This window comes from Dermochelys coriacea, chromosome 6 (assembly GCF_009764565.3).
Source record: "Dermochelys coriacea isolate rDerCor1 chromosome 6, rDerCor1.pri.v4, whole genome shotgun sequence".
In the NCBI taxonomy this organism is placed as follows: Eukaryota; Metazoa; Chordata; order Testudines; family Dermochelyidae; genus Dermochelys; species Dermochelys coriacea.
The window spans coordinates 118,382,325-118,591,412 of NC_050073.1; the positions used below are offsets into that span (position 1 = coordinate 118,382,325).

At 44.3% G+C, this 209,088-nt stretch overlaps 1 protein-coding gene and 1 long non-coding RNA gene across 3 annotated transcripts; one reads left to right on the forward strand and one right to left on the reverse strand.

Annotated features, from left to right (window-relative positions):
* Positions 1-10,378: 10,378 nt before the first annotated feature.
* Positions 10,379-197,353, forward strand: SLC35F4 (solute carrier family 35 member F4). 2 transcript variants are annotated; one of them, XM_038407982.2, is made up of 8 exons: positions 10,379-10,571; positions 156,958-157,146; positions 162,259-162,556; positions 171,685-171,904; positions 190,614-190,739; positions 193,067-193,259; positions 195,583-195,672; positions 196,669-197,353. In XM_038407982.2, the coding sequence occupies exons 1-8, from the start codon at positions 10,469-10,471 to the stop codon at positions 196,908-196,910; spliced, it is 1,461 nt and encodes a 486-aa protein (XP_038263910.1). In that variant the 5' UTR covers positions 10,379-10,468; the 3' UTR covers positions 196,911-197,353. The 2 variants fall into 2 exon arrangements, with proteins under 2 accessions (XP_038263910.1, XP_038263914.1); XM_038407986.2 differs by lacking the exons at positions 10,379-10,571; positions 156,958-157,146; positions 171,685-171,904 and having other exon boundaries at positions 162,441-162,556.
* LOC122460679 lies at positions 159,427-160,266 on the reverse strand. The gene is made up of 2 exons (XR_006282137.1): positions 160,175-160,266; positions 159,427-159,757 (listed from the first exon to the last, which is right to left on the reverse strand). It is a non-coding gene; the product is annotated as an uncharacterized LOC122460679 (long non-coding RNA).
* Positions 197,354-209,088: the final 11,735 nt, after the last annotated feature.

Here is a 209,088-nt window from a genome sequence, read left to right on the forward strand (position 1 = left end):
GCATGCAGAACAGAATAGCCTGCCCATCTGCAACTGTATTGGCTGTAGGAGGAAAAATTGTTTTTGTTAGTGAAAATGAACAGGCGTGACCTGAAAGATCTAAAGGGAGAAAATGTTTGCGGTGAAAAGGTGCAATTTTTACTTCCCTGATCGTAACCACTTGTTGAAATAAACGTCAACAAATGGGTAGCATTAGCAGTAAATAAATGTTCTCAGGAAATGATTGAGGGTTTGGACTTAAAGTAGATAGCTGCATGGCTTGGATATTTGGAAATACAAGTGATGTGTGCCCTGAAATGACCTCCCTTGTTGGCTTTAGTTAGAAAAGATTTAGAGAGCTGGGAGTTTGTGTCTTCCCTTTCGCTAGGGAGCATTGTCCCACCTTCCTGCTCCCTGACTCTGTTGATAACACTCCCTTTCCCTCTCCCAGTAGCAGTGGCAAGAATATAAAAAACAAACAAGCAAGGGCCAGTTTCTTCAATGTGGTGTGGATGCTCTGCAGATCCTGGTCACAGAGCAGGCCTGTACAGCCCTGCTAAGATTGCCGCAGCATACTCCCATCCCAGGTGTAGGTGTAGGGGATGTGACTGGAAGAAAAGCAGGGTGGTCTGGACACTTCTAGGCTGCACTGATCCCCAGTCCTGTGGTGCTGTTAGCAAACGGCATAAATTAGACTGCTCTCATTTATAGGTGAGGAAAGCGCTGCATACTTCATGACTGGGAGAATGCAAAGGTGAGATTTGAACCACTTCTGCCTTCTTCCCCCAGCCCATGCTGTGGCTTGACTGCCAAGAACTGAAAGAGTTACAAACTTGCCTTCATAATTATTATTTAGCCAGAGTCTAACAATTTTTTTTATTTTTTTTTGTAATAGGCACTGATATAGGGCAAAGCAGGATGAGCAGAGGGATGGTTTACAAATGTCAAGTGCACAACATGTCATTGGTTCCATTGCCTGTCTGTGTGCATGCATCTCTCACCGACCTTTCCTCTTCCACTATTGCTCTCTCTTTCCTTTGACTTTCCTTCCTTTTTTTGTCTTGGATTCTTCTCCACTACCCACAATGTCATCCTTGTGCTTTGGATCATGCAGGATTGAGCAATTCTTACTGTTCCAATGGTCAATGAAACTGATTAGTACAGAGAGATGGGCCCCAGCCCCTTAGCTCAGGTCTGAATCGTAACCTCCCAAAGTTCAACAGTGTTCAACTTATTTGGGGTCCCCTTTGGTCCATTATCATGGGAGGATTTTGAAGTTTGAGTGCAGATTTGGACCCAAATTGGAATTTCCTGAGTTTCCAGGGGGAGGGGACTGGTTCTGTATCCAAGAGTTCTGTTTTGGGTATGTCTGTACTATATATTCTGATCTCTATGATAAGTAACTTTCAGCCTCATTGAAGGAGATACCATGTCTTTCTTCATATGTAGTGCATCTGAGGCAAAATGCAAAAGGAAACAGTTATGCCACAAAAAGATGGAGACCTATCTACTCTGGTGAGTTTTACACTGACAGTGGTGAGTGGACGTTCAGTCATTTCACATCTTATACACAACACCCTTTCTTCTATCTAGGGGCCTAATTTCTTCACATTTACTCCAGTTTCTAAACTGGAATAACTCCATTGACTTACACTGGTGTGGGAGGTGACCCAGGCCCATTTAGTTCAAAACCAACAGGTAATGAAAACAGTAAGGGAAAAAAGCCTTTTAAGATCCAAAAATAGTTGCGATTCTGACTTATTTTATTTTGGACACCCCTGTCAAATTGCAAAAGCTACTTAAAGCAAATTGTTCAATATTTTAATGGAAAATTGTGTACAGGGGTTTTAATTTAGGATGAGAAGAATTGTAATTTATTTTTCATGAAAAATTTTAATTTTGCTTTGAACCTTGCCTCACTGAATGTGATTTTATTTCATCTCAGTTCCTAACATTCCTGGGTTTAGAGTTTAGCTGTATGCAGAGAATAGGGTATCTGTTAAATAAAAGCTTCCTGTGTTTTCTTCATGGTATGTTAAAGAAACAGTGCAGATCAGAACAAAGGAAAACAATCCTGGCTGGACAGTCATATCAGAAGTGACTCATTAGTATGGGCAACTATCTTAATGTTTTGTGCTGCTACCCTCTCATCACAGGACTTGTGTGCCTATAGAGACATGGAAGACTGTAGCATACAGGGTATGAAATCTGAGCAACTAGCCTCCTCTTTCTAATGCTAAGTTGTAACATCCCAGGTCTTGAACCCAGTGTTCCTAGACAGCCACTGCATCCTGGCCTCCACCCAATGTCTGCTGAAACCTGGTGGGCTGAGAAGCTGGCAGGACTATAGCCTCAGCCAAGGCACCACCCATGGGAGCCCCAACTGGAGGATCGCCTGGCTCCGCCAATTGGTCCAGCCACACTACTTAAGCCAGAAGGAGGCACAGGATGTTTGCCTGAACAACTAGGTGGTTTCCTATTGTGGGTGTACTGGACCCTGCTTGTGACTGCTTCCTGCACCCATCCTTGTTCCTGATTCTAGCTCTGCGCCTGCCTCACCCCTGCTTTTGCTCTTGTTCCCACCATGTTCCTGTGCCTTGCTTGACCCTTGCCTCCCCTCCTGTTCCTGCCCTTACGCCTTGCTTCCAATCATCAGTTTCCAGTCCTGGCTCCATCCTCGGCCTCCTGCTTCTGACCGTGATTCTGGCTTGGACCCTGGCTCTGGTAACTAGCAGTTGACTCTGGTGCACTGGACCCTTGGCTTTGTTCTCCATTCTAGATGCCTGCTCCACCCACTAGACCCACTCCTGCTCTGACCTCTAGGCCAGACCGCCTACATCCCGGCCCATAACACAAGTCTGGCCAACATAGCTACCTGGATGAATAAGGGAAGAGAAGTGGGGTGGGGGAACTGGCATTGTCTAGTGGATAAGGCACTCGACTTGGAGTCCGGAAAACTGGGTTCTTATCCTGTAGTTCTGTCACTGATCTGCTGTGTGATTTCAGCTAAGACGCTTCCTGTCTGTGTGCCTCATTTACTCTGCCACCCCTTGTCTGGCTCATAAACTCTTCAGGGCAGGTACTGTCACTCACTTGGTTGTACGCTGCTATGGCATGCTGGTTCCCCTAGATGATATTGTAATATAAATAAGAAGAGGGGGAAGGTGAAATTGATGCTTATCTTCTGGACCTGGAGAACCTGAACCTACGCTGCCCTAGAACTGAAGTTGTCTGTGGGGGAAAAGGCTTACAGAAGTGAAGTCTGGTTCTATAATCTTCATTTGTGTGAAGAGTGCCACAGTTTTGGGGTGGAACCAAAAGTTGGGAAGAAAAGCTGACCTGCCTTTAGTGATATAGGATGCGCAGCCTCTAATATACAGCATTGGGTATTATGGATCTGTTCATCACTTTCTTATGTGTTCTCCTCTACTAGCTACCTACACAAACTCCCCATGCTGCCTTCTGTGCAGGTGCAGGTGTAATGCATAGGCCTTGAAAGATGTATTTGACGCACAGTATCTGGAGGACAAAATTTACTAACCAGAGTTGATTAGAAATAACAGGGCATAGGCCCACCAGTGAGTTTCAGGGGCAATGCCCTTGTAGGAATCCTGGCCCACACCACTCACAGTGGCTGGTCTTTCTACCAGGGTGATCATCTGAAATGATGCTCTCCATCTTTTTATCAACCTGTAATATCCATCTTTCTCTCTCCTAGAACAGTGAGGGAGCTCTGTTTCTTCTCTTTTCTCTAGCCTCCTGGCTGCAGTCAGTGGGGAGGGTCCCCAATACTCTGCATTTTTATACCAGACCCATCACCATAGTGTCTGAGTACTTCTACCTCTGCTGCCTTTTTGTGGCTGCAAAGAGAGAAGAGGACAGGTCTCTTCTACTCTATCCTTCTCCCACCCTCTGTTTTTTAAAATTCCTACCTCTTGGAACAACTCCATTGCCTGTTTCAGCTTCTGCTCATAACATTGAGCAGCTTGAAGCTGACATGATTCTTTACAATTACAGTGCTTCCCACAGGGTTCTGAAAGAGAACTTCCAGATTGACCAGAACCTTGTTGATTTCCATCAGTCTGCTTGACAAAGCTATGAGCAGCCACAGAGGCACTGGAGCTGTCTGGCTGCAGACTCAAGAAGACAGTAGTGTGGTGTTAACCTTCTAAATATGAGTGAAGTAATCTTTGTACACAGAAGGGCTAGCCTCTTGATTTAAAATGAGAGCTTAAAGTCCATGGATATTGGTGATACAAATCCCCTCACTCATTGGTGAAAGCTTCCTATGTGTCTGGATTAAGTGAAGTCAAGGGGATGATTTACAGACTTCAAGTTAAGCTACTGCTTAAGTGCCTTACTGAACAGGAGCCTTAGTTTTCAGTCAGAGTGGTGGAAGTATAAATCCTTCCAGAATCACTTTAACATATTTATGCAGCTAGTCATTCAGATTGAGACTGTGAACTTGAAAAGTTGGAACAAATAAGTCCCCAAGTGCATTAAATTGTGTAAAGATCCATTTCTTAGTAATAAATTATGCTTGGTAGTTTATCCTATTGAACCTCCCACTGTATTTCTATGTATAACATTTCAAAAAGCTTTTCCATATAAAAAGTAACATGCTTAATTTTTTTAAAAAAGTTGTCAGCATAGCAAGAATTCAGAAATAATACCAAGCTGAAATTCATTATAAGCTTTCAAAGACACAAAAGTACTATTGCGTCTACTGCATATAGTCAGATGCTGGACAGGAAACCTAGCCAGGAGCAATTTCAAGAGTTACTTTGCTTTACATTATTATCTAGGGATGTTTGGACATGCACAGCATATCTTTGAAAGACAAAGGGTAAAAGGAAGAAGAGATGAAATATTAAACCAAAACTCCAATTTGATCTTTACAGTTGTTTCTGGCCTTATTAGTTTAACCTTCAAATGAACCAGATCAATTCTTTTCTCTTTAAAGTAGCAATTTTAAGTCTTGAAAGTTGACTTTGAAGCTGAGATCAATGCCGATACTGTTTCATAACATTGGCTCCCACTGGAACAGGGATGGGGATGCCTTGTCATTTATTCAGTGATTCCAAACAACACCGTGCAAGTGACTTATGCTTTCCGAGTTATAAAGAATTTTAGTATTAGAGCGCTGTCAGGCTAGATCCTGAGAGCACTCACAACTCCTATTGACACAACACCTCTCAAGGGTACATAGTAGATGAACACAGGTTAGTTGTGTGGTATTAGACCACCATAGGCAATGAAAAACTGGGAAATTCGATTTATTCTCCCATTCCTGACTGAGCATAGTCTCATTGATGTGTGGCTAATTTAACACGCAAGAGGCGACAAGTAACCAAGATCAAAAGAGTACTTAATCTCTTAAGTGCATCTATTATATCCACACATTCACACACAAAAAATTCCAATCTTCAAAGCCCTGTACTAACATTAACCATCGAATGAATACCTACAAACTTCTGTGTGTTAAGTGAGTGCAGTGTAGGGTGACCAGACAGCAAATGTGAAAAATCGGGATGGGAGTGGGGGGTAATAGGAGCCTATGTAAGAAAAAGCCCCAAATATCAGGACTGTCCCTATAAAATCGGGACATCTGGTCACCTTAGTGCAGTGGCTACTTTTACACATCTCTTTGTTTGAGCTTATAAAAGGCCTGTATTGTGGCCTCATTTTACGTGGCCATGCGGAGGAGGTGGGGAATTAAGGCCCTCAGAGCCCACTTCCCTGCATGGTTACATAAGATGGGCATTTTGCTGTGAAGAGCAGGGGCTGGAAGTCTGGTGCTGTAAATGGGAAGTGACTCCACCTCCCTCCCTTTGCACAAGCTCCTGGAGGGATGTGAGGTGGGGAGTAGTGCAGGGAGGGTGCAGAAAAGAGAGAGGAAAAATGATTTGAGGGCAGGAGAAAATGCTGGACAGTGAGTCTTGAAATGCTCAATCAAAAAGACGACTGAGTGGTGACTTGATTACTTCGTGGGGAGAAAATATGGGGTACCTAAAGGCCTCTTTAATCTGGCAGAGAAAAACAGAACAAGAACCCATGGCTGGAAGTTGAAGCCAGAAATGAGACCTAAAAAACCACATTTTTATCAGTGAGGGCAAGTAACCATTGCACCATACTGCCAAGGGAAGTGGTGAATTCTTCATCTCTTGATGTTGTCAGATCAAGACTGGATACCTTTCTGGAAGACAGTCATGGGCCAAACACAAATTGCTGGGGTAACTGGCTGAATGTAAAGATCTGTGAAACAGGAGGTCTGACTATATGATACACATGACAGCAAAGCCAGGACTTGAGAGTTGAGTGTCAGTAATAGTGTATTTCTTGATGCAAGGTGACATGCTTCATGGTCTATGGCCAGCTGGAGTACATCCCTCTTGGCTGCTGAGATTCCCACAATGTTGAGGTACAGCACCTTGCGAGCCAGCCCCAGTGCGAGGGTTTGGGATACTGGCCCTGAAAGGGACCCCACTGGAGGACTCCTGGGGGCTGTATTTTTCTTTCACATTTTACGATGAGATGAGAACTCGAGTTCCAAATCTGCATTTTGTGTACTTTAGTTTTACTTCTAGTTAGTGATGGGGGGAGGCACCATGTGAAAGCAATAGACTTGCTCCCCACTCCTGCAGACCTGAGTGTGACACCACAGCTGATCTCTCGACACCCCTTTGCTACGGTAGCTCATGCTACTAGCTCTTTACCATGCACAGAGGATCAGCATGGCCAAGGAGCTGAAAACTACACCCTCACAAAGGGGAAGCGGGGGTGGGGGGGAATCTAACACACTATGCCCTGGTCTACACTGATGATTTACATAGGCATAGCTATGTTTCTCGGGTGTGAAAAAATCCACAGCTGAGACTTGGCTATGTAGACCTAACCCCCAGTGCAAGGTTGATGGAAGAATTCTTCCATTGACCTAGCTACCGCCTCTGGGGGAAGTGGATTAACCACAGTGAGGTGAGAACCCCTCCCATCGCTGTAGTGAGTGTCTATGCTGAAGCTCTGCAGTGTTTGACGCTATGCCACTGTAGCGTTTTAAGTGTAGGCAGATGCTGCGTAAATTCAGGAGTCCATTGCTGCACCTGTCTCCTTGCCACTTGATGACACATCCTGGATCAGGCTTAACAGGCTACTCTCCGGTTCACACAGAATTGCTGTAACTATGCACCAGCTTGGCCTGGTTTCCTCCCCACACGACTGTGGGGCAGTGCTGCAGACAACAACTCATGCAGTGGAAAAGTGCCCAACCTGACAGCTGGAGGGCAGTTTACAGGGCTGAGCCTCCCTGGCTACTGAGGCTGTCCTCCAGTTATAGCACCGGGACATCGAGTTCTAACGTCTGCATACATGCACGAGAGAGAGACCTAGATGATCTAACCATCCCTTCTGGCCTGATGCTGGTTTAAGCTATGCTGCACTTGGTAAAGGGCTGTAACGCTACTCCCTGGCCCAAAGCAAGAAGGGAGCACAGGAGCCATTATGTCTCAAAGGCACTGTGTTCGTTAGACAGAGTATGCCAGTATAGATATGCCAGGAGCGCCGACTCCGTGCTGTGCTCTGGGGCTGGAGCACCCATGGAAAAAAAATAGTGGGCGCTCAGCACCCACTGGCAGCCCTGCCTATCAGCTCCTCCCCCTCGCCCCCCAGGCCTCCCGCCCGCTGGTGGGCCCCATCGATCAGTTTTGCCACTTTAACTGCATCTACACTAGGGTTTAGGTTGGCATAGCTCTGTCGGCTAGGGTGGTGATTTTTTTCAAACTTCTAACTGATATAGTGATGTTGGCAAAACTTTTAAGTATAGACAAGGCCTAGGGCACAGTGCCTCCTGGGGCTGCTCCTGGGATGGTGCAGTCTATTTACCAACCCTTGCTCAAGGCTGTGCCTAAGGGCACCATCTAGACCAAAGGGAGGAAAAAGATCAAATGATAGAAGGTGCTAAACTGTTCTGGTTAATCCAGCCCTATCTTTTTATATACTCAGCATGTGATGTTCAGGGCATACAAACAGAGATGTTAGATAAAAACATAAAATACGCTTTCTGGGAGGTTGCAACATAGCACTACTTGACTTCTTAGAATCCAGAACCCTAATGCACAAGAACCAAAAACAGAGAGAGATAAAGCAGGCTGCTCCCTAAGGCAGCAAAGTACAACACACTCCAACTTGCTTTAGAATTGGCTTTCTTCAGACGGACTGCTGCTAGACCTAGGCTTCCCTCCAGAGCCCCCTACTCTGCAGGCAGGACCAAGAAAACCTCAAAGAATTTAAAATGTCAGCTTACAATTTTAACAGTTTGCAATACGTCACACTCTGCTCATCTGGTTAGTGGGTTTAGGGTCAGATCCTATAATTCCCTCCCCATCCACCCCCAACATTGACTCCATTGGCTAAAGATGAATGAGGCTACAGGATTCACCCCGATACCAAAAAGACACATGGAGAGTGATCCTACCAAAAGGAGATGCTTTGGGGTGCAGATCTGACTGCACAAAAGAGGACTCCAGTGGAGACAAGAACCAAACAAACCTGAGTTGGGCAAGGTAGAGGAGCCCGAAGTCTCCCAAAATGTGCCCCAAATCCAGGGGAGGGGGAGAGCACTGCTGCTTTGTGGGAAGGACTGAAGGCCTCTGCCCCCTCCTCACAGCCTACACTGTGGGCAGATCCAAGAAGCAGGAGAGGGGCTCATCTGCAATTTGGAAGGGCAGTTGATACTACACCTGGCCTGGGCAGCAGACCAAGCAAATGTCATGCCTCTGCCTTTACACTCGTGAATTTCCCTGTGATGTCCCACCCTCTCTATACCAGCTGTGATCATGCACAGAGCTGGGAATGGGGGGGAGGATAGCAAAGAATTAGGCTCCTGCCCCTTTCAATTCAAGGGTTGGGTGGAGGAAAGGAGCAAAGGCTTCCCTTACATTGTCCATGCACAGTAAGACCCTGCTCCCTTCCTGCCCAGAAGGGCGGGGGGGAGGCACAGAGGGAAAGAGCAGCCACTTGAGAGACCTATGGGCTGGATGATGGCCTCAAAAAGCACCTGACCACCAGTCTCCCCGCTGTCCAAGCCCCCTCACCTCCAAAGTGTTCCCGACCCCACCCTCTCATCCTCAACGTGTTCCTGCCTCTGACCCCCAACGTGTTCCTGCCCCCAACCTCCCTGCTGCCCCATCCCACCGCACTCCTCCCCCCACTCCCTGCCCCCCTGGTGCTCCAGCCCCCCGTCCCCCATCCTCTGACCCCCAATGTATTCCTGTCCCCCACCTCCCTGCTCCCCACCCTCTGACCCCTGTGTTCCTGCCCCCCATCCCCCTGCTGCCCCATCCCACCGCTCTCCTCCCCCCACTCCCTGTCCCCCTGGTGCTCCAGACCCCCACCCTCTGACCCCCAATGTATTCCTGTCCCCCACCTCCCTGCCCCCACTCTCTGACCCCCGTGTTCCTGCCCCCCATCCTCCTGATGCCCCATCCCACCGCTCTCCTCCCCCCACTCCCTGTCCCCCTGGTGCTCCAGCCCCCCATCCTCTGACCCCCAATGTATTCCTGTCCCCCACCTCCCTGCCCCCCACCCTCTGACCCCCGTGTTCCTGCCCCTATCCCCCTGCTGCCCCATCCCACCGCTCTCCTCCCCCCACTCCCTGTCCCCCTGGTGCTCCAGACCCCCACCCTCTGACCCCCAATGTATTCCTGTCCCCCACCTCCCTGCCCCCCACCCTCTGACCCCCGTGTTCCTGCCCCCCATCCTCCTGATGCCCCATCCCACCGCTCTCCTCCCCCCACTCCCTGTCCCCCTGGTGCTCCAGCCCCCCACCCTCTGACCCCCAATGTATTCCTGTCCCCCACCTCCCTGCCCCCCACCCTCTGACCCCCGTGTTCCTGCCCCTATCCCCCTGCTGCCCCATCCCACCGCTCTCCTCCCCCCACTCCCTGTCCCCCTGGTGCTCCAGCCCCCCACCCTCTGACCCCCAATGTATTCCTGTCCCCCACCTCCCTGCCCCCCACCCTCTGACCCCCGTGTTCCTGCCCCCCATCCTCCTGATGCCCCATCCCACCGCTCTCCTCCCCCCACTCCCTGTCCCCCTGGTGCTCCAGCCCCCCACCCTCTGACCCCCAATGTATTCCTGTCCCCCACCTCCCTGCCCCCCACCCTCTGACCCCCGTGTTCCTGCCCCTATCCCCCTGCTGCCCCATCCCACCGCTCTCCTCCCCCCACTCCCTGCCCTCCTGGTGCTCCGTCCCCCATCCGCTGACCCCCAATGTATTCCTGCCCCCCCCCATCCCACCGCTCTCCCCCCCCCCCCCCCGCAGCGGCGGGCGAGCCTCGCCCCGCGCCCGGGCCAGCCGTGGCCGAAGCGGAGCCGCAGGACGCGCGGCGGCGGCGGGGGGGAGCCGGTGCTGCGCCAGGCGGCGGAGCCAGAGCCCCGGCTGCACCAGGAGCTGCGGCAGCAGCAGCCGCCGCTGCCCCCCAGCCGCTCCCCATGGATGTCCCGGCAGCGCCCCACGGGGTGGCCACCATCGAGGACAGGATCTTACGGATCACGGGCTACTATGGCTATTACCCCGGCTACTCCAGCCAGAAAAGTAAGACCCCCGCCTCGCCCCCGGGCGTGGGGGGCGGATTTTCCCCCCCGGGGGGGGGGCGGCGTTGCAAAGAAGCAGGAGCCGCCGTGGGCTTTGGCAAGTGCCTCTCTCCCAGCCCGGGGGGGTTTGCAAGGGAAACCTGGGGGGCTAATTTGGGCCGGCGCTTGCAAATGGGGGGGGGGTGTTGGAAAGGCTGCCTCGGGGCGTGATTTTGGGGGGCGGGGGCCGCTGGGGGGCAGCCCGGGGCTGGCTGGGCTCGTCCGCGTGGTTGTGTCTTTGCTTTGATCTCGTGTGTGAGCCGCGCTCCGGCGTGCAGGGAGTCCGGCAACCCTGCGGCTGTGCTGTGGGGGGCTCCTCGCCCGCAAACGGTGTCGCCCCCCGTTAGTTCCTCAGGAGGATCTCAACAGCCGCCTCTCCTTGGTAGATGGCATGTGACGCTGCTCGCCTAAAAGATGCCCCCGTCCACACACACACACACTTAAAAGTCAGATGGGATGTTAAAGTCTCCCCTCTCCCCCCCCCCTCCCCAAAATAAGGCTGCCCTACAGTTAGCTTTGTCCTTTCCGGTGAGTTAGATCATGGGATTTCTGAAGCTGTAGGAGATTTGTGATGCCTGGAGCTGCTGCAGAGCCATCCCTCATATTTTCGGACCAATAAAGTGTAGTAGGTTTCTAGTTTCCCAGCTGTGTCTGGAGCCACTCTTTCATATACAATCAGATATTATGGAAGAGGCAAGTCATTTTTTTTCTTTAGAATTTATCCGCCTGTAGCACAGAGATGATTTCTTCTCTTCTCTGAAGACTTGATTTATTAGCAAGTTCAACTAAATGGGTTTGGTTTTGCTTTTAGAAATGAGGGATTGAGAGGTCCTGGATTTAGTTCCTGATTTGCTACAACAAATTCATTGTTGTAGGCCAGCTAATTAGGCAATCACAGGAGAACAGGTAACATGACAGAGCTCGGAAGAAGACAAGGAGTGTTGATTGTGTGCCCTGTCTGTGTTTAATGCTTCAATCCTGCAGTCATTACTTGGGCAAAACTCCCACAGAAGTCTGCGGGAATTTTGCTTGACTAAGAAAGTCATTATTGTACGACAAACCTCTCTAATCCCAGTCCAGAGAGTGAAGCTCTGAAAAAATAGTTTTAGCATTTCAGGTTGTTTTGGGAAGATTTAAATATATATCACTCCTCTCTAGTTCCTGTTTTAACATAAGACAGGTAGAATCTTCATTTTCCTTACAAAACTTAATTGTATAAGGTTAGATTTTTCCAGAAAAAAGTAATGAATTACAGAGTGATTTTTCTTCATGCTACTTCAATATAAAATTTCTCTGGTGAAGGCTTTTTATTTTTTAAGCTGGAGGAGCAAAAATTAAAGCAAGTGCTCCTTGTAGAAATTAAATATTTTTGCTTTTGACATTTTTAATTAAGAACAGTGGGGTTTTGGCAGCCAGGAAAGCTTTAGAAGGTTTCTGTGAAAGTATAAATGTCCCAGTGCTCTCTAGAATCATTTATTTTTTTAAACAATGGAAGTTAATCTAATGAAAAGTGATTCACTTTTTTCTATCTGTTCAAAAGTTACACATGTATCCGATGAAGTGAGCTGTAGCTCACAAAAGCTTATGCTCAAATAAATTTATTAGTCTCTAAAGTGCCACAAGTCCTCCTTTTTGCCGATACAGACTAACACGGCTGCTACTCTGAAACCTGACATTAGAATTGTATTGTTTAATAATTATTTTGCAAAAGCTCAAATGGCCACACATGATACTTAAAATGCAGTGACTAAAACCTTGAAGTGGCCAATGCATTTGTGAACGGAAAAATTTAAGTGGGGGAAAAAAAATAAAGAACAATCTGTTTTCTGTGGCTATTTAAACTCTCAGTGGAATCAAAGAAGATAACCACTTCTCCAAGGCACAACACAGCCAGCCACCTTAATGGCAAGAAGAAACCGAGGATCAACCAACAAAGGTGCCAATACTAGACACGTGCTCACAGGCTTTATACTTGATATGACAGAGACTAGCCAGACAGTGAAACAATCAAAAATTCTTCGGTTGCATGCAGCTGGGAAACAAACAAACTGAATAAACCCAAAAAGAAAAGGAGTACTTGTGGCACCTTAGAGACTAACAAATTTATTAGAGCATAAGCTTTCGTGAGCTACAGCTCACTTCATCGGATGCATTTGGAGCTGTAGCTCACGAAAGCTTATGCTCTAATAAATTTGTTAGTCTCTAAGGTGCCACAAGTACTCCTTTTCTTTTTGCAAATGCAGACTAACACGGCTGCTACTCTGAAACCTGAATAAACCCACTGCATGAGATCATTTGTAGGGTACCAGCAGAATGCTAGGTACATTGAGCAATAGAGTAGGTAGGTCATTTGATGTGTCACACAACCAAGCCAGGACTTTTTGAAGAGTAGCTAGGAAGACACACCAAAGAGGAATAAAAGCATGTGGAAGTAATGTGATGATTCAGTCCACTGACCAGTGAAATCTGATCAAGGTGGGCCTACTCCTGCAGTCTGGCAAAAAACTCCAGTGGAGAATATTGGAGAGATTTGCTAAATATGAATAGGGGGTAAAGACTTAAGCACTTTGCCTCAGGTTTGCTTTGGCAGCAAAACAGGGGTTTTATATCTGCTGCAATATAGCCTTTTTCTATGCACATTCTGTATCAAAATGCATGGTTGAGTTAGGTTCTGATATTCTGCATAGGTAGGGTGCTGAAGTCAGTGCTTTGCCTGGGTGCAGAGGGGTTTCCTGCATTGCACTTAGTGCAGGAGCAGGGGCTTAAATACCCTACAAATTGCACATTACAGATTTCAGAAAGCATGCTTGGAGGCCAAGGTTTAGTGTTGCCAACGCTCATGATTTTATTGCAAGCCTTTTGATATATGGTGTTTTTCTTAGAAACCCAGAGAAGAGAAGCAAGTGCTTAGGTGAGAAATGTGGCTTTCATTTTAAAAAACAAACCCAGATAAGCTTCTGGTCCTCATGGTTGCAGAGAAAAGCTTGAAAACATGACCCGAGTTCACCTAAATACTCAAAAACTAGAAAGCAAATAAAACCAACACTATTTTAAAAAAAATCTTGTGATCTTTAAGGCAGTGTCATGATATTTGGAACCTGAATTGTGATTTTACATAAGACATCTTAAAGGGTGGGTGCTCTGAATAATCAGCTACCGTTTGGGTGTCTCAAGATAGGGACTTCAAATCTTGGCACACCCATAATCACTAGCCACTTTTGAAAATCTTGGATGGGAGATTTTACTGTGTTACTTTATTTAGGTTAAAATATATTCTGAAATTATTTTAGTGCTTTTTAAAAATTAGTATTTTGTACTTTGCACTGTTTTATACAGCTGTAATTCTGAGAATCCAGACATTAAACATATGAAGTATGGAGATACCAAATAGATTGATATTCTAAATTGACTTCAGTGGAGCCAGAATTTCACTCTCAGCTCTCCAAGTAAAGCATAGTGCATAGGCCTCTTGCTGGCCCACACGACAGGGATGAATTTCATCCACTAGAGAACAAAGTGTATTTCCAGTGTGAAGTAATGAGAAGATGAAATAAAGATATAATGTCTGTGAAATATAGTGATGAAGATCAATGAGTGACATAATAGCTGATCTTACAAAAAGGCAGAAACACGGTATTTTCTAGGAAATGTCTTTACTCCAACTGGTACAGTACATGAGCGTGAAGCTATGGAAAACGTGTGTGTGCATATGACAGTCCTATCAGTCTGCAGAGTACTAGATACTTTCCTTTTGTCTATTCATTCTAAAAAAGTAGCTAAAGAAGTAATAGGTTTTATTTATTCTAGAGGCGCTGTACTCCATCATTAACTAATAGCAATTTATTTTGATCCTTGCTAAAATACGCATTTTACAAAAAGTTTACATTGCATGAAATGTAGCATTAGAAATGGAGATCCTTCTGAATATACTCATTTATAGGGGTGAGTTTTTCCATCTGCCTGTATGTAGTTGATCTCATCTAGAGCTTGGGCCCCTCTTTTAGGAATAAGAGAAGATAGTTCTCTGTCCTGCCTACTCCCAATATGGATTGGCCCTTTCCAAAAACTAATACCATGTCTTCCTGTGTATAAGGTGATTTGTGTATAACTTGATGCCATCAGTCCCCAATTTAAAATGTATAGAAGTGTGTAAAAGCTCCCTGGCTAGTAAGCTAAGGAAGAGGCTGCCCTTCGTTTCCGTTAGGTCCATTAGGATTTGCAAGGGTATGAGTGTCCATTTTACACGGTGGGTGCACTGGCCCAGAAAAGAGATCCCAGGTTCTGACCTTGAGTGATAGGCAATGCAAACCAGCAGGCACGGTGGGAAAGGAAAGGGAGAACTGAAGACACAATAACCATCCCTTCTAGATGGACAAGTGTCTTCACTAGAATCGCCAACTTTGTGATATATAAAAAACAGAAATTTTGTAATATATAAAAAATGGAACCTCCCCTGCCCCGCCCGTTCCTCTTGAGGCCCCACCCCCCATTCACTACTTTTTCCCCCTCCCCCCGTCACTTGCTGCTCTTCCCCTCCTGTGTGGGTTGGGAGGGTCCTGCTTCCAGAGGCGGGGCTGGGAGCTGCAGCCGCCCGATGCAGCTAGGAGGTGGCCCTGGTTGAGTAGGGGCTGGTGCAGGTGATGACTCGGGGCTTCCTCCAGCCGCAGTAGATCCGACCGGACACTGTCGGGTCCCCTTTTCGATTGGACTGCTGGTCACCCTCTTGTTCACCAGTGTGTTACCTCTCCGTTTATCTTAGGTCTTTCTATAGCGCTCATCGCTGTAGTCTCTAAGCCCCTAAGGATAGTAAGAGTCTATTGTAGAGATCTTAGCACAAGCCTCACCTGAGACTAAGACTCCACAGGGGCTGCAGACAGGTGTTCTCTGGGCCCCTGCTAGGATCCTGGTCGGCAGATGCACTCTGAGTGGAATGAACACCCTGCAGCGTGAACAGTGTGTAGGTGAATCTGAACTGCCTGGGCTGGCTGACAGGGATCTGGAAAGAATATAGATGCTGCAGCAGAATATGCCCCCCGTCCCCCGGATATCAATTGACATCAGCCCATGTGCTGCATATTATTATGCCATAGGGCTTTGCTGTGTGCAGACATTTTTTGGCAAGCTGCCAGTGGGGCCAGGATGTCTGGTGATTGGCAGCATCTGGACTACATGCAGAGGGAGCTGTCCAGTGCCACCAGCAGTAGTCCTGTCCTCTTTATGGGATACACAGCTGAATACTTTACCTGGATTCTTACAGTGAATGCAGAGTATGGCTTACTACCACTTCACTGTGTAGCTTGATCACTGCACTGTGACCTTACCTAGCGCTCTGGGATGAAGGAGTGAATGTGGCCGTGTGTATGTGCAGATGTAGAAAATAAGCTCTTTATTTTGTTAGCTTGATATAGTAGCTTCCAGTTTTTAGTGATTTACTTTGACAGTTCGAGCCCTGATTCAGCAAAGCACTTAAGCACATGCCTAACTTTAAGCCAATTGGATTTAATCCTGTGTTTAACATTAAGCATGTGCTTTGATGGATAAGGTTGGGATTACACACTTGCTTGAGTGATTTGCTGAATCAGGGCCATAGCTTCTACAGCTCCAGCCCACAGCTTTTACCCTTTAAAAAATAAGAAGTCACGAAGCAGAAACAAACTCCAAAACAACACACTGAATTGTCTGCTGGCTATTACAGTAGCTGTATCAGTAGCCTTGCCATAGTAAGAAGCAAAGGACAGAACAAGAACATCTCAACATTTACCAAGTGACGTGCCCTGCAGGTAGGTCACCACTTTCAGTGAGGAAAATGAAGTCCTGATCTGTTTTCTGAAAATAGCCTGACACTTTCTGTAGACCCCCCCCCCTTCTACCATCAAAGCATGATTTTAAGATACTCAATGCATACAGAACGTGTGATTGTGTGGTTTAATTGAATTTGTAAAGAAAGCTCCTTTGAAACTGTTGGCAGATAACAGAAGTCTGGCTGAGCTATGTATGGGGCAGGACCTGAGATGGGGCAAAGATGACTAAGGCCAGGTGATAAATAAAAGGTTAGGTCAACCCAGCTACAGCACTCAGGGGTATGAAATATCCACACCCTGAGTGACATCGTTAAGACAACCTAATCCCTGGTGTAGACAGTGCTAGGGCAGTGGAAGAACTCTTCCATCAACTTAGCTACTGCCTCTTGGGAAGTTGGATAAAGTACAACTTTATTTTTTTTTTGATAAATATACGTGTTGCTATGCATTATGTTAGAGAAGGCAAGGTCAAAGAAATGTACCTTGCACTTGGGATGGAAAGTGGTGAGGTTTGTGATGGTCTGTAGTTCCTGGGGGAGTTCATTCCACAGTCTGGGACCAGCCCCCCAAGAAAGTTCTGTTTCCTGTACAGACAAACTTTACCCTTATTTATGAGAGTTCCAGTGCACCAGAGGAGTTAAATTGTCAAGTGTGGTCTTTGTCCTAGACCTTCCGATGATCTTTTAGGTATCATGAGCCCAGGCCATGAAGTGCTTTGAAGATAAGCACCGAGACATTGACTTGGATTAGAAATTCTGTGGGAAGCCAGCATAGAGAGCAACGGACAGGTGTGACGTGGTCATGGTAGCCTGTGTTGCTGAGGAGATGCACTGCAGCGTTTCATTCTAGTTGGAGTTTCCTAAGTGCTGAAGATGTCATGGTATATCACATTGCTGTCATGAGAGGTGAGGAAGGTGTGAATAACTGAGGTCTGGTCTTTGTATGCAAGGATGGGGTGGAGTCTCCTAGCCAACCAGAGATGGTAGAAAATTTTAAATGTGGCTGTTGCTATGTGAGAGCTCAGCATCAGTGAGGAATCCAAGAGTACTTCTAGACTACAGAGTGAAGTAACCAATTGTGGTTTTGAACCTGCCACTAATGGAGCCTGCACTGTGGGTGCAAGTTCTTGAAAAGACTTTCCTCTGCCCACCAGCATCACCTCTTCATTGCTTGGGTTCAGCTTCAGCCAGCTCTTCTTCATCCATGAGCTGATCTCATCTGTCTTGGTGATAGTGGTGTGGCTGTGTGGGGTGAAGGATAGGTGGGGATGTGTCATCTGCATATTATCAGCACTCTGATGGAAAAAATTTCCTGTTTGGCTTGGTTTTCTTGTATAATTCTGTGGCCTCATGCTGACTCATGATCTTTCTTTGTCTTCTGGTTTCAAAGTCTGTTCCAGAGCTGTGTGTGGATTTGACTTTGAAGAATCTGTGTTTAGGGCTTAGATATCATAGAGGTCCATAGTGATGGGTGACCGTATAAATACCCTGATAGACAGTAGAGAATCCCAAGCTGTAAGGCAACTAGGATCCATAAAACAAGGATGTTGCATGTTATCACATACCCTCAGCCAGGCTGAAAAGCCATGTATTTTTCCTTTGAGGTGGTTCTCTTATTCTTGGCCAAAATGATGAAAGAGTAGAGACTTTAGCACTCTGCTGTCCCTAGCTGGGTTCCTTGTTTGTGGATCTGGTCTGTTGAATTCAGAAGATGTCTTGTTTGAGCATTAATATAGAAGTACTTACCGCTCTTGGATCTGGTTCTCCCACTGCTCTAGCCTAGGTACAAAGGTGTCTGTGTAACCTACCGGTAAGTGTGCATTACAGAGCTCCCCTGTGCCTGTTTTCAGAGAATGTGAATTGTTACGGCCCCCAGCTGTGGAGCCTGGGCACTTCCACTCAAACTGTAGCAGCTCGAGCTTTTTAGCTCTAGAGGTCCTTGTGCACCAGCCAAGAGGGTGGCTGTCACACCTACGTCCCCGCTCTTGAGCTAGTCTCTCTTCTTTCACAGGAATGTAGTGATAAAGCTGTCTCTGAACCATATGGTAAAAACTCGCCCTAGACTTTTCCCTTGTGGAAGTGTAAATTCACTAATATTTGTTAGTGAGTTGTACGTGAGCTACTGTAAAATAAGACCGGGCGAGCAGGACTGGGTCTGACACAGGTTTAGCCTCCTGCTCTATTCAGAGAGGGAGAGAGAGAAGCTAGTTTGCTTCTATTCCAGTTTCATTGGGAGTGGGAGTGAAGGGGGCAGAGCTCAGCTCCCCTTCCTCTACTTACAGCTGAGAGGAGCCTTCCCTCTGCTCCCTGGCTTCAGGGAGCCACGTTCCTTCAAAGCTCCCCTCTCTCCTTGTGTGGGATAGGGAGAGCTCCCAGGCTTGTTTCAATCTAATTATGACTCTTTCTCGGCCAAACACTGGCAGTTCTGCTGACGGGCAATGCGACGGCTCTGTCCCTGGTATGACTCCACTAAATTCACCTCAGGTTAAACAGTGACTAGGCCTCCATATACAGAACAAGGGGAGGGACAGACCACGAGGCATAAATCACCTTCCTCTCCAATTTTTGTTCCTTCCTGTTTAAGATACTGCGCTCTGCCCAGGTTACATCACTAAATTGTTGCTTGGGAAGTGACTTTCTGGAATTGAAGCCAATGGTACAAATGTTCTCAGCTGCTGAGGAACGATGCTGCGTAGCCATCTCTCTCCTTTGTGGAGACTGGGTCTTTTGGGGAGCATTTTCCATGAGATTTAGCATGCAGCCCCCATTGTTATGAATGGAGTTGTTGGGGAAATGATGCACTGAAAAAAACCCATCCCACTGGGGGGCTGATTTTCAGCATGATTCATAGGGATTTAGCCACACAACTCTATCAAAGCTAATGAAAGTCAGATGATGGCATCTCTGAGGACAGTGATGAGAACTCATCCCAATGTGTCGGAGAGCTATCTGAGAACCTGGGACTGTACGTATGTCATCTGTCAGGGCTTTCTGGGACAGCAGGCTGCACTAGCTAGTGTGATGTGTGTTTAAATTGATCATCCTCAATTTAAAATGTCATCTTCTAGTGCATTTTCTTCAGGAACTTTCATTTTGTTTGGTTTAAAGTTCAGTCACTTTTAGTTCTTTATAGGACAGACCTTGACAGGCATGTTTTGAGCCCTGCAATCGTGAAACTTGATTGCGCGTTTTAGTGTTGCAGGACAGCGGCAGTAATATCAGTCTCCTGTACGACGCAGTAGGTGGGATTTGAACCTACGACTACTTACACATGACACACGATGCTTTCTACTGCTCTGCAGAATGGACACCTTGGAGATGTACAGCATGTGCAGTAACGTGGCGACTTCCCCACACAGCCCTCACCAGTGGGTCTGCCCCTGGACAGATCACTTCTGGGCAGAGGCAACACATACCTGTTGATAGGGGGAAGGGGCACAATTCTGAACCCACTCCTAGTATAAAAAAGAAATAAAATTATAAACCCCAGCAGAAGGCTGGGAGGTGGGCATGTGACACCCCGCCCTGCACATCGGCTCTGCTTCTGTGTATGAAAAAGCAGTTAGTTAATTCTCAATCCTTGGCATACCTCAGGAGATTACCAGCAAATATAGCTGGTCTGAAAGGGGAAATATGTCTCATGGAAAGTTTAAGATAAATTTTTTTTTTTCCAAATTTTTCCCTGTAAAGTTTCCAATTTACCCCTGCTCCCTTACCGCCATTTTTTTTGTTTAACTTTTTTTTCTCCCCTTCATCCTGTTTCCATTCTTCCACTGGAAAAAGTAGGCAAACAAAATTGTTTCTGAAAACTGAAAGTTTTCTGGCTTTTTGTCAAAACCCTGGAAAATTTCACAACACCGCCCCCCCCCCGCAAAATTTTTTTTTTGGGGGAAAAAGGCCTTTTTGTCAAAACCTTTTTTTTTTTTTCAAATGAAAAACTTTGACTAGTTCTGCCAGCAAGGCTTATCAATTCAAGTCAATGCGGTAGGAACACTTGTCCCTGGAGAACAGACTGCCACACGGGGTATGTCTCCACAGCATTTTGGAGCGAGTCTCCCAGTTCAGGTGGGCTGACTTGGGCAAGCAAGGCTTGCATCGGTGCTCTACAAATCACTGTATAGACAGTGCTTTCAGGTTGCAGCGTGGGATGTAGCTTGGGCTCAGAAGCCTGAGTCTGTCGATCTGGGCTGGGAGCCTTGCTCCCAAATGCTGTGTAAATATACCCATAGTCACAACTTTCAGTCGATGTCTAGCTGGGCTAGATTCTCACTAGTCACCAGAAGGTCTGAGACACTATCTTATCTATAGCACCCATCCCTGCAGTGTCTGAGTGCTCGATTTTTAAAAGATAGGCACCTTGTGGGATTTTGAAAAGTGCCTCATTGCCTTACATGGATTTTTGCATCTTTAGGCACCTAAAGACCTTTAAAAATCTGGCTCTAGGTGCTTAAGTAACAACCAGAAGCAACGTACAAAGCAAACACAGGATACATGCGGCAGTACTATAGCCTGGCCAAATTCTTTCTAGATCCCTTTACCAATTCACTGAGAGTCATAAAGTTATTTTATTACAATATTTGGTTTAAATTGGGTTAAATCTTGTTTTTAGACATGCATAAAAATGGTAAAATTCTCAGGATTTCAAAAGTCCGTGTTTGTTTCCATGAAGTTCAAGAGCAAATTTTGAACAAAATATTTGTTAGCTAGATTGTCACCACTTTCCTGTTCTGTGGCCAAATGAACATGTTTCTTCTCTGTAAGCTTCCACAGAAGCCTGAGGGTAAAATGGACTAATCACTTATTTATAAAATGCTTTGTTTGTTTTAAAGACATCTAAATTACTTGTGTTTGAAAAATGTCTAGTTGTCTTTGAAAAATGTTAGCTTCCTGTGCCTTATTTTTCTGTCTCTATATTGTATAGTATGAAAACCGAACAAAGTCCCAGTGACTTCTGTGGATTTTCATTTTAAGTTTTACATTCTAATGGCCATGTTTTTGGAAATGTTTCGCTCCCATTTATGCACTTAAATACAGTGGCCATATCTTCTGTACATTGCATTTAGGTGCCTAAATGAGAACTGAGCTCCCTGGTTACAAGTGCACAATTCTGCTCTTAATTGCATGGTGTTAACTCCCATCGGAGTGCCATAAAAGTTAAAACCATGGTAGTTGAACCCCTGTAGTAGAGGGCAAAATAATTTTTATTGTCATTTTGTGTGGTCAAAAGGAGCTGATTTTATATTCATGGGAATCTTGTGGTAATATCTAAGATGATCTTAACTATAGAATCGTAGGGCTAGGATGAACCTTGAGAGGTCATCTAGTCTAGTCCCCTGCTCTCATGGCAGGACTAAGTATTATCTAGACCATTCCTGACAGGTGTTTGTCTAACCTGTTTTTGAAAATCTCCAGTGATGGAGATTCCACAACCTCTGTAGGCAATTTATTCCAGTGCTTAATCACCCTGACAGTTAGAAAGTTTTTCCTAATGTCCAACCTAAACATTCCTTGCTTCAATTTAGGCCCATTGCTTCTTGTCCTATCCTCAGAAGTTAAGGAGAACAATTTACCTCCCTCCTCCTTGTAACAACCTTTATGTACTTGAAAACAGTTATCATGTCCCCTCTGAGTATTCTCTTCTCCAGACTAAACGAACCCCAGTTCTTTCAATCTTCCCTCATAGGTCATGTTTTCTAGACATTTAATCATTTTTGTTGCTCTCCTCTGAACTTTCTCCAATTTGTCCACATCTTTCCTGAAATGCGTTGCCCAGAATTGGACACAATGCTCCAGTTGAGGCCTAGTCAGCATGGAGTAGAGAGGAAGTATTACTTCTTCGGTCTTGCTTACAACAGTCCCGCTAATACATCCTAGAATGATATTTTCCTTTTTTGCAACAGCGTTACACTGTTGACTCATATTTAGCTTGTGATCCCCTATGACCCCCAGATTTCTTCCCGCAGTACTCCTTCCTAGGCAGTCATTTCCCATTTTGTATGTGTGCAACTGATCCATCCTAAGTGGAGTACTGTGCATTTTTCCTTCTTCAATTTCATCCTGTTTACTTCAGACCATTCTTCTGTTTGTCCATATCATTTTGATTTTTTATCCTATCCTCCAAAGCATTTGCAATCCCTCCCAGATTGGTATTGTCCATAAACTTTATAAGTGTACTCTCTATGCCATTATATAAATCACTGATGAAGATATTAAACAGAATCGGACCCAGAATTGATCCCTGCAGGACCCCACTTGATATGCCCTTCTAGCTTGACTGTGAACCACTGATAAGTATTCTCTGGGAACAGTTTTCCAACCAGTTATGCACCCACCTCATAGTCACTCCATCTAGGTTTATTTGCAAAAACAACAAGGGGTCTTCGTGGCACCTTAGAGACTAACAAATCTATTAGTCTCTAAGGTGCTACAAAGACTCCTCATTGTTTTTGTTGATACAGACTAACAGGGCTACCACTCTGAAATCCATCTAGGTTGTATTTCCCTAGTTTGTTTATGAGAAGGTCATGTGAGATAGTATCAAAAGCCTTACTAAAGTCAAGATATACCACATCTACTGCTTCCCTTATCCACAAGGCTTGTTACCCTGTCAAAGAAAGCTATTAGGTTGGTTTGACACAATTTATTCTTGACCAATCCATGCTGACTGTTACTTATCACCTTATTATCTTCTAGGTATTTGCAAATTGATTGCTTAATTATTTGCTCCATTATCTTTCTGGGCATAGAAGTTAAGCTGACTGGTCTGTAATTCCCTTGGTTGTCCTTATTCCCCTCTTTATAGGTTGGCATTATATTTGCCTTTTTCTAGTCTTCTGAAATCTCTCCTGTCTTCCATGACTTTTCAAAGATAATTGCTAATGGCTCAGATATCTCCTCAGTCAGCTCCTTGAGTATTCTAGGATGCATTTCATCAGGCCCTGGTGACTCAAAGACATCTAACTTGTCTAAATAATTTTTAACTTGTTCTTTCCCTATTTTAGCCTCTGATCTGACCTCATTTTCACTGGCATTCACTATGTTAGACGTCCAATTGCTACTAACCCTTCTGGTGAAAAAAGTCATTTAGTACATCTGCCATTTCCACGTTTTCTGTAAATGTCAGCAAAAATTTCAAAAACTAACTAAGACATTGACTATGAATTTACACTCACTGGGATTTTGTGTGAGATTCTTAGGGCCTGTCTAAACTTATGTTTTATGGCGCTCTAACTTGCTGGCTCAGGGGTGTGAAAAATCAGCCCCCTGAGCACAGCAAGTTTGAGCGCTTTAAAGCGCTAGCTGCGCTCTCAGTGCTCGGAGCTATTCCCCTCATGGAGGTGGATTACCAGGCGCACCAGAAGAGCTCTCTCCCAGCGCTCGCACGTGACCACACTTGTGTTTCAAAGCGCTGCTGCAGGAGTGCTCCCGCAGCAGCGCTTTGAAGTTTCTAGTGTAGACGTAGCCGACATCTGCAATATGTATTGTTTGTTGTATTAAGTATTCTCGGCAAGCAAAAATATACTCTGAAATTTTGAAAGTTCAGATTACTGCTCTGCATTGAAGTGTAATGCTGTTAATTGGTTTTTGGAGTAGATTTTGTTAAAAAAAACCACAACAAAAGACTGATATTAATGTTCGTCCCTTCATTGACTCCATATTAAAAACAAGAGACAGCCTACAAGGGGAAGAGTGAACACTGCAGGTTTTTTAAACAAAACTGCCACTAAAGAAACAAAACCAATAAGATACAAACATCTGTTTAAAGAAGCTTCCTCCCTCATCCTGCCCCATATTTCCAAATCTGGGTCCAATGATTTATCTACATTACCTTCAATGAAAATCCTGGACCCAAATTTCCAAATATCGGCAATCAAAGAAGCAAGGAAATTCAGAGATAAGAAGTTGCATCTTGTAGTGCCAAGATCCCTCACGTGACATAGTATCCACTGCCCCATTGGAGGCTGGTGATGGAGTATGCTATAGAACGCAGCCGTCACAACCGTTATTTGCAGTGGGCAACATGTACTGTCACCTATTGCACGACTTGTGTAACCATACAATTCTTTAACTGAATGGTACTGACCTCCTTTGAAAAGTGCTTTGAGATCTGCTGATGAAAAGCGGTTTATAAGAGGCTAGTTGTTGTTATTTATTAACTTCTCTTACCAGAGTAGGACCATCGGCTTAGGGTGCCCATATTTTCCCAAAGAGAAAATGGGACACTGCAGGGGGCTGGCCCAAAGCCCCCCACCCCTGCGAGGCCCTGAGCGCCCGCTTCCTCGGAGGACCACCTCTGCTGCCCACCCACGCGGGGCTGGCGTTGCCACTCATCCCCCTGCCCCCACACACGTTCCGCCATGCCTCGCTAGGGTCACACCCCACTTTTTTGGCAAAACTGCATTCATCCCATATGCTCTTGCCACTGATGATTGGATGGCAAGAGCGAATGGGACAAATGCCCAGTTTTGCCTAAAGAGTCAGGATGGCCAGAACAGGGCTTAAAAAAGGGACTCTCCTGGCCAAAACGGGATGTATGGTCACTCTACATAGACTATGCTAAGACCATCACAATATGTTGATAAAGAGAGTGCACTGGGAGGTGGAGAAGCTAAAGCGGAAGACAGGGAACTAGGAGAGTAGTTCTGTTCCTTGCTTTGCTAGAAGCTTCCCTGGGCTAATCGCTGCCTGCTCATGCCTCAGTTTCCATTGCCATTGTTGAAGAGTTAGTAACATTTTGAGCTCTTAATTTTGGGGGTGGGTGGGAGGAATACAGCACTGCAGCCCAAAACTGCATAACTGTATCAGCGGTGTCCAGAAAGTTCAGTTAGACACAAATGGATAAATTCGACCCAGTTACATGAAGTGCCCCTCACAGAGCCAACATTTCCAAGGCAGGTACCTGAACATACTACATCTGTGTATATGGACGTGCAGAGAGGAACTCAGATGCACTACTAACCAACGTGTGTGAGGGATTATACAGGAATTGCAGTGCCCATAGAAACATTACAGGCATAACTTAGAGTGCCTTTGAAAACTTGCTCCTTGCTGATTATTATAATCAAACATTTATACAGTGCATAAATTTAAATGGCACTTTACAAACATAGATAAGACATTCCCAGCACTGAAGAGTTTACAGTCTTAATAAGACAAGCCAGGCAGGTGCAGCCCCCAAACTTGGTGGAGGGGGAAAAGAGACCCAACAGCATTGCTGACGAGACCCTGCACATGTACAACATTAAGGCGAGATCCAGGGTTTGGGTTTGGCTCAGTGAAACAATGAGGAGCCAATAACCTATTTAGATGTTAATTTTTTGGGGCAGGTCTGTCTCTCTGTTTGTACTGCACCTAGCACAGTGGGGACCCAATGGGCTACTGCAATAGTAGTATTTAAGACAGGCCCCGTATAAAGAGAGAGATCATTTGCATGGGTCCAGGTCCAGGTTTAGATTCCACAGCTTCTCCTACTTCAGGGATGTTCAGAAGTGAGGGATGGTTCTAGGCCCAGTTCTAGACAAAAGCTAAGCCTTACCCAGATCTTTTTCCATCTTCCCCCAATGAACACTACTCTCAAGCTGGATATCAGGGCCCCAACCACTGCTTTGCTCCATCTGCCTCACCTTGCTCAACGATACAAAGTAGCACTAACACCAGTATGGCAGGATCACCCCAGTGCAGGGAAAACTCTTGTGGGGTTTAGCTGCCGTAATGGCACCTATGCTACACAGCCTCCATGTGGCTGGCACAGAGGGTATGGCCAGGGGAAAAGATGTGGCTGGGCATACCTGCACCCTGGTGTTCCCCACGCCGTGGCATTTCCCAGCTGACATGGTGACCCTTTGGTACAGCTGACAGCTGGTGTAACTCAGAGCAGCCTGCAGGCTTTTAATTTACAATGGCCCTGCATGGGGGCGGGATGTGGAGCATACAAAGATCCTCAGATAACAGTCGCAGCCCCAGACTTTATCTCCTCTGATGTATTCAGAGGCCAGCTTCCCTGGAGGCCAGACAGACGAAGGCTAGCTCTGACTGTGATCTGAAAATGTGCAATGTCAGGTCCCCGCTTCACTTCCATTTCCTGTAGGTTGAGTGGATTAGGCCATTGACTTTGGCCAACACCTTTCGTTTCCCCTCCCCTCCGTCGTGTATTGTGCAGGTTGGGGTGGAGATCTGTTAGGAAATATATTTGGTGCCTTTGCTGTAATGGAGCCTTTTTTGGCAGACTAGGAGCAAAAATGGTTTCTGTGTATTCAAAGCTGGCAAACACATGATTGCTATTCCCCGCCTCCCTTTGAGGACAGGGTTTGACATCATTTGTACTCTATAATTTATGATATTTTGTAGCAGGCTGTTAGGGGCTGGAAGCAAGTGGCAGGGATGATTCTAAAGTAAAAGAATGGCAGAGCGGGTGGTAGTAGGTCTATAACGTGTAGGTTCCTGGAGCAGTTTGCTCAGCTTAAAGCAGTATGCTCTTCTAAGAACTGCAGGCTCTCCGTTTTCACCACCACCATGTTTTTGCTCCCTGCCATATGTATCCCGTATGTCTCATTAGGACTTTGTACCTGTCTCTCAGGTGGCTTAGAGGGGGTTCGCTGTTCCTATATATTACAGAATTCCTTCTGATTCTTTTTTTCCTTTTACTGCCATCCCCATGGGTGGTGATTCTGCAGCTGCTGCATGAGGGTAACGTCTGTTAACGTGCAGAATCGGATGCTGTATGTTTATTCAAAGGCATATGGGTACTAATGAAGGGAGGGAGAGAGACATATAAAGGATTGATCAGTCTGGTTTGAAATAGGGATTATCCTGGAACAACGAGAACATCTCTCTCATTCCTCACAGATTCAGTATGGTCCAGTGGGTGGAGTACTGGATCAGGGATCAAGCAACATTGGTACTTTTCCCAGGTCTGCTAGCTTGGACAAGTCACTTCATTTCTGTGTCTCTGTTTTCCCTCCCATCCATTGTCTCTTCAGGGCACTGACTGTCTCTTATGATGTGTCTGCGCTTGGTTGGGACTTTGAGTGTTACTGGAATATAAATAACAATAATGGTCCCACATAAAAGTTTCAAGTTTTGGCCTGAAATTGGATCATTAAGAGGTTAATTTACAGGCCAGCAAGTATTAGTAAAAGACTCCGAACTATTATGCTATGGCAGGAAGCCAGTTCAGATTTATAGTTAATAAAAATGGAGTGAATGCAGGAATTCTTATCAAATATTCATGACTATCATCTATACTTATTTGAAATAATAAAATCCAATCTTAATTTCATATTTGCAAAATAACTGCTGTTGCTTATTAGCTCTCTGTTTCTCTGCCTGGGTAACGTAAAAATGATAGTTCATGTTTTATCTACTTTGCAGAGACGTTATTTGGTTCACAAATGTGCCAAGGTCTCTTGGGAATAAAAGGGAAGATTTTTTTTTTTAACCTTGCAGATTGAAATAAAGGAAAGTGCAATCATTGCAGACATCTCTTTGGCTGCTAAAGGAAATGTTCAGGAAAACCATGTACGGAAGAGCTCGTTGATTCATACAATGCTGCCATAATCCAGAGGTGGTTGTAACACTTTGAGTAGCTCTGAATCTTTAGTTAAAAAATAAGAATAAGGAAACGATCCCATGTCTGTTTATTAAAGAATTAAATTCCTAGCAATGATTTCGCTCTGCTCGCACTGCAGAGGGTTGCCAGTCATTACATTTCTGACCCACGTAGAAAGTTAGCATGTGACGTTGCTGTGACCAAGCTAAATAAGGAAAACACTCCAAGGTTTTATCAATATAATTCAGAACAAGTTTTTCTTTGGTTGCACTTGATTATTTTGCTGTATGTCATCCGCCACTCTCCCAAAAGCAACTGATGATTTTAATACTGCCATGTAGCGACAGCATGAACGTTTTTAGTTGCTGTTTTTGCACAAACTAATGTAAAGTCTGACATCCCTTTGAAGGGTTGTTTTTATCCAGTGCTGCTATTTTTATTTGAGAATTGTTCTGCGCTAGAATTTTTTCACCTTTAGTTTGTCCTCATCTGCCCTGAATTTTCTGAAATGTTTTCAGATCAGATTACAACAGATCAATTGATCTTTCCTTATTTATTCCTTCCTCCCAAAAGTAACTTTGTACTGAGCCATTCTTACCCGAACTTAGTTGGGGGATAGTTTGTGAATGCAAGTCATTGCTTTCCCTAGACTCAAATCACAATAGTCTTTGGAGAAATCGCAGTTAGAAGCCTTGGCCCACGAAATCTGTTGAGTTGTCCTTATCACTGTGAAAGTAATGTCCGTAACTGTGTGCAGTCATTCAAATCTGGTACTACTGTTTAGAAATGATGCAAAGATCTAGCCTGTAAAAAATATAGCATTCTTAATGAAATGTAATTCACAAATATATTGAATGAGGGTTTATAAACTTGGAAACTAAGAAAGCACATGTATAAAAAGAAATATTAAAATTACTGTACAAGTAAATTTAGGGACCCTAGACCTTTTATGCTGCTCGGATTGCATAAAGAGGGCCATAGGGAATACCTACGAGAACAGGGAATTCTTGAGTAATATAGATGTAAGCGGGGGAATAGTCCCGCTCTTGTGGGGAACTTTCCTGGCTTCTGCACTACCCGGGTGAAGTGGGCTAGCGAAAGGATCTGAGTCCTCACTCCCACTTCCTTTACCCAGTGGCCTCCCTGCCCTTGAGGACTCTCCTTCCACTCTCGTATCTGGCAGAGTCCTCGTAACCCCAACAAGGCTGGGCCCAGGATTCCTGGGGGGGCTTGACCCCCAACCTTGCTGTGGTCACCTAGGACAGGTGCTAGGGTGTCCCCACTCTGGGGTACTCTCTCTGCACTGGGCACTTCTCTGACCCACTGACCAGTACATACAAGTTAAAGCAAATGCAAGTTATTTAATCAACAATTAATTTTAAAAAGAATAAGGAAAAATGGGAAAGGTTAAAGGAAACACATCAACCTGCTCTGTGGCAGGGAACATCACAAACAGGGTCTCTGGAATGTCCGGGCAGTTCACAGTCTGTTCCTTGCAAGTCCCCGGCCTTCTTCTCAGGCCCTGGCTGTGCTGCAGGGATGCTGTGGGTTGGACACTTGCTCTGGTGGTGGCCACACGCTCTCAGGCTCTAAGTGGTAGGACCCTTCTTCCCAGTGTCGTCCCCGCCCTGTCGGGGTTACAATCCAAGCCTGGCCTGCAGAGCCCCTTGGCTGAGGCGTCTCCCTGTGCTGGGCCCGCTGCCCACGGTCCCCCTCGGTCTCCCCAGCTGCTCACCGCACCCAGCTCCAGACTGCTCCAGCCCCAGCTCCACCACTCGGTCTCAGCACTGCTGCTGTTGCTCTGCCTCCAGCTCCCTGGGCTGCTTCTTTGGCCCCTCTGGCTCTGGTTGCTACAGCTCTGCTCCCAGGACAGATCTGCTCTGCAGGCTGCTTCTGAGACTCTGCTCCCAGCACTGACCTGCTTCGGGGCTGCTTCTTTGGCCCCTCTGGCTCTGGTTGCTGCAGCTCGGCTCCCAGGACAGGTCTGCTCCGCAGGCTGCTTCTATGACTCTGCTCCCAGCACTGACCGGCTTCCTGGGCTGCTTTTCTGGCCCCTCTGGCTTGCTGCAGCTTGGCTCCCAGGGCAAATCCGCTGTTTCTGGGCTGTGCCTCTGGCTTTGGGGCTGCAGCTCTGCTCACAGGACAGGGTCTGCTCTTTCTGGATCTGGCACAGCTCTGCTCCTAGGACAGCTCAGTCCCCTGCTTTCTCCTTAGCTCGGCCCCACTCTGTCGGACCAAGGCAAATCCAGCTCACATGGAGGATGGGACCTCCCTGGCCTCCTGATTAGCCTGCCTGCCCTGTCATTCAGGCTAACCTGGAGAATTGGCCTCTCCCCATTATTCCTGGGGACTGTCAGTCTCAGGGTCCTGATTCCCCATCGACCCTTCCCCCTTTTGGTACTGGGAGCTAGCCAACCAAAACACCCCCACCGACTGTTAGTAAGGGGGCAACAGTCCCCTTACATAGAGCTGCTGCAGTAGCCGTGTACTACCGCTGTCATAGTCTGTGGTGTAAGGGGGCATGTTGGGGAGGTAGAGGGCATTGCTGGAGTTCTCCAGGAATTTTAGGCTGATGGACTGTCCATAAGGGGCCACTGCAGCTACAATGTAAACTTGAGCAGACCTGAGGCTGCTCTAATTTATATTAGAGGCTAGGCAAGGCTCCAGGCAGCCTGAGAATAGAAGTAGTTCAAAGGTGGCTCTAAGCCACATACTGCATTTTGTATCAATAAGCCCTGGACAATCAAGTCCTCAGTGTGAGTGAAAGTTGCCTGGTGACAGCCTTGGAGAATGGAGTCCTCTTTTTAGTCACAGAACTGATACAACACGGGCAGCAGTAGGGCAAGCCCAGCAACGCGCAGCGATGTGCTTCGACTCTGCTCAGGAAGGACCAGCTCTAGGGGGCAGTAGTTTAGTCTTAATCTCAGCTATCCCAAGAGAGCAGGGACCAGGTGAGGTCAACAGCACCCATGCATTTGCTGCCTACTGTATAAATGAGTGTACTGGTTTCTGCAGGTTTTTTTTTTTTTCCACCAAATGCATCCGATGAAGTGAGCTGTAGCTCACGAAAGCTTATGCTCTAATAAATTTGTTAGTCTCTAAGGTGCCACAAGTACTCCTTTTCTTTTTGCGAATACAGACTAACACGGCTGCTACTCTGAAACCGGTTTCTGCAGTGTTATGGTCAGTGCCTTCTGGAGAGGATAGGCCTCCTCACAGTAGCCATGTGCTTGCATATGAATTGTTTACAAAGAGGTGGGCTGAGAGCTGATGTAAAGAGGGGCACAAAGGAAGCGGTTTGCAGTGCATGCACAACAGAGGTGTTTCTTTTATAAAGAGAGCGTGTCTGTGTTGTAAAGTACCTTAGCAGAAACCTAAAACATGGGAGTCCAGACAAGGGACTGCAATAAAAGAACTTTATTTAATTTAGCCTCTAGGGCTCTGTTTCAGGTCATGCTTTATATGAAGGTTACGTTTATAAAAAGATGACTGAAAGATGTTATAACCATGTTGAGTTGTATGCATTACAGATGATTATAAGCACATCAACGGAAGGTGCTATAGAGGGTTCTAGATGATCTGTCAATCTACTTGACTTCAATGCCCAGTGGCTGAAGTGGGCTAGGGACAGTCCAGGGCCAGGGTTGGAGTTCTCACAGGGGATCAGTAGCCGGGAAAGTCAATTCAAGGGGGCAGGTTGGCAGGACAGTTAGGCGAGGTGGCGTGGCAAGGCGCTGTAGGCAGCAACCAGCAGACAGTGGCCTGTAGCTCAGACAGCTTCCTCTTCCTGTGGGGATCTTTATATAGTCCAAGTACCCCACGAGAATGCTGTCTGTCCAGCCAGTTGTGCCTAAGCCTTTAGAATGAAGGCTATTGGTTAGGGGGAGTAGGTCAGCACATCGCTGTGGCATGGAGGTGAGGGACACCGTCTTGGGACCAGCTGGGCATAGGTTCATTATTGGGGTCCTGACATCAGTGCTAACAATCTAGAATAGTTGACTAACCATTTCTTAGAAGATCTATTCACCGTTTATGAACTTTTTACAAACATACCTTAACTGTAAAGTGTGACCCAATTCAGAATGCTCAACTCTCTGCTCTTCTGGAGAACCTTCCACCACAATGATGGGGAACCCAAGCCACCCATGACTGCCCCATCATAGACTCCCCTGCTTCATGTTACACAATAACCCAAGTTATTGGGCTCAATATAATGGTAACTAGGTGAAATTTAATGGCCTGTTACATACAGAAGTTCAGACTGTATGATCTAATGGTCCCTTCTAGTTCCTACTCTGTGTGTACATGAGGGAGAGCTGAAATGAGCACTGCTTTCCCAAAATAATTTTGAATATGGCTTTCAAATCAATGGAGAGGATTTAGACACATCCCATGCATTAATTTTAATGAAAGATGTGTCTAAATCCTTTAGACTGTTTTGAAAGTCTCAGCCATAGTCTTTTTTGGAAAGGATTTGAAATCTGTCTATTCCTGTAGTGCAATTTCCTGGTTAGCCTTTGGCACTGCTAAAGGGAAAATGGGCTCATATGTCTCACAGCCAAATTCATAACCCTTCCCACCCCCCGCCAACTAATAGAGAGATAGAACAGAAAATATTATGTCTGCTCTTTCTGTAACCCTGCATAATTTCATATGATTACTGGATTGCTACAGAACAGTTTCTAGTAGTTGTAGGAAAAGTTTGAGTAGCAGCCGGGTTAGTCTGTATTTGCAAAAAGAAAAGGAGTAATTGTGGCACCTTAGAGACTAACAAAATTATTTGAGCATAAGCTTTCGTGCGCTACAGCTACTGTACCAACGGGCAAATTGACTACTAAAGCACATGTACAATACAGTTTTTCATTGCTCCACTGAAAACTTTTAATGAAATTTGTATGTTAAAATGCATTTCCATTATACTATCTTTATATTTGTCTATAGATCAGTCAATGCTGGAAAGAGAGTGAGTGAACTTGTGAACCTTTCAGTGACTTCTAAATATAAATTTATATCAACGATTTTCATTATTTTAAGCTTGTTGCCAGCATTCGTGGGAGTGAAGGCTTCTTGTATGTAATTCAACTGGCAGTACAAAGACTACTCACCACTTGAATCCCATTTATGCCTTAGCCCTGGATTTAAGCATTGCGCTGACCCTCTTCGCAGGGATGAAATTCCCCCATAAAGCGAATTACGGGCCTGTAGCTGGGACTTGCTGAATCCCAGAGTAAATTTGTGTAATGACCAAACTAACGTAATTTTATGCAGAAGTGGGTGTATTTCATAAAAGATTAAGGAACAGAAATGGGACTACATGATTTAAATGAGTGGCAGGGCCAGATTTAGGCAATCTGGGGCTTTAGATGCACCATAATTTAGGTCTCTATGCCCCATGGCTGCCACCTCCTTGGCTTTGCAGAAGGGTCTCCTTTCCAGAGAGGAAGGGCAGCAGCATGGGGCCTGCCACAGGAGTGACAGCAGGGGCAATGCTCCCCCTGGGGAAGCAAATCTAGCAGCAGGGAGGGGATGGCCCTTATTCCAGAAGCTGGGATATATCAGAGTGGGTGGGCTGGGCTCACTGAACTCTGCCTCCTGCCATGCACAGAGTCCCTTGTTGGGGTCTTATTGGCTGGGCCCCCAGAGCAGTGGGTCTTTGAGTTGAAATCCCATTGAGATCCATGGGGCAGCTCATGCCTCTTGGAGCTCTTGTTTCAGACTCTTTGCAGACTATGGCAGATGCTGCATCGGTTGCACTTGAGTCACATTTTCAAGCTTTTCTTTACAACTTTGAGGGCTAGACATTTCCTTTTCAAAAAGAAAGAAAATTGAGGTTCTGATGTAATGACATGACTCTGGGATCTGGTAGCATAGACATTTTCTGTGCCTTAATCCAGCCCTGGTGACCAGTTACACAGTTTAAATTTCAGATGCTTGCAACAGACAATTTGTGAGCCATCCACAGGCTTAGGATTCCTTGCACAAAATGTTCATCAAATCATTTCGGATGGCGAAACAGTTAATAAAAATTCCAATCAGTTTGTGAACAGGAAAAAGTACTAAATTTGCTGAATGAATTGTTTGTGGATACTTTGTTCAGCTCTAATTAAGGTCCAAATCTGCATTCCTGACTCAGGCAAACTTCCAGTTGATTTCAATGCGAGTTTTGCTTGACTCAGGTCCACAGGATGGAGCGCAAGGTGTTTTTCAGTTTGCTGCATTTTGTTTGACTTGAGTCTGCTTGCAAATAGACTGTACTTATTGGTGCATAAAGTGAGTTAATTTTGATCTTGGTGCTTGTTTGCAGGTACCTGTCTATCAGTATTCTGTCTCTGATTTTGTTTTTGCATCGTTCAGTAATTACCTCTGCACATTCCAGTTTGCAAAATTGAGAAAAACAAAGGGGGAAGCCAGAGCATTTATGCCACATTTAGGTTTTGTTTCTTTTGTTGTTGTCTTTTTATTTGAAAAATAAAAATGGTTTCTTAAAGGAATAACACTGCCATTAATTTAGACACCACACAAATGCAGGAATAGTCTGTGAAATTAGAGGCAATTGTGTCTGTGTTGTTTTCTTTTATCTGGAAAAGTAATAAAGCCTTGCTGTATTAGTCTTCTCTAGAGCAGCAATATGTCCTTATCTTAAACATGCCATGTGGTGTTAATAATTAATCACAAGGATTAAAAATAGAATCAAACCGTAGTGTTTATTTCTAATCTCATTTATATCCAGGTAAATTAGGCATACCTCCATTGAAATCAGTGGAGCTACGCCTGTATAAAACTGGTGTGAATGAGATCAAAATCAGATCCCTTAATTTTTTGTTTGCCCTATCCATATCTGATCATTCTTATCTTGATGCATTTCAGAGGATGGCTAGAATCTATTTATAGAGCAGTACTTGAGCGTCTGACCGCGGAATTCTGCGGACAATGCGGGAAATTTTTAAATGTACATACAAAGAACATATTTTCCAGTTGGAGGAAATTCTTTAAATTTTTCTAATTAAATTGTCTTGTTTTAAGATTTTCATGGGCCAGATTATGATCTCAGGAACATCAGTATAAATCCATAGTTACTCTTTACAAATAAATCCTTACTCCTCTGTAACATTAAGGAGTTACTCCAGGTTTACACAGAAGTAACTGGGATCAGGATTTTGCTTGCACACTTAATTTTTTACTGGGTACGTAAATACTGCAGTAGCTACATTTGTTTAGTTACAATGGCATGCAGTAACTGAATAGTCAATGGGAGTTGAAAATTGCCTTTCAGCAACCCAGTGGACATGCAGCAGTCCTTGTAATTTGCATATGAACTGGGTAGAAACCTGCCATACAGAAGTTGCATTTTTATTTGCAAAATTACCTCTGTTAATTGTGATACAAGACATCCCGGGTAAAGATTGTTCTATTCCTCTCCCCCGGGTAAAGATTGTTCTATTCCTCTCCTTAAGTGGCGATCAGTGCACATTACAAAACCCCACTACACCAATATTACTGTTTTCCATACTGGGTTCTGAATGACAGTTTCGACTCATAGCTTGAACTTGGGTGACAATAACTCTTACATTTCTTTATAGATCACAAATGAGGACATTGGAAACTGGTGATGGGAACTTGAAAGCACCTTGCATATTTTCTGCTCTGTGTGTAGACTTTTATGTCTAATGATAACTTTCATCCTCTAATTAATGTGATTACTGCACATACTGTATTAAGGAAAACAAGTGTAGGAGAAACTCCCGATTTCCCTTAGGGCAAATACAGAGTCAAAAAGTATTTGCAAGTGTGTGCTACTTTATTTTGAGCCTCTGTATTATAGGGCATCCTCTAATGAAACACGACCTTCATCGGGTCTCTAATTCCTAAAAATATCACTTCTTGGGTGAAACATGCATTGATGTTCTGTGTAGCAGAACTGTTGTCACTCAGAATGAACCGCTGCTAAGAGCAATAACGTTACTTGTATTTATATGTCCCTGATGATAAATTGTAATTATGGCGACAGGCCCAGAGAGTCACTTCTGTGGGAAATCGTGTGCAAGGGACGGGGGCCCAGTGAGGTTCCTATTACAGAGCTTCCACCAATATTTCCACTTGGAAGGAGGATGTGAAACAAACAAGTGGTTCCCTCCAAAAGCTCATTGATCCCCTGAGATGTGTATGGATCTCCCAGGGAGCCACTCTAGGTTAGAGTCGTCCTTATGGGGACCCTCTGCCTCAGTGCTCCCTCATGGAGTTCTCTTGGCCCCGTTTTGTTTTGTGGCTGCCAAGGTCTCCAATACCAGCTTCTGTCCCAGAAACTCCCCCTCCTATGTGGGCTGTGCAGCGTAGAAGATTAAATGTGAAATCAGACATTTAAAAATTTCTTCGATGTAAGTCCCACTCGGCCTCAATTCAACAACAGCTCAAGGCCCCCACTACCTGCAGACATCCACCATAGCAGAAATGGGAGACAAAAGCTTTTATCTCAGCCTCAGATGAGACCGCCAGACCATGGAACTGTTCCATACAGCACAGTGGATACTTGATCTTGAGTTAACCCACTCATCCTCAGACCCAAGGCCCCATGAAGCGAAGGGCTTTCTTCCATCACCAGTAAAATCCAACAGAGTTGGAGAGGGAATTGCTAAGACCAAACAGAACCAGTGAATCTGCCTAACCTATCACCCTTGACTGAGTTTTGCCAGTCAGATAGACAGGAGCTGTGGTGGCCCTTGTATGCAGATTAGATACCACAGTGCAATGTAATTTACAAATACCTCTGGTAGATAAGTGCTGGAGTCAGAATTGATTTTGCTGGGGTGGGGAATTACTGGTTGCGTCAGGGGGAGCTGAGGGATCATGCCCAGAGTATTTGTTCCCCTGTGACAGAGTGCAGGGCAACAGCAGCTGAGCCAGCACTCTGGTCACTTTAGCTGCAATAAATTACTCCAGAGTGGGCCTCATTCAGAAGAGCTGGGCCTAACTGGTGGGCTGAGGAGAGCTAACAGGCTAATTGGGCCATTAGGCAGATTCCACAAAAGGCACAGGAAGGAAGTGGGAAAGGGGGAAGCAGGAGGAGAGAGACTGTTCTTCCCTGCTTGCCTCAGGAGCTGCAGGTTCCCTAGGACTGTGGGTGTAAGGCTGTATAGCGTATAAGGGTGGTGGAAAGTAATGTTGTCAATAAACTGCATGGGGTGTTTTACCAGCAAAAAGTTCTCTGCGCTGTTTGTGGAGTTGAGCAGAAGCAGGAGCGAGCGGGACCTGCTGCAACCCCTCAGTCCTGGTCTTCCCCTTCCAGAGAGTGGATCTCGCACTCTGTGAAATTGCTGTTACATGGTCCAAGTGGAGGTGTATGACTTCCCACAAATGGCTCTCTCCTCCTCCTGCCTAGTTTTCATTCCATCTGCAGGGGGCTGATTCAGGCCCCCATGATTTATAGATTTTTCTTTTTGGGCCAGAAGATCACCTAGTTTGTTCCTATGCTCATTGTTTAAAATGTGCACCTTATTTCTGATTTTTTTTTTTTTTTAGCTTTGGCGTCTAACCATTGGCACTCATTATACCTTCTTCTGCTAGATTAAAGTGCTGTCTCCCATTGGTAATTTCTTCCCTAAGTATTGTGACAGACCAGTCTATGGTGGTACATGTCTATAGCCTCCTGCAAACTCCATTCTGTTTTGTGAATGCTAACTGGAGTGAACTGCTCTTCCTCCATGGTTGTCCTTTTACCTCCCTCTTGGACTGGAATTCCAAGTGATATTGGCCATGAGTTAATAATGCAGGGCAATCAAGTGTTGTTAAGCTGCACGGTCTCCCATTAAAATGGAATTCCCCTAGGGCAATGAGCTAGCTGCTGCCCAGAGGAACCATTTCTCCTAGGAGGGTTTGTAGCCAAGCAATAGAACATCTGATGAGTGGCTTGAGGAGAGTCACTTAATAGGAGCTGTGGGAGACTGGAACCATTATAAAATGAATACTTTCTTACTGGCTATTTGCGGGAGAAAGAGACCAGAATAAAAAGGCAAGGCTATACAGATGTAGAGGAGGGTTCTGGGACCCTGAAAGGACTGACCAAAACCCAGAGGGCTTTTGGTGTGGCAAGGCTGATGGATGCAGGGCTATGTATGCAGGTGGTGGTTGTTTATTCCAGAGATCTGTCTATCTCTTGTGCTTTGTTTCTGAGCAAAGTGTGGCTGGTTTAGAAATTCCTTTGCAAAGTCTCTGTCCCCTTGCTGTTATGGTCACAGAATCTCTGAAGGGGGGAAACAATCCAGGAGGCCCGTAACTTTGATGGAAATCCAGGAGTGTGCAAGAACTACTGGTGAGGCTTGGGAGAGCCAGCACTAGCTCCAGGGTATGAGCAGTTGGACTGTGGAGTCCTGATCTCTCAGAAAGTGGGGCTAGAGAGAGGATTTACACGCTGAGAGTGTGCCTAGACCGGTAACCAGGCTCCACCATCTTGACAGCATGTTGGCTTCAGTAGCTGGAGCTTCTAACCACTCATTCTCATTATGCCTTTTTTGGCTAGATTAAAAAGTTGTTTCCTATGTAGGGTGACCATATTTCCCTATGGTGAATATGGGACACCTGATAAAATTACTCATATTCAAGCGAGTTCAATGGCAATCAATCAGAACTATGCAATACAAATGTTCAAATTAACATCAAGCTGACTGAGCCCCCGTTAAAAAGAAATACTGAGTAGTTGGGTTCTTTTTATTTGCCTTATCTTTAAGACTTTAGGGTTCTCGCCGGGGAGAGGTGACACACACACTCCCGTACACCTCTCTCACACAGTGGGGGTGACCAACCGACCCGACCCTCCCTACCCAATGCTTTCTGCCCTTCATGCCTGGCAGTGTCGAAAGGCAGCTAACACCTCCAGGATGCTGCTGGCCACTGACATAACCCAGCTGCCTCCTGTCCCCCAGCCCTAAGGATGTATTGTGCATCAGGGCCCAGGGAACCTGACTGCAGGAGCTTCAGTGAACCTGGCCAGAGAAGTGGCTTAGCAGGGCAGGGTGCCTAGGGGACAGAGCAGCCCTGTGCTCCCTGGGGGCAGGACCCAGGGTGGGGGTGGGGCAGGTGAAGTGGGTGCTAAGCTTCTGCCCCGGGGGCTGCTGTGGAGCCTGCAGGTTTGAGGTGGGCATGGGCTGGAAATTGCTTTGCCCCGCTACAGAGCTTAGCTGAGGGACAGAGAGGCTTCCCCGTGCCAGGCTATGTGGGGCTTTGACACACGCAGGGCTTGGCTCCTCCTGGCCAGTGCCCCAGGCCAGAGGATTTTGGGCTTTACCGGGGTGCCGGCCCTGCCAGAGGCACTGGGGGAAGGAAGGAGCCTGCCAGCCAGGCTGTTGGTGAGCTGAGCGCTCTGACCTAGGGCTGGTTCTCTGCACAGTGCTAGGAGGTGACGTGCCCTGCTGGGTAGTGGTGGTCGGGGGGAGTATGGAGGAGCAGCGGGGCTGGGGGCGCGAAGAGGAAAAGCAGGAAGAGGACAGTGAGAGGGGGAGCATGTAAAGGGCTGATGGGTGGGCAGAGGTGACAGGTAACTGGTCACCACATGATGCCTGCCTGCACTGACCTGCCACCGCAGCTTGCAACGCGCAGCCAGTGCTGGCCAGAAATGGGACGAGGGATGGAGCACTGCTGGCCAAGAGCCAGCACCCAGCAGGGGCTGCGCTGATGGACCAACAGGGGGAGCAGCCAGCCCCATGTGCTGCATCTTTGCTCCACCACCAACCTTGCACACCCACCCCCATCATTGGCCACTGGGCCCCCCTCCCCACTCCACTCACTGTAGGTGGCTGGCGAGCAGGGATTCTGCTAGCAGCAGGACCCTCCAGTACTGATGGGAGGGAGATAGAAAATAGGCAACAATTTGCCCATTTTAAAGAAAAAGTTGGGACACCTGCAGGAGGGCTTAAATACAGGACTGTTCCATTAAAAACAGAACATCTGGTCACCCTACTCCTATCGGTAATCTCTTCTCCCTGTCGGTGTTGTGATGGGTTAGCATATAGCTGAACAGCGACTTGATGAGTGTCCACCAGGGGGACCCTGTTCAAGGTTGTAACAGGTATCTATAGACCATGATCAAGTCACTTCTTCACCTTCAAATAAAATTTGGGAAAATAATAGTTCAGGCAATTTTCTGAATTACAGAAAGGTGTTTGTAGTGTAGAGACCTCAGTCCAGCCTCTCCCCTAATATATCTCCAGCTGAAATCGGTGGAGGTGCATTTGGCCCTTCATGTAGTATAGAATATCAGGGTTGGAAGGGACCTCAGATGGTCATCTAGTCCAACCTCCTGCTCAAAGCAAGACTAATCCCCAATTTTTGGCCCAGATCCCTAAATAGCAGTTCTGCAGAAAAGGACCTAGGGGTTACAGTGGACGAGAAGCTGGATATGAGTCAACAGTGTGCCCTTGTTGCCAAGAAGGCCAATGGCATTTTGGGCTGTATAAGTAGGGTCATTGCCAGCAGATCGGGGGACATGATCGTTCCCCTCTATTGGACATTGGTGAGGCCTCATCTGGAGTACTGTGTCCAGTTTTGGGCCCCACACTACAAGAAGTATATGGAAAAACTGGAAAGAGTCCAGCAGAGGGCAACAAAAATGATTAGGGGACTGGAACACATGACTTCTGAGGAGAGGCTGAGGAAACTGGGATTGTTTAGTCTGCGGAAGAGAAGAATGAGGGGGGATTTGATAGCTGCTTTCAACTACCTGAAAGGGGGTTCCAAAGAGGATGGATCTAGACTGTTCTTAGTGGTAGCAGATGACAGAATGAGGAGTACTGGTCTCAAGTTGCAGTGTGGGAGGTTTAGGTTGGATATTAGGAAAAACTTTTTCACTAGGAGGGTGGTGAAACACTGGAATGTGTTAGCTAGGGAGGTGGTGGAATCTCCTTCCTTAGAAGTTTTTAAGGTCAGGCTTGACAAAGCCCTGGCTAGGATGATTTAGTTGGGGATTGGTCCTGCTTTGAGCAGGGGGTTGGACTAGATGACCTCCTGAGGTACCTTCCAACCCTGATAGTCTATGATTCTAGTACTACAGTAGTTAATTGTATGTCAGTGTGCCTCTTGCAGACAGTGTCCTACACTGGACACAGAGTATGTTTGGTAAAGTCTTACAAAAATTCTCAGTTGTTAAAGATACTGGGGCAGATTCTTCTGTTTGTGCCAGTGTAAATCAGGAATAACCCCACTGAAACCAATGGAGTTACTTTGATCACTTTTAAACCAATAATTCCTTTACTGGAGTTACTCCAGCTTTACACTGGTGTAATAAAGAGGAAAATCAGGACCAAGTATTTTTAAAAAAATGTCCTTACAGTGACTGGGTGACAGCAGACACATGACTTCGCTAAAACAGAAAAAATTTTAAATGGCTAATTCATGTTAAGCCCTCTATGTGGATGGTTTGCCAGTTGCACTTCACTGACCTTGGGCCATGAAGATAGACTTTCACTTTCATCTTCAGTTATTTTCGCTTCTTCCTTCTTTTGCCCATCTCGTGTATCCTGAATCTGCCTGACTGTTTTCAGCTGTTACTGTAAGATATATGCCAGCCAAATCCTCAGTGAGTGTAAATTGGTCCCACTGAAGTCAGAGGAGTGATGCTGATTTACACCAGTTGAACATTTGGCCTCTCGTATGCAAAATCACTTTCTGTTGGGAGTTTTATTTCAATACCTAGCTACAATGAGAAGGACTGAGGAGGATATCTCAACCTTCTCTCTGATTCTCCTGCCTTTGATCAGTTTAAATCCAGACTTTTAACATATTTTGGTCTGAATATTTAATGTATTGCCCAGCACAACACACCCATCCATGATAACTGCAATGCAAGAATAACTCCTAACACGCTGGGATTTCTTTGCAGCAGAAATTATGGTGTGATGCTGAATTAATGAGCTTTTAATGAAAACAAGACTAATTTATATAAACACTTGGAAAGGAAGGACAGGACGTCGATATGACGGTTAATAGCTGAAATAGTAAATGAGACTACAAAGAATAAGTCCTGGGTAAGAAATAATGTTTTTAGGTTTGCAACGTAATACGTTTCATTCTTAGGCACTGATAATATGAATTATACAGGAACATTATGAAGGGGTCTGCATTGCCTTCCTGCTGTTTGACTGGGCCTTTCCACATTTCAACTGTGTACGTTTGCCAAACACTCTTATTACTTCAGTCAATTTAAATTTGCGAGACTGATGATCCCGACGGAAGCCGTTGCCATGTCATGTGATCGGAGGAGCTAAAAATACTGTTCTCTACGGAGTGTACTTATTTCATGATCTGAAGCTCAAGGAGTGTTTGTTAAAATATATGAAGTTTGTACTTTATGCTTTTCAAGTACACGTCACAAATAATTTACAAAAGGCAAAACAATATCCAGTGCATTTTATGGAGTCTTAAAGACTATTATTATTATTTATTTGTATTTTGATTGTGCTTAGAGGGCCCCAACTCTGTTCAGGGCCCTATTGTGCTAGGAGCTGTGTATAAACATAATGGTAGACAGTGTCTGCCCCAAAGATCTTACACTCTAAAGATGCATGACAGAAAGGGTGGGAGGGGAACCAGAGACAAGAAATGACTTGCCCAAGCTCAGACAGCGGCAGAGCCTAGAATAGAATCCGGGTCTCCTCCCTCCCAGTTCCGTGTACTGTCCACTAGGCCATGGGGCCTAGTTTGAACCTTGGTTCACTGAGTTTAAGGCCAGAAGAGAGAATCAGATTGTCTAGCCTGACCTCTTATAACATATTTTTCTTGGCCATGGTAGTTGAAAGGCAGCTGTAGGGATCATTCTAAGGTCTGGACTGTATCTTGCCTGTTTATTTTAGAGGATGTTTTGGAGTCTTCCTGTGACTGGGCCCTTCCAGTCTGAGTCCTTTACCTATCCCACCTTGACTTGCCTCCAGTGTTTTGCCCCCATAGTGCATTGTGCATGTGGCGAGGAATGGTGAGAGCCTGTGGTATCCTCCTGTCCCTGGACAGGTCCTGCAATGTAGTGGGTTATTTTTGCTGAGGTCCCTCATTGCCACTCATGATAGAGGACACTATTGAGCAACTGAAGGTCCAGGAGAGTAGCTCAATGCCCCCATGATACTATCAGTGATATCCTACAACTTATTTGACTTTCATTATGTGGCTTCCCTTCCTAGACTTTGTGGGGGAGAGTGGCCTGCCTGTGATTGACATGTCATATTGCCTCAGTTTCTCAGCCTGAGATACCACTGTGAGTGCGTGTCTGTGTGTTGGGAGACAGAGTTTGGGCTCTTCCCACTCTGCAAAAGCAACAGACAGGAAACTTTCTCTTGGTTCACATGGCCCAATGGTCCTTGCCCATTGTTTCCAGTAGATAGCTCTTTCCTCCGGCTGCGGCATGACACCTAAGCTTTACCAAGGGACTGGTAGCGTTGGTGGACAAGTTGTGATGTTATGAGTGTAAAATATATCTCATTGAAAGGTGACATGGACAGAAAGAGTTAATTAACTCACAGACAGACCTGACCCATGGCCGAACTTTAAAGGCTGGTTATCCAGTAGGGATAAGGCGGTTTTAGTACCGTTATACAAGGCACTGGTGAGACCTCAGACGCAGTTCTGGTCTCCCATGTTTAAAAAGGATGAATTCAAACTGGAGCAGATACAGAGAAGGGCTACTAGGATGATCCGAGGAATGGAAAACTTGTCTTATGAAAGGAGACTTAAGGAGCTTGGCTTGTTTAGCCTAACTAAAAGAGGTTGAGGGGATATGATTGCTCTCTATAAATATATCAGAGGGCTAAATACAGGAGAGGGAGAGGAATTATTTCACTCAGCACCAATGTGGACACAGAACAAATGGGTATAAACTGCCACCAGGAAGTTTTGACTTGAAATCACGAAGGTTTTTAACCATCAGAGGAGTGAAGTTTTGGAATAACCTTCCAAGGGAAGCAGTGGGGGCAAAAGATCTATCTGGCTTTAAGATTCTCGATAAGTTTATGGAGGATGGTATGATGGGATAATGTGATTTTGTTAAGATCTTTAAATATTCAGGGTAAATAGGCCAAATCCCCTGAGATGGGATATTAGATGGATGGGATCTGAGTTACTATAGAAAATTCTTTCCTGGGTATCTGGCTGGTGAATCTTGCCCATATGCTCAGGGTTTAGCTGATTGCCATATTTGGGGTCAGGAAGGAATTTTCCTCCAGGGCAGATTGGAGAGGCCCTGGAGGTTTTCGCCTTCCTCTGTAGCATGGGCATGGTTGACTTGAGGGAGGCTTCTCTGCTCCTTGAAGTCTTTGAACCATGATTTAAGGACTTCAATAGCTCAGACATGGGTGAGGTTTTTCATAGGAGTTGGTGGGTGAGATTCTGTGGCCTACGCTGTGCAGGAGGTCGGACTAGATGATCAGAATGGTCCCTTCTGACCTTAGTATCTATGAATCTATAAGAGATGTAAATGAATAGAGCTTTGAAATGCAAGTCTGCATTGTTTGAGGTAGAAGGGTAGATGTTTGTTCAGGTCTTGTAATGTAAGCAAACAAGTCTTGTCTATTACTATGGCTTTGATTCCAAGATCAAAAAAGGAGTATTAATATTTAGATACTTGAGTGAAATAGTATTATTGTCTATATGTCTCTTTGAAGGTTGTGGTAACCTGTATCTGAACTGTTTAATGGATAAATTACCCTGTGCAAATTTCCATGATGTTTGGGAGAATGAAAGTTAAGCCTATTGTTTGCTCAGGCCAAAAAGGCTGCTGGAAATGTATAAAAACCCTGGGACACAATCCTTCTTTATCTCAGATCTGCTTTGGTTTTCAAGAGGGGGAAACCTTAAGCCATAAGGACTGAGATCCCCAGTCATTGACTGGAGTCACCCTGAATATGGACATTGGACTATAACTTATGGACTATTTCTAAAAGGACTTTTGCCAACTATAGGCTCGTCTCTGCTATGTATCTGAACCTCAAGAATTGAATTCAAGTCTGTCTGTATATTGATCTTTTAACCAACACTGTCTCTCTTTTCTTTTTTTTTAAAAATTTTAGCTTAGTTAACAAGAATTGACTATAAGCATGTATTTTGGGTAAGATCTAAGTTATAATTGGATCTGGGTGTGTGGCTGATCCTTTGGGGTTGGAAGAACCTTTTCTTTTATATGATGAGATAAGATTTTCAGTCATCAGCATCGTATCTGATGTGTGTGTCTGGATGGAGGCCTGAGGCTGGGGACTTTAGGGGAACTGCATTATTTGGACTGCTGAGTAACCAGGGAGGTGCTATAGAAGCTGTTTTGGGCTGGCTGGGTAAATCTAAGTATTGGAATATCCACCAGCTTTTGGGGTTTGTCTGCCCCGTTCTCTTTGCAGTTCATCCCAATTGAGTGACCTCAGGTGGCTCCCCCAGGCAGCAGCGTCACACAAGTCAAGACTGATGGGGTTAGCATGACAAAGTTAGAGGCAGAATCCAACTCCCAGAGCTATAGGGTTAATCAGAAAATCAACTTTTATAGCAAAACCCTTGAATCAGCATGACACCTGGCAGCAAGAGAATAATCTAATTTGTAAAATGGGAGGAATTCTATATTAGCAGGATGGAACAAGCAATAGAATTAAGAGCTAAATTAATATGTAGCACTTTGTACGTGATCAGATGTTCCTACTCCTATTACTCCATATTATGTTTGTCCCTTGAAGACCAGGAATGGGGTCCAAAGAGTGGGGTCCCTAGCGAAAGCCAAGGAACAGTTTTCTCTTTGTGTTGCAAATATATTTTCACATAAGAATGCCCCATACTGGTTCAGCCTCATGGTCCATCTAGCCCAGTATCCAGTGTTCTGACAGTACCTGGTGCCAGCTGCTTCAGAGGGAGTGAACAGAAATGGGCAATTTATTGAATGATCCATCCCTTGTCATCCAGTCCCAGCTTCTAGTCAATAAACATTGAAATGAATGCCTGCGACAGAAGACAAAGTAACCTTTTCAGAGGAGCTAAGGAAGAACCTCATTACAGCCTCTAATAAGTATCAAATAAAATTCAATTAACGCCCAAAGACTAAGTTCCTAGGGCTAATCCTCAATTCCTGCCTAGCTGCTTAATCATCAGCCAGCACACGGATTGCTGGCATCTGCGGCAGGCAGGAAACACACAAATGGATGCAGGCAGCGAGCCATTACAACCCTCCTTCCTTCTTTGCTTTATTACGAGACAAACAATAAGCTAAAACCCAATAACAGTTATTCAGGAATCATCCTGGGTCACGTGATGGAGAGCCTCATGGTGCAAAGTGCAAAGAAATCAAAAGTCTGCTGCCCGTGGAAACATCTATTCCTCTTTGAGGTTCACTGTCCTCATTTGCAAATGGGGGCAGTGACAGGTGGCAGCATCGCAATGGTGCCATGAAATAATTCATGTAAGCTTTTGAGTCCATGGGAGTTGAAGGGTCCTATCCTTTCCCAGGAGGTGTTCAGCAGGATCAGGCCCCCAGCAGAATTGCATATTTAAATCACAGCTGCCTTGCAGATTGGGCTGCTTAATGGAATGAGCGTTGGCATAACTCTAAGTAATTGCCAATATGTTGGCATCTGTGAGGAGGGGGGAGAAAGAAACCATGAAATCATTTTTTTATTAAACCAGTAATGAAATAGATTGCACTGGGCTTGCATCACTGGATTAGTCATGCTGGTGTAGAGCAGTGACCATTATTTTTAACTGAACTGTTTCATTCTGACAAACAGTGAAATTACATTTAATTTGATTGCTCCAAGATGTAGCTGCTAAGGAGGTGAACGCAGGAAGCTTACTCCGATGACACGTAGCTTCTCCGATACTTTCCATCCACGCTTCATTTAAACAGAACAGCACAATGGGGCACGAATCAATCAGAGGCTGTGATGGAGCACAAAGTAATCTTGATTCTTGGCTAATTCAAATTAGTGTTTTGCTGAACTGCGGACTGGTAGCAATACAGATTCAGCAGAAATCTTCCCTGTTGATTTATTCAGTGGTCTTTTTGCTGGTCATGTTACTGGAATAGGAACCCACAGGACCTCATCTGTGATAGGTAGTAAGGCTAAAGCAGATCCCACTTGGTCTGTATGTTAGAACTGTGATCGTAGTATGAAGGGGACAATCTTGCTCCCATTGAAACCATTGGATCATTTGCCATTGTTTTCAGTTGGAGCTGGGTGTGGGGAGGGAGGGTCTATGTTACACCATCTCTTAAGGGTCATTCTCATCTACACCCAACATGAACTGGGAATAGTAGGTCACAAGGGCATCATTTGCATCATCCCCTCAATCCTGGGATGGCTCAGTCCCTGCTGCAGCTTGCTACGCTGGTTACCCATGGCCCAGTTCCAGAAGCTGGGGCTCACCAGAGTACAGAGAGATCCCAGCCATGCCCCATTTTACCCTGGAACATCTCCTCTGCCAGGTGAGGGAGTGGCATGGAGCATTACCCCCATAGGTTGAATCTGCCAGGTTGATTTGTGCTGGGACACTGGCACCAAGCAGATCCAAGAATCAGGCCCACTGTTTATAAAGTACATATATAACAAAGAAATATGGGATTCTTGGAGAAGTTTGACATATAATGTAGGTTACCATCCTCAGTCTGAATTTAAACGACTATATTCTAATAAGAAACAGTGGCTCGGTTACATCCCTTGGGCTAAACCTGCGATAATACACACCTGTGACTAACAGAATACTATTGCTATACTCAGCTTCTTATTTCTAAAAGCTAACTTTCAAAGCCTGATTCGCAACACTGCTGTGGATCATACATGCTTAGTTGGCTGGATCCACTGCTGGTGCAAATCAGTGCAGCTCCAGGGAAATTCATTGGAGCTACCCCAATTTACACCGCTGACCATCTGATCCAGTGCTATTAACTGTGTTCCTCCCGGCCTTCCCATGGTGTGCAATGAAGAGAGAGGGGTTAAGAGGGCTTCTCCCTGCATCCTCCTTGAGAGCCCACATAAGACCAAGTAGAATTTCAGCCCCTCTGAACTGTTCAGTTGCCATGGTCCAACACTTGGATGTACTGGTCCATAGGACTGGCTGATAGTGCATAGATGGGCTGCATCCCTCAAAGAGGCACAACTGCGGGTGTTCGTTGGAATGGGAGTCATTCTGCTGCCCTGAGGTAGATGTCTCCTGGTGGTCACTGTGGGGTGGTGGAGCTCCCCATCACTCCTTAGTCTGGGTGGCGTGTATAAATGGCACAAGTAGCCATGTGCATATCATTTCCCAAGAGACGTACTTTGCAAAACAAAGCCCCATGCTACTAAGTAATCAAAATCCACACTAGAACCAACAAAATGCTCACAGAGAGAACCAAGCAAACCCATGAGCCGAACCCTTGTTCTTCGTTCCTCTTCCTGGTCTGCTGTTAAGCCTGAATGGTAAGATTTGGGGGGGCAAGGACCATTGGTTTTAAGCCCCCAGTGCACTGTGGCTTCCATACAAATAATTAATACTAATTTGTTTAGACTGGAAGATATTTGGGGCGGAGGCTGTCTCCCTTTCTGTTAATCCAGTGCAATAATGCAAGTGGCAACTGATATTTTAAAATGCTGGCTGAGTTACAGTCAGATTCAAACCATTTGAGACCGAGAGGATAAAATACCAAGCCCACACACTGGATTTGTTCCCTGGGTCAGCTTCAGCCCCACCTTAGCAGCATGGTACAACTTGCACCCCCTCGTGCAGCGGGTTTATTCCTGAGGAGGACAGTTTTAAATTCCAGATCTCGAGGGCATCCTTCCCAACAGAGCTTGCCTAAGGGTCAGTTTATGAAGATCCAGGGCCTTAGCCACATCATCAGATGAGATCCCATGTGGTTTTGCCTCCATCCCTTAGCCGTGCCCGCCTGGCAGGGGACACCATGGGAGCCATCTGCTGGGCTGCCCCGCTCCACTTTGACTCATCACCTGTCAGACTATCGGTGGGATTTTCAAAAGCTTCTAAACAGATTAGGCACCTAATTCCCATTGAAATCTATAGGCGTTAGGCATCTAACCTGCTTAAGAGTGTTTGAAAATCCTCCCAGGCACCCATCTTCACCTTTTAGGTGCCTAACTATCTTTATAAGTCTGGTCCAAAGTGATTTAGGACCAACCATGAATTTCAGTGGAATTTATGCTCCTGAACCACGTAGGCACTTTTGAAAAATCCCACCCTATATTATGGAAGTGCCACTTGCGGTTCCAGAGTTAAGGCGGAGTTGGAGTTTGCACTTAAAGCAGAGATTCTGCCGCTTTGCTACGGATGAAGAATACAGTGTAGGCCAGAGCTGGCACTTGGTTTACCAGTGTCACACCCATAAGTAGAGGTTTTTCAGAGCAGGTTGGATAAACACCTGCCAGGGATGGTCTAGGTCAGTGGTTCCCAAACTTTTTGGCATCAAGCCCCCTTTTTAATTTTGAGAAACCTGCATGCCCCCCATCTCTCTTTTACCATCATCCAATCCCCCCGATCCTTGTCCCCTGACTGCCCCCTCCAGGGACCCCCTGCACTTGGTTTACCAGTGTCACACCCATCATTAGAGGTTTTTCAGAGCAGGTTGGATAAACACCTGCCAGGGATGGTCTAGGTCAGTGGTTCCCAAACTTTTTGGCATCACACCCCCTTTTTAATTTTGAGAAACCTGCATGCCCCCCATCTCTCCTTTACCATCATCCAATCCCCCCGATCCTTGTCCCCTGACTGCCCCCTCCAGGGACCCCCTGCCCTTCCCTGCCTTAACTGCCCCTCCAGGACCCCACCCCCATCCAAGCCCGCTGCTCCTTGTCTCCTGACTACCCCCACCTACCCCCTCCGCCCCCCTACCCCCTCCTGGGACCCCCTGCCCTCCCCTGCCCTAACTCCCCCCCCCGGGACCCTGCTCCCTATCCAACCCCTCCGCTCCCTGTCCCCTGGCTGCCCCCCCTGGGACCTCCTGCCCCTTATCCAACCTGCCCGCTCCCCGCCTTAGCAGGCTGCTCAGAGCAGCAGGACTGGCTTATTGGAAAGCCTGGGAGGTGAGCAGGCGCAAGCCGTGCGGCCCGCATGGCGGTATGGCTACGGGGGAGGGTGGACAGGAGGGGAGAGGCCAGTGGCTAGCCTCCCTGGCTGGGAGCTCAAGGGCCAGGCAGCCTCACGGCCCCCTTGGAATTTCTTCAGGCCCCCCCAGTTTGGGAACCAGTGGTCTAGGTTTACTTGGTCCTGCCTCGGTACAGGCAGCTGGACTTGATGATTTACTGAGGTCACTTCCAGCCCTTCAATTCTTGATTCTCCTTATTGAAGACTAAGGGAGGGAGAGGTAGGACAGTGTGTGGCTGGAGTGGACTTTGCTGTGGCTATTCTCTGCTTCCCATGGCTTAGAGCAGCCTAAAGACTGCTCTGAGTGATTCCCAGGAGCACACTAGCTCCCGAACCTTCAGAATATGAGGAGGGCACGAAGCTACCTTTGCCTCTCTCTGCCGCCACTATTCCTGCCTTCACCACGGCCTGACTCACTGAGAAGCATAACTCCACTTCACCAGTGCTACTCCTGGCTTAAGTGAAAGTGGAATTGGGCCCATCATGTATCAAGAATGCCAGTGCCACATGGCAGCTTGTCAGCTAGAGCGGTGGTGCGGTTGTGGAAAAGCAGACAGAATGGCATGTGAGAACAAGATGTTCTGCTTCAGCTCGCAGAGCCAAGTTCCTTATTTATTTATTGTTGACCATTTACCGGGGCGATGTCTGCACAGCACGCGGGCTCAGTTCACCTGCTCATGCTCTGCCTGTAGGAAATGCTGTTCACTCTACGAGCAGTTGCCGCTGAAGTTTTATCTGCATTCTCGTAGACATGGAGGGTCTTGGCGGGCATTCCCCACAGGCCCCCAGAGTGATTTCATTCTCCTCATGCCTCAAAGAGTGATCTATCAAAGCCACGTCTCAAGCTGTAATGGGATTCTTCTGTAATGTGTAGTCCTGTGATAGATTCCTTTTTCCAGTTGCTGTTTGCATTCTGCAGGTGCCCTGTCTATGGTGTTTGCTTTCTGTTGTTATTCTCCGCTCTCTTTTCCCCTGCATCTTTCTCTTTCCCTCTCTTCCCCTCCCCCCATCTCCTCTTTACTTCTCTTTCCAACACGCTCAATATTTGTTTTCCTTCGGTTTTTAGGAATGATTTTAGATGGACTTTCTGAGTTGGAACTTGAATGGCTTTATTGTAATTGCTGGTTCTTGGCGTGAGGGCAAGAGAGAGGCTTTTTGCCTATTTTTGTCACAGGCTGTTCTGGCCCTTTAAGGAGGTGGGGAAAGAGGGTAGGGATCTAAGAAAGCAGCTTTTCCCTACCATTCTTTGCTTTCTGGTTTCTAGTCTGGGTGGACATCAGTAACATGTCCATGCTGGACCAGGGTCTGTCCTTAAAGAGTCAGCGTAGCCCGTTTCACTGCCTTTCTCCAAATACCAGGGCTTTTGTCTTACAATGAGTCCGCCTGGCCTTTTGCACGTGGAAATGTCTAAAAGTAGCCTATAGAGTTATCTGAGACTAATGCGGTCTTGAGTTACCTTTGCAGCCTGCCTAGTTCTACAGAAGATGGCTAAATCGATTCAGACACTAGCCCTCATTTAGCATTGCCAGATTAAAGACCTTGTCTCGGTGGGATTGTTGATTTTCTGCTTGGTGCTGATCTGCTCCATTAAGACCTGGGCCACGTTTTTGGTATGTTACTAAATTAATGTAAATTGTGAATAATCACAACAGCTATTCATGCATGATCTACAGACTAAGAATCACTTGCTGAAGAGTTTCACAAATAGCTTTCACAAATGGATTTTGTTATCTCAAACAGAAAGCAAGACAACATTTCTCTAGTGGCTTTTTTTTTGTTGCAAATTATTCGTTCAGCTCTGTTAAAAATCACAAACCTTCTTAAAAATACTCAGACACTATATCTTATTTCAGACAGCTGAATAGGAGAAATCTGGTTTTCTAGACCAAACTCTTTTGAGACAGAACAGTCCAAAAACCTTAGACTATTTTTCCAAAAGGTAAGAACCTCTCGTCTCTGCTATGCCTTCTCTGGCTTATAGTGAGCGTTGCAAACAAAATTTTACTTAAGTTAGAGATTATGTTGGAGAAAATTTTGAAGAGAAGGAGCCTTTTTGAGGAAGTTGGAATTAAATATCCCTTGTATATATTTTGCAGTTAGTTACAACCTTCACTATGAAATCACTATCATGGTTCCATAATTTAAGTGTTATAAAATGACATAGGTTTACAAAGATGCATCCGTGTGGTTTAGACTTAGTCTCCACCTTTAATAGAGAAGTGAGGATCAATCTAGGGTCTCATTCTCTTCTCATCTATATCCGTTCGCCACCAGTAGAACTCCACTGATTTCAGTGATGTCGCTCTTCAATTACACAGGAATTGCCACAGTGCAGATAATCCAGTATCCGCTCTCTGACAGTGACTGAACAGCTCCTGAGGCTTCAGAGAAACTGCAAGAAACCTTAAACTAGTCATTTATGGAATAACTTTCCCACAGGGAACTTTCTTCCTGTCTTTCATGAGCTAGAAGTCAGCTTATGTCTCGAAGCATGACAGTTTATATCAGTGCGAGAGGAGAATCAGACCAAACCTATATAACCTGTATTTGATCCTGTGCTTGTTGATATCAGTTTGAGATCAATGCACTGACAGAAATGAGGTGGCTTCCCTTGTGATTTTACATTCTTTGAGTTGTTTGGGGCTGAGTACAGAGCCTAAAGGGGTAATAATAATAAAGGTACTCGCGCTCACAAATCAGTATTAGGCGTGGCTGTAGGGGTCAGAATTCTGAAGGGATGCTCTTTGAGGCTGCATTAAGTTACTACAATAATAGGAAAGGAGTACTTGTGGCACCTTAGAGACTAACAAATAGTCTCTAAGGTGCCACAAGTACTCCTTTTCTTTTTGCGAATACAGACTAACACGGCTGCTACTCTGAAACCTACAATAATAGGGTGAAGCAGTTCATTGTAGTGCTCGTAGAAGCTGTAATTTCAAGTCATTCTTATATGCCAAGAAATTTCAACGGGTAAAAGCTTAATTTTGTATTGCGATTATAATATGTATGAGAGCACAGCAGACCTGGAGCTAGCGTGAAAGCTGAGCTGGTTCTTTCATTCTAAACACCTGTTTTCAGCTGCTCATGAATTTTGTCAAAAAAAATTACCCCTTGAGAAGAAATGTTTGTTCTTGGTTTCTGCCTAGAAGTGAATTTTTTGGAAATGTTTCAAACCGTTTGTAGCTATTTTGTTATTGTAGGTGATCAGGGCTGGAAAAATGGTATCCCAGGTCACCTAATCTAACTGGGAGCAGAATTTTCCTTTGCACTTAGGGCTTGATCCAGTGCTCATTGAAGTCAGTTCAAAGCTTCCTGTTGACTTCAGCGAGCTTTGGATCAGGCTCTTATTGCTCGGCGAGTCTTATGTTCTAACCTACCCTAAAATGCTTCTTGTGCTGGTGTTTTCGCTACTTCTTGCAGGCAGATCATCCCACTGCCTTGGCTGCTAGGAATTATACTGTTGAACTCAATTTAGCTCTTTTCTCTTTCAGACCATTGTGCTTCACTGTGCTATTCTCATTCACTGTGGTTTGGCTAACCCCACCTGTCTAAAGTTTGAAGACAGTCATCTCCTTCTCCTTTGCCTCTTCTTCTCCAAACTGCAGATACTCACTTGCTTTGTCCACTCCTCTCAGGTGCTATTTTCTAATCCTTTCATTGTTTCTCTCCCTTTTTTTTAATAATTGATATCTTTGTATAATGCTTTTCATCTCACAGTGCTTTACAAAGGAGGTTGGCATTTTACAGGTGGGGAAACTGAGGCACGGGGCAGTGCAGTGACTTGCACAAGGAGACCCAGCACTCCAATGACAGAGAGCTAGGAATCGAATCCAGGTTTTCTGAGTCCCTGTCCAGTGCTCTAGCCACTAGGCCATCCTATCTCTCTATTGCATTAGATACCACTGTGTGTATCTAATGAACCACGGCTGCAAAAGCATCGCAGCCACCAACTGGGATAGAATCTGGGACTGTTAAGTATGCACCTTGGGGCCCCGAGTTACCTTCCCACTGCATAAAAGGCAGCCTCCTACCAGACAGTCCTTCCAAGGATCCATTTTCAGGGCTTGCTCTTGCTCCGTGCAGGTGCAGACTGCTGTGTAAGAGGAAACGTGAGATCAGAAAAGAGAGCCCAGGGGAAGCAGATCCCACCCGAAGGAGAGTGCTCTTGTGCAGCCACCAAGTTGTTTGCCAGCAGCGGGAGTGAGGTCAGAGAGGGGTAGCTAAGCACCTCATTTGCATGCTGAGGATCACACAAAAAATCCATGTTTCCTCAAACATGCCCCTCTTCTCCCCACATGCCACCCCTGTGACACTGAGGGTTTAGGGACTGGGAGCATAAGAGGCTGAATGTGTACCTCTGCCTGGCTGTGACAGGTCCCGCTAGCGGGGGGCCACTTGGGTCATTTTATATCAGACCGTCCTTTTTCTGGCTGGTTTGTCCCCATCTGGTAAAGGGACAGAACTGGAGTGTTTTTGTCCAGTCTCAGATGGGGCACACTCCCCTTTGAACAGCACGCCGTTCCGCCTCCTTGACATCAGACACACGCTGCGTGCGAGGTCAGGCCGGCAGGAGCAGAACAGCATGCTCTTTAAAATGGCGTCCCCTCTGTGGTGTGACCTCGCATGCACCGTATGTATGGGGTCACGCAGGCAGGGGTGAGCCCACACTGTTCCTGGAAGTGTCCAAATAGCCCCTTTTCTGGGAATGTGTGAGCGGCCACTGGAGGTCCCACCCCTGCCTTCTGCTCTGCCTACACAGACGGTTCAGAGACCTTCAGTTGTTAATCACCGTCACCCTGTAGTTTACAGTAGAACCTCAGAGTTGCAAACTGACCGGTCAACTACACATCTCATTTGGAACCGGAAGTATGCAATCAGGCAGCATCGGAGACCAAAAAACCCCCCAACAACAAAAAAACCAGCAAACACAGGACAGTACTGTGTTAAACGTAAACTACTAAAAAAAAAAAAAATAAAGGGAAAGTTTAAAAAAAATTTGACAAGGTAATGAAACGTTCTGGGCCTGTTTCATTTAAATTAAGATGGTTAAAAGCAGCATTTTTCTTCTGCATAGTATAGTTTCAAAGCTGTTTTAAGTCAAGCTTTGGTGGTAAACTTTTGAAAGAACCCCCATAACGTTTTGTTCAGTTATGAACATTTCAGAGTTACGAACAACCTCCATTTCCAAGTGTCCGTAACCCTGAGGTTCTACTGTATTTACGCTGTTCTTCCCACCACCTTACTGATCCATGCCCCACAGCATTTATGACATCAGTTCCTCCTCTGCCAAGGGAAGGTGAGGGAAGAGATCTCTCCATGCAGAGATCCCCTTGTTCTGGCTCCACTAGCCTGTCTCTCCCCAAGCACTTTCTTCCTGTGCCATCTTCTACCCTCTGCGCTAATGGGATAATTAGTTCTTTAGTCCTCCCCAGCCCATTATAATCCACTCACTAGGCACGGTCAGGTCCGCTCTGGGGGAGTTAATTGGTGTTTGTGTGATCAGAATGCTGGCTTAGCTGTAGATTCCCAGCACTCTGTCATGCTAGCCCTCAGTCTTATATTTAAGCTGTGCTCACAGTTGAGCTAGAGTGCAACAACACTGCTAGGAGCTAAAAGACCAAGGTGCCATGAGCGACACATGTTAAGTTAACATGAATAAGGTCGGTATTGCCAACGCCAGTTGTTCAAAAATCATGAGTCAGGCCCCCCAGAATCATGAGATATAAAGAATGTTGGGCTCTGTTATTTGTCTTCTGGTTTCTGAACCACCAGGATGCCCCCAGGTCATGTTTTTGAGCTTTTCTTCACAACCTGGAGGGCAAGAAACTTATTATTTTTTAAAAATGAAAGCTGAGATTCTCATGTCATCACGGGACTCCAGGAGTTGGAGTTTGGAGAGACATGCCAAGCATCACAAGACTCGTGATAAAATCATCAGAGGTATCAATACTGCTTTATTTCACGGAAACTACTGTACATAGAAACTGTGCAGTGACTCCATTGAAAACAATGGTGATTGTGCAGTAACTTGGGTTAATGCTGCCACGTTATCCCCCAGTGTATGTAACCAAACCGTAAATCTAAAACATTTTCTCCACCATGTTAGTGTTTTTAATCATAAAGGAAATAAAGAGCCTCATGGAGCATATGCCTTTGCAGCCCCTCCCTACTTCACTCCCTGACAAATACTGCACAAGAAAATTGGGAGAACATTCCCTTTGAGATTTAAACATGGTATCAATTTCACGGTCAAAAGCCCTGCAAATAGAGACAGCAAGACTAATTGCACCAAGGAACTTTTTATTTCAGCTTCCAAGGACCTAAAACACATTGCTGATCCTCATTATGGGGCACGGGTATTTTCTCTAGGAAGTATCAATTGCTGGGCACAGAGTGTTGTCCTTCATCAATAACTTGGAGGAAAGTTCAGTCACTTCCGCTAGTTAGTACACAGTGCCTGGATCTTCTGACTTCTGTCGAGTCAGAGGATCTAAGCAAATGCACAGTATGGCGGTCAAGTCACTGAAAGTTTGTCTCATCACCCATTACCTCATGGGTGAGGTAATATCTTTTATTGGACCAACTTCTGTTGATGAGAGAGACAAGCTTTCTAGCTACACAGAGCTCTTCAGCTCTGGGAAAGGTAATCAGAGTATCACAGCTAAATACAAGATATTCATAATGATGTTGTTTACTCTAGGTAAGCCCCTTTGTTTTCAGTTTAAATGGATTTTTACTGAAAAAATCCCGGGTTTTACAAAAATTATTATTCTTTTTTTCCGATTTTCATCCTACTTTTGTATTATTCAAATATGAAAAATAACTTGTTTTATTCGGAAAATACAATAAATTAGAGCTATAATGAGTGGGGTCCTGCAGGGAACAGTTCTGGGTCCGGTTCTATCCCATATCTCATCAGTGATTTAGATAACTGGCATAGAGAGTACGTTATAAAGTTGTGGGACAATACCAAGCTGGGAGGGTTTGCAAGGGCTTTGGAGGATAGCATTAAAACTCAAAATGATCTGGACAAATGGGAGAAATGTTCTGAAGTAAATAGGATGAAATTCAATAAGGACAAATACAAAGTACTCCCTTAGGACAGAACATCAGTTGCACACATACAAAATGGGAAATGACTGCCTAGGAAGGAGTACTGCGGAAATGGATCTGGGGGTCATAGTGGCCCACAAGCTAAATATCAGTCAACAGTGTAACACTGTTGCAAAAAAAGCAAAACATCATTCTGGGATGTATTAGCAGGAGTGTTGTAAGCCAGACACAAGAAGTAATTCTTCCGCTCTACTCCATAGTGATTAGGCCTCAACTGGATTATTGTGTCCAGTTCTGGGCGCCACATTTCAGGAAGGATATGGACAAATTGGAGAGAGTCCTGAGAAGAGCAACAAAAATGATTAAAGGTCTAGAAAAAATGACCTATGAGGGAAGATTGAAAAAACTGGGTTTGTTTAGTCTGAGAGGGAACATAACAGTTTTCAAGTATGTAAAAAGTTGCTACGAGGAGACAGAAGAAAAATTGTTCTTCTTAACCTCTGAGGATAGGACAAGAAGCAATGGGCCTAAATTGCAACAAGGGAGGTTTAGGTTGGACATTATGAAAAAATTCCTAACTGTCAGGGTGGTTAAGCACTGGAATAAATTGCCATGGGAGGTTGTGGAATCTCCATCATTGGAGATTTGTAAGAGCAGGTTAGACAAACATCTGTTAGGAAGCATGTGACTAAAAGAACCAGGCAGAGGAAAAGACGGGCTAGTGAAGGAGAAATAGAGCTTAGGAATAGGTTTGCAGAATTGGAAAATGCAGAAGGGGCTCAGCAGATACTTGTTGAAGGTGGAAGGGTAAGGAAGAAGAGAAGAGAGGCTAGTCCTATAGGAAAAGCGGAAGAGTCAAGGGAGACTACAGCAAATATGAGCCCCAGGAGGATACAGGATGGGTTGAAGAGGATTATAAGGGAAAATAGGAATGGAAAGAACTTGCAGCCAGAGGGAACAGGGGAGATACTGGAGAATAGCACCGTCACCAGGAAAAGGCAGGTCTATGTGATCGGGGACTCTTTATTGAGAAGAATAGACAGGCCTGTAACTAGAGCTGATCCAGAGAATAGAAGGGTGTGCTGTCTTCCGGGTGCTAAGATACGGGATGTAGACCTGAGGTTGAAAAAGATCCTAAAGGGAGCAGGAAAGAATCCCCTAATTATCCTTCATGTGGGAACAAATGATACGGCTAGATTCTCGCTGGAAAGTATTAAGGGAGACTATGCTAGGCTGGGGAAGACGCTTAAGGAAATTGAGGCTCAGGTGATCTTTAGCGGGATCCTTCCTGTTCCTAGAGAAGGGCAACAAAGGTGTGACAAGATTGACTGTCAACAGATGGCTTAGGCAGTGGTGCTATAAGGAGGGCTTTGGGATGTATGGCCACTGGGAGGCATTCATGGACAGAGGACAGTTCTCTCGGGATGGACTTCATCTGAGTAGGGAAGGAAATAGACTTCTAGGATCAATGCTGGCACAACTGATAAAGAGAGCTTTAACTAGAATTAGTTTAGGGAGATGGATGGGAGATGTCCAGGTAATCTCCACGCCAGATTTTAGCATTGAGAGAGAAGAAGACAAAGTAAGAAAGGATACAGCTGTGGGTAGGAGAATGTATATAAGGAGCGAGGGCAGTGTGGATACTAGTCTAATAGGTTATACTGGCTGTAGAATGACTGTGCCTAATAGGGTACAAAATGTGAGCGAGGCCAAACAGCAAAAATTAACATGTTTATACATCAATGCGAGGAGCTTAGGTAACAAAATGGAGGAACTAGAGCTACTGGTGCAGGAACTGAAACCAGATATTATAGGGATAACAAACATGGTGGAATAGTAGTCATGACTGGACTACAGGTATTGAAGGGTATGTGCTGTTTAGGAAAGACAGAAACCAAAGGTAAAGGTGGTGGAGTAGCATTGTATATCAATGATGAGGTAGAATGTAAGAAATAAGATGCGATGCAATGGATAAGACAGAGTCCGTCTGGGCAAAAATTACATTGGGGAAGAAAACTAGTAAAGCCTCTCCTATGATAGTGCTTGGAGTGTGCTATAGACTTCCGGGATCTAATTTGGATATGGATAGAGCCCTTTTTAATGTCTTTAATAAAGTAATACTAATGGAAACTGTGTGATCATGGGAGACTTAACTTCCCAGATATAGACTGGAGGACCAGTGCAAGTAATATAATAGGGCTCAGATTTTCCTAGATGCGATAGCTGATGGATTCCTTCATCAAGTAGTTGCTGAACGGACTAGAGGGGATGCCATTTTAGATTTAATTTTGGTGAGTAGCGAGGACCTCATAGAAGAAATGGTTGTAGGGGACAATCTTGGCTCAAGTGATCATGAGCTAATTCAGTTCAAACTAAATGGAAGGATTAACAAAAATAAATCTGCAACTAGGGTTTTCGATTTCAAAAGGGCTGACTTTCAAAAATTAAGGAAATTAGTTAGGGAAGTGGATTGGACTGAAGAACTTATGGATCTAAAGGCAGAGGAGGCCTGGGATTACTTTAAATCAAAGCTGCACAAGCTATCGGAAGCCTGTATCCCAAGAAAGGGGAAAAAATTCATAGGCAGGAGTTGTAGACCAAGCTGGATGAGCAAGCATCTTAGAGAGGTGATTAAGAAGAAGCAGAAAGCATACAGGGAGTGGAAGATGGGAGGGATCAGCAAGGAAAGCTACCTAATTGAGGTCAGAACATGTAGGGATCAAGTGAGACAGGCTAAAGTCGAGTAGAGTTGGACCTTGCAAAGGGAATTAAAACTAATAGTAAAGGGTTCTATAGCCATATAAATAAGAAGAAAACTAAGAAAAAAGAAGTGGGGCCGCTAAACACTGAGGATGGAGTGGAGGTTAAAGATAATCTAGGCATGGCCCAATATCTAAACAAATACTTTGCCTCAGTCTTTAATAAGGCTAAAGAGGATCTTAGGGATAATGGTAGCATGACAAATGAGAATGAGGATATGGAGGTAGATATTACCATATCTGAGGTAGAAGCGAAACTGAAACATCTTAATGGGACTAAATCGGGGGGCCCAGATAATCTTCATCCAAGAATATTAAAGGAATTGGCACCTGAAATTGCAAGCCCATTAGCAAGAATTTTAATGAATCTGTAAACTCAGGAGTAGTACCGAATGATTGGAGAATTGCTAATATAGTTCCTATTTTTAAGAAAGGAAAAAAAAAGTGATCCGGGTAACTACAGGCCAGTTAGTTTGACATCTGTAGTATGCAAGGTCCTGGAAAAAATTTTGAAGGAGAAATTAGTTAAGGACACTGAAGTCAATGGTAAATGGGACAAAATACAACATGGTTTTACAAAAGGTAGATCGTGCCAAACCAACCTAATCTCCTTTTTTTGAAAAAATAACAGATTTTTAGATAAAGGAAATGCAGTGGATCTAATTTACCTAGATTTCAATAAGGCATTTGATACCGTGCCACATGGGGAATTATTAGTTAAATTGGAGAAGATGCGGATCAATATGAACATCAAAAGGTGGATAAGGAATTGGTTAAAGGGGAGACTGCAACGGGTCCTACTGAAAGGCGAACTGTCAGGTTGGAGGGAGGTTACCAGTGGAGTTCCTCAGGGATTGGTTTTGGGACCAATCTTATTTAATCTTTTTATTACTGACCTTGGCACAAAAAGTGGGAGTGTGCTAATAAAGTTTGCAGATGATACAAAGCTGGGAGGTATTGCCAATTCGGAGAAGGATCGGGATATATACAGGAGGATCTGGATGACCTTGTAAACTGGAGTAATAGTAATAGGATGAAATTTAATAGTGAGAAGTGTAAGGTTATGCATTTAGGGATTAATAACAAGAATTTTAGTTATAAGTTGGGGGCGCATCAATTAGAAGTAACAGAAGAGGAGAAGGACCTTGGAGTATTGGTTGATCATAGGATGACTATGAGCTGCCAATGTGATATGGCTGTGAAAAAAGCTAATGCGGTTTTGGGATGCATCAGGAGAGGCATTTCCAGTAGGGATAAGGAAGTTTTAGTACCATTATACAAGGCACTGGTGAGACCTCACCTAGAATACTGTGTGCCGTTCTGGTCTCCCATGTTTAAAAAGGATGAATTCAAACTGGAGCAGGTACAGAGAAGGGCTACTAGGATGATCCGAGGAATGGAAAACTTGTCTTATGAAAGGAGACTTAAGGAGCTTGGCTTGTTTAGCCTAACTAAAAGAAGGTTGAGGGGAGATATGATTGCTCTCTATAAATATATCAGAGGGCTAATACAGGAGAGGGAGAGGAATTATTTCAGCTCAGCACCAATGTGGACACAAGAACAAATGGGTATAAACTGGCCACCAGGAAGTTTAGACTTGAAATCAGACGAAGGTTTTTAACCATCAGAGGAGTGAAGTTTTGGAATAGCCTTCCAAGGGAAGCAGTGGGGGCAAAAGATCTATCTGGTTTTAAGATTCTACTTGATAAGTTTATGGAGGAGATGGTATGATGGGATAATGGGATTTTGGTAAGTAATTGATCTTTAAATATTCAGGGTATATAGGACTAATCCCGAGATGGGATATTAGATGGATGGGATCCGAGTTACCCAGGAAAGAATTTTCTGTAGTATCTGGCTGGTGAATCTTGCCCATATGCTCAGGGTTTAGCTGATTGCCATATTTGGGGTCGGGAAGGAATTTTCCTCCAGGGCAGATTGGAGAGGCCCTGGAGGTTTTTCGCCTTCCTCTGTAGCATGGGGTATGGTTGATTTGGGGGAGGCTTCTCTGCTCCTTGAAGTCTTTGAACCATGATTTAAGGACTTCAATAGCTCAGACATAGGTGAGGTTTTTCATAGGAGTGGGTGGGTGAGATTCTGTGGCCTGCGCTGTGCAGGAGGTCGGACTAGATGATCAGAATGGTCCCTTCTGACCTTAGTATCTATGAATCTATGAATGGTCTAGATAATTAGTCCTGACAAGAGTGCAAGGAACTGGACTAGATGACCTCTCAAGGTCCCGTCCAGTCCTATGATTCTATATATGTATTACGATAATGCATTAGTCTGTGTGTATATGCAAAGTTGCCTGTTGAAGTAAGGCTATGTATTAGTCTAGAAGATACACACAATAAAACAGGCACGCACACAAGCTCTGAAATTCATGCACATCTGAATGTATTGATGAATCTCACGCTCATCACATACACATTTCACGCTGTTAGCAGATAACGGTTTAAAGATTTAACACACTAAAATGGAAAGAAAATGAAAATCTGTATCAGGATACATTTCAGAACTCAAGAAAGTATTCGAAAATTAAAGAAAACAAAAACAGGAGAAAAGGGAGAAGTTGAGTGTATGCGCTGCAAGTGGTGTAAATATTTATAGGCTACTATGTAAATTTATAGGCTAATAGATCTAAGTCTACAACAGCAAACTGTTTATTCAAATGAAAAGTTTTATTTGGGGATTGTTTTCTTAAACTCAGAGGTGGCATTTTGTTTTGAGTTCTGTTTTAGTTCTGCAGAAAACCACAGTGAATTCCATTCATCAAAGCATTAATCTTCTGAATACTTTTTCCCTGTCCTTCGGTCCACCAAAATAAACCCTGGTATTTACCCAGAAAAAGTATATTTTTTTCCACTGATTTTCACCTGTATTTGTTGTTGTGGTAATAAACACTGATAAATTCTTGGGAAAAATTAAATAAAATAAAAACCGAAAATGAAAGGCCCCAACTCTGGGGAAGGATTATTTTGGCTATGCTGGAATCACTCTTGAATGCCTAACTGGTTGCCACCAAATAAGCCAGTGCTGAAAAAAGCATCTTGAAATAAACTCTTCCCACTTGCCCATCACTCAAAAAAACCAGACCAAGTGAAGGAAGGCACAGATGTTTGCCAAACTTGGATCAAAAAGCCATTTGCATGTCTATCTACTGACTAAAGTCTGCTAGCCCTGGCAAAAGGAAAAGTCTACAAACTACCTATGCCTTCTAGTTCTCTCTTTTGTTGAAAACATTTCCTGGATGACACTAAAAACACAGGTAAGGAGGGTAACAGCTAGATTTTAACGTATAGAGCAGAAGCAATGGACTCTCCCCCACACCCCGAATCACCAATGAAGAGCTGCCACATTCGTACCACCTCGTATAACTTTGGGCCACGAGTCAGTTGGCTTCTGCAAACAGCTTTATAGGGTTGCCAACTTTATAATATTTAAAAACTGGACACTCCGGCAGTAGTGCAAGAACCTCCCCTGTTCCACCTCTTCCCTCCTGAGGCCCCACCCCAGCCTGCCTCTTCCCCTGAGGCCTTGCCCCCCATTCATTCCTCTTCCCTCCTCTCCCATCGCCCACTGCTTTCCCCCTATCTTTCCCTCCCCTCTGCTTAGGTCAGGAGGCACTCGCGTGGAGCCAGGGCTGGGAGCTGCAGCCTCCCGACGCAGGGAGTAGAGTAGAGTAGAGGCTGGCACTGGTGATGACCCAGTTCCTCCCCACCTCTGCCACCTGCATTAACCAGACTTTTGGTGTCCGGTCACTGGATCTGACCAGACCCTGTCAGGTCCACTTTTTGACTGGACTTTCTGGTCAAAAACTGGACACCTGGCCCTCCTAAAACAGCAAATTGTAACATCAACATTTCGTATTGAGGTAGCACAACTCAGTCTGAAGATTCCAAAAGCACTTTATAGCTTGGGGGTCACTGATCTACACTGGAAATGCAGTTGTTTCCGGGGTGGAACATGGCAGCAGCACTACACAACAAGGTGTTTTTAAGATGGGCAGCAAAGGACAATTTCCTCAGCTGAAACTAGAGAAGGCTTTTGGGTTGGCAGAATGTAACTATCCAGTTAGTAATATCATATGTGATAAGGAGTCTGGTGGAGATTTCTATGTCCATTCAGCTGATAATGAACTAGCTCGAGGGGAAAATATGCATTGCTGCTGTTCAGCTGTCTGGGTAGGCAGTTAGTTACAAGACCAAGATGGTGTCGTGACTTAGACACAGCATGGGGAATGAGGAGACCTGGGGTCAGATTTTCCAAACCTGCACAATTGAGATTGGATTGTCAAAACATCTAAGCTCCCTTTTAGGTAGGTAATTTGAAGTAGCCAGGATTTCAGAAGTGATCAGCACCCCAGAGCAACCATTCTTGCCTGGTAGTAACTTATCCCTGTGAATATGCGGTACAGTTTATCCTGCACACAAAGCAAAAAAGCTAATAGAAAAAAATGGAAATAAAACTCTTGGGGGGAAAAAAGCCACTAAAACAACAATAAATCCAGTGTATTGTAATGGTACCTCCCCAATGATCCACTTAGAACAATGAAATAGAAACCAACATCCCCTGAGTAGAGTCTATAAAATTACAGCTCATTAAAGGGGAGGATGCACACTTTCATTGCAATTCAATCTGAAGTGCTTCGTGTTTAAGTACAAAGAGGTCATTTGTATTTCCAAGCATGGTTTTTATTTATTTATTTATTTGTTTTACTTGCAGCTTGGGGCAGAAACAAAACAATTAAGGAGCCACGGGCAGCATTTCTAGGTTAATACTGTATGCTTCAGGGGAGAGCTGAAGAGGGGAGGGATAGCTCAGTGGTTTGAGCGTTGGCCTGCTAAACCCAGGGTTGTGAGTTCAATCCTTGAGGGGACCATTTAGGGATCTGGGACGAAAATTGGGGATCGGTCCTGCTTTGAGCAGGGGGTGGGACTAGATGACCTCCTGAGGTCCCTTCCAACCCTGATATTCTATGATACTGTAAGGCACAAAGGCCAAGTGACTGCAACACAAGATTTTCCAACCCTAATAGTGCAATTCACACAATTGTGCTTGCACACCAGGTACTGCATGTGCCAGTGGCCAAACGGAGCTAAACTGAGCAGTGTGCAAGGACCCAAGAGGCTAATTTTGGGAAGGTGTTGTGCAGGGTTCCTTTGAGGGGTCAGAGCTGAAGTGAGTGTTTTGTGAAAAGCCCTCACCCACAGGTAATAGGGTGTTTTTGTCTTTTATCATTTTCCTGCATTCATTCGAGAGCATAGTGATTGTCTGGTTATATCCATATAGCTGTTGTTGGGGCATTTGATGAAGGCTACACAATATGCCTGTCTCATAATGGGCCACTTGGAGGAATAATTTCTGGGCAAATACACCACAGAATCAATGATATACCTGAGATACATCAATGACATTTCATCCTTTGGACAGATAACCTAAACTCCCTCACAGATATCCACCACAACTTCAACAACCACCCCCTCCCCCCAAACCCATTATACTCTCTCTAGAACACTGCCACACTTGCATCAGTTTCCTGGATACCATGATCAGCCTCCACAATGGAACCCTACAAACTACTATGTAAAAGAAACCCACAGATCACTCTTACCTTCACAGATCCAGTAACCACCCCAGACGTACCAAGAAATCTGTTCTCTACAGCCAGGCCCTCAGATACCTCAGAATATGCTCCAATGAGAAAGTCCGAGATACACACCTTAAGGCACTTAAAACTGCCTTTACCAAACAAGGACACTCCTCCAGAGAAGTAGATCACATCACAGAACAAGCCACCCAAATATCCTGAGAGACCTTGGTTCAATCCAAACAAAGCCCTGCACCAACCATACATGCCTAGTTGTCACCTATCACCCCACACTTAAACCTATATGGGATATCGTCAAACAGTTACAACCCACACTTGATAGGGCCACATCCTGAAATGAATCTTTCCTGAACTCCCTCTTCTGTCCTTCAAACAGCCCCCCAACCTTACCAAGCTCATCATCAAAAACAAGTGCCCCACAGACCAGAACACAACAACTCAAAACAGCACCAGACCCTGCCAAAACAACAGTTGCAAAACCTGCAGACATATCTCCACGGCTTCGATGATCAATATTCCCCACAGCACACCTTTCAAGATCCAAGAGTTTTACACATGCCTATCACAATGTGTGGTGTACCTCATCCAATGCATGTAGTAGAGTGGAAGAATTACTTCTTGTGTCTTGCTTACAATACTCCTGCTAATGCATCCCAGAATGTTTTTTGCAACAATGTTACACTGTTGACTGTTGTTTAACTTGTTCCACTGTGACCCCCAGATCCTTTTCCACAGAACTCCTTCCTAGGCAGTCATTTCCCATTTTGTATGTGTGCAATTGATTGTTCCTTCCTAAGTGGAGTACTTTGCATTTGTCATTAAATTTCATCCTATTTACTTCAGACTATTTCTCCAGTTTATCCAGATCATTTTGAGTTTTAATCCTATGCTCCAAAGCCCTTGCAACCCTCCCAGGTTGGTATTGTCTGCAAACTTTATAAGTGTACTCTCTATGCCATTATCTAAATCATTGATGAAGATATTGAACAGAATCGGATGCAGAACTGATCCCTGTGGGACCCGACTCATTATGCCCTTCCAGCATGACTGTGAACAACTGACAACTACACTCTGGGAACGGTTTTCCAACCAGTTTTGCACCCACCTTATAGTAGCTCCATCTAGATTGCATTTCCTTAGTTTGTTTATGAGAAGGTCATGTGAGACAATATCAAAAGCTTTACTAAAGTCAAGATATACCACATCTACTGCTTCCCCCCTATTCACAAGGCTTGTTACCCTGTCAAAGAAAGCTATTAGGTTGGTTCGACATGATTTGTTCTTGACAAATCCATGCTGACTGTTACTTATCACCTTATAATCTTCTAGATGTTTGCAAATTGATTGTTTAATTATTTGCTCCATTGCCTTAGTGGTGTCTATGCCAGGGTTTACCTTGGCTTAACTATGTCTCTCATGGGTGTGAATTTTGCTCCGCCCTGAGTGATGTAACTAGCTCGACCTATGTTTTAGGTGTGGGCCAGGCCTCAGGGTATATCTGTATGACAGCTGGGAGCATGCTTTCCAGCTCAAGTAGACAGATGCACTAACTCCTTGAGCTAGTGTGCTCAAAATAGCAGCAGAGATGGGGTTAGCATCACCATTTAGGCTTTCCAGAGTGATTCCAGCATAGAGCCAGAATAGTCTTTTCCCAGAGTGTACAACATCATTATACTGTACAGTGGATGTTAACCTCTGATCAAGAATGTATTTGGCCATAGAGCCAAGAGAACCAGCATTGGTTTGTATATCCTGAATGAGCTGTGGGAGTGGAGAAGGATCTCACTTAGCTGGATTTCGGGAAGCATCTCACCCGCTTTCGTAGATGCTTGTAGTGGATGCCAAGTTTGCATTACACACCTTACATGTTTCAGGGTAGCAGCTCTCATTGTAGACTTGATCCAGAGAAGCTCTTAATCCCATGTTTAATTTTAAACATATAAACTGTCCTCTTGACTTCACTATTCACAATTAGTAAAAATAAGCGCAGATTTAAGGGACATTGAAAGAGTCTGATTGACTTAAGGGCATTGAAACAGGCTATAAGTGCTTTGCAGGACTCTGGCTTTATACTGGTGCGTCCACATGGGATTGTACCAGTGTCCATGAAAGCAGATTCTGGGCCACTGTGCCTACCATCAGGAAACATCACATAATCAGATTAAGACAATGGCTGGAGCAAGAGATGTGAGCTGGGTTTTTGAAGGTTTTTTTGTTCTATTGTGACAAAGAAGCCCAAAGTGAGACTGCAAAGTGATCCAAATGGCAAGCAGATTTCAGCTGGTCTGGAAGGCTCCCAGCTGTGTGCATTTGTGGGAAATATGCTACTTGGTTTGCAATGGCTTCTCCCGTGAGTGCTGCTGCCAATGGCTGCTTAGAGGTGATGGTGAAACTGCTGGTGTCAGGCCCAGAAATAGGGCTGAAAATAAATATCTCCTCGGCCCAATCCTTTGGCTGCTTGTTTGTATTGGTAACAAAACACATGGCTTTACCCTTGGTGTGTCTGAAAGTATGGCTGTTTTGATGATTAAGATGTTACAAATATGAGGTATAGCAACACTGCGAAACATTCCAGATAGGAGGGATTGTCCTGCATGCTGTTTGACCATCTCTATTGCAGGACTAGTGCCTGTTTGTATATAAAGCAAGTTACATGTATAGAACGCCCAAACTCTGCATCACTCATTTCTCCTTCAACTGGAAGCTGACCTACAACACCCTGGATGTCTGTTACTGCTCAGCAGAGGGGTGGCATTATGATTATTCGCAAAAAGAAAAGGAGTACTTGTGGCACCTTAGAGACTAACAAATTTATTAGAGCATAAGCTTTCGTAAGCTACAGCTCACTTCATCGGATGCCTTTGGTGGAAAAAACAGAGGGGAGATTGATATACACACACAGAAAACATGAAACAATGGGTTTATCATACACACTGTAAGGAGAGTGATCACTTAAGATAAGCCATCACCAGCAGCGAGGGGGGGAAGGAGGAAAACCTTTCATGGTGACAAGGAAGGTAGGCTATTTCCGGCAGTTAACAAGAATATCTGAGGAATGGTGGGGGGTGGGGTGGGGGGAGAAATAACATGGGGAAATAGTTTTACTTTGTGTAATGACTCATCCATTCCCAGTCTCTATTCAAGCCTAAGTTAATTGTATCCAGTTTGCAAATTAATTCCAATTCAGCAGTCTCTCGTTGGAGTCTGTTTTTGACGCTTTTTTGTTGAAGGATAGCCACTCTTAGGTCTGTAATCGAGTGACCAGAGAGATTGAAGTGTTCTCCAACTGGTTTTTGAATGTTATAATTCTTGACGTCTGATTTGTGTCCATTTATTCTTTTACGTAGAGACTGTCCAGTTTGGCCAATGTACATGGCAGAGGGGCATTGCTGGCACATGATGGCATATATCACATTGGTAGATGCGCAGGTGAACGAGCCTCTGATAGTGTGGCTGATGTGATTAGGCCCTATGATGGTATCCCCTGAATAGATATGTGGACAGAGTTGGCAACGGGCTTTGTTGCAAGGATAGGTTCCTGGGTTAGTGGTTCTGTTGTGTGGTGTGTGGTTGCTGGCGAGTATTTGCTTCAGATTGGGGGGCTGTCTGTAAGCAAGGACTGGCCTGTCTTCCAAGATCTGTGAGAGTGATGGGTCGTCCTTCAGGATAGGTTGTAGATCCTTGATGATGCGTTGGAGAGGTTTTAGTTGGGGGCTGAAGGTGATGGCTAGTGGCGTTCTGTTGTTTTCTTTGTTGGGCCTGTCCTGTAGTTGGTGACTTCTGGGTACTCTTCTGGCTCTGTCAATCTGTTTCTTCACTTCAGCAGGTAGGTATTGTAGTTGTAGGAATGCATGATAGAGATCTTGTAGGTGTTTGTCTCTGTCTGAGGGGTTGGAGCAAATGCGGTTATATCGTAGAGCTTGGCTGTAGACAATGGATCGTGTGGTATGATCTGGATGAAAGCTAGAGGCATGTAGGTAGGAATAGTGGTCAGTAGGTTTCTGATATAGGGTGGTGTTTATGTGACCATCGCTTATTAGCACCGTAGTGTCCAGGAAGTGGGTCTCTTGTGTGGACTGGTCCAGGCTGAGGTTGATGGTGGGATGGAAATTGTTGAAATCATGGTGGAATTCCTCAAGGGCTTCTTTTCCATGGGTCCAGATGATGAAGATGTCATCAGTGTAGCACAAGTAGAGTAGGGGCATTAGGGGACGAGAGCTGAGGAAGCGTTGTTCTAAGTCAGCCATAAAAACGTTGGCATACTGTGGGGCCATGCGGGTACCCATCGCAGTGCCGCTGATTTGAAGGTATACGTTGTCCCCAAAAGTGAAATAGTTATGGGTGAGGACAAAGTCACAAAGTTCAGCCACCAGGTTAGCCGTGACATTATCGGGGATACTGTTCCTGACGGCTTGTAGTCCATCTTTGTGTGGAATGTTGGTGTAGAGGCAGGATCCTGTAGAAGCCCTCTATAGTTAGTCTATTTTAGCAAAAAGAAAAGGAGTACTTGTGGCACCTTAGAGACTAACAAAATTATTGTAGTGTGCAGAGGTTGCAATCGGGATTGTGTCCCCATTGTGCTAGGCACTGTACAAACACAAGGAAAGGCTGAAGTGATGTTGGGCATCTAAGCACTTTTACAACGACCAAGAATTTTTATTCTCTTTGTTAATTGATGAAGTTATGAAAATTAACACCAGCCGAGGATCTGCCCTATAGATTTTAAGGCCAGAAAAGACCAATATGATCATCTAGTCTGACCTGTATAACACAGCAGGCCATAGAATTTTACCCAGTGATTCCTGCATCAAGCCCACAACTTGTGGTTGAGTTAGAGTATATTTTTTTTAAAGATATCCAATATTGATATAAAGATTTCAAGTGACAGAGAAGTCACTCCTTATTTGCTGAAAGAGCACCAGTTGCATTTGTTGACTGTCTATAGATCTACCCACATCTCCAGTGGGAAATGCTCAAAGCAGCTACCTGTGGAACTTCTCTCTTTTTGTAATTTCTCATAAAAAGGCACTGAGAGCTGCTGGCAAAGATTTGGAATCTCAGATATAAAACCTAGAAAGACGTCACAAGAAAAATAGTTCCCCAGACATTTAAACTCAATTTACCATCCTTCAACAGTTCTTAAGATTTCCTTTTAATTGAGAGAATGGAACATGTGCTTTGCTGAACTGCACAAACGTATTATGAACATAATTAAAAGTCAGCAAAATTTTTGCGTGCAAATTAAAAAGTAAAATTTCACTAAATGCTCAATAAGAAAATGATTTACTAAGGAAAATTAATGCTTTGAGATCCAGAAACACCTTTGTATGTTAAAAATTCTCTCACCAGCTTTATACCTCGCATCTAGCAACTTCACCTGAAAACATTCATGATTTTCTTAATAAAATCATCCCCCTTGATTAACAACAAAAATAATTTTTTAAAAATAGTCCTGTCCCTAGCAACCTGAAAAGCTACAAGTCTGTACACACCAGCTTGAAATAAACTGTTGTTTCTAGAAGGTTTGGAATTTGTCACTGAAAAATGGACTTTTCTCAAGAGACTTGCAAAACTCGCTAATAATCTGCTCATCCACTGCTCACCCATGGAGCTAAACATCCTATATATACAGAACCCCAAAAGAGGGAGATCCATCCATCCATCCTCCCGCCCTCTTTTTGGTGCACCTGGCTAGACCATGAGGAAACTGAGAAGAAGCTATTTCTTCTATACACTTTCCTGTCAGGATTATAGATTGCTGCACTGGGAGCTAGTTGCTATATACTTACTTTGCTATTAGCAGGTGCTTTGCTGGACCACATTAAACCCTTTTGTGCATTGTTTTGCTTTGTGTTTTATAAATGATGGTTGCTGCTGGTGCATATGTTTCAGCCATTAATTATCTGTTCCGCTTTATCATTCTGCCACAATATTTCCCTTTAACAAGTTGTCAAGGTTCCTTCCCCACTCTGAACTCTAGGGTACAGATATGGGGACCTGCATGAAAACCCCCTAAGCTTATTTTTACCAGCTTAGGCTAAAATTTCCCCAAGGTACAAACTATTTTACCTTTTGCCCTTGGACTTTATTGTTGCCACCACCAAGCGTCTAACAAATATATAAAAGGGAAAGAGCCTGCTTGGAAACATCTTTCCCCCCCAAAATCCTTCCCAAACCCTACACTCCCTTTGCTGGGGAAGGCTTGATAAAAATCCTCACCAATCTGCATAGGTGAACACAGACCCAAACCCTTGGATCTTAAGAACAATGAAAAAACAATCAGGTTCTTAAAAGAAGAATTTTAATTGAAGAAAAAAAGTAAAAGAATCACCTCTGTAAAATCAGGATGGTAAATACCTTACAGGGTAATCAGATTCAAAACATAGAGAATCCCTCTAGGCAAAACCTTAAGTTACAAAAAAACAGGAATATACATTCCATTCAGCACAGCTTATTTTATCAGACATTTAAACAAAACAGAATCTAACGTATATCTAGCTAGATTACTTACTAAATTCTAAGACTCCATTACTGTTCTGTTCCCAGCAAAAGCAACACACAGACAGAGAGAACCTTTGTTTCTCCCCCCCTCCAACTTTGAAAGTATCTTGTCTCCTCATTGGTCATTTTGGTCAGGTGCCAGCGAGGTTATCCTAGCTTCTTAACCCTTTACAGGTGAAAGGTTTTTTCCTCTGGCCAGGAGGGATTTAAAGGTGTTTACCCTTCCCTTTATATTTATGACACAAGTATTGGTCTAATGGTGTACGAACCTGGTTGTTTTCTTGTTCTCTGTGCATGTGTCTTACTGCAACCGAAATAAACCAAGTGAGAATAAAATAAAAAAAGACATATGCCCAGTTTTAGGCCTGTCCTCTACTCTCGCCTGTTCATTCAGCGTGGCAGAATGATTAGGATTTTTTGTTCTCCATTTTCATTTCCTTGATCCTGTACTACTGAAGCCAATACGTGTTTTGCCAATGATTTCAGCAGATGCAGGATCAGGTCCTTGGAGAACTAAGAATTACATGTGTGTGTGAACCCTTAAAGGTCCATCTGCACTGCAGTGGGAAGTGTGCTTCCCAGGATGGGTAGAGAAATGCGCCAGCTCTACTTGAACTTGCCCACTAAAAATAGCAGTGTAACTGGGTAGCTTGGGTGGAAGCTCGGGCTAGCTGCCTGGCTACCAACCCGCCCGACCCCCTGAATGCATGCTTAGCCGGCTAGCGTGACCACCAGTGGTGCTACCCCCGGCACCTCTGCTATTTGAGCACACCAGCTCAAGCAGAGTTAGTGCATCTGTCTACTTGAGCTGGGAAGCATGCTCCCAGCTGTCATGCAGATATACCCTGCGGCCTGGCCTACATCTAAAACATGGGTTGACTTAGCTACGTCACACAGGGCTGTGAAAAATTGACACCCATGAGAGACATGGTTAAACCCACTTAAGCCCCAGTATAGACACCACTAGGTCAACGGAAGAATCCTTGTCAGTCTAGCTACTGCCTCATGGGGGGTGTGGATTAATTTCAGCGATGGGTGAACCCCCCCACATTGCTGTAGCAAGTGTCTTCCAGGCAACTGCGCCATGGTAGTGTTTGTAGCATAGATGCAACCTGGGAGGCCTGACTGATCTGCTCCCCTCTGATACTTATAAGAGCGAACATATGAGAGCTTGTCTTCACTGCTGAGTTAACTTGAATGATCGCTCGAGTGTTGCCCCAAACTTGAGGCCCACCCACAAACAAACCTCCTTAACTCGAGTGCTGTGGTGATTTCAGCTGGAGTTAGCTGGCACATTGGCTCTGCTTAGCACAACTCCTCAACTTGAATCCAGTCACTCTATGCAGTTAATCCAGTGCCTCTGTATTTATGGCCCTGCTAACTTGAGTGTAGATAACTCGAGTTAACTTTTCAGTGACTGCATAATCAGAGAGAGCATTTGCCTCTCTTCTTGGTATTTCGCTAGAATGTCGTCCACTTTAATGCCGATGCTGTGATTAGCAAACCCGCTTCCATCTGCGTCTCTTGGCTATATTCCTTCTTTTTTCCAACCAACTAGCAGTTTCTTTCCTAGCTCTGGAATACCAAGAGGCCCACAAATTACTCAGGATCACAGTGTGGAAGGGATTGGTCTTCTGGGTTTAACTTTAAATTCTGTATTTGCCCGTCCAAACCAGAATGCTACTTGTGAGTCTGTTTAATAAAGTGACTGGAGTGGACAGGATCTCAACACGACCTGTGGGGAGGTGGCTTTCCTCTGACTTGCTATATTTGTACACCTGGCATTGGATTCACCGGGCTGCTAAATAACCCCTAGAGCTGAACTCCTTTTAAATCACTGGGTGAATTAAATGCTCTGTTTGGGGGAATGTTCAGGATTGTCTGTTTATGTGCCTCTTGGCATAACACTCTGCGGGTTTCTCCGAGGGAAATTTTGGCATCTTGTGCAGCAGCGGCATTGAAAAGATAAGGGAATGTTATCAGGACAATACCATGCTGCTTTGGAACAGCTCAAGTGAAACTAGAGTTTAGATTCAGATTTGCAATGTAGTGCTATATCCCAGAGCTCTGCTAAGTGCAGCCAAAGGAAGGCGAGCTGTAGGCCAGTTTTGTGCTCCCTTGATCCCTGGAGCAGCCAGGAGCAATTTTGATCCTGGCATAATTTAGAGCCATCTCAGGGCTGCTCTAAATTATGTTGGTTTGTTATGCTGTCTGGGGGTCACCACCCACTTTGTCCCCTGTCTGGCTTCCTGGGGCAGAGGCTTGGAGAGGGTGATGTGGAGTCAGCTGTGGGTTCCTCCATGATGAGACAATCCCAAGCTGCTTGTTTATCGCAGGTTGGTGCCTCTGTTGTGCTGGAGCAATGCAGAGGGGCCTTATCACAGGCCAGGAGCTGGCCTATAGATTTTAAAAGCTATTTGCTTAATTTATTTATACACCCAGGGGAATGCGACTGCTTCCCGTGATCAGGGTTAGCAGAGGGTTTTCTTTGCCTATGGGATTATTGTCAATATATGTCACGTTCAGGGTATATATAATTCTTTCTAGGCTGCATTTAGTGGCAGTATGTGACAGACTAATTAGAAATGGTAGAGGTTAGAATTATCTTTGAAATACTGGATAATATTTTACAGGCTACACAATATTTATCAATTTTCTTTTAAGCAGTTGAATTCAGCTAACCATTTGTGATACTTCAGAGAAGCTTCACATGTCTAATAAAGAGATTGCTCATTGCTGTCAGTGATGTAGTTACTTTCTTCCAATGAGTTTGGAGTCTCCGAAGATTTGGGTATTTCTGAGGGAGGCCGAGGTCATGGTTTAGATTACTGTCCAATAATGCACTCCTGCAGCCTCATCGGTAATTCATAACAAGGGCTCGTGATTTCAGTGGGAGTTTTGCCTGAGTATACAGGTGCGGGACTATGAGTGCTGGGGGTGCTGCAGCACCCCCTGACTTGAATTGGTTTCCATTATAAACAGGATTTACAGTTTGGTTCAATGGCTCACAGCACCCACCACTATAAAAATTGTTCTACCACCTCTGCCTGAGTAATGACTGCATGATTTGGTTCTAAGCTATTTTAACTGGTTACTGAAGTTTCCCTTTAAGATAAGAGCTCCTCATAGGAAGAAACAAAAATGTGGATCATGCATTCCTCTGTCCGGTTTTACAGTAATAAAATTGAGTGTAGCCACCTGTAGCCTGCTGAAAATCTGCCGGTGAGCAGGGGAATCAGTCCAGCTTTAACTTGGAAATGGCCCAAGGAGGATATGTTTTAGCTTTGAAAAAGCAAGCCTCAAATCAGCTGTGCTTCAGATCTGGGGTCCCTTTGATCTGAATGACCTAAGGTTGAGAAGAGAGATGTAACATAAAAGCTTTGGGATTTTTTCCATCTCTGTGACTGGCTATGAACAGATGGAGTTCCCATCATGCTCCTAAGAAAGCATCCACACAATATATAACTAACTTGCCTCTCCATGGGATAGCTTTCTTAATGTCCCAACTAACTACAACAGCCTAAGTGTTTTCCTAACACTTGACTCTTTGTGGCATTATCCTTACAGGATCCTTCTGTATTGCCCCTCATCCCCTCAGAGAAAGACGTTCCAGCCTCTTGTCTCTCATAGATGCACCTGCTTCTATGAATCATCATCCTGTGTCTTTAGGCAGGGCTCTAGCCACCTGAACATAGTGTGGTTCAGCAGACAAGCCCTGTCTGGCTATTCAGGGTCTTAGAAACTGCCAAGTGTGGAAGCCTGGGATCTCTTTTTAAATTATATTGGTTTTCGGAAGTCCAAAACCAGAGATGGTTTGGATTTGGATTCCATTTAATCCACATCAGCAAATTTTCACGTAGCTGGAGAATAGGCTGCAGGTTTTGTGCCATCAGCTACTTTAAATTAGATTAAATTTGGACTAATAAAAATGTCTTGCGTCTCTGGGTGAGTGTATGAATGATTGGGTTTCCCATCAGTTCACCTAAATGAAAGAGTTGTGCCAAAGGCATAGAGGTCTAGTGTTCTGAGAACCAAGTTGGTTGACCTGAAAACCTAGATGTCATCAATGTTCTTCTGTGAAGCCAGAAGAACCCCAGTCATGATTTATAGACCTGTATCATATCCCCCCTTAGTCGTCTCTGTTCCAAGCAGAAAAGTCCCAATCTTATTAATCTTGCCTCATATGGAAGCCATTCCATACCCCTCATCATTTTTGTTGCCCTTTTCTAAACCTTTTCCAATTCCAATATATCTTTTGTGAGATGGGGCGACCACATCTGCACGCAGTTTTTAAGATGTGGGCGTACCATGGATTTATAGAGGGGCAATATGATATTTTCTCTCATATTGTCTATCCCTTTCTTAATGATTCCCAACATTATGTTCACTTTTTTGACTGCTGCTGCACACTGAGTGGATGTTTTCAGAGAACTATCCACAATGACCCGAAGATCTCTTTCTTGAGTGGTAACAGCTAATTTAGACCCCATCATTTTATATGTATAGTTGGGATTATGTTTTCCAATGTGCATTACTTTGCATTTTTGAACAAAACAACAGATCTGTTGAGCTTCTGGTTACCTAAGGATACTGATTCTCCAAATGAAACCAGCAGAGACCAGTAGAAACCAACAGAGACCTGCTGAAATATTCATATGGACTCGACTGGAATTTCCAGTAGGGCTTACAATCAGAGGTGGATTAGGGGCTTGTGGGGTCCTGGGCCAGAGCAAGTAGGAGCACCCGCAGGCCTTCCTGCTGGGGAAATGGAGTCAGGGCACAGGGGCTTTCCGGGGAGCGGCGTTAGGGTGGGGAGGCACCCATTTTTCCAGGGGCCTCTCTATTGGCCAGGAACCCTGGGCATGGGCCCCGTTGGCCCAGTGGCTAATCTACCACTTCTTACAATCTTCAGTTATTGTCAGCAAGAGACACAATTAAGCACATTTAATAGAAATACCTTGTTAGTTTGCGTTAAAAAGACACCAGACGTAAGGATACAGGTTACAATAGTTCTGCTCTCCCCAGGTCAGGCTGATCTGAACACCCTCTGATGGCCGTAAGCTATCTAGGAGGGCACTTTCTATTTAAAAGGGCAATGTCCCAATTTAGTATAAAGTCCTTTAGATAGGTTTGTTACAGTGTGCACAGTGCAGCATGTGTCTGGCTGAGTGTACAGGTCAGTTTTGGTCATGCTTTGACTAAGAATTTACAGCCAAGGGAAAGAAGCCTGGCTGTGGACCTGGCAGGAAGATCTGTCTAATTCTGCTGCTCTTGCCTGAGTTTTATTTTCTTTTATTTTGTGTGGATCACCATACTGTGTCCTGTGACACTATGTGCAATGTACATGTCCTAAGACTTAGTAATGCTTTGGGAACACTTTGGGATACCAGTGGAAATAGGCTGGTGCACCTGTTACAGCTGCTGCAGAAGATGCTTTACTGTGTGTGTAATCCTCCGTCACTTGGACTCTTTAAATTGAGACCAATGATCTTTTTAAAAAGATACTCTAGTTCAACCAGAAATCTTTGCTTTTGAGGCAGGAATCCGTGGATGAGGTTCTATGGCCTGTGTTATACAGGAGGTCAGACTGAATGATCACAATGATCCCTTCTGGCCTTGGAATCAAAGAATTGTGAAAAGATTCTCTCGCCTAACCTATGCTGGTTTTTCAGTTGTGCTACTGCCACTGTGTGATGCTTTGTCTTGCCTGCCTGGCTTAAATTCCATCATATAGACCCAATAGCCCTTTCGTATCATGCAAAGTTGGGAAAAATATTGGCAGTGGATATATTGCCAACTTTATTTGTTGACTCAGGAAAGACAGCCCACCTCCATAACAGATGTGGACAACTGGTGAGACCCAGGCTAATGTGTGTGCATGTCCACTGCATCAGAATGAGGGGAGAAAACCTGGGCAAGGAAAAGGGGAACAGCTGTAGAATACGTGACTCTCTCTCTCTCCACTACCTTCTCTCTACGTCACAGCACACAGAGAAAATTTCAAACAGGGCCCTTCCACCATCACTGCTCAATACATTTGAAATGTCAAGCAGACGTGGCTTTTAAAGGGTTCACATGTTTTGAAGTAGAAAATAAGCACTCCTCCAAAATTTTATAGGAAGGTTTTAAGGAGGGTTGGAAGGACCTTAAATATTCTGAGGGCATTCTGTAATGTAGCTGATACAGCTACCAGGTCTTTGGCCACTGGCTGTGTCCTTTGGGACACATGGATGGCTCTTGAATTTGTCCTTTTCTGATGAGGCTCAAGGCAAACTAATGGATTTGCCCTTTGAAAGAACAGAGCTTCTTAGTCCAGAGACGTTTCAGGTTTTGGAGAAATCAGAGGCCACCGAACCATGGCTAAACCTCTGGATTTCAAACAGTCTGCATCCGGCAGAAAATTTTGCTTGTAGGTTTCACAAGAAACAGTCACAGTAGATACCTTCTGGGACAGGCTACTAGCAATGCCCAGACAGTCTGGGAAAAATCTTTCTGACCCCATCAGAAGAGATACAGATCTTCCTTCTCAGACCCAGGGACCTGTGGTACTGCATCCAGGCAGCAAGGCTGATTAGATCCAGATCCTCACTCTACTCCTCCCCGCCCCCGCACTTTGGAATTATGTATTTCATTTTTGACAAGTATAACAAGCTATTTCTTCAGACCACTGGGTCCTAGAGATCATCAAAGAAGGGTGCCTCCTCCATTTCAAGGCAATGTCAAACCCCAGCTCCTTTTCCCTTCCCTTTTCAGAGCTCCCTTTAATGAGAAACTGTTACAAGAAGAGGCCCTGGCTGCCTGGAAAATAGAAGACATACAAGTAGTGCCAGATCCTCTAGTATAGTCTATTTCTGTGTCTTCCTAAAGAAACACTGGACTTCATCCTATTTTGAATCATTGCAAACTGCACTAATATCTAAGGAAAATTTAAATTCTGCTTGATTCTTCTGGGCAGCATAATCCCTGCTCAACTCTCAAGACTGGTTCATGGTCCTTGACCTTTGAGATACCTCCTTCCACCTCTCGGTAATGCAAATGCAAAATAATCGTGTTGAGTTCATGACAAGCGCAAGATACTATCCTTTGAACTGGCTGGATATTCACCAAATGCTTGGTGGTGGACGCAATTCACTTGCACCAGAGGAGTGCATGGGATGGCCAGCCCACCTGATATCATATTCCAAAGTCCAAGTGGTACTTAGCCCTCATCCCAAATTTGTAACAAAGGTTCATCGCAATTAGTTGACGTCACTGCCTGTGGTTTTCCCAAAGCTCCATAGGCAGAGATTATACCCCCTTGGGGTCAAAGGAACCATCAGCTTTTTTGTCACTGAACGTTTAATAAACTGTCTGTGGCTGTAGAGAAACATTCGGAACTCAGGACTTCTCTGCTGAAAGATATTCTAAGAGTACGCACCTGATTCTCATTTACACTCATTTACACTTTACCCTGCCCTGGCTGTGCAAAGGGGCCTTAAAGTGAGCATAAGTGTAAATGCATCAGATCATGTCATGGACTACCTGATGTTCCTGTGCCTTAACATCTCAGATTCAGTCAGCTCAATGGCAGGTATCCACAATGTGGCCTGAGCTCAGACCAGTAGGGCTGCTTGCTGTGTGGAGTTTGGTTCACACCTTCATGGCTTACTGTTCTCTGGGTGCCACAAAAAGAAGAGATGTAGGTTTCGGCAGACAGTATCTCAGTTACTGTTCACTCAGCAGGGTTCCTCAACCTGCCTTTTAGATGGGGTGCCTACTAGCTAATTACCTTCAGAGGGTGTCTTTTGGAGGCAATAGAAGAGAACAGGAGTTACTGTTGGTAAGCAGGATCCTAGTATTCTGTGGTTAAAAAACCCCCCAATATTCTCCGATTAAAAACATAAATCCAAATTTTTCAACGATTAAAATGAAATGCTGAATTTTAGTTTCCCTAGCAACAGTATATGTAGGTATCAGTTGAATGCAATGTTTTATTGATATATTTACAATTTTAAGCAAGTTTGAAGCTTATCAGTGCCATCAATCATTATAATAAAATAAAATAAAATAAAGAGAATTGCAATTTGCATTTCTTACATATACCAAATACTTCTATGTCTGTCAGCCCAAGGTGGCAGGGCTCGGAGTATCAGCCCACTGCCGCCAGGGCTGACAGCTCAGGCTGTCAGCCCTGGTTCGGTTAATATGGAGAGCTGGATAATGGAGGTTCAGATAAATGGGGTTCTTCTGTATATGTTTTTATTTTTTCACAAAATATATAAATTAAAGATTCTCTGTAAAAAATGCAAATTCAGTGTGTTTCTGTGGCAAATGGATGTCTAGGATTCCTCCTGATAAGTAACCCTGTTTCTCCTTCGTGATGTTGCCTCCAAAATCAAAGGGGGTTACTTATCGACAGCAACCCTTGTTCTCTGTTGTTGGTGCACAGAGCCATAATGACCCTTCCTCCTTGCCTCAACTTCAGAGACTATTGTTCCAAATAAGACTAGAGAAGGCAGAGAGGAACAGAGGGAAAGTTAGAGGGGGCAGGGTACTTAGCCCTCAAGCTGTGATTTTGGGTGCCCAATTCAAGACATTTTAAAGGGGATGGATATTCAGGAAAGGCTGAAAACCCACCTTCTGAAAAATAAAACTCTTTAAATTGTCTAAATTGTCACTGGTCCGTTGGTAAGTCTTGGTCTTGGCCTATGGACTGTAAAGCTGCAGAGAGATGTCTATGCCCCGTCATTGCCAGCTACTACTCAAAAAGGTTCCAGGGCTAGGCGTGCAGCTCCTGGTGTGGCTGTGTGGGTAATACTTCCACTTAACAAAATATACGGCTGCTTGGTAACCTCTATGTCAGTGTACCAAGGATGTTTTAGTGCTGGACAGTAGCTTTTTCAGTGAGCTGTAATTAAATTTCACTTTTCGGAGCTGTGTGTTTGGTTCTCTCAGGCTTCCAGACGAAAGGAGGGATTGGGGGTAGTATTGACAGATGTAGTTCCATTTGCAGCTGATTAACTTGGAGTCAGTGTAGAGTGCAATGTGTGAAATCATTTTGCAGTTGAGGGGAATGATCTGGTTGAACTTTGAACTATCTAGTCCAGGGGTTGGCAACCTTTCAGAAGTGGTGTGCCGAGTCTTCATTTATTCACTCTAATTTAAGGTTTTGCGTGCCAGTGATACATTTTAACATTTTTAGAAGGTCTCTTTTTGTAAGTCTATAATATATAATTAACCTATTGTTGTATGTAAAGTAAATAAGGTTTTAAAAATGTTTAAGAAGCTTCATTTAAAATTAAATTAAAACGCAGAGCCCCCTGGACCGGTGGCCAGGACACAGGTAGTGTGAGTGCCACTGAAAATCAGCTCGTGTGCTGCCTTTGGCACACGTGCCAAAGATTGTCTCACCCTGGTGGATGGTATAGCTCCTTAATACACAGGTTGGGATTCTCCTTTCTAGCCTGGGGACACCCTCCCAGCCTTTGTTCTCCAGACATGTTTCCAGGTATTGAGTTGTGGTGGGAGAGAGGCCAAGTGATGTCACTTCCCCTCTTTTATAGCTTTTTCCAGCTTGCTTAAAAGACCTCTTGCTATCATGTGGATCAAGCAGTCTACGTTGTCTACGTGCTCTCTCTGAGAAGTCTCCATTGTATATGGTTCCTGGGTTGCTTGAGCCCTAAGTGCCCTCCTTCCATGTCCAAATTTAACTTCCTTGCCCACAAAAATATTAGGGTACACTTACTTACTCTAATAGGCTGGCATGCTTATGCGTATTAATGACATATCCATAACTATTAGAGACCATTAGCTCATCCTCACCTCTGTTATTTCTGTTCCAACTGGTTGTTTCAATGTTCTTTGTAGTGTACCTGTTAAGTCTGAAAAAGGCCATGAACTTGTCTTGCCTTACCTACCAACTTGCTTTAACTTGCCCACTTTTCTATGTGGAAGGTCACAAACATATATACCATATGCTTTAGCTCATCACCACCTATCTAGGGTAAAGGTCTCCCTCATATGTATGTTAACTTGCCTTAGCTTAACATACAGGATGTTGCCTGTAGGTTCCTTGCGTTACAGCTAAAATACTCTAATACAAATTGATAAACCTATTATAATAACAAATAACAAACCTATAATGTAACAATGATCAACCCCATAAGAAAAGATATATATGCAAGCAAGCAGGCTAGCTAGCCCTATAGGCTATACAAAGGGCAGCATCTAGGTACTGGAAAACAGGGTGACACAAATCCTGTTACACCATTTACCATTGTGCTAGAGATGACAATATCTATGTTTCCTTGCACCTTAGCAATTCACCCACTGGCTTGAGAAGAGAATCGGACTCCAGAAGGTATGTTTTCGGGGTGCTTCATATGAGAGATTTATTTATTATTTCCTATTTTTAAAGTTAATATGGACTCCAACATTTGTTAATAACTGAATTAATATAGAGCTGTTATAACACTGCCTGCAGTGGTGTAGGGCAGGCATAGCAGCTGCTGTGCCACCTCCTTCACAGGGTTGTGGCCAGGAGTTTCCCTGAGCCCCAGCAATTCCCACCTGTCATGAAGACCCTGTTGGCAGGGTCTATAATTTAGAGCAGCCTTTCGGCTGTTCTAACTGGCACCAGCACACTGGCCCAAGTGCCCCTACTGGGTTGTGCTGTGATCTTCTAGGCTACCGGTGAAAATCGGATGCCCCTTGCCTTTTGAAAGACATGATATCTCCTGAGCACTGACGAGCTATGCTGTTTAACTCATCAACCATTGCTCCCTCTAGCACAGCCAACCCACATGCCTCTGGGACTTGTAAATACAACTGGCACAACTACCAGGCTTCCTCCTTGGCACTCATGAATGTAGCTGGCTGAAAAAACAGGAAGCAAACTTTGCTAAAATGCCATCAAAATATCTTCTATTTTTCATTGAAATTCAAAATATATCGTCACAGGCAAATTGTACAGGTTCCCTCTTTTCTCATAGTGTGCTCATGCTGGAGTGGGCATGAATAGCCTGTATATAGTGTTCCTGTTCCAAACTGTTCACTGTTCCAAACAGTGGACTTTGGAAGGAATTTCTCTATAGTGTTAGTATTTTGCATAGTTTTAGCCTGACAGTAGAAAACAACTACATTAATCATAAAGCTACAGGCCAGATTCCCTCACCCAGTTGCATCCCCTTTCTGCTTCCAAAGGACCCAGAATCTAGCCACAGCTGCCCAGCTGAGAATTTCCCTGGTGAGAGAGAAATTCTCAACTGGTCTAAACAGTATCTAGGCACAGCTGGCTTCTATATCAATCTTGTCTTGCCGTGTAGGTATGGGGGATGTGACAAGGAGGGAGAGGAGAGGACATGTCCTGACTGGACTGGAGTGCAGCTGGGGTATTCACCTTTAGTACTCCTGAAGGAATTCTGTGCCAAAAAATAAAAAATTCTGCACATGGTATTTTAAAATTCTACATCTTTTATAGGTCAAAATAACACAATATAATCACACCAGTTTCAATTATTTTGGTAATTTATTTCAAAGGACCTGTCAGCAAGTATGTCTATAACAATATAGACAGCAAAAAAGATTCAGGAAATGTTTTTTGACAAATAGATTCCTCACTAGGCATATTATTACAGAACTTGGTGTGTCTAGACAGTTATCTTCTGTTTCACTGAAATTAAATACAGTGGGAAACATTTTGGTGGAAATCACAAATTCTGTGTGAAAAAATAAAATTCTGTGAGGAACATTAATTCTGTGCAAGTTCTGCATTGCGCGGTGGCACAGAATTCCAGCAGGAATAGCCTTTAGGGACCAGAGCCAGCTGGCATGAATTAGAACAGCCACTAGGCTGCTGTAACTTATGCCTGGTTGGGACGAGGGATGGATCAGCTACAGCTTGCAAACTGTGGAGTTATAACTAACTTCCTGATGGCCTTCCCACTTCCTGTGCTGAGCAGGGCAGGCTTCAGGCACCAGCTTTCCAAGCCGGTGCTTGGGGCGGCATTCAGAATGGGGCGGCAGGTTGTGTCCCTCAGCGGCAATTCAGCGGCAGCTCCGCTGCTCTTCCGGGCGCAGCAGCAATTCAGCGGTGACTGCTTGGGGCGGCAAAATTGGTAGGGCCGCCCCTGGTGCTGAGCAGATCTTGGGGCAGGAGAGAAGCTGCGCCTATGTTTTTAGATGGGTTCTTAAGACAAAAATGTTTAGATGAGTTTGTGTCTTCTAGGTTTGTATTAATTTCAGCGGTTATTCACTGTGTTTCAATATGTTTAACCTTTAAAGTTTCTGTAGGTAGAAGAGATAATGATTCCAATGCTTTTTGTACGAACGGTTTATGAAATATCAGACACAGTATTAAGAAATGGGACACAGCAATGTGAGAGTTACAGTATAGTAATTTACAACTTGCACGGGCTCAGGCTCTGTGCCTAAGAACCCGGAAGGTGTGAATTATTACACCATAACCTATGGCTTGGAATATCTTAATGCATTATTACTGGCTCAAATTTTGAAGTTCTTACTCAGTCATGATGTAAAAACTGAATAAAGAGTCAGGATTTGCCCCATTATTAATCAGTGAAATACGGTAAAAGCTTTGTTATCTGGCATATTGGGGGAATAGTGGGTACCAGTTAGTCAAAAATTCCAGTTAACTAAGAGTTATGCTTACCAATGGAATACCAATTTTCAAAGAATTAGAATACAATAAAATGAATAAAGTATAAAATAGTATACAGGTACTCACCAATCCAGTAGTAGTACTGCCCTGCAGAGTGGTTGGTTTCTTGAAGCACTGAGGGGTATACAGGTAAAGTTTTCTATACAGTAGATTAATTTATGACACTTCATATCACTATGAGCAGTGCATGGTGTACACCCACATCACTAAAAATACACTTAACACTAAAACTATACTGAACATGATTCAGAAGGTACTTCAGGATCTTGCAGTGCCTCAGGGTCATCATTATCAACATCAATTATCATTGTAGCTGTAGAAGGTGTAGGAGATTGGGCTGAATCTGTAATGACCCTGTGACACACCCTGGAAGCAGCTTTTTTGAATAAATCCCTGTTATCAGCTTGTTTACTTGTCGATTGCCTCTTTTGCATAAAAGTAGAGTGCAGAATGTGCAATTGCATAACCGCCCGGGCAGTATACTAGTCCCAGTTACTAAACTTAAGATTTGTATTGGGAGATATCAGAAATGCTTAAAGCTTTCTGGTTGATGAAGTGCTGGATAACACAGCTTTTGCTATATATAAGTTTTGAAATCATGTTTTAAAAGTAATGTACTAGTATTTCAGCATCATTTTAAAAAACCTTCTTATTAAGGCAAAGTTATAATAAAATGTAACCATAGTGTATTGTACATTACTTATTCAGGATCAGGTTAATATTCAAAGAACCTGACTTCAGAGTTCGGCTTTCTGACTGGGGAGCCCTCCTCTACTGAGTACACTAGAAAGGACTCAGAAATTTCTGAATACCTATTCTTGTTTCAGTGCTTCTCTTGTGTACATATTTGGTGTGAAGGCTTTAATTTGCTATTCTGTTTAAAATGTAGATCCTTTATTGGAGCTTTAAGGAAACCGGTTGAGGGATCTCTAGGAAGCCGGCATTTTGTCATAAAATTAATCTCATTAATAATTCTCCCCAAGCTGTCTAATTCCTAGATACAACCACCACGTGTACAAGTATGTTCCCCTTCCCTTGCAGCCTCCCCAACAGCGCACCTCCCCAGTAGCAAAAATATGATGGATCTTAACTGGAGGCAAATGCCATCTGTATAGTAATTTATAAAAATTGTCTTTCTCAGCTACACAAATTGAAGATGTATATCTCCTTTTCCAGATAGTGACCCACTCATCCAGATCAATTTCTTTGTCCAAATCCCTCTCCCATCTTTTCATCTGAGTTGTTTTCTTGTCAACAACTTTTTCAATCAAAATTGTACATATCTTAGAAATGAAACCTTTTTTTCCAGCTTGCACCTGGGTCACCTCCTCCAATGTGGTTAAAAGTCTAGATGGAGCTGCGTCATATCCAGATTTCACCATAAATCAGTTGACTTGTAAATACTGTATTGAAAAGACAAGATCTTGACATTCTTATGTACCTCTTGGCATGATTTCACATAAGGCACCAAGAACAAGCTGTCCCAGTTGAGTAATCTCAGCTCTTAAATTCAGTAAAAAACAAAACAAGGAGTAAAAGAAAAAACAGAGGGTAAATCCCTCATCCCCAATTTTTAAAATTATTTTGGACAAAGGTATATTATTATTTATTTCTGTAGTATCACAAGGGCACAGACATGTTTCCAACCTGAGGTCCGTGCCCTGAGGCATTTGCACTCTAACTGTAACTCTAGTAATCCAAGTTCAGTGGAAGATGTACTGGAGCTTTCAGCAGCAGAGCAGTCTCCAGCCTTGGCTTGTTTCTTTTTTCCTAATCGATTAATCTCTCTCAGTGCCCAGTCATTGTCTTCAAACAGGACCTCCCCTCCACTGTAACTTCAATGGGAGTTGGTTTGGGCTCAGTAGGAAGTTTGGTCTCTGATGTTTTACTTGCTTTTTTCCAGGAACCAGATAGGAGGAGTGAAATGGCCCCAGCTATCTTGGAAGGGCTCTAGTACTGAGGAAACTTTCCCTTGTGTGCACAGTGCTGCTGGCCTTGGGTAGCTTCAATAGAGACACACACATCAGCTGTATTCTTTCCTTCTGCGGCTGCTGTGCAGTACAACCCTTCAGAGCAGCTGAGCGCCTTTCTATTTTATTTTCACTTAAGAAGCTAAAGTTGAAGCATTGATCAGTTTGCAGTGTAGCTTTGCGATCACAGGCTTGACTTGAAAGCATCCCAGCCCAGACTTCCGGGCTTCTTGCTTTTGCCCACCATTGCTGCTAACATTTCAGGTGACTGGGCTGTTTCCAGATTTGAGTTTCTATTGAAATTGACAACTCAAAGGCTTTCAATAGAGGGGAAAAAAAATCTAGGTGTTCAGAGGCCAAACAGGCTGCTATGTAGGGCAACAGTGGTGTTTCCAATTCAGTTACTGACCTGCCTCTATGCATCTTAGACTGTAATATCTACAAGATCAAAGCCTGAGGTACTGTAGTGTTGTCACAACTGAAATAAGAACCCCACTGAGCTAGGTGCTATACATGCATATTGTAAGTAAGAGACAGTTCCTCCCCTTAAGATTTTACAGTTCAGGTGGACAAGACAGAGAAAATGTAGGAGAAAGATGATAACATTTTTTCTCCCTGTTATAGAGAGGGGGTTGGGGATCAGAGAGGTTAAGTGATTTGTTCAAGGTCACAGGTGAAGTCTGTGGCAGAGGTGGGAAATGAACAGACATCACCTGAATCCCAGGCCCAAAGGACCATGATTTCTCTTTCACTAATAGTAGGCAAGCTGAGTTCTGAGCAGGTAGTGCTGAGCGTCAGAGCTCAATTTCTTATGCATATTGTGTCTCTCATCTTAAAAAGATCCTCTTCATTTTTCATCAAAAATTGTCTTTGGTCCTCCTCAGTTTGTTACAGTAGTCCCCTTCTCCTGAAAACACCCAGTGAGTAAAGGTTAGTGCAGGAAGAGACATGGGTTTTTTTGGGGCGGGGGAGAGGTTGTTTCTTATCTAAAATTAAAAAACTTCTATTCATGAGCTTTGATTGCCACATTTCAAAGTCAATTGCTGGTTTTGAGCCTTGGCAATCTGACTCGTTGCTAGTGTTTCTCTGATGTATTATGCCAAAGTGATATCTATTCTGTGACATTCTCTCTATACGGCTTTAAATGGGAAGTTCAGACTCCCATAAAACATCCATCTAGAGACAAACCCTGAACCTTTGGACTTGCTAACATTGTGTGTTTCCCTCCACATATTTTAAGTCGAGTGGTATTTTAAATAAATGAAGTTTGTCACCTGAGACATCATTTCAGCAAACGCTTTTAAAGCACATTGTCCTGTCACTAGACTGCTGGTTGTGTTTTGCTGAGCGAGGAGTCCGTGGAAAAAGGGAGAACTGTAGATGATGTGGGAGCGTGCTGGATTGAGTAGTATTTGGCTGTTACCTGAGGCAACTTGGTTTCTGCAGAAGTGTCTGAAAAGGTTGTCTATTTCTAGGTTAGTGAATAATGTCGTGCACATATTCCCCATAAGACTATGGGCACTGGATATTACATGGTAGAAAATATGCTCCAGCTCAGTGCTCAGATTGCGTTTTTATTTGTAGCAAGCTCTTTACACAGACTGACTTTCCAGTTGAAAAACCAGCCTATTTTGCGTTTCATGATTACCGGCATAACTTACCTTTTAATACAGTGTTCTGGTCTGAGTTACACTGCTGTGAATCTATTGTTCGTTGCAGCCGGACAGGGGTTGCTCTGGATTTACACCAGTGTCTGGGACACCCTTAAAACGTCATTTTCTTCTTTCCTGTTACGTAAGGTATTTATGGTATTAGCAGGAGGCCTGATACTTAGAGTGGGGGTTTCTGTACATCAGAGACAACCCATGCCTGCCGATTGTGTGTGTGTGTGGGGGGGGGCGGGGGGCGCGCACGGCGGCGCAGAATGAGGGCAGTCGGTTTCACCAGTGTTACTGAGCATGCTCAGTCTGTGTGAGCATGCTCCGTACAAGTAGGGTTGCCAACTTTCTAATCGCACAAAACCGAACACCCCTATCCCGCCCCTTCTCTGAGGCCCCGCCCTGCCCCTTCTCCAAGGCCCCACCCCTGCTCTCTCCATGTCCCCTCCCTCTGTCACTCACTCCCCCCACCCTCATTGACTTTAATTGATCTGGGGCAGGGTGTTGGGAGTGGGAGGAGGGTGAGCTCTGGGGTGGGGCCAGGGGATGAAGGGTTTGGGGTGCAGGAGAGGGCTCCAGGCTGGGGCAGGGGATTGGGGTGCAGGAGGGGTATGGGCTCTGAGCTGGGGGTGTGGGCTCTGTGGTGGGGCCAGAGATGAGGGGGGTTCAGGCTGCACGAGAGGGCTCCGGGCTGGGGCAGGGGGTTGGGGTGTGTGTGGGGGGCTGAGGGCTCTGGCTGGGGGAGTGGGCTCTCAGGTGGGGTTGGGGATGAGGGATTTGGGGTGCAGGAGGTGGCTGGGGCAGGGTGTTGGGGGGTGCAGGCACTGGGAGGGAGTTTGGGTGAGGGAGGGGACTCCGGGCTGGGACAGGGGGGTGGAGTATGGGAGAGGGTTCAGGGTGTGGAGTCCCAGCAGCACTTACCATGGCTCCTGGGAAGTGGCCTCCAGGTCCCTGCAGCCCCTAGATGCATGGGTGGCCAGGGAGCCTCCACGCACTGCCTCGTGCCTGGAGGTGCTGCCCCCACAGCTCTTATTGGTCGCGGTTCCCAGCCAATGGAAGCTGCGGAGCTGGCCCTTGGGGCGGGGCAGCATGCAGAGCTTCCCTGACCACCCATACATCTAGGGACTGCAGGGATCTGGCAGCCTCTTCCAGGATCCACACGGAGCTAGGGCAGGCAGAGAGCAAAGGTGACATTAACACACTTGTACGCACCCCTCCCCTGGTCCTGGGGCTGGCTGGCTGCTGCCTTGGTCCTTTTGCAAAAAATAGAGCTGTCCCAGGGCTGCTCTCCTTCCTGCTGGCTGCCAGTTGCCCCTGAGAACATTTCTGGCAGCAGAGGATCGCTAAGGGCATAGAGATGCTCAGCCACACCCCTTTGTCTTGGGCAAGCCCTTGTGCTGAGGGCAGGGAGAGGAGTGGCATAGAAGTTGCTGGGGTGGCTCTAAGCCACCCCTTGATGTGCCTGATCTGCCAGCTTTCTCACTGCATTGTGCCACTGGATATGCACGAAACAGCCAGAGCAGGAGCCAGAATCTGGCCTGAGGGCTCTAAACTTGGACCATAGGAATTATTATTATTTATTTGTATTACTTGTATTGTATTTATTTGTATTGTGCTAGGCACTGTACAAACCCAGAAAAAAACCCAGAACGGCTCCAGAGGTCCATCTAATCTCTGACGGTGGCTAGCACCAGCTGTTTCAGAGCAACATGCAAGAAACCCAGCAGTAGGCAGGTGCTTCTTTAGTCTCTCAGAATAAGGCAGGTTTCCCAGACCTCAGATCATTGCAATAACTCAGTGTTGTTTTACTACATTTTCATATATCAGGCCAGGTCTACACTAGGAAATTAGGTTGGTATAACTACGTTGGTCAGGGAGTGTGAAAAAGTCACACCCCTGAGCGATGCGCTTAAACCAACCTAACCCCCAGTATAGACAATGGGAGAATTTTCCCATCCACATAGCTACTGCCTCCTAAGGAGGTGGAGTACCTCTGCCATTGGGAGAAGCTCTCACGTCGAAGTATGTAGTGTCGTCGTTGAAGCGCTGTTGCGGTACAGCTGTGCTGCTGCCTTGTTTTAAGTGTAGACCTTCTCTTACACTGCTTTATAGAAAAAGGAGGTACTGAAAATTAGAAAATACATATTGCAAGGGACAGTGCTGTGGGACGTAAACTTTCCATTCTACTAATGCAAGCAACGCAGAGCTCAGTTATGTTTGGTCACAGCTGGAGTGTCTGGAGTTTAGAGTTCATCAATCTTATTGCTCTTCACGCTGGGTCATGTCTGGCTAGAGTGACTGAATTAGAAAATCTGCTGGCCGTGGCTCTTCTCTGGACCATTCACTTCTTCTGTGGCTAAAGTGAAAGATGCTTCAGCTAAAGCTAAGGAAGTTAGTCCTGACAGATCCCTTCTTGCCCCACTTATATCCATTCAAACCCTGCAGCAAAGATCATTTTTCTGGCTTGTTGCTTTGATCACATCATTCCTCTGTCTGCATCCCTCCATCAGCTTCTCCTTCTGTGATGCATCAAACATAAGCTGCTTGTCTTCCTTTTTAAGGACCTTTGCAACCAGCCAATAACAATTCATTCCTCTTCTTATCAGCAAAGCATTTCTTCTCTTAACGCGGGCTGTCAATTAATCACAATTAACTCACGCGATTATCTCCAAAAAATTAATCATGATTAATCAGTTTTAATAGCACTGTTAAACAATAATAGAACACCAGTTTAAATTTATTATAAATATTTCTGGATGTTTTTCTACATTTTCAAATATATTGATTTCAATTACAACACAGAATACAAAGTGCACAGTACTCACTTTATATTATTATTTTTGATTACAAATATCTGCACTATAACAATGATAAACAAAAGAAATAGTATTTTTCAATTCACCTCATACAAGTACCGTAGTGCAATCTCTTTATTATGAAACTGCAACTTACAAATGTAAATTTTTTTTGTTACATAACTGCACTCAAAAACAAAACAATGTAAAACTTTAGGGCCTACAAGTCCACTCAGTCCTACTTCTTGTTCAGCCAATTGCTAAGACAACCAAGTTTGTTTACATTTATGGAAGATAATGCTGCCCGCTTCTTATTTACAATGTCATCTGAAAGTGAGAACAGACGTTCGCATGGCACTTTTGTAGCTGGCATTGCAAGGTATTTACATGCCAGATCTGCTAAACATTCGTATGCCCCATCATGCTTCATTCTCTGTCGTAATTGAAATCAATATGTTTAAAAATGTAGGAAAACATCCAAAATATTTATAATAAATTTCAATTGGTATTCTATTATTGTTTAACAGTGCAAATAAAATGCAATTAATTGCGATTAATTTTTTTATCTTGCGATTAATCACGATTAATTTTTTAATCGTTTTTTGTTACGAGTAGGGCTGTCAAACTTAGGTGCCCCAGCATGTAAAACCAAGATTGGCTGACCAAACAGTCCTTCTGTTTTCATGGAACCTAAACTCGCTGTCCCAAATTCCCATTCTGATTAGCAGAGCTGCAAACATACAGCTGTAGGGCCTTGCCTCTCAGGGCCTAAGGTTATTCCTTGCTGCGTGATATTTACTTTTCAGCTGGCAGTGGCTGAACACACCAGGTGGCTGGCTGCAATACTGTCCAATTCTGTGGTACATGCAGGAATTTCAAATTCGGGGGCTACACACACCCTTGAGCAACGTAGTTATGTTGATCTACAGAGTGATGTCCACGGGAGGGCTTCTCCTATCGATATAGCTACCACCTCTCGTGGAGGTGGAGAACCTTCACTGAAAGGAGACGCGCTCCTGTCGGCGTAAGTCGCATCTTCATTGAACCACGACAGTGTCACAGCAGCGTTTAAGTGTAGGCCTACCCTTAGATTCAGCTGCTGAACTATGCACTTAGGTGCCTAACTTTAGGCATAGAGGCTTGAAAACTGTGACCTGAAATTCTTACAAGGAAGAAACATGGACAAACAAGCAGGTATGAACAGAGAGAGAGAGAGGGAAAAAGAATCTGCAGTCAGGTCTGACTCAGTAGAGCTGAGCTCAGGCTGGGCATGGCTCCATGGGAGTTCTCCAGCGTTACGCACTCTGCCAATCACCTCTCCCTGACCCGGAGAGCAGTCAGGCTCAATGCCGTTACCAAAACACTGCAAACCAATCAGTCCTCCCTCTGCTCCCCAAAGCAGTTTAAAATCTAGATTCCTCATTCTCTTCCCTGTCAACTATTGTTCTTAGACAGACAAGGTGGGTGAGGTAATAGCTTTTATTGGACCAGCTTCTGTTGGTGAGAGACAAGCTTGCAAGCTTACACCTGAAGGAGAGCTCTGTGTAAGCTCGAAAGCTTCTCTTTCTCACAACAGAAGTTGGTCCAATAGAAACTATTACCTGCCCACCTTGTCTCTCTAATGGTCTGGGAGCAATACAGCTACAACAACACTGCATGCGGCTATTGTTCTTGTCAACTTGCATTACACGTGAATAACAAAGAAATAAAAATACCCCCTCTCCATGGTTAAAAAGGTCCCCGAACCCTGTTCCATCGCATGGACAAGAATAAACACAAACCGTATTTACGGTTCTAGGGCATATGGCTTAGAAGTTGAACGTTATATACACCACATGGGTAATACTTGTTATCAAGTTAAGCACAACAATAAACAAACTGAAGTGGTGGAATGTATTGATTCCTTCCCCCCGCCATCTCCCAATGCACTGTCTTTATTATTATGATTGCATCACCAGTCCCTGAGGTATTGGTCCAGGCACTGGGAGGCACATTTAAAAATATATTGGATTCTGGCTGCTGGAATCTTGTGGCCCGAGGACTGGCATGTGGGATATAAACAAAGGGAACAGCTTATTGTGAGCTGTGGTCAGAGGTGAAAGTAAGCCGGTCCGGTCCGGCGTAACGGCAAGAGCCTGTATGCCATACCGGACCAGACTGGCTTCCCCAGGCTGGTGATTTAAAGGGCCCGGGGCTCCATGCAGTGGCCGGAGCCCCAGGCCCTTTAAATCGCCTCCCGAGCCCTGCTGCTGGAGACCTGGGGTAGTGGCAGCAGGGCTCCGGTGATTCTTTAAAGGGCTCAGGGCTCCGGCCGCTGCAGGGAGCCCCAGGCCCTTTAAATCACTGTCTTAGCCCTGCCGCTGTGACCCAGGGGCTTCAGCAGCGGGGCTTGGTCACTTTAAAGGGCCTGGGGCTCCCCGCAGCGGCCAGAGCCCCGGGCCCTTTAAAGTGCCACCTGAGCCCCGCTGCCAGAGCCCTGGGGTAGCTGCAGCAGGGCTCTGATGGTGACTTAAAGGGCCTGGTTGAGGCCACGCCCCCACTTAGGACTCCGGAGTACAGGTAAATCCTTTAAGTTACTTTCACCCCTGGCTGTGGTGCCTCCTGCCTGTCCCTGTTTCTGATTATCACAGACACCGTAGAGTGGAGTTTAAGAGCAGCAGGCATGGGGACAGCTGCCATGCATGCAAAATACCCCCCTGCCCATCTCCCCCAGCTAAAGTGGTCCTTGGCTGGGGCAGATGCTGAGGATCAAATAATCTGTCTCGCGAGTGGTTTCCTTGAAGCTGACAGGCTGCCCCCGGGTCCTGCTCCGGTATAATCCCATAGTGCCCTGTGCTGCAGCCAGCCTTGGGAGATGGCTAAGCAGCTGCCTCTACCCTCTTTACCTCCTGCTCCCCCCGGTAAATGGAGGCAGACATCAAGGGACAGAGGGCAAGGGGAGCTATTTGGCCAGAGGAGTGAAATGCATCTATTGCAGCTTCTCCATATGTATATTTTTAGGGGCCGAGGTGGGCTGGGTATAGACTCATAGAATATGAGGGTTGAAAGGGACCTCAGGAGGTCGTCTAGTCCAACCCCCTGCTCAAAGCAGAACCAATCCCCAACTAAATCACCCAGCCAGGGCTTTGTCAAGCCTGACCTTAACCTTATGGCCAAAGTAACTTTCGACTTGGGTCATGACACCCTCAAGGGGCCTGGTTTAAGAGGGTGGGTGGTCAGTACTTTCTAACAAGCAGGTCCCTTTAAGCTGCCTCAGGTTGGGCGCCCAAAATCCCATTTTTGGTCTTGAAAGTTTTGGTCTATGGATCTCACCTTGCAAGAACTGTGACATTTTCAAAGCTTCCAACTGCTAAAGGAGATTCACTGCTTATTGGCAAATGTAAATTGTCTAGGTGGTGACTCCAAGATGTATTTTTTTAAAAGATATAAAAGCGTGTATGATTTACTCTTCCTTTGAATTGGGTACAGGAGTTAGAATATCGGGTGCTTTACATGGGATGCTTCTTTCAGGTTGGCTCAGAAGTTTCTATGATCCCATTTTCACTGTGACAATTATTTCTATCTCTAGGTGTGGAGGACATCAGGTAACAGTGTTGAAGTTCAGGTCATTTTTGCAGGGATTTTAGAGAATGCACTTGGCTATGGCCTTGTGCATTTGTTCTTCTGGCACTTTTTAATTTTCATGCTAATCTTTTGTAATGCCTGGTCCTCCCGCCGTTATTTTCCATACCTAGCAGGACTCACTGGGTAGGGAATGTTTAGGTAGATGCGATTAGGTTATTTATTTATTTTGGCTTGTGGATCTCCTCTGTGCTAACTTCAGATGCTTTTGTTTGCTTGTAACCTTTAAGCTGAACCCCCAAGAAAGCTGTTTTGGGTGCTTAATTTTTGGAATTGCTCTTTTAAAATCTTGCAAAAGCCTAAATTCCAGATGTATTTTCTTTCTCTTTGTTTTTAATAAAATTTACCTTTTTTAAGAACAGGATTTGGATTTTTGTGTCCTAAGAGGTTTGTGCATATGCTGTTGGATTAGCTGGTGGCAACAGCTAATCTCCTTTGTTTTTTTTCTCAGCTCTTCTCCCGGGGGGGAGGGGGTGAAAGGGCTTGAGGGTACCCTCCAGGGAGGAATTCCCAAGTGCTCCTTCCTGGGACCAAGGGGGGTTTTTGCATTTGGGTGGTGGCAACATTTACCAAGCCAAGGTCAGAGAAAAGCTGTAATCTTGGGAGTTTAATACAAGCCTGGAGTGGCAAGTATTAATTTTTAGAATCTTTGTGGGCCCCCACCTTCTGCACTCGAAGTGCCAGAGTGGGGATTCAGCCTTGACAGGTGGCTTAAACTAGCAGGCGATCTTTACAGACTTTTGTTCCCTTGTTGAAGTTTGATCCCCAAAGCATTAGTGCTTGGAACTGAGCAAAAACAAATTATCTTGTCTTTTGTTAATAAAGTATAGCATACTATGAAACACCAGTCTAACATTCATTAGATAACTCATTAATTTAGTCAGATTAATTAATTAGTGGTTAGTTGTTCAAAGATCAGATCCGTCTCATTCCATTGTTGTTTGCTTGTTTGGATTGCTGTAGCACTTAGAAGCCCTAGGCTTGGACCAGAACCCCATTGTGCTAGGCACTGTACGACACAGGAGAAAAAGATGGTCTCTGCCCCATGACCTTCACTCCTACTTAAACTATTTACTTTCCCCTCCTTTATGGCATCTTCTGTCCATGGATCTGAAATCACTTCACAGACTTTACTGAATTAATCCTCAAAACAGGCCTTACTAAATTAATCCTATACGTGATGTAGGTAAATGGCGTTGCCTCCTGTTTGACAGATGGGGAGAACTGAGACACTGAGTAGAAGGATGGTTTGGTGGTCAGGACATCAGCCTAGCACCTAAGAGACCCAGGGTCAAGACCCTGCACTGCCACAGACTTCCTGCGTGACCTTGGGTGAGTCATGTAGCCTCTCTGTGCCTCAGTTTCCTATCTGTAAATTAGGATAAGAGCACTGCCCAAGCTCACTGGGAGGATGTGAGGATAAATACATTAAAGATTGTGAGGCTATTACAGTGACAGGGTGAAATAAAGTACCTAAATTAGGCAGTCAGTGGTCAGGTGAATTGCTTAACCTCACCTGCTTTGACTTGGTCCTCAGCTTGACCTTCAGTGCTGTATTTGACAGTTTCCCCCACTTTGACCACAGATCTCACTGGAAATGGTCTACTTGTATCATGTAAAAATTTCAGTGGAACAGCATTGCTAAGCCTGTTCAAAGCTACAGATTAAAGTGAGAGCTAGGAGATGCCCAAGCAGGAATGAACAGAACAAAGGCTGGTGATATTGGCCCTGTGCTAGTCAAGGTGGAATTTTGCTCACCGTTTAGGATGTGATTGTTAATCTTGTGCATTATTGTGCGAGGCAAATAAGGTGATCTCAGTGAGTTTGTGAGAATTGTGTTGGCAAGCAGATGAAAGCGCGTCTCAGTGAACCTGCTAAAGAGCGGGTCACTAGGAGGGCAGGCTCTCTTCTTTTCCTTAGACACCGAATATCAATTGGTGTCTTACTTTCGGCAGACCTCAGCAACTGTTTGGTGGCATATAGTTCAGTTTGTATTATAACCAGCGCATGATTGTAATTATGGCAATGCTCCTTACTAGGTGCAAGTAAGAATCCAGTCAAAACTAGACTCCCCTCTCTCTACACACACTGAATTTTTCCCTGGTTGATATTTGAACCAGAGTATGAGTCACCTACAGATTCTGCCTTGGTTCAGAAAATCCTCCTTGGAATCCTAAAGTTCCCGAGTGGCATTCTCCCCCCGCCCCATTTATTTTTAGGGACAATCCCCAGTTACGATGGGGTTTGTCCATAGTTTGCAGGGCATTAAGTAGTTCCAAGCTATTTTCGGAGGTGACACAATGCAGTGGCACAGCACTACCAGCTGCACATCTCCAGGTTGGGATGCAGAGTCTGTATCCCAGAGGCAAAGTTGGAAAAGATGGTAGCCTAACTCCCCCGTTGATATGCTTCGTTCACAAGCCCAAACCAAATGCCTGCCCCTGTAACTCTTACTCACAGGAGTAATCTGGTCTCCCATGAGCAGTCACGTGGGATTTCCCCAGATTGCGGAGGTGATGGTGACTTTTTAAATGTATAGAGTGGTATAATCAGCGACTTTAGAGGAACAACTTTGGGGGGCAGGTTCCATGTTGTGCCACCAAGTCTGCCATAGACATTGCATAATGGTGGCTAAAGCTGTAACAGGGGATGGTTTATAGCAGTGGTCTCCAACCTTTTAATGCACAAGATCACTTTTTGAATTTAGGATCAACCCAGGATCTACCCTGCCCCTTCCCTGAGGCCCAGCCCCTTCCCCAATGTCCCACCCCACTCACTCCATTCCCCCCTCCCTCCGTTGCTTGCTCTCCTCCACCCTCACCCACTTTCACCAGACAGGGGCAGCAGGCTGGAATGCGGGAGGGGTGTAGGCTCTGGGCTGGTGCCGAGGGGATCGGAGTGTAGGAGGGGGCTCCAAGCTGAGCCTGGGGCAGGGGATTGAGGTGCAGAAGTGAGGGGTGCAAGGTCTGGGAGGGAGTTTGGGTGCAGGGGTCATATGGTCACACTGCACCTAATCTCATAAAATCCACTGGACATTTCATGAGTTTTACTTTTCATTCATGTCAGTTGTGGTTTATAGATCCAAAATCCTTCAGGGATTGTTACAAATCAGTGCAACATTCTCAACGCAGTGGTGTGCATTGGCTGAACCTGGGGCAGGGGTTTGGGTGCAGGAAGGGGTGAGGGGTGTGGGCTCTGAGAGGGAGTTTGGTTACAGGAGGGGGCTCCAGGCTGGAGCAAGGGGCTGGGATGCAGGAGGGGGTATGAGATGTAGGCTCCAGCCAGGATGCGCTTACCACAGGTGGTTCCCAGTCGGTGATGCAGCAGGGCTCAGGCAGGCTGCCTGCCTGCCCTGGCCCCACACTGCTCCTGGAAGCAGCTGGCTGCTTCCATGCCCGCACCCGCAAGTGCCACCCCTGCAGTGCCCATTGGCCGGTTCCTGGCCAACAGGAGCTGGGGGCGGGTGCAGCGCATGGAGCCGCCCCTCCCGCCTTCCTCCCAGGGGCGGCAGAGATGTGTCAGCAGCCAGCCGCTTCCGGGAGCAGTGTGGGGTGAGGGGAGGAAGGCAGCCTGCCTGAGCCCTGCTGCGCCACCAGACTTTTAATGGCCTAGAGAGCGCGATTGACTGGCAGAGGCTCCAGGATTGACCAGTCGATCACGATCGATGGGTTGGTGACCACTGGTTTACAGGCATTGCCAGACTGAATCAGACCTGAGGATCTAGCCCAGTATCCTGTCTCTGACAGTGGCCACTACCAGCTACTTCAGAGGTCATGTAGATCTCCTTCTGATCGCTGAATTAGAGACTGGTTTATGCCCTGATGTCTGAGGTTTTATATCCCTTCCAAAATGTTTGCTAGTAATTATGATATTAGCAGATCAGACATATATTAAGCAAGTTGTATTTGAATTATTCATATCCAAACTTTGGCCGAAACATCCAAACCCAGAGTGAGTATTAGTGCCTGTGAACAGCCCTCGTAAGACCCATTAAGCACAGTTACAAGCCCTGTGTAGAGCTATCCATGTACATTCAGTCTCAGCACAGGGCAATCTTCCCAGCTACATTTTTATTTAATAAATATTCATATAAAAGTCCTGGATCTAAAAGCAACTAAATTGATAGTTTAATTTTCAATGCCGGATAAACATTCACAAGTGAATTTTAGCACAATGTGTGGGTAATTAATGAGTTTGTAGAAGCTTTGCTGCTAAAGCTTTGAGCACTGGAGGAGCGTGTGTGTGTGTGGGGGCGGGGGTCTAGCAGCCTGTCTCTGGAAGCGATCAGCATTCGGTGGCATAACTCTCCCATAATGAACATAATTGTAAAAATTATCAGAGGGGGGAAGTTCTTCCTGAGCCCAGGAATCCGTCACACAATCTAGCACCAACAAACCTCTCTCTTGCTGAAGCAGAAGGGTAACGAGGTGACTTACAGTTCTGGACACCCCGAGAAAGTGTGGCAGCAGCATCAGAGCAAGTTATCCAAGATAAACTTTAAGGTCAGGCTTGACTAAGCCCCGGCTGGGATGATTTAATTGGGGATTGGTCCTGCTTTGAGCAGGGGGTTGGACTAGATGACCTCCTGAGGTCCCTTCCAACCCTGATATTCTATGATAAACTATCCAGTTTATGTTGGGAACCAGGAGGATTGCTAGTCCTAGTGAAACTATAGTGAAAAACCTTTCTTTTTCATACAATTGTTGAATGTTTTTGAATTTTACCCGGGGTTTCCTTCAATGGTATTTTATGTTAGTGAGTTTTACAGATTACTTATACATTACACAAAATTTGGTAGTTTCTTATCCTTTTTAAGCAACTAAATTGATAGTTTAATTTTCAATGCCAGATAAACATTCACAAGTGAATTTTAGCACAATGTGTGGGTAATTAATGAGTTTGTAGAAGCTTTGCTGCTAAAGCTTTGAGCACTGGAGGAATGTGTGTGTGGGCGGGGGGTGTTAAAATTTCCAAAAGGGAAAAGGAAGAGAAATAATTACCTGAACTCTAGGGATTCCACTAAAAACAGCAACTTTCATTAAAATGAATAAAGCAAACAAACAGTCTCCCCCCCATTAATTGAAGATTAAGACTGAGATTTTAATTTTAGCAACGTCAGGAAATTCAGTTAAGATTCCCAGAGCAAACTTTAGCTGTGTCCCCTTGCACTTATATTCTTATACAGCATAAATGGTAATACCAAATGCTACATGTCTGCATGTCAGGCTACAGGACAGGTGCAGTTAAATTATTTATTGTGTTTCACTCGAGGGCCGGCAGCAGAGGAACAAATGCAGTTCATTCCTAATTTTATAGTATTGTCCCAAGAGTGTGTCACTTTGGCCAGGTCTACACTACAGACCTAGATCGGTGGAAATACGTCACTCGGGGGTCTGAAAAACCGACATCCCCAAGTACAGTTATACCAACCTAACCTGCAGCATAGACAGCGCTATGTTGATGGGAGAGCTTTTCCCGCAAGAAGCATCTTCACTAAAGTGCTACAAGTCTGCAGCTGCAGCGCTGTATGTGAAGACAAGCCCTTTGTCCAGTGCACTGGGATCAGACATGTCATAAATGTGCATGAGGGGAGAGAATTAATGCTGTTGCTGGAACTTTACATTTCAGTTTCTTGATTTTGTGCAATTAAAGGGCCTGTTCTTGCTCCCACTGAAGCTCTCTTTCAGGCACTGAATCGCCATCTTAATGGATTCTTGTTTTTTAAGGTGAAAAAAATAGAGAAAGCAAAGTTGTCAGTAAAGTATCTCGTCAGGAGAGTCTTGGAAAGAAATGACTGAACAGGCTTTCTTCAAAACTTCCCAGGCAAATTCACCACTGGATTGAGAGCAAACGTGATAAATGTCAGTCTTAAAAGTAAATGTTTTGGAAAGTTATAAAACAATGAATTTAGGGCCTTTAGGATAAAAGTGCTGAATCAACTAGAACAGTAATAAAAACAGCTACAGAGTAATGAAGTTCTGGCAAGAATAAGCAAAGATTGCTAAAAGCCTCATGTGGACAAGACAAAATATGGACAGGTAACTTAATTTCAAATGAAGGATTATCCTTATTTAAGAGGAAGCCATTTCCACTAACGATTGAATTATAGACCTCTGCATACAAATGCAGTAAGGTCACCTCTGCAATCAGCTAAAGTCCTTTCTATGATATATTCCTGGTTCAAGAGTCAGGATCCATAGGATAGATACATGTTCCATGGACTCCTTTGTGCTCTTGAGAGTCTCTCCCCACCCATCTCTAGTAGGGGCCAGATCCTTAAACTGGATCCACACGGCCCACACAGAGAATTATTGACTTCCCTGGAGCTCCCTGTGGTTGTAGGGTAAGGCCCAGATCCTGCAATGAGCTCCACACAGGTGCCTGGCTCCACCCATACAGCTCGCTGCAGGATGGGGGCCTGTGTTTTTAAAACTGACATGAGATGGGCATGTTCTGTTCAGCACCACCCCACTGTGTCTGTGAGGGGGGGTCAACACCTCTCTCTCGTATAATGGTCTGAGTGGTTTTAGACCCTCTGCAGGCCGATGCCTGCACCTAAGTAGCTAGGCCTTTAATTATAAAGATTTCTTTATAATTTATCTCCACAGCTTGCCTGGTTCTTTTAAGAATAGTCAGCTCCCCATCAGAGAGGGATGGATACTAGGACAAAGTGATGGTAATAGTTTTCTTTCCGTAAGGATGTCCTGGAGAACTGTAACCCTTCCTTCTACAGCAAAGTGTTTTGGAGGAAGTAGTCATTAAGCAATTGTTCAAACATCTTTCTGAGACTCTACATCAGCAGTTTCAGCCTGTTCTACATCGTCTGCAATGACCTTTCTCCTTGCAGGTAGAGGATGCTCTCATGTGTTAGAAATGCTTGGTCTTTCTCCAGAGTTCCGTGTGATGGATCCTACAGTCTTCTCTGAGTTAGAGGCCCGACTGCCTAGAATGGACATAGGCCTAATAAGGGCTAGATTCCAAAGTCCATAAGACTTGAAAGTGCCTAGCACTTGACACGGTTGAGCCTTAAAATTTAGCAAACCATGAATGTCTGGAAGGGTATTTTCCTTATTCAGTTCAATTTTGAGTTTTCCAAGTTTTATGCGTAAAATGACATCTTAAAGTATTATTAAAACATTATCATACAGTGTTTGTTTGCAGTGGCTCCCACAATGGGCTTTCACGGTACTCAAGAAAGGATGGTCCTGAGGATGTCTCAGAACAGAAAGACAAGTAGGCAGAGATTAGGAGAAGAACAAATGTATAGAAAGATTGACTTGATTCACTATAAGCAGCATGGCAGAAGTAGGTCTTTAAGAGAGGCTGAAATGTGGATATACTAGGAGCGTTTGCAGCATCTAGCAACTTCCATCTGAGAATCACAGAGTGCCTTACAAACCCTCCTGAATTTAACCTTGTAACACTGCGTTGAGGGAGGCAAGCGTATTATCACCAGATTACATGAGGGGAAAGTGAAGACTGAGAAATACAGGGGCAGTAGTAACCATTACTGAGCCTTTCAAGAGGTAAAAGAATCCTGTGTTTTCTTCCCCCACAGCAATGAGAAATTTGTCTCATTGAAGTTGCCCTGGAAGAGGTGCAAAGTCCATCAAACTTGAGAGTTCAGAGGCTTCCTAGTGACAACAGATCTCCCCTTTTGGATAAGGGGGAGCCTTTCTCACAGGCTTTATAGGATGGTGCAAAAAAGACCAACACTTGTGAATAGGCCACTGCTCTGTACAGAAAGAGCTGTCATTGAAATAAAGTATGATTATAGCTTTGCTTGGAGAATGGGAACATTTCCTGGTCCATAATAATCAATTTTTGGATCCCAAACTAAAGTAAATTTCCAAAATCACTTTGATTGAGGGAAGAATGGTGCCTTTGTTTACTCTGCTTGGTCATATTAGCAATGGAGAGTCATCAAAAGGAAACTGACTCTTATTGAAAGTTTTAGGTTTGTGTGCACTGTTGTAGGCTCACTTGTGAGAAGAAATCAGGGCAAATTCACTGCTGCTGTCACTCCACTGAGGTCAATGAGCAACACCATCAGAGAGTTTGGCCCATCGATCTCATAAGGGCTAATGGAGTTTAAACTAGCTGTTGCTGCCCCTTGGCAGAGATATTGGAGGTGAGTGGAAAGGGTACAGGGAACCCCAATCATTCCCTATTGCACCTATCTCAGAAGCAGTCAGAATACTGTATCTAGGGCTCTCTGAACATGTGTGTGTGTGTGTGTGTGTGTGTGTGTGTGTGTGTGTGTGTGTGTAGGGAGTTACTATGCTTGTCAGCGAGAGCAAAAACCAGATCTACAATGAAAAGAAGGCTTCTTAACGAATGTGAAAGTGTTTATATCACATTACGGGGTTCAATCCAGGCCAGTGAGGGGCTGTGTCACCACTTGCTTTGAAACCTGGGGTGCCTCACAAAGACTTGCTGAAGTAGCTTCCACCTGGGCTCCTCACAAACAGCCAGTCAGCATGCAGTGTCTGTGTCTGAGTGTCTGTGGATGACTGCAGCCTGCCAGCCATACTCTGGCTTCTACCAAACAATTCAGTTTAAGGACAACATTGGATTAGTTTTGATTAAATAATTAAAGACGTTTTTTTAACTACAAAGAGAGATGTGGGTACAAAGTATTAAAGTTGGAAATTGTTACAAGAGAAATAAAGATAAAGCTTCCTAGTAGCTAAGGCTTAACAAACTAGACTTGGTTCAAGGCAAAATCCTTACCACATGTTCCCAGCAACATACCTGACCATATTCTTGAGTCAGGATCTGCCTCCAAAGGGCTGGTTCCTTTGTTGTCTTAGGTGAAAGAGTGAGCGAGAGAGAGAGACTGAAACTAACTGGGCTAGTTTTGCCCCTCACTTTTATAGTCCAGTCACCCTTTGAAACACATTTTCTTGAGGGTTGCCCATAGACAAAGTTCCTTCCCACTGTGAGTACAGAGACACGGACTCCTGTGATGAAAGAGGTTCCATGTTGTTTGTTAAAATGCAGGTTGATCTGTTCTTGCTCCCCTCTATTGCTGAAGAGTGGCCACTTGACTGGTGATTGCCAATGAACTTTGATGACACCTGACTTGAGGCCTTTAGCTTCTTTTTGTCTTTGAGGAACAGGTTTGCCGCCTCCCCAGGCTTGTCTGGTAAACACATTTCAGTCATAATTTCAGTTTATTTTCATATCTTTACATATAACATTGCCACACAGATTTCACCGTGATATTATTGACCAGCAAGCTCCAAGTTTTCAAATGATACCACATAAGGCATATTCTTTACAAAGATTACCATGGTGTGTAGGGTGTGACTACAGGGGTGCACCTGGTCACAGTTTGTAAGACTGTAAAATTAATAGGTTTCAGAGTAGCAGCCGTGTTAGTCTGTATTCGCAAAAAAGAAAAGGAGTACTTGTGGCACCTTAGAGACTAACAAATTTATTTGAGCATAAGCTTTCGTGAGCTACAGCTCACTTCATCGGATGCATTCGGTGGAAAATACAGTGGGGAGATTTATATACACACACAGAGAACATGAAACAATGGGTTTTATCATACACACTGTAAGGAGAGTGATCACTTAAGATGAGCTATTACCAGCAGGAAGGAGCTTTTCTGCGGTGTTCTAATCCCGCTTCCTTTGTGAAGGTTTTCTATCCTTCTAATCCCTGCTCCTCCTCATTTCACACTATTTCTCTTTACATCTCTGCAGGGAGGTGCTGTGCCCCATGGAGCTCCATGCGGCAGACTGGCTCCATTGGGACCACACTGTTTTCCCTGGCCATAGTTGTTCCCAAGTCTCCCTGTTATAGAGAAGGCTCTGTGGAAAGAAATCCATGCAAGGCTGGTATGGGGGACATTGGGGGACCCTGTCTCCTCTTGCCACACTCCAGCATCCTTAGGGAACAGTAACTGGCACCTCCTTCTACATGGGGCGGGGATGACAAGAGAAAAATAGACCTAGAAAATCCATGTTTGAATTTTCCAGCTGTTGACTTATTCCAGTATATACCTGGCACAGGATCCAGAGCTCTGCTTGTGAGTGGGATGAGGTCACCTTGAAAAGAAGTTCCAAGTTGCTCAGCCCTGCATTGGCACATGACTACATTAAGCTCATTTTATGATGACTAATATCAGGCTAACACCCCTCAAAGATTCGCTGTGAAATACAGCTCCACAGTACAGAGTTCTCTATCACTGTCTTTCACCCAGCATCAAGGTGTTTCCATTCAGTACCCGATAAATCAGCAATATTCTGTGAGAGGAAATGGGCAAGATTGGGTACATATGTGGCGTGGCTTTGATTCAGCTCGTCCTTACATAACTCTTCACCTCCTCTGAATTTGCAAGGGGCTATTAAAAGAAGCTAGCATGTGAAAAGCATCATCTTGAGACCGTCATGGAAAATGTATTGTTTTAATAAAAAGAAAAGGAGTACCCATGGCACCTTAGATACTAACAAATTTAAGGTGCCACGGGTACTCCTTTTCTTTTTGCGAATACAGACTAACACGGCTGCTACTCTGAAACCTATTGTTTTAATGTAAATCTAGTTGGACAACTTGACAATTCTGCACTGTGAAAAGCAGGAATCTCAAAATGTTTGCGTTGCTGCCACATCTGAGAAAGGGAGAGTGTTTGGGCATCTCCTATATTTGATCTCCTTCTCTCTCAGGACTTGTTCTTAACTTGTAAGGAATTCAAAATGAATAGTTCAGTCCTCTAAAATGTAAAAATTTCCATTTTCTAACTTAGCTTCAAACATACTCAGAGTACTACAGCTGGCCTCCTTACCCAGTGCAGGATTGTCAGGCTTCCCGGCCTTTTTCTAGGTCATTCAGCTCTAGAGTCCACCTCAGAGTATTCTCCTTGAAACTGGCTTCATCAGTTCATCCGGTATCATTGGACACTGCCTTGGAGGGTCTTAATTTATGTCTTTGAGGCAGAAAAGAATTGCATGCAAGCAGGATGCATGAAAAGTACATGATTGCAGACTTTACAATGAGGATACTAGCAAGAGACCCAGTGGGTTGTATTATATTTCTGATGCAAAAGGATGATTTTGTGCTTAGGGGTGTTGTATGTAAGGATATAGAATAGATAACACAAAGGTCAGCAAATGTACATCTTCAGTATACATGAGAGAAAACAATGCTTTTGTGTCACAAGAGGGAGCTACAGAATCTCAGGAGAGATTTGCAAAGTACAGCAGGTAGTTCACCAAGGGATAAAAGCATGTCAATTGAACCAAAAAATTAGTATCAAAACAAGACCGTTTCTTGGAAGACAGTCTAGGCATCTATTAGTAGTAACATTTTGGAGAGGCTGAGGTCACTTTAAGTGCAGTTGGTCCCCTAAGATAACTGCAAAATAGATTGGAAGGGGGGCTTTTTCCATTAGTGAGTGCAGATGCTGACTGTTGAAATGCAAGGGAGGAGTTTTCCAAAGTTTGATGTCATGAGGCATGTAATAATAGCGTGTGTGAATGAAGGGAATGAGATACAGGGAGTCTTTGAATGAATGGTCACAACTGCTGCCATAACTTCAAACTCTGTTATGTATCTATTTTTTATTACATTGGGTCGAAATTGCCTTTTAAACAGAATTGGCATGTTTTGACCCCCTGTGTGTAAAATGCTTCCCTGTGGGACTCTTTGCCGCACATAGGAACTATCATGGATAGCCAGTCTGGCACAGAATGATATTCCCCTCACGCCACGCATCCATCAGTGCCCTGGAGCCTACCCCAGTGCATGCAGAATTGACCAGGATGTCTAGCTTGAAGAGTATTGTGCTTGGATGATGATTTATCTCAGCTGGTTGCAAGAATTCCTATTCATCCCGTCCACCATCACCCGGCTCAAAAAACAAACAAAAAAAGAAACCTCACCTGCAGTTATGGCGCTAGCCTGAGATTTGGGAGACCAACGCTCAGTTCCCTGCTCTGCTACAGACTTCATGTGTGACCTTGGGTAACTCACTGAGTCCCGCTGTTCCTCAGTTCCCCATCTGAACAATGAGGACACTAGCGATTCTCTACCTCCACTGGGGTGTTGTGAGATGCTCAGATACTATGGCAACGGGGGACATAGAAGTATCAAAGAGAGACTGGGTGAAGGGAATAAAGGCTTCTGCTGTGTTTGTGGATTAAATGACCATGTTTTTTACCTGCCACTAGAAAAGAAAACAACACCAGTTTTAAACTTGGTAGCTGAGGGTTCTCATGTCAGCATTTTCCAAGAATGGCCATTGAGTTTGGTGCCTCCATTTGTGCCTGAGGTTGGCCCCACAAAAACTGAGGCAACCAAAATTAATGGTCACTTTTGAAAATTTGACTGGATGCCTCTGTGCCTCAGTTTCCCTGATCTATCTCCCACCAGTATGTATGCTTAATGAGTTAGTGTTTGCATAATGCATTGATATCCTTAGACAAAAGGCTTTAATGAAGAAATGCAAAGTATTTTACTAACTTTTGGTGAGGTGTGTGTCTGAGACCAAAATCTAAATATGGAAAGGATGGCATATATGATGTAATTGTCCAGTTGTGTGTGTTCTTTGGCAGCTCTCATCCTCCTCACTTTTTAAATTTTTGGTTTTGATCAAATACATTGTAATTCGTTAGACTGAAAATGATAATGCACCAGTTATGTGGTGTTTTTGTAGAGCTTTCAATATCTGGTTTGGTCCACTGCCACAGCATCTGTGTGCATTTGATGACCAGTGGTCCACACATCACATTAAGTGAGGAACTAAAAGCCATGTTCTCTCTCATTTCCGTGTTCCTGTTTTCTCAGTCTTAGGTTCTGGATGACAGGCTGCTCACTTGCATACTGCTTCTGCCTCTTTGTGTCTGCTCACTGCAAGGAGATCCCTCCTTCCTGTATGCTGGTGCTGTATGTGTTGACCTGCCTGGTTCTCTTCTGGGATATGTGATTTTGCTTGCTGCTTCTGCTCTGCTCTGCTTTCCTCTGTGTCCTTTAAAGTGCTCTTTGTACATCTGCTTACATTTCTCTTTATGTTCTTCTCGTCTGTCATTCAGGTTCCTAGGTGGATGCCCAGAACACTCACAGTATAAATCCTAAATGAAACACAATTCAGTGGAAGGCAAAATAGTAGCCCAACTTTTCAAACCTGAGTGCCTAAAGTTTGGCTCCTAAATTCATATTTAGACTCCTTTATACAAGTTGCCTGTTTTTTCAGAGGTGATGAGCACTGTAGCTCCCCTGGGTTTCAATGGGATTTATGGGCGTTCAGAAGGTCTGAAAATCTGGCCACTTATTTGTAGGTCTCCAAATATGGATTTAGGAGCCTGATTCCAGGTACCCAAGTTTGAAAATTGTTGTTTCAATTTGCAAATGGAAAAAACGAGGCACAAAGATATTAAGTGATTTGTCCAAAGTCACACTGCAAATCAGAATCAGAACTAGGGTCTACTGACCCCCAGAATGTCATCCTAGATAGTTTATTACTGCTGGGCCTTGTCTAACCTGCCCCGCTGCTTCGAAGACCTATCGAGCTCAATCCAAGCTTTGTTACAAAGAATGTCTCTGACAGCCACAGAGACGCTCCAACTCCAGCTGAGTTCTGTTCTTCTCTCCTTCTCCTGGCTTCTGTCTGCTCCCAGCATGCATTGGGGTAAAAGGAGATTCTCCATTGATGTACAGGCACAACATCCCTGTTAATCACTCTGTGTCTGGTACGTGCTTGCAGATTAGGTGGTTTGCTTTTGTCCTCAGATGTGCTGGGAGTTCTCTGCCTGATCAGTGAAGCTAGCGTAAGGTCCGTGCCACAGCAGCAAGAGGATCTGGTTGGCTTTTTCCTGACACCAATAAATTGTCTTCTTCACTCGTAGTGAGCCATCTTCCCACTGGTCCTCTCGCTACTGCCCTTTTTGGCTCAGCTAGAATACTGCAGGACCAGCCATGCGGCCAGCTCCATGTGCTGCAGGCTCCCGAGGCATAAGAATGTTAATAAAATACCCGATACAAGAAACAGCAGGGTATGAAGGAAAGACCCAGGATTGGGTACGATGGCAGCAGTAGAGACATGTGAAGCTGTCAGAAGTGAGGACTGGAATTGTGGGGTGGGGAGAAGTTGGAGGAGATTGGGAACTGCCAAGGCAGGTGAGACTGAGACTGGGTGGGTGGGGGAAGAGCCATGGGCACCAGGTTTGTATAGTTTTTGGTGGTGCCTAGAATGGATCCAAGCAGAGCCACGGCCAACGGGAGCTGCGGGGGTGGCGCCTGCGGATGGGGCAGCGTGCAGAGCTGCCTGGCTGCGCCTCTGTGTATGAGCCAGAGGGGGCCATGTCACTGCTTCTGGGTGCTGCTTGAGGTAAGCACTGACTGGAGCCTGCTCTCCTGTCCCCCTCCCACATTCCAACCCCCTGCCCCAGCCCAGAGCCTCCTCCTGCCCTCCAGACCCCTCAGTCCCAGCCCGGAACACCCTCCTGCACCCCAAACATCTCAACCCTAGCCCCACGCCAGAGTTCGCTCCTGCCAGCTGGAGCCCTCTCACCCCCCCAACTGTCTGCCCCAGCCCAGAGCTCCCTCCCAAACTCAGAACCCTCCAGCCCCAGCCCAGAATTCCCTCCTATATCCCAAATCCCTCATCTCCAGCTCCACATCAGAGCTCGAACCCCCAGCCAGAGGCCTCACCCCCTGCACCCCAACCCCCTGCCTCTGCCTGGAGCCCCCTCCCATACTCCAAACCCCTCGGCTCCCCCCCAAGCCTGGAGCCCCCTCCTGCACCCCAAACCCCTCATCCCTGGCGCCACCCCAGAGCCCACCCCCCAGCTGGAGCCCTCACCCCCTCTCGCATTCCAATCCACTGCCTCAGCCTGGAGTCCCCTCCCACACCCTAAACTCCCTAATTTCTGGCCCTAACCTGGAGCCTGCACCCCCAGACAGAGCCCTCACCTCCAGCCCTCTGAGCCAGCCCAGTGAAAATGAGCGAGTGATTGAAGGTGGGGAGAGCAAGCGACAGTGGGGGTGGGGTGTGGAGTGACCGGGGGGGGGGCGGGCATCGGAGAAGTGGTGGGGCAGGTTTTGCTCGAGTAGAAATTTTGCAACCCTAACTGCAAGAGGGATCCGGGAGCTGCAGTTTGCATACGCCAGGACATTCTCTTTCATTATTAGGCTGCCTCAGAGAATAAATATCTGCAGCCACAGCTAGAAAACCCAAATTCCTCCTGGAGTGACACATGGTGCTGATAACCATCCTGTGAAGGATTCTGTTGCCTTAGTAAAGACGTAGTCTGGGGCGACAAAAGTGTTGCCAGGTTTCAAGGCTGTGATTTATGAGGGACAGCTCAGGGAGTTTGGATTATTGACAGAACAGACGTGTTACTGGGGCAGGTGATGGAAGTAGAGTGTGTACGTGGGTTCAGAGCACCTATCTCTGTGTTGAAAAGGTAGGTTATGGAGGAAAAAGCATGAACATGGGATTGAGATGCATTTTAATAAAGAGCAGGTACTAGGCTTTAGGCAAGATAGCCTATTCCTATCCTGAATTTACCTGTGTTCATCTTACTGGGGAGATAGGGTGGCCGTCAGAACGTCAGACCCTCAACCGTTAGGGATGGAATTTCATAGTGTAGGGCCAGAGTCTCAGGTGGTGCAAACTGACACAATCCCATAGACTTCAGTGCACCTACCCTGATTTACATCAGCTGAGGATCTGGCCCCTGGTGTTTTTGGACACCCTTACCCTGATTTAACTGCTGCCCCCTCCTGACAAAAAACTGACACCTCTTTTCAAGATGCATATGTTGAAGGTTCTTGAAATATAAATGGATGTACTTATTTCCATTTTTCACTTACATAGGCTTATACAAACAAGAATACTTATCTAAGGCTCCAGGCACTTGACATATGTTTAAACTATAATCCAGGTTTGAATGTGAAATAATTAAAATGGGTTATTGCATGAGCAGACAGCTTCAGATACTGAGGACATGCTAAGGCTGGAGGTTTTGTAAAATGCAGCCATATTGCTATTGTTTCAGAGTTAGCACAATGTGGGGCCAGTCCAATGCTCCTGAAGACATTGCGTGTTTTGCCATTAGCTTCAACTGGAGCAGAACCGGACTCAGGTATGCTGACAAGTATATAAAAAATGATTTCACTGTTGAAAGCAGAAATCTACGAATGTGTCACTGGAAAAATGAAGATAAGAGGTTATAACACTGGCTATGATTCAAATCAATTGAGAGTGCATGACTCTCTTCACAGCACTGTGATACTATGCTGATGGGCACTAGTAAAAGTACCCATCGATATATTTCATTTTTCACTTACCCCATACTCCATATGACTGTCTCAGCTAGATGCTCTTTCTTTGGTTTTTACCGCTTGCAGTAAAAGAGCTAAAATGACGGCTGCCTTGCTTCTGTTTGTTGTGTACGGTGCATGCAGCATTACATTTTAAAAGGGGATATAGTATAGCAGTGTTATCAGAACAGTTTAGCTGTTTATACATGAAACACTCATGCCCATTATTTCATTAGTAGAGGTGAGAATCTTTTGGAAGTATAGATTACTGTACGTATTGTCTTAGACATCATGGACCGCAAAGCAAGCTGAATGCAGCTGCCCCATCAGTGCAAAGCAGCCTTAAAGCCTCTGCTGCCAGCCCTGGAAGATTTACCACACGGTAGGGTATACTGTGATGTTATAGTGCCAGCAGAACAGCATCATGAATCACCTCTCATCCCTGCCTGCTAGTGAACTGGAATTTCTCTGTGCTGTGATCTCCAGCTGCTCTGATGGCCTCTTGTGATCAGTGGCAGTTGGCACAAGTTAGAGCAGCCTTCAAGCGGTTTCAAAGAGAGTGGTCCAGGATCAGGGGAACATAAAGCTGGCTTACCGCCACCGTTACATCCCTCTGTGAAGTTGTGCTGGGCGCTCTGCAATTGCAGCTGAGGCTTAGGGGGTTTGTATTCCTTAGCAGTTATAGAAATATAACAGGATGTAACCCTCCAATCGCAGGGCTCACTGGCACAGATGCTTGTCAGAAAACGAAGTCTGAGCTTCTGACAAGTTAGGAGTTTTGGAAGCTTCCGCAGCTGTATTGAAGACACATTTTTTGTAATTAAACTGAGCCAGTAATTTGGGAAGCATGGCTAGAGAGTTAAAAAGGCATAAAGGCAGCAAAGAACACAAGTGACCGTATTTATATTATCTATAGCAATCTCTGTATTGCTGCTACATGTTTCCCTGCGCTCTGAAGTACAAAATGTAGCACACTGGGGATAAATGAGTTTTTATGTAGTGTTTGTCCAAAAGCAATGCCCTGTATTGGTCCAAGAGCTGCCAGTTTTCCCTCCAGGAAGTCTTTTGTATGCTCTTGAGCCAAATGAAGTGCTTGGCACCATTTTATATTACTCTAAGCTTTTCTGAGGAAAGAACAGTCCAGTCAGCGTGAATTTTCTATGGACCCATCTAACACCGGCTTTTGCCCTGTTAGGTACATGTTTAAACCTGATCGAAACCAGCTATCCTAGTCAGGGTGTCAATCAAGGCAGAATTTGGCCCTTAGGGGTTAACTTGCCTGAGAGCAGGACCCCTACACTGTTCCTTGTTCTCTACAACTCCCCGCATGCTGTCACTGCTCAGCAAATAAGAAACCACTATGATGCTAGGAGTTTCTTAAGCAGTGTGGCCAGCCAAACTGTTGTAAAACTGATTTGAAGAATGTGCCCTAGCCCGATAGACTCTGGGAGTATGTCTGTGTTTTGGAGCGAGCGGCTCAACAAACTTAGGTTAGCAGGGCTTGCACGAGGGCTCTACAAGTAGCTGCGTGGCCAGCGCTTTGAAATTGGGTCTTGGGCTGCAGCTCGGGCTCGGATGTCTAGGAAGCGGGGTGGGCTTCTGAGCTTGAGCTCCAGCCCAAGCCACAACTTCAAAGCGCTGGCTACACAGCTTTTTTTGGAGCACTCATGAGAACCTTGCTAGCCTAAGTTCATTGACCCATGCTGAGAGGCTTGCTTCTGCTCGCTCCAAAATGCTGTGAGACAGATCCCACAGGGCCCTAGAACATGGGCCTGGATTTGTTTTGTGGAGTTGTGTAAACGGCTGGACATGATCCTTGCAATTACCCATTGCATGAGAGCTGCCAGTCCTGCTCTGCTGCACCCCTCCTCCCCGTCTCTGGCACAGGGGACCTGGCAGGGATGCAGTGGGAGGGGGCTGTATTCTGACTAGCATCACCTAGACCAGTGGTTCCCAGACTTGTTCCGCCACTTGTGCAGGGAAAGCCCCTGGTGGGCCGGGCCGGTTTCTTTACCTGCCACATCTGCAGGTTCGGCAAATTGCGGCTCCTGGTGGCCGCGGTTCGCTGCTCCAGGCCAATGGGAGCTGCTGGAAGCGGTGGCCAGTATGTCCCTCGCCCCGTGCCACTTCCAGCAACTCCCGTTGGCCTGGATCAGCGAACCGCAACCACTGGGAGCCGCAATCGGCCGAACCTGCAGATGTGGCAGGTAAACAAACCGGTCCGGCCCACCAGGGGCTTTCCCTGCACAAGTGTTGGAACAAGTTTGGGAACCACTGATTTAGACAGACGATCCCCTAGGGTAATGTTGCATCCAGGATGTAAGCTAGAGCAGCCTTTGAGGCTGCTGTAACTTACTATAGAGACTGGGCAGGCCACTGGAAATATTGGGACTGCAAAGGTGGTTTGAAATGTCCTTTTCTCTCCCACTGTCTTCCTGCACCGAGCCCAGGGGTGGAACAACACACTCTGGCTAGTCAAACCAAGGCAGAAGTTTTAGCTGCAACTATTTAAATCAGTTTAAAGAACGATTTGCTAATGTGGGTAAAAGCCTGGTTTTGGATGGGCCTGTGGGAGTATCACTGACTGCTCTTCAATGCCAGTGTTGTTACTTTTGGCACAGAGAGGAGAGGGTTATATTAAACATCCACAGTCCCATCATGGAAAGAGAGAGTGAGTAGGGAATATATAAAAGAGAAGGGGAGATAAAAGAACAAGTGGAGTGAAGCCCTAAGTAATGGTGTTTGGAAATAAACTCAAAGTCAAGCTAGCTTGTTTCCTCTAATTGCAACCTCTCCCGGTAATAGCTGGATAGAGGCTGTTCTGAAATAACTTTATTTAGAGGGAGAAGGAAAGACTTAGCATGTGCAGTAAATAGAGATGAGCAGAGGGGCTCTGTGAGAGGTTAGCTAAACCTCACCAGAGTGGCTTTGCTTTTGCAAACTGAAAATGCTGGTCGAGATAAGGAGAAGGGAGTTTGAATCTGGCTTCCTTTGTATCAAAACTACAAAAGGCTTGGTGTGGGTAGGATAAAAGGATCTATGTTTGGCTGATCTCTCACAGGAAGCTCTATAGGTAAGAAACCATTGCGAATCTAGCCCACTTGTAGACCCTGAGGTGAATGAAAAGATTGGAGTTGTGTCTCTCAGACCCCTAAACGAGCACCGAGGTCTCATGGTCCACATTGACCCTGAGACACCTGCAAGAGGCAGAATGGTCTGTGCATGGCCCCAGGGCCTCTGTGACTTCCTGCTGTCTCATGGTAGCACAGCTCCCATTGGACCTGTTCTACCATGCCCTCCCCCTGGTGCTGGAGACAGCCCTCCCCACACTGCCCCAGGAAGGGACTTGCAGCCACATGCAGGGAAGTCACTATGGTAATTTTGGGGTGGGTTCTTCCTTGACTAATCGCCCTTGTCCAAAGGGAGCCTGCTATGGCTGCTGCTCTGCTCCTTCCTTCCCTGCCCCCTCCCCAAATCATGCAGGACCAGCCCTTCCTCCTCCAGTATCCCAAACAGTCTAGTCTCTGTTCTGCAGTTTTGCAATTTTAGCTGCATGGGGTTATCAGTCTGGTCACAAACTCGCTGGCCCGATGTTGTTTTGTAGGTGGCAGCTCACAGAGATACAAGCCATCGTCGTTCCGGAGGCAAGGGTTCTGAGAACAGCTGGCAGACCTGTTCACGGAAGGGTGCAGGCAGCATGCCACGCTGCCAGCCAGCGGCACCCTGGTGTTGTAATAGGCTCAGAACTCTAGCTGAATGTTAAAGACAGGTGGTGGGCAGCCCTTGTATAGGGGCACAATGGGCTGGAGAGTGCAAGGATCACATGGAAGGCAGTTTGGACTAGTGGAAAGAGCACTGGAGTGCTATTTAGAAGACCTGAGTTCTAGTCCCAGCTGCCACTGGTCTGCTGAGTGAGCTTAGGCAATCACTTCACCACTCTGTCCCTCAGTTTCCCCATCTGTAAAAGGGGATACTGATACTGCTCTTTGTAAAGTGCTTTGAGACCTATGGATGAAAAACACTGTGCAAGAACTAGATATTATTATTAAGGAACCTTATGCTGTAAATCCAAGGGTCACACACTTTTGCAACCCTCTGCCCTCTTGACAACAGTTAACCAGCCACAGAGAGGAGCCCTGGTATAGATTGGCGCAGTGGACATACTCCCTTTGTGTGCTGAGTACGGCGCTTTTGAGTGGCCCAAATGTGTCGAGGGTGGCATGCAGCCTCCTCTGTGCAAATCAGGAATGAACTGCCACGGTTTGGCCGTCACTGAACAAACAGGACAAATGACTTACTCATAGACTTTAAGGTCAGAAGGGACCATTATGATCATCTAGTCTGACCTCCTGCACAATGCAGGCCACAGAATCTCACCCACCCACTCCTGCAATAAACCTCTCACCTATGTCTGAGCTATTGAAGTCCTCAAATCATGGTTTAATGACTTCAAGGAGCAGAGAATCCTCCAGCAAGTGACCAGTGCCCCACGCTGCAGGGGAAGGCGAAAAATCCCCAGGGCTTCTGCCAATCTGCCCTGGAGGAAAATTCCTTCCCGACCCCAAATATGTTGATCAGCTGAACCCTGAGCATGTGGGTGAAACTAGCCAGAAACCCAGCAAAGAATTCTCTATAGTAACTCAGATCCCACCCCATCTAACATCCCATCACAGGCCATTGGGTCTTTTTAGCACAAATAGTCAAAGATCAATTAATTGCCAAAATCATGTTATCCCATCAGACCATCTCCTCCATAAACTTATCGAGCTTAATCTTGAAGCCAGATAGGTCTTTTGCCCCCACTGCCTCCCTTGGAAGGCTGTTCCAGAACTTCACTCCTCTGATGGTTAGAAACCTTCGTCTAATTTCAAGTCTAAACTTCCCAATGGCCAGTTTATATCCATTTCAGGTTTCGTCTGAAAACTGGCTTCTTTTTATGAGGCAGGAAGGAAAGAAAGAAACTGTGCAACTCCTGTCGCAATAGTACAGACTCCAAACACCACGAGTTTGAGAGAAGGATCTAAACCCTCTTGTTTCACGGGGGCGGGGGGAGAAGGGAGCTGGCTTAAGTAATAGGGTTAGGAAGAAACTTTCCCTTTGAGGAGGTTATTCTATAATTGCCTACTCCAGCATCTCATGCTGGCCAGTGCTGGAGACAACATGCAGGGCTAGGCGGAGCCCTGCTCTAATCTGCTCTGGCAATTCCTATCTTCCTGCCAAGCAATTTAAAAGTGAAACTTGTTGGCCCACAGGGTTTTAAAAGGAAATACTGTTTCTGGACTCAAGCCCTGCAGACGGCACTGCTCGCTGTTCGGCATAAATCACAGGACGTGTGGGGAATACACCTGCCCAAAATTCATTGTTTTGGGACACAGCAGTACTAACACAGCCTGCTTTCTAATTGGAATATGGGCCCTGGTGATAACTTAATAAAATCCGGCTGCTGCATCTGATTTGTAGCTGACAAGTGCAAACGCCAGCAGATCAATACCCTGCCCCATCACAATGAATTGGCGTGGTTTTATATACTTCGCTGAGTATAATTTGTTTAAGGTTAAAGGCTGATTTTTAAAGCGGAGGGCACAACTCCTCGCAGATCTTCGGTGCAAAGAACGTTATCCAGAGTACGAAGATGATCTCTGTCTGTGTGCGTCCTGCAAGCGGGGTTGACCGAAAGTGCATTTGAATGTAAATTTACAATAGGTTCCTGAGGTTTCCTTTGATTAACTGTTCAGTGTATAGAGTAATGGTTCAAGCCACGTCATGCTATAGGCTTGATCCAATGCCCCGTGAAGTCAATGGAAAGACTCCCACTGATTTCAATGTGTGCTCCCAAAGAGGCAGCTTCCTAACCCGGTGCCACCACTCCTCAGTTGTGCAGACCCCTTTCTAAATGGAAGCAGTGTGGTTCCTCTATGTAAGGGGTGGAGTGAGAATCTGAGGTGTCTGCCCCTGGAGTGTGCACCATGGTGCCCAGCTTGCAGGAACTCCCTGTGTGCTAGCCCGGGTGGGGGGGGCTGGGCTGCAGAATCTGTTGGTCATTTGATCTATTGCCCTTCCTCCGCTCTCAGGGACAGAAGTGGGGGCAGATGGGTTTGCAGGGGTCTTTCCAGCTGTTACGCGGAAGAAGTGCCTGTGAAGCAGAGTCACTGCCTCTGGGTCTGAGAATTCCTCTGTCTTTATCTCTGGGAAAGCACCTGAATCACAGTCCAACAAATGAGGCAGGACGGTGGCCCAAGGATAAAGAGCAAGGACACCCTCAGTGCATCTCGTTACCATGCAAGGGGCTTTTTTGAGAGGCAAGTTCTCCTGGCTGTAATCATAAAATTGTGGCTCAAAGGGGAGACTGTCACTGTAAGGAAATGCAAAGCCTGTCCCAGCTGGGAAAAACCTGCCTTGCTTTGTGCCATCAGCCCGTGCCACACACGCCCGTTCAGGTGATAGGCTCACTGTGTCCCAGGGACCCCTTGATGCTAACTGGCAGATGGCATAAGGGATGCATAGGGGTTTACAGGGATCCCAGGGGTCTGACATCTGCATAATAGGGCATCAAAGGGTGGCCCATGAGGTCTCTACCAATAGCCAGTAGCACCCAGGTCATCCTAATCATTGTGAGATATATGTACAGATGATATTTAAGGAGTTATGTATCTATAATGAAAACTATGTTCTTAAGGTAGGTAAGTTAAGACAGGTCAGCAGAAAGTGATGAACAGGTTCTGTTCAGGCAGGGGGTAGGAGACACTTACTTCCCTGGCTGACCGGTCTGTACTGTATGTCTGAATATGTGAGCAACCAGCTAATCAAAGTTTGCAAAACCTACAAGAAAGAAGTGTACAGGAAAAAACCACCAGCCGGGGGTGGGTGGCCAGCCGGTGTCCTGTTCTCAAGTGCAAACAATAGATTGTTGGAATATATCTACGGGTCCAGGGTGTACCTATACCATCACCTAGGAGACAAGTTGCCAGCATGCATGTCTTGTGAACAGAGGATCACAGCCCGCCAGGCTGTACAAAATTAGGAGAAAGACTTTGGGGCGAGAAAAACACTACAGGACCTGAAAAGATCTTGCTAGTCAAGGGTAGGCTCTAGAATATGTGTTATGATTTTATTTTCTGTGTAACCATTTGTTTCTATTTACTCTACTTGCTCCTCCTCGAATTTATTCTTTGTTAAATAAACTTATTCTTGTTTTCACTGTAAACTTACCCAAGTGCGGTGTGTTAAGCAAAGCGGTGACCCCGAGGTGAGACTGGTACGCTGGGGTGTGGTATTCTTTGAGTAGCGGACCTGTGAATTCTGTGAGTGTCCAGTGGACCAGGAGCTGGACATTCCAGAGAGATGCTCAGAAGCTCGAGTGTGCCTACCGCCAACCTGCAGAGGGTCAGCAGTGGAGAGGGAGGGTTTGTGTAGCACATGGCTGGTGAAGTCAGGTAGGTGACCCCTGGTAGGCACAGACGAGGCTTCCTCATGCTAAAGGGAGATGGTAGCAAGTTGCCACTCAACACAAGGTGTTCCTGGGAAGCATCACACACACAATGCAGGGAACCAATGCCCAGCCCTGCTTCCTCTTCCAAGGATCTTGGGTGGGAAGGCCAGCCCTTACTCATGAGAATAGGGGTCAGGTTCTGACACCTTTACTCCCACTGAGTAACACTTTATTCTATTGCTCCATGGGACTATTCATAGGGTAGGGTACTGCTCAATCTGAGTAAGTGTCCCCACATCTGACCCTGTTAGAATATTAAAAATCAGACTAATTATGGTAATTGCATAATGCCAAATCTTTCTTTGCGTCATTACCAGTTAATCCTTTACTAATCTCCTAATGACGTTCAGTAGACTTTGCTATGCTCTCTTTATTGCCTTGCTATTCAAATGTCGAGCGTAAGAGAGATTTACACCGAAAGGTATTAGGAAGGGTTATATGAATCATAGAATATCAGGGTTGGAAGGGACCTCAGGAGGTCATCTAGTCCAACCCCCTGCTCAAAGCAGGACCAATCCCCAACTAAATCATCCCAGCCAGGGCTTTGCCAAGCCTGACCTTAAAAACCTCTAAGGAAGAAGATTCCACAATCTCCCTAGGTAACACATTCCAGTGCTTCACCACCCTCCTAGTGAAAAAGTTTTTCCTAACATCTAACCTAAACCTCCCCAGCTGCAACTTGAGACCATTACTCCTTGTTCTGTCATCTGGTACCACTGAGAACAGTCTAGATCCATCCTTTTTGGAACCCCCTTTCAGATAGTTGAAAGCAGCTATCAAATCCCCCCTCATTCTTCTCTTCTGCAGACTAAACAATCCCAGTTCCCTCAGCCTGTCCTCATAAGTCATGTGTTCCAGTCCCCTAATCATTTTTGTTGCCCTCCGCTGGACTCTTTCCAATTTTTCCACATTCTTCTTGTAGTGTGGGGCCCAAAATGGGACACACTACTCCAGATGAGGCCTCACCAATGTTGAATAGAGGGGAATGATCACGTCCCTTGATCTGCTGGCAATGCTCCTACTTATACAGCCCAAAATGTTGTTAGCCTTCTTGGCAACAAGGGCACACTGTTGACTCATATCCAGCTTCTCGGCCACTGTAACCCCTAGGTCCTTTTCTGCAGAACTGCTGCCTAGCCACTCTGTCCCTAGTCTGTAGCAGTGCATGGGATTCTTCCATCCTAAGTGCAGGACTCTGCACTTGTCCTTGTTGAACCTCATCAGATTTCTTTTGGCCCAATCTTCTAATTTGTCTAGGTCCCTCTGTATCCTATCTCTACCCTCCAGTGTATCTACCCCTCCTCCCAGTTTAGTGTCATCTGCAAACTTGCTGAGGGTGCAATCCATGCCATCCTCCAGATCATTAATGAAGATATTGAACAAAAGCGGCCCCAGGACCGACCCTTGGGGCACTCCGCTTGATATCTGCTGCCAACTAGACATGGAACCATTGATCATTACCCGTTGAGCCTGACAATCTAGCCAGCTTTCTATCCACCTTATAGTCTATTCATCCAATCCATATTTCTTTAACTTGCTGGCAAGAATACTGTGGGAGACCGTATTGAAAGCTTTGCTAAAGTCAAGGAATAACACGTCCACTGTTTTCCCCTCATCCACAGAGCCAGTTATCTCATATGAAGATTAAACAAGATTTGTGCAGAAAAAATTGGATAATATTCAATACTGAAATTTTGAATTTCTATATTTCAGGAACTTTTAAAAATGGAGACTTGCATTTTCAAATAATTTGTAAAGGAATGATTGTTTTCCAGTGGAAAATTCTGTAACTCTTGATGGCTCCTAATTTTTCTTTAACTCCAAAAATTATAGGTTCAGCGATTCTCACCCACTGCTAAACATTCCTCCTTCCAGTTTTCATTCTCTGTTCATGATGCATTTCTTTCATTACCCTGTTTAACAGAAAACGTTCCTTGGTTCAGTTGTGCTAGGTGATGCAACTGTTTAGAGAGAGAATGGAAGGGAAAGAGAGGAACAAAAATCCATCTTCAAAAGTGATTTTGGATGCCCAACTTGAGACGCTTTGAAAGGAGCTGATTTGTAGCTGGTGAGTGCTCAGTGCTTTCTATAAATCAGGCCCTCTTAGGGTGTCTTTCGTTGGGCACCCAAAATCACTAGACTCCTTTGAAAACTGGCCAAACCATTTAAAGATTATTGTGACCATTTGTAACCATTATGCCACATCGGTGATGATATTCTATCACTGTAAAATGTTACGTCACAAAGGTGATAACTTTAAATGTAGAAAGTTTACATTTCCACTGGTCAAAATGAAAATGACTCTGCAGTGCCATCTAGGGAAGGTGCAAGCTGCACATGAGAAGTTGCAAGCTTGCAGCGCTCTCCCAAACTCTTCTACAGTAAGATGTTGTGAAGCGTACTTAGACTTGTCCCACAGAGCTAGCCAGCCACTGAGTTCTTCTTGTCTGAGACTCTCTTTTTAGTAAGCTACTAATGAGTGCTCTCAACTATCTAATTAATTGTTGAGTCTTTAAAATATATGCAAGTATGGGAAGAGATTTATCATAGCACTGACATGCGCTACTGTCAGCATGACAACCACAGAACAGAAGTTCTTCAATGCCCCCCCACTCACCCCCCCCCCACTGTTCCTCAGACGTTCTTGTCAACTGCTGGAAATGGCCCACCTTGATTATCACCACAAAAGGTTTTCTTCCTCCCCCTCCCCCCCCGCTGGTAATAGCTCATCTTAAGTGATCACTCTCCTTACAGTGTGTATGATAAAATCCATTGTTTCATGTTCTCTGTGTGTGTTTATAAATCTCCCCACTGTATTTTCCACCGAATGCATCCGATGAAGTGAGCTGTAGCTCACGAAAGCTTATGCTCAAATAAATTTGTTAGTCTCTAAGGTGCCACAAGTACTCCTTTTCTTTTTGCGAATACAGACTAACACGGCTGCTACTACTTCAATGCAGAGGTTCTCTCATCTGATAAAGAAGAGGCACTTCATAATTACAGAATTAGGAAATGTAGACAGCTTATTTCATTTGTACCGGTTTTGTTAATAAAACTTCAGGGAAGCAAATCATTATTTGACATTCAATTACAGCTAAGAAGTTTTCCCTAACAAATAACATATGTGCTGGGGCTTCCGATTTTATTATGATGTCTAGAGATTCACTACAGTATGTTTGAAATTAATAAAATGGATTTAATCCTTATTGATGCAAGGGACTGTCTTTCTACCATATACTCACTCTATATTCTGCTGCCAGTGTGCTACTGAATTGCCTTGCTAATATTAATAATGTGTAATCTCTCTCTAAATGTGATAAACCTTTGAACTGCAGGCACACTTAAACCAAAGGCTCCCAGACTGTGCCCTGGTGAGACACTCAATGACAGTTTGCCAGAAGCCGGAGGACTTTTGGAGCCTGCTCCCACAGACCCTCACTTTTGCCAATAATTATTATGAAAGTGGTCGTCCCACTGATTTCAGTGGGACATCTTAGATGGCTGATGGCTTGTATGGATTCTCATTGGCTGAATGGGGTCTGTGGATAGTTCTGTCATCACTTTGTCACCTTGTGGACGTGTCACCCGTGAGTGTCTTCCTCTGCACCCGCCACAGGGTATTAGTGAAGACTGGAGGCTTACAGTCAGCCCTGCTGATTCAGGATTAGGACAGCAGAACCTGGTCAGCCTAAGGGAGGCTCTGAGCACAGGAATCAAAGGGTTTGTCTGCTCTGCAATAAAACATTGGCAGCAGGCCCGTGTCGGGCTCATAGGGTTGGGCTGCAGGGCTATAAAATTGCAGTGCAGACATTTGGGATCAGGTGGGAGCTGGGTTCTGGGACCCTCCCACTGTCCCAGAGTCAGCTAACTTGGGCCAGCTGTAGGGGTTTTATTGCAGTGTAGACAAACCCAAAGTGTGGCTTAAATAAGCACTCTAAAATTCTGCTTAGATCTATTTTCCTACTGTTTATGCATCTCTCTCTCTCTTCTTTTTTTCTTGCTTACCCCTTTAAAATATGGATCTTGATGAGTCTCTAATAGTTGAGATTTTTGTGGTACCTTTGACAAAACTGAAGCTTGGTGTAACCTTAGGTGATGCCGAGATACTAAACATGCGTTTGGCATGGCTGACGCAACTATCATGCCTGTGAAAGCATTTAGCACCGGCTATTAAAATCAAAGAAAGGATTTCCACACACACATTTCATATTTTTGGAGCATCCTTGGATTCTTATCTGCACCAGAGGTTAGTATTTCTTACCTTATAATTATTTCATAGGAACATAGGACTGATTCAAGTGCAGCCCCTTGCTATCTCAGAAAACCATGTCATGTGATCATATAATTTCATATTAAAATAAAATTCAACCCCCCCGTCCCCGCCCCAATACCAGTGCTGCCAAATCTTATTTTATTGCAATTCTCACAATATTTGGTATTTTTCTTAAACGTCCACTTCCTGGAGTCATGCGATCACATCAGAATCAGCTTTATTTTTTTTTCTAGCCCTTATGGTTGCAGGTTAAGGCTTGAAAATGTGAATCCTAAAGTTTCAAACCCCAGAAAGCATATAAAAAGAACCCTATTTGCTTATTTTACAAATCTTATGATTTGTAAGCCAGTCTCATGGTTTTTGAGGGACCTGATGCATGATTTTTAAAATCTTGGGGTTGTCATTATTGGATAATATACACAGAACTGCAGGGAATTTGGTAGTTTACAATCCCTCACCATTGAAATCAATGGGAGTTTTGCTCTTGCCTTCAATGGGTTCAGGAGCAGATCCCTAGTATCTAGTGTGCAACACGGGTTGACTGTGCATCTGAAAAACTCATGATTTTGCAGTGGTCTGAGCCATTCCCAGAGAATCGTAACGGTCATCCATTTAGAAGCAGCTCATGTAATACTTCTGAAAGCCTGAATGGACACAGTCAGGTTGCAGGGCCTTCAGCAGCAGCACTGTATCTCCAAGGAGGTATTATAGTATGTCCTGCACAATAGCATTGTCTGCCGCTGAAGTGAATGGCATGGAGCAGGAAATGTTTTGTTAGTGCCATTAACTAGGTTCATTTCTATAATCCATGGCTGGGAGGCTTATCAAACTGTCAAGGTTCCTTCCCCAGTCGGAACTCTAGGGTACAGATGTGGGGACCTTATCTAAACCTCCTAAGCTTACTTTTACCAGCTTAGGTTAAAACTTCCCCAAGGTACAAACTATTTTACCCTTTGCCCTTCGACTTTCGCTGCCACCACCAAACGTTTAACTGGTTACTGGGAAAGTGTTGTTTGGAAACGTCTTTCCCCCCAAAATCCTCACCAAAACTTTGCACCCCCCTGCCTGGGGAAGGCTTGATAAAAATCCTAACCAATTTGCATAGGTGACCACAGACCTAAACCCTTGGATCTTAAGAACAATGAAAAAGCATTCAGTTTCTTACAAGAAGAATTTTAATATAAGAAAAGGTAAAAAGAATCACCTCTGTAAAATCAGGATGGTAAATACCTTACAGGGTAATCAGATTCAAAACGTAGAGAATCCCTCTAGGCAAAATCTTAAGTTACAAAAAGACACAAAGACAGGAATATCCATTCTATTCAGCACAGCTTATTTCTCAGCCATTTAAAGAAATCATAATCTAACGTGTATCTAGCTAGATTACTTCCTAAATTCTAAGACTCCATTCCTGTTCTGTCCCTGGCAAAAGCATCACACAGACAGACAGATTCTTTGTTCTCCCTCCCCCCAGCTTTTGAAAGTATCTTGTCTTCTCATTGGTCATTTTGGTCAGGTGCCAGCGAGGTTATCCTAGCTTCTTAACCCTTTACAGGTGAAAGGGTTTTTCCTCTGGCCAGGAGGGATTTTAAAGGTGTTTACCCTTCCCTTTATTTTTATGATAGTTACATTGCATTTGCCTGCTGGCATCAAAATATAGTTGTCTTTTTGAGCACAATCCGGAGAGGCACAAAATTCCTTGCAATAGCACTGAGCCACACAGTGCTGGGTTTATAGGCCTTGATTCAGCAAAGTATTTAAGCACATGAATACTGCCATTGACTTCAGAGGGACTTGCTTGAAGTTAGGCGTGTTCTTCAGGTCCATAGAACTGGATAGGATCACTGCAACCCCATCACATACCCTGTTCATAAACTGATTGAGCTCCATTGGAATGCTAGTTAGGTGGTTGCACCCACGACTCTGATTGGAAGCCTGGTGCAGAACCTCCCTCCTCTGACCGTTAGAGTAAGTACCTTGCAGAACTGGGGTCTGAGTGCTGTGTGAATGGTAGAGAGCCCTGGGTAATGGGAACAGCGATCGGTGTGTGTTTCCCCCCCCCCCAACCCCACCCACATAACTCCCACTCCCAAACCCAACCTAGTGGGTCAGCCTCTGGCACTGAGGTCGTTCTGCCTCTGGTCATTTCCCAGCCTCGCTACTGAGACTGCCAATAGATGCCCTTTGGTTTATGACATAATGACTGTGTTACCTTGCTTTAATTTACAATCAATACCTAATTTATTTCATCACCATCAACCATGCTTCATCTATGTGGACCGTTGCGCCAGCCAGGTTGATAGCGTCGCACCAGGTATCGTGTAGTCAAGTCCCCAGATCTGGCTGAATCTTGCAAATCCATGAATCTGTGGGGTGACACTGTGGTGGTGCCAGGTAGGGTCAGGCGTGCACCCCTTTGCACATCAATGCAGAATTTGATAGTACGGTGTCCTGGCATGTTTTTGTCCATCCTGGCAACATGGCCAAAGAACATGCAACACCGTTTTTGAATAGAATGAGCCCTAGTGGATTGGAACATTCATGGTTACTGCACAGAATGGCTCACTTGGCTGTATTTACTGCTTTTGTTCACAATAGTAGGGATTCTACGTGACCCTGATTCTCTGGCAATTTGGGAACATCCGGAGGTGCAGTGATTTGTAGATAGGCCCTGTCCAAGAACTGGAGTAATAAATTGCTAAATTTGATCAGATTTGATTGTTCCATTTCACAGTACTCCCCCAAGTTCCTCTATCTCATTCTGATATTCTCTCTGTGATAGTTTGTTTAACTCTTTATGATGCTACATAGCAGGGGCTCGACCCTGTCCCCTATCGCTCCAATATGTTTGAGGGCGTGAAAGAGCTTTTAACTCTATCCCATCCATATGCAAGTAACAGGACATAATATTTCCCTGGTACTTAATGAGTGCCAGCTTTCACACCTCATTGAAAGTTGTGGTCTTCCAGATAGGGTGATCCTCCTATCTTCTGAGGAGGTGTGTAGCTGTCAGCCATCTAGGCCCTGAGCCAAAGACCATAGCTTCACTGGGCCTTGGATCAAGCACCTAGTGAGTAAACTGCAGGTCATCAGCATGCTATGATAGCTGTGGGGAACTTTACTTCACCTACTCTGTGGAATCCTGCGCTGGCTTACAAAATTCTTAGAGCAGAAGACACATGATGCACCATCCCTGATGTGCATAGCAGCACCGGCCAGGGCCAGATTGTGCTCTTAGGTCATAAGATCTCAGCTGGTGAACGGGAGAGCACTTCTGCATATGTAACCGATTATATAGAGATTGACTTTGAGGGTTATGGTTAAAAATATGAAGAGATCCAGATCCTGCAGTCAATCTGAACATGTAACTCTCATCAAAATCCACTGGAGCCTGACCTCAGGTACCTGGCCCTTTAAATAAGCTACATACATGTAATAGTCTAGCAACTTGCTGCTGAATGACAGTGAGTGCAGTGACTTTCTTACATACAAGTTATTTTTTAATGGTTACATTAAAATGTGTTAAATCATTAACACAACTCTGGGGCCCAATCCTGCTTCTACTCACAAGATTAGCTCTTACCCCAGTTGCTACACTGATTGCAATGGGATTACTCACATGAGTAAGGAGTTAACCACATAAGTATGTGTTTGCAGGATCATGCCTATAGACAATCAGTGTGACTAAAGATAGGACTAAAACTCTGTGAACAGCTGATTCCTATAGGCCAGTGAGAAGTGGAGAAGCACATGTGCTCATTTGAGTAGTGATTGCTAGGTGAATATGGTGCTGAAAGCACTTGCTGGGGTAGAGTGGATTGTGCCTGGCAGGATCAGTCTGTGGGTCTGGCTATTGACATCCGTATGATGTAGATGCATCCATTGCTCACTAAAGGCAAATGCCATCCTGTTTGGAACAGCTGTATTGGGTGATCAGAAAATGTAAGCCAATGGGAGTTCTGACTGAGTAAGGAATTCATGGTTTGGCTCTTAGCCTGGTTGGGAAGAGTTGGAAAAGCTAGCAGGATTTGCGATCCTTTCCATTGAAAACAGAGCCTGCTGCTTGGAACAACTTTTGCTTTTGAAATCTGTGCAGGCGCAATGCACTTTGCACTTGAAAGTTCTTTGTGATGATTTTCCAGAAGGGGAGTGAGATTCATAACGACACGCTTTAATCTGCAATTATATCTAATCCAAACCTAGCATCCCCTTTCTTTGTATTTATTTGCTACATTTGTTCCTGTCTCCGTTTGCCTTGTTTTCTCTTTTGTACCATTCATCTCTTTTATATTCCAATGACATAAATGAACTGATAATGACCCTTTAGCCTGTCATCTTGAAACTCATGCTCAGCCTAAACAGCCAGGTGAAATGTAAGTGTCTCATATTGATAGTCTAGCACTGGCTGCTGAGTGACCAGCAATCTCAATGGCTCTATACACGGTGCATTTCATGTAGCTGTCGTATTAATGATATTCAGGCAAACAAAGACTCCCTTGAGAGACTTGGGGCCTGATCCAAAGCCCATTTGAGTCAATGGAGATCTTTCCATTGACTTTGATGAGCTCTGGCGCAGGCTCTTAATATGTGTCGTTATAGTTTCAGAGTGGTAGCCGTGTTAGTCTGAATCAGCACAAAGAACGAGGAGTCCTTGTGGCACCTTAGTGTTATCCATATTTCCACTAATCGTTTGATAGCGAGTATAATATTCACATACTGCTGTGAGCTACAGATTAATGAAGGTGACAGAGGTGTTTTGGAAATTATTTTGGAATGCATTCCGATGAAGTGAACTGTAGCTCACGAAAGCTTATGCTCAAATAAATTTGTTAGTCTCTAAGGTGCCACAAGTCCTCCTTTTCTTTTAGCTAATGCAGACTAACACGGCTGCTGCTCTGAAACCTTGAAATTATGTTAACACAGAATCAATGATGGACCATCGACTAGTCCTGACCCAAGGCGGGGAGGGTTATTGTAGCCAAGTTAGAGCTAAATTCTATGAGTTTGTGAGGAACCTATGCTCCTCTCCTGGGGCAGATACAGTAACAGTGAGCTAGGTGCCAGCAGAAAGACAGATAATTGCCAGCTGTTCGGTCGCTGCAATTCCTCCCCCATAAGGCAGTTCATTGGCTTCCCCTCGCAGGCTAGGAATCCCCTTGTGCTGTGCACTAGCAGGCAAATTACCATCAGTTATTCAGCCCATCAGAATTGGTTTGATTGCGCCCCGGTCATACCCACTCCAGAGGAATTGGTGTTTTGGGAAAACTCTGGCAGCCAGTTCCATTGCAGCAGCATTGCCAGAGAGCTGGGGAGGACGGGGGGCTCCAGAGCTGGTATGGAAAGGCAGGGTCTCCGTGCAGATGGTGCTGCCCTCCTGCAGTTTTCCTGAGATCTGCTGGTTGTGGGGCAGAGCTGCTGGCTGCCCCACAAGGGAGCAATATTCCTTCCCCATCCCAATCATGCCCGATTCAGACGAAACTCTGTTAGAGACTCTCAACAGAATTTTCCTTCCTGAAGTCCCTTTGCCACAGAAACAGCCAAGGGAGAGCTAAGTCTAGGGCACGAGAAAGTGTATGTGATCTGATGGTCATTTTAGAAGTGTATTGGAGGTCATAGAAAATGGGGGGAGAAAGTGGGGTGAGCCTTCTGACTATGGTTTGGCAGAGGTACAACAAAAGGTACATCCGGGGTAGCTGCCGTGCACTTGTCCATCCCAGTAGGATCTAACCTCATATCAGAAGCTCGTGTTCATATTTTTTCATGGCTGGCAGTATACGTGCTGGAATGAGGGGTGCTGCTGCACTCCCTGGCTTGAAGTGATTATATGCAGGGTTTACAGTTTGGTTCAATGGCTCTCAGCACCCCCACTGTACAAATTGTTCCAGCACCTCTGGCTGGCAGCCCAGGCCAGTTAAAAGTGATTGCCATGTTACTGCCATCAAAATGCAGTATTAAACTATTTAGTGTGACTGGTGCCATCTTGGCTGACACATCCAGGGTTGCATCGGGGATCTCCAGAGTTAGAAGCATGAACTGCTACAGCTTAAGCTAAAGAGTTAAAGTTCTCTAGCTGGGGCCTAAACGGGCTCATATAGGGCATGGATCAGGCATTGATGAGGATCTGTAACATGCATGCACCAGGTGATTACGTTAGCACGATCATGTAAGAGATTGAACAGGACATTATCTTTCTGGCGGCATTTTCTAGCAGCAGCAATCCACTTCTGTTGTGGGCTTGGGGTGTAGATGTTTTACGAATACGGCTGGGAGTGGGGAACTCTTGCATTCTAGCCGTGCTACTGACACCGAGTCTCTGGGGGGTCTCGGGGACATCATTTGGAATCATGGTGCCTTTGGGTCCCCATCTGGGCTAACATTTACTGAGCCACGGAACAGGCTGTGCTGTGGGCAGGGCTCAGCCTGCTCGTGACAGGGGGAAGCAGGCAGTCTGGACTCCGTGCAGGGCTGTGCGGCCGTCCGCAATCCCGCTCTGCTGGTGAGCACCGTGACAAAGGGGGAATTTAGAAGTGAGCCAGAGAAGGGCCAAGGGCAGAGCTGAGGGGTTGGTGTGGATCAACCTCCACAGAGACAAGGCACACAGGGTGCAGGAGCTACTCTAGTTCTGAGACTGGGATAGCAGCCAGAGAATGGTTCCCCTCAGGAGAGAAGCCTTCTTTCCCCAGTCCTTTGAGGAGATCCCAGGGCGCAGCTCAAGCTGTGAGATATATGCAGGGGGCAGGATATGGAGCTAAATGACTTTGACTGCTATTTATACATCATCACCTTAAGTACAGGGACTTCTGCACCACAGCCAACAGACCCAGCCATAAGTGGAGGAAGCAGGTCCATTGGCTATGGCTCTATCCTGCAACTCAGGAGATTCATGTTAGAATCTCTGCTCTGCTACAGGCTTCTTGGGTAACCTTGGGCAAGTCATTTAGTTTCTCTCTGCCTCAGTTCCATCTACAAAGGAGGTAATAGTCTTCCCTTGCTTCTCAGTCTCAGTACATTAATGGCTTTGTGGTGCTCTGATGCTTTGATGATGGGGCCATATAAGAATTTTAGATAGATAACCACTGGAGCTCTCGGGTACCGTGTAATATGCCTGATAGGTGAATCCTTTTTGATGATTATCCATATACAGTGAAATCAGTGCAAGGAAAGGGATGCTAGATGTGGCTTGAGAACTGTAGTTAATATTTGAATCTATTTGCCTTAAATCTGAAATATCAACAAATGTATATCAGCATGCACTTTGACTCTATCCGGGTTATCATTTACAATGTTTATAACAAGCAGGGAAAAGCCTGAGTGAAGAAATTAGAAATACCTCAAAAAGAAAAGGAGTACTTGTGGCACCTTAGAGACTAACAAATTTATTAGAGCATAAGCTTTCGTGAGCTACAGCTCACTTCATCGGATGCATTTAAATGCATTAAATGCATCCGATGAAGTGAGCTGTAGCTCACGAAAGCTTATGCTCTAATAAATTTTTAGTCTCTAAGGTGCCACAAGTAATCCTTTTCTTTTTGCAAATACAGACTAACACGGCTGCTACTCTGAAACCTGTCAGAAATACCTCAGTGACATAAAGCACTGGAAAGAAAGCTTTTGTTAATTGTCGATCATTCGGCCAATGTTTTCAGAAGTGGCTAATGATTTTGAGCACCTCCGTTTTTGGATGCCGAGCACCCGTCCTCTAAAATCAGACCATTTTCAGGTGTCACAAGTTGGGTGCCCACAAGTTGAGGCAACCAAAATTACTAGTCACTTTTGAAAAATCTTGGCTTTGAACTCACCAGTTGTTGAGGTAAAATTATGTTGGATTTAGGGAGAATGTGGTGTACTTCCCCCCTCTGCTGCTTGCATAAACATGAGGTCATGAACTAATGTACTTTGGGTGAGGGAGACAAAGCCTGTCTCCCTTTTGTTCCAAGTGATCTTAGGTCCTTCCCACAGCAGTGCCAACGCAGATATAAAAATGTAAAGCACACAAGCAGGATCAAAGCACCTATCTAAACCTCCTGTACATAAAACCAATCGCCTATTCATAACTGGAGCAGAACTAGATGGACAAAGCTCATGTTTTCTCAGCCAGTGATGCTGATTCTTTTCAAACTGAAATCTGCAACTAGAGTTATAAATAGTAACTGCATACATTTTTGTACCAGTTTTGTTCCCTTGTTTCTAGTTTCTTTAGTTATCCAAAAGCAAATTCTGCTGTGATGTAAGTCTAGAAGGGTTCCTTATGCTTTGGAATATGGCTCCTGAGTTGTTTTGTAAATGCAATTACAGCTGATGTTTCAAAGACTTGTACCATTGGCCCCTTTCTGGTGTTAATATATTGCTCTTGTCTGAAAGAGATGGCATGAAATGCTTGAAATTGCATTATGCTTTTCACACAATCCTGTGGCAGTGTTGCTATAGCTAAGGCTGGTTAATAACTCCATTATAAACTCCTGTTTGTAGAAGTTGTTTTCCTAAAACAATCTCTATGCCATGTTTATATTATGCATATGTAGAATGACTAGAAGTTTATTAGTGGATGGTTAAATATTTGCATAATGGAAAATGTCTTTGAAATGGGATGAGTCCATCATAAAGGCTGCTGTCCTTTTGTACTTTGGAGGAGGAAAAAAATCTATTGCAAATGTTAACTTCAGAACGCTGGTTGCCACATAGCACTGGAAATCTATGAAGTACATATAATTGTTTAAAAAGTGGGTAGCTTTACATTGTGTGCTGCAGTGTAATATGCTGTGGAAAAGATATGATCACAGTTGAGGCCAGCTCATGCCTGTCAGAGGCAGGAAGTATTGTGGAGACCTGACACCCCTAGCAGGTGCTTCAATAGTACCAGTTCTGGGAGTGGCGCCAGCCCCGGCATGCTCGGGAAAGTGCAGGGCATTCAATTGTGGAGAATAGAAAGGGAGAGGCAGGGACTGGGCCAGGCGCCAACCAGCCCTTAGTGTCTCAAACACTTCCTGGAGTGTCTCTTTATAATAGTATTTCACATCAGCCCCCTTCCAAGCAGGAACAAGAAACCAACATCCATTAGGACAGGGCAGCTTGCTTCTCCTGGGGTGCCCAGCCTGCTCTGTGCCAGGTGCAGGGCTGACTGTGGGGTCATGACACTACATCTTCCCCCTGCTCATCCCAGCTCCTCCTTAGCAGTGGTGCATGGAGGGAACAATTCTGCCCCACCCCCCTCCAAGCACACCGCCCTTTACAAGGGGAACACAAGAGTGGACTTGAGAGAAGGACCCTAGGTCCACTTCCACCAAGCACCAGAGTCCAGGTTGGAACTTGTCTGGATGCACTTACCTCTCCTGGAGTTGTTCAAGAACCACTTGGGGTTGTCGGGTACTGTGCACCCACTTCTGTCCTCAGCTGCTACCCCGCGGCACCCACTGAAGTAAGGGAGTAAGTGGGGGCAGAACTGGGCTAGTTATTGCACACCTGGACAAAGTAGCTTATTAAGTGTCTAAAACAGCTTTAAGAAAAGGAGTACTTGTGGCACCTTAGAGATTAACAATACTCCTTTTCTTTTTGCGAATACAGACTAACACGGCTGCTACTCTAAAACAGCTTTGTGATTTGTGACAAGCTGGCTTCCCTAGGAAGCTTAAAATGTGGCCTTCTGGGTCAATGATTCTGAACTTTTTCATACCATGACATCCTGGGCCCTCCTCCTACATAGCTGGGAAAGGTAGAATAGTTATGACCCACTGTAGATTGCAAACCCCAGGCTCAGAACTCCTGTTCTAGGTTGTTACCAAAGCCACACGTGCGTGGTGGACATGAAGTGTGATTAGTGGTGACCCTTAGACTATTGCCAGCTTTACTCAAGACACATCAGCAGTTACCTCCCTGCCTGCAGCATTCCCTGGCACTCTGCCATGGTTACTATAGGAAGTATCTGGACTACTTAAACATATGTTTTTGGAGAGATTTGGTCTAGTTCAAACAGGAATTATTTTGGGGCAGTTCTCAAGCCTGTGTTTTGGAGGAGGTCAGATCACAATGTTACCTTCTAGTCTTAGAATCTATGAATCTATTAAAAACACTAACAAATTTATTTGAGCATAAGCTTTCGTGAGCTACAGCTCACTTCATCGGATGCATCGATGAAGTGAGCTGTAGCTCACGAAAGCTTATGCTCAAATAAATTTGTTAGTCTCTAAGGTGCCACAAGTACTCCTTTTCTTTTTGCGAATACAGACTAACATGGTTGCTACTCTGAAACCTTAAAAAACACTGATGATATCCACTTGGAAATACTTGTATAGACCCTGATTCTGGTACCCTTGCCAAGGCACTCTTGAAGCCATAGTGATGGGCACTGCATGAACCTAGATAAATGTTGAATAGTACTTTACTGACTGAAATAGCCCCATGGAGTTCTGTGGTACTGTTTAAATGAGCAAAGAGGGTGGAGTCAGCCCCTCAGTTGTCTCAGATCGTTGGCAAGATATGAAGGGCCACCACCATATGTCCATAGAAAGACACACAAACTGGCTTCTTCAACTAAACTTTCTCACAGCCACGATACAAACAATACCAAAGAAAGGGAGAAGGTGTAGGAGCTGTCTCTCGGGAAGCAGGGAAGAATCTAGACCAACTGTGGCCTATATATATATTGAGACTGTGACAATTTTTTTAGGGCTCTAGAATACTAGAAAGTTGCCTTCAGTATAAAGTTTAGCTAGCTGATGGATAGATAAACTATATTTTCTGTTTCCCTGGACTTTTATGAGTTCAGTGTCCTTTAGGAGACACATTATTCAAAGTTTATTTAAAAAAAACAACTAATTTAATTGTAGGATATTATCACAATAAGGGGACCAGAAAATTGTATTGCAGAACTCCCCTGCAGTTGTCACTAAGAAAGCTCCGGTCTGCTGTGTGAACAGAGAGAAGATATTATATGTGAAACCATTGCCTTTAATCCAAAGGGGTTGCATCGCTTTAAAGTTGAAGGAGAGCATTAGCTAATATATTTATATTTTAACTGCTGCGCTTTACAATGGAATGAAGAAAAGTGTTAGCAGATCAAGCATTGTTTGAATGTGTTGCAAATGGTTTCCAGGGAAACAGCAAATCAGATACTCATAGCTTGCTGCAGGCATCTCCAGAACAACACTAGATTCCAGCCATAGCCGAATGTTTACTATTGTACTGGGGACCAAAAGCAATGCAGAGGCTAAAGACAGAGTGAGTGTACATCTTAGGAGAACAATTTAAAAGGATGAAGAAACATTCAGCGAGAGTGGCACCATTAGCATCTTACGTGTTTCTGAGTTAAATTCACCTATACCAGACGGTAAATGCTCTTTTACTGCATATCTACCCTTAGGGATGCAATTAGTTACATGCTACTCTTGTTCTTTTCCAATTTATAGCTTATATTTTTTAAAAAGTAACTGGAGGTGTTAAGTATTTCTGGCACTTTCTTTCATTTTTTATTTTAAAATTAGTGTAGTCAGAAATGTCTAGTTTTTCCATATGCAACATGGTATGGGAACAATTTTAGGTGGAGAAACTAATATTAAAATGAGGCAGAACTCAAATAGTTGGTTTGTTTTTGTTTGTGTTAGAAAAGGTACAAAATGTAGTTCTGTGCTATCTTCCCCAGTTGTCCATAGTATTTATAACCATGCTCGAGATTTAGCCCTATGTTTTAAACATTGTAATGTGTGGCACTAACTTCCTATGCTTGATGGTCTCTTAACTTGAGAGAGAAGAGACAGTAATAGTTTCTTTACGCTGGTCCCCTTCCTCTTATTTGTTGGAACAATAGCGGATATGAACAACTGCATAATACACATATGCTCCAGAATAGCAACTGGGGGGAAAATGTTTCCTATGTTATTGAATTGAGATGATAACCTAACGTAAAGTGAGCAGCAATGCTCATTTCATTCCCTGCTGAGTGTGAACTTCACGTCACTCTTACTGCTCAGTGTTACAGATGATCACTGTACATTAGCGGTGATATAGATAAAAAGCTTGGAACATAAATATATAACACTATATTTCTGGGTATAAATTAAAAAAAGGTTTGAAAAAGCCTGTACTATTGCTCAAGTTCATTTATTTGAATATATGGTCTATCGGAATCCCAAACTTAAATACTTTCTTCAAGTTTACCATATTGAATTTAAAATATCTCAAAGAACAGAGAGTTCTTTCAAAAGTTGCTTACTGAGGCAGGAATACATTTTAAATTGTACTATTTATGGTATGTTAAGGATGCTCTTGTTGTGGTGTTGTAAGAGGCATTGTATCTCTGGTTTTGATTTTTGCGGGCTCTTGCTAGCAATAGAAATGTGAGTACTTTGCATTGTATGTTAAATTCAGTACTTTGTTCATGATTAAAAGAAAATTAATGGCACTTTTTCAAATACTGTATGGTGCTTATCAACAAAAGCATGGATAGCAGTGGTGACTTAAAGTTCCTGAATCTATAAGGACATGACTGGCTAAATTTCAGGTAGGACTAGTTTCCTATACAAGCGCAACATTTTAGAAAGCATCATTGCCTTGACTTTGCATACGTGTGATATGTGACATTAATATTTACACAGTATGTGTTGCAGATGGTCTAGTTAAATATGTTCTTTCTTTTCATATAAAAGTCTTAAAGAAGTCAAAAGTGCGCTAAGCTGAGTCGTATGTTGTTTTCTCTGTGGTCTTGTGGCACCTGATTTACCAGAAATGCTAAATGTAATTCATATATTCACCACTTCAATAGTGTCTTGCTTAAAGAAATGGTATCAAATGATAATCATATCAGCTCAGTTAACTCACCATCACCACTGGTGAGCGCTATTATTGGTGGTGTTTATGTTATTTGAAATGTTGTAGCACTGAGAGCACCAGCCTGGCCCAGGACCCCATTGTGTTTAGATGCGGTACAAACACAGAACAAAAAATGGTCCCTGGCCCCAAAGAGCTTACAAATTAAGTATGTGACAAGCGATGGTTCCCTAAAGGTTGCCAAAGTCAAAACATCGTGAAGGATGCCAGTTCCAGGGGCCAGTCTTCACCTTGTCCGGATACTCGTCTGCTGCCCATGGGGGACAAGAATGTCTGTCATCCACCTGAGGTTACACTGGCCCACTTCCACAGAGAAGAAGAAAATGCAGCTGTTTAAATAAGAATAAAGGCTGTGGGACTATGGGGGAGTGGCCAGATGGCAGAATTTATCATTTCAGACAGGTCAAGGTTGGAAGCATTTGTGTTACAGATGAAACTAGCAAGGCAGAACAAAAATCAAAGGTCCTGCTAGCTCAATATTAAATGCAAATATGTGCAGCCAGATTCACAGGTCTGCAAAGATTCCAGCTGGCCTTTCCAAAGATTCCTCAAGGAGGTGGCACCCGACTTCAAATGGGTGAGTTTTGGGTGCCTGACTCCCTTAGGCCCTCTTGGAAAATTCCAGCCTCAGACTGGTCAGACTTTGGTTTGACAAGTTTATGACACCATCATAAAATTATTTAGGTTAGAATTACCATGTACGAAGACTCAAATTACCATTTCAACAACAACATGAACCAGCAGTGACCTCCAAGAGATTTGCTTGTATCTGTCCAATTCCTAGGGATAGGTGTTCATGTAGCAAATAGCCACTGGCAACAATTTTGTGCAACCTACTGGGAGCCTCAGTATAGGCCAAGACTGAATTAGCAGGGAGCTGAGCTGTTTCTTGATAGGGGGATATTCGATAAGTGAGGCATTTGTGTGGGGGAGGCAGATATACACGTGCATTGTGGCCGACGGTGCTGTTCCTCTTTGTTGGATAACAGAGACTGAGGTGTCTGTAGTTTTCCATCTGGTACCTTTCTTGATCAGTAATCAACCAGAGATCATAATCAAATCTAAATGAGGACCCACCCACACCCACAAATACAACTTGTATTATATCCCTCCTTTTCCAAAAGTCTGAGGAAAGAGAGGCCTTTCCCAAAAGAAGTGGCAGAGATTTTTCCTATCTGTAGAAATCCCCCTCTGACAAGGAGGATCTGGTACCAATGGTGAAAAATTCTATTAGGGATCACCCTCTAAAAACAACAGAGTTGTCTGAGACTGTCCTTTTGGTCTGGGATCTAATGGGGGGGGGGGAATGGCAGAAGCCTCTTCAAACGCTCCATGCACACATGAAAATTAGAAGGGACGTTCTCGACCATTGGACAGTCTGAAATTCACATGGACTTCCTCTGTGATGTGAAAAGCCCTGGGGTGGAAGGGAGTTCCACATGAATCCTTTTAATGATGTTCCCCTCTACTGACCAGCATGGAGGGAAGCCAAAAGCTCCAACAAAGATAGGAAAGAAAGGTGCTGGATATGGTCTGAGAGGACAGGAGTTGCAAGCCTGAAGCTCCCTGTCTGTCTTTCCCCCTCACCAGTCCAGGGGATTCCTTTTGAAAGAGTAACATGTGGAAGAGACTCTACAGGAGTTTAGGCTTGGGCATCGTCAGCCAAAGGGGGTGAACCAAGAGCAGTTGCTCTATGTAGAATGCTATCTGGGAAAAGAAACAAAGGCAGCCTCAAATCTTTCTGAACTGTGGGTGCTCAGCAGCGCTGGAAACATGTCCGAGGTGCCTCAAGTTGGGAACCCCAAACTAGGGGGGTGCTTTTGAAAACACTGGCCTTAATCTCAGGCAATTGTCATAGGTGTTTGATGCTGGTCTGACCAGCACTAGCTCCTCACGGGCAGCATTAGTAATCCATGGTGCGGCTAGGAGCATGCAGCCGGGTGAGAGTGCAAGTGGCAGCAGAGTGCGTGAGCCGGTCATGCTGCCTCAGGTTGTGTGGAGAACTTCTACTACGTGTCTCTCATGAGGAATCTGCAGGGTGGACCCTGGACGAATTCCTGGGAGCCACCTAGAGCTGGGTTACAGGATGACCCTTCTGTTTCGGGAAAGCTTTCAGGGTTGAGAAATGTTTTGTTCCAATGTGACTTGAAAGCAAACACTTGAAATGCGTTCATGAAGCAGTGTAAAAATGTCCATTTCTGGAGCAAAACCAGCAAGTTTTCAGTTCTGGTGTCACCTCAAAACTTCCTCGCTGAAATCTATACATCTCCACAACCCTTTCTGCTTCAACGCGACAGCAGATTTCAGTGAAAATACATTTTGTCGAAAATGTTCTGAGTGGCTCCAGAGCTACCCCTCAGTCTGCACAGCAGGTCGTGCCCTCCCCATGCATCCATGGGAAAGAAATATTAGCAAAGTTTTGATGTTTTTCTGGCTGTCGCAGAAGGCCACTTATGCATTTTACAGGGTGCTGGGAAATAATGGATTGGCCCTTCCATGCCTCAGGTCTCTGTCTGTAAAATGAGGATAAGAATAATTCATTTATCCCACCCTTTGATTTGTCTATTTATGTCACAAGTCAGGCAAAGATCCTGTCAGGTTCCTTCCCCACTCTGAACTCCAGGGTACAGATGTGGGGACCCGCATGAAAGACCCCAAGCTTATTTCTACCAGCTTAGGTTAAAACTTCCCCAAGGCACAAATTCTTTGCCCTTGGAGGGTGCGCTGCCACCACCAAGTGACTTGACAAAAAATCAGGGAAAGGCCCACTTGGAGTTCCTATTCCCCCAAAATATCCTCCCAAACCCTTACACCCCCTTTCCTGGGGAGGCTTGAGAATAATATCCTAACCAATTGGTTACAAAGTGATCACAGACTCAAACCCCTGGGTCTTAGGACACTAGAGAAATCGGTCCAGTTCTTAAAAGAAGGATTTTATTTTAAAAAAGGTAAAAAGCACCTCTGTAAAATCAGGATGGAAAATAATTTTACAGGGTAACAAAAGATTCAAAACCACAGCAGAACTGCCTCTAGGGTTAGTTTCAAGGTTACAAAAAACAGGATAAACCTCCCTCCAGCAAAGGAAAAATTCACAGGCAAAACAAAAGATAATCTAACACGCCTTGCCTGGCTTTTACTTACAATTTGTGTAATATGAGAGACTTTTAGGATGGTTTATGGGAGAAGCAATTTTCTGACCGGATGCTTCTTTGCTTCCCGAGAGAACACATAAAACAACCCCCCCCTCCCAAGATTTGAAAGTATCTTCTTTCCCCATTGGTCCTTTTGGTTAGGTGCCAACCAGGTTATTTAAACTTCTTAACCCCTTACAGGTAAGGAGGAATTCTAGGCTACCCTTAGCTGTATGGTTATTGACAGATTCCTTCTGGACTTTAACGCACGCCTTACAGTTAAACCCGGGCTTAATCCTGTCGTGAGTTGGAACCCTAGATTGTCTTTGTGTGTGTGTGTGTGTGTGTAGCAGGATGATGCGATGACCAGCTGGTCTAGTGGTCAGGTTTCTGCTGCCTAGTCATGCCCAGAGGGGGACCCAGCTGTGGCCTCAGTCACCCCTGCGTGCTCCAGTTGCTCCCCCAGAGATTCTGTCACTACGGAGGAGCAGGGGGAGAGGGAGAAAGTAGGGGGAGCCAGGTCCACCCACTCCAGTGGGTCTGAACCCAAGGCCTTAGGGGTTTATTAAAGCATCTGTCCCAGTTATTGAGCTACCCCAAACTATGTTTCCCCTGGGTCATTTCCTACTAATCCAGAGCTCCTCAGTTTGGGGCATGATCGCTGGCTGTGCAGACTCTCCTCCATCTCTTAGTGACTTGTGAAACTTTTAGGGCTTTCAGCTCCCAAAGAGGGGGAGAATCCTTCACTAGGCTGCTACCACTCCTGACACAACTCTCAGCGTCAGCCTTGCTTTCTGGTGCAGTATGCTCCTTCCCTCCCTTCCCCTGGACTTCTACCAGTGTCGCGTGGAACTGTTCCTCCACTGGGAACATGCTCTGCTTGTGTGTGTGTGTGTGTGTGTGTGTGTGTGTGTATAACTGTGTACAGTGCCTAGTACAGTGGAGCCTCTGTGGGGTGTCTCTGTTATGCAGATATATATATAAAGCTGTGCATCATGTGTGACTGTGCCTGTTAAAAGATGTCTTCTGAGGCCTATGTAACGCTGTGAATTTATTACACTGTATAACAGTAGAGACCCTCAATCGTATTATTATTATTTGATATATGAATGGTTGCTCTCATAATGTCCAAAAACTGAGCTGGATTCTTCTCCCACAGCAGCTTCATGCTAGTGTAAAACCAAAGATTTCAGTGGAGCTACTTTTGATTTACTGTAGTGAAAGTGAGATCAGAATCCAGCTCATAGACTGGGCTGTGTCTGTCTGGAGATGGCAGTAAATACTAGCATTGATTGGATTCTTGGGCTTTTCAAAATGATTCATGTGTGTGTGTTGTGTTTTGGGGGGGTTACAACCTTTTATTTTAGGAATAAAATATATAAGTCTGTGAAGCTATATGCAAGTAAGGTTTTTTACAAAGCTGGTTCATAATAAGAGATTTGCTTTTGATGTGTGTTGCTCAGCTTTAGATGTGTTTAGGTATCCCAACGGCCAATGCATCAGCACCAGATGATGGGCCTGAGCCAAAGCCCATTCAAGTCAATGAGAAGCTTTCCTTTTACTTCAGTCAGTATAGGGGCAAGCCCAGTGGGATAGGCACACTTTGTGCTGCCGTGTTTGTGGCAAAAGATATCCTTTTTTACATTATTTAAAAACGTATATTAGAGAGAGATGAAATACAAGGATCCGATTCTGAAGCTCTTACTCGGGTAAATTGATGATACGTCTACACAGCAAAGAAAAATTCATGTCAGGCCCATGACTGCCGACTTAGTTCATGGGGCTCAGGCTGCGGGGCTTTCATGGCTGTGTAGACTTCCAGGCTAAGGCTGGAGCCTGGACTCTGGGACCTGCTCACCTCACAAAGTCCTAGAGCCTAGTTCCAGCCTGAGCCTGGACATCATCACAGCAATGAAACAGCTCTGCCGCCTGAGTTGGCTGGCACGGGCCAGCCGCGGGTGTCGAGTTGCTGTGTAGACAACCTTCAGTGGCCTAATTCCTTCCTTCCCACAGAAACTCTTGGGAGGAAATGTCTTTGAGGTTTCTTCACAAAGCCCATTTAAACTGACATCAAAGGGTTTGGATCAGGCTCAGAATGCCCTAAGAATCTTCTTTTGGGGGCAGGGTTAGTTCCTCCACACATACCATGGAATTAGCAGAGGATTCCAATAACTTCATGGATTCCCCAAACATCCCGGATCCTGTGTCTCCACATTAACCTATGTGTAAGAGGACTGTTGGCCCCTTACAAAAACTCAGTGGGGGTGTTTTGGTTGGCTAGCTCCCAGTACCAAAAGGAAGGGGAAGGGTCGATGGGAAATCAGGACCCTGTGACTGAGAGTCGTCAAGAACAATGGGGAAAAGCCAATGGTCCAGGTCAGCCTGATTGACAGGACAGGAAGGATAATGAGGGAGTCAGGAGGCCGGGGGAGGTCCCCATCCTCCATGTGAGCTGGAATTGCCTGAAACAGAGTGGGGCTGAGTTAAGGAGAGAGCAGGGGCCCGAGCTGAGCTGGGGAGCAGAGCTGCACCAGCCAGAGAGAACCAGAGAAGCAGCCCGGGGGAACAGATCAGTGCTGGGAGCAGAGCTGCAGCAACCAGAGCCAGAGGGGCCAGAATAGCAGCCCCGGGAGCTGGAGGCAGAGCAGAAGTAGCTGTGCTGAGGCAGAGTGGTGGAGCTGGAACTGGGGCTGGAGCAGTCCGGAGCTGGGTGTGGTGAGCAGCTGAGGAAAGCGAGGGGGACCCTGGGCAGCAGGCCCAGCGTGGGGAGATGCCCCCAGCCAAGAGGCCCTGCAGGCCAGAGTTGGAGGGGGATTGTAACCCCGATGGGGTGGGGGCGACAGTGGGAAGAAGGGTCCTGCCACCTAGAGCCTGAGAGCACGTGGCCACCACCAGAGCAAGTGTCCGACCTGCAGCATCCCTGCAGCACAGCCAGGGCTTGTGAAGGAGGCTGGGGACACGTGAGGGACAGACGTGGACTTCCCTGGCATTCCAGAGATGCTGGTTGTGATGTTCCCGTGCCACAGAGCAGGGTGACATGTTTTCCTTAACCTTTCCCATTTTTTCCTTATTTTTTAAAAATTAATTGCTGTTTAATACAGTGCTTTGGAGCTGTGCTCCGGTTCCACTCCAGCTCCAGGCAAAAACCTGCAGCTCCACTGCTCCGGAGCTCTCCACGCTCCAGCTCCAGACTCTGCTCCAAAGCCCTGGTTTAATAAATTTTATTTGCTTTGAACTGTATGTAATGATCAGTGGATCAGGGAAGTGCTCAGTGTGGAGAGCGCACCCAGGAGTGGGGACACCCTAGCCCCTGCCCTAAGTGACCATAACAAGGTTGGGGGTCGAGCCCCCCAGGAATCCTGGGCTCAGACTTGTTGGGGTTATGAGGACTCTGCCACACAGGAGAGTGAAAGGGGAGCCCTTGAGGTCAAGCAGGCCTCTCGGTAAACGAAGTGGGAGCGAGGACTCAGATCCTTTCGCTAGCCCATGTCATCGGGGTAGTCGTACAATTGAAGTTATTGCTGTTCAAAGAGAAACAGTGTTATTCATTTGAGTATGGTTCAAATGAGAGTGAGGAAGAATCTGTTTGGCTAAGTGGGGGACAAAATTAACAAGAGAAAGATAATATATTTTCAAGCTTCTAATGGGGCTTTAAATAACAAGATAAAAGTACAATTATGAACTAAATACAATGTGAGCTTAGAATAATGGAGCATGGACTTGAATAGTGATTTGTCTTTTTGCAAGCTCTGCATCCTCGTGTTACATTTTCGGTGAAGGGCCTGATCTAAAGCCTGCTGAAGTCAGTGCAAAGATTCCCATTGTGGTTTGGATTGGGCACAAGATGAAGAGCTCCACACTCACACAAGGGTTAATGTTTGACACATGCCCTTCAGATTTCCATGTTTGCAAAGGGAACATGCACTCAGGACCAACGTGCCCTTCAGACCAGGTTTTTATAAGTCATCCCATCTCACGTGCACATACATGTTTATAGGCAGAGTTACTGCAGTGGCACTCAGAGGTTGGGAGATTGAACATGCAGTCAGTATTGTGGAAACTACCCATCCAAATGAGCCGTAGCTTCATCCAGTGCTTACAGCGAGGGTTTGGGAGTTGGGATACCGGGATTCTAGTCAAGAGTTTGCCACTGACACATTGGGTGGCCTTGGGCAAATCACTTAACATCTATTTCTTAGTTTCCCTATATGTAATGTGTGAATAGTAGTAGTTACCTATTTACCTACCTCTTTTGGGGACTGTGAGGATTAAATACGGTCTTAAAATTGATTTAAATGTATTAAGTATGTGCATTAAATGCTAAATATTATTAATAACGTGGTGCATATATTCATGCTTTGTGCACAGCACCTCTAGCTCCTTTCTTTTCCAATTTGGTCCTGCATGTAAAATGTAGACCTTGTATTGCTGGTGTTTTAAAGGCCTGCATGGGAAGTTTTTAAAAGTTTACTTCAACAGAGGATGCAGAGGATGGTGCAGTGATTAAGACCCTAGCCTGGGATTTGGGAGCATCTGGGTCAATTTCCTGCTCTTTCCATAGACCTTCCATGTGACCTTAGGGAAGTCACTTAGCCTGTCCATGCCTCAGCTCTCCATCTGTAAAATGGGGATAATTGATGCAATAGGCATCACAGAAACTTGGTAGAAAAATTATATCAATGGGACACGGTATTACTGGGGTAAAAACATATAGGAATGACAGAGTAGGTTGCGCTGTTGGATGAGTGGCACTATATGTGAAAGAAAGCATAGAGTCACATATAGTAAAAAATCTTAATGCATCAAACTGTACCAGAGAATCTCTATGGATATAAATTCCATGCTGAATATAAGAATATAGGAATAAGACTACTGACCACCTGGACCAGGATGGTTATAGTGACTGTGAAATGCTCAGGGTGATTAGAGAGGCTACAAAAACAGAAAACCCAATAATAATGGGGAATTTCAACTATCCCATATTGACTGGGAACATGTCACCTCAGAATGGGATATAGAGGGGAAAAATTTCTAGACACCATGACTGCTTCTTGGAGCAGCTTGTCCTGGAAACCCACAAAGGGAGGGACAATTCTTGATCTAGTCTAAGTGGCGCACAGGATTGGGTCCAAGAGGTGAATAGAGCTGAACTGCTTGGTAATAATGACCATAATGTAATTCAATTTAACATCCCTATAGCGGGAAAATACCAAAGAAACCCACCACAGTAGCATTTACTTCATAAGGGGAACTACACAAAATGAGGAGGCTAGTTAAACAGAAATTAAAAGGAACAGTCACAAGAGTGAAATGCCTGTAAACTGCATGGAAGCTCTTTAAAAACACCATGATAGAGTCTCAAATTAATTTATACCCCAAATAATAATTTTAAAAGTCAGCAAGAGATAAAAAAAAAAATCACCAGGCTAAACAACAGAGTAAAAGAGGCAGTTAGAGCCGAAAAGGCATCCTTTAAAATGGATGTCAGATCCTACAGAGGAAAATAGAAAAAGAGCATAAGTCCTGGCAAATCAAGTGGAAAAGTATAAATTAGGCAGGCCAAAAAAGAGTTTGAAAAGCTACTAGCAAAAGACACAAAATTAATTTTAAGTATGTTAGCAACAGGAACCCTACCAAACAGAGTGAGCACTGGACAATTGAAGTGCTAAAGGAGCATTCAAAGAAGACAAAGCTATTGTGGAGAAGCTAAATGAATTCTTTGCTTCGGTCTTTACTGCAGAGTATGTGAGGGAGATTGCAATACCTAAGTTATTCTTTTTAGGTGACAGATCATAGAATCAGAGAATATCAGGGTTGGAAGGAACCTCAGAGGTCATCTAGTCTAACTGCCTGCTCAGACAGGACCAATCCCCAACTAAATCATCCCAGCTAGGGCTTTGTCAAGCCTGACCTTAAAACCTCAAAGGAAGGAGATTCCACCACCTCCCTAGGTAACACATTCCAGTGCTTCACTATCCTCCTAGTGAAAACGTTTTTCCTACTATCCAACCTAAACCTCCCCCACTGCAACTTGAGACCATTGCTCCTGTTCTGTCATCTGGTACCACTGAGAACAGTCTAGATCCATCCTCTCTGGAACCTCCTTTCTGGTAGTTGAAAGTAGCTATCAAATTCCGCCTCATTCTTCTCTTCTGCAGACTAAATAATCCCAGTTACCTCAGCCTCTCCTCATAAATCATGTGTTCCAGTTCCCTAATCATTTTGTTGCCCTCCGCTGGCTGCTTTCCAATTTTTCCACATCCTTCTTGTAGTGTGGGGCCCAAAACTGGACACAGTACTCCAGATCTGAGAAACTGTCCCAGATTGAGGTGTCAATAGAGGAGGTTTTGGGAGAATTGATAAATTAAACAGTAGTAAGTCACCAGGCCAGATAGTATTCATCCAAGAGTTCTGAAGGAACTCTACATGTGTATCCCTTCTGCCCATCAGAGTTGGCAGCAACAAGGGCCGGGTTCAATATCTAGGGGTTCCATTCCAATAACACAATGCAAAAACCAGCTCGAGCCCCCACCCAGTGACCTGGGACAAATATATACCACCCCCGCTGGGCGCCTCCAAGAGGCAATACTTCCCCTCTCGCAAGCACTGAGTCTGAGTGTAGCAAAAGCCTTTTAATAACAGAGAGAAAAAATGGGGCATTATGTTGGGGAAACACCATCAACAGGATTCATAACACAACCCATGAGCAAAAACCCGCCCCAGGCAAATTGGGCATGTCCTTTTCCTTTGGTTCTTGAGTCCAGCAACCCAAAGTCACCCAAAGTCCAACAACCCAAAAGTCTCTGTCCCTGATCAGTGCAGTGCCAGAGTTTGAAAGTTTATATGCAGTTTACCTCCCAATCTGGGTGAAGCTGGGGTGGTTAAGGGGCACCTTACGTGGTTCAAAGCCAATTGCCCCACCTCTCCATGGGGCTCCGCTCCACCAACCGTCCCATGAATTGCTCTGCTCTGCCAGCCACCCCATGAGCCACTCCAGTTGCCCCCGCGAACGCTCCACTCAACCAGCCGCTCTGCTCTGCCAGCCATCCTATGAGCCGCTCCAAGCCGTCCCCGCAAACTGCTCCGCAATATATCTTCAGGCCCCCTCACTACTTAACACAACACTCAGTGATTTCAGCCCTTAATAAGTTTAGCTCTTTTGTGATTTCAGCTTTAGTAGGGGAGCCTCAGTCCCTGGTGCACCATTGGCCCAAAGTGAATTCAGCTCAACAGCCTGTAACTAGACTCCTAATAGAATCAAAATTAGCTCTGATATTCCACAGTAGAGAGAGAAGGCAGAGCAATTAGCATGTAGGGCCCTCACCAGGGAGCCCCGTACCACCAGGTATTACTACCTGTCCCCAGCCTCTCTCAATTCAGTGAGTTTTAGAACCATGTCTCTTGCCTAGTGACTGCCACTTAGGTGATGGCAAGTCCCTCCATCATAACAAAGGCCAAATACAGTTCCACTGTCCTAATTCACATAATCAAATAATAACAATTTATTCTTCCTGCCCCAATAACATAGAAACTGGGGATCCCACAGCAGCCAAAGGGACCATTTGGTCAGCTATGGGCTCATGCTAGGAAGGTGGGTGTGCCTATGCAAATGAGATCAGCCCCTGAAGTTCTTTTCCACAACTTGCCACAACTCACCACTAGATGTCAGGGTGGAGCTCATCCTGACTCTGCTTACACATGAAATTGCAGAACTACTAACTGTGCTATGTAACCTATTGCTTAAATCAGCTCTGTACCAGATGACTGGAAGATACCTCATGTAACAGCTGATTTTTTATAAGACGCCCAGAGTGATCCGGCAATTACAGACTCGCATGCCTAACTTCAGGACCAGGCAAATTGGTTGAACCTATAGTAAAGAACAAAATGATCAGACACATAGAGTGAACATGATATGTTGGGGAAGAATTATGCTCACCAATCTATTAGAATTCTTTGAGGGTGTCAGCAAGCATGTGGACAAGGGTGATCCGGGGATATAGTGTACTTGACTTTCAGAAACCTTTGACAGGGTCCCGCACCAAAGGCTCTTAAGTAAAGTAAGTACCTCTCATGGATCCTTAACTAGTTAAAAGATAGGAAACAAAGGGTAGGAATAAGTGGTCAGTTTTCACAGTGGATAGAGGTAAATAGCTGGGTCCCCAAGGATCTGTAGTAGGACAAGTGCTGTTCAATATATTCATAAAAGATCTGGAAAAGGGGGATAACAGTGATGTGGCAAAGTATGCAAATAATACAAGAGTACTCAAAATAGTTAAGTCCAAGTTGAGAGCAAAGAATTACAAAGGAGTCTCACAGAACTGGATGTCTGGGCAACAAAATGGCAGATGAAATTCAATGTTAATAAATGCAAAGTAATGCACATTGGAAACATAATCACAACTACGCATACAAAACGATGGGATCTAAATTAGCTATTACCACTCAAGAAAGAGATCTTCGAGTCATTGTGGAGAGTTCTCTGAAAACATCTCCTCACTGTGCAGCGGCAGTCAAAAAAGCTAACAGAATGTTGGGAATCATTAGGAAAGGGATACATAATAAGACAAAAGATATCATAATGCCACTATATAAATCCATGATTTGCCTATACCTTGAATACTGTGTGCAGTTCTGGATGCCCCATCTCAAAAAAGATATTTTATTGCATGGGGGCTATCCAATGACCAATTCTGCCAAGTTCTTTGGAAAATTCTGACAATAATTTGCACTTATTTAACACCCTAATCAGAGGACCTCAAAGCACTTTATACAAGCAGGTGTGTATTATTATCCCTATTTTACAGAAGTGGTAGGTGCAGAGAGGTAAAGTGACTTGCCCAAGATCAACAGCAAGCTAGTTGTAGAGTCAGCGATAGAATGTAGGTTTCAGAGTAGCAGCTGTGTTAGTCTGTATTCGCAAAAAAGAAAAGGAGTACTTGTGGCACCTTAGAGACTAACAAATTTATTAGAGCATAAGCTTTCGTGTAATGCATCCGATGAAGTGAGCTGTAGCTCACGAAAGCTTATGCTCTAATAAATTTGTTAGTCCTCTAAGGTGCCACAAGTACTCCTTTTCTTTTTGCGATAGAATGTAGGATACTTCACCCACAGTCCTCTGCTTTGAATGAGACTACACTGCCTCCCTGTTCATTTCATAACAGAAACAGGAAGACGTATAAATTGTAGGGGTTTCGTTGTTAATTATGTATAAAGTTGCAGTATTTTTGACTTCCAAGTGAATGGCTGTTGTGGCCGATGATAATTGGCGGGAATTGTGGATGGATGTCACTATTAAGGTACAATAGAAAAATCTGCTTTTTGCTCACTCTTGATAATAGTGAAACGTGGCCTAGCAGAGAAATGCCATACTCCACCTTTGAGTAATTTGGTTTTAATTAAAATCTGCAAATCTTTTTGTGTTTTTTTTCCTTAGGAAAAATAAATGATGTAACCTTTCCTTCCCCTTCAAAAGTGAAACCCCTCAAACCAAGCAAACCACTAATAAAAAGTGCATCACTCTGAAGGGATATATATCTGTAACTGTAACACATTTTCCCCCATAAGTGTTCCTGGTGTCTCAGAAGTGGCCTATTCAGATATACTAACCAAGCTGTGGCATATTTAAATAAACCAAGACTGAGCCAAGAGCATACTTTTCTTTAATGAATAGAAGTATAAAAGTAGACATCAAATCAGTGTAACATCATGCAGTCTGCAAAACCTACTGATGTTCCTCTTTGAAATTGCTCCATTCTGACTTTTGTCACTATAACAAACACATGGGCCTGAATCAAAATGCTCGATCTGAACACACCCAAATTTAGGGAAGGTTTGAACCTCATGGGCAAATCTTGTGTTCAGATACACCAAAGTAAGTCCAGAGTGTTTGGCTGAGTTACTCTGGATTCATACCAGTGTCACTGATGGGAGGATTTAGCCCTGTTTCTGGTCCCTATCGCTATAACAGGATAAACCCCAGAACTGAACCACTCACAACTCTGACATTCAGTCCTCAGAATACGCTATCCTCAGTTTCCCTCAGAGCATTACAACTCAAAGTTTTTTGGGTTTCTTTGCCCGGGCCATATATAGTCTATGGTTCCTTGGCCACAGAATACACTTCTTCCTCTCTCTGTTGCTGCAGAATTATGCACCAGAATCTTAACTTTCATTTAAAAAAATGTGTCTAGCCTTCCTAGTTGTGCAAATAACTCTGAAAGTGTAAACTGGAGTATAACCAATGCAATGATGTCTTCCTGAGTCTCCAGACAGCCTGAAACAAGAGTTCTGTGATGTATGAGCTGCTGCTTTGGCTCAACAGGTGCTGCGAACTCTGACAGCAAAAGATTAAAATTGAAATGGCATTTCACTGCTAATCACTTTAGCAGAAACATCCAAATAATGTAGGTTTCAGAGTAGCAGCCGTGTTAGTCTGTATTCGCAAAAAGAAAAGGAGTACCGTGGCACCTTAGAGACTAACAAATTTATTAGAGCATAAGCTTTCGTGAGCTACAGCTCACTTCATCGGATGCATTTGGTGGAAAAAGCAGAGGAGAGATTTATATACACACACACAGAGAACATGAAACAATGGGTTTATCATACACACTGTAAGGAGAGTGATCACTTAAGATAAGCCATCACCAGCAGCAGGGGAGGGAAAGGAGGAAAACCTTTCATGGTGACAAGCAAGGTAGGCTAATTCCAGCAGTTAACAAGAATATCAGAGGAACAGTGGGGGGTTGGGGTGGGAGGGAGAAATACCATGGGGAAATAGTTTACTTTGTGTAATGACTCATCCATTCCCAGTCTCTATTCAAGCCTAAGTTAATTGTATCCAGTTTGCAATTAATTCCAATTCAGCAGTACACCACCAACACCACTTTCTACAAGCCATTACCCTCTGATCCCACTGAGAGTTACCAAAAGAAACTACAGCATTTGCTCAAGAAACTCCCTGAAAAAGCACAAGAACAAATCCGCACCGACACACCCCTGGAGCCCCGACCTGGGGTATTCTATCTGCTACCCAAGATCCATAAACCTGGAATCCTGGACGCCCCATCATCTCAGGCATTGGCACCCTGACAGCAGGATTGTCTGGCTATGTAGACTCCCTCCTCAGGCCCTTCGTTACCAGCACTCCCAGCTATCTTCGAGACACCACCGATTTCCTGAGGAAACTACAGTCCATTGGTGATCTTCCTAAAAACACCATCCTAGCCACTATGGATGTAGAAGCCCTCTACACCAACATTCCACACAAAGATGGACTACGAGCCGTCAGGAACAGTATCCCCGATACTGTCACGGCTAACCTGGTGGCTGAACTTTGTGACTTTGTCCTGACCCATAACTATTTCACATTTGGTGACAATGTATACCTTCAAATCAGCGGCACTGCGATGGGTACCCGCATGGCCCCACAGTATGCCAACATTTTATGGCTGACTTAGAACAACGCTTCCTCAGCTCTCGTCCCCTAATGCCCCTACTCTACTTGCGCTACATTGATGACATCTTCATCATCTGGACCCATGGAAAAGAAGCTCTTGAGGAATTCCACCATGATTTCAACAATTTCAATCCCACCATCAACCTCAGCCTGGACCAGTCCACACAAGAGATCCACTTCCTGGACACTACGGTGCTAATAAGCGATGGTCACATAAACACCACCCTATATCGGAACCTACTGACCGCTATTCCTACCTACATGCCTCTAGCTTTCATCCAGATCATACCACTCGATCCATTGTCTACAGCCAAGCGCTACGATATAACCGCATTTGCTCCAACCCCTCAGACAGAGACAAATACCTACAAGATCTCTATCATGCATTCCTACAACTACAATACCACCTGCTGAAGTGAAGAAACAGATTGACAGAGCCAGAAGAGTACCCAGAAGTCACCTACTACAGGACAGGCCCAAGAAAGAAAACAACAGAACGCCACTAGCCATCACCTTCAGCCCCCAACTAAAACCTCTCCAACGCATCATCAAGGATCTACAACCTATCCTGAAGGACGACCCATCACTCTCACAGATCTTGGGAGGACAGACCAGTCCTTGCTTACAGACAGCCCCCCAATCTGAAGCAAATACTCACTAGCAACCACACACCACACAACAGAACCACTAACCAGGAACCTATCCTTGCAACAAAGCCCGTTGCCAACTCTGTCCACATATCTATTCAGGGGTACCATCATAGGGCCTAATCACATCAGCCACACTATCAGAGGCTTGTTCAACCTGCGCATCTACCAATGTGATATATGCCATCATGTGCCAGCAATGCCCCTCTGCCATGTACATTGGCCAAACTGGACAGTCTCTACGTTAAAAGAATGAATGGACATAAATCAGACGTCAAGAATTATAACATTCAAAACCAGTTGGAGAACACTTCAATCTCTCTGGTCACTCGATCACAGATCTTAGAGTGGCTATACTTCAACAAAAAGCTTCAAAAACAGACTCCAACGAGAGACTGCTGAATTGGAATTAATTTGCAAACTGGATACAATTAACTTAGGCTTGAATAGAGACTGGGAATGGATGAGTCATTACACAAAGTAAAACTATTTCCCCATGGTATTTCTCCCTCCCACCCCACCCCCCACTGTTCCTCTGATATTCTTGTTAACTGCTGGAATTAGCCTACCTTGCTTGTCACCATTAAAGGTTTTCCTCCTTTCCCCCCCCCCCCCCCCGCTGCTGGTGATGGCTTATCTTAAGTGATCACTCTCCTTACAGTGTGTATGATAAACCATTGTTTCATGTTCTCTGTGTGTGTGTATATAAATCTCTCCTCTGTTTTTCCACCAAATGCATCCGATGAAGTGAGCTGTAGCTCACGAAAGCTTATGCTCTAATAAATTTGTTAGTCTCTAAGGTGCCACCGGTACTCCTTTTCTTTTTGCGAATAGTTAGCAACGTCATTCAATTCCTTGAACAGAACGATCCGCAGAAAAAGCGGAAAGGTTTGATATTGCATTCGGAGGAATAAGTGAAAATCCATTCACTTAGGGTGGAAGAGCCACCACTGGCCTAGCACTGGGCTGGGATTCAGCAGAAGTGGGTTTGATGACCAGCCACAGGCTCTCGGTGTATCCCTGGGCAGGTCACTTAATCTTATGGTACCTCAGTTCCCCATCTGTAAAATGGGAGTAATACTACACAGGAGTGTTGCAAGGGTAAATCTGTTAATGATTGTAGGCACTATAATACTACAGTGATGGTAGCCTGGGAAGTACCGAGACAGATTGGGCTCCAGGCAGATGATAGAGGTTACATAAGCTGCTCTGTGCCAATACCAGCCCCGGGGACCCTTCTTGAATTCACAGTTCCTCCCAGGCTCCTTGTAGTGCTTTCTTCGGGTCAGCAACCCCCCCTGCCTCAGCAAGAGAGAGACGCGCTGGTGCTAAACTGGGTGACAGCTCTCAGACTGCTAACTACCCCAGACAAACTTCTCAGGTCTCTGCGAGACCTTACTTTGCCTTGCAGGTTAATATTTGGTGCACCCCCTGTTCCCTAATTCGCTAGAAGCGCTCCCTTGTAGAGTGCAGCCCCTGTCACTGGGCACTCTCAGAAATTTCCAAGTCTGCAGCTTCCAAAGAGACTGCATCCACACCAGCTTGCTTGATTCAACTGGGAAGGCGAGTGTTACTTAATATCACAGCACTGAGATGACTTTATAGTAAAAGGAGAATAAGCTTATTAACAAAGAACAGAGATTCAAGTGAGTATTGAGTAAGAATAATGGAAACAATGATGGTTACAAATAAAACAGAAGTATAACATGCTTCTAAGAGACTGATCATTACTTGTAACAGGCTAAAACGTTTGTCTAAGATAAGTTTCTAGCCTAAAGCAACTGCTCAGTATCAACAGCCCTCAGGGCTGGGATCAAACTCTCATGGATGCAAAAAGTGCTGTCCTTTTTGCTTCCTAAGTGATGGATAACCAAAAGGTTCTTGTCCCTTCTTATAGGCCAGCAAACCTTTGAAATGAATCCCTTTGAAGGGTACCCCTAAGATAAGCTCCTTGTTTCCTGCTGCTTTGTGTTCCAGTGTGCTTTGAAACCAGGCTGCGTTCTCATTCTCCTGTTAACTTGTTTTTCCTGTTTACTTCAGATGCAAATGAACTTCCATTGTATTTGGCTTATCCTGATCAATGTACATCAGAGATCTAGGCAGAGGGGTAAATCAACATTCCTTTGTGTCTGGGAAAAACTTATCAACTCTGCCTGGTTACATAGTTTAAACATATTTTTAGTATGTACATTCAACTTCCTGACTGGCAGTCATACGCACATCACACAATGCTCATGATGACCAATATGATATAAGCTTTCATTTGATACCTCACATGACGTTTTTAATAGGTAAATACTTTGACAGTAATGTGTTAAGTGTAGTGAGTTTATCAGGCTTGGTAGGAAATTGCCGTTCGGTGACAGTGAACCCTTTGCCAGTTGGCTTTTAGGGACTCTGAGGGTCACACTCTCCTTTTGCTCTGAGGAGAGGGTAAGTTGTTTCACCCTCCTTTGAGGCGTGGCTTACGTCCCACATTCACCTGGCCACCTCTGACAATCTGTGCATGGGAGGGCAGAGCCATAACTTCACCCGGTTCTGCTCCCACCTCACCCACTTGCTTGTCTAGGGTTGCATTGGGAAGGCCGGCCCTGCCTTGGCCGCATCCAGGAGGTGCCAGGGAGAGATGTGGCCACAGCCACATGTGACAATTCCTAGAAAGAGAGAAGAATATATATCTCTGTGGCAAATACTGCTCTTGTTAGTCTGGTGCAAATCCAGGGGGACTCCATGGATTTCTTTACCCTGCCTGACAACGTACAACTGCTCTGTGAAGAAAATAAAGAATAGTAGCTTTGCAAGTTCTGCTTTTGGTTCTTCTGTTGTAAGCCAGAGCTAACAAAGTGCATGTAGGTATCTGTGATCTGCAAAACAATATGTGAGGTTTCTTTACATGGTACAGCAATCTGTGATATGTTGTCCTTGCTGCTAATAAAATAGTAGGCTTAGATAAATTATCTGGAATATATCTGCTCACCCTCACTGTCAAAATATATCCTTGAAATATATTTAGAGCCTAAAATGGCATAGTCCAAAGCTTTCCAGCTTTAACAATAAACTATTGATTAATTGCTGTGCTTCCTGATCGCTCTCAAAGATCAGGGAAGAATATTGCACTAACACAAGTAGTGTCTTCAAATTAAATATGGTTTCTTAATTGGCAATTTCAGTCTCAACTGTTTGAGGTTCTCAACACATGCTAAAAGATTGATGCCACACTGTTATACAGCATATAAATAACGAGGAGCTGTTTGTGTGTGTATAAGAAAAAATGCTTTCTGCAGTTTTTGTTGCAAATACACCACTAAACTCCTGCTGAGGCTAATCCTGATCCTTTATCCAGCACTAGATCTGGATTTATGGATTGGGATGCGACCTGTCTCTCCTGATTGTCTGCAATCTCTTTGGGATACATATTTCTATATTATCCTTATTTTATCATTGATAAGTAAAGGCCAAGGATTACATTTTCAAAAGTGACTGGTGATTTGGGGTGAGCATCTTAAAGGCTGATTTTCAGAGGGTGGGTGCTCAGCACATTCTGAAAATATGGCTCTTTTAAGGTGTCTCAATGTGGGACCCCCCAAAATAACTAGTGAATTTTTGAAAATTTTGGCCTAAACTTATTGATCACTTTAGCCCCTGGAATTTCAGACTGTGGATGTTGCAAGTACCATTTGTCAATTGTAGAGTAAGGCATTGTGCTGTGTTGTATGAGGGAAATGTTCCAGATCAGTCACAATACTTAGCACGTATGGTGTGCTTTTCATCATCATTGAAGAGCTTTACAAACTTTTCCTAACCCTTATGGGGTAGATAATATTATCCCCCTTTACGAAGCAGGGAAAGATGAGGCTTGGAGAGATGACGTGAGCTGGCCAACCACAGAGACACTGGCTGTAAAGTCAAGATTACAATGTTGATAAATTGTAGTCAATTGCTTGACCACACTTTGGTTCATATGAAATATGTTCAGGAGACCAAATAACCAATATTGGTCTGATTTACTGCTGTAAGCCAATAGTAATACAGTACAGGATAAAGATTCAATACCACACAAGTCTCTGGGAAGCTGTCTCATGCAGTGTTGTTACATTCACCTTACACAGAAGGTATGCTCTCATAGTTACGCATTTCAGCTAGGAGTATTTATAGGATAATTTTACCAGTTACAAAACTCATAAGAACATAAGAGCGGCCATGCTGGGTCAGACCAATGGTCCATCTAGCCCAGTATCCTGTCTTCCAACAGTGGCTAGTGTCAGGTGCTTCAGAGGGAATGATCAGAACAGGCAGTCATCGAGTGATCCATCCACTGTTGTCCACTCCCAGCTTCTGGCAAACAGAGGCTAGGGACACTCAGAGCATGGGGTTGCATCCCTACCCAGCTGACTGGGGTCTCAGGTGTAGCCCTTGTGTTGAACTTCTGCACTGGGGTGAATTTCTCACAGAGAGAACACGGATATCCAAACTTGGAGAAAGAGAAGGCTGGCTGATAACAACTTTGAGGCAGATCATCCTCAAAGGTTTAGCTGGTGGTTCTGACTACTGTCTACCTAATATAGAGGAACTGAATTGACAGGATCTGGATTATGAAAGTTGCATCTGTTGGAGAGAATGTTCTTCTGTATAATGACAAGACCATATCTACAAAACATAATTATTAGCCCTGCTTGTATCTTCCACTATGTTGTATGTGGTGCTAGTAGAGCAAACGTGACTTCAGATTTGCAAATGGGAAAGAACATACAACACCCATCCCACCTTCCCAGAGAAGGATGTAACTTGTTTCATGGCTCCATCAGATACGTTCCTCTGTGTCTATATGCCCTGGTGCCATTGTTTGGCATGGAATTATCTGCATACACAAAAAGCCCAAGTAATGCTTGCTGGTTATGTAAAGAAGGAATAATCATTCTGTTAGTCTGCTATATCGTTGCACAGTTGGCATCTTACAAGCAGGGTTTGTATTCAGTTACATTGGAAAACAGATTTGATTGTCATGCCAAGGTCAGCAGAGTCATGGCAAAGCCAGCAGTTGCCAGTGTAGGTATAAATAACACCACAGGTTTGGATGATAAAGTTACCTATTGAAAATCCAGCTGCTAGGGAGGGGATATGCAGCCACAATTAATTTCCAAATCCATGTCTTACATTTCTTTCCCTATTCCATGTGATCTTGACTTAGTGACTGATGCGCTATTTGTGCGCTGACAGATTAAATAAGCACCCAGCCTAAAAGAAATATGTGAATCTGTGAAAGACATTCATCACACAGAAGAGAAGAGCCAGGCTTAGTTGGCCAGGTTCAGACCATTGTGCTGATGTGTCCATTCTCCTCTGTCATCTGCTGGTTCTTCATTCACTCCTGCAAGTTCTCGCTCAAAGATCATGGTGTCTTCCTCAGCAGCAAAATTTATATCAACCTAACATCTGGTTGATTCCAGCCATGTATTTCTGGGTTGTGGGTCTTACCTGCTGCCTTCCACCTCTTCTCCAGCCTCCTAGGGATAGGCACCTATTCCACCTTGGTGGTGTTTCCATCCAGCAGAAGGAGAAAAGACAATTTCTCTGAAGACCCGAGGCTCCACTGTGGCTAGCCAGAAAGTATTTCAGTGCCCTAACTGGGTCTGAAGTCGTAAAGCAGACTCCTTCCAGTGATAGAACAGTTGTCCCGGTTTCAGACGGTTATCACTGGCTTCTGTTTCTATACAACCATCAAGGACTTCAAGTATCAATGGTGAGACACTCTGCAGGATGTAACAAAGAGGAAACTTTCCTCTTGTAAGGCTGTCCTTGGTGACACCAGGGGAGGATCATTCCAAGAAAATCCCTTCCCATGCCATGAGGAAATGTTGTCCTCCACTCTTGCTTGTTTCAGTGTCAGTAGTCAGGAAGGGCCCACGTGAGTACAAATGCCTCTTTGATTATTCAAACCAAATGGATGGCGCATGGTAGCTAAAAATGTATTCCAGTTTAGGACTCTAATTCCTTCAGGAAAAACAGTTAATCATCGTAGGGAGGTTCTGTGTATGGGGGGGAAAGATAAGAATTCATTTTTGGCCAGCGGGGGCTTTGATTATTGTGGTGTGCACACCTCCCCCATGAGTCATTTGTATGCATTTCACTGTCAAGATGTTTGAAATCCCGCAACACCTTGTTCTCAAGGGCGCTTACAGTCAAACTTATGCAAACTCTTTCTTCTCAGGTGCCTCCCGATCATCTGTCACCCGATGCAAGCCAGGAGCCAACTGCCCCAGCACACGCAGTGGCATCAGTAGGCAGCTCTCCCCTTTATCTGTTGCTGAAGATTCTGCTGCTCCCATTCTTGAGCTGCAGAGTCGAAGCCCCTCTGGAATTTGCCGGCACAGCAGAGTCGAGAGGCAGATCAGATCAGGTAGGCACAATAGCCGCATATCTGGCAAGGTGATATGCCTGAAAAAGGCTGCTTTCATCTGTCTTGGAAGGATGCCGTGGTTGGTGCAATGTCAGAAAGCATTGACATGGTTTCCTGTGTCGTGAGCAACACAGCCACACGAAAGCCATTCCTTTGTCTGTTGAAAATTGGGGTTTGGAGGGATTGACGAGTGGAGGGGAAAAAGAGGCATGGTCCCTAATAGGAATATATGCTTTAGTATCTGAGAAGTTGGATGTATAAGCCCAATAGCCATGGAAGACCTTTAAAGGATTATAAATAATAACACACTGTTAGTTTTACAAAGTTGTGTTTCCTCAGCTTCAGCCAGGCCAGAGCCCAGGGACCCTTAAAAGCCAGCTCTATTCCTTCTCAAAGCCACTGGCCCTCTCACCTCAGACCATGGATGTTCTGAAGAGGAGGAAGAGAGAGAGCAAGAGGTGGAACGATATCTAGGCGAGACCATTAACCCCAGCTCAGATCACCAGTCAGCTGCTGAGGAAGGCATCAGGGCTTACCGCAGGATGTAGCCTCCCCCTTTACTGCAGAAGTGTAGCCCAAGTTAACCTGTAGATATGGTGCTGTCTCTGGTTTCTCCATCAACAGATCAACCTGGGCATTGGCGGCTCCTTCATCCATGTGGGTGGGATGGACACAACTATGACACATTGGCCTGAGGCAGAGTTTTCAAGTCTGCTGAATTCTTCTAGCAGGAGGAGAGCAGTTGGGACTGAACTAACATCATTGCCCAAGCTCCTTGGGAAAACTCTGGAGTCAAAGTGGCAAGGGGAGGAGGAGGCGGTGGAGGCTGAATCTCCCAAACACATTGAGAATGTGGGAGTTGAGTCTCCTTTTCTGTCTCTCTGTTGCCCAAACTCTGAGACGAGGCAGCCATTTCTAGTGTCCCCATCAGCTGGGTGAACTGAGGGAGCTAGTAGTCCTGTAGAAAGAAAGTATATGAGTTGCAGCGAGAACAGCTGGGAATCCTGGAGAAATATCTGAGATACCCTGTGACAACAGTGAATAGCATGCAAGAAGGATCATACCCAAGACACTAGAGACCTGATTCTGATCTCACTTATCCTGGTGATCATTCAAGCCAACACCTGTGTGAAACCAAAATCAGAATCAATCCTGAGTTCCCTAAGGAAGGACCTTGGTCCCTCTGAGGAGTGGTAGTGCCCTGACCTGATTCTCCTTGAACTTGGCACCCTATCACTTTTGACTGCATCCCCTTTCAGTTCTGGGCATCCCTTTCTAAGGAATAAGATCTGAGCAAGGTTGTCTTGGGAAAATACTGTAGCTAGACAGGGACAATATAGGTCCACATGAGGAGTAGTCACAAAGAAAGCATAGTGAGCTAAACTTCAGGTCTACAAGATGGACGGCGGACACTGATGCATGTAGAAGAGCAGCCTGTGCATTGTGCTGTTTCACGTACCATTCTTTTGCAAGACCCCTTTTGTTACCATACTGCCATTCAGCCATCGTAAGCAAAGACTATGTTAAACGAATGTATGGGGTTTTCTGGTCACTAGCTGCCTTCCAATATCGTGTTCCTCAGGCCACAATGTCTTATCAGTTCTGTTCCTTTCCCTCTGTGCTTCTTGGATCCCCAGATTTATTTCCATACCCATGACAGGTGATGATTATTGCTATGTTGCTGATTGGATTAATTGCAGACACAGAAGAGCTCTTCCATCTTGGTGGTTGTGAAAAGTTATTTACTGGTTGCTTTGACTGATGTGTTTGTTTATTTTCTGGTAGCTCACCCTTCAGCATCTGTGCATTGGTTCTGCTTCCCTGCCCAGGCCTGGCTCCACCCTGATGACCAGTAGAAATGGAATCTTTGGAAATTTCCTACCCATTTAGAATGGATTTATTTATGCCCATTATACCTAGATTCATAGATTCATAGATACTAAGGTCAGAAGGGACCATTCTGATCATCTATTCCGACCTCCTGCACAGCGCAGGCCACAGAATCTCACCCACCCACTCCTACGAAAAACCTCACCTATGTCTGAGCTATTGAAGTCCTTAAATCATGGTTTAAAGACTTCAAGGAGCAGAGAAGCCTCCCTCAAGTGACCCGTGCCCCATGCTACAGAGGAAGGCGAAAAACCTCCAGGGCCTCTCCAATCTGCCCTGGAGGAAAATTCCTTCCCGACCCCAAATATGGCAATCAGCTAAACCCTGTAGGCCACCCTCTTGGAATCCAGGCTGCAGGCTTGTTATTCAGAATTGTTATTGTTTTTTTTAATCCTTGCTGGTGGATGAGACTTTTGAAGTGCTTAAGTGATTTTGGAGCAGAAGTCCCATGGACTTTTGAAGGAATTTATGCTATTTAGCCTATTCCACCATATAAGATTAATCAGACTGGAGGCTCATGTACCTTTTTGAACCAAGCAAGAACTCACAAGGAGTGTATGTTTCTCTTATTTTCAATAACATCCACATCTGGGACTGCAAAATCCAAACCAAATGCAAATGGTAGCTTCGTGCATAGTTATAATAATTACATAGTTGTGTGGTAATTGGAAAATGTAGGGCCCGTGCAAAGATGTTTTAGCTTTCTATTATTCTGTGATTACTGTAACTATTAGCAAAAAGAAAAGGAGTACTTGTGGCACCTTAGAGACTAACAAATTTATTAGAGCATAAGCTTTCGTGAGCTACAGCTCACTTCATCGGATGCATTTGGTGGCGAGTTTTTTCATGAAGTTGACAGATTTCCACTCTATACGGCTAAATTCAGTGCCTTGCATAATCACAGGTTTCAGAGTAGCAACCGTGTTAGTCTGTATTCGCAAAAAGAAAAGGAGTACTTGTGGCACCTTAGAGACTAACAAATTTATTAGAGCATAAGCTTTCGTGAGCTACTTCATCCGATGAAGTGAGCTGTAGCTCACGAAAGCTTATGCTCTAATAAATTTGTTAGTCTCTAAGGTGCCACAAGTACTCCTTTTCTTTTTGCGAATACAGACTAACACGGCTGCTACTCTGAAACCTGTAACTATTAGATCAATGAGAGTTAATTGCTTCATAGTTCTGCATTGCAGGTAACCCCACGTGTGACTATTACATAACTTGTTCTGTGCAAGCATCTCTGGTTTGCAAATAAACTATAATTTACCTTTCAGTAGTAGCGGTCAGTCATTATTAGTATGACTAAAATATCATGCTCTGGCTCCTGCCCCCCATCAGTTAAAGAGAATGTTAAACTGACTGCATTTTGTAAAAACTATCTTTTCAAAGCACTCTCTAATTATTCTCTGCATGTTATTAATAGACCTTTAATTTGATTTGAACTCTTTTTTTTCACAGTTAAACGGCACAGCTAAATAGCTGTTGCTTTGGGCATGAATGAGCCTCTGCCGTCTCTGTCTCCCATGCTGTTTGCTGGAATGGCTGCAGTGTTGTGTTTCTATAACTTAACTCTTTTATGAGGTTAGATTGTTGGCCTATTGCTCAACCCCCAACCTGGAGGTCCAGTGGGACATGGGGTTGGCGGGCCTGGTCCCTATCCTTTGACCTCTCTGGTTTGGGTGGCCCAACGAGGAATTAAAACTCCTGCTGGTGAACCTCCTTACCATCTATATTCAAGAAAGAGGCCACTGCACAGTTGCAAAATGCACTGTTTCCTCATTATAAAGTTCTTGGTTATAGTGCATTTTCTGATATAATTAAAAGAAACACTTCCGAGATCAAATTCACCCTGATGTACCTCTACTAACTTGGTCCACTACATTTACATAATGGTAATCCTATATCAAAAGCAACTACATCAAAGGGAAGTCAAGCTTTGGTCTGAAATCCTGCCTTTCTCACATGTTGTTATGTTGACCTTCTCTATAACAGAACTCATGATGTAGCCAATCTTCACAGCTGGTGTATAGTTCCTATTCACATTAATAAACAAATCGATCCCCATAATAAATAATGTCATATGCTGGTCAAACCATAGACACTGCATCCGATGAAGTGAGCTGTAGCTCACGAAAGCTTATGCTCTAATAAATTTGTTAGTCTCTAAGGTGCCACAAGTACTCCTTTTCTTTTTGCGAATACAGACTAACACGGCTGCTACTCTGAAACCTGTAAAAACGTTTAGTTAAGGTAGCTGCTGTTCATGTGGTGTAGCTACTTGTAGTGATTTTTATCATTAAAACCCCTTTATTCCTGAAACCAAACCACCATGGTACATTCTCATGTAGTAAGATAGGCTGACTATTCTATTGGCACATCAGACCAAGGAGCAAAATGAATCAACTGTTTCACCATTTCCACAGTAACTAGAGTATGGAATAAGAAAAGGAGTACCTGTGGCACCTTAGAGACTAACAAATTTATTTGAGCATAAGCTTTTGTGAGCTACAGCTCACTTCATCGGATGCATGAAGTGAGCTGTAGTTCACGAAAGCTTATGCTCAAATAAATTTGTTAGTCTCTAAGGTGCCACAAGTACTCCTTTTCTTTTTTCGAATACAGACTAACACGGCTGCTACTCTGAAACCTAGAGTAGGGAATGATCACAGTCTATTTCTTCTTTGTTTCTATCTAGTGATTTTATTATCAGGATCTAGTTTTGTTCATTTCCATTTTTAACTGTATAGCTGCAAATCTGTCTCATTCTATGTGATAAACTTTAAAAGGAAACGACCAAATTATTTTTTCCCTAAGCTTGTAAATAAAAATATGCTTTCCGAGTCAAGACCTTTGAATTGTAAAGGCTTGTTCCTAGTTTCAGTTCTACGGGCTTACATAGCAAACATTCAGTTTTTGGTTTTGTAACATAGTTGGCCTTAAGAGAGGGATACAGCTGTACGCTACAGGCTTGACTGACAAAAGAAGGCCCCGAAACAGTGGCTGGTACCTTGTGCCACTGTAATTTGGTTGTACTTTGTTCCCATCACCTTGAAATTATGGTTGTTTTATTACTGAAGTACTTCTTTACAGCATTCCAAGTGCTTGGCTGGGGGGCATTGTGTTTGGTCCAGGGGGATGAGGTGCTAAAGAACCCGATACTGTAGCAGAAATTATGAATTCCTTGAAATGGATCCATTTTGCCTGTAACTCTCCTCTTTTTTTCAGGAGAAGAAGGGACACAAACCCATACCGAGAACAACAGTCAAGAAAACCAATCACAGACCCGGTGTCAATCTTGCACATCTACCTTTCTTAAGGTTGTCTGGGGATTTCTAATAATCTTATCAGTCTCATCCTCTTGGGTTGGAACCACACAGATTGTGAAAATCACATATAAGAACTTTGACTATCCATTTTTCATGACTTGGTTTTCAACAAACTGGAACATTATGTTTTTCCCTGTTTATTATTCTGGGCACCTTGCAACTTCACAGGAAAAGCAGTCTCCAGTCAAAAAATTCAGGTAGGTTTTATTGTGACACTGTCGCTTTAAGGGTCTCCATAACTGTTGACTCAAATGACAGCTGTTTTCTTTGACTCTAGCTGTATAGTTTGCTTTTTGGTGTGATGGGGCAGAATAAAGATCACACTTTATTTTAAGGTCCCAGTCATGTATTGTTTATTAGAAGTTAATAGATTATTTACATATGCTTGAATGAATGGTTAATTTTTATAGATTGTTCTTGAGTTCAGCAGGTCAATTGGTTGCTTATGACCGTGGATTACAAACATGGATTATACCTTGTATTGATGTGCTTATAGCCATTTATAACAGATACTATTCGCGTCTGTAACATACAACTTTACTGTAAAGTCTGACCAGAATAAATCAGATGGCCAAGATGAAGCTCAAAGCTGGGGAGATGGAAGACTGTGGCTCGTCTTAAAGGCCCCTGTGTAGGTGGAATAATGGTATGAAAACCATTTCCCCACGCCCCTGTGTAGGCTATCCACATATCAGGCCACAGTCTGCCTTGAGGGAAGTAGGGACATGGCTTTCATCCCCTTTCTATAAAGGCTGCTTCCCCCCATGCTGGGAGACCCAGAGAAGGAATTGTGAGCTATAGAGTCACACTTCCCTCCCTAATCTGCGCTTTGCGCAAAGCAGCTACACGCTGCACTTTGCTATGGGCTGAGAGCAAACTCAATCTGAAGTGAAGAAATGCTGGGAGATTAATTGCAGTTATAATTTTTGGTTACATGGACAGTGACATACACATCTAGGGTTGCCACCCATCCTGTTTTCACCCAGACAGCCTGGGTTTTGGCTTGTCTGTCCTGGTGCCATTTGACAAGCCCTGATGTCCCTTTTTTTTTTTTCAATCTGGGAAGGAAATGGTGGAGAAGGGGATGAAGCCTTGGGAGAAGAGGTGGAGAGGGGGTGGAGTTTCAGGGGAAGAGGAGGGGTTTGGGGGAAGAGGCAGAGAAGGAGCAGAGTCTCGAGGGAAGAGGCAGAGCAGGGGTAGGGCCTGGGTGAAAGAGGCAGAGGAGGAGCGGGGTCTTGAAGGAAAAGGCAGAGCTGGGGTGGAGTCTTGGGGGGAAGAGGCAGAGCAGGGGGTGAGGCCTTGGGAGTCTGGTTACCAGCCATTAGAAGGGTGCAACCCTATACACATCCCTGTTCCTCTCCAGTAGCCAGCTTGCAATTGCTCCAGGGACTGCAACTTAAATTTGACTCACAAGAGGTAAAACATCCTGCCAAAGCAATCATAGGGCAATTTTAAACAAGGGCCAGATTCAGATACTCTTACTCTTACTTGGTAACACCTTGCTCTGCAAGCAACCCCACTGGTTTCAACAGTGTCTGTGAAGTAAGGTATTAGTCAACATATGGGTATCAGATTCTGGTCTGGACTCCTTACTGAGGGTGGAGTGATACTTCCATTGAGAACACTAGGAGTTTTAACAGCAGCAGGATTGGGGCCTATGGGCCAGATCCCTCTCTCTGATGCTCTTTTAGGGATCCTAGGTCTGAAGTTGGACTTAAATTATTATTTACATCACATCAATCCATCTAAAATTGGACAGTTGCACTTAATTAATTGCTGCTCCAAAGATCACACTGGTTTGTGCAAGAAGGATCCCTTCATCCTGGTTCTTCCTAAACTGTGATGGTTTGTGAGAACACCAACCACTATCCGCTCGGCTTCGGTGCGTGAGGCCAGGAAGGAGAGCGTAGCCCAATACTAGTAAATATAGAGAAAATGAATGAGCATTAGGATGAATGCTTTGCTATTATCTGTGTGAACAAATCGTTTCTGTGTGTAAATCAGTTAATCATCTGATTATACATCCACCACAACAAAAGTCTGAGAATAACCATTTGTGCAGCCTGCAAATAACTGTATTATTAAGAAAGAACCACCTCCCCTCTACCATTTCATACAACCTATAATCACTAAAGCATGTATGCCCTGTATTATGCCTTTGGACACTGTGAAACAGTGTTTTACAATTTTATTTGAATTAATGCACACTCTGGGCCTGATCTAAAGCACATTGAGGTCAATGGGCCAGGCCCTGAAAAGGAAGATTCTGCTTTGGTTGATGTTGACTGTAAGTATAATACTATCAGCTGAATGTAGACTGTGTGGGCCTGATCCTGGAAGCTGAGGAGTGTCTCCTGCTGAGTATCCTGAGAGCAGAGAGTGCTCAGCACCTTGAGGGATCCATCGCCCCGGGCCTGTCTGGTGCATGTCTGGTGCAGTGGGGTTTCAATGTATTCTTATCCAAATTACAGGGATTTTATTGTCAGCTCCTCCCCACCCCCACAATGGCCTCCAGGGATCTCCCTCACACGCACTACCTAATTGTAACTAGGACATTCTGAGAGCTTTGACCCACACTCACAAAAGGCCCACAGATTTTAAAAAAACCAACAACCCAAACCTTCAGAGTCCAATTGTCAAAGTTGCATGTATGTATTTGCGCACATATGGGAATTTTATGCAGACAAATATCAGATAAGCAAATGCAAATCATGTACTTGAGCGTGCACAAATGGCAAGTTAGGTGCCAGGGCTAATGAGTATGAGTGTTTGCTAGTAGAAAATCAGAATTTGCCAACAGATATTATACAGCTCCCGGAGTATTTCCAGTTCTAGGTATATAGTGAAATTGTGATATTTCAGGCTCCAGTGTGTGTGTGTGGGTGGGGGGTATCTGTTGGAAAATGATGACTTTGTAATAGTGGCCAGTGTATCTGATTTATACAGGCACATCAGGGAATTAGGTAGTATTATTATTTGGGTTCATATATTAGGTGAACCCAAATCTATCTATGTAACTGGGAATGTCCAAGTGTGAAAAATCATCCCATAATACTATCCAGACTTCTCCTTGTCTCTTGAAATTTTTTGTTTTTCTGATTATTACCATCCTAAAACGTCATTTATTATTTTTAAAATGTATTTATAGTTATTACTTTTGTGCTCTAAGCATTTTCCCCGTTAACGAGTTCTCACTTTCATTTTCTACCATTTGTTGTTTCCTTTGCTGGCTTTATTTTTGTGAAATAGATCATTTGTTTCAATCAAATCTGGCCCATGCTTATCCCTAGACTAGTAGTGTGTGTGTGGTGTTGTTTTTTTTATTTCTGTATGACAGAGTGATTCACTGGTGGCTTAAAGAGGCATGAGATTTTGTCCAATAGGTTCTGCAACATACCATAACAAATTATGTCTATAACATCTCCACTATGGCAGTAATAATGTCATCTCCTTTTAAAATATCACCCCAGCCTATCAAAGCCATGCAGAGCCTTTGTTGCTTCTTTTGCATTTAAAAAAAAGTCCTGTTAGTCAGGACAAAAGTCTTGGTTTTCAGCTTTGAGTTTGCTGGATTATGAAGGTTAAAGTCTTTGAAACTGGTTTGAAACTCTCACCACTTACCCTTGAGATTTCTGTTTTTTAGTCTCAAAAGTGACTCACTATTGCAACCTGTCCCCTGAATTTCAATTTGTGATTTTAGCCTTCTCGAGGTAGAGTATTTTAATACAACTCCTGCCTTTTTCCTCCTGGTCATAGATTAAGCATAAGCACCTGCCAGAGAGCCTGAAATGTGAGGGAAGCATGAAGCCTGAACTCTTTACGAAGGGCGAGTAATGAAATGTTGGTTTCAGAGTAGCAGCCGGGTTAGTCTGTATTCGCAAAAAGAAAAGGAGTACTTGTAGCACATTAGAGACTAAGGTGCCACAAGTACTCCTTTTCTTTTAATGAAATGTTGTGGACCTCACAGGGAAAGTGGTCCCCCTTAAAAAGTCAGCCTTTGCCAATAGTCTACCCACAGTGTTATGTGCAGTTGTTCCCTGGAAATAGCTGGATGGCATCTCACATACCAGTGAGTAAGGGCTGGTACCAAGTGGTGGTTCCCTTATGGTGGGCACTGTAGGATCTAGTGTGCGTTCCCTCAAGCACTCAGTCCAGAATACCTACTGCACCTAGAAGTCCAGGAAAAGCCAGCAGGTGCTGAGTAGCATTGAGGCCCTGAGGACAAACATTGTTTATGGCTGCGGGTGCCAGCAAGAGACGACTTCGCTGGGAAGTATTGAATTTCTAGTGACAAGAACAATGCAGGATAATGAGATACAGGCATCAGTCCAAGCAGAAGCAGAGCTCCGAGTAAATGTGGTTTGTCACTCTGGCCCTCTTGCCCCTGCACTCCCCACAGCAGCTCAGCCAGATTTCCCCAGTCCCCTTGGGAATTACACTGCTAAATACAAATCCTTACTTCAGAGGACATTTAAGATGAGAGACCAGATTCAACTCTGGGGTGCCTGGTTCAGCCCCCAAAGTGGCAGGGGCTGGCCCAAGAGAAGGCAAGAATCAAGCCAGCTAAGAGAGGTACTAATTCAGTACTTCTCCTGGAGGGGCTCTTATGGAGCTGCCTTCCCTATGTGGGACCCGCTGGGGTGAATCCGGCCTGAAAGCTGCACACCAAATGACCTTTCCCCTTTCTGTGTGCTCCAATTCTTGGGCAAACAAATGTAGCCTGCAGTCAGTGATTTTTGTGATTCAGAAGGCGTCACTTTTCCCTCAGTGTCAGTGCCGTAGAATCAGTGGTGGATTAGCCACTGGGCCAATAGGGTCATGCCTAGGGGCCCCGGCCAAGTGGGGGCCCCCATGCCCTGACCTGCCGACCCCATTTCCCCAGCCGGAGCACTGAGGGGGAGGAGGGGACTGCAGGAGGAAGGGGTGGGGAGGGGCCCCAGCTTGGTCTGGGCCAGGGCCCCACAAACCCCTAATCCACCTCTGCCTAGAATGGTGTTCGAAGGCATTGTGCCATCTCTCGGCTAAGACATAAAAGCGAGGGAGTGGCAACTTGTGGCCATGAAATATCTTGTGGTACTTTTTTGCAAGAGTAACATAACTGATGCCCTGGCCAAATTTTAATCCGCATACTTATATTTAGATTCTACCTATCTACATTACTTCCTGGCAGTTTCCACTGGATTTAGTGTTCACTTCTGTGGTGGAGTGCTGCCATGTGCCGTTAAAAACAGCCGCTGCATTACATGCCAGATCATGTCAGCGGTGAGTGAAGTGACTTCTCTGCAGGCGTATGGAGAGGATGGAGTCAGATAGGGTGCATTCTCTTTTACAGGCTCCAAGGGCAAGGTCTAGGTGCAATAGCTCTAGAGAATTGTGGTACGCTGCGCAAAGCTGAGGCTGAAGTCTGTGTGCACAATAGAAAAAGCGAAGTTTGCCAGAGGGCAGGTTTTAAAACAGATGGCTCTTGCCTTTGAAGATGAGCTATTTGCTTTACTACACTTTGGATTCCAGTTTTCCTCTAAGACTGTCTGTTTGAGGAAGCCGCTGGGCATTCGGAGAAGGGGCAGCCTGCAGGGCCCTCTCTCCTTCCCCCATCCACCAGGCATGGCCTTTGAGGAGGGGGCAGGTTCCGGGGCCCTCTTTTTTCCCCCCTAACCCTTCCCCCAGGCAAGAATAGCCTTTGGGCCACTAGGATGAGGTAGCCAGATTGCAGAGCCTCCTTCTAGAGTACTGTTGTTGGCAGATCATCACCATGTGTGGCACTGGCTCCTCTTATGTAGCAGGTTTCAGAGTAGCAGCCGTGTTAGTCTGTATTCGCAAAAAGAAAAGGAGTACTTGTGGCACCTTAAAGATTAACAAATTTATTTGAGCATAAGCTTATGTAGCAGTGAGTGATCTGATCTCTCTCCAGCTCCCAGTGCTGGCTCCCATTGTCTGCCAGTGACCGGCTCTCTGCCCCGCTGAACATAGGGGATGTCAGAGAGAACCTGTCCCACAGCACATTTCTAATCCAGTTTTCCCTTATACAGAATGCACAGGGATGTGATCTGGTGCAAAGCTTTCACCAGCACTCACTTTGCACCACCTGCATAACACACTGATGACTTTGGTGCTGTGTGTAATCTCCCACTCTAAGTCATGCTGGTACCACCTCCCGCCTTCATATTTTATATAGTACAGACTCATGGGCAGTCAGACAGATTCTGATTTGGTTTACACCAGCAGAAATCCAAACAAACTCCACTAGCTGCAGTTGAGATATTTTGGATTTACAATAGTGTATAGACCGATCTTGCTCCCACTGAAGTCAGTCCCAAAACTTCCATTGATTCCAATGGTACAAGATCAGACTATTAGCAAGACTGGAATCAGGACCTATATCCCTTGGAATGAAAGATACTTAGTCATGTTCTCATCTTTAAGCACGTGCCAGGTCCATCCATATTCAACAAAGCATTTAAGCACATGTTTAACTCCCAGTGAATCAAGGGGACTTCTGCACATGCTCATAGTTAAGCTTGTACTTATATGCTTCACTGAATCAAGGCTGGTATTATTTTATTATGTTTACAGATAAAAAATGTAAGACACAAAACATCATCTTACAATTCTGGAACATGCAAAGCTCTCTCTTTCTACAGATGCATTTCTGACCTGATCTTTGCAAAATATAATAAGTTGTAAGAACTGCTAGTTCAACAGGAGTAGCTGAGGTTATCCATGAATCTCACTATTAACACATTAACTTGTTGAATGGCACATCAGGACTCAGTTTGGAGAAGCAATTTATTGTTACCAAAATTTACTGCTTTATAGAGCACCTTGGTTGAGTGGTTGCAAAGGAAGAGACAACTCTTAAGTAGTAAGTGGGAATTAATAAAGCAGGTGACTATAGGTGCTGCCCTGGAAAAAAATTATTTGATGGCATAATAGTGCCTCCTTGGGTGCTATCACAGTGACAATGGCCTTTTAAAGGGCAGATTTTAAAAATCATGAGGATAATGGCTTATTAGCTGCCTGAAAGCAACAACTTTCAGAGGTGAGATTGGAAAGGTGATGAGAAGAGCAGCACGGTGTTTGGATGAATAATGGGATTTTCTCTTGAGATTGAAAAAACTAGCCATACTGTACTTGGCCAAGACATGAGTTAGAAGGGACTTGATTGAGTTATTCCAAAGAACACAGTAAATTCTGCTGGTGAGTCTGTTTTTGTTACGGTGTGCCTTAGTTCAGGAACAAAGGGCATCTCCATTAAGTTAATGCCCAGGATGTTCAGAACATATACAAAGAAATTATTGCTGAATCCTGTATATACAACAGTTAATATGCAGATCTCAGTTGCAGGAAGTAGAGCCAAATGCTAGAATAAAAATAAATTCAAATGGCTGGATTGATAAAATGGCAGGATAATCAAATGATCCTATTATTTGGTTATCATCAGTCATCAAATGACTGATATCCAAAATAATGTTATGAGAGCTGATAACTAGTAATAGTATTTTTAGTGATCTAAGCTAAGTAGAACGATACATCGTGTTTCATGACACAAGCTAACTACCTAACAGGGTCAGGAAGGAAAATCATTTCCTATGTATTGCATCACACATTTGGCTAGATATGTTATGGATTCAAGCGTTGGACACTGCAAGAAAGGAGGATATTGGATTTGATGGACCAGTGATGACAAATCCTTTGTCCATTTTCAGAATCCAGGCTGTGAACCTGTTGATCTCTCATATGTGTCCATTTCTTTTGGCAGTCAGGGCTTTCCCATCAAATGTCTACTTCCAGAGGGCTGTGATAGCTCCCTACCTTATCTCTTGAACTTGGTGACTACTAGAAATCCCTCATATTTCTGGTTATCTGTGCTACAACTACAGCTGGTCAACTTTTTTTCACCAACTTTTCAATTTCCTTTGAAAAACCAAACAGTTTTGTGAGAAATTTTTAAAAATAGAAGTTTAAAAGAATTCCACACCAAAAATAATTTGCATTTTTTGACTCACTTTAATTAAACTTCAGCACAGTCTCAGGAATACTGAGTCGTCTCACATACTTTGGAGTCTTCTAAACATTGCCACATGGCATTTGGAACACTCTTGGGTTTAAGGAATTTAGACTGGTTTCTTAATAATACCAAGTATCGACGATGTTCCAGTTTCATGGGTCCTAGGTTCAGTCCACTTGGGTCTGAATTTTATGATGCATTCATTGGTGAGATAATGTGTGCTAAGAAGTGGTAATGTTAAGCTACCTGCTGTATCAAGACTTCAGTCATACTTTGAGTGTCTCATGGAATCTTTTGATGAAGAGGAGAGAGAGGTTATTAAAGACGGGCCGACCTGGTTTGAGAAAGACAATGAAATTTCAACAGGGGTGCACTCATTTGCTTTTAAGCAGGCTGGACACTAAACTACCCAATCTATCCTCTAACCTGAGACACCACTTTGAATAGTGTCACTTAGATTGTTTCTAAAACCAGAATTTTTAGCACCGACATTCCTGCGCCACCCAATACTAGCTGCTCAAACAACTTCATTCAGAGCTGTGTGGAGTGACAAGAGGGTATTTGTGAATCTTCAGATTTTGTTCTCAGTTTTTATCCGCAAACAAATGTCTCCATTTCTCCTAGTGAATGCAATGTTTCACTGTATGTATGACAAAAATGTAGTAAAGTGGAGCCACAAAATGTGGGTTGGGGTTTGTTTGTTTTTTTTTGGTCAATTTTGCTGATGGTGGGAATTTTTCCACATACCTAACAGGAGCTGTCTGGAAATATTACATTCAGAAGTTAACTATTTCAAGACTGCAGAGTACTCGAGTTGGAGGGGATAGCTGGCTATTTCCGAGTACTGAAGGTTATTAGTATCTTACCCTGTCCCTCTTTAGACCTTACTCCTATAAAAGAAAAAAGAAAAACCTCCAGGCTGGGGGTTGGGCCATTTTCAAGCCACTAAGAACGGCATTTATAGTCCTTGAATCCATGGATTTAGTAGGCAGGGGCTCAAAACTCTGAGTATTATAGACACCCCTGAGTTATGCATGTGAGAACACATTACCCATGATTGTTCCTGCATAGAGGCTGGTTCTTCCAGGTAAGTGGCTCCTATTCTATTTACAATATTGCACTGCGTTAAGTGGCTGAGAAAAGTAGGCTATGTTATGATCAGTACTGAATATATCACTTTCTTGTGAGTGTATTTAGTATTCAGGAAGCCCACTTGACTATGTCTAGAACATAATAAAAGTCTAGAATGTGTTTTCCATGCTCAAGTGAACATTAAACAAAATACTAGTTGAGTATTAAACTGTTTTCTTTTCTTAGGGAATGCAGTCGGATTTTTGGTGAAGATGGTCTGACGTTGAAACTCTTTCTTAAAAGGACTGCTCCCTTTTCTATTCTGTGGACTTTGACTAATTACCTGTATTTACTGGCTTTAAAGAAGCTGACAGCCACAGACGTCTCTGCCCTGTTCTGTTGTAACAAAGCATTTGTCTTCTTGCTTTCTTGGATTGTGCTGAAAGACAGGTTCATGGGCGTAAGGGTAATGACTTATATGATTTTCAACCATCTTGACTTTCATAATCAATCTTAAATCCATGATTTAAAGATAGCCATTATCCTAAAAACAATGTATGTATATTTTGAAACATTTCTCATTAACTTTGTGGTGCAAATCTAAATCTGAAGTCCAGCTAGGGATCTCAGTCTCTTAAGATAACAGGGTGTGGGTGTGAAGTCCAGCAGAATCGTGACACAGAATTTCATATGGCGAATTAGCTCATTGAACTAAGAGGATCTTTGATTACCTTGTGTTTAAAGTTCTGAAATATCGTTGGTGAAGCAGAAAACACTTTTATACAAGTTTATTTTTAACTTTGTGCTAAACTCTTAGGACCTTATTAGAGCAATTTCGTTTGTGGTTCTGGGCTGATACTGAATTAATCATTTTAAAGATTGTTCTATGCTTTTTCAATATACTATGTATTTCTAAGGACAACAATTTAATTTCCCCCCACACTAAACAGGGATTACATGCGATTTAAGTGGGCATAGGCCATTTGTGCAGGGGTGAGTTTCACATTGAGGGTATAAGTCTGATAGAACAGTGTGGATAGGAGTAGAAGTGGGATGTATATTTTTTGTAGCCTTCTGTCCCCATCTGCCCAACAAGAGAAAGGTCTAACCCAAGCGAACTTGGGGAAAACTGAGCATATTTCTTATATGTAACATGCACGTCTTGAGTATGTGGAATGGATTAGGAGCTGTCTCTGAATTTTTGCTCAAAAATGTCCAGATTCTGCACCATTACAGTCAATGAAAATATTCCCATTGACTTTAATGGGAGTTGGGTCAGGCCCTAATGATCTGATGTGGTTCCATTGCAGTCAAGCTGAGTTTAGCCATTAATGTCAAAGGCAGGGCCCAGGTCAGGTACCTAGAACTGGAATGGGCCACCAGAGCTGTTGGATTTGAGTTCCTGGGGGAGGGTGATGGCGGACTCTGCATTTGCTGAGGGAATCCTGCCAGCCATTTTATAAAATGATAGACACAACTGTTTTTAGGATGATGAAGTTGGAAAATGATCCTGGAATGAAGGAGCAGAAGAACCCTGGACTGTGACATCTGACCTGGTTTTTGGAATTGGGGGCAGGTACACTGAGTGGAAAATCTGCTCTTGGGCTCTGGGGACTGAGGGGAAAACTTCCTTTTCCGAAAGGGGGCTGGATGGCTTGCCAAGCTAGAAACGAGGGTATAAACTCCAGATCCTTAAGTATGTGTTTATTTGTAAGCATGAGTAATGCCATCTCTATTCAGCAAAGCACATGCTTACATGTTTTGCCAAATTAGGTCCATAGAGGAGCTTCAGGTCCAGGTGACCAGTTCCAATTCAGACTAGATCAGTAATGAATTTAACCTTTTACTCTTTGGTGGGTGTCCTGCTGCACACGTGACATGAGTTTGGCAGACTCTGCCCAGTTTCCAGCAGACTGGTACCCATATGTCAGAACCCTGTTACCACTAATCAGCATCATTTTTGGCAGTCCCAGCAAAAATGCCAAGGATTAAGTTTGCATTGAGAGGTAATTAATCACTAACTTCTAGAGATTACCCTTTGAGAAGAGAGATGGGGCACATTAGAACCAGGGCACTGTGGGGAAGCCTGTATTGCTACTGTGCCTCAATATCTCCATCTGTAAAATGGGGATAATAATACTGACCTCTGTTGTAAAGATCTTTTGAGATCTACTAGAGCTACATAAGAGCTAGGTGGTATTATAACTAATGTCTGTACTGTCTCTTTTCATGGCCGGTTATTATTGTACATAATGGTAGAAAGCTTAGCAAAGATCTATGCAGGTGCTTAATTTCAAGTATGTGAGTAGTTCCATTAAGGGAAGGATGGGAGTAATAAGTCTTGGTAGGGTTAGGGCTGAAATATATACAATGCACATATCTATTATATACCCCATTTAAAAATATTAAATCAATAAACATCAGCTGTAACCAACTGCTCCTCAAGCTGTCTGTAGTTCCTTGGCTAATTCCTTGTAGGCATCATGGAAGGAAGTATGCCTTGAGGAAGGATTTGAAAGAGGAGTGGGTAGTGTTCTTGCAAATCAGAGAGGGGCTCTTTCAGCTCAGTCAGTAGAGGCTCCTGTAGGAAGCACTTAAAGACTCAGCTTCAATTTCTGCTGCCAATACCCCAGCCAGGGGTATCAGCATTGCAGATGAAAAAAGGATTCTTTCAAATACATGAACCCATCTCACTGACTAAATCAAAGAACATATTCCATGCACAGTAGGCAGCATGGAAGCAATTGCAGTGATAGAAGACTTTGCTTTCCAGAGGTGTTTCTGTGGCATGTTTCAGGAGTTTTAAAACAACATAAGGCTTAGTTGTGAGCCTCCTTTCACACCTGCACTGGCTATGGGGGGAGTAGAACAGGTGTGGAAACTGAGAGGAGAGTGGGAAGGGAGGTAGGCAGAGCCTTGGCTTCCAACCCCTCCCCACTGCACCAGTCAGCAACTGAGCTGGCATGGAGAGATAAGTCAGCTAAATTAAGTATAGTTTGGCACATCTAACTTCTCCTCTTGAGTGAGAGAGGAAATAGGACTGAACTATAAATAATTGAGTAGCAGCTTCAAGAAATACTTGTCCCTTTTAGATGGTGAGTGATACAAATAAGTTGAGTGACAGGGTCACTGGTCTGCTTTTGGGACATTGAAGCCTCATGCTGCCACTTACTCCAGGCTTGTGGTCATGACATGATCTAGCCCGTCAAAAGTAAGACATTGTATACCTTTTTTAGTAATCTTCATTTCAAAGTAACAAGTTTTCACAAAGGGCAAACATAATGGATGAATTCTGCTAAAAAGATGTCATAAAGGAACTAAAGTTGTTTTCAACTTTTTTTAAACTTGTACCATAAAAAGCACAGTATGGGTGAGAAAAAGTGTCAGCTTTTGCTATAAGTACGTGTAATTATTAATGCTATAGGTGTAATATATTAGGCATAGAATTATAGGACTGGAAGGGACCTCGAGAGGTCATCTAATCCAGTCCCCTGCACTCATGGCAGGACTAAGTTTTATCTAGACCATCCCTGACAGGTGTTTGTCTAACCTGCTCTGAAAAATCTCCAATGATGGAGATTCCACAACCTCCCTCAGCAATTTCTTCCAGTCCTTAACCACTCTGACAGTTTTTCCTAATGTCCAACCTAAACCTCCCTTGCTGCAATTTAAACCCATGGCTTCTTGTCCTTTCCTCAGAGGTTAAGAAAAACAATTTCTCCTCCTTGTAACAACCTTTTACATACTCGAAAACTGTTATCATGTCACCGCTCGGTCTTCTCTTTTCCAGACTAAACAAATCCAATTTTTTCAATCTTCCAGCAAGTTAAAGAAGTATGGGCTGGACGAATGGACTATAAGATGGATAGAAAGCTGGCTAGATTGCGGGCTCAGTGGGTAGTGAGCAATGGCTGCATGTCCAGTTGGCAGCCAGTATCAAGTGGAGTGCCCCAAAGGTCAGTCCTGGGCCAATTTTGGTCAATATCTTCATTAATGATCTGGAGGATGGTGTGGATTGCACCCTCAGCAAGTTGGCAGATGACACTAAACTGGGAGGAGAGGTAGATACTCTGGAGGGTAAGGATAGGATACAGAGAGTTCAAGAAGTTCAAGAAGTACAAGTGCAGAGTCCTGCACTTAGGATGGAAGAAGCCCATGCACCACTACAGACTAGGGACCGAATGGCTAGGCAGCAGTTCTGCAGAAAAGGACCTAGGGATTACAGTGGACGAGAAGCTGGATATGAGTCAACAGTGTGCCGTTGCTGCCAAGAAGGCCAATGGCATTTTGGGCTGTATAAGTAGGGGCATTGCCAGCAGATTGAGGGACGTCATTGTTCCCCTCTATTGGACATTGGTGAGGCCTCATCTGGAGTAGTGTGTCCAGTTTTGGGCCCCACGCTACAAGAAGGATGTGAAAAAATTGGAAAACGTCCAGCAAAGGGCAACAAAAATGATCATGGAATACATGACCTATGAGGAGAGGCTGAGGGAACTGGGATTGTTTAGTCTGTGGAGGAGAAGAATAAGGCAGGATTTGATAGCTGCTTTCAACTACCTGAAAGGGGGTTCCAGAGAGGATGGATCTAGACTGTTCTCAGTGATAGCAAGTGACAGAACGAGGAGTAATGGTAGTTGCAGTGGGGGAGGTTTCGGTTGGATATTAGGAAAAACTTTTTCACTAGGAGGGTGGTGAAACACTGGAATGCGTTAGGTAGGGAGGTGGTGGAATCTCCTTCCTTAGAGGTTTTTAAGGTCAGGCTTGACAGAGCTCTGGCTGGGATGATTTAGTTGGGATTGGTCCTGCTTGAGTAGGGTATAGGACTAGATGACCTCCTGAGGTCCCTTCCAACCCTGATATTCTATGATTCTATTCTGTGATTCTATGATAAGTCACATTTTCTAGACCTTTAATCATTTTTGTTGCTCTTCTCTGGACTCTCTCCAATTTGTCCACATCGTTCCTGAAATGTGGTGCCCAGAACTGGACATGATACTCGAGACGAGGCCTAATCAGTGCGGAGTAGAGTGGAAGAATTACTTCTTGTGTCTTGCTTACAACACTCCTGCTAATACATCCCAGAAGGATGTTCGGTTTTTTTGCAACAGCGTTACATGGTTGACTCCTATTTAGCTTACAATCCTCTATGACCCCCAGGCCCCTTCCTGCAGTACTCCTTCCTAGGCAGTCCTTTCCCATTGTGTATGTGTGCATATGTGTACGTTTTCCAGCAGTATGTGCACAGGGATCATTTTTAATGATGTTAATAATCAGGCAGGTGAGTGCTTGGGAAATGGAATATGACAAAGGAGTGTGAGAAGCTCCAATAGATACCCAGCCTTCTGTATTTTGGCAAGACCTGTGCTGGTTTCACTCCTGAGACACACTGGAAACAGGTGTAGTGATGTCATCTGAGAAATGAAGGACCATAAAAATACTGGGCTAATAATATTCGCGAACCAGCTGAGCGGCAGCGAACCAGCGGAGCAGCGGGGACAGCAGAGCAGCTCACAGCAGGAGTTTGCCTGGGACTGGTAAGTATCCGAGTGTGTGTGTTTGCTTGCTGAGGAAGTATCCGAGCGTGTGTTTGCTGGGAGGGCAGGGAGAGAGCCTGAGTGAGTGTCTGATTGGCTGCTAGCCTGCAGGGGGCGGGCATTAGGGTGTCTGTGTGTTTGCGTCAGGGAAGCCTGGCTGTTTAAAAATAGCCAGAGCCTCGCGAACCCGCTGAGCAGCGGGGACAGCAGAGCAGCTCACAGCAGGAGTTTGCCTGGGAGTTCGCCTGGAGTGAGCCCAGTGAGGCTTACATCTTGCCAACGTCTCTGAGGAAGCTCATAGTAGGTAGGTGATATGGAAGGGGGGGGTTCAGCTGTTGTGACCTGCACTGGATGTGCCATGTTTGTCTTTCTTCCACAGGACAGAAGCGACTTTGTCTGTACAAAGTGCAAGCTGGTCTCCATATTGGAAGAGAAGATTGAAGGTCTGGAGCAACAGGTAACGACCCTGCGTTGTATACGAGAGACTGAGGATTTTCTGGACCAAACTCAGGATAGCCTTCTAGGGGCACAAAGCTCTAAAGATATAGAGCAGGTTGCACAGAGGAGCCAAGAGGCCAGTGAAGAAGCTTGGCAACATGTGACCTCCAGAAGAGGTAAGCGGAATGTCCGGGTTCCAGTAACACAGACACAGGTAACTAACCGCTTTCATGTTCTCTCCACAGGTACCAATGCGGAGAGTGGACCAGATGATATGTCTGGGGGGAGAAAGCAGAAGGAGACTCCGCTGGTTGGGAGGCATGAGATGCGATGTCCTGAGGTTGGGGGTTCCACGACCACCACTCCCAAGAGGAGAAGGCGGGTGGTGGTGGTCGGGGACTCTCTCCTCCGGGGGACTGAGTCATCTATCTGCCGCCCTGACCGGGAAAACCGAGAAGTCTGCTGCTTGCCAGGGGCTAAGATTCGTGATGTGACGGAGAGACTGCCGAGACTCATCAAGCCCTCGGATCGCTACCCCTTCCTGCTTCTCCACGTGGGCACCAATGATACTGCCAAGAATGACCTTGAGCGGATCACTGCGGACTACGTGGCTCTGGGAAGAAGGATAAAGGAGTTGGAGGCGCAAGTGGTGTTCTCGTCCATCCTCCCCGTGGAAGGAAAAGGCCTGGGTAGGGACCGTCGAATCGTGGAGGTCAACGAATGGCTACGCAGGTGGTGTCGGAGAGAAGGCTTTGGATTCTTTGACCATGGGATGGTGTTCCATGAAGGAGGAGTGCTGGGCAGAGACGGGCTCCATCTTACGAAGAGAGGGAAGAACATCTTTGCCAGCAGGCTGGCTAACCTAGTGAGGAGGGCTTTAAACTAGGTTCACCGGGGGAAGGAGACCAAAGCCCTGAGGTAAGTGGGAAAGCGGGATACCGGGAGGAAGCACAGGCAGGAATGTCTGTGAGGGGAGGGCTCCTGCCTCATACTGGGAATGAGGGGCGATCAACAGGTGATCTCAAGTGCTTATATACAAATGCACAAAGCCTTGGAAACAAGCAGGGAGAACTGGAGGTCCTGGTGATGTCAAGGAATTATGACGTGATTGGAATAACAGAGACTTGGTGGGATAACTCACATGACTGGAGTACAGTCATGGATGGTTATAAACTGTTCAGGAAGGACAGGCAGGGCAGAAAAGGTGGGGGAGTAGCACTGTATGTAAGGGAGCAGTATGACTGCTCAGAGCTCCGGTACGAAACTGTGGAAAAACCTGAGTGTCTCTGGATTAAGTTTAGAAGTGTGTGCAACAAGAGTGATGTCATGGTGGGAGTCTGCTATAGACCACCGGACCAGGGGGATGAGGTGGATGAGGCTTTCTTCCGGCAACTCACGGAAGCTACTAGATCGCATGCCCTGATTCTCATGGGTGACTTTAATTTTCCTGATATCTGCTGGGAGAGCAATACAGCGGTGCATAGACAATCCAGGAAGTTTTTGGAAAGCGTAGGGGACAATTTCCTGGTGCAAGTGCTAGGGGAGCCAACTAGGGGGAGCGCTTTTCTTGACCTGCTGCTCACAAACCGGGTAGAATTAGTGGGGGAAGCAAAAGTGGATGGGAATCTGGGAGGCAGTGACCATGAGTTGGTTGAGTTCAGGATCCTGACGCAGGGAAGAAAGGTAAGCAGCAGGATACGGACCCTGGACTTCAGGAAAGCAGACTTTGACTCCCTCAGGGAACAGATGGCCAGGATCCCCTGGGGGACTAACATGAAAGGGAAGGGAGTCCAGGAGAGCTGGCTGTATTTCAAGGAATCCCTGTTGAGGTTACAGGGACAAACCATCCCGATGAGTCGAAAGAATAGTAAATATGGCAGGCGACCAGCTTGGCTTAATGGTGAAATCCTAGCGGATCTTAAACATAAAAAGAAGCTTACAAGAAGTGGAAGGTTGGACATATGACCAGGGAAGAGTATAAAAATATTGCTCGGGCATGTAGGAAAGATATCAGGAGGGCCAAATCGCACCTGGAGCTGCAGCTAGCAAGAGATGTCAAGAGTAACAAGAAGGGTTTCTTCAGATATGTTGGCAACAAGAAGAAAGCCAAGGAAAGTGTGGGCCCCTTACTGAATGAGGGAGGCAAGCTAGTGACAGAGGATGTGGAAAAAGCTAATGTACTCAATGCTTTTTTTGCCTCTGTTTTCACTAACAAGGTCAGCTCCCAAACTGCTGTGCTGGGCATCACAAAATGGGGAAGAGATGGCCAGCCCTCTGTAGAGATAGAGGTGGTTAGGGACTATTTAGAAAAGCTGGACGTGCACAAGTCCATGGGGCCGGACGAATTGCATCCGAGAGTGCTGAGGGAATTGGCGGCTGTGATTGCAGAGCCCTTGGCCATTATCTTTGAAAACTCGTGGCGAACAGGGGAAGTCCCGGATGACTGGAAAAAGGCTAATGTAGTGCCCATCTTTAAAAAAGGGAAGAAGGAGGATCCTGGGAACTACAGGCCGGTCAGCCTCACCTCAGTCCCTGGAAAAATCATGGAGCAGGTCCTCAAAGAATCAATCCTGAAGCACTTAGAGGAGAGGAAAGTGATCAGGAACAGTCAGCATGGATTCACCAAGGGAAGGTCATGCCTGACTAATCTAATCGCCTTTTATGATGAGATTACTGGTTCTGTGGATGAAGGGAAAGCAGTGGATGTATTGTTTCTTGACTTTAGCAAAGCTTTTGACACGGTCTCCCACAGCATTCTTGTCAGCAAGTTAAGGAAGTATGGGCCGGATGAATGCACTATAAGGTGGGTAGAAAGCTGGCTAGATTGTCGGGCTCAACGGGTAGTGATCAATGGCTCCATGTCTAGTTGGCAGCCGGTGTCAAGTGGAGTGCCCCAGGGGTCGGTCCTGGGGCCCGTTTTGTTCAATATCTTCATAAATGATCTGGAGGATGGTGTGGATTGCACTCTCAGCAAATTTGCGGATGATACTAAACTGGGAGGAGTGGTAGATACGCTGGAGGGGAGGGATAGGATACAGAAGGACCTAGACAAATTGGAAGATTGGGCCAAAAGAAATCTAATGAGGTTCAATAAGGATAAGTGCAGGGTCCTGCACTTAGGATGGAAGAATCCAATGCACCGCTACAGACTAGGGACCGAATGGCTCGGCAGCAGTTCTGCGGAAAAGGACCTAGGGGTGACAGTGGACGAGAAGCTGGATATGAGTCAGCAGTGTGCCCTTGTTGCCAAGAAGGCCAATGGCATTTTGGGATGTATAAGTAGGGGCATAGCGAGCAGATCGAGGGACGTGATCGTTCCCCTCTATTCGACACTGGTGAGGCCTCATCTGGAGTACTGTGTCCAGTTTTGGGCCCCACACTACAAGAAGGATGTGGATAAATTGGTAAGAGTACAGCGAAGGGCAACAAAAATGATTAGGGGTCTAGAGCACATGACTTATGAGGAGAGGCTGAGGGAGCTGGGATTGTTTAGTCTGCAGAAGAGAAGAATGAGGGGGGATTTGATAGCTGCTTTCAACTACCTGAAAGGGGGTTTCAAAGAGGATGGCTCTAGACTGTTCTCAATGGTAGCAGATGACAGAACAAGGAGTAATGGTCTCAAGTTGCAATGGGGGAGGTTTAGATTGGATATTAGGAAAAACTTTTTCACTAAGAGGGTGGTGAAACACTGGAATGCGTTACCTAGGGAGGTGGTAGAATCTCCTTCCTTAGAGGTTTTTAAGGTCAGGCTTGACAAAGCCCTGGCTAGGATGATTTAACTGGGACTTGGTCCTGCTTTGAGCAGGGGGTTGGACTAGATGACCTTCTGGGGTCCCTTCCAACCCTGATATTCTATGATTCTATGATTCTATGATTCTCTGAGCTGGTTTTTACAAAGTACTCAGCACCCACAGGCAGGGCCAGATTTTCAAAAGGGCTCAGCTTTTATTTGGCTTACTCAAGGGCCTAAATGGGAGCTGCTGAGGAATGAGCTGTCTTGAGAATCTGGCCCCATAGTGTAGTTACTCTGCGTGAGTTTTAGCTGTATAACTAATCGTAAAGGACACTCCCTCTAAATACTGCACACAAAGGTTCCAATCCTTCAAAACTGTCCTCGTGTGCTTAACTTTGCACATTCTATGTAATTCCACTGGAGACAAGGGAACTACTCACAATGCATGAAGTTAAGCATGTGTGTAAGTCTTGCAGTTTGGGCCCTAATTCAGCAAGGCACTTAAGCATGTGCCAAAGGCCATTCCTATTCCAGATGGCAGTTAAGTGCACGCTTAACTTTAAGCACATGCTTAAGTCCCATTGACTTCAGAGTTTAAAATTAAGCACATGCTTAAGTGCTTTTGTCTACAGGGGCTATTAGGGCTACGCTTAAATTTTCAAATTTGGCTTCATCTGATTTGAAAGAAAGCCTGCTACTTGATCACATTAGAGAGACAAAGTGAATGAGATAATATTTTTTATTGGACCAACTTCTGTTGGTGAGAGAGACAAGCTTTCGAGCTTACACAGAGCTCTTTTTCAGGTCTAGGAAAGGTGCTCAGAGTGTCACAGCGAAAGACAACGTGGAGCAGATTGTTTAGAGCAGAAGGTAGTTAGCATATATTTCAAGGGACCATTCAAGGTAAAGTGGCCCATTAGCACCTTTCCAGTCATGGCAGGGAGGGAAGCTGGAGTGGTGGGGTTTAGTGGGTTATAGATTGTTGTAATAAACCATAAATCCACTGTTTCTATTCACTCCATGATTTTTAGTATCTAGCAAAGTAAAGCTCCCAGGCTTGTCTTTTGAAGGTGTTGTGCAGGTTCCCTTTGAGGATAAGGACTGAGAGGTCAGCTATAGAATGATTGCTTTGTGAAAAGTGTTCACCCACAGGTGATGGGTGTTTTTGCCTTTTATCATTTTTCTGTGCGAGTTCATTTGAGAGCATAGTGATTGATTTCACCCACATAGTAGTTGTTGCTGGGGCATTTAGTGCACTGGATGAGGTACACTATGTGTGATAGGCATGTGTAGGACCCATGGATCTAGAAAGGTGTGTCGTGGGGGGTGTTGATCATTGTAGCAGTGGAGATATGTCTCCAGGTTTTGAATCTGTTGTTCTGGAGGGTCTGGTGGCACTTTGAGTTGGTGAACCCCACATATCATCATACAGTTATAACCCATACTCAATGGAGATCACATCCTGAAAGAAATATTTCCTGAACCCCCCACTTCTGTCCTTCAAACAACCCCACAACCTCTCCTTGCTCATCTTCAGAAGCAAGCTCCCCACAGACCAGGGCATATCCACTCAGTGTGGCACCAGACCCTGCCAGAACAACAGATGCAAAACCTGTAGACATATATTATGAAAATATAATGATCGGTAAATGCCTAGCAAATTTAACATTTCGTGGATCAGTTAACAGATTGTGGGTTCTCAAGATCCTAGTAAGCCCAGGGATTCACAGTCACTTTCCCATTCTTTATGTCTAGATGGGAGGAGGCTAGAAACTTTTTTCTGTTGTACCATGCGGTTACAGTACAGAAGAGTTTGGCAACCACTGGTATAATACGTAGCTCTGCGATAGCATGTTTCGTCAGTAGATCTCCTTTATAAAGTGCTTTGAGGTCAGTATTATTATCCCCATTTTACAGGGGGAAACTGAGGCATGGGGAGGGGAAGTGACTTGCCCAAGGTCTCCCAGCTGGCCAGTGGCAGAGTCTGGGATGGAACGCAGCTCTTCAGAGTTCCATTAACTCTTTTCTTCTCTTGTATAAAGCTGAATTTTTACCCATGTGCTATTTTTCTAGTAAAGATTAACTGTAAGTCTTGCTCTGAGGATACCTTTAGTGAATAATGATTATCTGGGGGAAGAGATGTGTGGAAGTTTAACAGGTTTTGCAAACAAGATGATGACATTCCATGCTTGCAATGCCCTGTCCCCACCTAGCTGATAAAGATTATGATGTCAGGCCTTAGGCCTTGCTTGGGAACGGGTTTAAGCTAACCCCCAAAAAGGCACTTTTTTATACTGAAATAAGAGTGTCCACATGAGGTGCATATACTGGTGTAACCATAACAGTGCAACTATAACAGTGCAACTGGTAAAAGATTCCAGACTAGGACAGGCCTTAGGTGACTTGGTCTGAGGGCAATAGTGTGGGATGGGGAGATAGGCAGAGGGCACTTGCTGTGCCCCATGGGGAAGTATTCTATAACCGGTAGGCCTACCTTGTCTCCCTGGAAGCTTGTGAATTTCTCATGGCATAGTTGGGTGTCCGATGTATCCACGTTGCTCTAATGCTCCCTGTTGTGGAGTTGACTACAGTTGGAGCTGGTCCAAATGTTGCAAACACTAAGCTTGTAAGGTGGCCTATTGACTTCAGATGTTTAACGTTAAGGACATGCATACGTGTCTGCAGGTTCGGAGCCCTGGTTGTGTTCCTCTATGAGCTCTATTTAAATGCTCATATTTGAAAAGAAAATCCTTTGGGTACCTCTTGCTACCTCTGGGTCTGAGCTTCTTTTCAGGAAGGCTGGTTGAAGATAGGAGACAGGTTTCCTTATAAAAAGAAAAGGAGTACTTGTGGCACCTTAGAGACTAACAAATTTATTAGAGCATAAGCTTTCGTGAGCTACAGCTCACTTCATCGGACTAATGTTGTACTATGCACCCCATGGACAAAAATGTTCCTTGGTGAAATGCTGCCTGGCTAACCTTTCTTCCAAGAAAGACAATGCAAACTGGTTTTAGTCATTGTCTGTTAGGTTGCCTAAGAAGGTTTCCAGCTTGTTCCGTAGAAAAACTTGTTTAAAGAGCAGTCACCTACAACAGGCTACTTTGCTTCCCTTCGACCTCTGCTGCTACTTGCCAGCACAGCGAGCCTGAAGGATACACGCTCAGGCCTCTCATGCAAGCATAAGACAATCATTGCTCACCGGTCATACGCTCCAATGCTTTAATGTATCCTTTGTAGAAGTAATTCCTAATATGAAATTTAAAATAATGTTCTTACCGTTTTTTCCATTGTCAGGTCTTATTCATCCTGTGGCTGATGAGATTTTTTTTTTTTTTTTCATTTTGTGCTCATCCTCTTCTAAAGGCTGCTGAGGGAAAGGCTTGGCTTTCTAAAATCCTGGCAGACTGTAAAACTGGCCGTAAAATTAGTGTGGGTTTGGACTGAGAGCCCCTTGCTCCTGCGCCACTGGTGAGCAGTTACTCACCTGAGTTGTCTTATTGAAGTCAGTGGATTTACTCATGTGAGGAAGAGGTCCACAATATGGTTCTTAGTGAGGTGCTTTTCACTAACAGTCAAATCCCGATCCCATTGAAGTCAGTGAGAGTTTTGCCGATGATTTCAGAGGGAGTGGGATTTGACCCCAAGGTCACAGAAAAGGTATTACTGTTGCAAAAATGTGTTAGCTGCATTCGGTTAACATGTGGGTTGTCAGAACATCACATGTGGAGAACTCAGATCCATGGTATTGCTTCAGGCACGTATCTAGCCAACAAAATAGGCAGCCGATCCACATCCATAGAAATATATATAACTCTTCATGCCAAGGGTGTAATATTAAACTGACAGGACAGCACTGAAGTGGTGTCACATGCAGTGGGTAAGTCTTCCTGGTGCAAAATTAGTTTTAGGAAGCAATTTCTGACCTGTCAATCCAGGTGGAGTATGTAGACGTTTAAAATGATAGCCAACAGCCATGTGTGCCATCACTATCTTGACTGAAAGACTGGAGGCCAAACAATCCTCTCCATAAGTTATTTTTGTAGAGAGACTGGGCGTTCCATGAAATTGGACCTCCCCTTTCCCCCGCCGAGTCAGTAGCAGCTGTAATAGCTTCGGCAGAGGAGAGGATCCTCCTCCTGTCAGATGGGGGAGAGTGACAGGCTGGCTGTCAGCCCCCAGAAGATGCCTCCAGGCCAGCTCTCCAAAGATGTAGGAAAGAAAAGTAAACTAGGTGACCATCCCTGAAAATGGCAGAAGGGGGAAAGAAAACTACAGAGGCACCTCTCCTCAGATAACAGGGAGGTAAGAGAAAAGACCAGACCTGGAAAACAGCATTGGTTTTCTGACAAGGACCACAAATTAAAGGATATTAAATTACACCTGGAGGTAGGGAGAAGGCTCTGTGGAAATGGTCATGGAGTCTGCAGGGAATGGTGTTTTGCACAATGGTTGGACTCCTAATGGGAATTTTTTCTGAGCAAAGACTGAAGAACTTCAACAAAGGAGAAGTAAAAGCATCTCAGAATAATGAGGCTCAAGAACACTTTCTGTGACTCCTGTTGCTCCAATCATTAAGACTAGAAACAACAGTGCTTTCCATTGATGAGATGAGAGCTGTATGGAGGAACCAGGAAGCCGTATACCTCTTTATGTGCCACTTTTTGTAAAGTACACTGGCATCAGACGAACAGCACTGATGTGATTTTGAGGAAACGGGTACATTCTGCCAAGTTCTGCTCTCACATACAAATCTGGGGTAACGATATTAGAAATATGTTTAAAAAAATCTCTTTATACTTGCATGCAACCCATCGTTTTCATGAGGTGTTTGATTATCAATCCAGTATAAAAGATCTACTTTATTCATCACATTTATATTTCCAGACTTAAGTCACCAGTTTCTACTGATTACTTTTCACAAATAATTCTCCTGGAATCTTAACATAAAAATGAACATGCAGGTCTTTAACATTTTAAGTAGGTGATGATTACTTCAGGGCCTTTTGTTATGTCTTTGGGGGAGGAGCTTTGCAATATTACATGTGACCAGCGACAGAATATGACCAATCTATAATGCAACCCAAGATTAAAAGACATACCAGTGTAGCTGTTCCTTTATTTTTTTAAGCCTCTGAATGTGTGTTGTAGCTCTGATCTCTGAGGGGGTTTAGTTATAATTCTGAATTGCTATAAAGCTGATTTTTTTTGTATCTTGTTAATTCATATCCTGGGGGAAGCTGAAAAGAAAAACAGAAATATTATGGATCTATTCATAGTAACTGATGGACTGTTCAGCTAAACAAAAGTTAATGTGTAGAATTTCTTGCACTGGTGACTGCTGCTAAGCAAGGATTCCATTTAGCTTTTCAAGATTGTATCTGAGTTCTGCATCCTGCTTACTGACGACATACGATGTACATGTAGATCTAGCTATGAAATATTACTGTCAATTCTAGGAGGAAGAAGATTGAGTTTTATAGAGTTGACGGATAGTAGGGCCCATTAGTCTGAACTCCTGTTTATCACAGGCCATAAAATTTCACCAAATACTTCTATATTGAGCTCAATGACTTCAGTTAAACCAAAGCATTTCAATCCTCAGGAGACTGAGAGCTAGTCTTCACTAGAAAATTAGAGTGACCCAGCTACATTGCTCAGGGGCGTGAAAAATCCACATCTCAGAGCAATGTTGTTACACTGACCTAAGTCTACATGTAGAGCAAGGAAGAATTCTTCCGTCGACCTAGATACAGCCTCTCAGGGAGCTGGATTTACTACAGCGATGGGAGAACCCCAGCAGCTGCACCTCTGTGGCGTTTTAAGTGTAAGATGTACCTAAACTGTGTGTCGCAGAGAACAGGAAAGACTTAGGTCAATGCAAGTAACCCTGTTCCCGGATGGAGGAACAGAATGAAGAGTGGGATGTATAGATTCATAGGTTCCAAGGTCCAAAGAGACTACTATGACCATCCAGCGTGGCCTCACTACCCTCATCCAAACACAGAGAGCTCATACAAGGTTGCATTTTTCTGGGGTTTCCTTTTCCATAGTAGTGGCTATTCTACAGAAAGGTTCTAGAACGGAACATAAACTCATGGATCAAATGAAGTGATGCCATATACTGTGGTTGCACATTTGTACTGTTGGTAGCTGACACTACTAGTATTTGAAGAAGAGGCATAGTGTAGTAAAGAGAGGTATAGGGTAACATTTTCAAAAGGACCCCAGCAGGGGTCTAACTTCTATTGATCTAAGCAGGTTAAGCACCTAACATATTTAAGCACTTTTGAAAATCTCACTAGACACCTATTTGTGGCTTTAGGCACTTAATATCTTTGAAAAGCTGCCCCTCCCAAATCATCTTTTCAAAAGTGACTTAGGTCCGGCGCCTCAAAGGTATTTAGGTGCCTAATTCCCATTGACATCTCCCATTGAAGGTGAGAGGGAAGGATGATCCACTGGCCTAAGACATAGGAAACCCAGGTTCAATTCACTGCTCTGCCATTGACTTCCTCTGTAACCTTGGGCAAGTCACTTAGCCTCTCTTTGCCTTAGTTTCTCTTTGTAAAATGCAGATAATATGCTTCCCTGCCTCACAGGAGTATTGTGAGGAAGAAATACAAGGGTGTGAAGTGCTTTGAGATCTCCTGATGAGAAGTGCTATATAAGAAATAGGCATTACTATTAATAATAAGGGTACATGGAACTGAAAGAGAATGTAAGTTCTACTTGGCACAAACTGGCTCGCTTTGACCAATCTGTCCTTTAAAGATTAATTGCCACTTGCCACTACTAAATATGATTCTCCATGCAAAGCCCATTGACAAATAAGCATGTTGTTTCTCGTTCAAGTTGTATACAGTTTTGTGCATCTGCTTTATACAACAAATTCTGCACACATTTTTTGTGACATAAACATAGAATCTGTGTGGCCATATTTACCCTGGTGCTCTGCCAGTCTGTTGTGAAGTTATGCCTGAAAGGAAAACAAGTGCACATGGTGAAGTTAGCTTTTTACTCCCATAAGCAGAGCTGGGATGCTAATGTAGCATTTAAATTGAAATAATAATTGATGTTAAGATAAGAAGAGAATATACAATATTGACTTTTTTAAAATATGTTTTTGTTTAATTTCTGGAAATTAAAAAACTATCAAAATATCACAGTTTTTTCATGGGAAAAACATTGTTACAAAAAGTGGTGGATTTTTTGCTTACGTTTGTGTGTGTGGATTTTTTTTCTCATAAAGAAACAGACAATGAAAAGTACAAAAATGTAAATGACTTGCAGCTTGCCTGTGTTAGCCCTGTAACAAAGAAAGGGGGACCTTGCTGTATATGCTGTGGGACTGTTCAACAGTCAGGTAGCTGTGAAAAGAGATGGATGCAAAAGTTGAAATGGGGCTCAGCTAAACCTTAGCCAAAAATCATATCCTCGGTTACTTTTCTACTAGACTGGGGGTTTACCTCTGCCACAAAGACTTTGGTTCTGTGATCACCAAGCACGTGATTTTACAAAAATGGAAGAGTAGGCTTATGCCCAGACTGGAGCAATGATATTGGGACCTGTCTCACTTGGCAGCCAAAGAAAGACTAGCTTTGTGCCATAGAGAGCAATTGTAGGAATCTGAAGAAATTTGGACCCCATGTCTAGATATGTTTGAATAAAAAATGTTGATCTGGCTCAAAGAATGCCAGACCTCCATTCCACCTAACCCTTTCCCCCTCACCATTCCTGCCCCCCGCAGTCCTCCCTTTCCCTCCATGCCTTATTCAAAAAGCAACGTTCTCTTGCTCAGTGTTAAGTCTCATAAATATGGAAAAGTTTCCAGGCTGTTTGTAATACGCTGTTGAAAAACTCAGAACTGGGGTTAAGGGACTCCCCTCATGTTATGCCATATACACCCAAAGTGATTTTGAAATGGAGCCTCAGTCCATCCTCTGATTAGTTTGAACCTGCAACTTTGTGAGCACAAATAAAAAGTAGTTGATTATGTCAGGATCAGAGTCATGGGAGCAAAATGCCGGTTTTAAAACTGACCCTCAAATCTTTGGTGAAACGTAGCTTTTTCAACTGTGTTCTGAGTATTTTGGTGTCATGTCATTTAACAGTGTAATGAAATTATACATATGGAGCCCGATTTTCAAACACTGTAGCCCAATCTTCAGAAGGTCTGAGCTACCACAGCTCCCTCGGAAGTCAACGGGAGCTGCAGATACTCGGCACCTTTGAAATTCAGACCACTTGTTTACCTATCTAATTTTGGTCAAGATGACTAAATCCAGAGGGGAAGATTTTCAAAGGCACAAAGGACAGAGAGGTGTCCAACTCCTAAGGAAACCTAACTACCATCTGTGCCTTTGAAAATCTCCCCAGCTTTAAGTATCTAACTTCAAGCAATTATGTTTGAAAATTTGGCTCCTTAAATGTAATAGATCATTTAAAAATACGGCTTTCCATACACAGCAAATGGCCAGTTCGTGAAGCCTTGGTTCACATTAGTGAACAGTTGCCCACACAAGCAGTGCCCCTGGATAAAGTGCTCCCTCGCGTGAGGAGAGATACACAATCTAGGTGTACTTGTTGAGGTAAAATCCACATTCAGTATTACCCAGTACAGATCAAACTCTTGTTCTAAGTTTAGTGAGAAACGCCAGCTGGGATTTGGTGCCAATGGGAGTTAGGCACACAGGGTAAAATTTTCAAAAGTACCTACGTGATTTAGGCCTTGACTATCAGGGGAAATCACAATTGGATTTAGGAGCCTAAGGCCTTGTCTACATGGGGAAATTGACTGGCATAGCTTTTGCAGAATAAAGTATTCTGCGTTTGTGGACACAATTCCATTATAAAAGTGACTTCTATTTCAGAACAGAATGTCCACACAGGGAGGTCTGGCAGGAACGCTTATTCTGCAGTGCTATGCTGCTCATTTCCCCTCTGTAGACAAGGCCTTCAGGTCCTAAATCCCACCGAGATTTAAGAACCAAAATCACCTTGGTGCTTTTGGAAATTCTACACACAAATCCCATTGAAAGTTGGGCACCGAACTCCCTTATGTTCTTTTGAAAATCCAAGACACTATCTGTAGCCTTACTAAAGACTTGTTTTGTCTAGCAGAAAATTAAGTTGCATAGATGATAATGTGCTAAAACTGTCTTAATCTTGGGAATCATTGCACCAAAGTGGATGTTAATCTAAAAATAATGTATGATAAAAGTTCTATCAATAGGTGCCATGAGACTTTGTGATGTTATAAACCCATATAGTTCATGATGCATATACCTTCATTATTATTTCATATCTTTCTCAATTGCTACATAATAACCTATTTAAGAGGAAACTAGAAGAACTAAATTTAGAGAAAGTAGCTGGTAACTATCATAAAACCACACAGAGATAATCTAATCTCTTTCCAAGCAGTAAAGTTGCACTGAGCTTTAAATTTCTTTGTTTTGCTTATACAGATTGTTGCAGCAATAATGGCAATCACAGGAATTGTTATGATGGCATATGCAGATGGTTTCCATGGCGATTCAATTATCGGGGTAGCCTATGCTGTTGGATCTGCATCCACCTCTGCACTCTATAAGGTGGGTCATAATGTTTTGTTAATAGCAGGGAAATATTCTTATTCTCTGGATCATGCGTTAAAAAATCCACATGTTGAAAGCAAGCCAGGTTAAAAATATATAAGGCTCACCTTTGCTGCATAGTTTAGATTCTAAGCAGGAAGTGTCAGAAAAGTTATTACAGAGATAATTACTTTGTGACTACCATGTATTCAGAGGGGCTTTGCTTCATAAGCCTTAATGAAATCTCTATTATTATACTGCCGGAAGATTATCATCTATGATTTCATTGTTTTTTGTCATAGCAATTTATTGACACTATTTATAATGGGCTTGCTACGCGCAACGAGAAAATATTGATTGCTGTTAAACACCATGTTTCTTTGATGATGGCAAAATCCTCATCTCTTCTGCACTGCAGATCTCACTGCATATTCCATGCTCGTTCTGGGTTGGGAACTCCCATTCAGGACAATGGAAGTAGTACATGCAGCATTTGATTAGAGGTGCGCAGGGTATGAGATTGCACTATTCTACCCCAGAGGTTCTACTTCAAGGCTTTATTCAAAGGAGTGCTCTCCTTTATTGACATTTTACCTTGATTGACATTTAGTGAGAATGACACTGCATGCACGCAGGTTCCCTGCAGTCAATGGGGTGGAGTGTGAAGCAGAATGTGGATCAGCAATGTGGAAGGAATCTAAAGCTAGCTTCCAGCTTCATCCTTAATTGTACGTGTCAGGTTCACCGTGAATAGTCACTAGTCACTCAAAATGTATGAATTTGGGTCTATGGGGATGAACTCTGCAGTGATTTACACCGCCTGTGGTCCCTCACCTGACTTCAGAGAACCTATGGGCCTGATTTTCCTCTCACACCAGCTTTACACTGATGTAACCCCATTGATTTTTGATGGAGTCATTCGTGATTTACATCTGTGCGAGGTCAGAGTCGACCCCTATCACACTAAATATTTAACCTGTCTTGGCTTTAGGGTTGTATTTTATTTACATTTGTTCCTTGCGAAATATTTTTATATGGTAACGTTACCGTTGCTGGCTCAAAGCTGGCCCCATTTGTACTGTGAGAAGGACGTAGTTGAGTTTTGTGGACACAAAACTGAGAATGGGGATCACCTGAGTTTTAATCCCAGCTCTCTCTCTCTCTGTCTTTCTGTCTCAAACGCTTTTTTTGAGGCCATGAACCACTGACTTAAGCCTTGATTCATCAAGGTACTTAAGCTTGTGCCTAACTTTAAGCACGTGAGTAGCACCATTGAAGTCAGTGGGACTACTGGTGTCTAAAATGAGGCATGTGCTTAAGTACTCCAATGAATTGGGGCCGGGAGTCCAAATGTTCAAGAAGGCTTCCAATTTTGGGTGCCCACCTGCAGCATCGGCTAACTTCAGCTGTGGTTGGGGCTGCTCCGCACCTCTGGAAAAAAAAAATGGCTAGGTGCTGGATAGGCCCCAAGGAAGTATCTGCCTTGGGGAGACAGACCAGACAGTGACATGGAGAGTAGTGTGACAGAAGTTACATCATACACATGAAAGAGCCAGCCAGAAGGGCTGTGTCCTGACAGCAAGGGGTAGATTGTTTAACCCTTCCTCATGCGCATGGTTACTCACACAACCAGTCCCATTCAAGTCAAAGGGTCTCCTCACATGCATAAATGATTAAAGGTCTAGAAAACATGACCTGTGAGGGAAGCCTGAAAAAATGGGGTGTGTTTAGTTCTGGAAAAGAGAAGACTGAGAGGGGACATGAATGCAGTTTTCAAGAATGCAAAAGGTTGTTATAAGGAGGAGGAAGAAAAATTGTTTGTTTTTTTTAAACCTCTGAGGATAGGACAAGAAGCAATGGGCTTAAATTGCAGCAAGGGAGGTTTAGGTTGGACATTAGGGAAAACTTCCTAACTGTCAGGGTTGTTAAGCACCGGCATAAATTGCCAACGGAGGTTGTAGAATCTCCATCATTGGATATTTTTAAGAGCAGGTTAGAAAAACACCTGTCAGGAATGGTCTAGATAATACTTGGTCCTGCCACAAGTACAGGGGACTGAACTAGATGACCTCTCAAGGTCCTTTCCAGTCCTATGATTCTATAAGTGCTCACCAGTAGAGCAAGGCCTATAAAGTTTTAATAATACAGGACCAGATCATCCCCTTCTGTGGTAATACCCACTGGAGAGGGTTCTAGGGGGAGGAAATCTCAAAGACCCTCTTGCAGAGCTCTTGCATTATCAAGGGGAAAGTTTAGTCCATCCCACCAGCAGAGCTTTGCAGACATGGGAGAACTTCACTTGCAACAGGACGTAACTGTTTTAAAATCTTCCCTTTCCACCACAGGTTTTGTTCAAGATGTTTCTTGGAAGTGCGAACTTTGGGGAAGCTGCTCATTTCGTTTCCACTCTGGGTTTCTTCAATTTAATCTTCATCTCATTTACCCCAATCATACTGTATTTTACAAAAGTGGAATACTGGTCTCCCTTCTCTGCTGTGCCATGGGGTTATCTGTGCGGAGTAGCCGGCCTCTGGTTAGGTATTTGCATAACACTTTTTCTATTTTTCTAATGCCTCTCATATTATTTACTGCAGGATCACCTTGAAACAGCCGCCCACAGGAAAATTCTCCTTTCTCTAAACGTTTTAACGGCAGAGTTCCTTTGTAGCGAACATCTCCATCTCACCTCCCAAGGGATGCCACTGGGGCTGCTTGGAAAATGGTTAACATAGCTCCTGAAAACTTGGTGGGGGGAAAAAGTCCTAATTTAAACAAGAAATGCTGAGCCGCTCTAGTAATTCTGTCCCTTTTTACGTTCACATTTTTACAGTGGTGCTTCCACTGCCCCATTGTCTTACATACAACTGGCTTATTTTAAAATAAACTTCATGTAGCTGCTTGTATTTAGTTAGTCATCCAAATGTTAGTTCTTGGAGCGCTGTCCATTGATCATTTGTTGTTGTTGTGCTAGTAGCTAGAGGCCGACGAAACCAGGGCTTCTTTATGCTAAATGCTGCAATAGCTTGTGTTCCACTTTGGTGCAAATGAAAGGCTGCATGGCCTTTAACTTCCCCGCTCCATTTACAAAGTTTCCTCTTTCAAAGAACTGTTGCCAGTGCTACTCAGTCTGTGAAGAGAACCATTGAAATTGACCCAGGTCTGCTTTATACTCAGTTTCCTTTGCTAATAATGAAAGCGTCCATCTGTTTGGAACCGAACAGATTTTTTTTAATCTCAGCCATAAGTACACTAAATGGAAACGCTTTTGGGAAAACTATTGTTCATGCCTAGATGGGTTTCCCAGCCACTCAGAGACTGAATCAGAAGGGATGGCAGAGGTGTTGAGAGATTAGACTATCTTCCACTTGCTGTCCTAGACCTAATTACATCCACTCTACCAGTGTCTAAGAGCACCAAGGTAGGTGTAATTTATCATCCAGGGAGCTGGTTGAATACGGATGTTAAAGAGCAGCTGCTGCACACAGCAGGCAGAAAGCGAGCATAAAATCGTCAGCGTTGCTAGCTCTGTGCCATGCCCCTCCCTGATAATACCAGGGTAGGAGCAGGACGTGTGGCCATGGAGAAGAGGGACCTGGCTGGGGTGCAAGGTGCTACTGCACAAAACACTCCCTCACTGATAGAATGGCCGCTTGGGAGCTGTTTCCAGCCAGTGCAATTTGCAGCAGCAGCCCTGAGGCCACTCTAAGTTGTACTGCGGCCAAACTCTCTACTATCCAGCTCCAGAACTGGAGGATGGGGGCATAGTTTGGCTGCACCTGAGAGTTCAGCCCCAGAAACCTAGCTGAGCTCGAGGGGATCTAACTTAGCTGCATTCAGAGGTGATGTCTATCTGAGTGGTGGTGGTAGCAGCAGTCCATAATAGAAATAATGCTGCTCCAAGGGGATTGAGGCTCAAGAAGTTGCAAAACTGAGGGGAAGCAGGAAAGGGAAAACAGAATAAGTGATGAGCCTGAGTCAAACCAGGACCCAATGGGTGCTGGGTCATACAATATAGTGCAGTATAACCTGCCCTGTCCTTCAACTGCCTGCACTTTAAAACCCCTCTAAAAGGATGGGGGATTTCAGTGATGCTCTAATAGCTTATCTTTCACTTGGCTATGCCTCCTCATGCTGCAACATCCATTTAGTAGCTATGGCCCTACTTGTAAGGGATTGTGCATCCAAAAAGAACACCTCCCCTCTGGTACCTGCACTTTTTAAAGCCCATGAAAGGGAATTCAGAGTCCTCTCCAATTATGCTGCCGCTCTCATCTCATCCACTGGCCACTTCCCTGTGAACTACAGAGTAGTTGATTCCCTTCTTTTTTCAGTGGCTGAACAAAAAGGACAGGGCTGGCTACCCTTCAAAACTAGGCACATGTGCTTCTTGTTGCCATGCTCCTTTCATGAATTGTGTAGCCAGAGGCAGCACCTCCTTAGCTGGTGAAATGCTATCCCATTCCATTCCTGGCCTGTTGAGACAGCAGAATTCCACCCTAACCCAAGAGGGATTAGCCTGTTTGAGAACAGTCCTCGTTTCTTTTGTGGGTAGGGTGTAAAGCACTTCTTGAAGACACCCATTGCTCCTCAGAACCTGGCTGCAGCTTCAGCTCAAGCTTCAAAACAAGAAAGTGGCCCATTTTGAATGAGCAGTTTTTTTAAAATATGAACTTACAGCCAACCCTTCTCTCCTTCCCAATGCAAAACTTATATTCACGTTCTGCTCATGACACATGCAGGATCAGGCCCTTGATGGGCAAGAACTTATTAGAGTGCCTAATGTAATTTAAAAGTTGAGAAAGTCCGTTTGCGATTATTTTATTACTTCCAGCATCTCATGTATCATTCTTTGTCTTTACAGCTTTTAACATATTGGTAAATGTTGGAGTTGTGCTGACATACCCCATCCTAATTTCTATCGGGACAGTGCTCAGTGTTCCTGGAAATGCAGGTACAAATAATGCAATTAATAAATAAAAATCATAGAACAAATGTACTAACATTTGAAGTAATTTTTAAGGGCAAATTATGTTGCCATATTTCCTTTCATGGTGTACAAATTTATTTGAGCATAAGCTAAAAGGTGAAAGGTTTTTTAAAGTAAAACTATTTCCCCATGTTATTTGTCCCCCCCACCCCACCCCCCCACTGTTCCTCAGATGTTCTTGTTAACTGCTGGAAAAGGCCTACCTTGCTTGTCACCATGAAAGGTTTTCCTCCTTCCCACCCCCTCCTGCTGGTAATAGCTCATCTTAAGTGATCACTCTCCTTACAGTGTGTATGATAAAACCCATTGTTTCATGTTCTCTGTGTGTGTATATCAATCTCCCCACTGTATTTTCCACCGAATGCATCCGATGAAGTGAGCTGTAGCTCATGAAAGCCTATGCTCAAATAAATTTCTTAATCTCTAAGGTGCCACAAGTACTCCTTTTCTTTTTACTTTAAGTGAAACGATGTTAAGCAAATCCAATTTCCCCATAAGAATTAATGTAAATGGGGGGGTTAGGTTCCAGGTTGTGCACCTGGGTGGGCTATCTGTTGCCATGGTCTGGGACAAGGCAGGGGTGGAGAGTGGGTGGAGCTTTGATTCCACCTCCCCAACATACTGGCCAGCATAACTGAGCCAGTGCAGATGGAGAAGTAATCTGTGCCAGGTATAGGACTAGCAAAGATTACCTTCTCCTTGCTGCACGGGGAAAGTAACCAAGGACCAGATTGTAACTCTCTGACTTTTACTCAAGGCTTGGTGAATTTTACAATCTAGCCTTAATATTGAATGACTTACAGTACACATTACTATTAAAACAGAAGGCATGGAGGAAAAGTGAGGCTTTCCAATAAAACTCACTGTTAAAGTTATAGGAAACATACAAAACTTGTTTCGATGAAGCCATATTAAGCAGAATGACAGTATTTGATTTCATTGTCTTTTCCCACATTGTAGCTGTGGATCTCCTAAAACACGAAGTGATCTTCAGTGTAGTAAGGTTGGGTGCCACAATCATCATCTGCACCGGATTTTTGCTAATGCTGCTTCCCGAAGAATGGGATGAAATCACCCTGCGATTCATCAACAGCTTAAAGGAAAAGAAAAGTGAAGACCACGCAGAAGATATCACAGATTCCAGTGTGCATACAAGGAGCAGAAGCAGAGCCAATGGGACAGTATCTATACCACTGGCTTAAAGCTGGTGAACATTAACTGCACGTGAATGTATATTCTGTGAATATAATTTAATTTTCTCACTACTTGTATGCTAAAATGACAGTATTACTTTGAACTAGGGATGAATTATAAAATAAATGATAAACACATCAATAATAAATGTTTACATTTATACACTTACAAAGGAATAGGTGTAAATAACTACAATAAATTCTTTTGTAATGAAACATTAATCTGCATTATAGTTAGTTGCCTTTTTATAAAAAAATCAAATCCACTGTGCAACTTCACAGCTGTGCTTCTGTTAGCAAAAAGGGGGAGTGGGTGAAGTCTTCAAAGGCCTGATTTGTATGTTTGTTTAGTTCCAGCCTGCATCTATATCAAAAATTAAACATTCATGTTCTTTCCAAATTTAATGATTTGACATTTGTACAAGGTGGTACCGAAAAGGCAGTGGACTCATTTTAAAACACCCAATCAAGAATCTTGGAACCCTAAAATATGAAGGGAACTGAGGTCTCACATTAAAGTTTTGAATTTTTATTAAAACATACAAATATATTCTCAAGGATATAATTTCACCTACGTAATTCTATTTCAGTGCTGCTAAATATCAGAGGAAGCTAGCTGAGCAAAATCTGGAAATACGACAGTGTCATTTCTTAGCTCATGATTAAATGTGATCACACTGAGTAATACCTTGCTCCATGAGTACTCTTATTGTCTTCAGTGGGGCTACTTGGTCAGTCAGGCACTACTCATGAGTAAGAGTGAGAGGATCTGGTCCCAAATGCTAAAATCATTCATTAAAGGTATGACTTCCTCAACTAAAAGCAAAGTTCAGAGTAGGCTGGCATACTTATTTCCTTGATTGGCAATGTCTAGTAACTGTTAGTCTAGCAAAAAAAATGGGGCCATCAGACACTTGGTAATACAAGGAGGAATCATCTAGAACAGTGGTTCCCAAACTTTAACAACCTGTGAACCCCTTTCACTGAAATGTTAAGTCTCATGAACCCCCTCCTAAAAATGAATATTTCCAGGGATTTTCTCCTTTACCTGAGTATAAATTATAAAAGCAGTGATCTTGGAAATATAAAATTTGTTCTTATAACATGCTTATTACACACTATTTATTATTAATTATTATTTATCATTACAACTATTTTTATTACATTATGAAAACAGCAACACTCTTCCAAGATCTCACTTTCGTAGCTTGTTTCACTTTGAATAAGCTTGTTATAAGACAAGGCTCCTATGTTTCATCAAGGAGTATCAGACGTGAAACAGCAGGAAGGTATTTAAGAAGCCAACTCAGAGTTCCTCCTACACACGAGTTCTGGTCTTGAGCAGTCCTGACAAACGACACATGTTACAACAAAGCTTAAACTTGTTCTTCATAATAATTTTAAAAACAATACTAGCTGCCTATTTAATTTAAAAACAGCAAAAAATATCCACCTCCCTTTCCATTTCTTATAAGGAGTCTTGAAGTTTACATCTCCTCAGTGTGATAGATATGCTTGCTTTGATCTGCTTAGTCTTGCAAGTCCAGGGGCTCCATGCTGCCTGGGGTTCCTAGGGACAGCTCTGTCCACCATTAGGGAATTTTTTCCCAAGAACCCCCTGTAACATTTTGCAAGTTTGGGAACCACTGATCTAGAGCATAAGCTATGTGCTGTGTCAGTGTATGTCCTGCAGCCATACCTCCTTAAGCTGTGATCTTGTCATCTCTGATCAATTGGCGGCAGTTGGTAACTGGATGAAAGACCTCTCAGGACAGGCAAGCTACTATAGAAGATTTTTTGGAGATTAACTACTGATGAGTCAGGGGACTTCTGCTGTTGGAAATGCTGTAATTTTACATTTGCAAAGCTGAGGGCCTGACTGCTGATGGTCATTAACAATAGCCCAAGCCAACTGACCAGCCCCAACACTAGCACTAACCAACATTGATCTGGCCCCCAACTGGAGCTTAATAAGAGCCAACAAAGTGGCCCCAATCCTAGCCCTGATCTGGGATCCCAAAATTGCCCAACCCTAAATCTAGAAACCATTTAGGAATTGATCTGAATCCTAACCCTAAACCTACACTGTGGGGCCACTAACTGACTCCAGATATCATGTTATCCCTACCCCGGTCCAAAGTCTTCCCTCAACCAGAACTAAGAACTGCACCACTATGGTTACAATCTGTTTGTTGGTTACTGGATTTTGTGTAGTGCCTTGCCAGTTACAAGAATAAATTTGCCAGGAGGGTTTTCACATGAGACAGGGTAGAGTGCTCTGCAGTTCACACCATTTTAGTCCAGACTGCAGCTCCATGTCAAAATAATGTAAGAAAAATAGCATAAAAATACACATTGTGTATATGTTTTCTAAAACATTTTAGTAATAATTAGCTACTGTCAGCACTAAGACCCTTTTTGTTGGTGGTAAGGGGAGGAGACAGTGGCTGGTTTTGCTGGGAGGGATGGCCAGCGGCCAGGTTTTTTTGCATCTTAGAGATGGCAACCGTCAAGCCATCAAACTGGTTCCAACCCTAATCCTAGCCTGGTCCCAACTCACTGGCTCCAAGCCTAAATCTAGCTCATACTAACTGGCCTTAAACCTCATCCTGTGCCCAAGAACTGGCCCCAGTTGTAATCTGATCTGCCCCAATCCTAGCCAAGGCCAACAGTCTGGCAGCAAGTTTTATTCGAGCAGTAAGGTATGATCTGGTCCCAACTATACCACAGCACAAAGCTTCAGGCAGGTCCCAGCTTTAAGCCTAGCCCAGGCCCTTGCATAGTCTCACACCTAATGAGGTTTCAGAACCTAACCTGAGCCTTAACCTGGGACCAGGAAGTAACTTGACCCTAACGCTAGCAGTGGCCCAGAACTGGCTCCACCCATAACTTCTATCTGTACCCATTGATCAGGCCCCAGCCCTAAACCTAACCTGGCCTCACAAACCACGCACAATCTTTACACTAAGCAGGGCCACCACGATTGCCTCGACCCTAACCACAACCCAGACTGTGGAGCCCTCCCACATCAAACGCCTGTACCAGTGCACACTTCCCCAGTCTTAGCTCAGGCCTACAAACCAGCCACAAGCCTAACCCTAGCCTTGCCCCACCATGCTCCTGACATCACCTCACCATAACTTTAGCCTGCATTGCTGAATCTGTCCCTTTCATAACTTTAATTTAGGGCATTGATGTTGCTCAAATGCTACCTTTAGTTCACATCACCACACCTAAGGTTACCACCTTGGAAATGCAAAAAAACCCAGCATCCCCATTACCACAAGGCAAGCCTGCCTTAATCATAAGGCAGCATCACAAACCACATCCTCCCCCCCTCCGCCCGCCCCTTTCAACAGCCACTTATAGACTGTAGAGAGCTAACACATACAGATATGTTTGCTATCATCTTCTTGCTTAAACTGCAGCCCTGGGACCACTGCAGCATCATCAGCAGGACACAGAAATGTTTAACATTAGCTAGCTCATTGTACTGTGAAATAATGCAACTCTTTAGACCTACATTAAAAAAAAACATGACAGATTAAATTAGTTTTTTTGGCAACTGGCACATCCATAAAAAATCCAGCCAGGCTGGTCAAATACTGGCCAGGTGGAACCCTAATAACACCTGAGCTGAAATACGAAACACTATCCAGGCTTCCATACTAGTCTGAAACCTAGTCCTAGCTCAGACTCACAAGAGGGCTCCACTCTCGATCCTCCCCTTAGTCCGAGTTTATAAACTACCCACTGCTGTCTTGCACTCTCAGCTGTATGAACTGATCTCACGTCTAACCTGGACCATCAAGTCTGTCCCAATGCAAACCTTAGTTCAAGCCCCGGAACGCTGTTCCAACTCTACTCAGTTCACTGACATTGAGCAGGCTACAGTTTCGATTTTGGCCAGCTGTTAGCCCTGGGATAGGGTTAGGGTTAATAGGCCAGGGCTGGGGTTAGGGATAGCTCATGGGCCCTACACATACTTAGAGCTGTGAACAGGTCTTGGCCTACGGCCTAAGTTAGATTCGGGGATTGTTTATGAGCCCAGGTCTTGACTAGGGATGGGCCATTTAGTGGGCTAGGGTTATGGCTGGGCCCAGTTCATGAGCAGAAGTGATGGGACCAATTCCTAGATTGTGACGTGTGGGAGATGGGAGGAGGGCCTTGTGAAATAGAAAGAGATGGAACCATTCATGATTTGCTGGGGGTTGAAAGATTTGGTCACTGAGCCTCTTCAGAAATGTTCACTAGGAAGCTGTTGGTACACTTCATAGGTTAGTAAAGGCATCTGTCACAGCACACCTCAGGGGTATGCCAATGCCTTCTAATGCACAGCTTGTGATAGCTTCTTGATACATATGCCATGCATTTATGAAGGTTAGCAACATGCAGAACTTGATGGTTCTGAATCATTTAAAATGTTTTTGGTTTGGTTTGGTTTTTTTAATCCTATGACATATTGGGGCCTGATTCTGAATTCACTTCACAGGTGCAAATCAAAAATAATTCTATTGAAAGTAATGGATTTTTGCCCCCCCAAAAAACAGGTGCACATGAGTCCAGAATAAGGACCATTGTGTCTCCAGATATCAAGAGCATATCATTGTTAGTGGTGCATTTTCTACAATTCTAGTCAGACAGCGCTTATATGGACACGATTAGCTTATGTAAACACTTCCTTTTTATGGGTTTCAGAGTAGCAGCCGGGTTAGTCTGTATTCGCAAAAAGAAAAGGAGTACTTGTGTCACCTTAGAGACTAACAAATTTATTTGAGCATAAACTTTCGTAAGCTACAGCATCCGATGAAGTGAGCTGTATCTCACGAAAGCTTATGCTTAAATAAATTTGTTAGTCTCTAAGGTGCCACAAGTACTCCTTTTCTTTTTCCTTTTTATGGGTGTTTGTTCTCAGTAATCTTTGGATTGAACTCCTTTCTAATATAAATAATGCCAAATAGTAATCACAATTCCACACTATGTTCATAAAAGTAAAATAGCTTTTTGAGTGATATTGCAGGGCATTTGGTACACTGGTTAAAAAAAAAAAATCAATCTGTAGCCAAATTGCTTCCAAATAACAGTCATCTTTGATTTTTATGACTGTTATTACAGTCAAACCATGACATTTTAAATTATAGATTGATATTTTAAAGGAATTAGCTGTGTTTGACTTTTAAAGGATTTTTCATTGTGGAGAGTGAGACAAATATTAATGTGGGTTAAAGCTACAGTTTACTAGAGCTACAATTACAAGATTTTCAAAAGGCACTGGTGGGTTCTGGGGTGCACAGCTGGAGCCACCTTAAAGGTGCCTGAAGCTAGCTGAAAAACCAAATCACTTTAAGGAGTCGCAAAATCATTAATCACTTTTGAATAGGTTGGCTGTTTAAAACATACCAAGGCTTTAAAGAAAACCATGCACGGCCTGCTATTGTAGTGCATATCGAAAGAAAAACGGGTATACTGGCTAGCTGTCTGTCACATAGCATTCATATAGAACAGACTGAAATCAGTTTGTTGCTTATAGTGTGTTTGGGAAGCATTCATTATTGTCACCCACACTTTGTATAAAACCCATGGTCATGGTGTAGTAGATGACCAGCACTGCAAAACCCAGTGTTGAAAGAAAATTATGTCATGCCCCCAAAATCATGAGATTAGTTTAAAAATCATGAGATTTAAAAAATAATAAAAGCTGGGTCTTTTTAGTTTTCTACGGTATTTGAGCTTGGGGGGGGGGGGAGGGAGCGGGGAAGGGGCTCACATTTTTAAGTTTTCCTCCTGAACAACAAGGATCTGAAACTGGCCTTCTTTTTTTTTTCAAATGAAAGTTCAGTTTCACTCATAATCTCATGACTCTAAGATATGGGGCTCTAAGAAAAGCTCCAAACATCACGAGACTTATGATAAAAGCGCCAGGGTTGGCAATATTACCAATTGTAGAACTAGGGCCATTAACTTCAATGGGTGGAGTTCTAGTTGAAGATCACACTTGCTGTTTACACCTGGAGTCCTATTTCCTGGCTCTCTACATATGGAAAATTTAACCCAAAAATCTTGTTCTCTCAAAATCCTCTTGCAATATTTGAGAACATATCAACTAACTTTCTGTTGGTTGGAGTCTACTGGACCACCCTAACTTCATTTCTGACAACTTACTGCCTGCATTAATGCAACAGATATTTTTAGTGAAAAAGCAAATATCAAAATGAACAAAAAACCCTCTTGTTAATATGCCAAAGCACAGCCAGTCAGTGTGAACAGCTCCACTTCTCACTGCAGCTTCAAGTACAGGTACAGAATCAGGTCTCTGAGGAATTTCATCTTTAATAAACTAGGAAAAACAACTTCCTATTTGGATGTTCCAATTTCATGAGATGTTTGTGCGGCCGGAAGGCACAGCGCATGAGTGTCCTGACCAGTCAAGTTTGGAAGAATGGGCTTGAACTTGGTTAAGTTAGGTGTAAAATATCCAGGCTCCAGTGCATAGCAGTGAACATGTCAAAACTCCCATGCTACCTAGCAAAAGCAAGAGTCTTTGCATTGAAAAAAGTAGTATTGCATGTTAGGCACACTGTCTAGTGAGATTTACAGGGCCTGAGCCAAAGCCCATTGCAATCCATGGGAGTTCTTTCTACCATGAATAAAATGCAAGCTTAAATTTTACCGAAGACCATCACACACATTTTTCACACAAAGTTTAGAGCCCCAGTGCTATATAAGAGCTAGGTTTTATGATGACGATAACCCAAACGCTCCCAAAGTTTGGGGCTATCTAGACATGGGATTTTTGGCTTGGATCTATTCCACATAGATTCTTCTCCCCAACTCATCACCACAGGAGCTAGCATTTTCCAGTCATGCATTAAGCAACGTGACTAACATTTGTCACGTGTGCGTCGCTCCCGCTCATCCTCTCTCTTGGGGGAGAATTGTGTGTGCAGTGGAGCATTTTGTTTTGATAAGAGCTTTTTTTTGTAAATACCCAGAGAGCTATGAGTGATGGGTGGAGAAGGCAGGTTGAAGAGGTGCATCTTGCCCTTAGAGCAGAAGGTGAGCAGCTCTGTGGTGCTCCTTAGTTTCTGTGGAAGTTCATTCCACATTAGTTATGATGGACCAACAACATGTCTCTTGCTATGGCAACGTGGAAGCCCAGGATGTGCTGCCCATGATCGGGCCTCGGTGGTGTATACCCACTCTCTTCAGCATGAGCCTGGGGCTTTGGATGAGCAGGTTCAGGTTGAGTTCTCTCTCTCTTCCCCAGCAGTCCAGAAGGCCTGCAGGACTTTCATGGACAAGGGCATTGCACAGCGATTGCTAACCCAGGCTCTCCAGTGGTTGAGCTGAGTGGCAAAGGCACTGCAGCACATGCACCTGCTGTCCTCACAGACTAGCGAGTGCAGTGGGGAAACTTGAGAGCTATTCTCCTCTGGGACCTCCTCAGTTCAGGACATAGCTCTCCTGCCTGTATTTGCAGATACATTTGCAAATCACTAGTTTTATATGCTCTGGATCTGCCCTAATCATCTGGTCTACCATGCTCCATGCCCCAGCCTAGCCCAGCCCTGGACCACAGACCTGTGGCTGTTCTCTGCATTTGGAGACTTCGGGCCTCCTTCGAAATGGTTCTTGCACTCACTGAGGAGCATTTAGTATCTTCACACCTTTTGAAACAATTAGTTTACCTCCCCTGCCCTGAAGCTGATGTCCCGTGAGTCTTCTGACCTCTGTACTGTCTGATCTCTTGATGATCCTGTCAAGTTTTTTTCTTGGTGCTTGAGAGAGTCAGGTACAGTATCAATCCACATGGAGCAAGTCCAAGCCTTCAATGATGGTAGGCTTTAACGGTCAAATCATGGCTGAGACCTGGGGCTATTGGAACAGAAGCTGCAACTGTAGCCTCTGAATGGTTTCTTTAATAGCACCCAGGTGCCTTCTGAGCATGTGAGAGAAGTTTCAAATCAAGCCGCACGAAACAGACTATCAATGAACTGTAAGGAAAGGTCACAATTCCACTCAGTGTCTTAGAAATTAGAGGTTTCAGAGTAGCAGCCATGTTAGTCTGTATTTGCAAAAAAGAAAAGGAGTACTTGTGGCACCTTAGAGACTAACAAATTTATTTGAGTATAAGCTTTCGTGAGCTACAGCTTGGATGCATCCGATGAAGTGAGCTGTAGCTCTCAAAAGCTTATGCTCAAATAAATGTGTTAGTCTCTAAGGTGCCACAAGTACTCCTGTTCTTTTTTTAGAAATTAGACTTTACTATGGAGCTAATTTTCCCCACCTTGTCTCACTCCCCTAGATGCAGTCACTTGACCAACCTGTCCCTGCAATGCAGCTGCAGGAATCATGCATGCTCACACCTGGATCCCCACACCTATTTTATGTAGTTGGGAACAACCACTGGGATCTGGGAGTCATAGTGGACCACAAGCGAAATATGAGTCAACAGTGTAACACTGTTGCAAAAAAAGCAAACATCATTCTGGGATGTATTAGCAGGAGCGTTGTAAGACAGACACGAGAAGTAATTCTTCCGCTCTACTCCATGCTGATTAGGCCTCAACTGGAGTATTGTGTCCAGTTCCAGGTGCCACATTTCAGGAAAGATGTGGACAAATTGGAGAAAGTTCAGAGCAGAGCAACAAAAATGATTAAAGGTCTAGAAAACATGACCTATGAGGGAAGACTGAAAAAAATGGATTTGTTTAGTCTGGAAAAGAGAAGACTACAGGGGAGACATGATAACAGTTTTCAAGTACATAAAAGGTTGTTGCAAGGAGGAGGGAGAAGAATTGTTCTTCTTAACCTCTGAGGATAGGAGAAGAAGCAATGGGCTTAAATTGCAGCAAGGGAGGCTTAGGCTGGACATTAGGAAAAACTTCCTAACTGTCAGGATGGTTAAGCACTGGAAGAAATTGCCTAGGGAGGTTGTGGAATCTCCATCATCAGAAATTTTTACGAGCAGGTTAGACAAACACTTGTCAGGAATAGTCTAGATAATACTTACTCCTGCCATGAGCTCCAGAGTACTGGACTAGATGACCTCTCGAGGTCCCGTCCAGTCCTATGATTCTATGATTACTTTGTCCATCACCAGGATATCACTTGAGCTGCAGCTTGAGCTAATGGAGTTTTTCCATGTGCTTTGGATCAGACCATAGAGTGGCAGCTGTAGCAGATACATATTCTGTGGCTCAGGTGCAGAGGACATACAATGAATATACGTTACATTTGCCCCTACAATGCACACAGCTGTTTAGGACCCTCCATTGTCCTGACTTTTAGTTTAGCCCTTTGTAAGAGGAAGGCAATAGCATTCCTAAAATACAGCTTAGTGGTTCAACCAGGGAATAGGTAAACTAAGAACATTTGGTTATTACTTTACATGGATTTGTTTTAAATGAACTGGTTGTAGCATTTTTAGTGCCTTTTGTGACTGTTAGCCTCCTTTACAATCACTCCAAAAAAGTTTACAGCCTTCAAGTGAAGCAATGTGATAATTTTATTGTAGTCACATGGCTTGGTTTGTACCCCATGCAAAGGAAGTACTGAACTGGCTGCTGCGTTATCAAGTTTTGCCTCATGTGAGGGCTGCATCAAAGCTCCCTGGCTGGAAAACAAAACGGTGCTTTGAATAAACCATCTTGAGTGCTATGACATAAAATAATGCACTTGTGAGGGCTCAGGAAAGTGACAACAATGACAATATTATCCCAGCACAGTGGGAAGACTCAACCTCTATTGGTATAAAAACTAGTTCCCTTGCAAACATATGAAACAACCAATGTGTGTGTAACCCTCATGTTGCTACAGCTTGAGTTTCCAGATGTGTAATAATGAACTCTATTAACCCTAGTACTATATCAATTCCAATCAATCCATTCCAATCAATGAAATTACACTGGAATATTTTTCGTCACGCCTTGATCAGTTTCATGGAGCTATACACTTTAAACAAAACTAACAACCGCAACAATCAGCCAACTTGCATACTCCTGAGTACTTCTTTTTTATTATTTAGGGATTTGTTTGAAGTCTAGCTGTTATCCAGCTGTTATTTTGGCAGTCAATTTGGTAACATTAACCACATCACTGTCCCATTTCATTACATATGCCTAGCCTTGTGTGTGTAGATTTTTGTCTGTCTGACTTTCATGTACAGCCAGTCATAAGATTCAAGGAAAAATGCAAGCATTTTTGCAGGACAGTGGACTGTCGTAACCAGGCTCTTCGGTGTTAATATTCAAGCAAGTAATATGTATGACAAAGGGAATAGAAAGTAGTCACTATGAAGCAGAAATATCATCATCCTCTCCTGTTTCCAATGCCAAGGTTAAGTAGGGCTGACTTCTGTCAGTTTCTTGGCTTTGGTACCCTAGATGGCCAGCCATCTCAAGCCTAGGCTTATTTTACAGATGGGGAATAGAGGTAAGGAGAAGCTAAGTGACTTGCCCAAGATCACACAGGACATCTGTGGCAGAGCAAGGACTTGGACCCAAGTCTTCGGTCACTGCCCCAGCCACCAGACCATCCTTCCTCTCATAAACCAGAATTATACTCATCAAAAAGTTCATTTATTATAATATACTTTGTCCCGCCTCATTACATTCCCTAATGAGGTAATATGCCTGCAGGGTAGTTACCATATCCTTCTGCTCTCAGACAGGGGCTTCGGATGTGATTATTTCTCTTCATTAAGTCTCACCTAGTGAATAGACTGTATTTAGCTTCTGGTGCTGCAAATGAGATTCAAGCAATTGCCCATCTTAGCAGCCTACACCATAGATCTCGAGAAGGTCAAATGTCCCTCTTGAATTCTAAATTCATTTAATCTTACTTCACAGGGGCAGTTTGAATTTTGTAATGTTCCGGTTTTGCATTTATGGCTGAATTTAGGACTGGAGAAGTGTTATGCCCTTTAAGTCAAAGGGCAAGTGGGCTCCCTAAGATGTTGATTCATTGGCCTCCCATGAATTCCCTGTTTGCATGATTTCTTTCCATATTACTTCTTTTATCTTGGCTATTTCTGAGACACCCATCATTCTCATATCTAATTGCCATCTTGCTATGTGATCTTTGACTATCTTAAGAAGCAATTCATCATTTTGTCAATGATACACAGTGTGAGCTAAGATGAGGGGATCCAAGCAACATAGCTTAAGGGACAAATTTTCAAGGGTGTTTGTAAATGCACATACAAAAATGCACATGCCATTATACACTGATTTTGTACACGTAATGACCGGTGTAACGTATGTAACAGTGAAGCAATATGATTGCAGTAACATATTAGGCATGCAGCTATTGTACGCGTATTTATGTCTCACTTTTGGGCAATGATGGCTGTCAGTGATGAAGCATGATGAAAACATTTGGCTATCAGGGCATCAGTTTTTGACTTGTTAATTTGTACACATCTGCTGGAGTGAACCTGTGCCCTTTAAAAAGTGAGAGACACCTCCCCTCTCCCCCCGCCCCCCCACTTTGGCCACAGCATGTATCTTTGTTCCACTGACAATAATGTGAATTTGAAAGAGAAATCTGGAGACAGAGCCAGGGAAGAAGCAAGCAGATTATTACAACTAGGCAACAAACGTGCTGCCCTGAATTGCTTTTGTGCCCCATTTTATTTAATTGTCATATTTCTTCACTCACAGGATGGTATGCCTAAGTGCATAATAACTAGCTCCAGGTTATTGCTGGTATAGAGTCCATTGACCAGTCATCATGATGTGATAGCTTCAATGGACTTACACCAGTGATGAACTGGTCACACTTTATATTAAGGTTCTATGTATAAATAAGTCATACAAGGTTAATAAATGGTTAACTGAGGTTTTATTAAATAATTTGTCCATTGTTACAAATTGTTATCGAATCCAATGGGTCAATAGGTAGCTTCTAAGGATGATTTATAACCCCTTCGTCTAACACATACTACTTATGCTTATACCATCAATTAATCATGTATTAACCCTTTGAAAACTGAACCTTAATATAAACGGTGACAGATAAATTTGTAACTAATCAGTACTTGTAACTAACATTTAGATTTCTACAATGAGCCTTCTCCAGAGCTCTAGGGGGCCCCTGACACATGTTAGAAAAGAAAAAGTAAAACTGAACATCAGCTTAGCCGTGACAGCCAACAGAACTTAATACAACCTGTAACACAAATCTC

What these genes read in the sequence shown, in the direction of transcription:
- SLC35F4 (XM_038407982.2), top strand. Translation starts at nt 10,469, where the DNA reads ATGGATGTCCCGGCAGCGCCCCACGGGGTGGCCACCATCGAGGACAGG. An exon ending in CGAGAGGCAGATCAGATCAG is followed by an intron (nt 157,147 to 162,258) that starts GTAGGCACAATA and finishes TCTTTTTTTCAG; the next exon opens with GAGAAGAAGGGACACAAACC. An exon ending in AGTAGCCGGCCTCTGGTTAG is followed by an intron (nt 193,260 to 195,582) that starts GTATTTGCATAA and finishes TTGTCTTTACAG; the next exon opens with CTTTTAACATATTGGTAAAT.